Consider the following 286,329-nt stretch of genomic DNA (forward strand, 5'->3'; position numbering starts at 1 on the left):
TGTGTTTTGGAGTTTCATGGCCGTCCCAGCTCAGGCCGTTCATCACTCCATTGATTTTGTTATGCAGTTGGTGGCTTCTGTATTCCCCCTTTCAGGATCATCTCTGTCAGGTACCTTCAGAATAGATGACTCCCCTTTAGCTCTACTGCCCTTGAGTCTACCCTCCTTTTGTCAGAGGAGTGGATCTCCTTTCAGGCTTCCTTATGCTGCAGTAACTCCTCCACCTGTGACAGGAGGTTTTGTCTTCCCACCCTTCCCAGGAGTTAGTACATTCTGTGCATAGTTCCCAAACCCTGCCAGATTAGGAAGTGAGTTTGAATTGGGCCTGGCTCTCTGTCTTGGCAGTAGAGATAACTTGTTTCAGAAATTGGAGCACATATACCCAAACACAAGTATCACTGCGGCATTTAAAAAATAAAAAGGTGAGTGCTCAGGAGCAACCGGGTGCTATGCCCACACTGAATTATCTTGGTGTGGTCTGCTGTGGAAGACCAGCTTTCTCTGCTCGTGTTGCCTGAATACCATATTGGGGGTGATACAGAGATGGATCTCTGCATAGAGAAGCTTGATTGTCCTCCTCTTTCAGTTTTAAAATATTACTAAAATCAAAAGGTCCAAATCCCACTTCTCTCAGTGAACTGTGGGTGAGTCAATCCTGTCTCGTGGTTAGAGCAGGGAGACATGTCTGGAGACTTGGATTCTGTTTACAACTCTGCCACTACACACCCCCTACCACCAAGAACGACTTTAAAGCATCACACTGCATTAAGCAAAGGCACCACTGAAGAGAGGATTCCTGCAGCAGTCATAGAAAAGGCAACACTATCCATATATGGCTTACAACAATTTGGTCACAATGTTCTTCAGAAAGACTAGGCTACTAGCCCCTGTTGCCATGTCAAACAGAGTGAAGGAAGAATGTGAGCTCACTGCATTTGAGCCACAGTTGTCTCTTTCTTGGCAGTGGGCCTTAGATCAGGCTTCACTGCTGAAGAATGTGTGTGTCACAGTCAGCTGGATTATCCACAGAACACTGCTTCCATTTTCATCTTCTCAATCCCTCCAGCTGCGGTGCTCAGTGAGCAGAGATGAGGTTCTATGCAAACAAGGCCTGGAGCTCCTCATTCTCCAAAGGGAGCCAGTATAACATGCATGATTCACAACTCAAAGCCAAGCAGAGTGATTAAGAAAAGCTAAATTTATATTAAATTATCAACTCCTAAAATACTGAACATAGTGGTTAAATAACTCCAGAAAGTCCAATCTCTCCAGTGAGTAACGTTAAAATCATTACACAAGAATGCAGGGGAATCACTGCCATTAGCTCAGGACAAACAGGAGAGAGAAGTTTGCTTTTTACATAGCAAATCAGTGCTCAAGAGATCATCCCCCAGTTCTGCCCTTTCTACATTCTGTATAGCCCTCATGCAATTAAGGCCTTTTCCTCCCCAGAACAGGGAAATGCAATGCACCCCCGAGGCAGCATCTCACAAGGGCTGTTTGCTCACATTGGGGAATCTTATGTCCGCTCACACCAGTAGTTGAACTAGGGCTGTAGGAGATTTCATTGCTTCATCTCCCCAGCGTAGCAAACATATGATCTCTGTTGGGGTTGGAGGGGAAGGGACTGGGGAAGTTTGGAGGGTAGCTGTGAATGGTCTTGGGGCTGGAATGTACAGGTTTCCTTCCTAGGAGTAGGAATGTGCATAGTTTCAGAGAGAGTTTGAACACCAGTAGCTGTTGGAAAGACTGATTGAGCTTTTCCTTCTGTTCTGCATTCTCAACTCACGCAGCTATTATTTCCATAGGTCCACTGAGGGGAATGGGTGGGTGTTTCCAGTCCCTCTTCCCCACACACCTGGATGTTTAATGTGTAGTGCAGAGTGATGCATTCACATAACTCATCAGGAGAGAAGAGAGGTAGGGCTGTTCTCCCAGGATGTTAGAGCCTTTTCCCACACAGGCTAGTTCCCCACCCTGCTTCCACTACCCTACACACAGGCTCCCTCCCAACTGGGGTCTTCCTCCTACACTTGAGCCCTTGCTCTTGCCCCTGTGTGTTGCAGCCTGGCTAGCCCAAGTCCATGTTAGTGAAATGGCAAAGCTCTGGCTCCTGCTGCTTTTTCTCCCCACTGAATCCAAATCACCACTCCATGAAGCACCCCTAGCACCAGCTGGGTCCTCCCTACACCCTGGATGGGAATGCACATGGCCTTTTCACAGCAGGAGGCAAGGCTGGGATTATCTCAGGGGATCACTTCTTGGGACAGTTCTGTTTCCAAACACCTAGCTTGGGATTTCATTTTTTACCTTAGATAAAATTCCTATGAACGAAATGGGGGGACTAAACCCTCTTTTGGAAGGGGAAGAGGTTTTTTTCCTTTAGATGTGGCAAGTCAAGAGAATATTAAAAGAAGAGCTTTGGGCCCAGAAGGAGCTAAAGCTTCAAAGGCTGCCAGGGATGTCTCTCTTGAAGCTCAAATAATTAGGTGTGTGGGTTTTCCACCCCCTGCCTTCCCTGCTCTCCCCTTCCCTCCTAAAAAATGAGGATTTGCAGAGACTAGTTCAAATGTGGTTTGTCTTTGGGTTCCCATGAGCCCTATTCCACATGGATGCCTGTTGCCAATGTCATGCTTGGACACCACTCAGCACCCAGGCCCAAGCACACCCCAAAGCTACCAGGGCCCAGCAGGAAACCCACCATGCACTGTGTATAGGAGCCAGGTATAAGTGAAAGGCCTCATAGGCTGCAGAGCCAGAATAGAACTGGGTCCCCATACAGCTGAGGGGAAGAATAGAGACCTCTGCAAGAAGAATTATTTGCCAGTAAAAAAAATGGAACTTAAAGCACAACTTCTAGTTGATAAGTGACTATTCAAAAATGGCCCCTAGAGCGCCATGGCTATTTCTCTGATTCCATGTCAAATGGGCTCAGTTTACTAATAGAATGGTTTCCCCAATCATCCCACTTCACACGCCACTAGTAAAAAAAAAGGTTCTACCAGCCACAACAGATCCTCAGTGACATCTAGTCAGGCCCATGGTCTTCCATAGGTTTGCACAAGTGTAACTGGCTGGCCTTCTGATGGGAACTTTATAAACAGCTTTGTTGATGATGTAAAAGAAGGAATACACTCCAGACTCTCTCCCTCTGAGCTGAGTTTCCTCGCAGTAGGCCTGTGAAGCTAAGAGCAGTAAAAATATATTCTGTCCCCCGATATGGCAGCTCTAACTCCACTGTACACTGAAAGCAGTTAGGAGAGTCCTATCTGCATTCAGTTGCTTTTTGAAGTGGGTGATAGCAACAAGGTGAATAGGAGCAGTGTCCATTGCCAGCAACAGACACAGTGCTCCAGCACCAGGCTTCACCACTCCTGTAGAGATGTGCCAGAAGGTGGGGAAAGTGGCAGTGACATTCTAATGACATCAATCACAAGAAACATAGCAGCTGTGGTTGCTCTCTTTATCCCCTTAGAAGTGACCTGCTGCTACACTGTCCCCTCTTTCAGCCCTCCACCAATTCCCCAAAGTAGAGAGAGCAGAGCTGGCCTCTGAATGAATCGGGCAAGAGGTGCTGAGCCTGATGAGAAGCTGGCAGTGGAGGAGCTCTGCTCTCCCAGAGGCATGAATTGTGAGCTTGACAGTGCAGAACTCGCAGATTGCCAGAGGGGACAGAATCTGAATTAGACTCAGCCCAGAGGAGTCACTGCAGAAGTTACCATGGCAGCTTCCAGGAAAAGGGAACATATAAATAAACCACAAAACAGTGAGAATGAGCCAAAAGGGTCTCTGGGGTCCATTCCCCCCTGCCATGAGGGAACAGTCTGGCCCCAGCTCCTTGCTGAAAGGCAGTCAGTCTCTGGGCTCCTTGCAACAGGAAGGCTTGTCTCTGGGCTTCTCCCTGCATGACAAAATGAGTCCTGTCTCATTCATATAGAGCAGGGGCTGAGGAGGAGCTGGGCATCTCCAAGGTAGTGCATGCTTTAGACCTCACTCTCCGTGGAGGGCTTGCATTGGTGTTTCCAACCTGTGTCTGGGAGTGAGCCGCGCCGTTCCGGGGTGGCTGCTGCCGTGTTGACACTGCTGCACTCAGACTGCTCCTCCTGCAGCAGCTGCTCAGTTTCGGTGTCATCCAGTGAGCCAGAGCTGGCCTGGATAGAGACAGTGTCAGTCTTCATGCAGACGTGGTCCCGGAGTATCCCTCCCCGGGAGCTCCGTATCTGCTTGAGGTCATCCCACTCAGACTCGTCACCGGACAAGAGGCATATTCCTTCCACAATCTTGATCTTTTCCTTGGTGTAGCAATGATCATGACCAGCCTAGCGGGGAGACAACAGAATAAAAATACCCACAGAGCATCAGTCACTTCTAGCCAAAGAACAAAGCAGCGGCTGGAATGAGACAGGCAAAGAAGCAAGCAAAGGGATGCCCCTCAATGAAAAGAGTAACTGGCTGCTGCCATCAGGGCAGCAGAGACCATTCTAGTCTTCCCCCTCACAATGCTCAGCCCAGCACACCCAAGCCCTCCCCAAAGGAATACCCATTCCAAATCTCCAGGCTCCTTCAATCCATGGAAAAAGGTGAGGGAAGATGGCTCTTCTGCTTCACTTGGACAAATGGAGTCAATGCCATTTGGGGGCAGGAATAATACCAGAGCCTGAACAGGAAGGAGAAACCTGGAAGCAGGAACAGCCAAGAGAGACTAAAGGGCAGAAGTAGGCAGAAAATCAGGTAGGAGTTTGCAATGGGACAAGGCTGCTAAAAAGGTTAATCAGTTTGGGAGCTGCATATGCAGTGGCTTTATATCCCAGAGCAGGGAGGAGCAAGTTGCCCTTTATACACATCTTGAGACAGCCCACCTGGTCTACTGTGTTGGGTTTGAGCACCTCACTGCAGTGAAAATAACAGAGGAAGTATAGAGAACAACAGACATTATCAGAGGGCTAGAGGGACAAAGTTATGAGCAGAGATTAAGAGTGAATTCTGTCTAGCTTGGCTCAGTGATGACTGAAGAGGCATGGGTGTAGACATCTCATAGGTGTTTGTAAACCCGCCCCCCCCAGAGGAGAGAAGAATTATGTGTGTGATACATGTGGGTATATCTAAGTAATGAGACTAAGAAAAAAATGGGAAAGGTTTAGAGTGAATCTCAGGGAAACCATTCTGACAGTGGAGTATTGGAGGCTGTGAAATACAGAGGAAAGATTGAGGGATCTATTTCTTGGGGCATTTCAAACAAAACCACTAAAAATTGTCCTATATGGAACAATCCTATCCTGGCCCCTGGGAAAGGGAGTCAATGGTATAACAGGCCTTATCCATCTCCAGGGTCTACAAGAATCATAAACTCCCCCAGATAAGTTATTTTCTTTAAGTAGCATAAACTGCAAACCCTTAGCCACACAACCAAAAGACCAGTGCTAGAAAATGCCCTGTGCATCCCCAGCCCAGGGAGTTTAGTTGAGCTAGTTCAAAGGCACAAACACAGACACATGGGAAAGCCAGCCGAGCAGCAATTTGTACATGACAGTGTTAGAGCCTTTCAGTGCTGCAGGAGTGAAGGAGATGGGGGTCACTCACACATATACAAACAGAGCAGTGATACCTGACGTGAGGATGTGAGCAGAAATCAGAAGAAGAAAGATGAGAAGCTATCAGGGGGATGAGAAAGTTGCTGAGGAAACAAAGAGGAGAAACTAAGTGCTACACGATAAAAATAGATACAGCTCTATATGGGGCCCATACCAATGTCCTAGTCATCAGGATTTTCAGTTCTTCTCTCCACCCTGCCCCTCCACATGGTGCATAGACAAGAGCTGTGTCCCTTCTAGCCAGACTCTTCCTGGTTCTATCCGTGACTGCCCAGGGCAGTGTTAGGGTCAGTGGGGAAGGACAGGACTCAGCCAAGGAACATGGGTCCAAAGGTAGAATTTTCCCTTTAAACCCAACAGCCTGGTGGCCAGCAACACTGTAAGAGGGACACAGGAGACTATAGGAATAGGGGGGAAGTTGGAGCCTAAGGCAGGTCTGCGCAAGTGGGAAACAATGAGGAACTGAGAGATGTGCTAGTTAAGCCCTGTGAGAGTCTTGCTTGGTAGCTTACTGCAGCTGCCCTCACCCATCCCAGGGATCTTCCTGGGACAGATTTTGGAGAGCTCTGGGGATGGGGATGTTTTCGGGGTTCAGGTACCTGCCAAGAACCAAGCACAATTCACTTTCACTATTTACATAGATTTGTAATGTTAGGACAGTTAGAAGTTGGTCCCGGAGGCCTCTAAGAGCAGCTCTTACCTCCTTCTTATAGCACAGCTGGTTGTACAAGGTCGGCTTGGGAATAGTTTCGATCTTCACCTCCTGGGTAGCTGTCCGGTATGACGGGTTACTGTAAGTCAGGTTCCCCAAGCCAGGGTCTGTGAACTTAGACTTCTTGTGTCTGTAGGAGGAGAAATCAGGAAGAGGAGGTGGAAGAACAAACAACAGAAATATCCAAAACACATGACCTGGTAGTAATGGGAGACTAACTACCCAGATATCTGTTGGCAAGGTAACACAAAATGTCCAGTAAGTTCTTGGAATGTGTTAGGGGACAACTTCTTGTTTCAGAAGGTGGAGGCAGTAACTAAGGACATAGAATCAAGTATAAACTAGCTAACTTAACAGGAAGGAATTGGTTGCTAATCTGAAGGTGTATGGCAACTTGGGTGAAAGTGATCATGAAATGATGGACTTCACGATTATAAGGAAAGGAAGAAGTGAAAACAGCAGAATAAGGAAGATGGACTTCAAAAAATCAGACTTTAACTAACTCAGAACTGGTAGAGAAGGCCTCATGGGAAGAAATTCTCAGCAACAGCAAACTATCTCGACGGTAAGGAAAGATAGAAAGACCAGTAAGAGGACAGTATATCTCCATTAGGAGCCTTTAATGACCTGAAAATCAAAAAGGAAACCTACAAAAAGTGGAAACATGGACAAACTGCCAAGGAGGAGTACAAAAGAATAGCATAAACATGCAGAGACAAAGTCAGAAAGTCTAAGACACAAAATGAGTTACACCTAGCAAGGGACATAAAAGGCAATAAGAAGAGCTTCTATCAATACACTAAGAGCAAGAGAAAGACAAATGAAAGTGTAGGTCCTCTACTTAGTGGTGAAGGAGAACTAACAGAGAACTCTAGAAAGCTGAGGTATTGCTTACTTTGCTTCAGTCTTCACTAAAAAGGTTAATAGAATTAATTTAACAACAAGGGGGAAGGAACGCAAGCCAAAATAGAGAGAGAACAGATTAGAGAATATTTAAACAAGTGAGATGTATTCAAGTTGGCTAGACCTGATGAAATTCATCCTAGTGTCCTTAAGGAACTAGCTGAAGCAATCTCGGAACTTTTACCAATTATCATTGAGAACTGATGGAGAACAGGTGAGGTCCCTGATGACTGGCGAAGGGGAAACATAGCAACTATATTTTAAAAGGAGAAACACAGAGCACCTGGAGAATTATAGACCAGTCAGCCTAACTTGGATTAGGAGAGAACAGGGTTATAAGGAATAGTTAAAATGGATTTGCCAAGAACAAATCATGCCAAACCAAACTAACTTCCTTTTTGACAGGGTTACTTGTCTCGTGAATAGAGGGGAAGCAATACTCATGATATATCTTGATTTTCGTAAGGCTTTTGACACAGTCCTACATTATAGTCCCATCAGCAAAATAAGGAAATGTGATAAAATTATTATAAAGCATACAACTTGTTGAAAGACCGTACTCAAATCGTAGTTATCAATGATTCACTGTCGGACTATTGGGACATATCTAATGGGGTCCCAAATAGGTGGTATTGTCCTGGGTCTGGTACTATTCAATATTTTAATTAGTGACTCTCATAATGGAGTGGAGAGTATACTTATAAAATTTGAGGATGACACCAAGCTGGAAGGGGTTGCAAGCACTTTGCAGGACAAGATTAAAATTCAAAGTGACTGACAAATTGGACTGAAATCAACAAGATGAAATTCAGTAAAGACCAGTATAAAGTACTACATTTAGGAAGGAAAAATTAAGTGCACAACTACAAAATGGGGATAGTACTGCTGAAAAGGGGGGAGGGGGCGGGCTATAGTGGATCACTAATTTAATATGAGCCAATAATGTGATATGCTGTGAAAAACACTAATTTTTCTGGAGTATATTAACAGGAGTTTCATATGTAAGACATGGGATAATTATTCTGCTCTACTTGGCACTGGTAGGCCTCATCTGGAGTTCTGTGTCCAGTTCTGAGAGCCACACTTTAAGAAACATGTGAATAGATTATAGTGTGTCCAGAGGACAGCAGCAAAAATGATAAATGATTTACAAAACCTGACCAATGAGGAAAGGTTTAAAAAAACTGGGTATGTTTAGTCTTCTTTGCTCAAGACTGAGAGGGGCACCTGATAACAGTCTTTAAATATGTTAGGGGCCGTTACAAAGAGGACTGTGACTGATGACCACTGAGGGTAGGTGAAGAAATAACAGGCTTAATCTGCAGCAAGGGAGACTTTGGCTAGATGTGAGAAAAACTTTCTAACTATACGAATATTTAAGCGCTGGAATAAGTTTTCAAAGGAGGTTGTGGAATCCCCATAATTGGAGTTTGTCTAACCTGTTCTTAAAAACCATCTGTCACAGACTGTCTAGGTTTACTTGGTCCTGACTCAGTGCAGAGGACTGGACTACATGACCTTGAGGTCCCTTCCAGCCCTACATTTCTATGATTCTGTCAGTAGAGAATTACGGTCCCATTGCCAAAAGGTCTGTTTCTACAGACAAGGCCCCAACCTAGTGACCAGAAAGCTCCAATGATCTATTTGTTCCCTCAGGCCAGAGGAGAGCCTGTTTCATCAGGTACAGGTGTTCCCTTCAACTGCCTGTACAGCCACCATGCACTAGGGCCAGGCAGTCGGGTTGTCTCTCGCTTACACCAGTACAAGTCAGAGGTGACTTCGCTATTAGGCAATGGAGTCATATTAGTGTAAAACCCATAAGAGCAGAATCAGGTCATGGCCTTTACAGAGACAGAGATCAGTAGAACAAAACAAGTGCCCCTTAGGAGAGGGTCATGCTCTGGAAGAGCTTGTGAGAGCAGCTGGCTGAAAGCGTTTGGAACTCACAGATTTACTAGACAAGCGTTTCTCAAACTGTGGGTCGGGACCCCAAAGTGGGTCATGACCCCATTTTAATTAGGTCACCATGGCTGGTGTTAGACTTGCTGGAACCTGGTGCCAAAGCCCGAGCCCCACTGCCCCAGGCTGAAGCTGAAGCCCGAGCGCTGCAGCCATGGGCAGCGGGGCTCAGGTTACAGGCCCTTTGCCTGGGCTTCAACTTTGCCCCCTAGCCCTTGGTGGTACGGCTCAGGCTTGGGCTTTGGCCCCCAAACCCGGGGCAGCAATGCTTGGGTGGGCTCAGGCTTCAGTCCCCTGTCCTGGGATCATGTAGTAATTTTTGTTGTCAGAAGGGGGTCGCGATACAATGAAATTTGAGAACTTCTGTACTAGACGAGATCCAATGCCATGGTGATACAAATTCCATCATGCTCCTGCATATGATTTTCCAGACTCTCTATAACATCAAGCTAAACAGGGTTTTGCAGAGCAGGGAGCAGGAGGGCTGGGTGCAAGTGCAGGGGGTGGCTCTTCCCATATGCTCTTTATAAGGAGGAGGAGAACTTTAGGGCTCCCCAACAGACCTCAGTCTGCTCCCCAAGGTCTACGTGGGCCAGGGGTCTTCGTAAATAAAATGAAATCGTTATTATTACTGTTTCCAGATAATGAGATGCTTGTAGCCCCAGCGATGAAGGACCTTTGTTGAAAATCTCCTTCAACCAAAAGACTCAATTCACCAACAACAGGGAAGAAGGGGACAGGATGGGAAGTGGGGGTCAGATACCTGTATATAATTAGAGCAGCAATAAGCAGCAGAATGACCAAGACACTCAGGAGGCCTCCAATAATGTAGGTGACATGCAGCCCTTCTCCTGAAAAAGAATAGCAAGGGTGAGAGGAGGCCCTTTCTGTGCCACTGGAATATGTTCAAAACTAGTGTAGCTGTGTGTGCATACATGTACACACCTATGTATTGGGGTTTAGCAGCCCAACTCTAGGGTGGATCTTGGCACAGCTTGAGCCCATTCTCTCCTCTTCAGGGAATCTGGAGAAGACCTCTGAAGTAGGGGTGATATTATTTTTCAAAGATAGGGGCAAGTTACCCCCTTCTGCTCACAGCTTACTCCCTGGCTGGGTTAGTCTTCCTCACCAACCAGACTAGAGGGGGAAAGCACCCTTTGGGAGCTAAACTTGTTCCGCCTGAGTGATGAATGTGGGGGTTGGGGAACTCTGCTGTCCTTCAGACTAAAATCCTCTCCTCTGGCCACCTAGGGAAGAGCCTGTTTGGGGCTGAAAGAGAGCATGACTGATTTTCATCCTTGGGATACTCCTTGTCCTGCTCAGAATGAGATTGAAGAAAGTCACATTTGAGTCCTGAACACCTTAGAACGAAAGGCCCTGGCATAATCTGGAAGAAAGGTTCAGCTAGCAGAGAGTAAGGAAGAAGAACTCACCTGTGGTTGCCAGTACTGCCTCGTTCTTCCGGGTGCACAGGCCTTGGCCAATATCTTTGGCAGAGCAGCTGAAGGGCACAAAGACACAGAGTTATCTCACTGCACAGAGCAGCCAGTCATCATCTGGGTATGGATGGAGCCATGCAGGATAGGGCAGGCTGCAGCTGGGAATGGAGGGTAAGCTGGGGGTTTGAGAAGGGGCATTATGACAAGAGATTCCTTTGCCTGCTCAAGTATATCCTTCTACCCAGATGAAAGAGGTTTCTCTGGACCTAACTATGTAGGTCTTAGAGTCTCCACACTCTTCTGTCGCACTGCAAGTGAAGCTGGGATCTTTGGACAGCTTGTTCATGGGACATATTCAAGAAAGGGCATTAGCGCTGAGCAGTCACTCTTCCCCTTCCCTCTACATTGAGGCTACATCGTGCTAATCTCTTAGGAAAGGAACAGAAGAAAAGCCAGCCCTGCAGAGAAAAATTTTTCTGCAGGGATTTTTATTCCCAGCAAAGAGAAAGAGGTATGTCTTTGCTTGCAGTTAATACCCCAATATGCGATGGAAGAGCTCTCCCTGCTGGGCAGGGAGAGAAGTGGGCCAAGGGACAATGGCAGAAAATACTTTCTATGCATTTAATCATAAAAGTAAGACCTGCAGACATGCTGTTTGGTCCCATCCTAGCTATCCCTTCAGGGCCAAGGCAGGACTGCTTCCAGGGCTCTGCCCAGTCTAGTTTAAAATGATCAAAGCAATGGAGCTCCCACCCCCCCCATCCCATGGGAAATCATTCTCCATGTTAAGAGTTCAGCAGTCATACATGTGAAGCACAGGGTACCATAGGCAGGGCCAAGAGGATTCCTGCACCTTGAACAACCAATCACGCTAGCAGGCACATTTGAAAGTGGGCAGCGAGGCCTATGCAGCCCATGCCAGCTCCAAAGAGTGCTGGCTAGAGCCCTGCGCAGATAAAAATGTGGATCCGCATCCAAAAGAATCAACTTGTATCTGACCCGCAATCTGCCCTCTGTCTTTTATCCGCAAACCACACCAGCAGCCAGCTATCTCTCAGTGCCTCTTAGGAGCAGTGTCTGTGTGCGAGTGTACTGTATACAGGATCTCAAAAGTGGGGAAGCAGCTGTCTGTAGCTCATAGCCTATGAGGCTGCTTCCTTGCCTTCTAGATCCTGTATTCCTCTCCCCTTTCTCCCCCCTCCCGCCAAATACAGAGGAAAGGAGAGGAGATAGATCAAGAAGCAGCTGTCTGTAGCTCATATGGCTTCCTAACTTACTTTGCAGAAGCAGCTGCCTCCCTCTCCAACTGACCTGATATAGCAATAGTGAAGTCGGGAGTTTCCTAAATTGCTTGGCTGCTTAAACTGCATCAATAGGAGCTGGGGGATTTTGCTGCCTGTCTTGATCTATCACCGCCCCTTTCTCTGTATGGAGCAGGGGGAGGGAATATAGGATCTGGAAGGAAGCAGCCTCACAGGCTATGAGCTGCAGACAGCTGCTTCCCCACCTTTGAGATCCTATATTTAGAGCCCTGCACGAATACAAAATTTGTATTTACCATCCAATCTACAAAAATGGTCCTCAGATATCCACAGATTTGCAGGGCTCTAGTGCGGGCCTCTGCCTTCGTAGACAGGGTCTTCTGTGGCTATTTACAGGGTGTCTAGAGTTTGTATGGTCTCACTCTACCTTGGGGAGGCGTGATAAGGTGGTGGAAGCTGAAAGGGACATGCACATCCTGCATTTAACTCTCAAGTCCAGATTGCAAGCTGCAAAGTCACTCACTTTCCTTCTGTTGCTTCCAGGGATGTGTGGGGTTTGGTCGTTGCAGAGCCTGATCTGCCAGGTGAGGTCTGGCTCCTCTCGCTCATACTGGTTGTTTCAGGAACAGGGGGGACCATTCCAGGAACTAAACAATATAGACAGAAAAAGAAATATGAGCCTGGTTTTGTGAGACAGATGAAGAAGTCTGCTAGACCACAGATCACTTCCTAAATAGTGAGACCAAGAATTTGTGTACAGAGCTCAGATACCCAATGCCCATCTGCTCCAGCAGGAAGCAATGTAGGAAAGGTATTTGCAGCTCACAGCTGCTTGACTTACATTGTAGGGACTTTTGTAGGTTTGGAGACCTCCCAGATACCCTGCTTCTCAACAGGAGATGCTAAAGGCCAGGGTGGGAGTGCTGGCTGTGGTTCACATATGGATGCTATTACCCCAGACAACCTCTCTGAACTCACCGGTGGAGCAGGGTCGTCCATCTGGTTCATCTGGACATACACAAACAAAGTCAGAAACCCTGGCAAAGCAGAGATGGGTGCAGCCTCCATTATTCACTCCACAGGCATTCGTACCTGAAGGAGACAACCAAGGCATTAAACCTGGAGCAAGTGATCAGGTGAGGCCTTGATGGAGTTCAGTACACAAGAGCAGGAGCCTCACTTCCCTCTCAATCAAGATACACTGCTCAGAAGGCCAAGGAACTTCTGTGCCACATGAACCAACCCCTCTACCCCACAGTACTGAGAGAATGATGGAGAGAGCCAGGCACCAACAGATTACAATAACCGTGTCAAAAAGGGGCTAGAATATTCTGGAAATCAGCAGAGAGGAGCCCAACCATTGCATCCAAACAGATAAATCTTAGGAATAGACGCTTGGTGGTTACTACAGAGAATTCTTTCCCAGGTCTCTGACTGGAGGCTCTTGCCCACATGCTCAGGATCTAACTGATCACCATATTTGAGGTTGTGAAGGAATGCCCAGGTCAGATTGGCAACGACCCTGTGGCCTTCCTCTGCAACATGGGGCATGGGCCACTTGCTGGTTTGACCTAGAGTAAACAGTCGATTCTCTGTAACTTGAACTCTTTAAATCAAGATTTGAGGACTTCAATAACCCAGTCAATAACTGGGCATAGGACAGGTGAGTGAGGTCCTGTGGACTGGGATGTGCATGAGGTCAGACGACATGATCATGATAGTCCCTTCTGGCGTTAAAGTCTGAGTCTAAACTGATTGTTTAATAATTTGTTCCAGTATATTTTCCAGGTATCAAAGTTAAGCTGACCGGCTTTGATTCTCCGAGTCCTTCGTTCACCTTTTTAAAGATAGATACTATATTTGCCTTCTCCTGTCCTCTGGGAATTCACCCTCCGCTCCATGAGTTCTCAAAAGATAATTGCTTATGGTTCCCAAATTGCTTCTGCGAGTTCCTTACAGACACTAGAATAAATTTCATCCAGTCCAGCCAACTTGAATATATCTAATTTATCTAGATGTTCTTTAACCTGATCTTTCTCTATTTTGGCTTGCCTTCCTTCCCCTTGTTGTTAATATTAATTATGTGAAGCATCTGGTCATAATTAATTCTTTTAGTGAAGACTGAAGCAAAATAGGGATGAAACCCCTCAGTCTTCTTCAAATTGTTTATTTGCTCTCCTTCCCTGCTAAGTAGAGGTCTACACTTTTCTTCATCTTTCCATTGCTCCTAATGTGTTTATAGAACTTCTTCCTATTGCAACACAATTCTCCATTAGTAAGATAAGTCTAAACTGACCGTCCCCCAGTTACTTCCTCCACCTTCTGAAACAAGAAGTTGTCCCCAACACGTTCCATGAAATTACTGGCCATTTTGTGTTACTTTTTCAACAGACATCGGGGTAGTTCAAGTCTCCCATTACTATCAGATCTTGTGTTTTGGTATTTCTGTTGTTTGTTCTGGACATGCTTCATCCTCCTCCTGATTTGGTAGGCTGTAGTAGTCTCCTACCATGACATTGCCCCTGGTTTTTCCCCTCCTTATCTTCACCCAGAGACTTTCAACGGGCCTTCCTCTCACCTCCTTTTGGACCTCAGAACAAGAATATATATTCTGGATGTACAATGCAACTCCTCCCTTTTTTCCCTGCCTGCCCTTCCTGAATGAGGAAAGACAGGCAGTTATAAGGAAGTTATAACATAGGCTTCCACAGCTGAAATCTTAGAGATGCAGAGAACGTGCCCAACCAAGACTGAGGGAAGAGTCACAGTTTGTAGGCCACACAAAGGGGGGTGATTGGAGGGCAAGGGCTCTCTGGTGAGAGACTGCACTCATTAAACATGCCAGAGTACCTGCAACCTGCTTGGCAACAACTAGCAGATGCAGCAATTAGGATCACCCCATATACCTGTCTGCCTCTGTGGGGAGACCACAATGATATCCATTAGCCCCTCAACATTGGCCAGGACAGTCTCCTTGTTTCGGCCTGAGTATTTGTCCACTCGCTGGATAGATTTGGTTTGCCAGTCAGTCCAGTAGATCCACCTGTCCTGCTGCTCAGAGGGAAAAAATCAAAGGCATTAGAGCATTTGGTCACATATATACAGGAACTGCAACAAGAGTATTCATAGGGCTTAGGACTCCAGACAAATCCCCTTCCCAGCCTAACTTCCCTCTTCTCAATGTCAATCAGGAGCTTCCCGCATCCCCTCAGCCAAACTCTTTTTCTAGAAACAGCCTTAGGTAAATCCCAACCCAGAGAGGAACACACCAGATCCCCCACTACCCCATATATACCCAAGCAGTCTGTACTATCCCCTGTGGAGCCTGGCTGTACAGCAGTCACTGCATTCACCAATACCAGCGGGCTCCTTTTTACCTGTGTCAGGGCAAAGGGGTGTGAAACCTGGCTGACCAGGACCTGGCGTAACTTCCCATTGAGATCAGCACTCTCTATACGGTCAAGATGTGCATCCACCCAGTAAATCCTATAGAGACAGGGAAAAGAGATGAGACCAAACCCCACTGTTAGTCTTCCACCCATACTCACACATCACACTTCTGAGTCACTCACTAGCCCAAGATGCCTCAGATCAGGCAAAACACTTCAGAGGATTGAGCTAAAAAGGCTCAGGTGCACTACATATCTTACTCAGTTCTCCTGGGTATGACAGTATCACTCCCACTCTTGAACTGACCTTCTAGTATCATAGTCTAATGTCAGTCCATTGGGCCAGCCCAGGTCAGTGTTGATTAGAATTTTGCGCTCAGAGCCATCCAAGTTTGCCCGCTCAATTTTAGCGATGTGACCCCAGTCCGTCCAGAAGAGGTACCTGAACAGAGACAAGGCAGATGCAAGAGACAGGTAAGCTCCCAGAGGATGGGGAAGAGGCAGAAGGACAGGTATGAGACTTTGCATTATTAAGTCCACTAAAAACTTTACTTGTGGACTAAAACAGCTGAGTGTACATTTTTCACTAAAAGTTCCAGTTTTGTTCACTTATCACACCCCATTTTCCCAATCTTGGCCCGCATCACTCCAAGCTGGACCTAACTCTTCCCCAGCCGCTATCATCATCCCACTCCAAACAAAGGCAGCCCAGTCTCCAGGAACTTGCCAGACTCAGACCACACATCCTTCCTTCCTCCCAGATCTCCCTCCCATTGAACTGGCCTTGTACATCCTGACCTCCCACATCTTCCCCTCCACTTGGCCCTAAACCTACCCCTTCTTGGGAAAGGCAGCAATTGCTCGGGGTTCATCCAGGCTGTTATTAATAAGCACTTTTCTGCAGCTGCCATCCAGTCTGGCCACTTCAATGGTGTTGCGACCTGTGTCAGTCCAGTACAGGTTCCTGGCAACCCAGTCCACTGCCAAGCCATCCGTCGTCTTCAGTCCATGACCAATGACGGTCTCCATGCTGCTGCCATTCAGGTCTGCCCGCCTGGGGAAATCAGTGCCAAACAGGATAAGGCATAAGAGGGCTCCTCGTGATCCTTCAAGTCTCCCTGTGCCATTCTTCTCTATCAGTGGGACCACCAGCTCTTCCCCCCCAGTTCCCATGAAGGCTACATGTGTCTCCAACAATTAGTTCAGTAACACAAACTGCTGTAAGAAGAAAAGGAGGACTTGTGGCACCTTAGAGACTAACAAATTTATCTGAGCATAAGCTTTCGTGAGTTACAGCTCACTTCATCGGATGCTGTGTATGCTGTTGGTGAGTATCACTACATTCCCAGCCCTTCAGGCAGGAACCACCTCCGCCTACTGTAAAACACTAATCTATAAGAGCAGCCAACAGTGCAAAGACAAACTCAGCCTAAGAGGCTGGGCGCCAGCAGCCACTTACCCCTGGGCACCTACCTGATGACATCAAGGAAGACATCTGTGTAGTAAATCTTGCCGTCCACACTGTCATAGTCCAGAGAGATGACATTGTTCAGCTCTGGGACAGGGACATGCACATCAGTGTGATCATTTGTGTCCAGTGAGATGCGTCGGATGGAGCCACGGCTGGAGAAGAGCAGATAGGTCTCCGGAGAGGGATCACAGGTCTGCTCATCACTCTTCAGCTGGATGCCGGTGGGGCAGGCACAAGAGAAGCCAGCAGGGTGGGGCAGGCAGAGGTGGGAGCAGCCACCATTCCTTATGCTGCACTTGTTAAAGCCTTTGGGAAAAAGGAAGAGGAAAAGTCAGCCTGACTCCATGTTTCCAGAGACCTAAGCCTTCCATCTGTTTACAGGGCACAAACACATAATTCACTGGCCGCTGATTTCATTCCAACGGCATCCTTGCTAGGACTAGATTGTAGGTCACCACGAAGGGACACTTACCCAAAGATTCAACTGTGCTCTGCAGGATCAGTGGATGTGGGGGGCCAGTAGGGGCAGCCCCCTGCCCTGTACTCCTTGATATTAGAACTTCCCAATGGAAGAAACAGCAAACAGCTGGTTTCCACTGGCCGTCTGAGGATCATGTGATTCCAGTTTAGCTCTGCTATTTGCAATAGCAGCAACAACACCCCAGCTGGAAAGAGTGCAGGAGTGGCATAATAAGCCACCCCTAGCCAGTCTGGCCCAGAAGTTTCCATTCTGAGTTAGACACATGTAGCAGGGGTGCTAGATAGGCCCACATTAAGCAAATGGCTTCTTAGTGGGTATGCATATTTAGTTTTATCATGGGAATAGTCAGGCTTTTTTTTATTATTAAATCTATATATATTTAGTGTGAGGGAGGAAAGTCCAGCAGAAGCAAGGGAGAAGGCAACAGGTATGGGACAAGGGCGGTGTCAGGGCTGGAGCAAACAGGAGGGAGTGGGACTGGGATGCTGACCAAAAGCAGCAGGTGTTGAGGAAGGAGTGAGGTTGCATAGTGCACAGTGTTAGGGAGGATGTTTCAGCCATGTGAGAAGAGGCCAAGAGCTGCCTGTAGGAGAAGGTAAGGAGGCACATTCCAGTGAACCAAGCCAGCAGAGCAAGGGAACACTGAGGATGGGAAATGAACAGGAGACAGGGAATGGCTGTGCAGACCCCAGAAGGGTAGGGTAAGGAATTTTACACTGCCAAGGAGACATTGGAGGAGGAGGAGGAGGAGGATGTGATGAAAGCAGCAAATGAGGAAAAGGGTTTTAGCAGCAGTAGGCTTGAGTATTTGCTGTGTCTATGAATGGTCTGGACTGAATGACAGCCTAAATGCAAGGAGAGAAGGGGAAGCAGGAGCCAAAAATGACACCAAGACTGTGCACCTGGGTGGATAATGGAAACAGTCAGTTACTGTGGGAGGGGGTTGGGGTAGGGACGGGGGTTGGAGAAGGAATTTCTTTTCGGCCCTGCATGATCTCCCAATGAAATACCAGAAGAGCCCTCTCAATGACAGCTTCCAGAGGCCCCTCTAGTCATATGGAGATGATACTCCTGGCTCCAAGGCCTGATGATACTCCTGGCTCCAAGGCAGTCTGGAAACTCACCAAGGGGCCGTGTCCTGTCAACAGCTTGAATGTCCATCAGGCCGGGCAGGTTTGCCCTCACCAGGATGACGTTGGCGCCGGTATCCTTGTCAGCCCGGTGAATGCTGCGGGTTTGCCAGTCAGTCCAGTAGATGTATGAGTCCAGTAGGGTGAGACCATAGGGATGCTGCACTGGGGACAGCAGGGTGTGGCGGTTTGCACCATTTAGGTCTGCAGCCTCAATGCGCTAGAGAGGGGGCAAGAAGGAACACCCTGCTCAGTCCTTTCCCTTAGATAATGTCCTGAGCAAAGACAAGCATGTGTGAAGCTGGGACTGGAGTCCAAGCAAGCAACATGGCTCTGGTCCACCATCCCCAACAGCCCAGGCCCACACGAAGCCTCAGAGTGCTTCCACACAGTTCCTTTCTCTTCTGACACCTTACCCAGGGACTTCAGAAACGGCCTCTAGGATACCAAGGCTGCAATGTTAATCCCATAGGAATCATTACAGAGAAGACACCAACCTCTGTGTGCGCATCGGCCCAGAGCAGCTGCGATCCAGCCTTATCCACTGCCAGCCCATTGGGCCAGCCCAGGTTGTTGCTGATCAGCACCAGGCGTCCTGAGCCATCCATGCCAGAGCGTTCCAGCTTGGCATTCTCACCCCAGTCCGTCCAGTACATGTATCTAGGGAAAAGGGGAAAGCCAAAAACACATCAGAGAAACAGCAGAGAGGTTAATGCCTCCAGGCCTTCTTCCTCAAGACAGTACCCTGCCAGCACTAACCCCATCTCATGGTACAGTGCAATTGCCCTTGGGCTGTCCAAGTTCTGCCAGACCAAAACCTTCCTCATTGATCCATCCAGGTTGCCCACTTCAATCCGATTGGTTCCCGTGTCTGTCCAATATACCTTGCGGCCAATAGCATCCACTGCCAGCCCATCTGTGGTCAGCAGACCTGAGAAAGCAGAATTGTACCAAGGTAACTTCTCATCCTTCAACACCGATCAGATAACCCTGGGGATTGCCCCTGCTCACCACTCAAGTCTGGGAGTGCTCCCCCTACAGTACCTATAGGACTTCCACCCCTGACTCCCCTAGAGCTGGAAACCCAAGGAATTCCGCTCCAGGCTGCCACATAAAGATATGGTGCACTCTGGCAAAGCATCCCTCACCTGTGGTGATGATGTCTTCATACTGTGAGCCATTCAGGGCAGCCCTGCTGATTTTCCGCAGCGTGCTATCTGACCAGTAAACCTTTCCTGGTAGGGAAATTGGAAAAATCAAAAATCAGCAAACTCCTTTATATAGCCCCAGGCCTCCTTGAGATTATCGGCACCTGGATTACTCTGAAGAGCAGCAGGGTCATGCAGTCCAGTGGTCTGTCAGTGTCCAGCGCCATAGGACACAGAGTCACAGTAATTCAGTTAAAGGGATAGAAAAGCCACAGCTCCTCCAGTTCCAGCCTCTCCCAGAGGGAGGTGCCATAGTGAATGGTGAGGAACACTGCCTCTGGGGAGCTCACGGCTGCTCTTGAAAGGGTCCCTGTACAGAATGATGCAGTTTATTATTTAAGATGTTACTGACCAATAGTGTAATCAGACCCATGTCTGGATTTCAGGATGGTCCCAGAGGACAAGACTCAGACATTCTCACCCACCACACAAAATGGGGTTCAACCCAGACAGATAATGCCAGATACACAGGCCAAGTCAATCCTCAGAATTTAAGTCAAACCAATTACATTGCTCAGGGGTGTGAAAAATCCACAGCCCTGAGCAACATAGACAGAATTCTTCTGTTAATTGAACTACTGCCTCTCAGCGAGGTGGGTTACCTATGCCAATGGGAGAACCCTTCCCAGCACTGTAGTGAGTGTCTATACTTGAAATGTTACAGCAGCGCAGCTGCAGCATTTCAAGTGTACACAAGCCCTCAGTGTAACCAACAGCCACCAGCCCAGCTCTCTTTACATTAAGAAGACTTAGATAGGAGAGCAAATTATTTAAATTCAGACTACGTGAGCCTGTCTCAATGAACAAGGCCGCTTCTTCCAGCTAGTTGGGGTTTTAGCCCTGCATGTCAGCCAACTGGAGCCTGTCTTAGAATCACAACAGTGGCGAAGGAAGGGAATCTATGCAGCATGCATTGGAGAAACAGGAGCCTACATCTGTCCACGTTTATGGACACCGAGTGAACCACTGGCAGTGCCTTCCCGCAGAGAGACACCGTTAATTAAGAGCTGCAGCCCTGAAATAATCAGTTGTGAATGTGGTTAGATATACAAGGCAGTTCAGACCTTCCTGAGGATCCACCCCAATGGCAATGGTGTTTTTCATAGTGACATTGACTGAGACAACGACGTCTGCAAAATACGGGATATCCAAGGACACCATGCGGATGTCCATCCTTCTGGCAAAGATCAGGAAGCTGGTCATCCCTGCAGAAAGTTGAGGATAGACCAACAGTGTCAGTGAAGGGCAGGGAGAAGGTCAAGCCAATTGTCCCTTGGGCACCGTCTGCTGAATCATATCCTTGAGCCACCCAAGAGACAGCTTCAACCTTTAGGGAGAAGGGAAGGTCCTAGATCTGAAATACCATACATGGAAAGACTCTCCCACTCCACTGAGTAACACAGAACAGTTCTCTAGTTACCTGTGGGGTGGGAAGGGGAAAGCCTTCACAGAAGTGTTAATTGTGGGGGAGTGGAAACCAGTTTTCCTACTGAGGTGAACAAGATGGGACCCATGCAGAGTTATTACTTCAAAGGCCTGAAGCCAAGATTCTTCATGGTACTGAAAGGGAAGGTGGCTGTGAGGGGAGGGGTAGGATCTATTCAGCTGTACTGTAGAGTACAACACCTTTCCAGGAAGGGACTGAGCCCACTTCAAACTCAAGACAGATCTACGGGAGAGTCTGACATACAGATGTACCATATGGCATCACGTTGGTGAAGTTTTCCTTTTGGATAATTTAATCTCCCCACATCCCTCCCAGGGCACCCCAAGCCAACCCATCGACTTTTACCACCAGTCCTGAGGGCACAAGCACTACATGGGCTTCTCAAGGGGCCGAGGATGGTGGAGTCACAACCAAGTCCCATGAGGAGTGGGTTCCAGTAACTTGTGCCAAGGGGCCAGGAGTGGAACGTGGGGCCTGAGATCCAACTACAGTGGGAACCCTACAGAGGAAACTTACCAGATGAGCAGGTCTTGCCATCAGGTTGGAGGTTGATACCAGTGGGGCAGGTACAGCTATAACCTTTAGGGAGAGGTGCCAGGAGGCACAGGTGGCTGCAGCCACCATTATTAACTCCACATGCTGTGCGTACTGGAAGGGGGAGAGGAGAAAACCATGAGGCACAGGCACACCCCCGTGAGCTCAGCCTTGGGCTCCTGGAGGGACGGTCACTATCAAAGTGGGCAGCAGCTACAGAGATGCAGGCTGGGGGTATGGGAGCACACTCTCTTTAAGAGGCCAATAGGGATTTATTACACACGCACTCCAGATATTCAGGGCAGCAAGAGCCTGGGTGAGTTCAGAGCTCCCCATGGGGGTGAGGCTGACTCTGTACCTGTAGGTCTGTGCCGGTGGAAAACATGAATGTCCATGAGGTTCTCCAAGTTATCCTGCAGCGTTTCACGAGCCTGCCCCGTCCTTCTGTCTGCACTCTGGATGCTCTTGGCCTGCCAGTCTGTCCAGTAGATCCGCTCACCATAAAGAGTAAGTCCAAATGGATGGGGCAGATTGCTTCCAATCAGCACCTGTCAGCCCCCAAAACAAAAGTCCTCAGGAAATCAGATGGTAGTGCTTCCACCCACACCTCCAGTCATCCCCTAGACTGGATGGGGCTTGGAGAACAACAAAGGTGATATGTAAATAGCCTGGTAGCATCAAGGTGGGGAAAGGTTGGTGTGGGATAGGTGGCTGCCCACATACTTTGCACTCATAAAAGGGGGCTCTTTTCTCTCTGTACAAGTAGCTGACAATGTCTTGATATGGGAACTTTACTTCCATTTGGCCCATGACATTCTTTCCTGCCGGCAGGACAGGCATTCAGTATCCCAGCCTCCCCTTCCCTCTGGCATGGTTCTCTTACCTTTCTCTCACTGCCATCCAGGTTAGCATACTCAATGGTCTTCATGCCAGCATCCGCCCAATACAGGTGCTGAGACTCATAGTCAATGGCCAGCCCATTGGGCCAAGTCAGATTGGAGGAGATGATCACCAAGCGGCTGGAGGCATCCATACCGGCACGCTCAATCTTCGGGCTGACTCCCCAATCAGTCCAATACATGAACCTGAACACAGGGCCCAAAGGGAAGTGAGCACCTGCACTCCTGCTCCTGCTCCCACAGCTGCTCACCATTAGCTAAAGAAGTCAAGTGTCTTGGTGCCTTCAGCAGCCAGTGGGAAACAGTGTCAGGCTAACATGATCTGTGCTTCCATCCTTAGGGCCCTGCCACATTTTTATACACATTGTCCTGGTCCAGAATCCATAGTCCCTCCTCTGCCAAGAACCTGGCAAGAAGGAGGGAGATGGTAAGACTGAAATAGGATGCAGAAGCAAGTTGGCCTATTATTGCCTTAAGAAGATATTTCTTAACGGTTTTCAAATCCCTGCAATCATGAGATGGAAGTAGAGGTGCTCTGCATCAGCCTCCCAGTAAACACAAAAGAAGAGAACAGTGCAGATTTATTCCAGCCTTCCAGCACTTGGGAAGCAAGAGCTGCTGGGTTTGAGCCCAGCCACCCAACCTAGTCTGATGCTTGGCTCTGCAAGGTCCTGTGGCTCAAAGGCAGAAGCTTTTATTACAACAATTCATTTCCTACAAACCTGCTATTTTGAGATTTTCTTTCTGTGGGAAATGTTGGAGACTCTCACTGGATTTAATATTCCTGGGCCCACTGATTCTGCAGCTCACTTGGGACCTATAATGTTTGCACTAATTTAGCTGGTGATATGCCAGTGTAATTCACTTCTCTGTCTTCAGATTAACCTAATGGCCAAGCGGATAGCAGGGCCCTCACAAGAGCTCAGCATCAATGTGGAATGAAGAACACCCTAAATAAATAAATAAAACCCCTCATTCTCTTCTCAAACTTATTTTACCCTAGTGTAACTATATGGACTCTAGTGGGTTACTCCTGATTTACACTGTGTGAGCGGGAGGAGGCCCAAAATAAGAGCTATCACTCTGAGCTGACTGTTCTAGAAGTGCCTGCTGGTTGTCTTGTCGATGCCATCAGCATCCACAAGTCAGGCCCTTCTTTTCAGTCCTTGGTAGACCTGTTATGGAGGCCTTTCTAGGCGTGGGTCTCTCTTAAGCTCCAAAAAGTGTCCGATATAAGGGCAATGGCACAATGAATCAAATCCAAACAGTTCAGAGACACAGAAGTTATTGCCATGTAATCCTCAGAGGAAAGAAGTTCTCACCCTCCAACAGGATCCACCACAATATCTCGTGGTCTGTCTAGGTTCTCCCAGATCAGTACAGTCCTCATGGTCCCATCTGTGTTGGAGACCTCTATCCGGTCTGTTCCTACAGAGATCAGGAGAGAAAGATCAAAGACCTCTAGAACCACAGGAGACAGAAGAAACGAACATTGATACAGTGATTCCGTTTCCCTGCCTGCCATCCCCTCACCTGACCTGGGAGGACTAGAGTGAGTGTGGAACAGACTTACTCAGCAGAGAACTCTCACGTTCAACTTCCCAACCCCAGCAACTGCTGAAACCTTGTGCAGATGGGAGGCAGTGCTCTGCCAGACCATCACAGGCATCTGGCAAGGCCCCAGAGGATGTCTAGGGAGATACCTTCCTGACATACCTCAGAACTCTAATTCTCTGGCAGAAATATCCTCCAGATTCTAACCATTCTGTCCTGAGGTACGTGGCTGGAAAACATAAGTGAAAGCCTTCTGCAGCGAGCAGCTGTTGTCCTCAGACATACACATTCCTGCAGACATCAGCAATGGGGTTGTAGCCCCACTAGAAGTAACACAGGAAGCCAAGTTGGTTCCTGCTTCATTAGAAAGATGGGAAAGGAGAATCCATGTTTGCCAAATGGAGAAAGACAAAACTGAAACAGATCGGGCTGCCAAGCTAATACTGAGTTTTTATGAACAGGGAAGAAGGTTACAGCCTGTAGAGAGCAGAAGACCCCAGTACCTGCGTCAGTCCAATACAGCTTGTTGGTGACCCAATCGATAGCCAGTCCAGCTGGGCTTTCCAAGCTGGTATCCACCACAACCTGAGCAAGAACCAAAACAAAGGTCACCAAACAAGAAACTCCAGTGAGAAAAGTCCTTGAGCCTGGCTCTCCTCCTGTCCACTGCCAGCAATACAAACAACTCAGGCTAGCAAAATCCATGCAGCAAAAATCCACATGAGAAAAAGTGTTGAGGAGTTTAGAATTCAAAAATGACTTTTAAAGAATGGTTGTTGGACATCCCCATTTTCTACCTTTATTTCATTCCCCAACCGCCAAACTCTTGAGCTCTGTCAATGGCAGCCTGAGCATGAGTCAAAGGGGATGCCGAGAAAGTAACTCAAGGGAAAGCACAGTCCCTGCCATACTCTCAGTTCCTGCTGAGCCAGGGAAAAGGGGATTTAGAACCTTGTTCATTTGCGTTTTATTGAAACTCGGCCTGTGAAAAATCAAAGCCGGAGCTCGGTATTTACAAATCAATGTTTTCTCTTGCCCTAACTGCAGGGAGTCCCAGACAAGGAGGTGCAAACACAGCACACACGAAGGTTTAAGAGCTCACCTCGGATCACCAGCGATTAACAGGAGCCAAAACTAATGTGGGCATGGACAGGACCAGGGTAGCAGACCCGCAGAAGGCTGATACAGCCCCAATGGTTCATACAGAAACCTCGAGCCAGATTCACAACACAGAAGGCTGAGATCCCCAGAAGCTGCTTGGCCTAGTAACCCCACATCTACAGAATACTGTACCTCCTGGCCTGAGCCATCCCATTTTGCTCTGCTAATGGAGTCAGTGCTGACATCTGTCCAGTAGACATAGTCATCCTTTGAGTCCCAGTCCAGAGCCACAGCACTGCGCACATCAGCCAGGGGGATGACATCATCTGACAGGTCTTCTGTGTCAAAGCTGATCCGACGGATGTCCATCCTTCGGGCAAAAAGCAGGAACTTGTCAAGACCTGATCAAAGGTCGAAAGGTCTTCTTTTAATTTCTCTAAGTTCAACAACATAGTGACAGACACAGACAATTCTCCTGTTACATCGGAGCTCCACTGCATACACACCACTCAATGCTGATTCACACACCAGGCCCTCACTGCTGGGAATAGTGTGGGGGGAGGAAGGAGAACATAGTATGGGCAGCTGTTTCCTGGGGGTGGGAGAGATCACACTGCAAAGAACAAGCCCACTATGGCCCTCAGAGGATGGCACAGATCTGACCTACAGCAGGTAGCTTTGCCATCTTCTCTGATTCCAGGAGACAAGGGGGCTAATTCTCCTGTAATTGAGCGCACTGTAAATCAGGAGTAACTCCCTTGCAGTCCTTGGAATTAAGCTGTTCATTCCTCACAAAGGCCAAAGGGGGTAGTTTATGTGGGAGTTTCCAGGTGACACACCCATTCAACTGTGGCATTAGCACTACCTCAACTGTAAGTAGGCTGGAGTGGACATGCAAAGCAAGCACACATCTTGTGCCAAGCTGGTGCTCAGTAGGTGGGGCTGGAGTGGGGGTGCAAAAGGAGGACGTGAGCTTACAGCAGGCCTTTTATGTTACCCTACTCTCTTCTAAAGGCTTTTCCTGCTGCACCCCTCTCACCCTGTGTCTGGAAGTGACACAGCTGCTGCTTACTCAGATTTCTGACCCACTTCTACACACGGGACATGGGGCTGTGTGAGCACATCCGAGACTGGGAGCATTTGGGACTGTGGCATGCAGGCTCCGATCCCACCCCACTTACTCTGAGCACAGGTGTGGCTGCTGGTCTTGCGGAAGCCTGTGGGGCAGGCACAGGTGTAATCCTTGCTGTTTGGCAAGCACAGGTGAGTGCAGCCCCCATTGTTGGCCCCACAGCGGTTTTTCCCTGCTCAAATAGCCAAAAACAAAAACAACCACGCATAAGGCAACCAGTAAAGAGAGCAAGAGATGTAGCAGGGGTGAGGGCAGAGAGAGAACACGCAGGCACACACACAAGAGCTGGGAAATGTTCTACTGTGGGGTAGCTATTTGAACCTCCTGCCCATTCACAAAGACCAGCCCCACAGGGACATGGGCACAAAGGGCTTGTCTACATAGGGAAATTATTCTGGAATAGGATAGGGAGTGAACCTAAAGTGGTGTAACTATTTCAGAATAACTTGTGTTTAGACAAGCCTTAAACTAGTGGTCCCCAAACTTTTTTGGTTGCGTTCCCCCCTTACCTGGTCCACATCCCCCTACCAGGAACTGCAGTTGGGGCTGGGAGCCATGCTTGAGAGCAGCGCCAGTGCTGCAGCTGAGGTTGCGGCCAGGAACAGGGCTATATTCGGGGCTGGGAGCCAGAGGCCACGGCTGGGAGCAGAGCTGTGGCCGGGAGCGGGGCCACGGTCGGGGCCGCCATCAGGCTGCAGCTGGCACCATGGCCAGGAGTGGAACTGCAGTCAGGAGCCGGTGGCTGGGGGAGGCGTGTCCAGAGTGGAGCTGGGAGGCACTCCCTCCTTGCCCCCTATGGGGGCTGACCCAGGCCCCACTGCAGCCCCCCAAACCTTCCACCACACCCCCCTAGGGGGGCACGCCCCACAGTTTGGGGATCACTCCCCTAAACATTCATTATCAGAAAGCAACTGTCCCCCTGTGCCAGCAAGGGGGCGGGGGCAGGCTGTGGTACACCCATCCAATAACTGGAGATGAGAGCCTTGAAATAACATCAAGCCAAAAGTTGCTGGATGGAGAAATTAGTGCTGGACTCTGGTAGCAGAGGTAAACTTGGGGTCATGCGTGGGTCTCACAAGGGAGACAGTGAGTAGTGGATAGAACAGTATCCCTGAGGCCCCTAGGCCTGGACGCTCCTTGCCATAGACGCTGGGCAGTGACAGGTCCCCAGCTGGTTGGCTTTCCCCCTGCAGATGTGTCTCCCTGCCCCCTTTGCAGTTACCTGCTGGCTGGCGCTGAGGGTGCAGTGTGTGAATGTCCATGGGGAAGTGGAGCTTGTTGCGGATGATCTCCTGGTTCTTGCCGGTGAATTTGTTGGCACTATTGATGCTCTTGGTGTGCCAGTCCGTCCAGTACAGGCTATCCTCAAACACTGTGATAGCAAAGGGGTGTGGGAGGCCTGCAGCAAGAGTCCAGCACAGACATACAGGTTAATCCGGACCCCAGGAAAACCAGACTAGCAGAAAACCAGAGGAAAGCCCCTGAGCCTGTCCCTCTGGGGCGCTTCTGCACACCCAGGGGTCTCTAACCCTAACAGACTCAGCAGAGCCAAATCCAGCATTCACCAAAATAACTGTGCTTCTCTTCAAGGGCTGGGATGAGAGGGGCAGAGCCTGTCCCCAAGGGATGGGAGAAGTATGGCAGACTCACCCCATGGTGGTGTTCAGGGATTTGAGGGAATGGAAAGTAAATGTAGTAGCCCTCATACAGGTTGCTCCAAAGCTCACTCTGTGCTGCTATATCTTTCCTGGTGCAGCATAGCTCTCCCCACAGCTGAAGCCTCGGTCTCACCTTGGCTGATAACAGCCTTCCTGTTCCGCCCATCCAAGTCAGCCCTCTCAATGACATGGTGCTTGGCGTCCACCCAGTACATCCTGTGCCCAGCATAGTCGATGGTCAGCCCATTGGGCCAGAAGAGGTGCGTATCAGCAATGATACGTCGATTGGAGCCATCCATGCTGGAGTATTCTATGCGAGGTGTGTTGCCCCAATCTGTCCAGTAGATGGTGCTAGAGGAGAGAAGGAGAGGCCTGAAGGCTAGGAAATTGAGGCCCTAAGTATGGCACCAGGCATCACTTCACAACAAGGGAGAGAATAAGCTGGCTCTGTAACCTCAAGCCATGGGATACTTGATCTCGATCACAGGGAAGCCAAGAGCAGCCCTAGCCTGCCATGCACCACTCTTTGGATTCAATTTGCAGTCACCCAAGGGAAGGGCAAACACTCCATGGATGCATCCTGGCCTGGAGCCTCCTGCTTCGTAAGGCTCCCTAACACTGTGATCAAAGGCAATACTGTGCGCACACAGAGGCAGCCCTGGGCCACGAAACAAGGAGAAGTCTAGATCAAGGATAGGGCCCTCACTGCTGAGTCCCATGTATTTGGAACAGTACTTAATTTGTAACGAAAGAGGTGCCGGGGCTCAACCAATTAGGTGCTAGGGATCAAGCAATTTTTTTACTCTCATAACTGACATGGCAAGCCCAGAGATGCCGGGGCTATGAACTTCCAAGCCTAGAGGTGTCGGAGTCAGCCCTGGCAAGCCCTGGCACAAGTTAAGCACTGATTTAGAGGGTTCCCGCAATAGAGTCCAACAGAGGAGTTAGTGGAGCCCCATGCCCCTACTCACCCCTCCATGGGGTGAAGTGCGATTGCTCGTGGTTTCTCCAGGTTCTCCCACAGAAGCACCTTTCTGTGCGTGCCATCCAGATTTGCCACTTCAATCCGAGATGTACCAGAGTCTGTCCAATACAGCTTGTCATGGATCCAGTCAATGGCAAGTCCACCTAGCCAAGGGGGAGAATTAATCACAGACCAAAACCAAGGAGGGCAGATTATGCTGCTAGGAACAATTCCTCTTCTCCCTCAATCCCGCTAGAGACCCAGCCTCTAGATAAACTCCAGGAGGAGAGTACCCTCCACCATCCCCATCTAACAAGAGCCATACACAGGGGATACATCCCAGCTGTCTCTCTCTTCCTCCACTCCCACATTGTGTGGTCTGGTCAGCTTCCCATGCCTTTGCCCTGATTCCTGGCCACACACCTGGGCTCTCCAGCCCTGTGGACACCACCTCTTCTACGTTGCTGCCATTAAGGTTGGCCCTCATGATGCGGTCCAGTGTGACATCAGACCAGAACACCAGCTCCTTGCTGTGGTGGAAATCAAGGGCAATGGCATTCTCCAGGTTGTTCAGGAGCAAGGTGTACTCCGAGCGGTGAGGCAGCACCTGCCGGATGTCAATCCGATTGGCAAAGAGCAGAACTGGCTCTGGCCCTGAGGGACATACAGAAGAGAGCATGAGGGGAACCTGGCATGGTCAGCCTCTGAGCCCAGTGTTATCACTTCGTTACGTTGGTACCAGAGAGCCAACTGGTGGGTGTAAAGCACTGGGAAGAGGAGACAAGGTGAGCGTTCACACTAATGACACTGGGTTGGGCAGCTTTGAAGCACTTTGCACCAAGAGTTGATCAACCCCATCCCCTGCCTGAGCTTCTCACATCAGCCCCAGCAGCCATTCCACCAGACACAAGCACCTGCCCACAGTATGCTGACATCACAAGCATATGGTGTACTCCGCCCTCCCTCTCTGCAACACAGCGTACAGTCTGAAAGGTCAGGTGAGACAACAGTTAGTCAGTCAGTCCTAGACAGTCAGAGCAAGCTTAGCAGAGGGGGCTGCCTTTTTTCTTTCTTTCTTTTTTTGGTTTTGTCTTGTAAGTAGGTATACAACAGCACTTGCTGAGCTATGCTACATTAGGGGAGCTAAGTAACCAAGCTAAGGTGAAAACAATGTGTGTCTTTAAAAGCACATCGTGTCCACACTCAGAGAATGAAATATGCAAAACATAAAGCAGAGCCTTGCCAATACAGAATCGGTGATCATGAGTCTGTTTCCATTTCTGGTTACAAAGCACAGTCCAAACCCACAGAGGCACGACTGTGCAACCAGCATGACAGGGAAATTCTTTCTGCTGCAGGGTCCGGGACACAAGGGAGCCAGAAGGAGAGGAGCTGGGCTTGACCCTAGCGCAGGGAGAGTTGTGGCACTACACAGCTACCAACCATTGGACAGTAAACCTGGAGGGTGAATCTCTGACACAGACTTGAGAGCCCCACCTCTCTTACATATTAGTAGGACTTATCCACCTAGCCAGGTTAACCAAGTATTACTGAACTGAATTACCAGCATGTGCACACGCACACGTGTGCATGCCAGAGCTGATAGTTCCTTCTTACCCAGGGCTTTACAGCTGCGCTTGTCCGGGCGAAGCTCATAGCCTTGCTCACACCAGCACTGGAAGCCACCCTCACTGTTGGTGCAGCCCTGGCTGCAGTAACCCTCCTCAGCACATTCATTCACATCTACAAAAGGTCAAGGGAACAAAGTTACAATTAGGTCACAAAGCTCCCACCCCTACCAGGAGCTGTCCACATCTCCCTGCTGCTCTATCTCTATGTCCGTGTTCCAACTTCCACCCCTGTCATGGACCTCCAGCTGCAAGTACCTTATTGCCGCAGTGAGGAGAATAGAATGACTGTGACCCTGCCGGCTCACCTTGACACAATCGGGCATCCTCCAGCAGCCTGTAACCTGTGTGGCAGGTGCACTGTACCGTCCCTCGCACCATCTGGCACTTCTGGGCACAGCCCCCATTGCTGAGATTGCAGTGCTCCTCACCTGTCCGTGGACCTGTAGGGGCAGTAACATGTAAAGAGGATAGAGACGAGACAAGGCAGCTGCTATTATGCTCAGCTGTTAGACAGCAGCAGCCTTGTGGAGGAGGCTGACCCAGAAGGGAGGAGACACGTCCTGAAGAAGGATGCATCTCCTCAGGTGGCAGCAACACTCCGCTCAGACAGAGGGTAACAACTCCTCCCAAGATCTGTGCATTTGCGATTAGAACAGGAACCTTTGGAATTCGCTCTCTGAAAAAACATTCAGGTGTTTGACAGCACTAGGATTGATCTTCCTATTGCTCCTGCCCAAGCTTGCACATCAATCAGCCCAGAGACTATGGATGGGGTCTCTTCCTCATAACTCCTATTAAGATCACTAGGGTCGCTTTCCCTAGGCACATGGCTCTCAATAACATCACGGGCAGTGACCCCCACCGTCCCCAGCTCAACCATGAGGCACTGGGAATGGGGAGACTTACGGCAGTTTTGGTGGGGACTCTCATCGCTGCCATCTCCACAGTCGTTCACACTGTTGCACAGCTTCCTCTGGCCAATACAGCGCCCATTCCCACAAAGGAACTGGTCAGGGGCACACTGGGGACTCCCTGTGGGGGCAGAAGGGAAGTCACACACCCAGAACTAGGATTCAAACAAGAACAGCTCAGCAGAGGTTTTGCTGCACAGAATGGCAAGTCCCAGGGCAGAGAGAAGAGAAGAGAAGAGCACCCTTACCCCTTGGCTGTGCTAGGTTACTGCATCTCCATCACATTCATTACAGTCTTCTCTTTTGGGATTAGATTGAACCTATTGTTTTGTGTTTCTGTGGATCCTGGGAAAGCAGCTTCAATTCACTTTACACTCCCCACTACTGCCTCCTCCCTTGTGTTGCTTCAGAGGACCTCAGATTCCCCTCCAGACTGTACCAAGTGTTGTTACTCTACGAAGAAGTCCAGATATTTTATTTCTCTCAGATTGAGTGCAAGATCATGGTTTAATTCCTGTTGATACCAGATTCCACAAGCGTCCTGGGCCCCTTCTCAACATGCGTCTGAGGAGCTAGCCTGTACGCTTCCTCCTCCTTTCATCATCTGAGATGTCACCCCAATGCAATCTTACATTTGTCGAAAACAGAGTTTTACCCTGTTCTAGATGGAAAGCTCTTTGATGGATTTGGACTAGGATTTATACAAAGCCTTGAAAAATCAGCTGTGGAAAGAGGATTCCACAAGTGAGCCACACTCTTCAGTTTCTGCTGATGACAGAGACACGCTGTGCAGTTTTATCCAGGACCTTCCTTTCTCCTTTTATTTGTTTTTGAAATTAATTTTGTACTGTAAAAGGTCACTATATAAAATGGGATCATCTTTATCATCAGAGTCAGATCTGATGATCCGAATTACTAAAATACGTTGTAACTGCTGTTTACTCCTATTAGTCTTGCAGAACCAACCTAGCTCAGAGGGAGGGAGCTGGAACCGATTCCTTCTTGTAAATCGTCAGTGGAATTGGTTATGGTAACACCTGGGCAAACCCACAAAAGGCAATGGGGCTCTACAGATGTACAAATGAAATAATTTGACCTCCAGAACCTTTATTACAAGTGATGTGTGAGAAGAAAAATCAAAAGACTATGGTGATGGACACCAATAAAAGATCCAGATAGAGACACAAACCTGGAATCCAACAATATATTTACAGAGTCACTTTTCAGAGCAGAGCCACAGTTTAAATGAGCCATTTTGACATCTGAAACTTGTTCATTATAACTGACAGAAAGATACCATATTATTTCTGGATTTGTGATTTCAAATAGCTGATTAGACAGACTAAAGCAACACCAACTGATCAGCTTTGTCTCACTGGAAATTACGTGTCTGGAAGGTGCTTGTGTCCTATGTTTTTTTTCATAGCTGGTAAGACTAATTCTCCACTAAGCCAAATTTCAGCACCAGCTTTGGACTCTTAAAGGTCAACTTTACTATAAGTCACTGAACATTAGGTAACATTCCTGGACAGACAAATCCTTAGACATTTTACAGAGTGTGCGCATTGGATCCCATCAGTTAACTGTTACCAGCTGACCTTCACCATATTTATGGTAGGTCTTGGCTGTTCAGTGAAGACTCTCCAGAGAGCTGGCTTTATTATAGTGTTGGATGTATCCATTCATCCTGACCCTGATATTTTATTTCAGGGGTATTGCAGGTTTGGTTTGGTTTCTTGGCTGTCATCATTCCTTTGACTTTTTGTTTAGATACCTTTCATTACTGGGGTGAGGACTAGTGGTGTTATCACACTCCTTGTAGTTGTGGTTACATGTGTAATTGCATTTTCAGGATTAGCGTCTCCCGCACAAAGGTACCTACAACAGCTGATAGCTCTAAAACGATCAGCATGGACACTTGAACTTCAGTCAATATCTACAGAGATGTTATTGACTAATGCAGTAAGTGCAGTCTCCATACCAGAAGTTGTTGCTGAAGGGTGGGGAAAGGGGGGAGGTGGAAGAATCAGTGCTTAACCACCTATGATGTCTAATTCAGAGCCATTAGCTGTAACAAAACAGTGCGGCTGCCCCCTGCCAAGACCTACCTGTGTTCTCACAGCTCTCCTCATCACTGTTGTCAGAACAGTCGTCCTCTCCATCGCAACGCCATGACAGACGGACACAGCGCCCAGATTTACAGCGGAACTGGTCAGCTGTGCACATGGATGTGGCTGGGGAGACAGAGGAAAAACTACTATACAGAGCAATTATAATCTAGCCCACCAGCCCCATATCCAAATTCCCTTTCACTCCATATCATCACCACAGATCAAGCCTCTGCCTGGCATCCCAGACACTTACTGCAGTTCTTCTCATCTGACTGGTCATCACAATCGAAGTCGCCATCACACCGCCAGCCTGCATTGATACACAAGCCACTGTTGCACATGAATTCCCCGGAGCGGCATGGCTGGTGAGATGCTGCAGAGAGGGCACAGCACATTAGTACCAAGGCATTCCAATTCCCCCCAGGCCATCCTCACATCGAACTGGCATGAACTTGAACCCCATGCTGAGTGCAACCCTAAATCTCTGACTGCCAGAAGCAAAGAAGGGAACTTGGGTGGATCACTCCAGCTGCTCTGTTCTGTACACTCCCCATGAAGCTCTGGTACTGGCATCTGTTGAAGACAGGATACCTAGCTAGATGGACCATTGGTCTGACCCACTATGGTCGTTCTTATGTAATTGACCCATTCTTGAATGCTTCAGCCCCTGTATCTAGAGCTCCTAGCTAGACAATGACCCTGCCACCCAAGCCAACAAAAGCAGTTTGGGCTCCACCAATAGGAACTTTCCCTCTAGGCAGTGTCCCTCCCCAACCAATTCCAGCCAGGGCACTGGGGAGGGACACCTTCCCCAGCTCCAGCCAAATCCTCCCATTTGGATCAATGTGCCAGCTGCCAGGGGGACCCAGGGGATTACTCTCCCTTGCTGCTGACTCACAGCAGTCGGACTCATCAGACCAGTCCCCGCAGTCATCGTCCCCATCACAGTGGTAGATATCCAGGATGCAGCGCCCGTAGGCACACTGGAACTCCTCTAGGCTACAGGCTGTGGCTGGAACATCTGATGCTAACAAGGAAACCAAGGGGAAAGAAAGGCTAAGGGCAGGGACCAAGCCAGTTTATGCTTATATTTGTGGGAACAAGAGGGGTCTGGCAGACACGCAATGCAGCAGGTGCAGTGCATATACACAAGTGGCTCGCTCCCTCCCTCCAGCCCTCAGCGTGTCCACAGCACTGACAGGGACACAGACACTTCACTGGAAAGCTGTTGACAGCTGCATGCAATGGAACCAACCCACTCAGCACAACACGGGGATCCATCCTGCGGAAATTAACCCTCACAAGAACCATAACCTTATCTCTGAGTTACAGATGGGGAACTGAGGCATGGAGAGGTGAAGCAACAGAGGGAACGCCAGGGACAGAACCCAGGAGCGCTAACTCCCTCATTCTGTGGTCAGAGCACTAGATCATACTGCCCTATAATAAAGGCTTATATAATACCTCAAGGGGTGGGAGTGGCGTAAGGGGTAGACTCAAAGCAACAAGCCTCTCCCAACCCTATACCTCTTAGAATAAAGTCAGCCTTTGGGGTGCGATGAACCTCACCGCATTGAGGTTTGAGATAGGTCAGACTGCAGGTCTGAAGTATGGGACTGTTCCTTTAAGGACTCAGAAATGTGATGGGAAGGTAAGCAGTGGAGCAGCAAGGTGCCCGAGTTTACACCAGGCCTTTGAAGTGTTGCTTCCCCTGACATGCTGCCAAAAAAACTGCTCCAAATCACTGAAATCCTTCCCAGCAGACTCTGACCCTGTGCAGGATCTGGCACATTCAGAGTCAAGAGTTTGCCCGCTGCCCTGCTCTGGGACAGCTGGGTGCTGCACAGGAACGTGCCCTCACCAAGGAATTCTTGGAGAGTTCAGTGCAATGGAGACTGAATTCCTCCCTCACCTTGGGCAGGGAGCCGTGGGACATTGTCCAGAGAAGGAAATGCAACATTTAAGCACATGGAGGCTAAAGAACCCAACTAATAACTTGGTGATCTCTGGAGTCATGGAGAGGCTTTGGGATGGGGACTGGACCAAAAGCTGCCACTGCTGGGAATTCACACAGAACTGCCTCTCCAGCTGAGAGCATGGGGCAAAGACAACAGATATCCAGTAAGAGCTTTATTTCATGCCAGTGTCTGATATCCAGATGCTGAAGAGGAGCCCAGCTGACTGGCTCCAGGTGCTCTTCCAGAGAGCTGAACCGGCAGGCAGTGGGGTTCAGGGGAAAGAGGGCAGCTGGCAGCCCAGGAGAGGGGGATAAAAGGAGAGAGGGTAGGAGACCAACCCTGCTATCCAAATATAATGCTTATCTGCAAAACAGTTAGAGAATAGAAAAAGGGACTAGGCAAGCTTTGGGAAACACAAACCAAGCCTGAGAGGAGGGGACACGATTTCTACCCCATCCTGCCATGCAGCGGGAAGTTGGAGTGTCTCCTTCTCCCTTCCCCAGGGCCTGTCCATGGCCAGCAGGGAAGGGACAGGCAGGGGGAGCTGGAAGGAAGGAGGGAGGCTGGATTCTTCCCAGAGTCCTTTCCCAGCTCAGAAATCTTTGCAGCCCTGGCTCCCTGCCAGCTCTCATTATCTGGAGAGATAAAAGACAATTCCCCCTCCCCCCCCCACCCTGCATACCCCTCCCACCCTTCAGGAGCTGGCGGCCCTGATCCCCCTCCCAGAGCCTTTTGAAGTTTCCTCCTATCTAGAACAAATTCTGCAAAATGCCCTTGAGAGCAGAGTGGGGGAGGGGAGCTCTGCAACTTCCACAGACACTAACTGCTGCTCAGAGACTCAAGAGCAAGGGGGTGGAGGGAGTAACAGGATCCTGCCCCTGTTGCTACAGGCCTGTAGAATGGGGACAGCTGCTGCTGGCTCCCCCACACTCCAGAGATCTGCTTCCAGCTCTTTTATCCGCTTAGCTAATATTGGACAAAATTTTCAACAAACTATCCCAGTAAAGAGATGTGGGTCAGAGGGACTCCAAAGGGTGTGCAGGCACGAGGGGCTCCTTTAGAATTCTCTGCAGGAATCAAAGGGGGAGGGGCGGGGAGACGAATCCTTCCTCTCCTTCCCCACTTCATGATATGGCCCATCTGATATGCACAGGATCCCTGGCTCTGGCTCAAGGTCACACCAGCCTGGGAGCGGAAGGGAGAAGCAGCCAGCCCAGGTTACCACTCAGACAGACAGACAGTACTCGTCTACACCATGGGGCTGATGATGGCCCCCACCGCCAGGGATGGATCACAGCAAAACTGCTAGCACAACCAGGGCCAGTTCATTTCCAACATCAATTACAGAAGGCACATTAGGCCCCAGGTTGGTAGCAGGCACAAGCAGCTAGCTCCCAAGGCTACGAGGGAAGGAGGATACTCACGGCAGCTCTCCTCATCCGAGCCATCCTTGCAGTCTGTATCGCCATCACAGAACCAGTGCTCGGCTATGCAGCTGCCATCGCTGCAGCGGAATTCCTTCTCCGAACATTTCCTCATGTCTGCAAGCCAGAGACAACAATGCAATCAGAGCACATGTCCCCCAGGGGTACCCAAACGTATCCATGCCACCCACTGTACCCAGGTCTCCCAGAGCACCCACATATGCCTGTGCCACCCACTGAATCCCCCAGGGCACCCAAACACACCCATGCCCTTTGGTGCCTGGGCACACCAGCAGTGCTCATTCTGTTTAGCATTGGGTGTTGGATTAGAAAGGAATCCTCAAGAATTCAGAGCTCTGTGTCAAGAAACAACAGGTCCCAGCATGGACAAATGAGACTAGGCTGGGCTGCTGGTTGGAAGAGAAGCCCCACAGACAGATCCCAAGCAGTAATCCTGGTAAGCATGTCCCCAGCTGCTCATCTCAGGCCATCCAACTATGTGGCCTTACCATGCTTTAGGAGATTAGCACCCAGTGGATGGGACTGTACGCAAGCCCTTTTGTAAGCAACTGTCCTAGGCCGACCGCGCAGGCACCCCATTCATGGCATTCGCATGGTCATGCCACTCACCACACTGCTCATCGCTGTTGTCACCACAGTCGTTGTCACCATCACAGTGCCACAGGCTGCGGATGCAATATCCATTCTGGCACGAGAACTCGTCCTCCTCGCATTCCCGGGGCGCTACAAGGACACAGCCGAGAGGGAGCTGAAGACAAGCTGATTTACCTTACAGAGCCAAGTCTTCACCCCAGCACAAAGGGGACCTTTGGAACAATGTCCTCCAAGAGGGTGCCACCATGAAGGGAAAACTCGTCCCCCATCACCACAGCAAAACATGGGGTGGAGGTTAGAGGGAGCCAAAGCCAGCCCAGGATTCCAAGTCATCTCTTCAGATCCCTTCCCAGAGATTTCCTTGCAGGACAATGAGAAAGGGCTGCAGTATCAGCATCTTTTCAGGGGGACCCTTCCTTCATTGAGAGGAACTGGATCCAACAGAAAGTTTCAACTGGGACAAGAATCTCCTGCACTGCAGACTGGGCAGCTCACCTCACAGACCCAGCCCACACTTCCTGGGAGCTCACGCATGTAGTCAACTTTGTCCTCCTCCTTCCCACAGTTCCAAATCTCTCTCCTTCCCCTTCCCTACCCCCTGGAAAGGGCCTATCCACAGCCCATACTCCTCCAACACCCAACTCAGCATTTCAGCAGAGGGTAAAAGGTCAGCACAGATCAGACCTAAACAAGTTAGCAACAGTACGCGCCAAAGCCCACAGCAGACAATCTCAAGCAAGCTCTTGGCTTCAGGTCCACAGAAGTCTGCCCTATTCCACAGCACTGCGCTCTGCAGGGGATAAAGATGCTTCTCACCAACATGTCCCTCTTGTGGGTTAGCCCCATACAGGAGCAGGAGCTTGCCATTGGGTCCCACACATAATATTGGTTTGCCAGGTCTCCTGTTTCCCCTAGATTTGCTGCCATGTAACAGTTATGAGGAAGGGTCTCTCTCAGTGACACCAGATTTGGTCTCAGAGTTCCCATTAAAATCACCACCCCATGCCTTGCTGCACTGATCTCTCAAGGTGGGATAGGGGATAGAACCAGAGAATATTGCCGTAAATGACCAAACACTTGCACCCCAAATCTATGGGCATCCCACTCTCTGTCCAGAGGAATGTCCATGTGCGCTTGCCCTGATTAATGAGCTCTATGGATTGAGAAAGACATGGAAAAGATACCGGAAAGCTGGACAGCTAAACTGTCATATAAATTCTCGAACCCACAGAGCCCTAATTCCACACACCCCCGCCCCCAGTCTATATAAGAGGCAGAGATCAGGATAGTCCACATTAAATAGCTACAGTCCCATGGGGAGCATTCTGAGGACTGACAAAATGGCACTAGGTGGGGGTGAGTTAAGCTCTGCAGTTGTCTGGGAGGTGGAAGGGGGTCATCAGGGAAAGCATCAAGTCAGGTGCTCTGGGAGCAGGCTCAGGAGCACATACACATGTATCACCCTGTACACTCCTCCCCCATTGCTCAGCGTACCTGGGGAGAAGTGAGTGTTGAGTTGCTCCGAGCACCAGCCTGACAGCACACATCTCAGCATCTAACAGCAGCCTGACACCAGCCCTAACGTCCGGTGCAGCTCCAGAGAGCGGTCGTTGATGTGTGCAGTAGGAAAAGCGGATTCTCTAGCACATGCTGACAGTCACTGAGATGGGTGCAATGAGGCAACCATAGAGCAGGGAGGGGCATTTAAATCACTTTATTTACAAAAAAAATCCCTAAGTAACCCCTGTCCCCAGCACAGAAGGAAGAGGGTGGAGTTGCAAGAGATCAGGTACATTTCCATTCACATTCTGACAACTTTACTGGCATGACAACAGCCTTAGATGCTGCCAGAACTATTGTGGTACAGTAAAAGTGGCTGGGCTCTCTCATGTGGTGCCAGGTTACCATGTCTCAGAGTAACCGGGCCTCTGACCAGGCCAATATCCCTGCAACACTCCTCAGTGAAGCTGTTTGAAGGGAGAGGACCCTGAGGATGGCCTCACATAGCAGTGGAGTCAGACAGTGGAACCTGAGGCCACAGGAAACCAGCCAGACAAACAGTTTAGTGGGATTTAGCAGGGGTTAGGCATTTCCATGAACAAGGAGCACACAAACACGGCTCACTGGGAAGCTTGGGGAAGTGCTTCATGGGACATTAACTAGCAGGCTGCAGGGCGTAAACTGTTCTCCAGCTGGGACCAGGAAGCATCCCCTCTCCCAGAATAAAGAGCTACACAATTGTCTGGCCAGGTGCACTGGGGGAGGGTCACCCTCCTCTGAAGCATCAGGTACTGCAGCATATAGAATTATGTGGGCCATTGGTCTGAGTGGAAAAACTCCCATGTTCCTGTGTCAACAAAGTTAACACTGGTTAACCGTTTGGGTGCCAGCTTCCCAGAGGCCTAGCAAGTCAGTGTGGCACCCATCCTTTCAGCAGCATGTCATCTTCCCCTTGAAGGGTTAACTTACGGCAGTCCTGTTCATCAGAATCATCTTCACAGTCATTGTCTCCATCACAGACCCATGAGCGACGGATGCACTTCCCATTGTCACAGTGGAAATCCAAGGACGAGCAAGTAGGCAGCACTGGACACAGGAGAAAGGAGACAACTCACTATGTGCCTGCAGCAGTGTTCCTATAATGACCGTTTTCTCCCTCTCCCCCGCTAGCAAGGGGCTAGCCCCCTAGCGAAAATGAAGATGAGTTTCGGGTTATCAGTGAGAAAAGACCCTGGGAACCTGTGGCTGAGCAGTGCTGCATCACCAGAGAAGCACCGACCTTCCCAATACAGGGGGCGGAGCCACAGTGCCCCCTTCAGCTTCTTCTTCCTTTCCCATCACCTACACAAGGCCATTCTCCCCCTCCCAGTCCTCTCCCTGTAGTTTCACGTCCTTCTGGACATTCAAAAGAGAGTTAGCAACATAAAAATATATCTAAATTCTTTCTCTCCCTGCATGCTCCCCCAGTGCGTCCTGTCCTCCCTTGTCGGTTACACAGGTAGAGTCTCTGAAGTGATGCTGTTGAGCAGTTGGGTTTCTGAGGCACATGCCCAGCCTCCCATACCGTGTGTGTGAGGGGGGCTCTCCCAATGAGGTATTGTTTCTAGGGCTCATAAGAAGGAGTTTAAGGCAGCAGATGAAGATGCTACCCCCTGCCCCAGGCACAGTATATGGCAGAATCCAGGCATTGTAGGAAGGAGGAGGAGGATGGGAGACACCTTTAGGAGTTCAATAGAGTGGCAACAAAGTGGGGCTGCTGGACTCTGGCTTCAAAGGGCCCTGTGAACAAAGGCTGGAATTTGAGGGAAGAGCATAAGCCCAGCTCTGCCCTTCCCTCACAGATGAGAGGAACACTCCAAGCCCTGAGAGGTTCATGCTTTCAAGTGCTGCCAGCTGCTGTGGGAAGGAGGTTACACAGGGCTCTGCTCCTGACAGGTGTGTTCTCCAAAGAACAATGTTACCTTAATGATACAAAGAGGAGCAGAGTAGGGAGAGGCTGGGTCTCTGAAACCCTTTCATCCCAGCCCAGCCTGCTGATAGCATCTCCCAGCTGTCACCAGCCAGGCCAGTCCTGCTCTGCTAGGCTCATAACTCCTCCCTCCCCTGCCAACCACTCTTGGTGGGGGGTGAATACAGCAGCAACACAATAGACAAGGGAAGGGGCAGATCCCCTGTGGGCTAGAGAGAACATATTGGATGGCCACACTTTCCGTTTTCCAGTCCCTTCGAGCCTCCGGTCCCTCACAGCTCAGAATTGCTGCCAACATCCTGTGTCACCAGTGCAGATTAGTCGGAGGAAGAACCCTAGGGGCTCTTTTACTTAATCAGATCCACCTGGGATTGTAACAGGATTAAATTCAGCATGGCAAAGCACCTCCTGCAGCTTCTCAGAACCCACAGAGCAAGTGCCTGCACCCCAGCTCCTACAGCTTCACTAACCCTCCTAAATGGCCTCTCTGTAGGACCCAATAGTCTCCCTTCTCAGCAGGGATATTAGGGACCTAAGCCCAGAAGCGCGCATGGCTCTCTACTCTGGGTGGAAAATGGCAAAGAACCGAGCGCCTGTCCCAGACAGCTCCAAAGCTGACAGCACAAAGGTGCAAGAGGCGTAGGGCCTGCTCTGCCTCACAGACACATGGTTCCCCCTTCCTAAGGGCAACTTCAGGTCCTTTCGCTGGGTCTTGTCTCTGCTTGGTGCATCCTGGGACAGGGTTCATCTCCTAACACAGGGCACCTCTGCAGCCCACCCAATCCTCAGTGCACAGCCTCTCTGCATCCCAGCCTGTTTGTCACCCTTCTCTAGCTAAGGAAGGCAGCTAGCACGGAGGGTATTTAAGAGCTGAGTGTGCTTTTTTGACTACCTCTCGAGACACCCAGTTCCCATCCCACTTTTACTCTCTTAAATGAGCTAACTCACTACAACACAGTTTCACCCTTAAACACCATCTGTTGCAATGCTAGCCCCTCCAGCTGACAACGCCATTCCATGGAGGAAACGGAAGAGAACAGTTCCCCCTCCCATCATAGCAAAAGCCACATGGGATAGCAGACTAGGCTCAGGGCTGGAAGCCAAGAGGACCTGAACTCTAATCCCACCACAGCCACTGACTGGTCTTAGAGATACTTTGTAACTAAATAAAATAGGTACAATACAACTTTACAGAAGTTTAGGGGACTCAAAAACAAGACAGCTGTTGAAAAGAACTTTCACAATGGATATTTCATTCACTCCTATTTAGAGAGATGCATAGGGATATAAGTAGGTGCAACGGGTTGAAATTAAGAGGGAACAAGCAGGCCAAATATGAAGGAAAACTTCCTGACAATAAGGTATCTCAGGGTGTAGGATATTCTCCCCAGGGAAGGAGCAGAAGCCCCACCACACAGAGCATTTAAAACAAACCCCTATAGAATCTTGCACTGGCCCCAGAGAGACAGAGTGGAGGATCCAAAAGGCCTTTTCCATTTTTACTGCCTAGGATTCTACAAAGACCTGTGTTCAGATCACACCTAGCCTTTTCAGATACATCTCCACAGCCCAGAGCAGCAAGTCTCAGAGCCTGGTCAACAGACTCGGGCTCACAGGGCTCATGCTATGGCATTAAAAATCGCTGTATAAACATTGTGGCTCAGGCCGGAGCTCGGGCACTGATGTCCACCACCCTCCAAGGCTTCAAAGCCCTTGTGTCTACATTGCTATTTTTAGCGCTGTAGCACAATTCTGAGTCTACTGACCCAGGCTCCGAGTCTTGCTGCCACAGGTTGCCACTCCCTCTGTAGACGTAACCTCCCATCTGTCTGAGGCCTGGATGGAGAGGAAGGCACACACATACACATCTCTACATTCACCAACCAGAGACTCAACAGCGGAGCACGTTTTCTAGCTGCTGGTTTGTTTCCTTTGACCATGCTTCAAGGTGGGTGCACACATCCAACAACCTCCTCCTAGAGAATCCCAGTGCTGACTGAGCATGGAGACTGGAATTCCCCTCCTGCCCTGTGGCGGGAAGAGGGGGTTACACTCTCCTCCCCCAACTTTACTCCCAGAAAAAACAACCAGGAAGTGCAGCTTCTTGGATCTTGAGAGACAAGCCAAGCCCATAGCTCTGCCTCTCTCCCCTCAATGCAGCCTCTGTAGACTGCACACAGACCAGACCCTTCCTGGCCTCAGCAGCAGTTTCAAGGATAAAACCATCCCCCCACAGCACATACATTACTGTCTGCTCTCCCCAGTCCCAGCATGACTAATCACCAAAGGGCTGCGCAGGAGCTGCCTGGAAGGGAATTTGCATACTGACTCTCCAGGGAAGAATTTTTCAGGCTCCCAGAGGTTTAGGCCTTTAGCACTGGTTCAGAGCGGATACCAACATCCCACTGAACTCCTGCTTCTCTTCATGAGGTAACTGCACAAAATGAAATTCCACCCCTACAGGGAGCAGTTCAGCCAATTTCATACTCTCCTTAAATATGAAAAATAAGCTTGAGGAGCTAGGAAAAAGAGAAAATGACACACAGAAACTGCTACATGCAAAGAAGGGCCCCATTCCCACCCCAGCAGACAGCAAGTGTGTCTGCCAGCCCAGACAACACCAGGACACAGATAGAGTCGCCTCTTCCACAAGAGCCTCCTGTAAAGAAACCCAAGGCTGATGAATGAAGGCTGAAGTTTCACAAAACATAGGAATTTCCAGCTCAGACCAGACCACTAGTGTCCATCTAATCCAGTGCCCTGGGCTGGGAGCGGGGGAAAAAAAAAAAGTTAGCTAACCCACATAAACTAACTTGGATTTACAACAGCAGCAAAAACATAGCAACTCAACTTTTCACTCAAGTTAGCAGCTTGAGTTCAAGCCTAAAAACTGAGTTACCATATCTCCACTGCTATTTTAACCTGAATTAGCCAACACTCAAGCTAGCTACCTACCCCAGTTAAGAACACCTTTTTTATTTTCCAGTGTGGACCTATTCTGACAGTGGCCACTAGCAGATGCTTCAGAGGAAAATGTAGGAAACCCCCATGTGTGCCATTATGCAACAGCATCCCCAGAGGGTAAACTTATTCCTAAACTCACTCCCTTCTACCTCTCATCAGCTAATTTTATGCATCAATTTTATGTACTGTATTTGTAATCCTTTCTAATGTTACTGTGGATGTTCTCATTAACGATATATGCCTAATCCTTTTTTGAATCCTCCTGAGCTCTTAGCCTCAGTTGGCACCTTGTGGTAATGCGTTCCACAGGCTAATTCTGCCTACTGCCAGTGACCAACACAAAAAGGCCTTTGAACTCCTGACCACTTCCCTGTACTTATGCCCACTGCACAATCACACTGGAAGTCATCCAAGATTTCAGCAGAACTAGGTCTACCATAGGCCTGTTGTATCCACTACTTCCCCCTGGTTTTTATGGTCCGGGGGGGAAAAGTCATGAAAGACGAACAGGCTGAATCATGTGCCACAGTCCTTGGAATGCTCCAGCCCTGCTGAGTGCTGCATCAGAAATCACCTGGCACCCAGGAAAGCAAGTGCCTCACAGTCCTTACCAGATGGGCTGTTCGCTTGACACCAAGACCAAGAGAGGTTGCTTTTTATATTCTTCACAGAATCTACATTAACATTTCATAACACTATCTCCAGGCTGGGTTTGAACCTCACAAACAACTCAACATGCTGCTCTCCAGCTGATAGCCATCGTCAGCTATTCCTCGATACGACGATGATATCTGCCGGGGGGGAAAAAGTCATTGCTGAGACATTAGATGGACCAATCTGTGCTCTACAGGTTTTTCCACATATTTGACAGGTGGTTGCTTGGAGAGAGCATAACTGCTGGATGGGATGCTGTACCCTTTCCTTCCTCCTCTGCCATTTCTCAGCCTCTCGAGCAAGGCAATTCTCTCAAAATGGGCTGAGGCTTGATGTATGATGCAACGCCGGCCAGCTTGTCCCAGTTCGTGGGGTCAACGCCTCCCTTCTGAAGATATACTTTCAGGATGTCCTTGTAGCATTTCTGTCCCCCACAAGTCCTCTTACCATGACTAAGCTGAGAAAAGAGGACTTGCTTCTGAAGAAGAGTATCAGCCATCTGCACATAATGGCCAGCCCAACAAAACTGATGGTTCATAATCTTTGCATCAACACTGGTGATGTTAGCTGCAGAGAGAACTCTGGCATTGGTGCGATGATCTTTCCATCTGATATGGAGAAGCTTCCTAAGGCAGAACTGGTGGCACCACTAAAGATGGCTTCGGTATGTCACCCATGTCTCGCACCAAAAAAGAATAGTGGGGATGACTACTGCATTGCAGACCAGGATCTTAGTTTCCATCTGCAGCTCTCTGTCAATAAAGTCACAACGCAGCAACGTTCCAAAGGATGCGCTGGCACAATGGATCCTATGTTCGATCTCCACATCAAGATTGTCTGTCTGGGAGAGGTGGCTACCAAAGTAAGGGAAATGCTCAATGTTTTCCAGGAGTTCACCACCGATAGCAATTTGTGGGATAAGGGAGGCAACTTGCACTGGGGCAGGCTGGTGGAGCACCTTAGTCTTCCCAAAGATGAGGGAAAGTCCCAGGCTATGAAAGGCCTGAGAAAAGATCTAGGGTGGATTGCAAGTCAGCCTTGGTGTGTGGAAGGATAGCACAGTCTTCAGCATACTGAAGGTTGGTAATAACAGTCCTGCTGACCTTAGTTTTAGAATAAGGACGCCACAGGTTGAAGAGCTGGCCATCCATTCGATACTCAATCCTAACTCCAGAAGAAAGGTTGTCATGAATAAGAATCAAGATCACGGCAGGGTAGATGGAAAAAAGGGTTGAGGCAATAACACAGCCCTGCTTAACACCAGTACAGATGGTAAACAGGTCCATCTACAACCCATTATAGAGGACAGTGGCAGTCATCTCATCATGAAGTATCCCGAGAACACGAATGAACTTAAATGGACAACCGAATCTAGATAGCAGCTTCCATAATGCTTCATGATTGATGGAATCAACAGCCTTAGTTAAGTTAATAAATGCCATAAACAATGGCTGGTGTTGTTCTCTACACTTCTCTTGGATCTGTCGTGCAACAAAAATCATGTCAGTGGTGCCCTAAGATGGTATGAAACCACATTGGGATTCCGGAAGGATATCTTCGGCAAGAGGGAGGAGATGGTTCAAAAGGATGTGAGCAAAGATCTTCCCCGCAATGGAGAGGAGGGCAATGCCTTGGTAATTCCCACACATTGCCTTGTCCCCTTTCTGAAAAACGGGTATTCGCATTCTTTAGGTCAGATGGAATTTCCTCATTAACCCAAATTCTAACAAGAAGTTGATGAAGTTTGTGCACGAGTGCTATTCCACCAGTTTTGAAGACCTCCATGGGGATGCCACCTGGGCCTGGTGCCTTGTTGTTTCTAGTCTGAGTGATGGCTCGCCAAACTTCCTCAGAAGATGGGGGTCAGCAAGAGGTTCTATTACTGGTTGCTGGGGAATGGACTCTATGCTGGCAGCTGAGACTTTAGATCCACGGTTTAATAGAGTCTCAAAGTGCTCCTTCCAATGTTGCTTGAGAGCTAACTTGTCCTTAAGAAGGATGGAGCTGTCCTGAGATTGCAGAGGGGTTGTGTTGCTGGAGCTTGGCCCCATAGATGGCTTTCGTTGCTTGAAAAAAAAAAAAACTTGCTCATATCATGTTGATCAGTGAAGTTTTGGATCTTCATGGGCTTTGCTTGCCACCACTGATTCTTGATGTCACCCAGCCTCCTTTGAACTACAGCTTTAAGCTGATAACTCTCTTGTTTTTGCTGGTTCGAGGATTTATATTGCCAAGTGCAAAATGCGCTTCTCATCTGCTGAGTCAGTGCTAGAATTTCCTTGCTGTTCTCATCAAACCAATCCTGATGGCAGTGAGTGGAGCATCCAATCAATTCAGCACATGCTTTGTGAATGGTCTTGAACTCCTCCCAATGTGTTTGGATATGGTAGGTCAGAGAGCCTCTGAATGAGGCGTTGATGAAGGGTCTCACGGCTAGCGTGATTTTTGAAGTGCCCTGATGTTAAATCTCTTCCACGTTCCTTTTGGTTGTTTATGGTGTTGTGGTGTAAGCCACGTGTTCATGATTGTTCTGACCAAACAGTGATCTGTCCAGCAGTCATCCATACCTTTCATGACTTGTTTAATATGGATTTCAGTACAATCACGGGCTCTGACGATGATATAGTCAAGAAGATGCTAATGTCCAGAATGTGGGTGTTTCCAAATGGTCTTATATTTGTCCCTCTGTCTAAAGATGGTGTTTGTGATAAGCAATCATGCTCCACACATTTGCTAAGGAGGAGAATGCCATTAGAGTTGACTTTCCCCACCCCTTCTTTCCCAGTGGTGCCTCCCCAGAGTTTGGGGTGCCAGCTGAGAGCACATCACACAGATCTGCTCCACCCACAGAGGCCAGGAACACTGCGCCTGTGTTAATTGCTGACGCTTACCAGCTAAAGGAAATCAGCAGAGTGTGCAGCAGGCCCAAGATAGAGGGCGGAGACTCTTAATCCAGCCTTGAGCAGAAATCAGGATGCTCAGCAGGGGCCACTGCATTTTGCTATTTCTCCAGAAACCAAAATAGAAAATACTCCCTCTAGTGGTATCATTGAATTCGATGTTCAAATGTACTGTCAGAAAATCTGGACTCCCACACAAGCTGTGCAAAAGTGAGACAGAAATAGAAAGGGACCATCTGCGACCAGCACCAAATACTTTGCAATCCTGAAGTGGCAAGGGCCAATGCCGGGGAACACCATATCTTCTGTGATGTAGTTTGTCTGATCATTTCGGAGATATGAATTAAGCCTACTGCAAAGTCAAAATACCCAAAGTAGGGCAGATGTGGGGCTGGTGTCACTTCAGGAGTAGAGTTAATGTAGGTTGTGGACTTTACTTTGAATTTTCAGATTTTCAAAGATTGGGGATTCTTTTAAGTTTAACCTGAACTCTTAAATTTCTGACTTTTGAGCAATGGTTATGTGGTTTGTGGACTGTTTGTTTGTTTGTTTTTATTCACACTAACTACAGCAAAAGGCTCCTGTAAGAATTTTTACCCTTAGCATCACCTCACAGTTTTGGTCTGGGACAGATTAGTTTAGTAATCTCACACACAGCCCAGTTCTCATAGGTGAAAAGAGACACAGAGCCCAGGAAAATGTCTCAAACAAAATGAGTTACACACTCACGTGGCTCAAGAGAAGCCGTCTACACTTCCTACTGGGTTCAGAGCAGTGGACTTTTATCCCATTTTCAATAACCTAGGACAAAAAGAATAACCAGTCCCCCACTCTCCTTAAGTCCAGAAAGTGTGACACAACAAGATGCTGGACCAAGCAAGCAAGTCTCTGTCCCAAAGAGCAGACAGTTCAAAGGCAGAAGGGGACCAATACATGCACAGGTGGAGTATGTTCATCAGAGCAGGAAGACTCCATAGAAAAGAGGATAGCTGGGATAAAACAAGGGAAATCTTTTGGGGAGCAGCCAGTTTGTCAAGGCTGAGGCTGAATTTACTCAGTTCTCCTCCCACCCTGGCCTCAAAGCGGGACCCACATGTACAAAAAAAAAAAAAAAAGACAGAAATATTCCCAGTGACTGGGAAAGGGCCAGGCTGCACTCGCAAGTGAATACAGACATGAAGACCAGTCTTCTGCCTACACTCTGCTTTGGTTAGCAACAATCCCAGGCAGCCTCTGCTGGCAGAAGGTGTGTAGGCAGCTGAGCTGCTCTGGCACACATAGCAGCAAGTGGATCCAAAACAGATGCTGTCATGGAGCCAAAGAGCCGACACCCGAAAGAAACTCTATGAAGCTGGCATGACAGCTGCAAGGGTGCTTATTACTATGATTACTACAGCACTTTGGCTTCTAAACATGATCCAAAGCAGGAAGCAAATATGACATGGACTAATTGGCTCCTGTAATAGCAGGGGTTCAGCTTTGGGAGGGAAGCAATCCCTGCCATAGAGAGATAAGCAGAGAACCCATATGCTGGCAGAGGGTAAGTTCTCCTTGCCCAGGCCATTACTGATAATCCTCAGGGCCATGGGAAGTCCCTGTTCAAAGTCAGATACACCAGTTACTCTGATGCAATAAAACTGAGCAAGTCCTTAGGGAAGTCGGGAAGTGGTTTCCCTTCAGCGCTCTCTGATCAGTGATGTAACACTGCCAGTGTAGACCTACCCAGAGAGAGAGAGGAAGCGCGTGTGTGTGTGTGGAGTTTCTCCCCTATATTTCCAATTTAAGGTGAAGAAATGCTCCAGTGAGTAAAGGCGTTGGAGTAGCCTTTTTTCCATTTCCAGCTATGAAGCAAGTTTGCATGGTTTCTGGGTCAGTCACTCTTCCTTTGTTCCCCAGTTGTTACCCTTCCTCTTTGCTCAGTGGTGGGATCACATTGTCATGCACGTTTGGGCTGCAGAACTTTTGGATGAGGAAAGCCACATTCATGGGACTATGTGATGAGCTTGCCCCTGCCCTGCAGTGCAAGGACACGAGAAAGAGAGCTGCCCTGTCGTTGGAGAAGTGCGTGGCGATTGCACTGTGGAAACTGACTACTCCAGACTGCTACCGATGAGTCAATAACCAGTTTGGAGTGGGAAAGTCAACCATTGCACTCGTGTTGACAGAAGTGTGCAGGGCCATTAATTGCATCCTGTTCCAAAAGACTGACTCTGGGCAACATGTGAGACATGGTGGATGGCTTTGCACAAATGGGCTTCCCTAACTGTGGAGGGGTGATAGATGGAACGCACATTCCAATTCTGGCACCAGACCATCTAGCCACTGAGTACATTAATCTGAAGGGGTATTTCTCTATGGTTCTCCAGGTGCTTGTGGATCACTGTGGGTGTTTTACAGACATTAACGCAGGCTAGTCTGGAAAGGTGCATGACACACGCATCTTTCGGAACATTAGCCAGTTCAGGAAGCTGCAAGTAGGGACTTTCTTCCCCGACCAGAAGATCACCATAGGGGAAACTACGGGAAAATGGGAAAATGCCCATTCTGATCCTGGGAGACCCTGCCTCCCACTTAATGCAGTGGCTTATGAAGCCATACACGGGGAACCTTGACAGCAGTAAGGAGCAGTTCAACAACAGGCTGAGCAAGTGCAAAATAACTGTTGAGTGTGCTTTTGGCTGTTTAAAGGCCTGCTGGCACTGCCTATATGGGAGGCTGGACCTGGCCGATGACAATATTCCTATGCTTATAGCCGCGTGCTGTGCACTCCATAATATTTGTGAAGGGAAGGGTGAAAGTTTCACTCAGGGCTGGTCCGCTGAGGCTCAGCGCCTGGAGGCTGAATTTGAACAGCCAGAGACCAGGGATATTAGAGGGGCGCAGCGTGGGGCCATAAGGATCAGGGATGCCTTGAGGCAGAAATTTAAAGCTGAAATCCACTAATATTTGTTGCTATGCTCGGGAGTGCAGTGCTTGTAGTGCTAGGAGGTGATTGTGATTGGTGCAGACGATGCACTGTGAAGATTTAAGAAAATTGCCTGTTGCTTTGCAGGGCTCTGTTTGCTTTCAATTAATGGAATAAAGAGTGCTTTCAAACCAAAATAATTCTTATATAAAAAAAAACAACAACAACAACAGGAGGAGACACACACAAAAAAAACACATCAGCACTGTCGGGGATGAGGGAAGGGAGGGTCCCAGGAGGAGGTAGGGTCCTGGGACAGTTAAAGATTTGTGTATGTTCAGGTATCATATGCAACCTTCTCCTTTGGAGTACAGTGCAGAGGATACGGTTCTTCAGCAGGGCTAAACTGCAGAGGGACGGGTGTTGAGTGCAGCGGGTACTGGGAGTCAACTGTGACGGGGCAGGAATGGAATGCAGTGTGTACAGACTGGAGCTAGGAGGTTGACAGTGCGTTGGCAGTGTCTGGGGGGCGCACGGGAAAGAGTTTTGCGACAGCGGCTGCAGGGGAGGGCGGGCGCGGTTTGCAGTGCTAATAGTGCCTGGAGCACGTCCACTTGGCGCTCCATAACGCTTAAGAGCCGCTCTGCGGCTTTGTTCTGGCGCGCCGCATTCTCCTTTCGGTCCCTCTTCTCGGTGTCCCGCCACTCCTTCAATTCTTGTTTTTCGGCCGCGGAGTGCATCATGACATCACGCAGAACGTCCTCTTTAGTTCTTCATGGTCGCTTTCTAATTCTGTGCAGCCGTTCAGCCGATGATAACAAAGAGGGAGGTTGGGCTCCCAAGGTCATATCTGTGAAGCCAAAATGCAACACACAGACCACTGATTCAGTGATTTAAAACACAGCCACTATTCACATACCTGTCACTAACTGGCTGACCCCAGGCAAGCACACATGAGCCACAAGACCCCCAAAATGGTAAGTAGCCACAGGGGCAGGGTAAATCAGTGTTCCCAGTCCCTGCTGTACATTGGGCACGTGGCTTTTGGGGAGAGCCACCAGTGTAGGGGGAGCCTTATAATCACTACTGTCCCCACATTTTCCACAGGCTGTGTTCATTATCTCGCTGCTGAGGGTGAGCACGGAATCAAGGGAGGGTCTTCTCCATGACTGCAGCTTCCGCCCTGGCCCTTATGCAGCTCGCCTGTGTGCAGCAACGGTTCCCACCCCCCCCCAGTGACGGCAGAGTGGCGCAGGAAAGTTACCCTTAATGGGGCATGAAACAAAGCAGCTCTGCTACAGAACCTGCAGCAGTGGATTGCCCAGTATCTCCATGAGAGTTTCCTGGAAATCTCGGAGGCAGATTGCTGCGAAGTGAGGGAGTTAATCAACACCCTGTTCCAATGCTCAGACTAGGCATGTGGTGGTATGAGCATCATAGAGACACAAGCCTGCTTTCTGCAACCCCCTTGTCCCCAATAACTCGCTTCAGTGATTCCAAAAATCAAAGCCACTTACCAGGGGCCTCCTCTCCTGTTTGCGCTTCACCAAGCTCTGACCACTGTGACTGGCTAGCCTCCTCTGCAGTAGGGAAGAGCTCCTGGCTGCATGTATCTCTGACCTCTGAGTCATTCTCTGAGTCCCCCTCCCCCTCCACATCCTCGTCCGAGATCTCCTCCTCCTGGCTCGATCCACTCTCGACTGGCACGCAAGCCACCAAAATAGCCACAGTGGCCTTTACAGTGGAGGTGGGGTCTCCCCCACGTATCATGTCCAGCTCTTTGTAGAATCAGCAGCTTGTGGGCGCAGCACTGGAGCGGTGGTTTGCCTCCCAGACCTTGTGGTAGGCGTTCTGCAGCTCCTTCACTTTGACCCTGCACTTCAGTGTGTCCAAGTCACGGCCTCTTTCAGTCATGCATCGTGAAATCTGTCCATAGGTATCATAATTCCTATGGCTGGAGCACAGCTGGGACTGGACAGCCTCCTCTCCCCAAATGCTGATGAGGTCCAGCAGCTCGGCATTGCTCCAAGTGGGGGATCGCCTGGTGTGTGGAGCAGGCATGGCCACCTGGAAACATGCGCTGAGACCACTGCACGCATCACCAAGCAAACAGGAAGGGGGCTTTCAAAATTACCAAGGAATTTAAGGGGTGGGGCTCACAGTTGGTCACCTGAGGCAGGGCAGTAGGAGTTCAAACCAATGACCAAAGAGGCGAGAACAGGCATTGTGGGACATCTCCAGGTGGCCAACTGCAGTGCTGTAATCAACCAGGGTGTCTACATTGGCACCACGACACTGTAGCCCCAGCACTAAAAAAAAAAACACCCTGACGAAAGGCATAGAGCTTTTACAGTGCTGCAACTGTGCCGTTTCTGTGCACTAAATGGCTTGGCAGTTACACCTCAGGCGTTACATCGCAGAAAGCTGCTTTACTGCACAGAAACTTGCCAGTGTAGACAAGGCCCTAGATTTGGGGTGGGAGTGAGATTTCCCGCCTCGGGGGGAAGATTTGACAGGTGGTTGGTAGCCACCATAGTTAGACGGAGCTTAAAACCTAAGACAAGGCCCACTCTTAAAGGAGGACGTGTTCTCCTCTGTGCATCCCCTTCCTGCACCCGCTTTGGGCTGGCGCATCTCCTTTCATTGCTGCATGTCTTGCGCTCTTGTTCACCTTCCATTTCAAGCCCTCCCCACATGATCTTTAACAACAATTAGCACCTTACCACTTCAAAGTTACAAATGGAACTAATGTAAAATTATTTAATTGCAATTAACTAGCTCAATTACTCCAGCATACACCTCGCTTTATGGTCAGAGATCCCACCTCAAGAGCGGAGACCTTTGGGTCTGGGTCACTGTTTGCCTTTGGGGTTATGAGTTCTAAAGTCCCCACAGTCCCCTCCCTCTCGGGAGTTGGGCATGGCACTCTCAGGAGCTCATCAACATTACTTCACTGATTGGCCAGAGGAGGAGCTAGAGTACCATACCTTGCTGAAGGCTGGTCCCTGTACCTTCTTCTCCGTCTCAGATAGGAGCACACATGTGGCTCCACAGAACTAGATTCATGGACCAAAACACATCACATGGCTCATTCCAGTCTGACTCCTAGCTCCATGGTTTTCAAGGAATCTCAATGATGTCTTAATTGGGCCTTTAACTTCTGCAAGGGAAGCATGCAATCCTATTCCACTGCCTGGTACTTATGCCTATAAAAGCTACCTGGGAATTGAGGAGTTTTAGACATGGTGAAAATGAGCAGACAGGAAACAGGGCAAGTTCCGAATAGGAGACAATGAGAGAGGGGAGCTGGAAGCAGACAAGTTCCAACAGGAGGAGGCAGTAGCAGCAACTCTAAATGGGACAACATATGGATTTTGAAGAAGCTGGATGAACAGTGGGAAAGTGGAAGGACGGAAAGGGTTAGGCCATGATGGGAGTGCTCTTAAAGGTGCTTTGCAAGGAGCTTGTGAGGATCCAACACCTTCAGAAGTCTCTGGGAAGACTTTAACAGCCAGGCTAGGAAAGGGATTCAGCACTGTTGGCTTCAACAAGGAGCTTTCACCATAATTGCCAGGCAGAATGGGAGATTAATAAAGAAAGCAGTCACCAGCACCCCACATCACAAAGCTGTCCTGTCCCTAACAGGCTGGTAATATCACACAGCATGGTGCATGCTAGACAGCCACTCAGATGACTCAGCAGCCTCAATGGAGCAGAAGTGTTGTGAGTGCCTCTCTAAGCCTGGCAACTGGGAATGCTCACATAGTCCTGGGATTGGTGGGTTCTTTTTAAGTCCTTTGTGAGAGTCACCAGCTCCTCAGCTCCAGCATCTAGCTTCTGCTTTTGCCCTCCTTCCTACCCTAGCTGTGAGCTGAAGAATTCTTTCCCTTTATCTACCCTGTTTATTTGTAGGTATTTACAGAGGCAGATCGTTTTCCAACCCCTCCCCTCAAGTTACATTTATATAGGGTAGAAGTATCTCCTTCCAGCTCTTCTCCCATTTTACCAGTTTTGTTACCCTTCTTTGTATGCTCTAGCAGTTTGTCTCTCTTCTTCTAAATTGTGGAGACCAGAACTACACACAATAGTGTGGCAGGAGGGGGTCTAATCACTCCTGTCTCAGACTTGCTGTTTTCCAGAGAGCTCCCCCCCCACACACACACTTTGCAGCTGTGTTATCTCCTGTCCCTGAGTGCAAAGGGTCAGTCACTCAGATTGATTCATGTTGATGGCTTGATATTCCCAGGATTTCTAGCTCACATGGTTGTCTGCAACTGCCATGTTTATTTCTTCTCCCTCCCAATCATAGGGAGGTCAGCCAATCTGATCACAAATCAGTTTTCCACCCCTCCCCAGTTTGTGTGAAGCCTCACTCCTTGTGTGAAGCCCAAGTAGACCCTGTCTCCCTTTTATCTCCATCCTGCCTCAGTAAGCGCACTGGAGGCCACCAAGACCAATTTTCAAAGTCAGCCCAGGGTGCTTGGTTATCAGATATTCCTGCCTCAACTCCCCTATTCTCAACCTGAGACAGACAACTGGTGGGTTCCTGTTTCTCTCCTCCCACCTTTTTCAGGGATCGAGACTTTCCCTGGCTCCCAGTCACCCACCCCCACAGCACAAAGGTTCTTCTCAGAGGTTTTGTGCTTTTCTCCCTTGGCCCAGTCCTGCAGGTCTGGACAGATTCTATCCCCATTGCTCCACTTCCTCCTTTGTTCTTGGACTCTCCAAATATTGTCTCAGATTATTTCCCTGCTTCCTGCACAGGGTTCTCGGGTTCTCTTCCCACTGGTCACCTTTATATCAGAGTTCTGCTCCCTTTATTTTCCTGAGGGCCTATTTTCCCCCGGTGAGTTTCCCATGTTTCTAAATATTCTGTCCAGAGATGCAGGAACCAAGGTTGGGGAGGAAGGGAACTTCCCTACCAGCAGTGCAGGATTCTCTCACATCTACGCAGAGAAGCAAAAGGGGGCAGAGAAACATCAGTGGGATTCTCCAATACTCCATTGCACAAGGGGAATGAAATTTTCTCCTGCACAGATGTCAGAACAGCAGGAATCAAGGAGAGGTTGGGTAGGGACACACAATGCAGTGGAGAAAGATTTCCCCACCTCCACTAGAGACAGAGGGGCCTGGATTCCCTTTGGATACTAGGTCATTTGAAGAAAAGTAATTCTTTCAAGTTGAGCTTTATCCTCCACTGGAATCTGAAATCCCAGGAGGTGAGTAAAGGAAGCAGCTACATTTCCTTGTGGTCTTAGGGAGAGCATTTCTGCATTCTAATTCTTTTCCTTCCTGCTAGGCCCACTGGGAACCCAGCTTTTCATCGGTTCCCATCTGTGCACTCAGCTAAACGGACACTGACATCAGCTGTCAGATGATCTTGCTCACAGGATCCCATAGCAACAGGTGAATGAATGACAGGAGTGTAGCTTAGAAGGGCTGCTTTCCCCTCCCCTCACAGAGCACCCAGGGTGGGTAACATTGCAGCCTGCAAGATGGAGGGAGTGCACACTAGTTCAGAACATACTCACACAGCACATTTGTTTATTTTCTCCACCTATATAGCTCAGTTATTTACTGGGCAGCTATCCCTTTCACATGAGGAAGAGAACACTCCCGTCCCCTCACACAAACACAGTTCCTCCCACATGACCCTCAACCAGTCCCAAAAGCAAGAATGGCCTTGCCCAATGCCCCAGGTTAATGGATTCTGGCTCTGTGAGACCAGGGAATATGGGAGCCTCGGAGTCCGGAGCCCCCCAGCTACTAGCTCCTGAGCTCTGAAATCTGGGGACCATCAGCTCAAGCACCTTAGTAAACCTCAACTGTTGTGATGGTAAATGGAAAAGCATCTCATATAGTCAGGGCCACTGGGGCTCCTAAAAAGGAGCCAGGTGGTGAAGGAGACACACTGCCCAAGGGCAATTGATTTGAAGGGACGGTGGAGCAGAAAAGTAGGCTCGTTTGGCGTGTCTGTCTGTTCACAAGTTTTACATTTTAGTTCAAAACTATTTTCACCAGCTCAAACAGAATTAAATCAAAGTTAAAAAAAAAAAAAAAAAAAGCATGCTGGGGACTAAACATGGGTATAGTTCAGAGCAAGCCTCCTCCTTGACTTCCACTCTGACTACAGCTGCCTCCACTATTCCCATCCTGCGCTAGCTATACACATAGTCCTGACCAATAGCTCTCTATTATTCCAGAAATAGGCCTCAGTCAAAAAGGACAGTTAGCAGGTGGGAAACAAACCATAACGAACTCATTGTAAATCAGACACAGAGTTCTCAGGTCCGTAGAGGAAAGTTAAAGCCTTCATATTCAGCCTTCTCTCTCTCTCACTCACTCATACACACCCCCTCCTGCCTGCAGATACCTGCTAGCATGCGCGCACACATATACACACAAATGGAGTTATTTCCTTACTGCAGCCATCTTCATCACTGTGGTCCCCACAGTCATTGTCACCATCACACTGCCACTGAGCTGGGATGCACGTGCACTCGCCGAAGGCACTGACTGCACAAGTAAAGTGATTGCGTCCACAGGAACAGTCAGTGCTGCTTATTACACCTGCACGGGGAGAGAAAGAAAATAACCAGATGATCAGAGAGAGGGAGAAAGGACCCCATTGTTTTAACGTAAGTGCACCAGCTTCCAAACAACATCACAATTATTCTCCACATACACACGTGTGCAAACACATATACAACCCATTGCAAAAAGAAAAACACCTTCTATCCTTGGTCTCAATGATGTGCACAGATTCCTGGAGTGACACTATCTGGAGGTAACAACACAAAGCAAGCAGCCAGAAAGAGGCCTAGGGATCAGCATAGCAGGCAGATATTTGGGCTTCCTTAAATTTAATTGTAATTGCCACTTTGTCACCAGCGCATCTTTGTTATTTACTTGAGTCTAGTTCATCTAAGAGCAGACCCCTATGGATTTAAAACAGTGCACTGTAATTCATCTGCTGACATTTGCTGTTACACCTCATTGTGGTGCTCATGGAAACAAGAGAAGAACACGGGACCCATTTAAGAGAAAACGGAACAGAAGTAAACATGGGTGGAATCTTCCACAAGATCTGTAACAGTGAGATGGGTGAGGCTCTGGCATCAACTTCCAAGAGATAAGGTGGAAGCCCTGTCACCTAGGACCAGAGATGGGAAGACAAAAGCCATAGAGAACAGACTATAGGGAATATTCCATGACTAGACCCGAAGGAATGGGTGGACAAGATGGCTTAATAGGCATTTGCATCTTTAATTTCTATGATTTGTGAATTAAGAACTCTTCCAATTTTATCCCAAGTCTTGCGATATTGTGCGGGGTGCTAAACAATCACATGATTTTCTGATTTCTGCCTTCAATCTTGTGAAGTTTTATCCTTATCCAAAATGGCCACCAGTCTCACTGATGATAATGGGAAATGAAACCACAGACTGCCCTCAGCAAGTTGGCCATCATGTCCCTTTAATCTTTGCATGTGAAAGTGACGCTGTCCCCAGGAAAGATGGTCACCATCTCCCAGGAGAATGCAGAGGAGGCAGGAATGAAACTATAGTGACAGCAAGGAGGGTGAATCTGTTACATAACAGAGTGTTGCCTACACTTGTAATATTTGATATTTTACTTAAAGCCCTCCTGGCATCTCAATTACATGAGCATCTCAGTTTCTAACCTATTGGGGAGAAACGCGTTGACATGAGACTCAAGTGCATCCTAAGAGCTTACAAACCAGGAGAGAAATATAAATAAAACTTTAAAATAAAAGTCTCATGATCTCTACGGGCCTAGCTCTTGATATTGAACATTTGGGTTTGCAATACTGGAAATGGGACAGGAAACTATATGGAGTCAGGGGAATGTGGGGAGCCCGAGCAACAGAGGGTTGTGCTTAGGGAACATAACATGGCAGAAAAGGAGAATGTGAATGGTAGGAAGCTGTGAGGGGAAAGGAAGGGAAGTATAGGAGGGGCAAGAGAGTTCAAGTGGGGCAGCCAAGCTAGGGAGGGGTACAGAGTGGCAGTTCCCCACCCCCTCAGCAACAGGAGGGGATAAACAGAGCCCCCTTTGAGCAGTGAACAGGGAGGATTGCATTTGTGTATGGGGGTATATTAAAGCTCAGTTTTGAACCTAAGATGATGGCGCACAAATTGGGGAAGGGGCTGGTCTTCTCTTCCAGGTGAAAAATCAGAAGGGAGGCAAAAACCAACATGATTATTAATTTTTAAATATCTCAATTTTTAAACTAATCTCATGAATTTTGAGGGTCTGATGCATGATTTTTGAACATATGAGCTGGCAATACTGAACACTTGCAGCAGACGTCCCAGCCCCTCCTCACACATACAGAGCACTCCAGAATGACTTAGTAGGAAGGAAAACAAAGGAGGCCATCAGACCCAGACAGTGCGGAGCTAGGGTTGCCAGGTGGACCTCTAAAAATCCAGTCAGCGGCACCGCAGGGCTTAGGCAGGCTCCCTGCCTGCCCTGGCTCCGCGCTACTCCTGGAAGCGGCCGGCATGTCCAGCCCCTAGGCACAGTGGTGGCCACAGGGGCTCCACGCACTGCTCCCGCCCCAAGCGCCAGCTCCGTAGCTCCCATTGGCAGAGAGGCGCAGCGCATGGAGCCACCTGGCCACCCCTGTGCCTAGGAGCCAGAGGGAGCTACCGGTTGCTTCTGGGAGCCACCTAAGGTGGGTGCCACCCAGAGCCTGCACCTCTCACCCCCTGCCCCAGCCCTCCTGCACCCCAAACCCCACATCCCCGGCCTCACTCCAAAGCCCGCACCCCCAGCTGGAGCCCTCACCCCCTCCTGCACCCCAAACCCCTGCCCCAGCCCAGTGAAAGTGAGTGAGGGTGGGGAAGCATGAGTGACAGAGGGAGGGGAGATGGAGTGAGCGGGGGTGGGGCAAATGTGCTCAGTTTTGTTTGATTAAAAAGTTGCCAGCCCTACGCTGAGCTGATCAGCAACACCAGCAATGGGGGTTCCATGCTATCTGAAGTCAAACACCTACTAGTCCTCTACAGAATCCTTAAAGGAAAAAAAGAGGGTTGATAAGATCTGAACTTTTAGTGTATCTGTTTTAAATTAAAGACTCCTAGACCTTCTTTAATAGACCATAAGGAGAGTTGTGGGGAGGAGAGAAGACATACAAGCTTTTCCTCCCTCCCCTGCTTCCTTTGCACATCATTTTTAAAAGGCTTCATGGAAACATGTTCTGAGAAGGAATTTTAAAGAATAGAGAAATAGTCAACATTTGGTGCAAAAAGGAAAGAAAAAAATGCTTCAAGAGTAAAGCGCTGGGACAAAGATGAGAGAGTGGGAAAAGGAGACCAAGGGAATGATGAGGTGGGAATTGATAGCAGAGCAAAGGGGTGGGGGAAGAACACAGAAATGTAGGCATTAGCCAAGTATTACAGAGCCCTGAAAATGAGGCCAAGCTAAGAAACTTGAGCATGATTCAGAAGGTGGGGAAAGCCAGGGACAGTGTTCAAACAGGAAAGCAAGATGTCATCCATGGAACTTGCTTGACTATTGGAAGTTAATCATTTGGGGTAAATAATCAGCTTGCCAATTCAAAATTAAGTTTACAAGAACAAGCACCCCCTTCAAAGCTCTTCACCAACCCACACTGTGATAGAAAAACACTCAAACTGGAAACTTATGAAAATTTAGGGCAAACCGTCTTCTGCTGGCAGCCTACCACTGCTTAGAAAGGCAGAAACCTATTGCATTTTGTCTCTGTACTCTCAAGTTGACCTTACCTAACCCCTTTCTATGGTCAACTTCACAGAGCACCAATTATTCTACCATTTTGCCCAACATTACCTGGCAACTTATCTGAGCTAGTCTGAACTCTGACTGTGCTCTAAGGGAAGACACAGCAGCACCTCCAGCTTCCTGCTCCCATACAGCAACAATCTGGGAGGTAAAGGAAAGTGGATGAGACTTTATAGTTTCAGTGTTGTCCCCTTCTCCACAAAAAACAGAATAAAAACATAAATTGAACAGAGGGCTAAGCCTAGAGCAAGTTTGAGCCAGCCAATTTGAGGTGGCATCTGCCAACCACAACAAGTAAAGCGTCAAGACAGTCAACTCCCAAACTTGGGGGGAAACTTTTACAAATTATTTTTAGATGAATGGCCAATCAGAGGTTTATTTTTATGGGGCATTAGTTTTGCTGCCAAATATCAAGATGGTGATGGAGCTTAGAGAGCTGAAGGGGAATAACTGTCTAGTAACATTAAGAATTCACTGTGTGTGCTGCAACTTGGTCTGCTGTATTCCCAATTTTATTATTATCTTTAAAGTTAAACTCTTCTATTAATCATAGAAATGTAGGGCTGGGAGGGACCTCGAGAAGTCATCAAGTCCAGCCCCCTGTGCTGAGGCAGGACAACATACAGCTAGACCATCCCTGACAAGAGATTGTCCAAGTAAATGTGCTTTGCTTGGCCTAAACTGAAAAATAGTTGAGCCATGTGCCTTTTATGATCTTCAGCGGCCTAATATTTTGTGGTTTGCTATCTTTCGTTTTACTGGCCTTATGGTTATTGCTAAGTGCCTTTTATAAACCCCACTTTACCCTGACAACACTGCAAGCTGAGGACACTGCACCCTTGTACAGATACAACAACCCCCTGCCCCCAACACTGAGAAATAGGCTTAAATTTTTGTACGTAACTAATCACAATTAATTTGTGTAAAAGAACTAACCACAGATAGATGGACAAGATCTCTCTTCTACAAACACAAAAGGTAAAATCCCCCCTTTCCCTCCGAAGTCAATGAGAGTTTTGTCCTTGATTTCAATGAGGCAGGATTTCAGCCTCCATGTCCAACACTCTGCTCTAGCCTCTCACATACAGCATACCCGGAACTTTATTGCTGCTCCCCCCGTAACAGGAGACACCTAGAAGACTGGGAGGAACAGTCTCCTAATCCCTAGAGTACCAAATTACCTTGAGGAAAAGTAGAAAGAGTGCAGTGGGTGTGAGGAGATTCAATGAAGCATCATTCCTTGCTGATGAGTGCTCTCTCTAAAAATAGGGCATATGTGATAGGAAACTAACCAAGTGCACATCAGTGTGAAACATGACCCGTCTCACGTTTCAATCCCAATCAGCTAGAGGAATCTGGAAATGGGCCGGAAGTCAGGGTGTCTCCCCTCCGGGCAACTAAATAAGCAACAAGGCAGAAACATCCCCTTATAACCACATTAGAATGTCACTCACTTGGGCTACTGCAGACTCCTCTACAACAACAGGAACACACACTGGCATCCCCAATCTTGACTTTGCTAAACGTTTATCTAGAACTTTTCATTGTCAAGGAGACCCAGACACTATTGACTCTCTATACATAAGAGTCACTTCACCTGTCTCTGAAGCAAAATGGAAACTGTTTAACAGCACATAGAAACCCCCTAGCTACAGGAAGATGGTAAGAATATTGACTCAGTTGGTGGGCTAACTGCACCTTTGACCCCTCCTGCTCTCTTTAAGAGCACCACCTCGGGTTTTGGGCCTCAAGTGGTCACCTCTCTAGGGGTAGAGTCACACAATTTTCCCATTCTTAGACCTGGGCTGCAGTCCTCAGCAGGACAGACTTATTTTCAGTGCCTAAAGTTCTCTTCCCTCCAAGAGCAATGATAGTGGTGCCCAGTAATCAAGCAACCTTCTTCAAGCAAAATTTTATTTATTTAGAATGAAAGCATTATAGAGAAAACAGATATAAAAAACAATCAACCATCCTATATGCAGACCTATCTACCTAGAGTTTACCATCCAAAAAGCAGACTAAACAAACTCAGAGAATTGGTAGATAAGGTGACATCGGAAGAAAATTTAAGGGAAAAAGGAGTTCAGGAGAACTGGCAGTTTCTCAAGGAGACAATATTAAAAGGTACCACTGCAAAGTATCCCAATGCAAAGGAAATGCTGGGATGAACAGAGGCCATCAGCACTCCATCAGGAGATCTTTAATGACCTGAAATCAAAAAGGAATTCTACAAAAAGTGGAAACATGGATGAATTGCTAAGGACTACAGAACAATAGCACAAGCATGTAGGGACAAAATCAAAAAGCCTAAGGCACAACATGACCCTTGCTAGGTGTAACTCATAATAAGGCAGTGACAAGAGATTCTTTAAATACATTAGGAGCAAGAAAAAGATGAAGGAAAATGTAGCAGGGAAGGAGAGCTAATAACTGATTATATCAATAAAGCTGAGGTGTTTCATGCCTATTTTGCTTCAGTCTGCACTAAAACGGTTAATAGCAACTGGATACTCAACACAATTAATACGAATGACAAGGAAGAAGGAACACAGGCCAAAATTGGGAAAGAACAGGTTAAAGATTATTGAGATAAGTTAGATGTATTCAGGATGGCAGAGCTTGATGAAATTCATCCTAGGGTCCTTAAGCAACAAGCTAAAGCAACCTTGGAACCATTAGTAATTATCTTCGAAAACTCCTGGCAGATGGGCGAGGCCCCAAAAGACTGGGCAAACATAGTGCCTATCTTTACTTCATTTGAGAAAGAAAAATCAAATGCACAACTACAAATCAAGATAAATATGAGTCAACAGTGTAACACTGTTGCAAAAAAAGGAAACATCATTCTGGGATTATTAGTGTTGTAAGCAAGACACAAGAAGTAATTCTTCAACTCTACTCCACGCTGATTAGGCCTCAGTTGGAGTATTGTGTCCAGTTCTGGGTGCCACATTTTAGGGAAGATGTGGACAATTCTGAGAAAGTCCAGAGAAGAGCAACAAAAATGATTACAGGTCTAGAAAACCTGACCTATGAGGGAAATTGAAAAAATTTCAAATTTTTTGTTTAGTCTGGAAAAGAGAAGACTGAGAAAGGACATGATAATTTTTCAAGTATGTAAAAGATTGTTAAAAAAAAAAAGGAAGAAAAATTGTTTTTGTTAACCTCTGAGGATAGGACAAGAAGCAATAGGCTTAAATTACAGCAAGGGCAGTCTAGGTTGGACGTTAAGAAAAACTTCCTAGCTGTCAGGGTGGTCAAGCATTGGAATAAACTGCCTAGGGAGGTGGTGGAATCTCAGATATTGGAGATTTTTAAGAGCAGGTTAGGCAAACACCTGTCAGGGATCGATCTAAATACTTAGTCCTGCTATGAGTCCAGGGGACTGGACTAGATAACCTCTGTATGATTCTAAAGTGGGGAATAGCTGGCCATGTGGTAGTACTGTTGAAAAGGATCTGGAGATTATAGAGGATTACAAATTGAATATCAGTGAACAATGTGATGCACTACAAAAAGACTAATGTTCTGGGGTGAATTAGCAAGAGCGTCATATGTAAGACACTGAATGTAATTGTTAGGCTCTACTCAGCTCTGGTGAGGCCTCAGATGAAGTATTGAGTCCAATTCTGGGCACATATAGCAAATATATGGACAAAATGGAGAGAGAGTCAAGAGGAGAGCAACAACGATAAAAGGTTTAGAAAACCTGACCTATGAAGGAAGGTTACAAAAAACTGGACACGTTTAGCCTTGAGAAAAGACGACCGACTGGGGACCTGACTCCAGTCTTCCAATATGTTAAGGGCTGTTATAAAGAGGACGGTGATCAACTGTTCTCCATGCATTACCTAGGGAGGTGGTAGAATCTCCTTCCTTTGAAGTTTTTAAGGTCAGGCTTGACAAAACCCTGGCTGGGATGATTTAATTGGGGATTGGTCCTGCTTTGAGCAGGGGGTTGGACTAGATGACCTCCTGAGGTCCCTTCCAACCCTGATATTCTATGATTCCACTGAAGGTAGGACAAATAGTAACTGGCTTAATCTGCAGAAAGGGAAATTTAGTTTAGATATTAGGAAAATCTAACTATAGTGGTAGTTAAGCTCTGGACTAGGCTTCCAAGAGCTCATGGATTCCCCATCACTGGAGGTTTTTCAAAACAGGTTGGAGAAACGCCGGTCAAGGATGGTCTAGGTTTACTTGGTCCTGCCTCAGAGCAGGGGGCTGGACTTGACTTTTCAATGTCCCTGCCAGCCCTACAGTTTTATGATTCTATCCCTCTCATGTTAGTCTAGCAGGACCAACTTCTTCAGAGCTTCTCAGTGTCAACCCATCCCCTTGAACAGTCCCTGACAACTGATCCCCTCTTCCTCTCCTGAGAGAGCTTTTTAACTTGTTTAGTGTCCTGTTGATCTTTAGTTTCGCAGCCTGGCAAAACAGCTGTGCAACATCAGGCTGAAGCCTGGAAGCATCCCATTGTCCTGTAATTACACCTCAATGTGTGTTGGTAGGTTTGCTTTTCTCTAGCTCCTGTGTTGCTTTCCTGGTTGTTTCCCTCCTTCCCATCCCAGTTCCCTATTAAGCTAGATCAATACATTCATAGAGGAAAGTCTTATAACCCAACATACAATAACTTTCCCTTACTGACCAGGTCACATACAGCGTTCATAAAGTTATTACATTTCAGTAGTCTGGGATTATTACATAGCAGCTCCACATCCATCACAAAAAATACATCCATTGCAGGGGAATTTAGGGACTCAGAATGTAATCACCCAGACTGGACTTTGCAGCCCCCCGTTTTATTAGAGGTGCCCTTTTTCAGATGAGATTAAAAGTCTTGCTTCATTTAACTTCCCATGGCCCTTTTCCTTCAAAGGGTAGGGATATTAATTCCAATTTCAGCAAGAACATAAGAACAGCCATACTGGGTCAGACCAAAGGTCCATCTAGCCCAGTATCCTGTCTTCCGACAGTGGCCAATGCCAGGTGCCCCAGAGGGAATGAACAGAACAACAGAGATTATGTGGCTACTCTCATTTCCAATCTGTTGCTGGTTCATCTTCCATAGACTGTTGCTTAAAAAAGTTCCCCATCTGCGGAGGCTGGCCTCTGAAGTTAATAGCTAGTTGGCTGATCAACTCTTTGTCAAGATGTGGAAGCTCACTCTGGAATGGTAGCATTTTCTAGTAAGCCCTGAATAAGGTTGAAGTTGCCTCATGTGGACATGGGCTGAGGGTAGCACATGTAATGATGCTGCTATGGATCCTAGGTGGGTCCTCAGGAGTACCCACATTCCTTACTCCCAGACACACATGACCAAGTGAGTAAGCAGGGTACTGCTTCCCTCCCACCCCCCACCCCCCCAAAAACAACACCTTTTTAGTTATCTATTTCAACCTAACATGACTCTACAGAAACTGGCAGACAACAGTTTTGCTTGTTGGGTAGGAGTGATGCATTTACCCATAATTAGCTAATCGCTATGTTCTGGGTACACATACATCTATACCTTTCATAGTATTGCTAATCTGAGAGATTTTTGGTGAGATGGGATGGGAGTACTGATATGATGCTCTGAAAATCCAGAGAAGACAGTATCTGCCTGGTTTATTGCCTGTATAAACTATTCAGTTTTGAACCACATGGATCTAGGAAGAACAATCATTCTTTAGGTCCAAGACAGAGTGTCACACACAACCTCCACAATGGACAAAACATTTACCTTCACTTGGTGCACTAGAGCAAAATGTTAATGGCATACTGACTTTTGTCTGACACATCTCATCACTAGAAACACACAAACAAATTGGAGAGAAGCTGAAAGAAAATATTATGGGGAGAGGGGAAAAAAAATAAATATGTATAAAGTCTCTGGAGAATGGGGCGGGGAGGGGAGGAGAGGGTGTTACAGGCTAGCTGACCCATTAAGGAGAGTCAGGCCCAGCCTCACTTGTGATGGCTGAGATCCCCCACCCCACTGATCCTGATAGGCTAGAGATCAAAAGGCCTTGTTCAATTATTAGGCCCAGCTGAGAACAAGAGTCCTTTATTTCATTATTTGTTTTGGACTGACTTTGGACTCTGTTACTCTGGATGGCAGTTGAAAGCTTGTAATGACCTGACTGGAGGGTGAGCCACCAGAGAGGGCTGGTAACACAGTACGGGAAACTGAGGCACAGCAGCTGCAGTGTTTGCTCACTATGAGGAGTCACACTGCTGTGACAGTGAGATAACATGCTAAAATATTTGAAGCATCTGAACCCCTTATTGGGAAACCCCAAAGTAGACACTGCAAAACCTGCCTTACAAGAGAAGCTATCCTTTTAGCAGGAGTGTCTCTGACACTCCCCTCAGAACACAAAATTGAGGCAGTGGTGCTTGAAGCCTTTGAAACTATTGGCCTGTCCCTACAAGTGGTAAATTAGAATGAAAGTTATACAAACTTCTTAATCAGATATCAAATCTCTGGAGGCCAGGGTACATGCAGGCAAAGTTAGTTCAGCTTCTCCCACTACTAAAACATCTTGGTGGCCTTTATCAGTGAGCAATGCCCCTTCTGACATCAGAATGTGTTGGTTTAATGATCCTTCTCCACTGTCTGCCAGTAGAGCTCTCTGTTTAAACAATGGTCAACAAATCTCTCTTCTAAAGCTGGATTAACTGTACTCTCCTTCAGTGGAAAACTGCTATTTGGGGAAGAGAGGAAAAATCCAAAATGTTCAGTCTCCCTCAAGATAGGCAAGCAAAGAAAGTATAGCCATTTGCTATAGAAACTGATTCAAGGAAACAACTTCCTACAGACCAGGAAGGGAATTTCATTCCAGCCTAACTATGCTCAGGGCAATTCAAAGATCAGAGAACTGCCCTAACCTCAAGAGACAAATTGCATGATGCAAAACCAAGCCCAGCTCCTAACAGGGGACGACTACAAAACTATTCTGGTATAGGCCTGCAGTTACCTATAGGTGCTACAAACACTGGTAGAGGGGCATTCTACAGAATTTGCCCCAGAGCCTTACTGAAAACATGAATTCTAGCCATGCTTCAAATAAACTGTTAAGCAATTGTGGGATCTTGGAACAGAGAAATGAAAAAGGCCTTTTAGACCTTCAACTGAACTTTTCTGGTGTCTTGTCAAGTGTAATTTTATATACTGCCAGCAGTGAGGCTTCCACACCTTCCCTGGCTCTCACACTTTACTATCAGAACTCTGTTTTATTTATTTAATCAAAAATATTGCCTAATTTTTTCGACTTTTATCTTCAGCCTATTACTCTTAGTACAACTGTCATCCAGGGCCAAGTTCAGCAGGTCTGGGTTATAATATAAGGAAGACAGGTGCAACAAGATTGCAGTCAATTAAGATTTGAGAGCAGCAAAAGAACATAGGAGTTAATGCTAGCAAAAGGGATTCAGAGGAAGTGGAGACAGATTCTTACGAGTACTTTTAAGAGTAAACAAATATAAGAAAAACTGGTAAAAAACTGGAGGGAGTAGAATTAATGACTAAAGGGAAAAGAGACAGGAGGCTTTTTAAAAATAGATCTTAAAAATAAATAAGTCTAGACACTTAGGGCCCAATCCTGCTCTCACTGAATTGCCACCAACTTCAGTGGAAGACAGAGCCAGCAGTTAGCGAATAATGAAGAGCTTATAGAAAGAGCTATTGGTAAAGAGCAGATAGGGGAATATTTGGAAAATGTGAACATAAGCCTCAAGAACTAAATGCTCAAGAGGTGGGGATGACTTAGAGTTGCTTTCTTCTCCCTTTAAGTTATATACTCACACCCTGTGAGAGAGAACACTGGAACTCAAGACTCCTAAATTCTAGTCCCACTTCTTCCACTGACTCAGCGCAATATCTTGGGCAAATTATTTCTTTTCATCTGTAAAATATACTACTTCAGCAGGACGCCTGCCTTAAGGCTTAATGCTTGTAAAGTACTTTGGTATCCCTGAATGAAAGGTACTATAGAAGGGTAGATCATCATCACTATAAAGTCCTCCTATTCACAAAACTAATTCAACTTGTCTCGGTTATGAACCCACATGATCAAACTCTGGCTAAAGGACCACAAACAAAGGGAAATGAGAAGTGGCAACATGTCAAGCTGGGGGGTGGGGGGTGGTGGTGGAAGTGCTAGTAGATGCCATCGGGAACAGCGTTAGATCAAGTCTTATTTAATATCTTCATTAGTGATCTGGAGGAGAATAAATGGCACGTTAAAGAAGTCTGCAGTTGATACCAAAATAGGACTTGCTGCAAACACCACTGAAGACAGAAAAGTAATACAAAAGGGACCTGAAAAGATTAGAAATATGGGCAGGAAATTAAGATTCAACCTAGAAAAAAAATGCAGCTAATGCATCTGGTAGAAAATAATTTGAAACAGACTCTCAAATACTCTGACGGAAGTAAAAATCTGGAAAGCAGCAATGCTTAGAGAAACTAAGGCGAGACAATGGACAAGTTAGACATGGGTTTACAGTACAATACTGAAACCAGAAAATAGATATGAGCTATATATGCAGAGGCCTGGCATCAGGGACCTGAGAGGTCCCTCCCTAAATAGATCTGAAATAAAATATTCAATTCTAGATACCTCAGCACCAGAAAAATGTAGAGAAAGTGGAGGGAATTCTTAGAACAAAATTAATCAGAGTGCTGAAGGGGTTTCAGAGAAAAAACATAGTATATAGCTTGGGTTAAGTGACAACTAAGGGAAGACATAGCAATAACCATCTACAAATATCTGAAGAGGTTAATACCAATAAAGGAGAGGGATTATTCAGGGTGATCACAGGGATAAAATTATGAGTAAGGAAGTGCAATAAAGAAAGGGAACATTTAGGCTGAACAGCAACATTCCCTATTCCTGACTGTGAGATGCATTAGGTTGTGGTATTGTCTCCCTAGGGAAAGGATGGAAGTCCCATTACTTGAGCTACTTAAGACTAAACTGGACAAAGCACCTGGAGAAGAGACTGTAGAAAACAATCTTGCCTTGCAACGGCTCGAAGGGAAGTGTGGAGTGTGAAAGAGGGATGGACTATATAAAAACAATATAAGAAGTTTTCCGTATCAACTAGGCAACAGCTGAACCTGCTGCTCCAAATAACTGGTGTGGCAAGGCCCATTTATTTAGAGGAAAATAAAGTCAGTCACTCAAAAGTTCAGACAGTTCCATCTCCACACATTGCCTGGAAAGAGCTAAATCCAAGAGTCTGGATGAGTCTAAAAGAACCAAAAGAAACTCCCTCGTTCTTTAGTTCCCTACTTCTCTTGACATAGGAGTGCACAATTCATGGATCTTTTCTCTACATTTAGTTGCCACTGAATGATAGAAAATTTGCATTGTTATATGGGTTTTAACAAGGTATCTCACTTCAGTCCAGTTAAAAAGGCCTCCACTGTCACTCTAACTGTGCCAAATACAACTAAATGTCACATGACTCACAACCCAGGTCTTAGAGTAGCAGCCATGTTAGTCTGTATCCACAAAAAGAAAAAAAAAGGACTTATGGCACCTTAGAGAATAACAAATTTATTTGAGCATAAGCTTTTGTGAGCTACAGCTCACTTCATCAGATGATCCGATGAAGTGAGCTGTAGCTCACAAAAGCTTATGCTCAAATAAATTTGTTAGTCTCTAAGGTGCCACAAGTCCTTTTTTTTCTTTTAACCCAGGTCTTGTTAGCTGGCTCCAAATGCTTGCCAAGGGATACTCTCCATCCAAGCAGTCCAACACAATACCAGCCTCTCAAACCAGTCTTCAAGCATCATGAGTTTGGAGAGTTATAAATCCAATGATAATCATAGAATATCAGGGTTGGAAGGGACCTCAGGAGGTCATCTAGTCCAACCCCCTCTGCTCAAAGCAGGACCAATCCCCAATTTTTGCCCCAGATCCCTAAATGGCCCCCTCAAGGATTGAACTCACAACCCTGGGTTTAGCAGGCCAATGCTCAAACCACTGAGCTATCCCTCCCCCACCCCCGCCACCACTGAGCTATCCCTCCACCCCAATATCAATGAGCAAATCTTTTTTCTAGAACCAGAACCTCTATCCTTCAGAGAAGAATTTGGCATGCCTGAAATACCCTAGTCTTCAAGGCTGAACTATCATCACTCTCTTCTCAAGAGTTTCTGACAGCATTAGATCCTGAATAAGACAGTTTACATCCTCTCAGTTTCTCCGTAGAATGCATCACTCAAAAACTTACACTGGGGCCCATTAATTTCTATATCAGGTTTAATATTTAGTTTCGTACCTCCAAGGTACTCACTGGCTGAGGTCCAGCTTCTTCAATCTTTTATCACCACGTATTTACACTCATTCACTGAGGCCAGACTCAGTTAGCTACTTGCTTCGTCCTACATAGAACCTTTGAGTTCCAGAGAGTAAGAGAATTATGTTTCCTGCATGTAGAATGTACTTCCTATTGCTAATAGACATACTGCTGTCTTGACATTAGGTTTGCTGCAGCTTTTGCCTTCTCTTAAGCATAAACCATTTTATAACATATAGCTCATACAAAGCACTCAGTGACTCTTGAAGGATACTGCAGAGAAATGCCTTTTACTTTAAGCCATGAGTGGCTTTTTCTTGCTTCGTTACAAGCTCCTGTGAAATGCAACCAGTAACTATTTCCTACCACACAAACACAGCATTGCAACTAAACATCTCAGGGACAGATCTTACATGGCCACCCAAAATGATAAATGACTTTCACCCAGTACCATTTAATGTGTCTCAGTGGAGTGGTCATGAGCCACCAATTGAAAAGAGGTAAACATGAAAAGATTACTTCTGTACAATGTGGTCCAGAGCTGTCACCACCAGCCTCTGGAAACATCAGCCAGAAAACTCATAGTCAGGACATCACCTGCAAGACAGAATGCAAGTGCTTCAATCCCTAAAAATTCAAACACAACTGAATGTCTCCTAACTCTAACCCAGTACTAACTACCTTGCAAGTTAGCCAGTCACCTCAGCAACGTGATACAGTGACCATCTCTCTCTTCCACTCAGATGTTGTTTACCCCAAGCCTCCCAACCAGCATGGGACAGCAAACAGTAAAGTCACCCACTGCTCATTCCCACTCATGAAAAGACAGTCAAGTTAAATTAATAACTAACCATTCTTCCAACTTACACTATTAGGAGACCTTATCAGACATTGGACAACTGCTAAATCCAAGCTAGATGACTGGGTAAGGGAGCAACATGCTGCTGTGACAGAAGACCAGAGCTAGGAGGTGTTTCAGATGTATTTCACTCCCTGCAGTGGGGAGTGTCCTAATGAATTTCATTAATCACCCTCCTTAGGGAATGAAATTTGTTGAGCATTCAAACAGGGAGCCCCCTTCCTGCTTTACAACTCCTATTCCATCCCAACAGAACAAGGGCAGCACTTTGCTCCATCACATATGCTTCTCTTCCCAGCTTCCCCAGTTACAGGACTCCTGATGCCAAGGTTTCACTCCCAGGACCTTTCCAATTATCTACCTTTCAGAGAGACATTTCCCCAGTTCATAGGCAGAGGAACTCCTCCAACCTTACAACTGTGCATACCACTTCATGAAGGACATAGGCTGTCCAGCTTTAGTGAGATGGTACTCCTATTGTGTTGGGTGGACCACTGGCTAGACACATGGTGTGGTCTCCTTCTAGATCCCAGCTGCCAAACTATATTAGAAGCTAAAAATACATTAAAGATTGCAATATTTTTTTCCCCCTGTAAACAATTGCTATAGTTGCCGGAGGGAGGGTTATGAAATCACCTATAGGAGGACAGGACACCAGAGGTATCTCAAAGAATCTCTCTGTAGAGGTTCACATAATGAAGAGTTTGAGAACCCTCATGAGTCAGGGCATAAGCCAACCACTAACTGCCCAGGGTTAAGAAGAAACTTCCTCTGTAGCATTTGACACTGGCCACTCTCAATATTGAATGAGATGGGCCACTGGTCTAATCAATTATGGCAAGTCCTATGACAGACCCAACTACTCTCTACTTCCAGACCTCAAAACCCCACTACTTGGGTCTCAACATTTCATTCACAAAGGGCTCTGCAGAACCCTGGAGGTCAAACAGACTATAGACCAAACAGTTGGAGAATTATTTGCTTATTATAGCACTGCCAAAAAGGGTTCTGGCTTTTGGATTTCACTGATTTTTCCATTATCCATCTAGGGACTAAACCCACTCCCACCAGCAGCTATTTTCTCGTGACCAAACAGATATCCAGCAGTCAGTCACTCCCCAACTCCATCCATTACTGAGTCATTTCTTGGATCTTTTCAGAATCAGAGTTATTTCACAAGTCAGGAAACTTTACAGCTCTGCCTTACCACTGTTTCGCATGAGGTTTAGAACCCTTTGATGTGTTTCAGAGTAACAGCCATGTTAGTCTGTATTCGCAAAAAGAAAAGGAGTACTTGTAGCACCTTAGAGACTAACCAATTTATTTGAGCATAAGCTTTCATGAGCTACAGCTCACTTCATCGGATGTCACCCATGCCAGTAGCATAGGAGACTGGCAGTTTGAGTTACATGCATGAATTCCTCCCCCCTTCTGCCTCAACCTCTCTGTTTCAATCACTCAGGCATTAACTTTCAGAACAGTTCTAGAACTTCCTCCTGTAATGGCAATATTATCACCATCCTGGTTTATCCTACTTGCCTTATTAACGGCATATAAGAGGACAAACATTCCAAAATGCAATCTTTCCCCAAAATCTCTATCATGTCTTTTCCAAGCTGCCAGTCTCTGGAATTCACAAGTCACCTTGTTCAGCAGTTGGGAGGCGTTCCTGTCATCCCAGAATGAACAGTTCTACACCTCTCTCAGTCTGGCAGGGCTCAAAGTTGCAGTTTCTCTTAGCTCTCTTGAGCCTTTGGAGGAATCTCCTCTGACTGGGGTTGCCAGGATTAAGTCTGTTAACATAATTTGGTTCTTGGAGAAGATATTTTTGTAGCCTATCTCCTACTATTATGAGAATGTAGGTGCTGCCAGACTAGTTGTTCTTTACCTTAACTTTTATCAGGTTGAATTGGCTCTTTTTCTGTGTCACATCCCACCAGCTCATTCACCTTTTGGGTAACAAAGGACTTCCTTGCTGGTGTGTGAACACCCTCATATTTCTAGCACACAGCTGATTCTCAACCCTCTCAGTCCTTCATTCCACTTGCCGACAGTTCCTTATTACACATTCTCTGAAGGATTTGGGTTCCATTTTCTTCAGGCTCACAGGCTTCTCTCACTTTCAGCTTCCTCTCCCCCTGCCCAAATCTCCACTCTCTTCTGGTCATCCCATTATCCGGTCCATCAGTGCTTGTTGGTACATTTCTGAGGGTCTCCTCAACAGAGGAGAGCATTTTGTATTTAAGGTATTCAGGCCCTCACACTTCTCTATTTGCATTTAAAAAGTATCTGTAAGTTATATGGGCAGGGGGTGTTATTTTTCTATCAAGCTTCCTGATGCACTGGTGTAACCAAGTGGGAATTTTATGTAATATTTTTATGAATCCTATGTATGCCTTGGCTTTCCCTAAATTTCATACGGCTACTCAGTGGGAGATTAAGGGCTGTTTGCTCTCAGGGCAGGCTGGGAGACGTATGCATCTGATGAAGTGATCTGTAGCTCATGAAAGCTTATGCTCAAATAAATGTTTCAGAGTAACAGCCGTGTTAGTCTGTATTCGCAAAAAGAAAAGGAGTACTTGTGGCACCTTAGAGACTAACCAATTTATTTGAGCATGAGCTTTCGTGAGCTACAGCTCACTTCATCGGATGAAGTGATGAAGTGAGCTGTAGCTCACGAAAGCTCATGCTCAAATAAATTGGTTAGTCTCTAAGGTGCCACAAGTACTCCTTTTCTTTTTGCAAATAAGTGTGTTAGTCTCTGAAGTGCCACAAGTACTCCTTTTCTTTTTGCGGATACAGACTAACACGGCTGCTACTCTGAAACCTATAGGTATGAATGTTGCCTAGATGGCTGAGCCTGAATGGGTCACTAACAGAGGACTGCCTGAGGCCAACCCCACATCGATGAAAAAGTCAAGACAACAATGGACAATCCAGTTACCAGGACATTGACACTTAGCAGCTAATGACCCAGAGGGAGATGGATTTCCCCATGTCTCAGCAGGGAAGCTGAGCAAAGATCCCAGTTTGAGAACCAAGGACTGGGAAGGTCTGAGGTGGGGAATAAGAGATGACTGCTGAAGGTACCTAGACACTCACCTGTGAAAAATCCACAACCGAGTGACGCAGTTAAAATGACCTAATGTCTGGTATAGACGGTGCTAGATTGACGGGAGAATTCTTCCATTAATCTAGCTACTGCCTCTTGGGGAGGTGGATTACCTATGCTAATAAGAGACCCCTTCCATTTGGCATAGGTAGTGCCTGCACTGAAGTGCTACAGTGTCACAGCTGCAGTGGTCCTGCCGTAGTTGTCCACACGTAGACAAGCCCTGAGAGAGAGACTGAGCTTGAATATGGGCGTTCACTATAGCTAGGCTGTGCATTAACCTTCATGTCTCTGGGCTAACCAAAGGACTTCCTGTGCTTTGTTTCAGTTGACTAATAACCCCCCGTTTTGACAATGCTGTTTGAGTGTCACTGCAAATGCTTGCTGAGGTGCATTAATCCCTGGAGAGCGTACAAGTCTCTACCAGGAGTCCATCTTAGCTGGACTTGCCAAACAGAGTTAAGGTGTGAGGCAGGAGTGCTGAAGCTCCAGAGGTTCAGTCTTAGGAGGTAGTGAGGCCAAGTGGCTTACTCTGATGCAGCCCAACTGCCTCCCGGAGTTCAGTGAGGCCCAGGGCCGTCCCTACCCATATGCAAAGTATGCAGCTGCATGGTGCACCAAATTTCCTGGTGCCCTACGCAGCTGCATGCTGCCCCAGCCCCACCCCCGCCTCTTCCCCATGAGCCCCGCCCCTGCTCTGCCTTAGCCCCACCCCCACTTCCCCAAAGCCCCCACCCCTGCTCCACCCCAGCCACACTCCCACTCCACCCCTTCCCCTGAGGGCGGCGGTAAGTGGAGTGACCCGGCCCCAGCCCACTCTGCACTGCGCTGCCAGCTCCCAGCCACACCGCCAGTGAGTGCTGGGGGGCAGTTCCACCTGCCCCCTCCCAAGCCCCAAGGCTGGGAGCCAGGGGAGCAGAGCAGAGCAGGTTGGGGCCAGGTCACTCCACTTCCCGCCGCCCTGTGAGTGCAGCGTCAGGCCCCCTGCTGCAATCACCGGGCAGCAGGAAGTGGAGCAACCCGGCCCCAACCCGCTCCGCCGGCTCATGCTGGGGGGCGGTTTCCTCCCTGGCCCCCAAGCCTGCTCCTGCCCCCCCTCCCACAGAGGCCTGAGGCCAGCTCCCCCATAGGGGCCTGGGGTCACACACACACACACACACGCCCTCCGTGGAGGGGCTGCGTAGGGTACCAAAATGGCTAGGGTTGGCCCTGATAAGGCCTACCCTGAAAGAAGAGTGAGACCCTTTGCGGTTTTGGGACACTGAAGGGGTTCCTCCAAGAGACTGTTCCAAAGCTGAGGGTGTAGCACCGATCCCGTGGATCTGTGAAAACTGGCTCCTTGGTGAATGCTAAGTCAGAGAAAGAAAAAAAGAAAAAGAAATAGATGGATCTTACAGTGAGCTGACAGTAGTTAAGGTAGGTCTCTCTCTGATCTCTTTTGGGAGGGTGTTCCCAGGCATTGGGCTTGCTGTTAAAAAGGCTCTGTCTTCTCTTTCAGGACATGTGACTGCCCTTTCCCCACAGCCAGAACATGCAACATTCATTGCTTGTTGTACCCCATTCATGCCCTAAATCTAGTTCCACTGCCCTCACAAATACCCCCCAAAAAATCAACATCACAGGAGTCACACCTCCTTTTCAGGAATAAAGCTGATCAGTGTTACAGGCCCCTCAGTAGTGGGGGATACACCAGTAGGACTGCAATACCCAAGCCCCACCGGGTGAGGAGGGGACAGGGGCTCTCTCCAAAACAGCCTATTTTGGCTTTTGTGGGTTCCAGTCAGACTCTTCCCATCATTATGGTATGATACAAAGAGGCTAGGCTCCTGGGACAGGACAGAGACTGTTCTCTTAGAGGGTTGGTTCAAGGGGGTTATTTTGGTGTTCTCTAAAGAGGCCATCATGTTGGTGGTGGAGCATCTGAGCTGTGTAGCTCCCCAGCTCCCTACCACACTAGAGACTGGACACAAACCACAATGGCTCAGCTTAGCAGAAGAGTTCTCTAGGGAAGGGATAGGATACACAGTGTGGTTTTGTGGTGAAAAGGAGGCAGAAACTCATTTTTGCAATCCCACAGACAGAGGGACTTCAAAAGCAAGAACCACAAGATAAACGGAGCTATCTTGGGAGAGAAGCTGCTCTATAAAGCTTTAAAAAAAATAAATAAAAGCAAACACTTGGTATGATGTGACCCTCAGAGGGTGAGCAGCAAGGGGGCAATTATTAACTGCCCACACTGAGTTGGCTATGGCAGAGCTGGGTTCGGCCTGGCAGAAACAGTACCTCACAGCCACAAAGACATCACAGCAACCCTACTGCCTACCAGAAAACTGGAAGAAATTAACTTAAAAGTAAAAAGAAACCATGACCAGTTAAAAAAATATTCAAACACAAATTTGTTTTATGGGCTCAGATAGGACCAGCTCTTTCCAACAGAACTGCCAGCAGAAAAAAACAAGAACCTCAGCAGTGGGGCTACAGCAGGGTGTCCATGCCCTACATCCTGCTCCTAGCAAGAGATACCAGCCCCTATTCATCCCATCCACAAGTGCTTGCCTGCTTTCTAGGCAGCTCACGAACTACCATCTTGAGACTCCGACTGCGCCTGGGCTTCAGTCTCCTTTGCAATCTTTAGAAAAGGGTTATTAAATTCTTCAACTTCGGTTGCACAAAGCAAATCTCTCCAGCCTCGTCCCAGATCAGGGTCTCTGTGTCTACGCACCTGAAAACTCTCCGATTCATTCTCATTCACACCTCAGAGACTCTTCCAATGCTAACTGAGGAGCACCATGGTACTCTTAAAAGGCCACCTCACATCTGTGCCTGGAAATTGGATTTCACATCAACTTGAAGGGAAAGAACAGCAACAGAGACCACGGAAGAAAAAAGGCTGCCCAGTTACAGATCCAGATTTGACCAGGGGTCTATATCCTAGATAATTCTATGGCCCCTGTCTTTGTAATATCACGTATGTTAATGAATCTATCCTCAACACCTTTGGGAGTTAGGGAAGTATTATCACCACTTTACAGACAGGAAATGGAGACAAAGAGATTTAGGACCTGATTTTTAGGATTGCTGAGCACCCATATCTCTCATTGACTTCGAGCAGCACTGGAGATGCTCAAAGCCTCTGAAACTCAAGTCCTAGGCAACTTGTTCAATGATGCACAAGGAATCTGTGCCAGAACTAGGAAACTATCCCAGATCCTCCTGAGTTCCAGTCCAATGCCTTAACCACAAGACCATCCATCGCCCACATGTAGGTCCGTGCCCCTAAACTGATGATTAAAACACAAACTCTCTAGAAAACAAATCACTGTCATACAGATGTGACAGGATTTACACAGTCCATCTGAGAAATCAAAATGAAGCCTCCTGCTCTGCTTCAGCGATTGAAGTGCAACCAGTCCCCTCCCCTTATGCCCTCTGATCCAAATGAAATGGGATCTACATCCTGCCACCCCAAAGGAAGGCCAGAGTTAGGCTCTTGACACACTCCTGGGGGTCCCAAGTTCCTATACTAGCCTTCTAATTATTAAGAGGCTAGCATTAAAGCAAGCCCAGACCTGAAGCCATTGTTGATCTAATAAACACTGGAATTATATTTCTTCTCAGTGAAGAGGCTGTCTGGCCTGCTGGCATGAAGCCAACACTTAAAAGCTACTGTTGCTCAGAGCCCTAAATTGGTTTTGGATCTAGGGTGTTTGCGTTGATCCACAGCCAAAAGAAATGTGGAGGGAAATTTGTTAAATGTTAACAGAGCTACAGGAGGAGACTACTGGGTGGGGGGAGGGGGAGGTTTGGGGAGGAGGAAGGGGGAGGAAACCCGCTATCAGAAATGAAGAGCCATTCCCAGGTAGGGGGACCTCGGTATTGGGATTGAGAAGCAGGTCTCCTGCACTGGAGAAAAGGAACAGAAAGGAGGAACATTGGGGGATCAAGACTTCCCAGATCAGATTCTCTTGTAGCTGGCTATGTCTACATGGATCTCTACCACCTCTCTCCACACTTGCCGTGAAAACGGATCATAAGTCAGAGGAAACTGTATTATTCCTGAATCCTTAACCATGCAGACAACGAGCTCCTGGACACCCACGAGCAGGGTGGTTATTCCCAGTCTCTCTGATAGAGCGATGCTGCTAGTGACAGATCCTGTTCTCCTCAATCTCACTCACTGGAGTTTAAATTTCTCTTGGAGTGCACCTGCAGTGAGCTATACAGAACAGTGTTTTTCATGTATGGGGGGAAAATGAGAGGCCCCTCTCTCTCAGAACATATTCTTGCCATGGTATTCTCCAACCTACTGATTGAATGAACTGACCTAGGCTGAAGGGAGCCTCTCTGCCCAGGACCCTCCCCATAGCACACAAAGACACATTCTACAGGAAGTGTAGACAAAGACACATTCTACAGGTCCAACTCATAGCAAAGGGGATGAAGTGGAGGGACAGGCAGGAAGACATTTCTTCTATCCACTCTAGACATTCTTTCCTTCTCCCACTAGAAGAAAAGTTCAGTGAAAGAAGCTCAGTGCTAGACAGCTACCTCCTGTGGAGCCAGCTAGCAAGGGAGCAAACTGCATTACTGCTTTTGCATGGGCAAAAGCGGGCGGGGGGGGGGGGGGGGAGAAGAGGAGAACTGGAGTGGGACAGGAACAGCACCCACTTGAGAAACCACCATCCCCCTCCTGACTGTATCCACTGCATCCCCTCCCCAAGCAAGGAGCACTGGATACTGAAAAGCAACTCCTCAAGAGCAGTCCACAAAAGACCTTTGTTCTCCTCCCGGTTGTGTCTTGCTCCTTTTCACCTTGCTACAGAAACATTTCCGAACCAGTGGGCACACACGTGCAGGGGTGTCCTAGGAGAAGGCGAAATGGCTGGAGAACTTACTCAGAGTTTCTACACTCCCATCTCCCACCACCCCACTCTTCCATACTGCAAGCTGGGCAGTGATGGGAGGCAAGAATGGCCTCTCTCTCCCTCCCCACACCAGAGCACAGAGACCCCTTTCTAGGCTCTGGGAGCCTGTATGAATACATCAGCTGTGCTACTCAACAGCATAAAAAAAACATGACATTGAACAAGCAACAGGGTGAGCAGAAGGCACAGATCAGGACATCTCCAGACACAGCACCAGGGAGAAGTACCAAATACGTAACTCATGGGGTAACAAGACAAGCAAGAGCCGCAGAACTATTCTTATGGCTAATTTTTCCTATCTGAATTCAGATGAAAGTGGGGAAAAGATTCAACAAGCAGAAGTGAGAAGTCCCCAGGGTGCAATGGCAGGACAGAGATACCATCTAGTTCCAAAGAACTGCTTGGAGAGCCCTTGGTACAGAGCCATAGGTAGGTCTACACTGCAATTAAACAGTTGATTGAAGCTCAGGGAGCTCAGACTACAAGGCTATTTAATTGCAGTGTAGATGTTAGGGCTCAAGCTGGAGCCCAGCCTCTGGGACCCTCCCCCAAAAGCCTGAACATCTAAAACACAATTAAACAGCTCCATAGCCCAAGCCAACTGCCAAAGACCAGCCGTGGGTATTTAATTGCAGTGTAGATATACCCCTAGAGCACAATCCCATCACTGAAGAGGCCAGACCTTGACAGCCCAGACACTTGTTACCAGAGGTAGGAAGCTGTGTTTCAAAAGGCCCTTCTGCAGTCACCCCCTCCCAACCAGTAGGTTTAGTTAGAATGCAGCTTTGTTCCTTTGTTCTCAAATGAAAAAACAAACAAACATACATTTAACTAGGCACCCTTACAAGATACTAGTATGTGTCCTGTAAGTTTTTATGCTAAACATGTCGTGGTAATATCCAAAGTCATAAAGAGCGGAGTCCTGTATTGGTCCCCTGTAAGGGACCGAAGAGGGAATTTTTTCCAAATCTGTCTATGGATTCTTACCTTTTGCATTTGTAGGGTTCAGGAATCTATGGAGAAGGAGACAGATATGGGCCCAGACTGCTGCACAGTTCTCAGCAACCACCACTACAAGGGGAGTTTGGTTCTGATTTGCAGCCTTCAAGTGACGTAAAGGAGCCTTTATTCTGTGCAGCAGCCCCTTGCCCCATTTTCACTTCCTAGTCATTTGTCTTTCATAAGCTGTTTACAGGTCTTCTATGGTGCATGCAGCCCCTTCCCCAAATGGTAGTAAATCCTTCTCTCTCTCTGAGACACACATCTCTTGTGCAATGCTGGCTCTCATAGCAATGTCCTCAGCCTGCAAAGAGTTAAGGCCTGGTTATCACATGCTGGTAGGCTGACAGTTTTATGTCTGTAATGGTCTATGTGAGTTTCAGAGTCTCCCTTTAATCAGGTTCCATTGCAGTTAATCAGCAAGCTGCTTTTTAAAAAATAAAATGAACGGCCAGCACTCTATTCAGCCCAATTCAATCCGGCTAGCCAAATCTCATGACCAGCTGGAATGCCCCTTTCCTAGCCTGCCCAGCAGGATGCCCAAGAATGGCGTGTGAACGTTTCTCTCTGCCCCTGCTCCAGCGTTAAAATGAACAATAGTCCCTGCCAGTGTCATTCTCCAGCAATTCATCTCCTCCTGTCGCCAGACTCTTTCGTTCCTGCTTGCCCCTTCCACCTTTTTTTGTATGAAAAGCAACAGCAGTTCAGCAGCAATACAACGAAATAAAATCGTATTTATTTTTGGCGGGGGGGGGGGCTGGAGAGAAGAAAACAGTCCCCCTTCCACAGTGTAGCACAGTGAAGACACAAAACCCAAAAGTTCTCAGGCCCCCAATGACCTACTCCATTGCATGCCTGGTTTGCCTGCTGCAGGAAGAACCAGGTTTGAAGGGGGTAAGGGGACAAAACCCCTTTCTTCTTTAGGAAGTTGGAGCTATAAGTGCAGAAAGCAGTTTCCTGGTGGAAATCCATGTGGATCCCAACTCATGTTTTCTGTTTATTTCACGTGCAGAAATGTAGCCTTTAGCCCCCACCCTTAATTCACCAGGTCTCAGGCCAGAGAAGGGGAAGTAGGAGGTGAACACAGGGTAAGAGAAGATTCAGAACATTCTCTACACCCAAAAGCAGCAAAAATAGGAGGCAGTTACTACAGGAAAATTCAAAAATGGACAAGGAAAAATATCAAACAGGACCCTGAGAAAAACACACCCCACCTCCAGTCATCAGGATGGGAGCTGTCAGTGTAACAATCAGGCACCACCGCTGCTCCACTAGAACAGGCAGGGTAAGTTAGTCACCCAGACCACTGAGATGGCGCTGTAGGGAACAGCATAGAAGAATCACTGGCTATGGAGCAGTTGTGGGCTCCCCAATACCAATCTCTCCGAGCAGAAGAAAAACTACCAGGCTTGGAGTGCTGCATAAAGAGCTCATTCGATTTTAGAATAATTTTGCATTGGTGAGAATTAGAAGTGCTGCTCTTTGGTACAAAGAAATTGCCACGGCAGGACTGAGCCATAATTCCGCTAGTCTGGTCTCTTGTATTGCATGCTTCAGAGAAAACTTAAACAAACTGCTATTGATAGCAAAGTGTATATAAAATTACCTACAAAAGAACATTAAGGCTGCAAAGTCAAGAACTCAAAAGTTAAGAAGGGATAGAATTAAGGTTGCCTGTGCAACCTTAATTGGCCTCCGTGTGTGTCTGTACGCATGTGATTATGTCATTAGAAGGTATCATATATTATGTTTCCACTGCACTCCAGCCTCATTCAGTACATAGGACAGATGGTGCTCATGGAATGAGTAGCTATTGAATATTTCTTTTTAGCCTCATCATTCAGTGTATGGCTCTATGCCATATTTGCTGCACACCACCCAACCCTTGCAATGAATACCAAATTATTAAAATTTCCCCTGAGCTTTCTGTAGCACTATATCTGAATGGTCTACAAACACTATGGATTTATCTTCACAATACCCCTGTGAGGTAGGCAAGTATTATTATCCCTATTCTACAGGTGGGGAACTGAGGCACAGAGGGATTAAGGCCAAGTGTCCACTACTGGGTGCCCAACTTGAGAAGCTTTGGGCATGATTTGCACAAACGCTGAGCACTCAGAACTGCAACAGAAGGCACGGGAGCTGTGCTCTGAACATACAGAGTGCTATAAAAATGCTAAGCACTCTGAAAAAAAAATAATCAGGCCCTAGACATCTCATGCTGCATAGCTGTCAAGTTTGTCAGGAAGAAAAGAAAAATGGAAACAAAGATGTGTGTGTGATATTTCTCACCAATAAGAAACTGGTCATTTATTCCTCCCCATCCCAGGATGCCCCAGCGCAGTGGGAAAGATGCGAGAGGAGGCACGAGCATAGTCCCATGCACAAGCAGAGTGATATGGGACTGAAGAGCCTGGAGAAGCTAGTGGGAAACAGGAACAGACTATCGGAGAGAGCCTAGAGGCTTTAGAGGAGGAGAGGGAAGAGGTTGAAGAGTATGAACTGGCCTCCCTTATTCTGTACCTGTTCCTTATTACCCCACCTTTTACCCACCGCACACAGCCTAGCCCGTTTTTGCCCTGTCCCTTGTTTCCCTGCTTCCCCAACCTTGTCACTCTCCTTCACTCCTCCTATCCCCTCTGCCCATACCGTGTCCCTTCACTGCTCTCTCCTCTGTATTCAAGTCAGGCTGTTTCCTCTTTCTCTTTTAGGCTGAGTAGGTGCCAGCTGGGGGAATATTCAGCACAGGAGAGAAAGCTTCCCAACCATCAGTTCTAGTACACAATGCCACAGCAGCCCCTAGCTACCTGAATGAACAATTGTCACAAAAGTCCCTGAAGCCATAGCCTGGAGCATGCTCAGTGCAGACCAAATTCCTGGAGATTTTTGCCAGCCTCAAACAAACTTCTACTGAGCAAATGCAAGTGGCAATTTTAAGATGTTTATAACTTGGCCAAATATGTGTGAATTTTCACAAGGGCAGCAAGTCCCATCTCTTTAATCTAAAGGTGATCCCCTGCCTATTTCAAGTCCTTGGTGCAAAGCATGGAAGTCCTAGAGTTTCTCAATGAAACAGTTGTAAGATTTTAACATGGACTAAATAACATTTTCCCCTAACCTTGTTCTCAGAAATGACTGAACCATTTTCAGCTGAAACTTTCCAGAAAGATTCAAACTGAGGCAGACACTCAGCATGTAAAATTTCAGCCTGAATGGTTAGTTTGCCAAAGTTATAAGCAACTGAAAAGAAGAGTTTATAATAGAAAATATTAGACAACCTTACCTTCAGGTATTGCAGCAAGTTCTGCCTCTGTGTATAACTAGGGGAAGTCACAAGGAGGGGGAGGCTCTCACCACATCTCAGTAAGGCACTCATATTACAATGATGAGGGTCTTAAAAGAATCTACATAGTCCTGTGGGTCCTGTGCTTATTGGCGGATTTGCTTGCCTCAGAGATTCACAGCAGCCCTCAATTTGGCCACTTTTGCTAGTGGCTCAAACCTGCCCTTCACTCAGCTAACCTCATCACTGGCCAGCATGGGAAAAAAGGAGAACAATCCCCGCAGTCTCTGCTGATCCACCACGTGGGTCAGGGAACAGCCCAGAGACCTTCCCCTCTGGTGGAACCCACAGTCCAGATCAACTCCTCCTGTGTCTGACCAGAAGTTGGGAGATTTGGGGGGAATCCAGGCCTGCCCTCTACTCTGGGTTCCAGCCCAGGGCCCTGTGGACTGCAGCTGTCTAGAGTGCCTCCTGGAACAGCTGCACGACAGCTACAACTCTCTGGGCTACTTCCCTATGGCCTCCTCCCAACACCTTCTTTATCCTCATCACAGGATCTTCCTCCTGGTGTCTGACAATGCTTGTACTCCTCAGTCCTCCAGCAGTACGCCTTCTCACTCTCAGGTCCTAGTGCGTCTTGCTCCCAGCTCCTCACACGCGCACCACCCACTGAAGTGAGGTCCTTTTTAAACTCAGATGCCCTGATTAGCCAGCCTGCCCTAATTGATTCTAGCAGCTTCTTAATTGGCTCCAGGTGTCCTAATTCCCCTGCCTGCCTGAATTTGTTCCAGCAAGTTCCTTCTTGTTCTGGAACTGCCCCTGTTACCTTACCCAGGGAAAGTGGACCTGCTTAATCTGGGACTAATATATCTGCCTTCAAGAAAGAGCTGCTAGAACCATTACTGCACCGAATTTCCATATTGGATCAGAACAAAGGCCCATCTGGTAACACATATTTGACAGTGACTACTACCAGATGATTAAGAGGAAGATTTAAGGACCCCACAGTAGGCAGAGATGGGATAATCTCTCCCCCACATTAGGTCTCATTCTGGTCTGCAATAGCTAGAGACTGTCTTAAGTGTGGAAGCACAACATTTAATATCCCTTCCAAATGTTTTGTTATGATAATTCTTGTCCATATAAAGAGCCAATCCTTTTTTGGAAAAAAAAAAAAAAAAACCCCATCAACAACAAACACTGGCTCCATTGGAGCCAAGCATAGAATTGGAAGGAGGAGGCCCTGCGTTGGTTCCAGCAGAAGTACGATGGCATCATCCTTCCCGGCAAATGAGCAGTTCCAATTACCAAAAATGCTAATAAAATTCTCACATTTTTAAAAACAAAAACAAAAACTAACAATAAAACCAATCAGAGTCCTGCCTTTGAAGGCAAAACCAGTCAAGGAGACTCAATGAGCTGCCATGACTTGTAAAGACGCCAGTGTCCTAAGAATAAAGTCAGTTTCTTTCTTAAAAACAAAACAAACAAACACACAACTCTCCTGTAGCCATCTGTCCTGACCCCGTCACAATAGGTAGGTTCAACATTTGGGCTTCCCCAGAATCCATTTCCTGTCTGGGATATCTCTATTTTCTCCCTAGCATTCACATCTGATCAGCGGCAGCAGCTTCCCCCACAGAAACCAGTTATAAATGGAGAGATTTGTAAAGGGAGTGGCACAGATGCACCTGGTGTAGGCAAAACTTCACTAGCAGCCTTACTATTACCACTGTTCTCTCTGCACCTGCACACATCAGCGCTTAGAGGGACAAATGCATTTTGCACAGCCACCAAAGTACCAAGGCTGCCTCCTCTCACATCCCACAGAGCAACCCAAGCTTCTGAACAACTTGGCAGCAAAACTGCAAGCGCATCTTAAACCACACCAAATGAAGTGAATTTACTCCTCTCTGCCCCCAGGGGATCATTAACCAGGGCAGTAGGTGTACAAGTCTTCTTGCTCAGTGACTATTACGAGGCACAATAAAAGAAGGTAGGCAGCATGCTTCTGACCATGGGAGTGACTCAAAAAACAAATGCATTGTTCACAGCACTCCAAGAGAAAGAGGCAGAGAGGACACTTGAGTATCTGCAAAATATTTCTCTAGTATTATTTGTACTCTGGTAGCATGCAGGGACTTCAGTCATAGTCCAGACCCCAATGCGTGAGGCACTCTACAAACACAAAAAGAAAGTCTGCCTGAGGATCTTACAATCTAAGTAATACAAATATTCCTCACCCTTCATATTTAGGCTCAGTCTCAGTTAAACTCAGACTCTCCAACACATTAATTGTCAAAGCTGTTTGTCATAGCTTCCTTAGCATATTTTCCCCAGGATGAAATGGTATGTGTATGTGAGAGAGAGAGAGAGAGTGTGTAGGCATGTTCCTTGCAGGTTCCCCCCTCCAATCCATTTGAAACGACAAGCTCAACTTTCTTCCAGAGGGCTCCATCAGCGCCAGCTCAGCCAACACATGCACAAAGCATCAAACTTTACACTCCAAACAATTGCAGATACTGTTCCCTGCAAAGCACCTCCCAGGGCCTGGATGGAGGAACATGGCACTCATATGCACAACTCCTTATTATGTAAAAGCGGCTTGTCAGAAATTCCTGGGGCTCTCTGGGAATGGAAAGAGAGGAGGGTTCCCATATCCCACAACACGTGGGTTCCTGAGTTTCCAAGCTTCAGGGACAAGATTCATTTTGCTGGTCTGGGATTCAAGCCTGCCCCAAAGTCACCAACCTGCCACCCTCTCTCTATTTCTAAAGTGTTCATCAGCTTAGTATGAACGCATGTTAGTTCAGCTGACCAGAACAGACATCTAGGGTTAGAAAGGTGTTTGGGGTTTGCTTGTTTTTTAATTTAATTACTATGCTGAAACTTTGAGAATTTTTAGAGCCTGGGCAGAAAATCAACAACAATGACCTATTAGAGAGGAAGTGTCCATATGCAACAGAACCCTCTCCCCTAGCCACATGCCAACATTGGGCCAGGCTGTAAGCATCTCCTGCTCAGGTATGGTAAGATATGTCAGGAGTAGAAATAAGCCTTCTTGCATCACTCCCACCATGTTCAGAGAAACAATTTAAAGAGACATTTTAATCTATAATACACAGCTCATAGAACATGCCATACAGAGCAGCCAAGATGAGAATTCAGGCCAATATCATTTATATACCCAGCTTGTTACTAACCCTACAGCTTGGCTGGAATGGCATGCTTCAAATGTTAGCCCCATTAGCCTCTTTGGGGATGCTAGGCAGAGGAGGGCTAACATGGAGGTTTTGTGGGAGCAAGAGTCTCCAGTTACCCCAGTTAGACGTTTCAGCTTCAGGATGGGGACATAAAGGAATGGCAGTCTGTATTCACAGACTAGCCAGCAGGAAGCATTTGTGTTAGTCAGACCCCACCTGAAGGAGGGTGCTTACATGACTATTGCAAGAATATGGTAATGGGGTAGAGGAAGAGTAAGGGTACAAAGGCCACGGAACTGTCTTCAGATGGACCAGAGCCACTCCAGGGCAGCTGAGTATCAATACAACATTACAGTATAAACCTCAGCAGTTTACAGCCACACTGGAGCCATTTGCTTTAAATATATAACCACCTTTGCTGTTTCTTCAGCCTCTGGAGCCTGGACACAAAGACCAACAAAAACTAGGAATTGAAAGACATTTAACTAGGAGCAGAAGAAGCGGGAAAGTTGGAAGAATTGCGTTCACATCAGCATGGTAGGAGCAAGGCTTATATGGTTCTCTATCAAGAGAGCAGGCTTTGACATTAGAGCATACCCAACCATTCTGCCCAAACTGCTCAGACCACAGGGCATCTCAGCTAATGCACCCTAGCAGAGCTAGGAGACAGGCTGGCCCAGAGCCACCACGTCCCAAAAGCTCACTCACCCATCCGCAAATATCAACATTGAATGCAGATCCTCTAGCGTCAACACTGAAGCCAAGTGCTGACTAAATCCCACTTTTCCAAAAGGGTAGGGATAAGCCCCTCCACTCATCCCCACCATCTCCTCTCCCCTCGCCCACATACACAAATCTCCTCCCCCTTTCACCCCTCCCTCTCCCCCGCCACACACACACACACACACACACACCCCAAGAGCAGTTAAGGAAAAAGCTGTAGAAATATTTGCCCAATGCTGGAGCCCGTTGCTGGGCCTGGCTGTATTGTTGATGGGAATACACACAGCAAACATGCACTGTGAGGAGCACTGCGGGACTCCAGCGGCTTCAGGGAGGCTTTGTCAGGCTAACTCTGTGTGCACTGGCCAGACTATTGTGAAAGGGAAACAAACAGAAAAACCGTTACAAACTCAAACGCTGCCCCCCCTCAAGTTTCCCCCCTTCGTATCTCCCACCCGCCAGCTGCCACCTTCCTCAAGACAAATCGAGACCGGAGGGGGCTGCTTCTAAAGAGAGAGAAAAGGTTTCCTGAGATAGATTTAAGGCAACAAGTCAGAGCTGCAAGGAGTCCTTTATCCACCAGGGAAGCCTCCCACTGCTCCAGGGCTGGGTTGAGCTGGAATCCTGGGGGCCAGCTTTCTGAAGGCTTCCATTGATTTGTCACTGGTGATAAGTGAGGCCAGAACCATTCCCACAATCCCCTGCAGAGGGGAAGATTCTCCCACAATGCTCGACGGGGGAGAAGCACAACAAAAAAGAGAAAAGTACAGAATGTAAAGGTCGAAAAATCTGGAATGTTTCTCTTCTCTAACAAACAACAACAAAAAAGAGTGACTATTCTGCAATTTAGGCAGGGGAGAGGAGACAATGGTTCAAAAGGACAGCACAGCAGCTCATGAGAGCACAGGCCCTCTCCGATCAAGCAAAAGCAGATAGGAATTCTTCAGCCCCTTGTTTCCCAAGGGCCTCCGAGTGCCAACTCAGTGCAACAATATTCCTTTAAAAATTCCACAACTGCTCCTTTGCCAATAGCAGAACCCTTTTAAATCTTCTCTATGTACACACAAACACACTTCCTCCTCCAAGCAGACGCTGCTGAGAGTTAATTCTTCTGCTTTCAGAAGGACCTCTTCTCACAGTATGAAACAAACAAGAGATTCTTAAAGAGCACCAAGCCTGGAAGGTGAATTCCAAAAGCAACAGAGACCCTCAAGGGGCATCACATTGCCCCAGTGGGAAGACAGATAGACCAGCAGCCCCATACAATACCAGATGCAGATGATGACTTGAGGAAAGCAAGTAGTACCCTGTGCCAAAGTAAAATACAGCAAATCAATCATGAATACTGACAAAGCTTCACAGTCTTTTGTAACTGGAACACTCAATAGGAGTTCAGGGAAGACCACCTTAGGTTTGGTTTCAAAATGTGCTCATCTAAGGCTTTGAGCCAAGGCACAGTCTTAAAACTGCAGATCACCACACAGGAGCAGTGGTTAGGGCGGGGAAGGAAGAGAAAAACTGTCCCATTTTTCCAACAAAACCTCTGAACCAGCATCCCTCCTACCCAGAAAAAGGCTAAGAGAGGCAGGCCTTGTATGGTGACCCAAAGATCAACCAATTTAAGCTCCAGTAGGGACAAGCATACCCTGCCTTCAGACTTCCCCCAATTAAATCAGGGCAATGTTCAATCCAGTGACTCAGATGATCTCAACAGCCACAGTATCAATTGGAAAGACTAAGGTGACCAGGTCCCTCGGACAACACTGTGATGAGAACAGTGTAAGCATTTAAATAGACATATAAGATCCAACCTGATTAGAACTTTACAGGTTAAAATCAAACACCTTCGATTTCATCTGAACCCAAACCAGCAGCCAGTAGAGCTTTTTGTAACTGGAACGGTACAAGTCTTAAAGTGGAGCCCCATAAAGTGCGACATGGGAATCTAGAAGCACCCAAGTATCCAGCAAGCCCGCCAGCTTGCAAACCTGAGTACCAAAGGGCATGCAAGCACCCCTAATGGAGAGGGCCAATATCATTGTGGGGGGAAATCTCCCTTTTAAAGAACTCTGGGACTAATCTAAAACCCATTAAATCAATGTTAAGACTCCAATTAACTTCAATGGACACTGGATCCAGCCCCAAGTTTCTTCACATTTATTAAACTATTTAACCTCTTCTAGTTACAAACCTTTTCAGAGAAAATAAAGCTCACCCATAGCTGCAGACATACCCAGCACCTTGTGCTGCAACCCCATCAGAACCCACACATTAGACTGGGTCTGTCTGAGTCAATACTTAGATGGAAAGCCTTCAAGAAACTGAAAGAGCTACAAAAAGTGGTGTTGGTGATTTAACAGAGTGCATTCCTGTCACTGAACCAAGAATGACCCATGGCACTCCCCGCTTTCCCACCACCACCACCGTGTTATGGGACGCTGTACTTCTGGACATACCATCTTTCAAAGGAAATGAAACTGATTTGTGAAAAGAAAAGGAGTACTTGTGGCACCTTAGAGACTAACCAATTTACTTGAGCATGAGCTTTCATGAGCTACAGCTCACTTCATCGGATGCATACCGTGGAAACTGCAGCAGACTTTATATACACACGGAGATCATAAAACAATACCTCCTCCCACCCCACTGTCCTGCTGGTAATAGCTTATCTAAAGTGATCATCGAGTTGGGCCATTTCCAGCACAAATCCAGGTTTTCTCACCCTCCACCCCCCACACACAAACTCACTCTCCTGCTGTATGTATGCATGTATGCATCCGATGAAGTGAGCTGTAGCTCACAAAAGCTCATGCTCAAATAAATTGGTCGGTATGCATCCGATGAAGTGAGCTGTAGCTCACGAAAGCTCATGCTCAAATAAATTGGACAGGAGAGTGAGTTTGTGTAGGGGGGGGGTGGAGGGTGAGAAAACCTGGATTTGTGCTGGAAATGGCCCAACTTGATGATCACTTTAGATAAGCTATTACCAACAGGACAGTGGGGTGGGAGGAGGTATTGTTTTATGATCTCTGTGTGTATATAAAGTCTGCTGCAGTTTCCACGGTATGCATCCGATGAAGTGAGCTGTAGCTCACGAAAGCTCATGCTCAAATAAATTGGTTAGTCTCTAAGGTGCCACAAGTACTCCTTTTCTTTTTGCGAATACAGACTAACACGGCTGTTACTCTGAAACTGATTTGTGGTAATTATTGACCCTGTGGAACTTTTCCCTACTCTAGTTGGTGTGTTAACTCTCATGTCCTGGCAAAATTCCAACTCCAGTAATTAGATTCTGTCTCTCTAAATCTTTCTTGCTTTTTCAATTGGATATGGATTCTTCTTCACTTCCACTCTTAAGACTGCCATGTAGCTGTTAAAAAAATCTGTTTTGTTCCACTTAGAGGCAGCTGTATTTCCATGGTGGTACAGAGACCTCTACGTGCAGTTCACATCTCAGTTAAGTTTGTGAAGTGCTTTTGGTGCTACATAACTACAGCTCCTCTCATCCCAAAATGTGTGATTGGTTTTAATTAAGGCAATATATTTATAAACTAATTCACAATAGAAATGTACTAAGAATAGGTAAGTTTAGTGCATTCTGTTGTATAAGAACATGTGCAATGGCTGGACGTGCAGGAAGTGAACCTTGTGAGGTCAGGGTCAAACCTAATGAAGCAAAGGGATGCCACTAAACCAGCCAGAGGTAGGATGATGTTATCGCTCCTTTCTTCAAGCTGCAGCACACATTCCTTCTTATTGGCTGAACTCAAGCAATTTTCCCCTGATCCCAGTTTCTTATTCATAGGCTCAATTTGGTAACTTAATCCCACTTCAAATTGTATTTATTTTTTCTAAATGCAAGTACTAAAATGATACTAAATTACACACACTAATTCTTGACGATGATGTCCAGGCAGCGTTATGACTCCCCATACTTCAGACGCCTCATCCTCCCCAAGTACAAATGCTCAGTAATTTGAAAAATTAACTGGGATTTGAACAAATATAAGAGAAAAATTAGCTCTCCAGTCACCAAAATTGTGCAGACTTATTTTCTGTGGCCAAAAAACAACCTCTACTCCTTATCCCAGCATTTTGTTTCTGTGCAAGATATTGTTCCAAGACAAACCTCCCTATATCCTCCCTTAACCCCAACTATAACACTGATGTGAATGTGCTTAAGTGACAAAACAGCTCTCAGGTCACAAAAAAATGCAGTTTTTAAATAGAAGGGGAAAGGGGCTGTCAGGGAGCAGCACTTTATGCAGAAATTAAGTGCAAGGACAAGGAGCAGAGGGTCATTTCCTGTCCAGGCTTTCACAGATGTGTTTCTGCAATGACTCAAGAGCTATTTTGTTTCTTATATTCTGTTTACCAAGTGTTTGTGTATATGGGGAAAGGGGTGCATGTGTACTAAAGACATCCGGATATTACTGTGAAGAGGAACAAACATTGTCAATCAGTTCATTCTATACTTCAATACAGTAAATGTTTAAAAATGTAACTTCCTAATCAGGGAATATACCATCAACTTCAGTACATGAATAAAGAGCTTTAAGGAAAGCAACCAACTTCAGCTCCACAATTCCTTATCCCTGACTGGGAGAAACTCCAATATCCTCCAAAATAAAGCCTTCTGCTTCTCTGTATACAGGGAAGAGACTAAACAGCCTGGGGAAGATCTAAGCATAAGCCCCATTCACAGCATCACTGAGCCAACAGCCCTAGAAGACCATGAAGTCAAAAATCTGTAAATAGAGCACTCTCAAAATAGGTCTCACGCAGATAATCCTCAGAGATTCCAGAGAAAGACACTTAAGTTATTGAGTAAATACGGCTGCAAAGGTCAATCACATATTTACTGAGCTCTAAAGTAGAAACTTAGTTTAATGCTAAAAGAATTGAAGGGGACATTTAATGGTTATTGTTTGAAGTTTGCTGAAGCCAGAAGATTCCAAGTTAGGTCTAACACTTGGAGTCTACCAAGAGAGTCAGACAGTTTAGCCTCCATTCTCAATTTCCTGCCCATCCACAATCCATTCTACCGGAGCTATTACAGCCAGAAAAGAGACCCTAGCAACGAGCTGGATTCACAGACAGGATGCTCCATTACTGGCAATTGTCAATGCCAATAAGTTAATAAACATACTGGCAGAAAACAAGGAAATATAAGGGTCCACGGGATTTCGCAGAGGAACAGGAGAATGCCATCAGTAGGATAGCAGCTTTTTCCCCCTCCTATATATAAATAGTAGTGAAAGACCAACACCTAAATAGGCTATGGTGACTGAATTCCCCCTCTCTAATCCTTTCAGGTTAAGACTGAGACACACTGTCAGTTGAGGACATTCACATGGGCTATTGGCAGTGCTATATGTATTCCAGAGATAAAAAGAACAATTCTCAGCAAAGTCAGCCTGGCACCCTCACCACAAGAAATTCACTTTTTAAAAATGTAGAGACGAACATCAGGTATGTGATAGGGGAAATACAATAGTGCTCCCATCACCGGTTCCCAAACATGGGACTTCTGCTATTCTAGATGTGTATTTTTAAAATAAATCAGCCACAACCTAGATTGCACTAAACCCCAGTCGTGGTGTTCCAGCTTGACCTTGTGCCCTTGTTGGCAGTCACACAAGTCATTTGCAATTTATTTCCATAATTACCTGAGCAGCAACAGTAAGGTATGAGCTAGGCAACTGCAGAGATAAAGACCAAACCCCACCCCCAAAATAAACCCCTTTGAAGATTATATACTAGACTCTTTTTAAAGTGTAACTAACAAGACAACACCAGGGAGGGGGTCCAAGGAGGCAAATATCCAGGGATGGTGGAGAGCACAGGTGAGATTCATGATCTGCTGCAGGTCATTTCTCCTAGTGCCCCTGAAAGAAATGGGGACAGGAAGGAAGACAGACAAGTTATCATTATGACAAACTGGGAACATTATTAAGGGGAAGAGGAGAAGCAGTTTTGGCTTCCAAGGATAAATGAAATTTCCTTAAAAGAAGGAAAACATGTTGGATAAACCATGAAACAGAGGACTTGGGGAAGGGAGGGTGCCAAGAGAAAGGTGACGAGCCACTAGTGACAAGAATAAAACCTCCAGTAAATTTTTGAAAAAAGCTCTCATCAAAATCCCCCCCCACCAACACTCTCACATTGTGTCAGAATTTGCACCCCCATCCCACTAAACTCCATTCAAAAGATATTTTATTGGCATGACAAGTTATACAAGTACTGCTCACATATAAAAGACAGAACACTGGGATTCTGTCAAGAGACAGATTCAATACATGGAGCATCTGCCCAGGCCAGCGCTCCAATGTGTTTGGGGTTTTGCTTACAGGGAGGCTACATAGCATAATGCCATTGATTCTGACTCCATTAAAATATGATAAGGAAACACTGTTCAGAACCCAGACTAGGGGAAAGTCTTATTTCTGATAAGGTAAGGAAATCTCTCTCTCTCTCATGCCTACTCATTCTGAACACAAGAATAGAAAGTCTCTCTCCTGTCATTTCAGCAGCACAGCCATTTATTGCTAGGTTTATGAAGCTTCCCCCAGCTTCCTATTCCAATTGACAATGACCAGTTCTGTATCTGGTAAGAGACTCCCAAATTGGTTGTGCACATTTCACTACGCTGAAGTATTTGCCAGTGTGACTTTTGTATACAAGAATTTGTCATAGTCTAGGTGGCTATTGGTTTTGATCTGTTCCTCACAGCTAGGGTAGGTTTAGTCTGGAGTCTTATTAAGCATTGTATGATTCTGGAAGAAGCTGTTTGCTCCATTGACTTGGAGAGTAGTGCTAAATCCCAGGTGTGATGTTTATATAAGAGGAGCGGATTACTTTTTCATTTAATTTTAGTTTGTAGTCCTCAAGTATTTTTAGGTGGTGGGAGTATTTGCTGCTTTGGCTGAGGTAGTACCAGAAACAAATCTCTTTTTATGCAATCATCAGGAAGGGGAATCATCCCAGTTCTGTTCTGCAGCCACTGTCATGGAAATTCCTGTGTACATATAGTTCTGGGGGAAAAACAGTGTAAATACAGAATTTTGCCCCAGTTAGTGTAGATAGCTTGGAACCCCAGACTTCACTCTCATACAGGGGAATGGGTTGAATTATATTATCAAATAGCTATAACAGGATTATCAGTGTGTTGTATTAATATAGTTGTTCCTTTATGGCTCAGAGAACCTTCTTTCCCTAGTAATACTTAAATAGCCAGTTTAAAATAAATATGATGGGGAGCTTCAAAGTCCTGGAATGTAGGATGTAGACTGTGTAGCTATGATATCACTCGAATTTGTTTTGGGCTTTTTCTCAAAAATATCACTTTTCTCTTTTCGAGGTTAGCCTTTAGGACCCATGCACTGAAGTATGTTTCTAGAAAATGTAGGTGTGTTAGCAGCTGTCACAGTCATTTAATATGAGCCCTCAGCTCAGAGGAGTAAGCCATGATGTACACACTGAAGCTGTTATCCTTGTCTCACTCCCCTTCCTTGCTTGAAAACCTGTTTGCATATCCTGCGTTTGATGGATTGGTACATGGATTTAGTTGTGCCATGATTTCCTAACAGTTTCTTTCTGTAGCACGGTAGGGTTCAGTCCTGGGAGCCACACAGAGTCAAATAGGTTTTTTTAAAGTCCATAAAGCAGGCAAATATCTTCCATTGTTATGATTCCCCCTTTTCCCACCACCACGCACACATATCTGTTAATGAGCATCTGGAACATAAAGAAGATGTGGTCAAGGTTCATTTCTCAGCAAGAAGACTCCTGAGCTTCCTCTCTTCCTCCCACAGCACTAGCACCACTGATACTATCTGTCCATCACCCCACCAGAACCAGCTAATACCAGAGGAGTGTGTACTCATGTCAGTATCATGTTTCCTGGTGACTTTACCCTAATCTTATGAACACTCATGCCTCCAATATCAAAGAGCACTGTAGATGAAAGTCCTAGGGCGTTATGGCTGGCGCTAGGACCATTCAAATTGGTAGGAGTGGAGAGTAAACATTTTCTAGAGATACAGTGACTGGAAGGTGCAGCATTCTGAGCTAGAGCAAATCCCAAAGTAGCAGAAAGAATAAATGAACACAGAGAAAAGCAGAATGAAAAAACTTCTCCCGTGCTCCGCACTGCCAAGACCAGCTCCTGCTCCAGCCTTGTTCCTCTCTTTCCTCAAGTGCAAACCCTGCTCTTCACGCCATCAAACCCTGGCTTGTTCAAAGCTTGGAGCAGGGAGACCATTAACTGGCTTCATCAGAAGACTCATCCCTTTGAGGGAATTTCCCTCTCTCCCCATGCATTTGAAAAGTATAGGCAGAGTGAGTACTGTTTGCTTAGTGAGTTTGTTCCCTGAGCAGATCACTGGGTGAGCACCAATCAACACAGAGAAAGGGCACAAAGCACAACACCAAAACAATGGGGAGGAGGGCACAGATGCTTTTGTCTGCAAGTGATAAGTGTTCCTAAGTGCCCTTGTTCATTCAGACAGGCAGCCCAGAGGAGAGCCAGCGCTCAATGAGGGCCACTTCAAACTCTGAATAATCTCCTACCTACCAACGGCAAAACCTTCAACCAGGTGGAAATCAAGCCCGAGATGATGGGCCACTACCTGGGCGAGTTTTCCATCACCTACAAGCCAGTGAAACACGGCAGACCTGGTATCGGTGCCATCCACCCATCTAGGTTCATTCCTCTGAAGTAAATGATGCTTAGGGAAAATATTTTCTATATGTAAATAAAGAAAATGCTCGTGCTTGAAGAAAAAAACAAAAAACAAAAAAAACCACCCAACCTCCCACTGTACACTTCCAAGGAGTTCCACAGATTCTGCACTTGGGTTGGGATCCCTGGCCACACTCTATGCACAGTTGTTGCCATTGCTACTTGCCCAAGTCTATACTTTTCTATCAGAAGTTTCAGATTTTAGTCCCAGGAATGACACCCTTTATCCTACCCCCAACCTGTTCACACTTCTATCCTGGCCAGGGGAGCCTAGGTTCTCATCATATTGATGCTTAGGGCCTATGGTGATAGGCACCCTAAAAACACCTAGGAGAAACAGGTTTGGGGGATGCCCTCAGAGCAGTAAAGATGCACACTCAGGCATTCTAAGAACAGGAACAACAGATACCAAGAACAGAAACTGCGAGGCCCCCATATATAGATGCTGCACAAACAGGTATAAAGATGCATTCTCTGCCCAGTTGCCATGCTCTGTCACTTTTTCCTTTAAAGCATTGCTGAAATCGGCTCACTCTCTCCAGCCCAGCAGCTAATAAAATGAAAACGGTACAGAGTTCAAGCATAGAAGTTTCTGGTTATCAGGGAATACGGTACAGATTATCAAGGGGTGCGAAATTCGGTTAGGAGCTGGTGGCGTAAGGAATACATAATCTGTAATCTCCCCGATTGGGGGTAAAAGTTTTACCAGTCAAAGTACAGATATTGAGATATGGGAGTATGTTGTCCATATAATGGCTATGTTCAGGTGTGGAGTATAATTAGCGGATACGATGATGGGGCTGGATCTACCCTCATTTGGTGGGATTTAACGTTCAGTGAGTTTATGGTTCCAGTTCATACGGTCCAATGGAAAAAGCCTCTCAGTCCCTTTCCCATAGTGGATGCATGATGTCGTACCAGCTCACACCTCCTGGTACCGTCGGTGGCCGGTGATGTGTTTGATGTAGATGTCCCTGGACCATCGGATGGTGTCCGAGACCATGAGGCGCCGCATGAGCCGTGCGTAGCGTCAACCGATCCCACAGGTCCGCAGCATACGCTCGTTGCAGGGGTCCCAAGCGCCCAGGGCTCCGACGATCAGGGCATCCATCTGTACCTCGTAGCCCTTTGCTCTCAGGGTGTCGGCCAGGGGGGCATATTTTTCCAGCTTCCGAGCTCGGGCTTCTCGGAAGGCCAGGGTCCTGTTCTCGAAGGGGACCGTGATGTCGACGAGGATGATCTTTTTCTGGGCCTTCACCCACATCTCAGTCACCTCTCACCTTGCAACCTCCTCTTCTTTGTCCTCCCTGACTCCAACTTTGCTCCCATATAATCCTTCAAAATGCTGTAGCTAAATCACCTCCTCCTTCTGCTACTCAGAGCCTTTTACTTCCCTAAGGTTGGATCTCCTTGACTCATTACCCACTTCACTCCTCATCATGCTCAAGTTTCTGGCCCTCATTTTCATGACAGTACACATCCTGGCCCCTGCCTACACCCTCCACTCTTGTTCTCACCTAGGACTCTTCTCATTGCTTGTGCTGCACCTGAGCCTGCTTCCTAACAAAACCCTCCATCTATCTACTTCTCCCACTCTCAACTTTGTGCCATCTTCCGTGCCACCTCCTACCCTTGGAATCCCCTCCCTCTCCTTGCTCCCCAACTAAGCACCCTCTTTCAATTCCAATCCCTCCCTAGAACACAGCTCCCATTAATCCAAAACCCAGAGAAAAATTAGAAGGCTGTGCTATTTTAATATTGGACCTTATCTGCCCTACCAGCATCCTATGTGTTTGATCTGTAACATCTCTCTAATTTAGAACAAAACCGCTCCGGGGCAGACACAGCATCTTCCTCTGTATCATGCAGTGCCACACTTTCCACCTCATCTGCTGGGTGAGAAAAATACACAAGAGACCCAAACAACATATGACAGGTTTCAGAGTAACAGCCGTGTTAGTCTGTATTTGCAAAAAGAAAAGGAGGACTTGTGGCACCTTAGAGACTAACCAATTTATTTGAGCATAAGCTTTCGTGAGCTACAGCTCACTTCATCGGATGCTGTAGCTCATGAAAGCTTATGCTCAAATAAATTGGTTAGTCTCTAAGGTGCCACAAGTACTCCTTTTCTTTAAACAACATATGCTTTGCCAACACCTGGAAGGTAAAGAAACTGGCTCTTCTGGTAGGTCCAAAGACAGGTCCAAGAGTAGTTTCCCTGCCGAAGGCAGTTTCCCCTGCAAGAGGAGACTGCGTGAGTGGGGAGAGAAGGGTGACTGAGACTGGACTTTTTAAATACGTTTTTTCCCTTGTGCATCCCCAGCTCCCAGTAGCAGGACTGCAGCCACCACTTTTCCCTCTAAAAAGTAACCAGAGTCACTTTTTCTGTCTTTCCAGAAGAAGCACACAGAAGAAACACCGTGTCTGACACATTATACAGCACCTTTGTGTAGCTGCCTCTTGGCCAGATGGGAAATTTTTCTCCTCAAGTCTTTTGTTTCCAGCTTTGATCCCAGTTTTGGATCTGCTCGGTTCACAGCTCCCTCTGCACAGAGGTGAAGGGAGAGCTGACAGGCCAAGTCAGGGCTCACTGCAAGTCACAGTCATACCTTCCATTAGGCTGGCTCCTGGCTCCCCTCCCCCTTCCAACCTGGAACTGTCCTTGAGTTTGAAAAGGTCCTATTAAACATTTTTCAGAGGGCCTTACAGAGGATACATTATTTTGATGGATCCTGGGACTAAAGAGGGGGATTTCTAAGCACAGGGAAATAATGGAGTTTGTTTTAATGGGTTTAAGAGATGCCCAGGGGCAACAAGGAGGTTTGCTTCTCAGTAAATCAAAAACACAGAAGACCAGAAAATGGAGTCAAACAACTGAACTCCAGGAAGCGGGGAAATCAGGCTCTATTTAACTGCTGCTCTTGGTTACAGCCAACTTCAGGCTGCTTGGAAAAACAGCACACACACTACATCACTGGCACAAACTTAATAGAGGAAAACAAAGAGACAACAGGGGTCAGAGTGGGGGTGGCAAGTAGAAGGAGGCACCCACCCCCTACCAGAGAGTCGGATCAATTATCCCTGAATACTAACAAGATTTCTGATTAAAGAACTGCTGCAATGCAATAAGGATAGAAAGCTCCAGCAGCCAGGAGGGGCTGTCAGGCAGTTACAAAAGGACACAGAAAATTATGCCTTGCTTGGGCATACTAAGGAATTTACTACACTAGTAAACAGGAGAGGGGTCTCCACTGCCTACAGTCCCAGTCATTCCTCATTGCTGATAACTTCAACCTCAGGGACAAGACTCAGTCAATTGCTCTAGCACCTGGAATTTGGTTTCATGCAAGCTTGTTGCCTCACCACAGCTTCTAGCAGAGGCTTGTTCCGGGAAATGTCCTATTACCACAGGTCAGTAAGGAATCAAAAATAATCCACTGCATAACTCATGGTGTGAGATAGCTGGACACTTCACTTAGCCAGGAGTATTACCATCAGAGGTGATGCATCTGCTTAGATGTTGCAGTATTTGGGGAGCAAAAGCATACGGTCTTTGTTCATATCTACGTTTTAATTCAACTAGATTGCAATTTACAATCCAAACATTTAATACAAATATACAATGTTAACCACTGAAGTGAGCTGTAGCTCACGAAAGCTTATGCTCAAATAAATTAGTTAGTCTCTAAGGTGCCACAAGTACTCCTAACCATTAAATGAACACCATTAGACTGTGGATCTCCTGGTTACCCATACAGCCCACAACATCAAATATCTGAAAACTGCCAGCCCTACATGAAACAGACATTTAAAATTTCCAATACTATTTATGAGAACTCAAAGGTTGCACTCTCATTCAAACCCCTCATGCAGGCCTGTATCTGCCCTGTGACTCAATGTCCCATTTAAAAGCCAGGCTCATGTCAGTTCAGAAACCCTAATGTTGCTAGAAAATAGTCAGTCAGATTTGGAGAATTTCAATCACCTGAAATATTGCAAGACTGTTGTCAAAATTCACCAATTCCATTTGATACTAGTGAAGTGTCTATCAAAACTTCTCTTCATACCCAGGGCATGGAACCTCCTTCCACCTGGATTTGTAACATTTGAAAAAAGTCATCTGTTAAGAACAGAACTAATTCTCTGGGGCCCAAAGCTCTTGGAGGCTAGACGTGCAAACTGGAGCATCTCAGCATTTAATGGGTAGTGCTGTGTGGTTAAAGTAGAGAGAATGTGCACAAAACCTCAATATTGATTTTCACCTTGCGGTGGATTAGTCTATCACCCTCAATATAACACTGTCCCTGAACCACCAGACTCACAGAATGAATAAACCCATTATCTTACAAGATTGAAAGAATTCCCCGACCTACAAATTCTCTTCATTTTTGCCTTCAATATTGGTAAATGCAATTCCTTGCAGAAGGGACGAAAAGAAGGGATTAAAGAAATATTACTGCACCTAGTCTCTGGCCAGTGCAGACAACAAAATCCCATAGGAGAGTGACGCCTAGCATAACAGCTGTGTCAAAGAACCAAAGTTACCGCAAACCCAACTCTAAGAGCCTACGGTCAGGCACATTAAATTCATGGATGGCAGCTATGATTAGTGTTCTTTGCAAAGGTCTCTGTGAAATACAGACAGCCACTAAATACAGCATGCAAATTAATGCGATGGGTTTTCTGCATGCCAGAACTCCTGTTCTAGATTCTAAAACTTAAAGGGAGGCTGTCAACTTTAAAAAAAAAAAACCCACACACACACCTGTCTGGAAATGTTTTACCTACTATACGCAATAGCTTAGGAAAAGACAACAGGAAATTAGAGAAACAAATTATCTATTTTTGTAATCTAATTACTTTCTGTAGTCGACAGTCACTTTCATTAGAGTCAGGTTCACTGTTTTCCCTGTACAGTCGGTCAGTCTTCCCCCGTTTTGTGGATTTTTTTTTTTACTAGTAGTTTGCAAATTTGAGCTGCAGACACAACTGGAGAATGCTTTTCTTTTTAAATGTCCAAGAGATTGCATGGAAACACTTACATCACTCTTAAGGTTTTGGAAAGCCTTATTTTTATAGAATCTAGTTTGGGGCCTGAATTGATCTGACAATTCCCCTTTTAAAATGAAAATACTTAGTCTCTTTAAAGTACTTTTTAATATAGTTACAATATGCACCCTAATTTCCATGGTATAAGCCCAGAGAAAGGGGGACTCTCCATTGCAGAAAATGCTAGTGAACGCACAAAACTAAATCCAATTCAAAACATTTGTTTAATGTAATCAGGCTGTGCTCTCCTGTATTAACTGACAAACCATATTAATTTCATCATGGAAATGTAAGTTTCTTTGCTACCGTCAGCAAGTTTTGTTGCTGGCAGAAGTACATAAAAAAAGGCCCCCATTCTTCTTTCTGCAGCACCTAGTCTTCATTTGGAAAGATCTGGGGTAGAAATATTTTCATTGGACCTGCAACTTCTTCATCACTCTGACAAGAAAGAAGCAGGCCAGTGTCCAACACCAACCTTTATAAACAGATTTTCTTGCCTCAGGAAGGTCACCTCGCAACCTCCAGTGCTATGGTAATGGGGTCAACAGAGATCCTGTGGACCCTCAGCATAACCTGTGAGTGAGTGAGGTAGGTAGGTAGAGTAGTGTTCAGTGACTTGCCCAGGATCTCACAAGTCAGTAGCAGAGCCAGGATCAGAACCCAGGGATCCCGACTCCCAGTCCTGACCACACTTCATCTAATGGAAAGTTTCATTTTAGTTTGGGACTCTAAAAATGTCATCAGTGGGTTTGAGAAGTAAAACTTTTAAATAAAGATCCCAAACAGGGCTGGCTCCAGGCACTAGCTTTGCAAGCAGGAGCTTGGGGCGGCATTCAGAATGGGGCAGCAGTCCGTGCTCCGCGGTGGCAATTCGGCGGCACCGAAGCAGCTTTTGGGTGGCAGCTCCACCACTCTTCTGGGTGCGACAGCAATTTGGCAGCAGCTCTGCCGCTATTGCAGCAGTGGCAATTCGGCGGCGACTGCTTGGGGCAGCAAAATTGGTAGAGCCGCCCCTGATCCCAAAGATAAACCTACAGGCACAACACTCAGAAAGATTCTGTGACCTTGCAGACAAACTCTAACAGACCATCATTCCATCAAACGCTTCCTTCCCCACCAACACCATTAACACTAACTTGCAAGCGTCTCTCTCTGTGCCTCACCTCTCCACTAGTGAATCAAACATATGCACGCACATTTCCTTGGCACAAGCTTCCACAGCCCCTCTCCATTAATAGTGGGTCAAAGTTCAATCTGACATGCTTGTTGTTTGGATAAGAGCCCCTCTTCTTGTCCCTGAGCTGAGACACAGCAGTAAGTGTGCTGTTTTAATGGCTGTTGTACTTTGAACTGTGTGGCACCCTGAGCACCTCCGGTGTGGATGTTTTGTAAATAAAATGATTCAATCCTAAACCCTCCACACGGATATTGCTAAGATGCAATGTTGGAAAGAGACTACAGAAGCAGCAGGGCAGACACCTGAAAAGTAGGCATTTGCACCTTCCTTGACACCCACCAAAAAGGAGGCAAAATATTTGGGAATTATTTCCTTATTGAAACAAATCTGGTTTATGTTCGTGAAGTAAAGAGGATATAGTTTCCCATAACTACAGTTGGCACCACCCGTCATAAACCTCAACATTCACCTACACATGGAGACCCAAGAACAAACACTGTCATGGAACCTCAGGCACAGACAAACTGCCATAAAAAGCTTCCCATGAACATCAGTGTACTATCGCTTAGAGCAAAAACAGCAATTCACCTGCACTTTACAGTTAAACATCCCTCACCCAGGTCCCTCGTTAATAGCCAAGACACATTAACTAGGAGCACCTTGGTAACAGCCAAATTAAAATTCCATCCAGTTTTTTACCTATACAAATCTCTATGGATAAGATTCTTTCCACTCCTTCTGGATTCCAGTTAAACACCTGTACGGCAATTCCAGAGGAACTTCTATCTCCTCTGGTTACTAATACCAGATTCTCTGAAATACAAAGCTACAGCACTGTTTACCTAGCATTTTCAAACCATTTTAGCACCTTCTTCAAAAGAGTGTGCGAATAAGAAGAGTGTTCTTGATAGAAAGGGAACAACACTGCTTGAAAACTAAACACAACCTAATTGTACCCCAGAGGCAATGCTTGCACAATGATGGAGATCAGTGCAAAGATTCCTTACAACTTCAACCCAGCATGGAGAAAAATGCATTGTATCAGCCAATCGTGGAGGAAGAGAAATAAGGTACCATAACCTCCAGCTCACAAAATGTAAACTTCCCTTGTAAACAGTATTGAAAGATGCTCAACAGAGGCCCTTTCCTCCCTATCACACCACCACCCAAAAAAAATTTTAATACATGGCTGTGTAGGGGGCAGAACTAGTCATAAGAATTTTGTCCTTCTGTTTACTAGACTGGACTTAAACAGAGCAAATAGGTGGACACAATTCTCATGACTAGTTCTCAAGCTGTTCCACAACCTCTTACTACAAAGAGGTTATTACACACAGTATTCAGTATCTTTGGCAGTTCCCCTCTCTTGACATTTCTATCTCAGAGAGTTCCAAGAAGGCATGTGGGGAGAAAAACATCTTAATTCCTTCAAAAGCAGAGGGGCTAAGTTAGAAGAAGTTTCACCAAAGCAGGACTGTACCTTTAAGGGGCCGTGTTATTGGATGAGTAGCTGCATTCCTGCTCAGGAAGGGCTGCTGTCCCAACATGCAGGAGAGGCTGGAAATAACCTGCACACATACAACCTTCCAGCTCAGAACTTATCCTCTCTGTCACAGTCTCTCAAAACACACAGAGCAGAGGAAACAAACAGAGGGCGCAGCAGAAACAAAGAGCTAAATCCACTGGAGACCAAACTTCAGAGAGAGGAGGCTGCATGTTCAGCCGAAGAGAAGGGGCCCTTTGGAAAACCGTGAATCATACAAGAATAGATCAAGGGAGCGGGGTTCCTTTTCTGTGGCTTTGTAAAGGGCCTGGCCCGATTGCGGCAGCATTATCTACAGGGAAAGTTGTTCAGTGATCTTCAGGAATCCCAGGGCTCCCTTCAGACCCCCACCATCAACTCGCCCGTCTCTGGGGCAGTGGAAAAAGCGAGTGCCGAGGAGGGAAGGGGTGAGGACACAGCAGACAAAGCCCAACTGGGGAAAAGGCAATGAGGTTGCCCAGGTATCTAACCCCGTGGGATGCCTCCAGCGCCAGAGCGAGGCAAACTCTCAGCCATCTCCAGCCCACTCCTAAATCAACAGATTCCGCCAGCGCGCCCCCTTCCCGGGGTGCCCCGCACGCGGCGCTAGGGGGGAAGCGCTCTGCGCCCCACCCCGCGGGAGAGCCAGCCAGGTGCGCGGTACCTGACCCACCCCGCACTCGGGACGCGGCTTTGGAGGGGAAAGGGCCCAAGAGTCCGAGCAGCTGCTGGGGCTCCAAGCACCAGGGCCCGGGGGAAGGAGAAGCTGCTACCCCCAGGTCTCAGCCGGGCGAGTACAGCCTACCTTGGCCCGAGAAGCTGGGCAGTGGGGTCCTGCACCTGCGCTGCCCCGCAGGGGGAGTCCCGCACCCCGACAGCGCTGGAGGAGCGGTACCGCTACTGCCCCCCCGCCAGGGGCCTTCAGCGCACGGCGGGGGCTGGGGAAAGGGGCTGCCCGGGGAAGAGACGATCCCGAGGCAAGCGCTTACCTCGGACGCAGAGCAGGGCTCCCAGCAACAGCGGCAGGAGGGAGCCCCCGAGCCGCCTCATGCTGGCAGCCCGCGCCGCAGCTCCAGCCCTGCACCGGGCTCCGGGGCACGGAAAGTTCTCCGGGTCGCTCCGCAGCACCGGCCGCTCCTCCGACGGGCTGAGCGCTCGCTGCACCTCCGGCCGGCCGAGCTCCGCTGGGACCATGCACCAGAGCTGCGGGTGGCTCGGTGTCCAGGGTGCTTTCGCTCGTCCAGCCTTCTCTAGAGCGACCGCAGCCGAGGGAGTCCGCAGCGGGCTCAGGCTCCCAGCTCAGCCCGCCCCCGGCCCAGGCCCTGCCCCTAGAGGCGGAGCCTTGCCGAGGCAGCCTCAGCTCTCCCCAACTAGAGCCCCAGAGCTGCAGCGCTGGGGAAACTTCTTAAACTTCCCGAGTCCCCAGGCAGCGGCGAACCTAGGGCAGCCCCCGTTACCCTGTCTCCAGGCTCCTTCCAGTCATCCCCCCAGAAAATGGCACTGGGGCCGCCCCGGTGTCCCCGTTACCCTCCTAGTGCGCCCCCCACACCCCGCCAGCATCCCTACCATCACCCTGTATCCAACCAAAAGGGCAGTTCCATTGCTCCCAACAGGGCACTTCCCAGCCAGCCCTGGTCCCCGCACCAGAGTAGCAGGCCTTAGCCTCCGGCACCTCCCCATCACACCTCCCAGAGGGAGGTATGTCCTAATCCCTAACCTAGGGCATTTCCCTAGCCTGGGGCAGTCTCCACCCACCCTTATCCCCACAGGGAAGCTCCCAACTGTACCTGCCTAACCCCCATTCCTTAATTCTCATTTCCCCAGCCTCCTGAAATATCTCCAGTCCCCAAAAGCTCTCTGACTATTTTATTCCTATTCCCTTTCCTCCTCCAAAAGTGCATCCCTCAGGCCAATCCCCATCCTCCAGAGCAGCATCTCTGGTTTCTGAGTGCATTGCCTTGTATATCTCCATTCCTCAGAGTCCGATCTTAGTACATCAATATTCCAATTCTTTGAGATTTCTGTGTAGTTTATAGTACACTTGAACACTCTATCTGGGCTATTTTGTAAAGTCCTGCCCCTTCTCCCTGGAGCATCCCTCCTTTTGCGCCCCTAGTGCATCTCATCAAGTTTTTTGCCATCTGTAAGGTGAATACTCCTCCCCAGCCCTTGCCCATCCATTGCTTTCCTGGACCCATTACTCAGTGCATGCTGCAATGTCCGCATGGGACATATCTGATACCATGTTTTAATCTCCCTATTTTATTGTGAGTCTCATGCAATTCAGTGTTCTTCTTAAAGCCCCAGATTCTAGAGACAGCTGATTAGGGGGAAATCTTAGCTTTCATTAAAAATAAATACATATGTTTCTAGCCCTCACAGTTGTGGAGAAACACTTAAAAATCTGATCCAAGTGCCCCCCAAAGATTCATAAACCAGAAAGCAAATAAACTGTTGGGTTCTTTTGTTTTGTAAACTCAATTTTTAAGCAAATCTCATTATTTTTTGAATCTGACAGGATTTTTTGACTCTGGGGATTTACATTAGAATAAACTTTAGTTGAAAAATCAATCTTAGTTGACTTTAAAACATTAATGTGAATGAATAACTGGTTAAGAGACTCTAAACAAAGGGTCTGAACTGCTGGCTGAGGTGAGAGTTGTGTCAAATTGGTACCACTGGGTCTGACGTAGAAATGGTATTACCTAACATCTTCATTAATATGCATTCAGTGGGAGCTGCAGATGCTCAGCTCCTCTAAGGATCAAGACCTAATGATCCGCCAGAGTGAGTAACTGGCACACCAGTGAAATGTGCCAATTATGCTAAATTAGAAGGAACTGAGGGAAAAAAAACAGTGAGGAGAAAGAATGTTATTAGAAAATGGGTGAGAAAAGAAAAAATAGACTCATTCTGGTCAAATTAAGCTAATGCATCTAGAAAGACTTAATCTGAAACAGAGCCTCAATGGGGAGAAGAAACCTAAGATAGGCAGGAAGTCAGACAGAAGTTTTAAATATGGTGTGGCTACTACACAGGCCAACACAGCCCTGAGCAGGTAGAGGATACATTTTCCTCTATATGGGTCTAGTACAACTGCACCTGGAAAACAGAATTTAATTCTGATCACTTCCTCACCAGAGATATATTAATGAATTGGAGGAAATTCAAAGAAGAGCAACAAAAATGATCAGGTAGCTGGAGGAAGTGATGTAGGAGGAGAGATGAAAAAGGCTAGATAGTTGCTTACTGTGGCTAAGCAACATCTGAGGCAATGGGGGAACATGAAGAGTATGCAAATATTTGAAGAGTATAAACTTCAAGGAGGGAGAAGTATCGTTTATGGTGAAACAAGGGGTAGAACTAGGAGTAATGGGATGAAACCTACTCAGCTTTAGAATAAAATTAGACCTGTTTCCCACAATAACAAAAATACTTCTACCTATTTGTGGAAAGGAGAACAGACTCAAAGCTTGTTTATGTTTAGATTCCCTGCAGGATCTATAGGGTGAGATCCTCAGCTGGTAAATCAGCATAGCTCTGTTGAGTTCTATGATCAGGTCCATAGAAGTTTGTAAGATGCTCAGATGCACCAGTGCTGAGTATGGTAAAAGTACATAGATTGGACATAGAACTTCCTGATGGTGACATGCATAAGGCTGTATAATAGTTTCCTAAGGATTGAGATGGAAGCATTTTTCTGTACATGAAACCAAATCCTTTTGAGAAATACTTTGTCATGACCTTTAATAAACAAATAAGCCTGGTAACTTTTGTCCCCTCTGCTTTCCTGGGAAATTTATTATTCCCTTGTATTTGGTTGTGTTGTGTTTACAAAGTTATGCTATAAAAGGCAGAGGATACCTACTAAGCTACCAAAAAGTAGCATGGTTAGAATAGGATTGTGGGATTCAGATGACCTGGGTTCTAGTCCTGATTCTGTCACTTTTTCTGTGCATGACATTGGGCAAGTCACTTCCCCTGCCCATACCTCAGATTCCCCATTTGTACAATGGGGATAATTATCCCTACTCTGCTTTGTAAATAATTTAGAGATTCTCTGGTGAAAACACTAGAGAAGATATGATCAAAATATGATCAAGAGGGTAAGCTCCTGTGCTTGGGAAGCACGGACAGAGGCGTAAGCAGGTATGGCCACTAGCAGAGAAATGAGGGCTTATTATTGTTAAATAAATAAGTATTTTACAGAGAAACCTTGATGAGAAGAAGGAAAGACTAATTGGAGTATGTAAAAAACCTCAGGAGGTGGAGCATTGATTAACTGGGACTATAGTCTATGAGGAAAGAAACAAGTTGTTCCACACAGGGCAGTTGGGTCAAGAGAGTGCTATGGCTCTTGAACAGTCAAAATTCAAGATTTCCTGCATTACCATTATTATTCATAAGTACTGCATTATTACAACATGCATCTCAGTTCCCTTGCCTGTGACATCTCTAGTGATCAAAACAGATTGTAGCTTGAGTGGCCTAGGGTTTTGGAGTTGAAGAGCCAACGTTCCAGTTCTACATCTCCAGGAGTATGTGAAATTTATTTCATATACCTGACTCTGGCATCTTCATGTGAATACTTTATACTGTGGATTCACCTCTTCCCTTGGTTGCTTTCCCTGAAGTTTTCTAACCATAGATGGTTTTTTTACTTTACCCAGATGTGCTTATGGTTGTCAGTTAAACTCTACTGCTTTCCTGTATACTGCTTTCAACCATCAGTGCTATATTTTACACTGCAGATTTGCAAAACGAAACACACATTAAGTGTCTTTATTCACAGTCTGAGATATGAAACTCTCATAGACATAGCTTTGTAGCTTAATAACCAAATTATAGAATGAATTTGAATTTACCTCTCTGTTACTGTATGGAAAGATAGGGCTTGGGCCAGCCTGCCAGCCCACTCACCCTGTGGCCACCATGAATGTTAAACTAAAACAGACTGACTTATTACAAATACAAAAATCCTTCTCTTGCTTTTTCTTCTAGGCACCAAGTTTTCTTGAGTGTCTTCTCCAGGCTGGTCCTCTTCTCCTTCTAGCACCTGTTCCCTTAAATACTTTATGAAAAATAATCTAAATCTAACACTCTTGCATGGTTGATGAGACTCCTCCCTGCGGTGAAATGGTGATTACTCAGGCTCTTCACAGAGCCAAAGTTGCAAATGTAGCCTGAAATCTAGCCTCAGGAACATCACAATTGACTGCCTTGTGCCTGATAAAAAGGAAAGAGTAAACAAGGGAGATGTCCATTTAAGAGCTTGCAATGGCACTCTGGTAACTTAGTTTAAAGGATGGCAAATGCCCCTAACCTCCCAGACTTATGCATTCAAATGTATGAGGATAAAGTTGGTTTCCTAACTCCAGTGTTGAGCATCTAGAAAAGTAGTTTGATTTTTCCTAAGGAGCTGAGCACCTATAAGTCTCTTTGATTTCAGGCTACCGATTTAGTTTGTAAATGTTAGCCTCTCAGCCTAACATTGTGACCAAGTGGTGGAATTCCATCACATTACCTAGAAAGGAGGGGATTGACTTATTCTAAGCAAGCATCTGAGACATGGTGCTCCTGTGCCTGATGAGATAAGGCTCCCCATTCCTGAAACACTGATGTGTATGAATTGGGTCTCAAAGGGAAGCTGTTGCTCCACAAATCCTCATGGGAAGGAAAGGGAAGTGAAAGGCACAAACATATAATTCTCTCAGCCCCACAAATCTGCTCAGTAAGAGAGATGGGTCTCTTGTTATCAAGAGCTCAGCTACTATGGTGATGAGGGATATGTAAAAATGTAGACAGATGAAGCGAGCTGTAGCTCACAAAAGCTTATGCTCAAATAAATTTGTTAGTCTCTAAGGTGCCACAAGTACTCCTTTTCTCTTTGCGGATACAGACTAACACAGCTGCTCCTCTGAAACCTAGAAATATGTGGGTGTGTGCTTTCTTGGAGATGAATCAGTCCTTTTACTTTTTTGGCATGGTAGGCTGGGCAAGGGCTGCCAACAGGTAAAAGACAGAACCCTTAGATCTGTCTGATAGAGATATAGCATATCAAGCTTCTGCCTCCCTATCAGATGGCTGACTCAGAGATTCCTCTTCATACCTCTCCCATTTCTCTACTTTGCTCTTGATAAAAGTGTCTGAGAGAAGATTGGAACCAACTAATTGCTTCTTGACTGCACTAAATTGGAGCTGCATGAAGGCACTGATGAAGGTAAGTTACACAATTGCACACACCCTCTATGTCTCCACACCTGTCTGAGGTCGGCCACCCTCCCCACACATCTAACCTCCCTCCCAGCCATATATACCTGCAACCAATATGTTCACGCAGGTCGCTGCAGAGTTGGGACTTCATTACACACAAACATTAGATCACTGGATTGTTTTTTTAATAGTAAAAGATCTGATTGTTATTATTTAAAATATTATACTTGTGTTTAGTGGTCATGCAAGGCACCATCTAGGTAGTCCTAGAGATGGAATCATCTACTTATCCACAGAAAAGGCAGTGGCAGTACCGCATGTTTTCTCACATCTACCCACTGCCAGTGTGCCTAAACCCTGAAAGAGAGAGGGCCCACCTCTAACGGGGGAAGAAAAAATCCAATCTCCATGTCTCATTCAGTTATTTGTCTCTCTGCAACAGGAGGGCTAAACTATTGATTGTAATGGTAAGATTTTGTGATTGGGCTACCAGTCCAGTGGGAATCTTTTTTCCTGCCCCCATCATTTCATACAGGCCACTGAAAACAGATGATAACATTTGTTTACTACCGTTATGGGCTAACTTTGAACTGGTGACCTGGGGTGAAAGACTAAACATCTCATTGCCAATAAAACTATTATGGGGAGGGGTAATACTAATTAATCTGAGCTCTCTCTTCTGTGTTTCTGGCATTTTCTCTGTGGCAGTGAAGTTTGCCTGGCCTCTGCAGCATCCACACAAATCCTTTCACTTGAAACTCAAAGTTGGAGAGGCAGCAACCGTTATAGTTAAGGATACAAACAGTTTCCATTATAAAGCCCTGTTTTAGGCACTCATCAACTTGCAAAATATTCACGTTTTGTGTTGAAATTTTCCAGATTTGGTCTCTGCCCAAGGGTGAAGTTTCTGGATTGTTGAAGCAAAAATAGTTTACGTGCTTTTGAGAATGAGGAGAGTGAAAAAAAATCATTCTTCCCATTATATTTTTTTACAACCTTTTTGTGAAATGGCTGGGGGTGGTAGGGAAAGCTGCATATTTAAAACATACATTAAAATTCTGACAATCTGAGGCAGTGTATGTGTGCTGCATTGTTTATTTAGCTCCTGATCCTAAACCAGTGAAGTCAGGGGAAGCTTTACCATTGACTTTAGTGGGCACAAGTTCAAGCCCTTAATACAAACTATCAGCTTTCCTGGCAGAGACAGTATCTTCTCTGTTTTGAACACCACCAGAGATATGATCAGCAGAGTCAGGGGAAGGCATAAGCAACTAAGCAATTGTTTAGAGCCCCGAGTAGCTCCAGGAGCCTCCCTATTAGTTATTAGTATGTGGGGTGGGGGGGCCAAAAATATTCCTGCTTAGGGCTCCCAATGGGTTAGCACTGGTACTGCTGATCAGGTATGCTCAGTAAATCATAGAAATGGACTCGAGTCATAAAGTTTTGATCTAGATCTGAGCTTCCCCCAACGTTCAAGCTCTTCATTAAGGAATAATAATTCTTACCTCTGTTCTTATTACTGTACGACACTTAATGAAAGACGTATAAACTTTGGATTGACTTTTCATCCCTAAAGAGGTTTCTTTACTATTTTGTATTTCACTCTCAATTTGGGTAGGGGATTGGACTAGTCAATTTCATTTTCTGTGTTTTAGGAGCTAGCTTAATGGTACAGTTTATTTCACAAGCCATAAGGAGAAATTTAAATACAGTCTCCCAAATTTTTCATTTTAATTTTAAATAGGCCATAAAAATATTTCTCTATTTCATTCTGGAAAATCTTTTCCCCCTTCCATTTTAGAATTATTTGCCAGGGTCTCTTTTTCTTTGTTCCCTTCCTTTTCGCTGTAGTTTCTCTTCTCACTAACTCATTTATCTAAAACTTCTTCTTTCTTGCATGTTGTGACGTTCTGTACCTCGTGGGAACACCCTACACCCCCTTGTTCATCCTTATAAAATAATTGTGTGGTATCCAATGCAAAGTTTGTCATGTCGGGTGTCTTCAGAAGGCTCATGATGCACTGAGCATTGTTGTTATAGTAATTGTTGTTACATAAATCTTATAGTAATGTTATTGGTTGTAATTTCATGTATATAGTTATGAGGCTGAAAATGTGTCCTCATGGCTTAAAACAGGTCCAGACAAAATTCTCCAAGAGCAGAGGGGCAGTTCACACCTTATCAGGGCATGTATGGGACAAACCCAGCCCAGCCTCACAGGAACAAAGGACACTGGCCTAGGGAGCAACAAAGGATCTGTTGGACTCTTGAGTGAGTCACCCCACTTCCTTTGGTCAGTTTGGGACTATGATGAGGTAATGCTCACCTGACTCTGAAGGCGGGAGGTGTGGGGGAAAGAGAGACAAAGCCAAGAGGGAAGAAAGGACATGAGAAAAGGAAGAGACGTTTAGCATGCTCTTCCTCTCTCTTCCGCCTCCAACTACAGACATCACCACCAAGTGACTGAAGCACTGATAAAAGGGGAGAACCTGGCTGAAGGGCAACCAGCCAGCCTGTGGTGAGAAACATCTAAGTTTATAAGGGCACTGGAAGTGTTAAGATCAGCTTAGAATGTGTTTTGCTTTTATTTCATTTGACCAAATCCGACTTGTTATGATTTGACTTATAATCACTTAAAATCTATTTTTATAGTTAATAAATTCATTTGTTTATTCTACCTGAAGCAGTGTGTTTGGTTTGAAACATGTCAGAGATTCCCCTTAGGATAACAAACCTGGTACATATCAATTTCTTTGTTAAACTGACAAACTCATAAGTTTGCAGCTTCCAGCGGGCATAACTGGGCACTACAAGATGGAGGTTTCTAGGGTTGTGTCTGTGACCAGAGATATTGGCTAGTGTCATTCGGTTGCACAATCCAAGGAGCAGCTTACATGCCAGAGGCTGTGCGTGAACAGACCAGGAGCAGGGTAAGGCTGGCTCTCCGAATTGGAGTGATTTAGCAGATCACCGGTCCAGATAACAAAAAGGAGAACATCACACATGTACATCTGAGTTTCTCTTTTCTAAGCTCCCCAACTACTACAAAACTTTATGGCTCCCACTTTCTCTCCATATAGCACTACAAATATTGTTACTCTTGAAAATGTCCCAGGTGCTGTGTAACCAGCAGGAGAGACAATGACCATTCCTTACTTTGTCCCTTTTACATTATTAAATATTCTCCATTCTGAATACAGAAAACAGGCTTCTTTTCCATGACAGGCTGTATAATCCATCAGAATTATTGCCTGATTACAGCCCAAGAGGCTGCATCTCTCTCATACACAGTCACACTCAAACTCTGTCTATCTCTCTTTTGTGTGCACAGGCACACACATACACAGCAGATAGACATAGTCCTGGCTGCTGAGGGTTACAGGGAATATTCAACAGTCAAGAATGAAGAATGAAAAGCACAGGCCTTCTTGGGTTACCCCCCAGGATGAGCTAAGCCTTGGCCGTCAGAAATGTTTCCTGTGCCAGAATTTCCAAGCAATATTTATTTTTACCAGGCGTTTTAGACTTTTTTGTTTGGCATAAGATATCCTGTAAACTCTTCCAGAAATGGATGTTTTTCTTCTCTGCATCATTAGCAGGGCGGCATTCCAGCAGAGAAGGGTTACTCACTTGGTACTTAAGTACTTTTAAAGATGTTGCCTTTTCCTTTCTGAAGAGATAATGTGAACAGAAACTATTGAGAGATTATTCTCCAATTTACTATCACAGAAAAAAGCCAATTTTCGTTGCTGAGGCTTGAACTCAAGGATGGCCAACATTTGGGTTCTGTTCTTAATGTAGGTTAGAGATCTATAATGCCACTTGCAGCCACCCTCGACTCTGATATGAAGATGCAGCTTGCACAACCTACACTCCGCAGCATATAATGCTTCCTCTTGACCTAAACAGATCGCACAGATTTTAAAAGCTATATTATGATCTGGGGTAAGGAAAAATGTTTCAGGACTTTTTTTTAAAATTTTTTTTAAGCAATTTATATTTTGAATATTTTGTAAGGACATAAGAACATAAGAATGGCCCTACTGGGTCAGACCAAATGTCCATCTAGCCCAGTATCTTGTCTTCCAACAGTGGCCAGTGCCAGGTACCCCAGAGGGAATGAACAGAACAGGTAATCATCAACTGTTGCTCATTCCCAGCTTCTGGCAAACAGAGGCTAGGGACATCATTCCTGCCCATCCTGGCTAATAGCCATTGATGGACCTATTCTCCATGAATTTATCTAGTTCTTTTTTGAACCCTGTTATGGTCTTGGCCTTCACAACATCCTCTGGCAAGGAGTTCCACAAGTTGACTGTGTGTTGTGTGAAGAAATATTTCCTTTTATTTGTTTTAAACCTGCTGCCTATTAATTTCATTTTGTGACCCCTAGTTCTTGTGTTATGGTCTGGGAACAATATTAAACCTAAGGCATTATGAATGTAGGGTTCCAGCAACCTATAGAGACTTCCAAATGAGAACACTATGTTCACGGGGACATCAGATCTCCATTTAGGTTCCTTATATTCACCAGCCCAAGGGGACAAAATAAAACTCGTACCAACCCATAAAGAATCCAGGTGAATAAGTAAAAATGGAAAATTTTCCAAGATATTGCAGATTTCTATTTGCTTCTGCTACATTAGCAGTGAAATAGGCACTTGTCATAAGAGTTCTAGGTGCAATTGCAGGTGTTAAAGTTGAAGCACTTTATGGTGTGAGACTTGGCTGCTTCAGAGACATCTATCTTTCATAGTGAAGTCTTCCATTTGTTGAGAACCCTTAAAATGCTTGTGCTAATAGCCTCCAGATTATAACTTCTGGCATGATGTTGGCTGTGAAAGGCCTTTAACTCTGACCAAGACTCCCCTGAAGTTTGTTGACCTCCAGATCACAATGCAAGCCTACCTGTTTGCCTAGGCTTTTCCCTGAGAAAGTGAGTTGAGGTTTCTTTCGAGGGGATATTAAAGGAGTAGCATCAAACTGCTAGCATAGGAGTGACTAAGCCAAGGGTTGTGTCCAGCATGCTCTAGATGTTTTCTGCAGCTTGAGCAGGCTCAGGCTGAGCTGAGTGCAGTAGTTAATAAAAAGTACCAATCTTTCTCTGCAACCAACCTGTCTCCTGAGAGCTCATTAATACTACAGGGTAGGGATTTTCATAAAGTCATTTCACTGGGTTTTTGGCTGAATCCTTTAACTAACATGAAGTCAATTTGCTCATCTTTTTATTATGTAGTGAATGTGCTTAGGGAATTTGGTAAGCATATTTATCATTTCAATACTTAAATCAGTAATTCCACAAGGGTTTCTAGGCCATTTCCACAACGCCTCTCATAAATTAATCACCCTGCCTCAGCTAGTACATACTCCTACAGTGCACAGAACAATGGGACCCTGATTTCAGTTGAACATTCTAGGTACTACTTGCTGACCATTAAGCCAAAAGGGATTATTGCTAAGTAATGACCTATTGTTAAGTGAATCAAACCCTTCGGAATCTTTAGGAATAATTTGTAATAATGATATAAAGTTGTTTAACCTTTATTAAGCAACAAAACTTTCCACTTTTAATGTTTAGTCTAATATCCTGTTGATTAGAATAAGCGTGGTTAACCACAAATGCACTAACCACATTCATATGGAAAGTCTGGATGATATTTCAATATATGCTTGGAAATCTGCAACATGTAACCGACAAAAGGGGTATGCATAACTGTCTTGTATGTTTAAAAAAAAAAAAGGAAGTTATAGGCTGTCAACAATCTATCTATAAATAACTGTAAGTCTGAGTTGTTGGTTGAATCAGACAGGACTGGGATCAGACTATCATCAGCTGCAAGTTTTGGTTCTATAAGGACTGAGTATTGTACATCTGTTCTTATGATGCACTATTCTTAAAGAATAAAGGGAACTTTATTGATAAAGGCAATCAAGCTTGACTACTCCTGTTGCACTATTTTATTACCAGCTAAAATTGGACCACTAGTAATCAAAACGTAATCTATTTATCTATAAACACATTGTAATACAAATAAATAATAGTTTGTAAAGCCACAATTCTCTGTGGCTTCATATCCCTCTCAAGATTTCTCTCTGCTGCCAAGGCTAAAAGAATAACCAATGCATGAAATTAATTTTTTTTAAATGGATTTTACCCCTCTTACCCACCCTTTGTCTGTTTGTCTTTTTAGACTAGAAGCTGTCTGGGGCAGGGACTGTGTTCTTGTGTGTGTGAACAGTGCCTATTACCTTGTCTGTCCTACCAGGATACTGTTGTGCTCGATGGTGTTAATGGCAGCCATCAGTCACAGACCTGGTTAAAGCCGTTGCGTGTACTAGGTACTTTTTGATCAGGGTAAATAGAAGGAGCAATCACATGCCCCTTTGCATAGCGACAGCTGAAACAATACAAGCCATTGCCAAAGATACTGACCAGCATGGCAAGGTTTAAGCAGAAGCTAAGCTATGTAGGCTGAGGGGTTTCTGTGGGGACTGATTGCAGACACAGAGACGGGAGGACTGACTGACCCTTTTTGGGCACAGTGCTCGCTGGAAAGGCACACTTGGATTTCTGAACAAGGAAACCACCTCCATTTGTTTGTTCCTATTGTGTTTAGAGAAACAGTACTTTATGTACATTTTTTGTAAATAAACAGGATTGTACCAGTGAAATACCTGACTCTTGTAATCAAATTCTCATCCTAACTAAAACAATCCAAGGCCCCAAATATTGGCTAACTGCTTGGGTCAAAGGGTCAACAATCCAAATAAATAATTTTAAATAACAATAAATATTAAACATACAGGTATGTGCCCAAACAACCCAATAAAAATAATCAAAGAGCTGAAAAGCCCTCATTCTGTGAATGTTCCAGTCCAGTGGCTCTGGGGCTCTACATATCTGCATTTACGAGCAGCCAGATGCCCTTCCAAGATCACTCATAATCCAGATCATTATGAGGCAGCTCAGCCCTTTTGATTGGGATTCTAAAGCATTACAGAAGAAGAAATATTTCTTGATGTGGCAAATGCTGAGTCTGGGGGGACTAAAGGCAGAAGGAGGCAGATTTTAGCTGATGGTTTACCTGAAATAACCATTTCTTTATCCCTGCAACTGTACCATTTTGGCCTGTCACCTAGCTAAATCTCACATGCTAAGTAGAGCTGGGTCAATATTTGGATCGGAAACCACCAACAAAAATACGAATAGGTCATGAATAGGTCAGAATATGAATGAGAGGCTGCTAGGCAGCTCTCTAACACCACATTCCACAGGCCGTTACCCTCTCATTCCACTGAGGGTTACCAAAAGAAACTACAGCATTTGCTCAAGAAACTCCCTGAAAAAGCAGAGGAGCAAATCTGCACAGACACAACCCTAGAACCATGACCAGGGGTATTCTATCTGCTACCCAAGATCCATAAACCTGGGAATCCTGGACGCCTCATCATTTCAGACATTGGCACCCTGACAGCAGGATTGTCTAGCTATGTAGACTCTCTCCTCAGGCCCTACGCTACTAGCACTCCTAGCTATCTTCGAGACACCACTGACTTCCTGAGGAAACTACAATCCATCGGTGATCTTCCAGAAAACACCATCCTGGCCACTATGGATGTAGAAGCCCTCTACACCAACATTCCACACAAAGATGGACTACAAGCCGTCAGGAACAGTATCCCCAATAATATATCCCCAACAACCCTGGCTGCCCGGCACCCAGAGCCACCCCTCCTCTTTCCCAGCCCATCACTGCTCTCACTCAGGCCCTGGGGGTACCTCCCCCAGTACGCCCAGATGAGCAGGAGAGCCCCGCCTCTGCTGCGTGCACTCTGGCGGGGCCTACAGAGGAGGGTGTGGTGGGGGTATCGCCAGGCATGGGAGAGGGCCTGCCCCAGGGGGAATCTGCCCCCCTCCCCTCGTGCTGCCCCACCGTTGCCTTCCCGGGTCCCTGAGTCATCCTCCCTGCCCCCAGCCCCAATCCCTGTTACTCAGCCCGCAGACAATGCCATGGAGGGCTGGACCCTAGTACAGGGAAAGCGGGGCAAGCGGAAGGCTCATGCTCCGCTCCTGCCATCCGATGCAGAGGCCCCCCGGAAAACCAGGAAGGGGGGCACCGCTGCCAAGCCTTCCGCCCTGCCCATGGCCACGTTCCATCCACCGGTGCAGTCGGGGGAAGACGTGGCAGCACCAGAGAGGAGCGCCGCCTCTCCGTCGGGGTCCCTCCCCACGGAGGCCTCCGATAGAGCCTCTCCTGCCCCCTTAACATCTGAAACCCCTGCAAGCCCCGAAGCGAGCGCCGCCCCGGGCATTGGCAGGGAGGGCCCCAGGGTGGTGGGAGGCGATCTCCCCTCCATCTATGAGGAGATCGAGGCCCTGGGTCTGACCCCGCTCACCCTGGGGGAGGACGACTCTCTGCCAGCGGGCCTCAACCTGAGCGACCTCACCCCAGCCCCCCCTTCTCCATGCCCCCTCCCCAAAACCACTACTTCTGCTCCCGCCTCCGAGGGTTCCCTGGACTCTTCGATCTGCCTGGTCACACGTGGCACTCTGCTGACGGCAGCCGAGCCTGCTGAGGTGACGGCCAGTGCCTCGCGGCCGGGAGCTGAGTTACCAGGGGTATCCCCCGTTGGCATGGGGCAACTGACTTCCTTCCCTGGCAGGGGCCCCACTGAAACTTGCCCACCTCCTGATGTTGTGGCTATCACACCTGCCATTGAGCCTGAGCCTGGCATCACTGGGGATTCCCTCCCCATCCATCAGACCCCTGAGCCAGACCGAGGGGAGCCACATCCCAGCGGTCCAGTTACTGGGGCCCAGGATCCTGCCTCTGTACATCTCCCTGACCCTATTCCTGACCCCTGCCCTGCCCCTACTCCTGACCCGGTCCCTATCCCCTCCACCTCCCGCGATGCCATTGCTGTCCCTGGGGCTGTCTCCTTCCCTTTCTCAGAGGGTGACCCCCAGGGAGCGGCATTTGTGTTTCCCTGTCCTGAACCACTAGGGGCTGCTATCTTACCTCCACCGCCCCCCATTGAGCTGGGGTCTGAGGCAGGCCATGTGGTGCCAGCCCGTTGGGTGCCATGTCGAGGGTCCGCCCCTTGCCTGTCCATCTCAGTGGGCCATGGGGCTGTGCCAGGGGCCCCACCGGAGGACGACCGGGGCCAGTGATCCCACCCTCCCATCAGCTGCGAGAAGAGCTGCAGGAGTTTCTAGACGATGTCCGTGGCTCCAGTAATAAGGTGCAGCTCGCTCTCCAGCAATGTGGGGATTTTCATCAAATCTTCCAGGCCGTGAGGGCCTCATGGGGGAGGGTAAAAGGACCAGGAAGCAGGGCGCCGCGGCTTACCACTGGGCCTGCGGCTTCCGTGACTCCTTGCTCACCTTCGGGGTAGGTCACGGTTTGCGAGGATCCCCCCCAGCCCTCCTCATGGCACCTATCACCTTTGCAACAATGAACACCCGGGGCTGTAGGATGGGTCTCCGCAAGTGTCAGGTGCTCTCCTTCCTTCGGGAGGAGGGGTACTCTGTGGTTTTCCTGCAGGAAACCCATACGGATCCGGCCGCCCAAGACAACTGGCCGCTGGAGTGGGGGGACAGGGTCTACTTTAGCCATCTCACAGTTCGTACCCCTGGAGTGGCAAACCTGTTCTCCCCCGACCTATGGCCTGAGGTGTTGGGGATCACTGAGGCTGTGCCAGGCCGCCTGCTGCACCTCTGGGTCCAGATGGAGGGGTTCGTGGTCAACCTTGTTAACGTCTATGCCCCGACATCAGGCCCGCAGTGGTTGCATTACTTTCAGCAGGTGTCCGCCTTCCTCGGCATCTTGGATCCTCGTGAGTGCCTGGTCCTGGGTGGGAACTTTAATACTAACCTCGAGAAGCGGGACCACTTGGGGACCGAGCAGTGCCCGGCCGCCACGGATGTCCTCCAGGAGATAGTCGACCATCATTCCCTGGTGGACGTCTGGCACGACCACCACCCGGACGACGTCTCAACGTTCACCTTTGGCCGGGTGGAGGCCCATTGGTTGCGCCGCTCCCGTATTTGGACCGCATCTACTTATCACGTTTCCACCTTTCACGGGCCCACTCCTCCAGCATCTGGCCGGCCCCGTTCTCCGATCATCATTTAGCCACCGTGACGGCCTCTCTCTGTGCAGGGAGGCTGGGGCCGGCCTATTGGTATTTTAACAACAGCTTGCTGGAGGATGTGGGCTTTATGGTATCCTTCCGGGAGTTCTGGCTGGGCTGGCGAGGGCAGCAGCTTGCCTTTCCCTTGGTGCGGCGGTGGTGGGACCTGGGGAAGGTGCGTGCCCGGCTCTTCTGCCATGACTACACCCGGGGCAACAGCCAATGGAGGGATGTGGCGATAGAGCAGTTGGAATGGGAGGTCTTAGAGCTAAAGAGGTGTCTGGCCACCAACCCTGAGGATCCATCCCTTTGCAGCGCATGCCAGGAGAAGCGGGAGGAGCTCTGGGCCCTCGATGACCATCAGGCCCGGGGTGTTTTTTTTCAATCCTGCATCCGCTTCCTTCGGGAGATGGAGTGCGGCTCCCGCTTCTTAATATCCTGTTATATTTCTGGCTGCACTTTTCCCCTCACCTCCTTCTCTATGTACTCCCTATCCATGGCCCCACAAAGTCATGGGACCTCCTGGTCAACCTCCTCCTGGCCCTGGCTAAAACGGCCATCTATAAAACCAGGGAGAGGAGGTTGGCCAATGGAGACTCTTGTGACTGTGGGGCCTGTTTCCGATCATCTGTCCGTTCACGTATCCAGGCAGAGTTCCTCTGGGCGGCGTCCACTGGCTCCCTTGACACCTTTCAGGAGCAGTGGGTGCTGTCTGGGGTTCTCTGCTCGGTGTCCCTGTCAGGCTCCCTTCTTTTGACCCTTTGACTGCACTTCCGTCCCTGTTATTTCATTAGTTGTCCCACGGAATCATTTGGTTTCCAGGTCTTTAGATCCTCCTCTTAGGCTGGGGGGCGGGTCCTTAAGCAGTGGGTGGGCTCCCGCCCGCCCACTTCCCAGAACCCAATAGGTCCCAGCCACAGCCCTCTCCCAGGGCTGATTTCAAGCCCCACAGGGCAGGAGCGGGTATCCACCCTGCTGCAGGAGGGAGAGGTCAGTCTGCTCGGGCTGCCCAGCTGGCTGGAGTTCCCCCCTTTGGACTGCTGCTGCCACTGCTGCTGAGTGAGGGGGGACACTCAGGAGGGAGGGAGGAGCCAGGACCCCACCACCATCACCACTGCCACCATCTATGGGTCCCTCCTGCCTGGCCAGCTGATTGCTGCTGCTGCTGTGGGAACCACTGCTGCCCTTGAGGAGGAGGAAGAAGAGGACTCCCGCAGAGGGACATTTTGGAGGGGGTTTATTTACAAACTGAGTGACTTTTGACATCTCTGCCCCTGGGGCGGTGGTGACTATTGTTGCTGTGGGGAGCAAGGGGGAGAGGCGTGGAGCCCTTCTCCTTGCCCATCTGCTCCCCCGCCACCACCCCCACCACCCCCTCCATCACCCCACATACCAACCAGACCTGCTCTTTGCCCCTTGACGTGGCTGATTGTTTTCCCCCCCTTCACCACCTGGGACTGTTTGCGTCAGTGAGCGGCAATAGACTAAGCTACACAAGCGCACGTGGGCACACGTGTCTCCTTACTTGGACTTTCTGTCCCACAAGTTGCGTTTGGCTGGTGAGGTCCCCTCCCTGCTGTGCCCCGCAGCCCCCCTGTGCTAGCTTGCCCACCCCCCCTGCAGCCTGCCCCACCTGCTACTTGCTTTGTTCCCCTGGAAGTTCCCTTTCTGTTAGTTCTGCCTCTCCCGCCCCAGCCCTTCCGCGTTTGCTACCTGCCCCGCCCCAAACTTTGGGTTTTAGTTTGGTTGCCTGCCCCGCCCTTTTATTTGTAGGTAGCATTTGTGACTTGCCTAGCTTTTCCCTTTTCCCCCTGCCCTCCCTTCCCCCCCCAGTTCAGCTCTCCTTATGTGCCCCCCATAAGCGCTTGTGTCCTTTTCAGTTCCCCCCCCCACTGTTCACAGCCCTCCTGATGAAACTGAGTCCCTCCCACTCCCAGTGCAGCTGGAGGAGCCAGTATCCCTGTCCCATAACTGTGCCCCTTTTCTGCCCCTGCTGGTGCCCTCCTCCCCTGCCTGCAGCATAGTGGGGAGGAGTGGTCACTTTCCCCCACCCAAGGGGTGCCCTTCTTCCCTGCTTACAGCTTAACAGGGAGGAGTGGTTAGCCCTTTCTGCCACATTCCCCTGCCCCTCCCACAGGACCCTCCTCCCCTGCCCATTGCTTAGTGGGGAGGAGCGGCTACCCATCTTGCCCCCACCCCCATATTGGGGCCTCCTCCTGCCTCTCGCCATCATGGAGGAGGACCCTGTTCCTGCTCCTTCCCCTGCCCCTGCTGACCCCGTGGTTCCTTCCTTGCCACCGCCCCTGCCCACCACAGCAGATGTCCTCTTGGACACCACTAGCCCAGACTCCACCACTGCCATGGTCACCCCTTCCACCAGCAAAAAGGGCCAGGGGAATAAAAAGGGCAAAGGCCCCACCCGGAAAACAAAACGTTCCATTGGCAGGGCTGCCCTCCCTACCGCGGCCCCGAGATCTGCCATGGCCCCTTCCTCCCCAGCCGTTCCCTCCACCAGCTCTGGGAGTGTTCCATCCTTAGCCCCCAAAGCATATGCTCAGGTGGCCACCACCCCTCCACATGCCACCGTGCCATCTGCCCCAACTGCCGCCTCCAATACCATCCCTGGCGACCGGGATCCCTTCCCCTCGCTGACCAGGAGGTATGGCATCCGCTGCCTCCTGGTGCCCACCTCGCCCCACATTGAAACGTACGTACGGGCACTGGCAAGGGTGGTAGGGCCCACAGACGTCGTGGCAGCCTCCAAGATGTATGGTAAAGTTATGTTCTTCCTAGTGTCGGAGGCCGCCGCTCAGGAGGCGGTAGAGAAGGGCCTGGCGGTAGGGGGCATGTTCGTCCCTCTAGAACCCCTGGAGGACTTGGGCGTATGGGTGGTATTGACCTCCGTCCCGCCCTTCCTGCCCAGTGTTGCCCTGTTGCCTGCCCTCTCCGCTCTGGGGAGCCCATTTCTGTCATCAGCCCTCTCCCGCTGGGCTGCAAGGACCCTGCCCTCCGCCACGTTCTGTCCTTCTGCCGGCAGGTGCAGATCCAAGTGCCACCGGCAACGTGTGGCGGGGTGGCGCTCGAGGGGTCCTTCTTGGTACCCTATCAGGGGGCCCATTACTGGGTCCATTATTCGACGGGGGAGGCCCAGTGCTTTCTCTGCCGGGCGATGGGGCACGTCCGGAGGGACTGCCCCCTGGCCCAGCCCGGAGGAGCATCTGGGATCCCCGAGACCTGGGAGGGCGCCGGCCCTGTCATCACCGGCAACCCTGGCAACCCGGCTGCCGCTGCCCCTCCTCCTGTGGAGGAGAGGGCGGCAAGACCTTTCCCAGCTGAAGGAGAGGGTCTGCCCCAGGGGGAGGTTTCCCCTCCCCCCATTGTCCCGCCTTTGCTGCCCCATGCCCAAGAACCCTAGCCCTGCCCCTGCCGACTAGCCCTCCGCCTCCAACTTGGAGGGCTGGGCTCTCATCCAGGGGAAACGTGGCGCACGCAAATTGCGGGCTCGATCCCGCCCCTCTGATGAGGAGGGAGAGGAGGCCCCCCGAAAGATGCTGCTGGGGGCTGACGTCGCTACATCTTCCGCCACACCCCCGGAAGGAGCCCGGCAGGAGGCGCTAGCCACGGGAGCCATGGCAGCGGACGGAGACACCCCCGCCCCCCTTGTTGAGTCCCCCCCACATGAGGAGGCCTCTGTGGGAGTTCCCCCGGCCCCCTTGCCATCTGTGCCCTCCGCCGCCGTTGATACCGGGGCTATTACTGCCCCGGTTACTGGCAGGGAGGACTCTGGAGCTGCAGGGACTGAATTTACATCCATATTTGAGATCGAGGCCCTGGGTCTGACCCCGGTCACCCAGGGGGAGGACGACCCCCCCGCCAGCGGGCCTTGATCTGGGTGGCAGCTCAGTTCCACTGTCCCCTCCTCCTTTTCCCTGCCCCTCACTCCCAGCTGTAGCCCCCGCTCTGGTCCTTGGGGCGCCCCTGGCTTTCCCTATCTGCCCGGCTGTGGATGGCACCTCACCCGAGGCCACTGAGCCCCCAGAGGCGACGGCCGATGCCGAGCGGTCGGGCCCTGAGCCTGTGGGCGCACCCTCTACCACCTGGACGGAGCGGTTAGTCTCCCCTCTGGAGGGGGTCCCCACTGAAGTTTCCGTAGTGCCTGACACGGTGGCTGCAGATGACATGTTTATCACAGCTCCCTTGCCCAGCGTCGGTGAAGGCCCCCCTCTAGCCCCTGTTCCTTTGGCCCCCAATCCTAGCTGAGAGAAGCCGCACTCCGGCAGCCCGGCTGCCAGGAACCGTGAACCCACCCGTGTACCCGCTCCTGTTCCTATGCCTCCTCCCAACCCCTCTCCTGTCCCGGTCCCAATATCAACCCTTGTCCCTGTTCCCACCCCTTCTTCTGCCCTAGTCCCTGTCCCTGTTCCCGCCTCTGATCCCATTTCTGTTCCTGAAGTGTTGCTCGCTCCCTTCCCTGCCACCTCCCATGCTATTGCTGCCCCCGAGGTTGTCTCATTCTCATTACTCATGGACAACCCTCAGGGGGTGGTTTTCGCGTCCCCTCTTCCCAACACTATGGGGGCTGCACTATTTCCTCCACCGCTCCCTCCTGTGCTGGGGATGGGGACGGGGACGGGCTATCCAGCGCAACCGCGCCAGGGCTCCGCCCCTTGCTTGCCCGTCTCTGCAGGCCGCGAGGATCTTTCAGAGGACGGGTTGGCTGCCACGTCCCCCTCTGCGCTGAGGGAAGAGCTGCGCCGTTTCCTGCTGGACACCCGTGGCTCAAAGGGCAAGGTGCAGCTCACCCTCCAGTGCTGGGGGGATTTCCATCACATCCTCCGGGCCATGAGGGCCCTTCTGGGGGAAGGGTGAGGGACCCAGAGGCAGGGCATTGCGGCCTACCAGCGGGCCCACAAGTTCCACAACTCCCTGATGACCTTTGGGGTCGAACATCGGTTATTGCAGGGCCCGCTGGAGGCAGTCGATCACCCTGCCCTTGAGGATTCGCCCCAGACCTCCCTATGAAGGACACCATCTTTGCTACATTGAACACCAGAGACTGTAGCGTGGGTCTCCGCAGGAGCCAGGTGCTCCCCTTCCTTCGGGAGGTGGGGGTACTCTGTGATCTTCCTGCAGGAGACCCACATGGCTCCAGCCGTTGCGGCTAGCTGGTGACTGGAGTTGGGGGACGAGGTTTACTTTAACCACCTCGGCGCTTGTTCAGCTGGGGTGGCCACCCTGTTCTCCCTCGAGCTATGGCCCGAGGTGCTGGGGGTAGCCAAGGTCGTGCCGGGTCATCTGTTGCACGTCCGGGCCTGTGTGGAGGGTCTGATATTAAACCTGGTCAATGTCTATGCCCTGAATGCGGGCCTGGAACAAGTGCGTTTCTATCGGCAGGCGTCGGCCTCCATCAGCACCCTGGATCCTCGTGAGTGCCTGGTCCTGGGCAGGGACTTCAACACCACCCTTGAGGACTGCGACCGCTCAGGAGTCGAGACATCGCAGGCAGCCGCGGGCGTCCTCAGGGAGATCGTGGACCATCACTCCCTGGTGGACGTCTGGCACAACCACCACCTGGATGACGATGTCACCTTTACCTATGTCTGGGTGGAGGAGGATCGGTTGCGCCACTCCGGGTTGGACCGCATTTATTTTTCGCGTTTCCATCTGGCACAAGCCCATGCCTCCAGCGTCTGGCAGGCCCCATTCTCGGATAACCACGTCGTGACCGTGACAGCCTCTCTCAGTTTGGAGAGGCCAGGGCCGGCCTATTGGCATTTTAACAACAGCTTGCTGGAGGACGTGGGCTTCGTGGTGTCCTTCCAGGAGTTCTGGCTAGCCTGGCGGGGGCAGTGGTGTGCCTTTCCCTCAGCAACGCAGTGGTGGGATGTGGGGAAGGTGCGCGCACAGCTCTTCTGCTGCAACTACACCTGGGGCGCCACCAGCGGAGGGATGTGGTGATAGGGCAGTTGGAGCGGGAGGTCTTAGAACTAGAGAGGTGTCTGGTCTCCAGCCCCAAGGATCCAGCCCTCTGCGCAGCATACCAGGAGAAGCAGGAGGAGCTCCAGGCCCTGGAGGACCATCGAGCCTGGGGAGCTTTTGTTCGATCCTGCATCCGTCTCCTTTGGGAGATGGTCGCGGCTCCCGCTTCTTCTATGCCCTGGAGAAAAGGAGGGGGGCCAAAAAGCACGTCACCTGCCTCCTGGCGGAGGACGGTACCCCCCCTCACAGATCCAGAGGAGATGCGTGGAAGGGCCAGGGCCTTCTATGCTAACCTTTTCTCTCCAGATCCGACCGACGCCAAAACCCATAGGGTGCTCTGGACCGAACTCTCGATGGTCAGCGTGGGCGACCGAGACTGGCTGGAGCTGCCTCTCTCACTGGCCAAGCTCTTGAAAGCCCTCTGCCGCATGCCCACCAATAAATCTCTGGGTATGGACGGGCTGACCATGGAGTTCTACCGCGTGTTCTGGGACGTCCTCGGCCCGGACCGTGTCTTCGTCTGGGCCGAGTCCTTGCAAAGCGGGGTCCTCCCTCTCTTATGCAGGCGAGCCATGTTCGCCTTATTGCCAAAGAAGGGGGACCTCCGCGACCTCTGGAATTGGCGTCCCGTCTCGCTCCTCAGCACGGACTACAAGGTTGTAGCGAAGGCCATCTCGCTGCGGCTGGGGTCCATGCTGGCGGACGTGGTCCATCCCGACCAGACCTACACTGTCCCAGGCTGGACCATATTTGATAACTTGTATTTGGTCCGGGACCTCTTGGAGCTGGGGTGTAGGGATGGTCTGTCGTTCGTCCTCCTGTCCCTGGACCAGGAGAAGGCATTCGACAGGATGGACCACGGGTATCTCCTAGACACCCTGCGGGTGTTCGGCTTTGGGCCCCAGTTCGTAGGCTTTCTCCAGGTGCTGTACACTGACGCAGAGTGTCTGGTCAGGCTCAACTGAACCATGACTGAACCGGTCAGCTTCGGGCGGGGAGTACGGCAGGGTGCCCCCTCTCAGGCCAGCTGTATGCTCTGCTGATCGAGCCCTTCCTCCATCTCCTCCACCAGAGGTTGATGGGGTTGGTGCTTCGGGAGCTGGAGCTGTGGCTGGTCCTGTCGGTGTATGCTGCCGACGTGCTCCTCGTGGTCCAGGACCCAGATGACCTGGTACGGGTGGAGGCCTGCAAGGCCGTTTACTCAGTGGCCTCCTCTGCCCGGATCAACTGGGTCAAGAGCTCTGGCCTGGTGGTTGGGGACGGGTGGCAGGCAAGCTCCCTCCTGCCTGTGCTTCAAGCCATCCAGTGGAGCACAGGTCTACTGCTCTATCTTGGCGTTTACCTTTCTGCCATGCATCCGTCTCTGACGGAGAACTGGCAGGTTTACAGGGCAGGGTGACAGAGTGGCTCTGGAAATGGACAGGACTACTCTGGTGCCTCTCCCTTTGAGGGAGCATGCTGGTGCTGAACCAGCTAGTCCTGTCCATGCTCTGGCACCGGCTCAACACCCTGACCCCAGCCCCGAGGATCCTGGCCAGGCTCCAGAGGATGGCTCTGGAGATCTTCTGGCCGGGGCTGCACTGGGTCTCCACAGGGGTCCTGAGTCTTCCCCTGGAGGAGGGAGGACAGAGCCTGGTTTGCTTGCACAGCCAGGTCCATGTCTTCCGCCTCCAGGCCCTGCAGAGGCTCCTTTATGGTACAGGTATACCAGCGTGGAGCATGTTGGCGCACGCCTTCCTCCGCTGTCTCCGAGGGCTCTAATATGACCGGCAGCTCTTTTTTATCTATCCGAGAGGTCTTCCGCGAGACACCTCCGAGCTGCCAGTCTTCTACCAGGACCTCCTCCAGATCTCAAACCTTTTTTCGGTGACCAGGTCCTTTGTGGCCACCGAGGGGGTGGATCTCCTCGTGGCGTCCCTGCTACACAACCTCGATCTACATGTGTAGGTGGCGGAGTCTCCCTCGGTGTGTTGGAGATTGGTCCTGGCAGAAACCACCAGAGTCGGAGACCTCCTGGACTACGACAGGGGGGACTGGGTGACGCCCGCGTGCTCAGTCAACGCATGGGGCTTTCCACCCTTCCGACCCCTAGGCGTGTACTCCAGGAGGTGAAGGCTGCCTTGTCACCCGATTCTCTCATTTTCCTGTGATGAGCCCTGTGAGAGGGCGCTCTCCGCCCACCCCTTACCCCTGGCCCTCCAGACATTTTTCTTTGGCCCCTGTTCCACGAGCCCCCTTCCCTGGCCTCCCCGCTCTCACACTCCGAGCTGGCTGCATACCCAACAGCCAGTCCGGTTTCGAACCGCGCCCAGAAACCATCTGTACATGCTCGAGCTCCACACACTGCACTTCCTCACCCTTGCGCCCCGCCCCAACATCAAATGGCGGGACTATTTTCCACCGAAAGAGGGCGAGGAGCCCCGGTGGGCCAGCCTTTATACCACCTTGGTCTCACGGCCCGCTGGGGACATCGGTTGGTGGCTCCTTCATGGAGCCATGAGCACAGGTGTGCACCTGGCGCGGTTCACCCCTCTAACTGTGGCCTGCCCTTTTTGCGGTGTGAGGGAGAACCTGGTGCACGCCTATCTTGAATGTGCCAGGTTACAGTCCAGGTTACAGTCCCTATTCCGGCTCCTCCAGAACCTCTTGTTGAAGTTCTGGCTGCACTTCTTCCCACACTTGTTCCTCTTTGCACACCCTGTCCGTAGCCCCATGAAGTCGCAAGACCTCCTTGTCAACCTCCTCCTGGACCTGGCCAAAGTTTCCATCTATAATACCAGGAGGAGGATGTTCGATGAGGGCGTGCTCTGCGACTGTGGGGCCTATTTCTGTTCCTCCCTAGTTTCATGCATCCGGGCAGAGTTCCACTGGGCAGTGTCCGCTGGCTCCCTTGACAGCTTTGAGGAGCAGTGGGAGCTGTCCAGGGTTCTCTGCTTGGTGTCCCCGTCTGGTATCCTTGTTTTGAACCTATGACCTTCACTCCATCCTGTTTTTCATTAGTTGTCCCTTGCATTTACTTGGTCCCTGTGGTCCCTCCCACTAGGCTGCGGGAGGGGCCTTTAGAAACATCTCCCGGGTTTTCCAATATGACCTCACTACACACCCCTACTCTACTTACGCTACATTGATGACATCTTCATCATCTGGACTCCTAGAAAAGAAGCCCTTGAGGAATTCCACCATGATTTCAACAATTTCCATCCCAACGTCAACCTCAGCCTGGACCAGTCCACACAAGAGATCCAGTTCCTGGACACTACAGTGCTAATAAGCGATGGCCACATAAACCTCACCCTATACTGACCGCTATACTTACTGACATGCCTCCAGCTTTCATCCAGACCACGTGACACGATCTATTATCTACAGCCAAGCTCTAAGAGTATGTCTACACTATGAAATTAGGTCGAATTTATAGAAGTTGGTTTTGTAGAAAGCATTTTTATACAGTTGATTGTGTGTGTCCCCACACAAATGCTCTAAGTGCATGTAGTCGGCGGAGTGTGTCCACAGTACCGAGGCAACCATCGACTTCCGGAGCGTTGCACTGTGGGTGGCTATCCCACAGTTCCCGCAGTCTCTGCCGCCCACTTGAATTCTGGGTAGAAATCCCAGTGCCTGATGGGGCTAAAACATGGTCGCGGGTGGTTCTGGGTTCATATCGTCAGGCCCCCCTTCCCTCCCTCCCTCCGTGAAAGCAAGGACAGACAATCGTTTTGCACCTTTTTTCTTCAGTTACCTGTGCAGATGCCATACCACGGCAAGCATGGAGCCCGCTCAGCTAACCGTCACCGTATGTCTCCTGGGTGCTGGCAGACGTGGTACTGCATTGCTACACAGCAGCAGTTTATTGCCTTTTGGCAGCAGACAGTGCAATATGACTGGTAGCCGTCGTCAACGTAGTCCTGGCTGCTCTTTTAACCGGGCACCTGGGCAAACATGGGAGTGACTCAGGCAGGTCATTTCCCTTGTTTCGTCTCATAGCGATTGAGTCCTACCGGCAGTGCACTGTCTTTTAATCTCCAGCTAGCAGAAGACGATGACCAGTAGTCATAATGCACCATCTTCTGCCGAGCACCCAGGAGATGACGATGGCTAGCGGTCGTACTGCACAGTCTGCTGCCAGCAAGATGTATAAAGATAGATGAAGTGGCTCAAAATAAGAAAGAGACCAGATTTGTTTTGTATTCATTTTCTCCTCCCTCCCTCTGTGAAATCAACGGCCTGCTAAACCCAGTTTTGAGTTCTATCTGTGAGGTTTTGAGTTCTATCCTTGCGGGGGCCATTCAGTTTCTCTCAAAGCCACCCCCTTTGTTGATTTTAATTCCCTGTAAGCTAACCCTGTAAGCCATGTCATCAGTCACCCCTCCCTCCGTCAGGGCAATGGCAGACAATCATTCCACGCCTTTTTTCTGTGCAGACGCCATACCATGGCAAGCATGGAGCCCGCTCAGATCACTTTGGCAATTAGGAGCACATTAAACACCACACGCATTATCCAGCAGTATATACAGCACCAGAACCTGCCAAAGCGAAACTGGGCAAGTAGGCGAAGTCAGCGCGGTGACGAGAGTGATGAGGACATGGACATAGACTTCTCTCAAAGCATGGGCCCTGGCAATGTGGGCATCATGGTGCTAATGGGGCAGGCTCATGCAGTGGAATGCCGATTCTGAGCCCGGGAAACAAGCACAGACTGGTGGGACCGCACAGTGTTGCAGGTCTGGGACAATTCCCAGTGGCTGCGAAACTTTCGCATGCGTAAGGGCACTTTCATGGAACTTTGTGACTTGCTTTCCCCTGCCCTGAGGCGCAAGAATACCAAGATGAAAGCAGCCCTCACAGTTAAGAAGCGAGTGGCAATAGCCCTGTGGAAGCTTGCAACGCCAGACAGCTACCGGTCAGTCGGGAATCAATTTGGAGTGGGCAAATCTACTGTGGGGGCTGCTGCGATGCAAGTAGCCAACGCAATCAAAGATCTGCTGATATCAAGGGTGGTGACCCTGGGAAATGTGCAGGTCATAGTGGATGGCTTTGCTGCAATGGGATTCCCTAACTGTGGTGGGGCCATAGACGGAACCCATATCCCTATCTTGGCATCGGAGCACCAAGCCGCCGAGTACATAAATCGCAAGGGGTACTTTTCAATAGTGCTGCAAGCACTGGTGGATCACATGGGACGTTTCACTAACATCAACGTGGGATGGCCGGGAAAGGTACATGACGCGCGCACCTTCAGGAACTCTGGTCTGTTTCAAAAGCTGCAGGAAAGGACTTTCTTCCCAGACCAGAAAATAACCGTTGGGGATGTTGAAATGCCTATAGTTATCCTTGGGGACCCAGCCTACCCCTTAATGCCATGGCTCATGAAGCCGTACACAGGCAGCCTGGACAGTAGTCAGGAGCTGTTCAACTACAGGCTGAGCAAGTGCGGAATGGTGGTAGAATGTGCATTTGGATGTTTAAAAGCGCACTGGCGCAGTTTACTGACTCGGTTAGACCTCAGCGAAACCAATATTCCCACTGTTATTACTGCTTGCTGTGCACTCTGTGAGAGTAAGGGGGAGACGTTTATGGCGGGGTGGGAGGTTGAGGCAAATCGCCTGGCTGCTGGTTACGCACAGCCAGACACCAGGGTGGTTAGAAGAGCACAGGAGGGCACGGTGCCTAGCAGAGAAGCTTTGAAAACCAGTTTCATGACTGGCCAGGCTACGGTGTGAAAGTTCTGTTTGTCTCTCCTTGATGAAACCCCGCTCCCCCCGCTCCTTGGTTCACTCTACTTCCCTGTAAGCTAACCACCCTCCCCTCCTCCCTTCGATCACCGCTTGCAGAGGCAATAAAGTCATTGTTGCTTCACATTCATGCATTCTTTATTCATTCATCACACAAATAGGGGGATAACTGCCAAGGTAGCCCGGGAAGGTGGAGGAGGGAAGGACAAGGCCACACAGCACTTTAAAAGTTTAAAACTTTAAAAGTTATTGAATGCCAGCCTTCTGTTGCTTGGGCAATCCTCTTGGGTGGAGTGGCTGGGTGGCCAGAGGCCCCCCCACCGCGTTCTTGGGTGTCTGGGTGAGGAGGCTATGGAACTTGGGGAGGAGGGCAGTTGGTTACACAAGGGCTGTAGCAGCAGTCTGTGCTCCTGCTGCCTTTCCTGCAGCTCAACCATACGCTGGAGCATATTAGTTTGATCCTCCAGCAGCCTCAGCATTGAATCCTGCCACCTTTCTGCTTCAGCCCTCTCTTCAGCCCGCCACTTACGCTCTTCAGCCCACCACCTCTCCTCCCGGTCATTTTGTGCTTTCCTGCACTTTGACATTGTCTGCCTCCATGCATTCATCTGTGCTCTGTCAGTGTGGGAGGACAGCATGAGCTCAGAGAACATTTCATCGCGAGTGCGTTTTTTTCGCCTTCTAATCTTCGCTAGCCTCTGGGAAGGAGAAGATCCTGTGATCCTTGAAACACACGCAGCTGGTGGAGAGAAAAAAAGGGACAGTGGTATTTAAAAAGAAACATTTTATAGAACAATGGGTACACTCTTTCACGGTAAACCTTGCTGTTAACATTACATACATAGCACATGTGCTTTCATTCCAAGGTTGCATTTTGCCTCCCACCAGCACGTGGCTAGCCCCTCCCCCCTCCCGGTGGCTAACAGCGGGGAACGTTTCTGTTCAGCCACAGGCAAACAGTCCAGCAGGAACGGGCACCTCTGAATGTTTCCTTAAGAAAAGCACCCTATTTCAACCAGGTGACCATGAATGATATCACTCTCCTGAGGATAACACAGAGAGATAAAGAACAGATCTTGTTTGAACGCCAGTAAACATACACTGCAATGCTTTGTTCTACAATGATTCCTGAGTACGTGCTACTGGCCTGGAGTGGTAAAGTGTCCTACCATGGTGGATAGAATAAGGCTGCCCTCTCCAGAAACCTTTTGCAAAAGCTTTGGAAGTATATCCAGCCGGGCAAATTAATCATTAAATATGCTTGCTTTTAAACCATGTATAGTATTTTAAAGGGTACACTCACCAGAGGTCCCTTCTCCACCTGGCGGGTCCGGGAGGCAGCCTTGGGTGGGTTCGGGGCGTACTGCCTCCAGGTCCAGCTTGAGAAACAGTTCCTGGCTGTTGGGAAAATCGGTTTCTCCGCTTGCTTGCTGTGAGCTATCTACAACCTCCTCCTCACCATCATCTTCCTCGTCCCCAAAACCTGCTTCTGTGTTGCCTCCATCTCCATTGAAGGAGTCAAACAACACAACTGGGGTAGTGGTGGCTGAACCCCCTAAAATGGCATGCAGCTCATCATAGAAGCGGCATGTTTGGGGCTCGGACCCGGAGCGGCCGTTCGCCTCTCTGGTTTTCTGGTAGGCTTGCCTCAGCTCCTTAAGTTTCACACAGCACTGCTTTGGGTCCCTGTTATGGCCTCTGTCCTTTATGCCCTGGGAGATTTTGACAAATGTTTTGGCATTTTGAAAACTGGAACGTAGTTCTGATAGGACGGATTCCTCTCCCCATACAGCGATCAGATCCCGTACCTCCCGTTCAGTCCATGCTGGAGCTCTTTTGCGATTCTGGGACTCCATCATGGTCACCGCTGCTGATGAGCTCTGCATGGTCACCTGCAGCTTGCCACACTGGCCAAACAGGAAATTGAAATTCAAAAGTTTGCGGGCCTTTTCCTGTCTACCTGGCCAGTGCATCTGAGTTGAGAGTGCTGTCCAGAGCGGTCACAATGGAGCACTGTGGGATAGCTCCCGGAGGCCAATACCGTCTAATTGCGTCCACAGTACCCCAAATTCAACCCAGCAAGGCCGATTTCAGCGCTAATCCCCTTGTTGGGGGTGGAGTAAGGAAACAGATTTTAAGAGCCCTTTAAGTCGAAAAAAAGGGCTTCGTCATGTGGATGGGTGCAGGGTTAAATCGATTTAATGCTGCTAAATTCGACCTCAACTCCTAGTGTAGACCAGGGCTAAGATACAACCGCATTTGCTCCAATCCCTCAGACAGAGACAAACACCTACAAGATCTCTATCAAGCATTCTTAAAACTACAATACCCACCTACTGAAGTGAAGAAATAGATTGACAGAGCCAGAAGAATACCCAGAAGTCACCTACTCCAGGACAGGCCCAACGAAGAAAGTAACAGAACGCCACTAGCTGTCACCTTCAGCCCCCAACTTAAACCTCTCCAGCGCATCATCAAGGATCTACAACCTATCCTGAAGGACGATCCCTCACTCTCACAGATGCTGGGAGACAGGCCAGTCCTTGCTTACAGACAGCCCCCACAACCTGAAGCAAATATTCACCAGCAACCACACACCACATAACAAAAACATTAACCCAGGAACCTATCCTTGCTACAAAGCCCATTGCCAACTCTGTCCACATATCTATTCAAGGATCAGCATCATAGGACCTAACCACATCAGCCACACTATCAGAGGCTCGTTCACCTGCGCATCTACCAATGTGATATATGTCATCATGTGCCAGCAATGCCCCTCTGCCATGTACAAACCAGACAATCTCTACGCAAAAGAATAAATGGACACAAATCAGACATCAAGAATTGTAACATTCAAAAACCAGTCGGAGAACCCTTCAACCTCCCTGGACACTCAATTACAGACCTAAAAGTCGCAATTATTCAACAACAAAAACCTTCCAAAACAGACTCCAACGAGAAATTGCAGAGTTGAAATTAATTTGCAAACTGGACACCATTAAATTAGGCTTGAATAAAGACTGGGAGTGGATGGGTCATTACACAAAGTAAAAACTATTTCCCCATGCTAATTTCCCCCCCACACACCGTTACTCACACCTTCTTGTTAACTGTTTGAAATGGGCCATCCTGATTATCACTACAAAAGTTTTTTTTCTCCTGCTGATAATGCCCACCTTAATTAATTGGTCTCGTTAGAGTTGGTATGGCAACCCCCATTTTTTCATGTTCTCTGTGTGTATATATATCTTCCTACTGTATTTTCCACTGCATGCATCTGATGAAGTGGGTTTTAGCCCACGAAAGCTTATGCCCAAATAAATTTGTTAGTCTCTAAGGTGCCACAAGTACTCCTCATTTTTTTTAAACAAAAACTAAGTGGTGTAGGAGGTGAGGCCATAGCTATGCCCATCAGAGTGAGAGCTTAAAGGTCAGATTAGAAGCAAGAGACTTGTTCCCAAAGTGTCTTGTGAACCTAGTTTACAGTAATTTAATAGAAGTTAGAGCCAAAGCAGGACTGGAGACTGCCTACACTGTACAAAGAACCAGAGTATACAACTTAGTTATAAATGTCTTAAGCAAGGGGGTTTCTATCGCTCTTCTTGCTTCAAGACTATTCCACAGACCTTGGAGTTCAGTTAAATTGCTCCCTCTAGCATAGTCAGGGTTTATGTAGTTATTGTAGAAATAGTTGCCAAAGTCCTAGGCAATTAGAATGTTTTAATCTAACTGGAAGATAAGGGAGCCAGATGAAACATTTCCAATGATGGAGCCCGTTTATACCAAGATATTTCCCTTGGAAATTTTGCTTGATATCTGTTTCTATTTATTATTTTTTATAAGACACACAGCCTATTTTTCTGAATGAGTAGTTCCTGTTTAAGAGAACTTTAATGAAGGGAAAGAGGTTTCTCTTTGGCTTTGATAACACCAAGCAAAAGGCCAAAGAGAGAAACAGTAAGGAGAAAACTAAGCAGTGCACCCAAAATATGTTTGAATGAATGAAAGCAAAGGAGTCTGATCTAAGTTTGATCATTAATTTGCTGAGAAACATTTATAATACTGACATAAAATTGAGGATACATATTCTAAGATATCAAGGAAATTATCTATAACATTTATAACTCTAGGTACTTGGATAATGACTTTAGCTAAGAAGTTTACTGTACCACTGACGATTTTTCTTTAAGTAATTAAGAGCTTGGGAGGTACTTGCAGATTGGAGAAAAGTAAATGTGGTACTGGTTTTCACAAAAGGGAAGAAGAGTGATCCTGACAGTTACGATCTTGTAAATCTAACTTCTATACCTTGTAAAATAGTTGAACATATGGGATGGAGAAATTCAGTGACCAGCTAATGGAACCACAAGCAATAAACAGCATAGGGCATTTATAAAGAGTAAATGTTGCCTAACAAACTTGATTGCTTTTTCTAATAGGATTAAAACATGAGTGGATTAATAGAAAACAGTAGATGCGATATTAAATACATTTGGATTTTAGTGAAGTATTTGATACTGCATCTTATAAATCTTACTCTCAAAATTAATTCAAACTGTTTTAGCTATAAATATTGTAATTGGGATTATGGTCCATTTGACTAATGAATCATGAACAAAAGCTAATGATAAACAACAGTATACTGAGTTTAAGTCTATAGGGGGATATTGCAGGCATCTGTGTTAAGTCTGAGCTGTTTTCATGTTTGTCTAAAAGATGATTAAATGGGCTTGCAGGGGAGACATCAATCTACAAATACCTGAAGGGTATAGAAATTGAGAAGAGAGGAATTATTGAGGTAGGATGCAGGGGGAGAGTAGCAGAAGGAGAACCTGAATGAAATTAAGAAAGAAATAATCGAGGATGAATATCAGAAATGGTTCCCTGGGAGATGTCAGTGGCTAATGTGTGATGTAAAAGTCTCCCAAATGAAGGGATGGAATCCTACCACAGTGGACGATTCAAACTAGTCTGAACAAAACACTAAAAAATATAGTCATAAACAATCCTACTGTGTTTTTTTGGGATCTCTCACACCAGTGAAGGGTTCTTTCACTGCCTGCTTTATAAATTTGGGTGCCTTACTGCTATATTGCTATGGCTCAGAGCCTTGTCACCTGTAGCCAGCCTACAGCTGGCTTCCACCAGCCTCATTACTCCTTGCAGGGTGACTTCAACATCCCTCCCAGTCCCAACTCGCCCCAAATCTGTCTACCCTGAGTTCTTGACTACCAGCCACTTGGACTTTTCCCCTCTATATCGTCACCACTGAAGAAGTGAACACTGCTCACCAGTTTTCAGTTCACTTTGCGACACACAGTTTGTACAACAGAGACCTGTTTGGGGTAAAAATAAACAAAGGGTTTATTTAATAGAAAAACCACCGATTCAAAGGTGAAACAGCAAGGAAAATGGACACATAGAAGTTAGATAGAAAATAAACAGAAAGGCACAACTCCAGGCTCTACACTTTTGTATTAGACAAATTGCCTTTTCTAATACCAGTTACTATTGCCTCTGAACAGTTTCCCAGTGTGCCTGCAGCCCTAAGATGGGATCCAGTGTTCACTGCCTTTGAGACTGTCCTTCAGTTTTAGACATAAAACTCAGCCAATTGTCTGCTTTCTGGCTCTTTTTTCCTCTTTCTCCTGGCAGGATGACTCATGGTTATTCAGAGTGGGGGAAACTTCCCCCTTTCTTAGTTTTCCAAGACTGGGGTTTTCTTTTCAGTTTCAATGTGTTTCCACTAACTGTAAAGGTCCATCATTTGTCTTTTCCTGCATTGTAAAATGTTAGATTCTTGGAGCTAGTCTTGTCGGTTTGGGGAGGCAGCCCTTCCCCACCTGGCTGACCACCTTCCTGGTGTGAGGTGGAGCTGAATGTTGCAGCACAAATTGAGCACAGCTTTATATCTACACAAATACATAAATTCACAACCACAGTCTGTATACATATCTCCAAATGACCATTACTTGACATATCTTGATTCAACTGCTTATTCATTTGGGGTTCAGACCCCTATTCTCCCCTTGGTGTGTATGGACCCTGATGTCACACCTACCCTGCATGGGAGATGGACTGTGTGACCCAATAGGTCTTTTCAACCTTTAATGTTTGTGACTCTGTAAATAGAAACCAAGCTACACTCCCAAAATCCTCTTATCACTGAAGTTTTCTGTCATCTCATCTCTGCATGGGACTAGCTTCAGTGTAGCAAAGTTATTAATGAACAGAAATTATAACTCCTAATTCCTTAAATACAGTGACAGCAAAGAAAAACAAGAATTGATGGTGGAGTGTCTAGAAAAAATAGTATTGAACCACAAGAGATTTCTCTTTATAAGGCTGTTTATTCTCCAGAATGGTTTAATCTTCTGCTACTCCACTGGAGTCCATTACAAATTCCTTCAATATGTCTGTGACAAGTGATAGTCCCAATAGTTGCTTAATATAGAGGGATCTTTGTGTTTATTTATTGACCTTTGTTTCCATTTGAGCCCATCCGAGTTCTCCAAACTCATCATAAAGTTAAAATCACATAATAAAGAAACAGGTCCCAAAGACATTGCAACCCCAAACCAGCTTCAAACATCCACAGCCCTAAAAACCAAGCTCCATCTCAGTAACTCTCCCCCCTCACCAGATAAGCCCGGGAGAACAGGTGAGTCCTACAGCTGGTCCTGTAGGTCACCCGAGCCAGGCTCCAGCAGGACAAGGGACAAGTGATAGTACGTAAGGGAAACTCTGTGAATGGCTCCAGAAATGACATCTTGTTTTTATTTAGTTTTCTTTGAGTCATTAACAGTCAGGCGCCACTCGTGCTGTAACATATCATTATTACAACCACAAATGTTCTTAGTGTCCAAAAGGAAGATTTATTCCCTTAGCTAGTTAAAAAAAGAAAAAAAAATCGAATCCACAGAGGCCAAAAAGTAACAACAGAAGAATCCCAGAGAATTAGAGAAATATTAGAACATAACATTTAAAACTGGACTTAAAAGGCCTCTCATAAATGAGAGCTCCAGATGTTGACAGAAGAGAGCTTGTGGTTTACAGAGAATAACCAACCAAGGAGCAGTGTACAACCCATGGAAGTTTCCTCCTAGCTGAGTTTATTGGCAGCTGAGGGGAAGCAAGTCGTTCAGATTTGGCTTTTCAGTGGTAGCTAAATTGACTTGCTCTAGTAGATCATTTTAGCTGCTCTTGAAAGTCGAAATCTTTGCCAGTTTTAAGAACATAGGAACTGCTAAATCTGCTCAGACTAGGGGTCCATTTCACCCACTATCCCATCTCCAATTGTGGCCAGTACCAGATGGTTCAGAGGAAGATGCAAGAAACCTCAAAGTGGACAGTTATGGAATAACTTACTCATAAGGAAAAATTATATTCCAAACCCCCATCAGCTAGATAACTGGCCTGTGTCCTTACACATAAGAGTGTGCATTCCTTCCAAATTTCTGGCTTTTTTTGGTTTTCTTTTAATTCATACTAATGCAACTCTGTATGTACTCATTATCCAAAATATCTGATCCTTTTTCAAACTGGGCTGAGCTCCTGGCCTCAATGATGTCCTAGGGAGTGAGTTCCACAAGGTAACTGGTAATGTACCACAAAAATGTTGTTACGTTTAAATGTGCCTTTCAACCTCAGGGACTGTCTCCTTGCCCTTGTATGAGGAAAGGGTGACCAAGAGTTCCTGCTCTACTCTCTCTGAACGGGGCATGATGATACAGACCCCCTCATCAAGCCCCCGTTATTGGCCTCCCAGCTCCGGCACGCAGTGCCATTCTCTTCAGTCACAGCCTCCTCCCTCCCCTCATCGCCTAGCTCGGGCCCTGGCGGCGGCTCCCGCCGCCGCTGCCGCTGCCGCTGCCCCGGGGTGGCCAGAGCTGCGCGCGCTGTACAATCGTTGAGGTCTGTACCCGCCTTACAGCGTCTCCCGCACTGGGCTCGCGCGTGCGACACCCCGCTCGAAGCTTTCAGTCGGGCACATCTCGTGCCTGTCAATCAACCGGCACTGAGCGCAGCCCGCCCTTCGCTCCTCCAGCCCCTTTGTGGCTGTGTGCCCCGCCCTAGCGGGGCTGCCGGGATTGGCAGAGAGCGCTGGGCGGGGCAAGGAGAGGCCCCCTGAGGGGGCGATTGCCTGGTGTGACGCTGATGTCTTTCCCTCCCTGCGGAACCTGAGTTGTGCGGCTCTGTTTCCAGCCGGGGCTAGTTTCACGTCATGTCCCCTCCTCCCGTCCCCCGCGACGGCGGCTGGCGTCCTGGAGACGGACGGAGGCCGGGAAGGAGCGGCCGCGAGCTGGGAAGATGCTGAGCCCGGAACGCCTTTCCCTGCCGGGGCCCGAGTACCTGGGTAAGGGCAGCGGAGCAGGGAGGCTCTGAGCGCTACAGCCTCTGCCCCGTGTGTCAGGGGAGCTTGCAGGGCAGAGCGGGGAACCGGCCTCCCGGGCACAGGCCCCCGGGAACCCCGTCGTCGGCGCCTCTGGGCAGGGCTCCCTGTGCCCGTGCGATGGGCTCTAGCCAGGCATGGCTCAGCCTTGCCTTCAGCGCTCGGTTCCCGGGGGCCTGGTGCGGTGGCGCTGGGTGTCTGGAACGGGCAGGGCAGAGGGAGTCTTTGTTCTGGGGGGTTTGTTTTGTGGCTTCCTAGTTGGAGGGGCCGAGTTAAGGTGACCTCAGCTGTTTATCACTTGATGTTTGGGAAAGTAACCTAACTTCCAGGCTTTGTAGCCTGGAAAGTGAATAAGGAAGTGTTATTTACACCTTCTCATAACACACGAACTAATGGTCACCAAATGAAATTAATAGGCATCAGGTTTAAAACAAACAAAAGGAAGTATTTCTTCACAAGACAGACAGTCAGACTGTGCAACTCCTTGCCAGAGGATGTTGTGAAGGCCAAGGCTATAACAGGATTCAAAAAGAACTAGATAAATTCATGGAGGATAGGTCTATCAGTGGCTATTAGCCGGGATGGGCAGGTGATAATCCAGTTTGCTATAAACTGAGAATGGGTGACGGGATGGATCACTTGGTGATTACCTGTTCTGTTCATTTCCTCTGGGGCACCTGGGATTGGTCACTGTCGGAAGACAGGATACTGAACTAGATGGACCTTTGGTCTGACTCAGTATGGCTGTTCTTACATTATATTTGTGGTTTTGGTATGTGTAAATGATGCTACTCATATGAGTAATCCCCCAAGATTTTGTTTGATAGTCACAACTTTATTTCCAGCTAACCATGTTTTTTGTTTGTTGGTTGGTTTTTCATAAAGTATCATTTAAAAAAAATAGATGTAAGAAATGACCAGTGAAAGGAGACTCTGTGGTGTGTGCAAGCTGAGTGTAGATGTAACTGGCATTTTTCTAAAGGTCCATCTTGTCCTCCAAGGCTAGAGTCTCTGACTCGCTCCCTTGTGCCTGCTGCCTCCATCTTGGGAAGAGAGCTCCACTGGTGTGAAAGTATGGGGGCATTTGAAGCACACTGTTGATTTATCTATGGAAGTGGACTCTAGATAACTAGATGGGCTCTCTGTCCCCATTTCTTGAGTGTTCTTTGAAACCAGGAGTGCTCAAGGATCAAATATTTCTTTATCCCTGTAGGATACTCACTTTCTGGGTGACAAGATTGAGTAACAGAAGGTTTTATTGCTGGGAAAGAAAAAAACACCAGTTTGTATTGATCTGTCAAGGAAGAGTCAAGAAACTCGATGTTGTGGTTCTGGGCATTTCTTGTTTATTTTTAAAAGTATGTACATTTCTTTGCCCTTGGGTGTAGCCCTTGGGTTACTGGCAGGATGCTGCTGCAGGCCACAGTTAAGGAAAATGTGGTCTAAATTCTTCTCTAAATTCAGTTATTTATTTTGTATGGTAAGTAACAAAATTTTTTTCTGCTTTCATATTATGAAAAGGTGGAACATAAAATCCATACAGCCTATTGTATTTCTTTATCTACTTGCATACAGATTCCCTTCCTTTGCTCATTGTTGGTTCAAGTGTCTCCACATTGAAATGGGAGCTGCAGGAGTTGGCAGACATGGCTTGAAAGAAACTTTCATCCACCACTGAAATGAAACTCAATAACATTCTTCTGTGATTCTCCCCTTGTCAAATATAACAGAGACTACAAATCTCCTGCAGCAACGCTCTAAGGAACTGCTTTTTCTCTTTCCTCAGCTGTGGGTGTTGGTCCTCTCTAGATTGAGCCTAGTATACTCTGTGGTACTGCTTAATGTTTCATTGGACTAAAGAGAAAAGGTTTCTGGCATCAGTGTGTTGAATGGAAATAACTATGGTAAAATAAAATCAATGTATGACTTCACTTAATGATTAGAGAGAAGCTGGGATGAGAAAGACAAAAGGAGGTTGGAAAGTGTTGACTGTTTGAATCCCTTACAGCTTTTACATTCAGAACTCCTTGGCTTGCTGCTCCCAGATGGTTAGGGCTGTTCTGAAGTCGGGGTAACTTGTGTATAAGTAGCTATTGTGCTTGTTTGTCCAGAGTACAGAGGCTTCTTTTGTACAAAACGGCAAGAATACGAGTGATTTTTTTTTTTTTTTTGACCACTGGACCCATAATCATATTCCCTGCTTTGGCAAGTCACGAGGTATTGGCCCTTAACATCACAATCTTACATTTAAAAACAAACACAAAAACAGTTCTGACATGAATTTAGTAGTCTGTGCCCCCCTAATCACCAGCGTGCCAAACATTTGTATAGTATGGATTGGATTCTATCCCTAGCAGTTCCCAAGGTAGCAACTGCTAAAATTGTGTTGGAACTGAACTGGGAGGAAAGTAGGATGGTAAGTTTTTTGGACTTAAAATTATATCATGCTATCTTGTGAGTACCCCAGGCTAGGTAGGAGCACATCAATTGCCATATTGGATTGGAGAATCTTGGTCCATCTAGTACAGTATCATATTTGCAACAGTGGACAGTACCAGATGCTTTGAGGAAGATAGAAGAAACTCTGTGTAGGCAAATGTGGGATAATCTACATCCCTCTTCCCCTGGATGAATCTCTTTTTAACCCCTAATAGTAAGAGATGGACTTAACCCCTGAAATATGAAGTTTTATAGCCCTTCCAAAACTTTTTTTTAGTATTTTCTTTCATTACTTCATGTTCTTGTTACCCATATAATTAACCAGTCCTTCATTGAATCCTGAAAATTTCTTGGCCTCAACAATTTTGTGTGGCTGAGAGTTTCAAAGTCTAATTATATATTGTGTGAAAAAGTATTTCCTTTATCAGATTTGAATGTGCCACCTTTTAGTTTGACTGTCCCTTTGCTTTTTGTATTATGCAAGAGGATGAATAGAAGTTCCTGATGTATGTTCTAAACACTATTCATTTATTCTGTATGCTTTACCTTGTCCTTTCTTATTTATTTTCTCTCTCAAGTGAACAGTTCTAATCTTTTCAATCATTTTTCATATGAAATGTTTTCCATGTCCCTAATCATTCTCTTTGTTAGTCTCTCAACTCCCTCTAATATGGCAGTGACGTTTTTGAGCTAGGCTGACCAGTACTGAAAACAGTATTCCAGATGAGGCTGCTCCGTTGATTTTATATAAAAATATTTTCCATAGTAAACACCAAACCATTCCTTTTGTACCCTAACTTTTTGTGATTTTTTTTGACCACAACTGTGCGTTGAGCAGCAGTCTTTGTCAACAGCGATGCACGGGTCTTTTCCCTGAATAATTATAGTTAATTTAGAAACCTGTAAGGTAGCTCTAGTTTTTCTCTCTAATGTATGTTGCTTGTATTACCCTTTCACTTTGCTTGGTTATGTCCTTTTGAAGTTCCTCACTGTTCCTCCTCTTTGCAGCTGATTAACCTAAATAATTTTGTATCTTCTCCAGATTTTGCCAATTTACTCCCTTTTCTAGATTTTTAATATCTATAATTAATAGACTCATAGAGTTTAAAGACAAAAGGGACTATTAGATCCTTTAATCTGACCTCCTTTATATCACATGCTATTACAGACCCAACTGGGAGAAATGTAATGGGCCCAATAATTTGTGTTTGGCTAAAGCATATCTTCCAGAAGGCATCCAATCTTGATTAGAAGACATCAAGAGATGGAGAATCTACCAATTCCATTGGTAGTTTGTTCCAATTGTTAAAAATATGTGCCTAACTTCTAAGTTAATTTTTGTCAAGTGTCAGGGTCCAGTCACTGGTCCTTGTTGAGTTTTTCTCCACTAAATTAGTTCTTTAGTACTGGATATTTTCTTCCTTTGAAGGTGTTTATACACTGTAATCAAGTCACCTCTCAATCTTCTTTTTGATTGACCTCTTTAAGTCTCGCACTGTAAGACCTCTTTTGTAGCCCTCAAATCATTTTTGTGGCTCTTCTGCTCCCGCTCCAATTTTGAACATCCTTTTTAAGATGTTGACACCAGAACTGTACACAGTATTCCAGTTATGGTCTCACAGATGCCGTATAAAGGGGTAAAATCACTCCCTACTCAGCACTCTCCTGTTTATACAACCAAGGATCTATTTAGCCCTTAATACCACAGCATTGTACAGGTGCTTATTGAATTTCTTAAAAGAAAAGGAGTACTTGTGGCATCTTAGAGACTAACCAATTTATTTGAGCTTAAGCTTTTGTGAGCTATACCTCACTTCATCGGATGCATACTGTGGAAAATACAGAACACGTTTTTATACACACAAACCATGAAAAAAATGGGTGATTATCACTTCAAAAGGTTTTCTTTCCCCCCACCCGACTCTTCTGCTGGTAATAGCTTATGTAAAGTGATCACTCTCCTTACAATGTGTATGATAATCAAGGTGGGCCATTTCCAGCACAAATCCAGGTTTTCTTCCCCCCTCTCACCCCGACCCCCCGCCAAAAAACCCCACTCTCCTGTTGCTAATAGCTTATCTAAAGTGATCACTCTCCTTACAATGTGTATGATAATCAAGGTGACTTCCCAGAAGTCACCTACTACAGGACAGGCCTAACAAAGAAAATAACAGAACGCCACTAGCCGTCACCTTCAGCCCCCAACTAAAACCCCTCCAACGCATTATCAAGGATCTACAACCTATCCTGAAGGATGACCCAACACTCTCACAAATCTTGGGAGACAGGCCAGTCCTTGCCTACAGACAGCCCCCCAACCTGAAGCGAATACTCACCAGCAACCACATACCACACAACAGAACCACTAACCCAGGAACCTATCCTTGCAACAAAGCCCGTTGCCAACTGTACCCACATATCTATTCAGGGGACACCATCACGGGGCCTAATAACATCAGCCACACTATCAGAGGCTCTTTCACCTGCACATCTACCAATGTGATATATGCCATCATGTGCCAGCAATTTCCCTCTGCCATGTACATTGGTCATACTGGATAGTCTCTTTGTAAAAGAATAAATGGATACAAATCAGATGTCAAGAATTATAACATTCATAAACCAGTCGGAGAACACTTCAATCTCTCTGGACACGCGATTACAGACATGAAAGTTGCGATATTACAACAGAAAAACTTCAAATCCAGACTCCAGCAAGAGACTGCTGAATTGGAATTCATTTGCAAATTGGATACAATTAACTTAGGCTTGAATAGAGACTGGGAGTGGCTAAGTCATTATGCAAGGTAACCTATTTCCCCTTGTTTTTCCTACCCCCCTCCCCGCCCCCTTCCTCAGATGTTCTTGTTAAACCCTGGATTTGTGCTGGAAATGGCCCACCTTGATTATCGTACGCATTGTAAGGAGAGTGATCACTTTACATAAGCTATTACCAGCAGGAGAGTGGGGTGGGGGGAAAGAGAACCTTTTGTAGTGATAATCACCCATTTTTTATGGTTTGTGTGTATAAAAACGTCTTCTGTATTTTCCACAGTATGCATCTGATGAAGTGAGCTGTAGCTCACGAAAGCTTATGCTCAAATAAATTGGTTAGTCTCTAAGGTGCCACAAGTACTTCTTTTCTTTTTGCAAATACAGACTAACACGGCTGTTACTCTGAAACCATTGGATTTCTTGTCCACTATGACCCCTAAATCCTTTTCATGTCAATGTTTTTCAGATACAGTTCCCCATTCTGTAGATATGACCTGCATACCTTATTCTTAGATGTCTGTTTTTGCCTTTGGCTGTATTACAACACATTTTGTTTGAATGCGCCCAGTTTGCCAAGCAATCCAGATCACACTGTATGACTCCTCCTGTCCTCTTCATTATTTATCACTCTGCCAGCCAGTCTTGATGTCATCTGCAAATTTATCAGCGGTGATTTTAAATTTACTTCCAGATTATTGATGAAAATGTCAAATAGCACTGGGCCTAGTACCAATGCTTGCAGAATCCCATTAAAAGCACTTCCATTCATGATGATTCCTCATTCTTTTGAGATCTGTCAGCTATCTAGTTCTTAACCCATTTCATATGTGCTCTATTTACATTGTGTAGTTCTAATTATTTAATCAGAAAGGTATGTGTTACTGAGGGTATGTCTTCGCTACCTGCTGGATCGGTGGGCAGTGTCTAGTCTAGACACGATAAATCGACCACCAAGTGCTCTCCCGTCGACTCCTGTACTCCAGCGCCACAAGAGATTCAGGCAGAATCAACGGGCGAGTGGCAGCAGTCGACTCACCGTGGTGGAGACTCCACGGTAAGTCGATCTAAGTATGTCGACTTCAGCTACATTATTCATGTAGCTGAAGTAGCGTAACTTAGATCTATTTTCCCTCTTCCCCCCCCCCCCCCAGTGTAGACCAGGGTTAAGTCAAATGCCCTACAAAAGTCTAAATAATACTTCTGCACAGTTACTTTTATCAACCAAATTTGTAATCTCCTCAAATAAGTCTTCTTTGAGAAGACCATTTTTGTGTAACATCATTTTGACTTGCATTAATTCTATTTCTAACCTTTAATTCTTTTCAGTTGAATCCAATATCAGCTTTTCCATTATTTTGCATGGGTTTGATGTCAGGGTAAAAGATTTATAGTTACCCAAGTCTTCTCATTGAATTTTTCCAAATATATTAGCACTTGTATTTAGCTCTGGTAACCTCATTTACAAGGTAGTGTGCCCCCACCCAAAAAAACTCTTTAATTCCTCGGTTTAACAATACATTATTGGCACTGGAGGACCAAATATGGATGGCACAGGACTTCGGTTGAATATAGCTTTCAGTACTTAGTTATTTCAGTCCTATTGGCTGTGCACTTAAGCACAGATAGATGTGTTTCTCATGTAACATACATTAGCTCAATTGTGTGCCATAAATTATTTGGGGTTTTTTTTGTTTTGTTTTTGGTTTTTTTGGGGGTGTCTTCTGATATAGTTCTCTTACCTTTCAAAGGTTTAATGCTGCAGGAAAGCCCTCTCTTCAGCCAAAGAGATATGGATGTAGCTCCTACAACCTGTGTCCATCATCCAGAGGGATTCACTAGAGCAGGGGTAGTCAATTATTTTTGTCAAGGTCCAAATTTCTTGGTCAAGGTCCAGATTCCAGAGAAAATAATAAAAAGTAAATAAAAAATATTTCGGGGTCTGTTCAAAACTGTCTCATGGTCTGGATTTGGTCTGTGGCCTGCCTATTGACTACCCTGCACTAGAGTGATGTGTGGTGCTTCCTCTCATTAGGGTACACACGTTATCTCTAAAGCGTTTGGAGCCTCTTCAGGTGTGGGAAGAAGTGACTGAACACTGATTCCTACTCACATGGAAGCTCATTGTGCTCTGAAGCCAGATTGCTGGTTTGTCACTTTGCTTTTGTCTCATTCAAAGTTTTCAATCTAAGCCCTTCTGGAGGGGATTTATAATTCTACTCCAAAGAGATTTTTCTGAGATGAAACTTGGATAACAGATATTTTTTAAGAGTTAGCAGACTTTAATTAATTTTTTTAATGAGCTAGTGATTGTTGGACAAGTGTAGTTTTTACATAGGATGCATGCATTAAAAATTGCAGGGGGTGGAGAAGGTGTAAAGAATCCCTTTAAGGGGCACTTGAAAATGAAATAGTACTTAAAAAACCCCACAATTATTCTGTAATTACCAAATGTGCTTTTCGCAAAAGCTATTGACTGAGTTTTGTTTGCCTAGTAGAAACCTAGTACAAGTAAATAATGCTTTTTAGAAAGCACCTTTGAGCCTTTTTCTCTTTTTTTTTTGCATTGACCTAGCTGTGTAAAAGCCTAATTCTTTAGAGAAGATAACCTGTCTCCAGCCCTATTGTGTGTGTCAGGGTCTTGTTAATTCCATTATCTGGTTGTGAGATTACAGGTAATTGTGATTAAAAACAAACACGATTAGTTTCAGAGGAACAGCCGTGTTAGTCTGTATTCGCAAAAAGAAAAGGAGTACTTGTGGCACCTTAGAGACTAACCAATTTATTTGAGCATGAGCTTTCGTGAGCCACAGCTCACTTCATCAGTGAAGCTGTGGCTCACGAAAGCTCATGCTCAAATAAATTGGTTAGTCTCTAAGGTGCCACAAGTACTCCTTTTCTTTTTGCAAACACGATTAGGTTTCTCTAATCTCATTCAGAAGTCAGGGCTGCCTGGAGCAACATAATCAGGTGTTCTTTGAAGAGAATCTGAGATCAGCCTGCTCTCTGCTTTTTTTCTCATCTGGAATAGGTGAGCTGCCTTTAAGCCCCCCATTGCAAACAGAATTCTGACAGGTCAGATGAGTGTCCAGAGCAGCATTATGTGCCATGTCTTTTGGTGTCTCAATGTTTTTTCGTATTGAAGATAATTCTACCATGTCTATCTCATGTGCTAAGAGCAGTACAGTTTAAATGTATATTCTAAACCTAAAGAGAAGTATAGCTGCTCGGAGTTAAATAGAAAGTAACAGGGAGAAAGAAAATAGGCATTTGGAATAGAGAAAAGTGATTTGAAATAAAGAGTGTTCAGTGAGTCTGACAGCCCCAGATGGCAGGAGTTGCAGATGGTAGTAAGGCTCTTGATCCAGTGATGGTGAGGTTGCGCAGAGGAGGTCAGAGCTCAATTAATGGGGATGGGTTTAGACTAGGGAGATGAGGTTTTCGTTTAAGTGTAAATGAGTCTGTGATGATTTTGTAACAAGTAAGACGTTTTAAAAACTGGATCCTGCAGTCAGTGAGAAGCAATTTGAAGTTGGGGATCAGGCCCTTTGGGTGTAGTTAACATTCTGTGACATTCTGTAGGGCTGACACTCTGGGAAACCATAGAGGTGGTAACTATAGTCTTAATAAGTCCCTTCCAACCCTGACTTTTATGGTTCTGTAACTGATGGTTGTTTAATATTCTTTGTTTATAGCTGATAAAGCATGCCCCAAAGTCTGAGGAAGATGATTAGGCATTTAGAATATTGTCTATGGCAGCTTCAAACTGTAGTGGAAGGCACTCATCTATTATAAAGGAGATTTAATGGATTGTAGCACTTTGTGATTTTTATATATATATAATCCATTTTCCCTCTCCCATCCCCAAAGCTCTTTCCCTTCATCCTTAGCCAACTGCAGACATATGAGAACATGAACCCTGTGCCAGGGGGAATCTGCACCTTGTAAAACATGGGCCTCTTTATTGCTAGACATACAGAGCTCTCATGACAGAGCAGTGGTGAGGAAAGAGAACCAAGAAGTGATGAGGAGCGAGAATCTTTGTGCTCTCGGCATCCAAAGGGCCCCCAGACTCTTGCAGCACTGAAACTTTTTTCAGGGGAAAACTGCAGTTATGCGGCGTGTTTTCTGACAGCCAGGGCTCCACCTCCCTTCTACACAGTTTTTGGAGTATTTGGTTTGGGGATGTAGATATAATTTATTTTCTTTAACTGAAATATTTAGTTAATTATATTTGTGTTACAGATGCGACTAGAGACCTCAAATGAGATTGGGACAAATTGTACTATTCATGGTATAAACTCATAATAAAAGATGATTCCTGCCTGGAAGAGCTCACATTTTATATAGAAAAGACAAAAGAGTGGGAGAAAGGAAATATTATCCCCATTTTACAGATGTGGAACTGAAATGCAAAGAGAGTAAGTGACTTGCCCAACGTTACATAGGAAGTCTATGATGGAGTTAGGAATTGAATCTGGGTCTTGAGTCCCAGTCCGATGCTTTAACCACAAAGCCATCTTTCATCTCAGAGCTGTGGTTGTATTACTGGAACCACCATCCCAGCTGGAAAGGTATCAAGAGAACCTTAAATATAGCTGCTACAATAAGGTCAGGGTGAGTGGATGGAAACAGTTCCTTATTTTCAGAATGAGAAAGAGATGTTTGCATTTCAATGGGCAGTTCTTTCCCTGTGCCTGCCCTATCTCCTTACTTATCCTCCTTTTGTAGAGAAATATGGGAGTCTGGAGAGTAATGGAGCTCTTGCATTACAATTTGAATCGGAATAGATAGGAGACAGGCACATTTGAAATATGTTATTAGAACACAGTTCTCTATAGCATAGTGGTAGGAAACTTCACGCAGAAAGAGAAATAACAGCCAAACAGATGTTCCTCAGCTTAGCGCATGTGAACATCAATATGACTATCATGCTCGTGTGTGTTTGACCATAAGAGAAGTCCTTCTGTCTTCTTGATAAAGTAAAACAAGAAATCTTCCCCTGAGAAGGTAAGCCCAATTTGATACTCTTTCCATGTTCTAGGTATGCTGTTACAAGCCTGGTGTCTTGGCTTTTTTGCTTCCTGCACCACTGCTAGAATTCTGGAGCAGGCCAAGCCAAAAGGACCTGACTCTGGAATTATTCTGCTTTGTTAGATAACTATTTAGCTTTCTTTATTTCTAAGGCTCCCATCATCTTAGTTCTGCCTCTACTTTTCAAATCCTGTCACTGTGCAACATAGTAAAAAGAAAAATCCCCCCCCTTTAATTCAGTGAATTTGGGGTACCTCTCTCTAGGGACAGATGCCTGAGAGGGAATTTTCTGTTAAATGACCACGGTCACCTTAAAATTCACACGTTTGTATGAAAACTATTTACAGTAACTCCTCACTTAACGTTGTAGTTATGTTCCTGAAAAATGCAACTTTTAAGCGAATCCAGTTTCCCCCTAAGTATTAATGTAAATGGGGGGGGTTAGGTTCCAGGGACATTTTTTTTGCCAGACGAAAGGCATTCTATACATTTTAAACAAGCAATTTAATACAGGTATAAGTTTTAAACAATTTTAAAGAAACAATTTAATACTACAGTCATCATGGAGTCAGAGTGGAAGAGGGTGGATTGTCTGGCTGCTCATCTTGCTGTTCTTGCTGAACTTTCTGAATATTGTTTTGCTTTCCTTTTTTTTCTTGGTAAATTTCTTTATAGCAAGTCATTAGATAACTAACTCCCCTAATCACTTTGGAGCTGCGTTCCTTGTCAGGATAGTCATCGCTCAGGATTTGCAAGCCAGCCTTAACCCGCCTCTTCTCTCCCCCCCCCCGCCCTTTACTCCGCACGCTGCATCCTCGCTCCTCCTCCTCCCCTCCCCCGCCTCCTGCCCACAGTGTTCAGGAGGCAGGGGAGGGAGGGGGAGCCTGCGCGCCAAGTCCTTGCTCTTCCCCCCCCCACCTCCTGAACGCTGCAAACCAGCTGATTGCCGCGGGCAGGAGGAGGGGGGAGCAAGGGGAAGGCGCTGATCCACAGGGTCTGCTGGTGGGCGTGAGGTGCTGGGGGGGGGGAGGCGGCGTAGGGGATTTGGTAGGGGGGCTGCCAGCTGTGGACAAAGCAGGTAGCCAAACGACGTTATAGTGGAGCATTGCACAACTTTAAATGGAACATGTTCTGTAATGGAGCAGGGACATAAGATCGAAACAACGTTAAGCGGGGAGTTACTGTACATTCCATTGCTACTTGTAACATTTAAGGTTACTATAAATGAACGAGGTTAAAGGAAAATATTTTTCTCTTTTTCAGCCCATTTGTTTATACATTTGACTGCACTTTGTTCAGAGTCCGTTGTTTCCTCTGCATGATCAGTGACTTTCCCTTTTTGTGCTGGATTTTCACATAGCAATGTGGAAATAATTTTTTTTAATAAGAAAATGTAATTGGCTAGATTTTATGATGGCTGAGACCCTTTTAAAAATAAACAAACCACCCCAAGCTAGTTAATGTAGAAGGCTGGACAGTAATTTTGTGTGTTTGTAGGAATGAGCGGTATTAATGAGGCAGTTCAGCTAGTACTCTACGTTAATCAGCAGTACAAATTGGTGTCATGAGTATTATTTGTGATTGTAAAAGTGAGGGACTGGGTAACATAGAGTAGCCAAAGTCAATTAAGAATGCAGACAGGCTTTCTGCAAGTTTAAACCACAACTTTTCCAGTCCCTGCCAAGCTTTACCTGCTGGCTGTATCCACCTCTGACCCCTTGCAGGCCTTGCTCTTTTGAGCGAAACTGTCAGTTTTGTCAAATTACGCACTGGCTTTGTCTTGTGGACAGACATTTATCGGGGTCTAGATTGAGATGTTAAAACTTGTGTGATGTACATGTGATCTCAGATCTCTAGGGCTGAACAGTGGGTGCATTAATCCATTGTACCGCTAAGCATCCCCTCCAGTTTATTCTTCTGGCAGGTATTTAAGTGAATGGTCTTCAATGTGCTGCTTCCTAAGGGAGTGGACTAATATTGATAGTGCTTTGACATAGCAGTGCACTTCGGAGGAGTCTCACCCCTGCCAGGTGCTATGCTACTGTCACATCAGAGGTGACCTGTTGGAGAGCATTAGACACTAAACTAAGAAGACACAGAGGCCAATCTGTGTGCAGGTTGGGAATAGAGTAAATGCTGTACTCTGTAATTGTTATGCTGTCTTATTGTAAGAATGTTTGTTCTCAGTAGTTCTCAAGACCAAGAAAAGTTTTGATTCTTAATTTAGACTGTTTGTCCCAAGTGGTTTTGAAATCCTTAGTGTTAAAAATATTTCACTGTTGGATTGTGTAGCCTTTCAGCAGCACATGCCGTGCATTGTAATGTTATCTGTGGTATGACCCCCTTGTACTGACACATTGTGCCACATGGTAGGGGAGCTTTGTTCCTTAACAGTAAATGCTATTAGGATTAATTAAAAAAAAAAAAAATTACTCTGTCAAAAAAAATCATGAAGGGCTCTGAGTGGTGCATGCTATGAGGACAGAGGTTTAGTTTTTGGTTTAAGGCATGTCTGTCTCGTTTAGGCTGCTCTATAGCGATGTTTAAAGTGGTTAAAAGAATATCTTGGAATGATTTACTGATGTTGAAAAGCTACAGAGACAATCTCAGTGGATAAAAAAGGATGATTTAAAAATCAAACACAAAAACCCCCCAATTTTTTAATTGGATTTTTTATGTTAATTAAATACAGATTTATTTTAAAAAATAGACCTAATTAAAATAGGTTATTTTCAGTGTTCAGGCTTAAACTTACTATAAACGATTAAAATTAAATACAAAAACTATTAAGCAGCACATGTTTGCCCAATTTTAAAGAAAGTCAAACCACTGAACTGGTGGAAGTCACTGGATAGAGTTTGTAGAAGTGCTAAACCAGCTTTTGACAGCAGTAGCCTATTCTGCAGGTGGAGAAGGAAAATGTCTTCAATGACTAGTTCGTTAAAAGTGAAGAAACCAATTGTGAGTTGAAAAAGCAGAGAAGTTTGTATTCTAGTCTATGAAAAAAACAGGCATGAAAGGGTGAGATCTACTAGGTCTAAAATCTTGAAAGACATGTGCTAGAAACAATCGGCTCAATTCACTAACTATGTTACACTGTAAATAAATAAATCAGTTAATTTTAAATGCAAAATGATGTGATAAACTTTTTCTTAAGTATCCAGCACTTTTAAGGTAGTTTTAATTAATAAAAAAAAATGCTGCTTTTGTGCATTTTAATTGAATTTTAATTCCATCCAAATAGAGCTTAACATAAATCACAAGTAAAAAAAATTAATAATATCTAGCAAATAAGAAATACAACCAGTCATCATTTTCTAATATAACACAAAATATAAAAGTTAAGAATCTGACTACATTAAATTAAGTTATAATTGCTTAAATGTGTATAGACATAGTATATTGTTGCTAACCAGAAATACCCAATTTAGTATAAAGGCTGTATTTAATTGCAAATCAACGTGTTTTGATAGGTTCAATCTTGTCAGTTGGTATCCTTCTTTAGGAAAATAGCTAAAAAGTACAAATCAAAACACAATTTATAAAAATTGATTATTTACAACAAGATTTCATGCTTTTGGTGATTTAAATAATGGTTAAAATTGCACTGATTTTTAAACCAATCCATCCTGAAAACAGTTCTGTTCGTACTCTGTAAAATGTGTGTATGCATGCTCCTATTGCTGTGGCTCTTCTGTGTGATAGTGCAAGAGAGCCTTGTTATGCTCTCAGCAGTTTGTTCTAAAATGTAGCTTGTCTAAGCATTGCTTCCTAGATATGTTCTCCTATCTCTAGTTTATTTTGGAGAGATTTATTTATCTATTTTAAGGTCCACTTTGCAATACTTCTAACGTTAACTAACTCCCGATAGGTTTCAGAGCAACAGCCGTGTTAGTCTGTATTTGCAAAAAGAAAAGGAGTACTTGTGGCACCTTAGAGACTAACCAATTTATTTGCGCATGAGCTTTTGTGATGAAGTGAGCTGTAGCTCATGAAAGCTCATGCTCAAATAAATTGGTTAGTCTCTAAGGTGCCACAAGTACTCCTTTTCTTTTAACTCCCGATAGTTGAAACAGAAAAAAAATAGAGCAAGTTTTCTTACTCTGCATCAAATATTTATATTCTCAACACTTCAGTTAATGATGTGGCAAATAATGAACAAAGATCAGTTTGATAACCCAGTGCAGCTCACTCCTGACTCTCAGCATCCCTTGCTGTGCTGTAGTGGTGGACCCTCTGCCAAGAAAGGTCTGTGACTCATTTTTTTACTTTTTATGTTTTTTATTTTGTTTGAGAACAGGGAAATTCAGTGCAGAAAGAGAAGCTCCCTGTTAACACAGCATGAAGGTTGTGTACTTAAATGCATAAACTTGAAGAAATTAATTCTTGCAACATATTCTAAGGTACTTTGAACAGTTCTCTGTCTAGATACTTACATGACCTTCATCACCAGAGTACCTGAGTGTCTGTAGTAATACAAAATATTATGTGTGCAATGTGGCCAAGTGAAAGGTGCTGTGGGATTCTTCAAAATTTCCTGTCTTTTTTTTTTTCATGCATTTAAATTCTCAGTCATGCTGTTTCATAACCATATGTATTTTTTGCACTGAATATCACTTTCTTTCCAAGTTGCTCAAGTATCAGATTTCCTTTTTACAATTGTAACCAACCCCACAGATCTCAGCATCAACAACTAACATACTAAGACTGAAATACAGCTTCCATTTGTTCTAACAGCAATATTTTTAGGCCTTTCCTTTGTCTGCACAAAAAGGTGTGGTGGTGTGGGTGAGAAGAGTTAGGCTGCGCCAAACTGAGCTTTCTGGAAAAGGCTATTATTTATAACCAGGTTAAAAACCCATCATGGAGTAGAGACCAGGATTAACCCATATCTTTTTAACTGTAATAATCCAGTTTAATGCTATATTTGTGGCTGTCCAAACTATCGTAACCTGTTGGCCACCCCTAAATTCAACAGCCGTTGCTAAATTCTGAGTTGGTTAGAATCCAAAGGGGCACGCACACCAGGGCATGTAGAGGCTAGGCAAGTGAATCTGACACTAATGACATCATATGCAATATACGAAGTATATTCAGTATAAAAAGCCCATCCTCCTTGGGAGGAGAAACAAAGGGTTGAATTTGGAGGAGCAGTATTATGTATAGAGCTAATGCTTGTACAGAAATTGTATATTAATGTGGAAGTGTCACACAGCTATTAAGTCTCTATTAAGATTATTTGTGCAAAGTTGTCAAGAATGTGGCTAATAAGTACATCCTCAGCTTAACATCTGGACTTCAGTTATTTCATATTTGGATCCAGAAGACTCCAGTGTAAAATTGCCTTGACGCATCAAATTTTCGTCTTTCCACCAAAGCTGTTCAATAGCTTGTCAGTGTGACCAGGTGCTCAGCATACAGGGACGTTGTGTAAACTTATTTTGGGCAGTTAAATGATGTGTTTCAGGAAGGAATTGAACCATTAACTGTCAAATGGTTGTCTAAATGGGGGATCCAAGTTCCATAGCTTTGATTTGGTGATGGTTGTCCTGCATAACCTCCTTTTCTCTGATGCTGTTTTGCTGGCCCTTATCAACCTGGTATATTTTTAGCTTCCTGCTAGTCCTTAATTCACTCCCTCTTTTTAAGTGGGATATTAAGTTCAGTTTCTGGATCAGACGGAGGTGGGCAGATTCTCAATAAAGTGGATTTGTAACTCTCCCCAGACTCTGTCAGGAGTAAAGAGACAGATTCTAGATAACAAAATATGATGGAGTGTTGAGACATATGAATGTGTGTTGGTGGGTACTGTGTCTCTTTCAAAGAAGAAAGATGCGGGCTCTTTCTTAGTGCTGGTTACAACTAGAGAGCTTGTGCGTTGGGTTTGATATCCTGATCTCTCTCCATAGGTGCTGGAACTAGGGGTGCTGCCTCACCCTCTGGGTTGAAGTGGTTTCCATCGTATATAGGATTTACAATTTGGTACAATGGCTCTTAGCACCTGCATTATACAAATTGTTCCAGTGTCACTGTCTCGCTCCCTGGGTTGTCAGGGCAGAATGAATTAAGCATCTGGGAGGCAGAGGTGTAGAGAGTGCCTCATTTTGCTCTGCAGTGTGCTGTCTGGAAACCCCATCTTGCTATCTTTTGGGACAATCCCAGGGATATTGGGGATACTAAAATGCTTTCCCCAAACTGCTTGTGTGATGCCCTCAAACAATGAAAGACTTAGTATCAGGGGTGAGGGGAGAAAACCAGCCAGTAAGCCTCCTGCTTGAAAGCTGCAGGGTGCTAGAGTTCCAGTAGGGAGGAAATGGGTCTCTGAGGGTAGTGGTAGCAAAGTAGCATCATTTTCTAGTGGACTGGGCCTATATGAATTGTAATATGGACAAATTTATGAAGAGCTGGACAAATTTATGAATGCAATTGTATGATTGGGTAGCTTGTGATGGTAGAGGGGCAGGCTCAGCAGCCAGTTTGTCTCATTTTCAGTTTGTCTTGTGTTCCTAAAAGTTCATCCTTCAGAGTTCAGCTGGCTACCAAACTAGATGATTTGGTGATCCCTTGCCACGTTAAACACTGACTCTGCCATTGACTCACTGTCTGAATTTACAATACTAAGCCTATCTGTGCTCCAGTTTCTTCATCTACAGAGCAGATCTATTCCTTGCTATAGAATTGTGCTCCAGAATCTTTTAATTTTATTCATTATGTATATATATATGACAGGTTGGACAACCCTGCCCCGTGATGCCACCTGATGTACTGGGGTTTCCCTGAGCCCCTCCTGCTCCACTAGCCTGGATTCCCTCTCCCTGTTTTGCTGAATTAGGCTCTCCAGCCTCTTGCAGTACACGCACACAGGTAGGGCCACACCCAGACGAAGACTGAAGTCAGCTCTGTGTGAGAGGATTCACCCAGCACTCATGTGCTCACCTCTTTTGGTGAATAAACCCAAAATAATAGTGTCTTGCGCTGCACAGTGCAAGCTCATAAAAATTTGCCCTCTCCCTCAATGTGAAGAGAAAAAGGCACAACTTCTCCCCCCCCCCCAGTTAGAAATTGCACAAACTGGGTTTAATAATAAACAAAACAAATTTATTAACTATAAAAGGCAGATTTTAAATGATTATAAGGGATAGCAAACAGAACAAAGCAGATTACTGAGCAAATAAAACACACTTACTAAGCTTAAGATCTTTAAGAGACTGGTTTCAAGAAGTAATTTCTCATCCTAAATGTTATTTTAGGCAAGTTGCAGAGTTTCTGTAGCTTAGAGTTCCCGTTATTTCTTCTTAGAGACTGGACCCCTGTCTCAGTCTGGACTCACCTCTGCCTTTCCCCTCAGGTTAATTCATTTGTCCCTTCAGGTACTTTCAGTAGTCCTTCTTGGGTAGGCAGTGGAGGAGATTCCAGATTAACCCCCTCCCCAGCCTTAACAGGGATTTACCTACGGTGGGAAACCTTTGTTTGATCCCCAACCCTCTACAGAGGAAAAGTACCAGCAGTGTCCAAGGTGGTATTTTGTACCCGGTGATCTTATCACCTGACCTGGAGTGTCACAGCTACATCTCTTAGGAAGGAGGGAGACTAGTATCTTCACAGTCTTATAGCTTTTTCCTAATGGCCTATCAAGGCTGTGATGGCCAGTTATCTGGTGGGTGTCTCCCAAATACTCACACAGTTATAATTGTTACATAGTTGATATTCACAACTTTAAATACAAAAATGATACATTCATACAAATTGGATAATCACATTTAGTAATTCATAACCTTTCCAATGATACCTTACAAGACCCATCTTATATAAAATATATCTTAGGCCATATTCATATCATAATCCTATTTCTGTGAAGACTAAGGGGTATAACATCACAATATGTTTCTAGCCCTTGTGATTGCAGAGAGAACCTTGCATATGAGAGCAGTGTAAATTGATGCAGTATTACCTGTCTGATTTTTCAAAGAGCCTGAAACAACAGTCCTAAGAGGTGTGAACTGTCCCATTCATCTCAAACAAGGCCTCATGGGACTCCATAATCCTGTGCTTGTAGAAACTGGTGAACCTTCAAGATGGAAAATTCAGCATTTTTACCATGGAAATCACTATTTTGCTACTTCCAGGAACCTGGCATTTTGTTTTATCTCCCTGTCCTGCTAGGACCTGCTTGCAATTGCATCTTGCTTTCCAGTTTTCCCCCCACAAGAAGGAGTTAATTGGATTACAGTGCAAGCACCCCACATTGTTCTGTGGAGCCAGGCAGCAGCAGGTCAGGGAGCCAGAGCTAGAGTCCAGTTTGCAGTCAGAAAGCTGTGGGAACTGGTAGCATAGGCTGGTGAGCTGGGTAACGTGGAAAAAAGCACAGCAGCTGGGGTGTGAGGGAGATGAATCTCAAAAACAGACCACAAGCACCCTCCATCCCCTTCCCTGGCACACATGGGGAGAAGAAGGTGCTGTGCTAGGGCACTTAGACAATATTCTTGGAGTCAAATCGCCTCTCTCGTTGATTAATTTTATGTCCGAGACTGTTTTCAGCATTGAGCCCTTTGTAGCTCTGTGTGTTTGTGAGGAGATGGGGAATGGGAGGCAATTTAGTGTATCATCATGAAACAACTTTCACCTGGAATTTAAAAGTTGTTGCCATATACTCTAGGGCTTCTTGCTATGGAACTTGGTCTCATTGCACCATGGAGTATAAGGGGCCCTGATAATACCTACAAATCTCATGAGGGTTTAGGTGTGGGCGGTGGGAATTAACTAATATTTGTGTGGTACTCTGACAAGGGAAAATGTGATAGTGTCTGAGAAGATGGTCTCTGAGCATAGCATGAGCCACATACTGAAGAGGGAGGAATTGGATGGGATAGAATGAAAAACAGTCTTTCCCAGTTGCTGTTATCTTAAGAGTGTGACTGAGCTGCACGGACTCATTCCTCCCTCAGGGGACACAGGTGCGCAGAGTTATTTTCTTTAATCACTCACATAAATTAAAATGTGTTCCTTTGCATTAAAATAATTAAATAAAGTTACGCCCTGTATCTTTTATTGCCAGATAAGATCTTTGAACCTTTGGCTTACCATCTTGCTATCAGCTGCAAGGTATTTTTCAGGGTATGCTTAACCCATTCTGCCATTGTAATGAATGTGAAAAGTATTATAGGCAGAGAAATCCCCTGACAGCAGTTAGTGCTAGTGTGAACTTTTAATCATTGTACCCATTCGGGATGCCTCTTTTGAGCTCCACCTACCCCACACCAAGATGAAATGTACCGAGTACGGATGGGGCATGAATTTGGGTTTAAGTGGCTTGCAGAACTCTGATGTGTTTCTAAAGCAGATTGATTGCTGGTAAAGGAGTCATGCCATTGAGTCTGGAATAGTCTGCAGTGTTCTGTCTGGAAACCCCATCTTACTATCTTTTTGCTAGGAGGAAGGCAGCTGCAATGGGGCCCTGAGAGTGATGAAGGGAAAAATGGGAACTGTCATTGGGACAATCCCAAGGATATTGGGGATACTAAAATGCTTTCCCCAAACTGCTTGTGTGATGCCCTCAAACAATGAAAGACTTAGTATTGGGGTGAAGGGAGAAAACCACCCAGTAAGCCTCCTGCTTGGAAGCTGCAGGGTGCTAGAGTTCCAGTAGGGAGGAAATGGGTCTCTGAGGGTAGTGGTAGCAAAGTAGCATCATGGTAAAGAGCAAGCACAGCATCTGCCATCCCTACCCTGAGGATATTTTCCTGCTCTTTTCAGGACAGGCTGCTAATTGCAGTAGTTCTATAATGTACTTGTTTGGGACAGGGGTGTATGCACTGGGAACAGGGTTCGTGTGCACTTTAGATTGGGAATGGTTCTCTTTTGTTTGTTGTGGTTTGTCTCCTGATTGTTGAACTCCTGGATTTGGCAACTCTTCCACTTGCTAAGTGGAGCATCAGCCTAGACTTTTTCTGCTTTGGTTCATTTCAAGCCAACATCAAAGAGGCCACACTATTTCCATTTGGTATCTGCACTGCCTGTGCTCTCCCTACCCTTTTGTGGAAGCAGTGAGATGGTTAATGTATTGTACCAAGTTGTCCCTGCCCCCAGTGCTTATCACAAACAAGTAGCATTCTTTTGTTAGATAATGACAGATCCAGCACTATATCACCCAGCTCTGCACCCAATTCCCTACCTGCCATCCTGAAAACATCCCTTTTGGTGCTTTCAGGAGGACAGAAGTGCTTTGATTTGTGTCTTCCAGAAAATGTTTTCTACAGACCAGCATTTAAAACAATGCACAGTCCCTGAAAGGTGAGGTGGGAGGACCTTGGTAAGGTCTGCAGCAACCCTACTAGACTCCTACCAGTATGGTATTCATAATCTGTGTAAGGAAGGTTGTTGCAATACAGGGCAGAGAAGAGGAATTCAGGGCTTCTAGAGGGACCCTACCAGGCATTTCATGTTGCATGGTTTCAAAACTGGTGGTGCTGCAACCCTCATCTGCCCCCTTCATCTCCAAAACCTAGAAAGATTAAAGAAGGACCACCAGTGCATAAATGAGTAACTCTGTGTAGCCAGAGGGGAGAAGTAACATTCAAGTCAGATATTTCACCAGTCATACTTATTCCCCTGAAGGAATTGCGCGCTACTGTGTGTGTGCAGAATTCATGCCCCTGCTTATTTCTTTGCTTCCCCGCAGAAAAATGACTTTCTGACAGGGAAGCAAAGGGAAGCTGCAGGAGCAGTCACACACCACTCCCTAGCTGCACGGTACATTGCTTCAGGCATCTGGAGCAGCCAGCAGAGATGAAAATCACTGCAGGGCTGCGGACACCCAGCCAGTGGCTCCTACACTGAACCAGGATCAGCTGCTAGTCCCAGCTGGGCTGGAGGCAGGCGAGAACGGGACTTCCCCATCCCCTGCAAGGAGTGGTTGGGCTTGTGTTAGACCCACCTCAAGAAGCCTCCCCCAGCTGCAGGAAGCTCAGCATCTTCCCCTGTGTCCTGCCCCCACCGCTCTTCAGCTGCTCCCCCATCCACCCAACCCTCACGCATCCAGACCTCCCATACCCAGACACCCCTGCCAATCCTCACCCTGTACACCCAGAACCGCCCTAGCCCTCCATACCCAAACCCCACCCCATTGAACCTCAACCCCTTAATCTGTAGCCCCCTGCACCCAGACTTCCTGCACTCAGACCCCTACCCCACCAAGCCCCACTTCCCCAGCACTCAGACTCCCCCTGCTGAGACCCCAGCACCCAGACCCCTCTGCTGAGCCCCAATCACTTTCACCTGGAAGCGCCTGCAGAATCCCATTGTCCCTGCACCTGGACCCCCCACCCCCCAATGAGCCTCTGTGCATCCAGATCCTCCCTCACCTAGACCCCCCACTGAACTGCCTGCACCCAGATTGTCCCACACAGAATCCTCTCACCCCACACCTGGATCCCACCACACTGAGCCCCTCCACACTTGGATTCTGCCTGGTTAAGCCTCCCTGCCCCACACTTGGTGCACTTGGCACAGAGGGGCAGGGCCCCAGGGTGTTTCTGGGGCAGGCCCAGGCCTTGTGCTGTGTCAGGGTTGAGTGTAGCCTCACCACTGAGTCCGTGTCCCGGCAGTAGGGAGGCTGCAGGGTGATCTCTCTCCTTCATGGAGCCAGTGGCCTGTGCTCCACTGTCATGCTGGAGCCTCTGCGTTTATTGAAAAATAAAACTTGCAGAATCTCAAAAGATTGTGTGCAGAATTCTTAATTTTTTTATGCAGAACTTTTACTTTTTTGGCACAATGCCCTCAGGAGTAATACTTAACAGAATGAGAACCTCTGCTTGTCTCTCTCTATGCGATGAGAACAAGTGCTAATAGTCAGGCAAGGATGAACACTAATAGCCTGGCCTGGCTCTGGGCTTTGCAAGCCCCTTGTATTCTAATCTCTCTCTTGCTCTTTTGTTTGTAGCTCAGAGACATGTCCTCACGTACATGGAGGATGCAGTGAGCCAGCTGCTGGAGAACAGAGAAGATATTAGTCAGTATGGCATTGCCAGATTCTTCACTGAATAGTAAGTATATCAGGAGTCTGCCAATAGGACCACCCTGGGGGAGGCTCTTGGAAGCAGGCAGGGTACATGGAGAATGGAACTGGATACATGCTGATTATGTTGTGGCAGTGAATATTGGAGTTGAGTAGGTTAGCCAAGGGCTGCCTGAGCATGTTTCAGAGACGTGCTTATTCAGGACAATGGGTCAAATTCAGACCTGATTTAAAAGCGGGGCAACTCCTGTTGGCTTCACCAGTTGTGCTTACTTATTCTGAGGCTGAATTTGGCCCAGATAGGGCTTCTATTCTCTGTTTTACTACTGTATCTGGGTCATCATATAATATCTATCTTTGATAGTAATTTATTTTTTTAATTCATGCTCTCATTCACAGACACGGAAAAAGGGGAAGTCTCTAGTTGTACCAGCAGTACACTCTTTCCCATTGAAGACTGTAGTGGGACTGGGCAGATGTTCTGAAAGAAAATGGGTTGGGACAGAGAGAGGAAGGTTACATCTTAATATCTTGAGACTGACTCTTGCTGAGCTGCCAAGCCAGGCTCCAGGCCCTCTTCTTTTTCATAGTCCCAAACAGAGCAGAGGGGATATGGGACATATTGCAAGGTCTCTGTGTATAGTAGCTCTCTTTAGTAGATGGATCTGTGGTAAGAGTACTGGTTCCCTGTGATACCTCCTCCCTCTGGTTCCCATCAGTGTCCTTGCTAATGTGCTCACTTTATCCTCCTCTCTCTGTGAATTATCCATTTTGCTGTTCAGTCTTGTCCCAGCTATTCTTTTTGTTTTGTAAAAAGAAAAGGAGGACTTGTGGCACCTTAGAGACTAGCAAATTTATTTGAGCATAAGCTTTCGTGAGCTACAGATCACTTCATCAGATGCATAAATTTGTTAGTCTCTAAGGTGCCACAGGTCCTCCTTTTCTTTTTGCGGATACAGACTAGCATGGCTGCTACTCTGAAACCTGTGTTTTTGTTTTGTGTCTGTGATGGGGAATACAAACCCCACTCTGGGCAGCCAGGGGTTAAGGAACTGCTCTGGGCTCAGACAACCCCAGCCTGCCTGTAGGAAATGCTCTAACTGGAGGAGGAGTTAAAAGGCAGGGGAGCAGCTCATTTGGTGGCAGACCAGGGAAGAGAGTAGACCTGCAACCCCAGCATAGGAGAGCTGAGGGAAAGGCAGAATCTCTCCTGAAGACAACTGCCCAAAGGTCCCTCCCTGAGGGAGGGGATGACCTGCTACAGAGACAGCCTGAGAGGGAAGCAGTCCCCCCTCCCTCTCATATGGACTCAGAGTTTTGTTAATTCCTCTTTACTTTGTTTGGACTACCCCAGCAGGGGAAATCCCTATGCCTGAGCTGGCCCAGGAGGGTGGGCCATAGTTCAGAAGGAGGCAGTTGCTGCCTGAGAGAGGAAGAGAGCTACCATAGTACATGCTACCTCCAGAAGGTGCCTTGTGATGAGAGAATGCCCTTCATGCCACCTTAACCCAGATAACGACTTTGGGACAGTTGCAGGGGGGTGATAGGAAGTGGCCCAGGGAGAGCAGCCTTAAGCAGCCCCTGGCTCAGCTCACTGATAGCCCTCAAAGGGCTGTGGGTTGGAGCCTCATGGAGTGGGCTCGGGCTCTCCTACCAACATCCTCCCTGCAGGTCATGAGCATAACCCCGACCACTAGGCAAAGCTACCAACCAACCTCCAAGCGAGGACCATCACAGTCTGGTTCTTGTAAAGCTCCATTTTATTTGCTTGGCATGCTGTTGCCTGGCTCTTCCAGACTCAATAACCATTATATATGGCTCAGCATAGCCACAATGGTGATGATCACTGATCTCAAGAGACCCCAGAAACCCAGATTAGGAGGAAGAAGGTGAGGGGCTGCACCAAAATCTCTGCATTTGTAGAACATTCACCTTTCAAACGTAACAGCTTTATTCTGTAGAGAACCTTTTGTACAAACTGTCTCCGAACATACATCCCACAGCAACACAATACAAATGTGGGTTTGATTCATTGGGATGCCTCCTCGTAGTATAGGCTGATGTGTTCTGGTGGTATAGATCACTGCTAACTGTGTTCTGATTGGCTAGACAGCAGTTACAAGCTTCCCTGTTTTGGCCAAGATCAGTGTCAATTCAGAAACCTCAACCAAAATCACATAATTGATTTGGACAGCAGAGCTCCTCTGTATCAGACATTGTCCAATACCAGATGCCTCAGATAGAAATGTAAAATACTGCATGGTGGATTATTATAAAATAACCTGCCTGTAGGTTAAATTTATTTCTAACACATATCATCTTGTAGTTGATTTATGCTCTGAAGCATATGGATTTATATCGCTTTATAAAATTATCTTTTGTAACATAACTGTGGATGGTCTCCTTATCCGTGTAGCGGCCAGCCCTCTTTTGGAATTTTATTTAGCTTATAGCTTCAGTGATATATAATGGCAGTGAGTTCTGCAGGTAGATTATACATTCACTGCAATCATCCTACTAGTAATTACTGTATTTATAAAGCACCCTACCCAGGTGGCCTACATATAAAAACAATATACAATTCAATAAAAACATAGGTGATCCTTAAAAGTCCAGCCTCTTAAAAATAGAAGTAAAACTAACTGAGATGTAGCAAAATGCAAGATTAAAGGGGACAAAGAGATATGCATGGAAGATAGTATGTGTCACGTTGATTCCATATTTATAAAGACACCTAGGAAAGAAGATTTTAAGATGTTTTTAAAAGTAGTGTGGGGAAGAGAATAAGAAATGTCTGGAGGAGGGATTTACAGCCTCAGTTAATGTCTGATTTCTTGCTGACCAAAGATGTTATGGTGGAATCCCTAAAAGACAGCTGGTACCAGAGCACAGACCTTCTTCAAGGTGAAGTTCAACAAGGACATCTTGTATGTGTTGTGGTCCTCACCCTTCTGGGTTTTAACAAACAAGTGGTGCCAGCCTCTCCTCCCTCTGCCCCATTATGGGAAAAGACAGTGGGTTTTGGGTTTAAAAATCAAGCAAAATTAATGTAAATGCAATTCCAGGGGGCATTACAAGTTCTGGCATTGTGCTCAGTAGTGTAGAAAATAAAAAAGACATGAACCCTGAATTCAAGTTGTCTGTCTTGATTCGAAAATGGAAAATGAATTTTTATCTTATTTGTGTATTGTGATGTTTTGTAGAAATTGATTTCTCCAAGGGAGGGAGAAAGAGAAATTAAAATCCATTGTTAGGTGCTGTCGTTGGATTCAGACTAGTACATAGTGGGAGGTGATGGGGGGGAACCTTTGCTTGCTTTGACAGGAGCTCCAGCAACTCCTTCATTGGTGGTAAGTCTTTAGTGGCTAGTTGAAGGCCTCTTACTTGCAGATTGACTGTCAGAAAGCAATGAAAGTTTGAGCCACTGGCCTTTTTGCTGGGAGTGTGGCTAGGTTGTGCTTAGATGTCTGAAGGACGCTTTTTTCCTTCTCCAGGCCCAATCTTGATTCTGAATCTTGATTTGGTGAAAGGGGTTAACGCTTCCTTCCCTCCCCCCAGGTTTAACTCTAAAAATAGTCCCTCTGTATGAACAGCCAGTGTCAAGAATACAGGGTGCCTATAACACAATCATGGGTACTTCTCTGTCCTGAACAAGTTGCTGTGATGGAAGTGTGGTGCTTCCTATTGATACCCAAGGTTGTGAGGCACCTCATCACCACCTGCCCTTAGCGTGAAGAAGGGCCCTTGTCGGCTCCCTGAATTTACTGGTTACTGGCAACACAAGCACTTCCCTTTATGCCTCTGCAGGTCCCACTTTCTCCAACCCCTGAGTTCCCTGAATTTCCCGCTGCAGTGTCCAGACCCTGATCACTGGACACACACAGTCATCAGACCTGCCTATCCCAAAGGAACAATACACCACAGCTTACCAGTTACACCATAGAACATAGCTCCAATTAACACACAGCCCTTAGATTTGTTTATAGAGAGAACAAGTATAAATTTAACAAAGAACAGAGATTCAAATCATAGAAAGCAAGAATATTGGAAACAAAAGGTTACATATAAAATGAAATCACAGCATGCATACTAGAGGCTAATCTTAACTATCAAGATCCCTTGTCTCATTAAGTTTAGCTCACCCCAAGCCTGGCTGTGATCTTTTTTTCATGATGTATACAGTGGAAAATACAGTAGGAAGATAGATATATAGATAGAGAACATGAAAAAATGGGGGTTGCCATACCAACTCTAAAGAGACTAATAGATTAAGCTGGGCTATTATCAGCAGGAAGAAAAAAAAGCTTTTGTAGTCATAATCAGGATGGCCCATTTCACACAGTTGACAAGAAGGTGTGAGTAACAGTAGGGGGAAAATTAGCCTGGGGTAATAGTTTTTAGTTTGTGTAATGACTCATCCACTCCCAGTCTTTATTCAGGCCTAATTTAATGGTGTCCAGTTTGCAAATTAATTTCAACTCTGCAATTTCTCGTTGGAGTCTATTTTGGAAGGTTTTTGTTGTTGAATAATTGCGACTTTTAGGTCTGTAATTGAGTGTCCAGGGAGGTTGAAGTGTTCTCCAACTGGTTTTTGAATGTTATAATTCTTGACGTCTGATTTGTGTCCATTTATTCTTTTGTGTAGAGACTGTCCAGTTTGGCCAATGTACATGGCAGAGGGGCATTGTTGGCACATGATGGCATATATCACATGGGTAGATGTGCAGGTGAACGAGCCTTTGATAGTGTGGCTGATGTGATGCATCTGATGAAGTGGGCTTTAGCCCACGAAAGCTTATGCTCAAATAAATTTGTTAGTCTCTAAGGTGCCATAGGTGGTACTCGTTGTTGTTGCTGATACAGACTAACACAGCTACCACTCTGAAACCATTTTTCATCATGCAAACACAATGTCAGTTCACTTCCTAGGTGGAAGACCTTGGGTGTCTCCATGCCTTCTCCTAGTATATCAGACTACTTCTTGGATCTTAGTCATGAATTAGACATCCTCCTGCTGTGTGTTCCTTCCTTCCTGTAGATTTTGTGATCTCCTCGACTTCACAATCTTGATTAGCTGGTGATTCTATATGCAAATAGATTTCCATTGTAAGACACACAACGGTCAGCCAGGGAGATAAGTGCCTCCTATCCCTTGTCTGGACAGAATCTGTTTTTCACCTTTTGGTGACTTGTCTTACATTTTAAGAACACAGTTTGTAGTGTACACACACACACATCCTTACATATTAGCTGTAGAAACATTTCACAATGGTTCTGATAATCCATGTGACACAGGCTTTCAGTAGAGACCTTACGTAACACTCTTTGGCAGCCTAGTATGTAACTACCAGACCCAGGAGATCCCTGTAATCCTTCTGCATGCCTGTGCCCTCTGTTAGTTGGCATCAAGAGGTCCTTGGATCACAAGTAATCCCCTGCTAAGAGGGGATTGCATGATTGGATCCATGTCAGAAAGTTTATTGGGACAAATGAAGGTGCAGATTGTGCAAATGATACAGGTCGGAGACACCATACTGTTTCTGATGCATATGGCTTTCTTTGAAAAGTGATGTTCAGATTGTTAACCTTCCTTATCAACTCTGAACAAGTTCTCTCAATAAGCAAGGACTTGAAGGAAGAGAGAGAGAGAAAGACTATGACCTCCGCCTATCAACCAGACTTCTGTTTTGTTAGGGTTGAGAGTGAGGAGGCTATGACACATCCAGCTGGCATTATCCGGGCACTCTTCCAGAGCAGATTTGGTTTGCATCTCCTTTCAAGTTCACTCCTCGGGGCCTTTTTAAACTTCTGGTCATCAGTAACTTAAAAATTGAATGACGATGAAAGAACCCCTCCCTACCTCTTTGAAACTGCTCTTAGAATGTTTCTATGCAGTATTTCTTCATGTTAGATCCTGCTGCCCAGCCCCTCTCATCTCCTCCCATTCTGCTCTTGGCCCACCCTGGCCTACGGTACTCTTTTGGTTCTTGGTATTTTCAAACAAATCTGATTTGTGCCTGTAAATGTGAAGCCATTGTAGAACATGAGTGTTTGCCAGTGTGTGCAGCTTTGTAAGATTGAGATGCCCTGAGCTGAGTTCATGTTTCCCTGACACACCTGAAAAGGGGATATGAAATACCAGAGCGCTTTTGTGTTCATGTTGAATACTCCATAGAGCTGCTGACTATTTCCATAGGACAGGAAGAAGTTATCAGATGCTTCTGTCCCTTTTTCTCTGGTAATTAAAGTAGAACTTGCCATTGTTGCAGTCTTATGCTAAGGCTGGAGAGGCCGCAAGCCACACTCAGTGCCCCAGTATCAGAACAGAAATAGACTAAGAAGTAATTCTGATAGTTGTGAAAGTGCTCAATGTAGGATATATGAAATGTGGGAGATTGCTCCTTTAAAGTGGAGAATAATTGACCAGAAGGAGGGACCTAGATATTAGCAGAGTAGTGAGCTGCCTATCATTGGAAAATAACTTATTCTGGTTCTCCAATCTCACCTGCTTCCCTTGCCCTCTGGAATCCCCCATACAGGCAAGGTCAGGTTGTGCCCAGTGGTTTACAGTTAGCATATGTCTACATTGAAATTGGGAGGTGTGTTTGCAGCATGTGTAGACATACCCAAGCTCATTTAGATCTAGCTAGACCAAAGCTATCTTGAGCAACAATAGTGGAGCTGAGGCAGCACGGGTGGGGGGCATGAGCTAGCCATGCCTGCCCAGGATCCTGAGTAAATACTCAAGTGGGCACTGCCTGTACTGCCCACTGTTGTTGTTACTCAAACTAGCTTGAACGAGATCAAAGCTAGTTCAGGTATACCTATGTGCTGCAATCACACTCCCAGTTGTGGAATAGACCAGGGATCGGCAACCTTTGGCACACAGCCTGCCAGGGAAAGCCCCTGGCAGACTGGGACAGTTTGTTTACCTGCCACGTCTGCAAGTTCAGCCGATGACAGCTTCCACTGGGTGTGGTTCACCGTCCCAGGCCAATGGGGGCTGCAGGAAGCGACGGCCAGCACATCCCTCAGCCCGCACCGCTTACCACAGCCCCATTGGCCTGGAGGGGTGAACCGCGGCCAGTGGGAGCTGCCATCGGGAAATCTTCAGGGCACTGATGATCCACCAGACTTTAGGTGGGAGAGAAACCCTCAGAGCTGAACAGCCCGATTGCTGTCATAATTAAAACTATTTAGCGAGATTGGAAGCTTTGTTTTAAATTTTGATTCACATTTTCAGGGATTGATGAGGCTCTTGAATTTCTCCCACATGATCTATGCCAGGGAGCCCCAAAGCATATACGCCCAGTTTTTCCTTCTCTCTCACTCAAATATAATCTCCAACTATTGCAAAGATGACAATATTCACTCAGCTCCTCAAACACCCACCAGGTCCCTGCATCTCTTCTGCTCTAGTGAGGAAATGACAGGGTTATGACATGTGGACTGCCTGGCTGCAGTGAGCCATGTGACAGATGTAAAATTACTGCTGTCACCAACTTGGCTGTGAAACAAGCCTTTTGGCTAGAAATCTCCACTGGAATTGTGTGCTGCTGATTCTTGACAGGTCTGCTGCTGTGTTAGCTGTGGTTCCCTGCTCCCTAAGGGCACTGCTGGCTGGAAGAAATCTGCCACTCCTTCACTCTCCAGTTATCTGTGGAAAGAGGCTGATAGTCACATGAAGACAGGCAGTTCTGCTCCTGTGTTTAAGGTGTCAGAGTAATGGTGGATTGCAGCACATGTGAATAAGCCACTCAGAGAGAGAGAGAGAGAGAGGATCTAACTCAGCCCTTTGAAAATCTTGCCACAGAGCATGGTAGAGAAGGGGTTGCCGCCTCTGCAATGTACTCATGTTACTTCCAACGGTTCCAATGGACAGAAGACTTGCAGTGGAATGGGAAGGTCACTGTATCTTTGTCTTGGTTAAAGATGGGGGACAATTATTTGCTTCCTTCAGAAACTGAATTTCAGTTTACCACCTCTGCTTTTTGAAAACATTTTTCCTAGTGAAGGTTTATACAAATGTTCATGGAAATGGATTTGGGACTTGTAGCTCAGATTCACTTTGTGACAGAACTAAACTAGTTTCAGGCACAAGGAATAGATTTGCTGTCTGAATGGAGACCCATATGCTATAGAATAGTTTGATAGCAGCAACTTCCACATCCCACATACAGGGTGATGAAACCCTCATTTAACTTTTGTGTTGCTTCCTCCTTAGCAGTGTCCCAGTAAGTAGTGGACTATTAAACTAGGTAAATACACTGTCCTTGTCTATGGCAGGTTGCTTTATGTTCATTGGAATAACACACAGCAATTTTCCAGTACAGATTTTATGTTTTCCAAAATATATTTACAAAATATTGGAAAATGGGGCTGGTACTTCCCACTTATTTGCAGATTTTATATGTGAACAAACATCCAGATGAATCCAGCTATGTGTAATCAAATAAATCAAAAAAGAGAAATTATTCTGACTTGTTGACTGGGAGTGCTAGATTGTCAAGTGTCATTGTCCAAAACCTAAGGTTAGTTCTCCAGATCTGTCTGTGACCCCTCATTTATTAACTTGTGCTTTCTATGTAAAGATAACTGCTGAAAGGTCTGTGCACATGCACTCTGTCTCTCATGTTGTTTTTCTTCTCAGAGAGAAAAGGAGTTCTTGTGGCACCTTAGAGACTAACCAATTTATTTGAGCATGAGCTTTCGTGAGCTACAGCTCACTTCATCGGATGCATACCGTGGAAACTGCAGCAGACTTTATATACACACAGAGAATATGAAACAATACCTCCTCCCACCCCACTGTCCTGCTGGTAATAGCTTATCTAAAGTGATCATCAGGTTGGGCCATTTCCAGCACAAATCCAGGTTTTCTCACAAGAAACATATCCTATCACAAGACTATCTACCACAGGCTGCTTTGCAATAATCATCAGAACATATGTCCCAAAGTTCTTCCATAGCTGAAGAAAAGGACTTGTTCTGTCAGCAACTCAAAAGGGTCATCAATAAGCTAGCACTGAGAGAAAACTCCATCTATGTGGAGATCTCAACAATAGAGCCAGCTCAGTTTGGTCACCAAGGAGTAGGAAAAATAATGAGAAGGGGCAAAGACTCCTGGAGCTCTGAACCCACCTAGGACTGTGCATTACCAACATCTGCTTCCAAGGTGGTCATCACCAGAAAGTTTCTTGGAGGCACCCCAAATGTGGACACAGGTACAACTGTATTTAATTGTCACCTGTAGAAAAAAACTACAGAATGTTCTACATACTGTTTTCACAGTGCAGACTGTGACACAGACCATGTGCTTATATGCTGCACATAAGCCTTTCACTATGGAAATTCCATCATACCAAATAAAACTGTTGCCTATGCATTAACAGCAACAACACAAAAGACCAAGGAAGGTCTCTCCAATTCATTATGAATCTCTGGAAAGCTATGTCATTGATTTGTGTCTCCCCCATTGAATGCAGATGCATCATGGAACATGCACAGAATGAATATCTACATACTGCAACCTTAGCTCTCGGTAAAAGCTCTGTACAAGATAGATGGGTTTGCAGCATACTCTGAAGAAATGGTTGCAGGTGTTGGTGGAGATATGCTGTGCATTTTGCTTCAAACATGAACCCTTCTCCTGATATGTGTGGTAACTGCAGATTGGCTAAGAGTGCATTGTCACAAACCTCAAATCAATGTGCTCAATCATATTGGCTCAATCTGTACGAAAAGGTGTAAACATCCATTGAGAATGGAGATCTAAGAGGTATGTATGATGAAATCAAGAAAGAAATAGATTCTTCAGTCAAGAAGGCTGTCCCACTCAAGTCACTTAATGGAGACATCATTGAAGAAGAAAACAGACGCAACACTGGGTGGAACACTATTGCAAACTCTATTCAAGTGAAAGCTCTGCTTCAGAAACAGTGGTAAATGCGAGTCCCCATGCTCCAGACTGTTGAGGAGCTTGATATAGAACTGCCTATAAATGAGCTTGAAAAGGCATCTGTCTCCCAAGCACCAGGAAAGGCTACAGGAAAAGATGGAATTCCAGCTAAAGTACTGAAACAAAGGAGGACCGGTTGTGCTTAACCATCTGCATAATGGCTTGCTTGCTTGCTGAAGGGAAGGACGGGTACCAGAAGACATGAGGATATCAACAGCATAACATATAAGAACAGAGACTATCAGAGTGATTGCAACAGCTACAGAGAAATCTCCATCCTCAATGTTCCTGGTAAGGCATTTGCATGGATCATTCTCAAAAGACTGCAAGTTCTTGCTGAATGCATATATCCAAAGAGTTAGTGTCACTTCTGTGCTGGTACGTCAATGATTGACATAGTCTTTGCACTTAGTCAGTTTCTAGAAAAGTGTCAAGAATAAGGAAAACGTCTCTACATTGCCTTCATAGCTCTTATAAAGGTTTTGACCTGGTCATCAGGAAGGTCCTTTTCCACTTGCTAGAGAGAATCGGTTGCCCCCAAGTCTTCCTCAGTCTGATTCGATCCTTCAGTGATGGCATGAAGGCTACAGTCCAGTATGATGGTGATCAATCTGACAGCTTTGAAAACTATAGTGGTGTCCAACAGGGATGTGTTTTGGCACAAAAACACTTTGATATATTCTTCTCTTTATTGCTTTGTCATGCTTTCTCAAGTAGCAGCAAGAGTGTACGTCTCCATACAAGATCACGCATGTTCTGTTTATGTGGTCACTTCTCTGTAGTGACTTACTTCAGAGATGGACACAGTCAAACGTTTCATAGACTAACACCTTGTGTTCTCTTTTTAGATTTAAGTTGGATGTTTGTTTCATTACCATCTTTGTGAATATCCTACTGGTCCTCAAGATCTGTGTATTGGAGGGTTCTTTCTCTGTCTTGCAATTTTGACTGTAGAGCTCTTCTTTCCTTCAATTTGTGATGTTGGAGAAGTGAAGGTGCTCTTGGGCCGTACATGGTGAACAGCAACTATCTCAGTTGTCCTCCCTCCACTGAACAAGTATAGTGAGGAACTCATCCTAATGCAAAGCAAAAAAAAGACATTCCACATGAGGTCATTGCTCAGCAGCATACCTCCATACTGGCAGCTCATTCTGTGAAGCCATTTATCTCTGCTCATCTTCTGTACTAATGGAATGCATAGAAAAATAGGATGACCAGATAGCAAGTGTGAAAAATTGAGACAGTGGATGGGAGGGGGTAATAGGTGCCTATATAAAACAAAGCCCTAAATATTAGGACTGTCCCTATAAAACTGGGATATCTGGTCACGCTGTAGAAAAACCACATGGCAAAAAGGTAAATAGATGTACATCCTTAACCAGACATGGTGGGAATATTTTACAGCCTTTGACACACCATCTGTACTACTATGTGTAAAGCAATGATCTTCCCTTTGTATGCTCGTTGTGTTCCTTGGGCCTGCTATTTGTTGTTCACTATTTCTAGCCTTTTGGCCCTTGCTGCTATCTGCAGCCTTTGGATCTCTAACTTGACCGGTCTGAGCTTTATGGCTGCCTCTCTGGAATAGGTACCAGGCTGGTTCTATAAGTCTGCACTTCCCTCGGTCTCAGGCCTGTGGATGGATCATTCAGATCTTCTGACTGTTTGTCCCATGAGTTGAGATCTCATCCTATCCACATTTCTCTCTGCAGCATTCAAGCCATGAGCTGTACACAGTCTTTCTAAATATTGCCTGTTAAGTTTAGTTTGTCTTTGGTTTACTCATTCTGGTCTTCTTTTGTTCTGTTTCCCTTATCTGGAATGAACAGATGATAATAATAAACTGTAAACTTTTGCGTTTTGTTTCCAACCTTCTCCCTTGTTAATCTCTCAGTATCTGGTATAAAAGTATCCAGGGTGTGACACTTAACTAACCAGCAATTTTGGGTGTGGATCCTACTGACTAAGCCACTTCCCAAGGATACCCAGAGTTGTAGGGCACATCACTACTACCTGCCCTTAGCATGAGAGCCTTGTCTGAGCCTGCCAGGGGTCAGCTTCCTGACATCACCAGCCAAAGGCAACACAAGCATTTGCCTCTCAGCCCACATGGGCTCTGCTGTTCCTCTGCAGGTTAGTAATAGGCACACTCCAACCCCTGCGTCCTTTGAGCATCTCCCTGGAGATCAACCCCTGATCCATTGGACGCTCACAGAACTACAGATCCTCTGTTCCCAAAGAAACAGTTCAGGTTACCAGTTATAGGATAGAACGTAGCTTCACTTAACACACAGCACTTAGGATTTGTCGATAGCAAGTATAAGTTTATTTAACAAAAAAAAATATTCAACTGATAAGCAGGAATACTGGAAACAAAGGTTTAGATATAAAATCATAACACATTCTAGAGCTTAAACTTAACTAATAGGACATTATGTCATAAGAGCAAAAACTGTCCCCAAATCCTTCCAGTATATTACAACCAAGCTTGATTGGGATCTTCCATTCATGAAGCAAGCCCACTGACAGCTTACTTCCTAAGTGAGACACTAGGGTGACCCTTTGCAGCCCCTGATATATCAACACAATCCTTTGATCTTTCTTTACTCATAAACTGGACACCTTCCTGCTGTGTTCTTTCCTGTAGATTTTGCAGTCTTGTTAATTTCTTAATCTTGATTAGCTAGTGGTTTAGCATTCAGATAGGTATCCATTGTGAAGTACACAATACTCAGTTGCATATAACCAAACAGATAAGTGCCTCCTGCCTGTGTGAAAGGAACATGTTTTGTCACCTTCTGGTGACCGGTTTTAACTCACAGACCTTGAGAAAGTAATTTCTAGTCGAGGTGTATAACTCCCTTAAATATTATCCTTACATGCATTTCACAATGATTATGATGACCAGTGTGTCACTGGCTCTCAGTAGACCTCATATGTCACCTTTTAGTGAATTATTATGCACAAAACTGATGCAGGAGTCCCTGTAAATGTGTATGCATCCCTGTGTTGTCTGCCAGTTCGCATCAAGAGATTCCTGGGTCACATTCGCTCACATGCCATATGGAGCGGATTCTCTACAGTTATCTGTATGTATGTTCTGAAGGACTTTGCCATTAAGCCACCAAAGGTATATTCAAATCAGCAGCACTACATATGAAAAAGTAGGAGCAACAGGTAATTTGATAGTTTTTTTTAATCGTGTTTAGGATGGCTTTTGCATGATTCTTTAGAACGTGTTTTATTGTTTTCTGGGAGGGAGACATTGTGGAACGCATTGTCCCATCTAGAAGGAGACACAGCAGGATTAGTTGATCAAGTTTCCTTCCAGCCACATGCAGCATGAGCGATTATTGATGGAGCCAGGAGATGGCATCTTCCTGATTTGCTATGGTTTCAGAGCACTGTAAGCAGAAAGCCTCCAGTTCTTTGGGGTTTTCAGATTTCCCAGAACTAGACAAGGAAACATGTTTAAAGAATGATACAAAACCAAAGTGAAAAATCATAATTTTCAAGACAAGTCAGTCAGTTCACAACAGAAACCAGGAAGCAGTAGTGAGTTTAGAGCTTCTTACCTAAATAAATTTCTCCAAGTGCAGAGTTAGCATTAACATCAGCAATGAGGACTGTATCTGTACCAGGGAATTTTAGCAACGTTCAATTGACAATGGGAACACCAAGAGTTGATAAAGCCTTGTCTGTGATATGGCTCCTATCAGGGTAACTGAACAGGTGGTTGGTAGCACCCACAGTGCAAGCGTGGGAGCAACATGTTTGTCTGTACAGGGTCCTACCTTGTCTCATCATGGTTATTTGTATTGCAGTAGTGCCTTAGGTCATCCAAATCATGGTGCAACCATGCTGGTATAGTTTTATGCTGATTAACAAGTGGTTAATTGTAAAACATGGCAATCCAGTCTTGAGCGCTCTGTCCCATGATCAGAGGACAAAAACAACTCAGTACAAGATGAGACTAAGCATACAGGTCACTGCTCTTGGGAATACACAGGTCATAGACTTGTAGGACTGGAAGGGACCTTGAGAGGTCTTCTAGTCCAGTCCTCTGTACTCAAGGTAGGGCTAAGTATTATCTAGACCATCCCTGATAGGTGTTTCTCTAATCTTAATCTCCAATGATGGAGATTCCACAACTTCCCTAAGAAATGTATTCCAGCGCTTAACTACCCTGACAGTTAAGAATTTTTTCCTAATGTCCAGCCAAAACCTCCCTTGCTGCAATTTAAGCCCATTGCTTCTAGTCCTATCCTCAGAGGTTAATAAAAACAGTTTTTCTTCTTCCTCCTTGTAACAACCTTTTACATACTTGAAAACTGTTATCATGTCCCCTGCTTCAGTCCTCTCTTCTCCAGACTAACCAAACCCAATTTTTTTCAGTCTTCCCTCATAGGTTGTTTTCTAGACCTTTAATCATTTTTGTTGTTCTTCTCTGGACTTTCTCCAATTTGTCCACATCTTTCCTGAAATGTGGCACCCAGAACTGGACACAATACTCTAGTTGAGGCCTAATCAGCGCGGAGTACAACAGAAAAATTACTACTTTTTGTCTTGCTTACGACGCTCCTGTTAAAAATCCCAGAATGATGTTTCCTTTTTTTGCAACAGTGTTACACTATTGACTCATATTTAGCTTGTAATCCACTATGACCCCCAGATCCCTTCCCACAGTACTCCTTCCTAGGCAGTCGTTTCTCATTCTCCATTTGTGCAATAGATTTGTTCCTTGTTAAGTGGAGTACTTTGCAGTTGTCCTTATTGAATTTCACTTTGTTTACTTCAGGCCATTTCTCCAGTTTGTCCAGATAATTTTGAATTTTAATCCTATCGTCCAAAGCACTTGCAACCCCTTCCAGATTCATATTGTTCGCAAATTTTATAAGTGTACTTTCTGTGCCATTATCTAAATCATTTATGAAGATATTGAACAGAACCGGACCCAGAACTGGTCCCTGCGGGACCCCACTTAATATCCCCTTCCAGCTCAGCTATGAACCACTGATAACTACTCTCTGGGATTAGTTTTACAATCAATTCTACACCCACTTCATCATAACTCCATCTAGGCTGTATTTCCGTAGTTTGTTTATGAGAAGGCATGCAAGACTGTATCAAAAGCCTTACTACAATGTAGATATATCACATCTACTGCTTTCCCCCCATCCACAAGACTTGTTACCTTGTCAAAGAAAGCTATTAGGTTGGTTTGACATGATTTGTTCTTGACAAATCCATGCTAACTGTTACTTATTACCTTATTATATTCTAGATGTTTGCAAATTGATTGCTTAATTATTTGCTCCATTATCTTTCTGGGTACTGAAGTTAAGCTGACTGGTCTGTAATTCCCCAGGTTGTCCTTGTTCCTCTTTTTTGTATATTGGCACTATACTTACCCTCTTCCAGTCCTCTGGAATTTTTCCAGTCTTCCATGACTTTTTGGAGATAATCAGTAATGGCTCAGATATCTCCTCAGTCAGCTCCTTGAGTATTCTAGGGTGGTATTTCATCAGGTCCTGGTGAATTGAAGACATCTAACTTGTTTAAATATTTTTTAATTTGTTCTTTACCTATTTTAACCTCTGATCCTAACTCCTTTTCACTGATATTCACTATGCTAGATGTCCAATCACTACTAAACTTTTTGGTGAAAACTGAAACAAAAGTCATTTAGCACTTTTACCGTTTCTACATTTTCTGTTTATTGGTTTCCCCCACTCAATGAGTAACAGGCCTACCATGTTCTTGGTCCTCTTCTTGCTTCGAATGTATTTGTAGAATATTTTCTTGTCTCTAGCTAGTTTTCCTTTGTCTCTAGCTAGTTTAATCTCGTTTTGTGCCTTGGCCTTTCTAAGTTTGTCCCTACATACTTGTGTTTATTTGTTTATATTAATCCTTTGAATTTGACCTAGTTTCCAGTTTTTGTAGGACTCTTGTCCTATTGTCAGATCATTGAAGATCTCCTGGTTAAGCCAGGGTGGTCTCTTGCCATGCTTCCTATCTTTCCTATGCGGTGGGATCGTTTGCTCTTGTGCCCTTAATAATGTCTCTGAAAAATTGCAAACTCTCTCTTAAATTGTTTTTGAAAGTCCCTTTCTTTTTATGAAGCAGTTGTGGATTAATTTGCCCTTTATTAGGATGAAAAAGTGGTGCTGGGTAGTTCTTCCCTGCCAGCTCTCACAGTGGATGCAGTTATTCAGCCATTGTTACGTTTTCTGTGCCAAGCTATCTGCTCCCGTCTGTGAGACATTCATGTTTTGGTACCTTAGCCATCTCTGCTCATTATAAATCCCACAGCTACTTCAATGCTATTTTGAAAGCTAATTTTACTAAAAAAAAATTAATATGTATTTTCTTTATGGCTGTGTGGTTTCCCCCCATTTAGCTGCATTCTTCCCCTTCCTAGTGATCAGTAGCCACTCATTGCATTCCCACCCTAGGAGATGACCGTGAGTTCTGGTATGTATACCATCTAGAATTCCATGGCAGACCGAGCCTGTCCTAATCATGAAAACAGGACTCTAAGGTGCTGTTTAAAAACAGTGTGGGTTAAAGAGAGGACCTGAAAACTATCTTATCCTTTTGTTTAAAGTATGCTATATTAAAAACATAATTTCTCCCTGTTTTAAAAGCTCTTAACATAACCCAAACTCTATTCTTTGTAGCACTCCTCTGACTAGTGTGTACAATGCAGAGTAATGAAGGACAGCTACAGATTTAGGGCAGATTGTAATGCAGGAAGGGAGAGGACTAAGTAGTCTGAGAAATGCCCTAGTATCTAGGTATCTAAAAGCTGGAGTTCCTGTAAGTTGTTTCTTTCCTTCCCAATTGATGTTATCCAATGTGCAGGAGTGTCTGGGTATATTGTTTGAACCTAATTGGCTGTATTGTATTATGGCATGGCAATAGCCACTTCCTAAAAAGGTGACATTGAGTTTCTGTGATAGGCGCAATTTTTGTACCACCTCTCCTTTCTAAAAGCCGCAAGTCATATGCCAAAAAATTAATAAATGATGTCTGGGGCCAGGGTAGAATTTTTCTTCCCAATTTGAAGTGCATCAAGACAAGGGATTCATGAATTAATGCACCCTAAAAAGTAGATGTGTTCACCAGAGTCCAAGAAATCTACCATTTTGTTTCTGTGATATAGTCCAAAAAACAGAAAAGAGAGAACTTGGTTTCCTGGGCTTTTCTAGATGAAATCTAGTGTTCAGTACCAATGATTAATTCATTCAATTTTGAAAGTTTTTTATATTTTAAAATGACATTATGGTGGCATTTTACCAATGGTGAACTATTTTTGGCTCACTGGGAGTTTCACAGGCTAGGTCAGAGAACAGCAGGGGATGCTATGCAGGGAGGAGTAGTTCTCTCCGTGGGTCACCTGGCTGAAGGGAAGCAGAAAGCCATTCTGTAATGTTTATTTTTCTTTAATAGACATTTTTATGGAGTTCACCATTATAGTTTGAGTATGTTGCAAACACATCCTCATAACTCCCTGCAAGGCCAGGAAGTCTCCTCTTCATTTTATAGATGAAGAAACTGAGGTACAAAGGCTATGACTTGTCTAAAGTTGTGCACCAAGGACTTGGACCTCCCAACTCTCAATCCTGTGCCTCAACCACAAGAGTATCCACACAGAGTGAAAGTCACAGAACAGCTGAAGCAGAAACTGTCTTCTCTTTCCAGTTGTGCCCAGTTATACCTGTATATTCAACAAAGCATCAGATACCTGGTAGGTAAGGATTAGAAGCCTCCACTGTTTGCAGTACAATGGCAAGTTTTTATTAGCCTGATGCTTTTTGGAGAGGAGTAAGGAGAGTATAAGTTATTGTGGGAAAAGTTGGGCAGTAATTGTAGTGACCACCATAAACTGTCTGCACCAGTACCAAGCGGCCCCCTCTTTCTACTGGGTGATTTACCACTGAGTTTCAATTCTTTGCTACTTACTACTACTGCTTCTTTTAAAATTTTTTTAAAATCCTGTCAGCCAATCCCTTCTGGTCTGTCGCTAAATTACCACCCGTGGCCTGGAATTGCACCTGATCAGTCTGAAAGTACTAATGTTTAATGATTGATGCTTCTCTCTGAAGCTCCCTTCCCTTTTCCTTAAGTACCTTCAAACATTTCTGCATGGCTACTCACCCTTTTCTATTATACTCCCCTCCCATCTCCCTGAATACTGGATTTCCCAGCATATAACTCTTAGAAGAAGCTTTATTTCAGAGTAAAAAGGGTCCCCCGTATGTGGCCTATTATATCCATATCAGCTTGCTTATCCTTTTTCAGACAGCTATTGTCCTTTAATAGGGTCCTGCCTGGTGGGGGAGAGTCCTTAATTCCTGCTATATAAGAATGGCCAGCTTGAGTTACAGTGAGCTACAGTATGGTGCTCTGATCAAAAGGCTTCTGTTGTTTCAGAGGTTTTTTTCTTTTCTTTTTTATAATACCCTGGGCTAATAATTCAACACAGCAAGGTCATTGCAAGCTTTGATTTGAGAGCCCAGGGTGTTAAATTACTGACCTAGTATAAAGAAAAGGAGTACTTGTGGCACCTTAGAGACTAACAAGTACTCCTTTTCTTTTTGCGAATACAGACTAACACGGCTGCTACTCTGAAACCTGACCTAGTATAGGAAAGGCAAAGGGGAGGTGAACTTTTTTTTTAAATCCTCCCCTTCTTTAGAAGGCATAACCTTGGCTTGGAGGGCTCCCTCTGATAAAAAGCAATATCAGGAAGCTGGCTCACTGCCTACTCTGAGCTGTGTCACAGGTGCTGCTGGTTCATTTCCTCTTGAAACGTTACTTGGGGATCATCTCCATGCCACCTATGTTCTCTCTGCAGAGTCAAATCCTATCGTGAGCCCAGGCCAAGTAACGTGAAAAAGATTTTTTTTATTTTTTGAGCCACGTCCCTTTTCAGATGAAATATTTTTGGAAGCCTGATGTCTGCAGTTGCAGTGTTATGTGGTCCAACCGTGCCAGGATATTAAATGTGTTAATTATCACCTCACATCTACCCACAGTTTAGTAAGGATTTCTCCTTTGTTAAAGCTAATTGTCAGAAATAAATCCACAGCAACTGTTTCATATCTTAACATTATTGCAGAGTTTCAGAGGAATTCCTCAAAATCTATCGTTAATTGCATTAAAGGAAGATGTCATTCTTTCCTTAGGCTTCAGAGTGGTAGCAGTGTTCCTAACCCAGGAACCTATCCTTGCAACAAACCCCGTTGCCAACCCTGTCCACATATCTATTCAAGGACATCATCATAGGACCTAACCACATCAGCCACACCATCAGGGGCTCATTCATCTGTACATCTACCAAAGTGATCTGTGCCAGCAATACTCCTCTGCCATGTACATTGGCCAAACTGGACAGTCTCTCTACACAAAAGAATAAATGGACACAAATCAGATGTCAAGAATTATAACATTCAAAAACCAGTCGGAGAACACTTCAATCTCCCTGGATACTCAATAACCGACTTAAAAGTGGCAATTCTTCAACAAAAAAAGTTCAAAAACAGATTCCAATGAGAAACTGCAGAACTGGAATTAATTTGCAAACTGGACACCATCAAATTAGGCCTGAATAAAGACTGGGAGTGGATGGGTCACTACAAGAACTAAAAACTAATTTCCCCATGCTAATTACTCCTTACTGTTACTCACACCTTCTTGTCAACTGTTTGAAATGAGCCACTCTAATTACCATTACAAAAGTGATTTTTTCGTCCTGTTGATAATAGCCCACCCTAAATGAATTGTCTCAACCCCTCCACTTGGTAAGGCAGCTCCTATCTTTTCATGTACTGTTATATATATCTTCCTACTGTATTTTCCACTCCATGCACCTGATGAAGTGGGTTTTAGCCCATGAAAGCTTACGCCCAAATAAATTGGTTTGTCTCTAAGGTGCCACAAGTCCTCCTCGTTGTTTTTTTGTTTTTCCTAAGGCTGATTTCATAGTCTTTAAGTCATGGGGGAGGCTGAAGGAAAAAATGCAGTTGATGCAGCAGTTTTTTACTGAGTGGTTGTGAATATGCCACCTCTTTTCTTCAGGATAGGTAAGTAAATGAACATTCCAGTGATTTGGCTACTTAAATCATTAGAACTAAATATAATACTAACAGCTGTAGAATTGGGGCCTTAAATAAGAATTGTGTGTGTGTGGGTGTGTGTGTGAGAGAGAATTTCACTACCTTCATCAGTGAATAAGAATGTTGTCTCTCAATGGGAGCTGCCATCATAATAATGTGTCTCCACAGGAGTCCTGTCTGGTGATGAAAACTAGGGCTGAAAAGGACCAGCTTTGCCATTATAAAGCATTGCAAATTGGAAGGCTTCAGAGTTTGTCATAAGGTAATCACTGTAATTTTAGCACTCAGTGTGGATGGTTAACAGTCGTTAACTACATACACACATTTTTTTTAAATGGCAGAACATGCCTGAGTTTTGAAACCTCAAGATTCCAATGCTTGCTATTAGCAGAGCTAGTTCTGTCATATTTTTCATCATCAAATCGTCAAGATAGAAGCTTCCTGCCTGATTCTTTGTATTTGACTCTTAATTTTGTTTTAATGATCTACTCTGCTTTGTAATTAGGTGTAGCGATTTAATCTTTCATCTTACATTGGAGTTTCCCTTTAGAGAGAACTCGCTGCCTTTGCTTCGTGCTCTTGGTGCAAATGAATGCAATGCTCTTTGAGTCAGGGAGCCACAGTCCATTTGCCATGCTTCCCTTTTGATAGGGGAGGGGTCCTGTGAATTAATTCAGTGCTTAATATTAGTAACCAAAGGGGGGCCACCTGTCAAGCTCTTCTGTCCTTCTCTAGGACATGAGGTTCTCTTTGCTTAGTGCATTTTGGCTTTGCCTGTTTCCAGCAGGCAGAGAGTAACCAGTGTGGTAGGTTTCTATTGGGACGTTACCATAGCATCCTGGGACTTTTACAATCTATTTAGAGGGCTAAAGGTTTGAAAAGAGTGCTTGAAAGTTTCTGAACTCTGGCAGGATGCCGAAATGTAATTACACAAAAGACAAAGCCCCATTGAAAACTGCTTCTGTTCAGAAAAGCAGCACCTGAGTGCTGGAGTTCCCAGCACAGCCTTTTGTGAGAGCTTTGGCTATGTTATCACCATGTCCTCCTGAACCCTCTTTCTTCCTCTCTTATGCCCATCCCACAGGTGTAGCAAGTGCGCTGCAAGACCCATCATTCTCAATACTGGCATCTTAAGGAGATTCCTTTCTGCAGTTTGGCTGCTGTGGGGCATGTAAGAACAAGGAGTGAAAATGCACAGATCTCTGCTGAAGTCCTCTCTGCAAAGGGCTTTCTCAACTTCTGGACCCAGCCAAGATCCTGGGGTTTATTTTTCTCTCCTCTCCCCAGTTCACTCATTGTAGCGGTGGGAAAGGCAGCTTTGCTAATGCAAGGATTACCCATCTACCTACCAAAACTTTGGCGTGAAGCACAAGTGCTTACAGTATATTAGAGTGAACTAATGAGGGCTTGTAGTTTAATTTCTGGTGCAACTAGACAAATCAGGAATTGCATCCATGGTAACTTCAGTTAATGTGCTAATTTGCCTGCCTCCCGTGAGGGTGGCTGCTTTTTTGGGGGGGGGGGCGGGGGAACCAAACAACCTTAAGCTTCTTACCATGTCTGAAATCAGTGGTTTTGAAGCATATAGAGCAGGGGTGAGCAAACTATGGCCCAGGGGCCGCATCCGGCCCTCCAGATGTTTTAATCTGGTCCTCAGGCTCCTGCTGGGGAGAGGGGTCCGGGGCTTGCCCAGCTCCAGGGAGCAGGGTCAGGAGCTTGTCTCGCTCTCTGCAGCTCCCAGAAACAGTGACGTGTCCCTTCTCCGTCTCCTACACATAGGGGCAACCAGAGGGCTTTACATGCTGCCCCCGCAGCTCCCATTGGCCAGGAACCATGGCCAATGGGAGTTGCAGGGGTGGTGCTTGCAGATGGGGCAGTGCACAGAGCTGCCTGGCTGCACCTCTGCGTAGGAGCCGGAGGGGGGGGATCAGCTGCTGCTGCTGCTGGGAGCTGCTTGAGGTAAGTGCCCCCCAGAGCCTGCCCTCCTTCCATGCCCCAACCCCTTGCCCTACCCCTGATCCCCCTCCCGTCCTCTGAACCCCTTGGTCTCAGCCTGGAGTACCCTTCTGCATCCCCAACCCCTCATCCCCAGAGCCCGCACCCCCAGTCGGAGCCCACACTCCAACCGCCTGCCCCAGCCTGGAGCCTCCTCCCACACCGTGAACTCCTCTTTTCTGGCCCCACCCTAGATCCCAAACCCCTGGCTGGATCCCTCACCCCCTTCCGCACCCCAACCCCCAATTTTGTGAGCATTCATGGCCCGCCATACAATTTCCATACTCCGATGTGGCCCTTGACCACAAAAAAAAGTTTACCCACCCCTGATATAGAGTTAGTACAATTCTTTTTTTCTTCCACAGGGCACACATGCAGGTGGCTACACCACACAGTAGAGGTGAGAAGCAGTACTTCATATAGCTAAAGGAATAGATAGTGTTTTCTGTTTTGCTGCTTTTCAGTAAACCAAAACCTCTTCTTATTGGCTGCTTGAGGAGAAAATGACTGCGTTTGAAATAGCCTTGTTTACTAGGATGTGTTGATTCCCTTAAGTGGGCTCTGACTGTTCACTTACCTGGATATAAGGGATGGGGATTGTCCCATGGAGGAGACTCTAGGGCAGGGGTAGTCAAATATTTTTTGTTAAGGTCCAAATATATTGGTCAAGGTATAGTCAAGGTCCAAAGAAAATTGTAATATAATAATAATAATTAATAAAAAATAAGTAAGATAGATTTCAGGGTCCATTCTAAAGCATCTGGCAGTCCAGATTTGGCCTTCAGTCTGGGTATTGACTACCCCTGCTCTAGGGTATGGGCTGAGCAGTAAGGGAGGAACCTTAGCAGCAGCTAAACCTGGAGAGAAACCAAGCTTTGTTACCTTACTGTTGATGCAGAGGTGCCCACTTTGAATTCCCAAGGGGGGCTTGACCTGTGCTTTGCCCATTCTGCCCCCTCCTCTGAGCGTGCCCCACCCTTCCTCCACCTTTTCCTGTCCCAGCTCCACCCCTTCTCTCCCAGTGCCTCCTGCAGGTCGTTGAACAGCTGATTGCAGCTGGTGGGAGGTGCAGGGGAGGAGCTGATTGGTGGGGCTGCCGGTGGTGCTGAGGACCCACTATTTTTTTCCCCAGTGGGTGCTCCAGCCCTGGATCGCCCACGGAGACAGTGTCTATGTGTTGATGTCTTGGTTAAGAAAGCTAGACTCTTTGAGGGAGGGGAACACATGTGGTCTCATACTAGTGGGCTGTGTGTGTAGACCAGACTGGGAAAGGGGTCTACTTACAGATATGTACAATCATCCTGTCTGTCCTGGCTTATCAGCACGAACATCAATAACTGGTTATTTCTTTACTGCCATCTTCCTTACCCAATATGAAGGAATTTGAAAACACAGTGGAGCCGAACCATTCTTGTTTCTCTCCACTAGTGCCTTTGATCCTGTCTAAGGGTAGACATTCTTGTATATTAGTGATTATTGAGTCCTGGGTAGCCTCATTCCACAACTAGAACAGATGACTAGTTTCTTTGGTCACTCCTAACCTGCATCAGGTCTGGTCCTGGAAGATGATCCAGATATTGTTGATCACCTAATCAAGTCACTGGATGCTGCTAGATAGGAAGAGACAACTTGGAATCTAGATGTCACTTACTCAATCCAGAAATGCTGGAATTTGATTCATCATCTCAGAGCAGCTCAGCAAGCACCTGCCCTGAATGGATCACCTATTGTGTCAAACCAAGCTGCCAGCCATCTGTTGAATGTGTCAGTGGGCCAAATTGAGAAGCATGTCAGCCATCAGGTCCATGACAAATGGCGTCAGTTCCATCAGAGAAACACCACTTAGCAGTACACCGAGGGCATTCACAGCCACAGAGTTAGACAAAATTCTGAGTGATATTAGGAGTAGCACTGGCTGCTGGCTATGATAATATATTGCCAGAGTTCTTGAAGCACCTCGGGACTTGTGTACATCAGTGGCTGGCACAGTTCTTGACATGAGCGCTCAACAAAGAGCAACTTCCAAAGGTGTGGCAAATGTCAAAAGTTGTTGCTCTCTTGAAACTGGGGAAAGACCCACATAAAGTTGCAAGCTATCAACCTACATCCCTGTTGTCAGTGCCATTCAAGGTGCTGGAGTATCTCATTCCACTTCTGGGGAGATGCACTGAAGAGTCAGTACTCGGCGTCTAGCAAGCAGGCTTTTGGAGAGGTTAGAGGACCTGTGATCGAGTACTGGCTTTGACATCGTTCAACAAAAACAGTTTAAAAAAAAAAACAACCCTGAAGATGGGAGCTATATTTCTGGACCTGACAGAGGCATATGACACATTCGAGCATATGGGGCTCTTACACAATTGTCAAGAGCACTTCCAGCATGGGTAGTCAGTATCATTGACCACCTCCTCCTCCTCCTCCTCCACAACAGGAGTGTACATGGAAGACCGAGTTAGATAGTGGAAAAGAGAAAGCAATGGTCTAACCCAAGGCTCTATGCTTGTACTGATGTTTTTCAGCCTGTACACAAAAGACCTTCCACTTACCCAATCCTGCAGCTTCACATATGCAGATGACATTTAGGTGTCCAAGTTTGGTCATTCCCAGAACTTGATGACTGTTTAAATGCTGACTTGATTAAGATGGCCAAACACTGTAGTCTGTGACATTTTACAACCAAGCATGACCAAGACAGTTTTGAATGTGTTCCATCTTTAGCATGGCAGAGCAGCCCAAGAACAGAATATCTTAACGTACATCGCTTGAAACACAAATTCCACCTGGTTTTCCTTAGAGCAACCCTAGATACAGGTCTTGTTATCTTAGCCACCTGAGGAAAACTGTACTTTCTAAGCAAATTGGCTGACACTTCATGGGGAGCAAATGCTCAAACTCTCCGATCTTCTGGAGTATCTCTGTTACTCTGCAACAAAATACGGTGCCCCTGTCTGACTCCATTCATCTCATGTCAAGTTGGTTGACTCAACTATGCACATTGTAACTGGGAAGAATCAACCCACACCAGTCTCGTAGCTCCCTGTGTTAAGCAACGTCACTCCTCCACACATCTGTCATGAACAAGCTACAGCCAGAATGGTTGAAAAGATCAGAGCAAACTTGAGCCTATCACTGTACGCAGACCCCTTTGGGTACTAAAGAGCATGTTTGTCATCAAGTTACCTAGTGTGGGCCAACTTGCTTTGCAACATAAATGTGGTGTGAAGAATGGTCTGCAGCTGCTGTCAAAAATCATTTTCTTATAGCTGATCCGACCATGCATGCACCTGACTTTGATTTCATGCCACTCATGGGTCCTTCTGAATTTATTTCAAATGGGCCAGGGTCAACATGCAGCCAGCCTTCACGGTTGGGACCACCGAGTGTATCCCACATGTGACTGTAGGCAAAGAGAGTGTCCTATTGGTTTCCCTCATATCTGGGCTCTTCACTTCACTGATGGGGCTGCTGCAGATTGGCTTGGCAAGCTCTGCAGCTGATAAGAAGATTGCTTTGGCCTCAAGGAAAGCAAACATTTCCCATGAGAAAATATATATGTCTTTATAAAATGGGCTGGTTAAAAAAGAGCCATCTTAACTGTAGCAAAGTTCAATGCTGGGATCCAGGATGACCACACAGGTTTGAGCTCGTTGGGCAGACTACTCCCATTTTATAAAACTGATAACATACTGCTAGAAGAGAGGGATGAGAGAAATATTCTGTCAGCCAACTGAGTAGTGCAGATGTAATACCTATGTGTGCTGATGTTCTGACATATGCACCCATGCCTTGTCATGTTACTGCTTGCGTAGTTATCATGCTTTTCTACCTGCTGACTTTAGATCTATCCTGTGCTGAGAATACTGGTGACTCGTGAGCTGACTTATTACTCCTCAGTCCCAGTAATAATCTGGTGTACTACCATAAAATCAGAGTGCACTGAATTCATGCCTGAGTCTTTGCATTCCAGTTATGCCAGGACATGCTGCCAGGCCTTTGCCTGTTCTCCAGTGGCACCACCGTGTGCTCCTGAGCTTCTAGTTGTCTCAACTTGCAGCTAGGCCTACTTTTCCACATCAAGTTCAAGCTTCTCATCCTGATTTTTTCAAGGCTCTACAAAATTGGCTGCATCTCATTTCATTTCTTCTTTCTTCTGCATCTCATTCTATTTAAACCTCCGTTCTAAGGATTACATTATCCTTCTCATATATTGCCTTCTTTTCTCTTCTTCCTTTCTATCCGCCTCCTCTTCATTCAGATCCTTCATTAAATTCATGCCTGGGTCTTCTTCCAAGCAGGCTGCCATCCTAATTTGGCAACAAAGCACTGGGAAAGGAAGAAGGACTTTACAGCTATGGTTTGGGGCTGAAAGATCTGGGTTCCATTCCCAGCTCTATCACTGGCATCTCTGTGACTTTCAGCAAGTTACTTCCCCTCTCTTTGAGCCTAAATACTATTGTCTGTTAAATGATCAGCACCACCCTGGTACTCCAAGCTGGCGCCCTACCAAATTCATGGTCCATTTTGGTAAATTTCACGGTCATAGGATTTTTTAAAATAATAAATTTCATGATTTCAGCTATTTAAATCTGTTGTAATTGTAAGGGTCCTGACCCAAAAAGGAGTTGGTGGGGAGGTCACAAGATTATAGCTGGGCAGCTTGAGAGAGGCGGTTGCTAGCTGGGAGCCCAGCTCTGAAGGCAGAACCACTGCCACAGCAGTTCAGATGTAAGGATGGCATGGTATGGTATTGCCACCCTTACTTCTGTGCTGCTGCTGGTGGGGTGCTGCCTTCAGAGCTGGGTGCCCAACTTGCTAACTGCCGCTGCTCTCCATCTGGTCCAGCTGCGAAGGCAGCACAGAAGTAAGGGTGGCAATACTGCAACCCCCTGAAAATAACTTTGTGAACCCCTTCCGCCCCCGCCCCCACAACTCCCTTTTGGGTCAGGACCCGCAATTTGAGAAACGCTGGTCTCCTCCGTGAAATCAGTATAGTATAGTATAGTGTAAAAGCACACACAAGACCAGATTTCACGGTCCATGACGTGTTTTTCATGGCCACGAATTTGGTAGAGCCCTACTCAAAGTACTTAACCTCAGCTTTGTCTTTGACATGGTCTGATCTTTTGACTCACACCTCCAGGCTATCTAAAACTTGCTGCTTCTTCCTTCACAGTATCTCCAAGATCTGACCTTGTCTCTCTGCCTGTCAAAACTCTTGTCCAAGTGCTATCATACCATTGCTACTGTAAACCCTTTGGCCTTAATGCCTCCAACCTTGTCCCAACCATACTGGATTCATCCACCTGTTATCTTTTTTTTTCTTTTGAATTGTAAATTCTTTGGGAAAAGGAATGCTATTTAGTATGTTTGTACAGTGTCTAGCACAATGGGGCCTGGCTTGGCTGAGGCAGCTGGACACTAACACAATAAAAATTTCAATTATGTCATTAACATTCGTAAAGTATGTTGAGATCCTCAGATGGCAAAGTATTTTTATAATTATTTAAAATCAAAACAGAGTAGTAACACTTTGTTAATCTGTCTTTAGTCATCGCACAGTAAATTTTTTGCTGGCCTCAGAGTGCAGCCACCAACTCTTGCTGGTGGCCGCTATGACAGTTTTTCGTAAAATACTTAATTAACTTTAGGAAAAACGAATAAATATGCACATATATATGTCCAAATCATTATTTATTTATGTAGGTTTTTTTTGCAGATTCAGTAATAAAAATAGTGTACAGTTCTCTATTCTTTACTAGACCTAAACATAATAGAAACACAAATAAGGTGCTTTGCGCATTCTTGTCATTTGTTGTTGTTTCTTTTGTGTTTGTTTGCCTTATTTTTTTTAAGACTTGCTAGCTAGTAAGTCTGCTGCTGCGAAAAGTAATATTTGTATGTTTGTTAATATCACTTTTCCTAGCGGACTTCCTAGCTAGCTGGGAGGCTGTGAAAAATGATATTAACAACTGTACACATATCAAGCAGACTTACTCAGCCCTGGGAAGCCAGGGGACAAATTAAGCACTTGATGTAGAGGTGGGTAGGGAGACAGTGGGGGCCAAGGGCAATGGGGGTGGGGAGCGGGCAGTGAGCCCAGGGTCCAGGACCAAAGCCCGCCACCGCATGGCCAGAGCCCGGGGCTGGAGGAGGTTGCAGGGGCCAGGCCCAATGGGGGCATGTGTGAGCCCAGAGCCAGCATCCCCCGCTGTGTGGCTGGGGTCCAGGGCCAGAGACCAAAGTCCCATGACCGGAACCTGTCGCCCACTGCCCCAGGCTGAAGCCTGAAGCCCGGGCTTCACCACACCTGGGAAGGTGGGGAACTCACTGGCTGCTTGCTCATCTGGAGTTTGTGGCTTCAGAATAGGGGAGGGCCCAACCCCTTCTGATGGCCCTGCGGGAGAGGTACTGCTTTACGCCCCTGCTCGAGTCACTGCCCAGGAGGCTGTGGCCGCAAGAAAAGCCCCTGGTGGCTGCATTTGAGAAACGCTGATCTAAAGCGTGAAGCAAAGTCCGGTGAAATAAGTGAATCAGACCCCTGGTTCATTGCCTCTCTTTTTGGAGGGGCCTGTTGTGCTTATAAGCTTCTTGGAGCAGTGACTGTCTTCATCCAATTTGTACAGCACTGAGCACACTGGCAGTGCTCAATAAATATGTAATAATAGTTAGGCCTGTAGTATTTGCAGAAACAGTACTGGCAACATTAAGAGCTCAGAAATCATGAGTCAGGCCCCCAAAATCAAAAGCTGATTATTTGGGTTCCTTTTATTTGCCTTCTGTTTTATGAGTCTTTGAAGTATGCTTGAGTCACATTTTCAAGGTTTTTCTTGCAACCATGAGGATAAGAAACTAATTTATTATTTTAGTGAAACCTAAGATTCCCATGTATTCATATGCCTCCAGGAACTAAAGCATTTGAGAGAGACCAACTATTGTGAGACTTGCAATAAAATTCGCAGTGTTGACAAATCTCAAAGTTCAAGGTAACTAATGAAAAAATCATACTGGACCGCTTATGTGCCTATATAGTTCCATTTTTAGGGCTTCTAATTCTTGCCTTCAGAAATCTCCTGATGGCATTGTCACTTGATGTATTGCTAGAGTTAATTAAAATTATACTGATAAAGTAGGAAATCTAAAGAAATCTAATGAACTTTAACCTGAAGATCATGATAGTAAAAGCCTACTCTATACCCAAACAGACACTTCCTACTCCTATGGCAGAAATGTAATTCTTATATTTAATTTTTATAAAGTGATATGCCACTGCTGTTCTACAAAAGAGCTCTGAATGTCTGGTTGACTGACTGACTGCCTTTATGTCACAAAAAAGACCCTTCCCTATCCTCCGAAGGGAATTTCATCTGTAATCAAGTGGTTTGAATATTAAGTTATAATGCAGGATACATTTTTAAGAATAGCTAAATAACTAAGAGGCTCCCTGCTGACCAGTGGATTATGGCTTTTGTGGAGAAGTTACCTGTGGAAAAGCTCTGCCGTGATCAAGAATAAACTTTGAATCTTTTCATTAACTCTCCTGCGGGAGATGGACTAAGCTGCTGTCCTTGGGGAATCCCTTAATGATCTCTCTGGAGTGTATAAAATCTTTGCCCTGCTTGTAAGAAGCACAGCAAAATGCATGGATGACTCAATTTTCATTAGAGGAGATCTTATCGTTGTGACTTTGGTTTTAATGTTGTTTGTATTCTTGTTTCTATTTCCTTCACATGTTGATCTTCATTGCACCTTAAAAGGGTATTTCCAAACCTTCACAACATCTGGGGTCAATAAAAATGTTTCTTAAAATCTAAAAGGAAAAAAGAGGAGAAAATCAAATGAAAATAGTTAATTGAGCCAATAGATGTTGTCCTACAGTGTTTACAACTTAAATGTTGGAGCCTTGCACCCGAGTATGAGAATCTTCAGGAGAAACTGACTGTCATGTAAAGGCTTATATCTGGCTTGAAAGGTGGAATATAATAATGCTCCCTCCGTAGTGCTAGCGTCAGTGTCACTCCATGAATTGCCACTTACATCACACCCAAAACTGAAATAGATTCCACATCCACAATGTGTGCAAATTTCAATAACCTGGAAATGAAAATCCAAAAATCACTGATCAAGTTGCATCTTGGGTGGCTGCAGGGAGAATTATGATGGGACAGGAAGTGCAATTCAAAATGAGCTAGAGGGAGATGTATTTTCTGAACAGACAGGCAACTGTAAAACTCACCCATTTCCCAGGGGGCAAAGAGAAGGATTATTCAGTCTTTCAAACCTTCCAGTGACTCTTGGGCACCTGGGATCTGTAGATGTTTTAGAATGAATTTATCTGAGTTTCAAGAGCCCTTGAATCACAAATTTGAGATTTTGAGATCCAGTTCATGCAACTAGACTTCTGTCTAGAAAACTGATGGATGTGAAGTGTGATATGGTTTAGAGATTTGTTTCAGAAAGTGTAACTTTGCCTGTGATTTGATTGTTGTTTATAACAGCTGGCCCCAGGCTTCCATATTGGGTTCAGTTTCCTAATACTACATCGAATTCTCATTTTGACTTTATCTCTGCAGTTTTAACAGTGTGCGTCAAGGAACTCACATTTTGTTCCGAGAGTTCAGCTTCATCCAAGCCACACCCCACAACAGGGCATCCTTCCTACGGACCTTCTGGAGATGCTTCCGAGCAGTGGGTAAAAATGGAGGTAAGCGTTCCAAAATCCATCACTGTGAGAGCCTAGTGTCAGCATGCAGTATTAAAGCTGCCCTAAATTGCTAACTGTCTTCATGTATAATGGACACACATCCTCCACCAATGAAAACACCACCATAGTGGCATGTTGGAGTTTAACTTCTGCTAGCTGTTCCATATCCACGAGCTTATCTCTGCCAGACACTGGAATAGCTGTTTGATAGTGGTGGTGTTGTAGGTTATAAAGAACAGGGTAGTGTTATCTAATAATGTCATTCAAGTTTATGAAGTCTCACTTTTACTCCTTGCAGCTGCATGTAAATATTGAATAGATCAGGGAAGAGAATAAAATCCTGTGGCGCTTCAAGAGTAGATGTGTGGCAGAGGCTCAGGTGCCCATTAGTACCCTTTGGGTGTGCTCCTCAAAGAATTCAAGAACTTTTTTCATGATTGAGAGTCCCAAATTATTAGTGTACTTTATGGACTTTGTACAGACAAGGATTTGTTAGACGCACAGGGGGAAACAGAACGTTGGAATATGTGCTGCCAATAATTCATCCAGCAACTTACCAAAAAAAAAAAAATTCTCCAAGCTCTTATACTATTTTTCTTAGATAGAAGGTAAGCACTCTGTTTTCAAGCATCTCCATCCTATTTACTAGAAACTTCTTGTCCTTAAAGAGGCAATTCAAAATACGTCACAGCCCCTGGCAACGTTCTCTAGGCGGCTTACTTTAATTTCCATTGTATGCATCTGCAGTGAAATAGCATCCACTATGAATGTTTCACAGGAGAGTTCAGAACATCACCCAGTTGATTCTCTATCAGGTCTAAACTACCAATCAAAAACGGCCAACTCATGCAAACACCACAGTGGGCATGAAGGACTGGCTGTCTTCGCACTCAGATAGTCTAGGACTGGATTTTTTTTTTTCTTTTTCGTGAATGTAGGAGGAACTCAAGGTGTACTGAAGATGAACAGCAAATTGCAGTGGCCAGAAACAAGACCTTCAATGACTTAATGCACAAAACATCTACGAAGGGCACAAGTACCTAGAGCGGAGAAATTTAAGTGATGCCCAGAGCAAAAGATACTTTGACTCAGGGGTTCCTTAAGTACAATGGCTAAAGTGATCAGTAATGTGGTGGTTCTGATCTGGGCTTTCAGATAATTCATAGTTTTTAAACCATCTTCCTTACAAAAACTACATTTAAAGAAGAGGTTTTGTATTTTTGAAACAATTTAAACAGTATCCATGAGATCCAGGCTCTGTTTACATATTCTGCATCGCCATAGCACCTGGGTTCATAGCTGTACAAATCATAGAAAGACACCATCCCTGCCCCAAGAACAGACAACACAAATCAGACAGGAAACTCGGTGGAGACCAGAGGGAGGTTCTGTCTGTGCAGGCTTGGTGCTTTTGTAATGAGTGGGTCAAAGTATAAGTGCTTCTAGATTTGTGTTTGGAACTCCTGTTCATTTAAGCAATAATGCCACATGCAGAATTAGGAAAGGATATGTCTTTTGTCATCTAGACTGGGATTCCAGTCTTTTGATTTAGTTTCCTCTCCTGGATTTCTATTGGGGCAGGGCTCTACTCTATGGTTCAGTGCCTTGTCCTAGGTCTCACTTAGCACAGGACCTCCAAGCTATTCTCGGACTTTCCTAGGTCAAGACTGCATCCCCTATTTCCTCTGTGTCCCCGATGCTGTTGTCTAGCTATTGTTTGGAAGTGAATTCTTTTCTGCCTATCATTGCTCTCAATTTTACATTCCATTCAGGCTTTGAATTTCTATCTTGAGGGTAAAGCGGTTATTATTTTATAGCACCCACAAATGTGGTAGGTGCCCCTGAGAAACTACATAATACTCCCTTCTGTGCCAGTTGTGGACTTGACAAACAAATGAGAAAATATATATAACATACGCCATGGAAAAGTGAGGCAAAGAAGAATGAAGGTTGTGAGGCGAAGAAGAATGAAGTTATAGATGTAGGATAATATAGTTCCTACGTTTGAGATTTGAGATCAGAAAAAGATTTTGTTTGTGTTTCTATTCGGATTTCAGAGCAGTAGCTATCCCTGTACAGGAAGTGGGGTTTCCACTGAGATTTTAGAAGCTCAGCAAAGGACTGAATCAAGAGTTTAACCAGCCTGCCAGCAGCTCCCACTGTATACAGAAAAAAACCCCAAGTGGTACTTGCTGTTGGTCTATCAGTCATGCAATAAATATGCCGTCACTTGGAGAATGCGTGTGCCTCACTCTGAGCTTTCCTGGGTCAGCCAGCATATACATGTAGCCATGCATTCAGAAGGCTGTATGTAGCTCCAGTGAGGGAGAAATCTCCCATTGATTAGGAGTAATTTATATTGGAACTTAGGTGACCGTTTTGTACAACTTTGTATATTTATTGACAGGAAATAGGTGCAATAAGATGATTTCTCTTGGGAGAATGCTGCAGGCACCCCCTCCTCACTGAGTTTCCTATCCTCTTGACTTTACTGCCTGGTTGGCTTGTTAGGTTTTGTGCAGAGGTGCAGTTGGTTAGACTCAAGCAGCTGCTTTTACTTTGTGGTGTTCAGTGTCATCACGAAAAGCATTACTGACTACCAGTTGTCCGTTATATTGCCGCCTTACCTCCTTTTGCTCTGGAATTGGTGGCTTTTAGGTGGGCCACGTTCCTTTAAAGTGTTATGAAAGAGTGGCTAGCTACAGGTCATCTGTTACCATCTGAACAGGTTCTGGCAGCTAAATCTGAACAAAAAGGGGGTTTGTTTTGAATGGGACTTCCAACTATCTTTAAAAAAAATTTGCTGAGGTGCAGTTATAAATGTAAGTGTGCATAAATCTGGCATTCCACACACTAAAGGAAATACCACCGGGTTTATTTCAGTATGTGATCTAGCAACAGCATCAAGAGTGTCGAGTAGACTATGCCTTGTCAGATGTTCCTCCTTCCCTTAAGCACTTACCAAACAGATATGGTTAGTATTGTACTGGGGTCAATATAGCTCCATTAAATTGCCAGTTTAACACACACAGCATCTCCCATGGTGGATGTCTGCCTCAAATGCTGAGTACTGTACACAGAAAATATGTATTAACAGTATATTAAGGAAGGTAGAGTAACCAGGAATCTTGTTTCCTCTGCATATACTTAAATTGAGCTTTTGGACTCTAGGTAATCTACTCCTTGTGTTTTTGTTCTCTAGGACTGTTTAATTAAAACTGTGCTTTCTCAGTATAAACAGCCCTTGCAGAGATCTGCTGTGAAGTTTCAGAAGGTCAGCACATGCCTCTCCCAACCGCCATGACTCTCACATTTTGTTGACTCTCTATGGTTTTAATTAAAGGGATTTTTGCTTCAAATGCTCTCCAGCCAATTAAAGGCATTTTATTCTGAGGAATCTGCTTCAGGCCCAGCATGTGTGGAGGAGGCAGGCCCAGTCAGGGCCATCAGTACACATGCATGGAAAGGTGCAGAGCTCCTTCCAGAGCTCCCATTCTTTATAGAGCTTTTCAGCAGCTGCTGTCACTGCAATGTGAAATTGCCTCCAGTGAAGATAGAAATTGCCCGATCCTCTAGGCATACCCCTGTAGATAGGTATTCAAGACTAGATGTAGGATCCTATCATTCCAGACAGGATGGGAAATTGATTACTTTAGATGATTGCAGCCACTGAAACACGAAACTGCTGCAAGCCTGAGGAAAAAGTTTTCTGGTTTCGGTAACTTTCCCCCTACTGTTCAGTCCTCTTCCCCTCCCCCATCTTTTCACACATGTGCGTGTGCCCACACACAAGTGCAGTGTGGGCTTTTGCCCATCTCTTTACTTTAGGAATCATCATTTTATATCCCCTTTTTAATTTTTTCAGATTTCACATTTTGTGTAGTCCCCACCTCATGCTTCCTTACTTCCAGCTGGGAAGGCAGAAGCCTAACTGCCTTTGAAATTGCTGTAATGGGGGGTGCTTTGTTCTCCTCCCTAGACCAAGCATATCACCTCTATAATGAGCTTGTTATATGGACTGACCTATGGAGAAGGGCTGTGTATGGGCTGTGGACCATTCTTCTTGATTCTACAGAGCCTCAAGATTAGAATATTAACAAAAACTAGGGCAGCACCAGGTCCGTATGATTCAGAGGAAGTTAGAAATTGAAAAGACCATCTCACTCCAATAACTTCTCCTGGGAAGACTTTCATAGCCAAATACATTTCACTGTCAAGATTTTTTTGCAGTTCAGCCAACATTTTCTTTCTTATTTTCATGCCATTACCCCTAGCTATATCTCCGCGAACTAAACTAAATTCACTCTCTCCACCTTCAAATACATGAGGAGTGTTATTGTATCCCCTATATTTGTTGCTTAGTCAGGTTATACATATTTAGCTTTTTGTGATTCCTGAAGTCAGTCCCATGATAATTTGTATTGCCTTTCTTTGAACTATGTATCTAATTTGTCTAATCAATTCGTTTTTGATAACACCCATCACCATAGCCTCTAGGCATTTCCTAGCTACATAGAGCTATATAGTGAGGACCCTAGTGGATATCATGGCATCTTCTGCTCTCCCCCTTCTCTGATTACAGGAAGATCTATTTAGGCTTTATATTTATAATTTATTTTTAATATCACTCTAGGTATTGTGGGAAAGCTTTTTTCAAAAGGCAGGGTTTTACCACATGCCCTAAAGGTGGTCAAACTCTGGATTTAGTATAATCTCTTTTGGAAGCTCATTCCACAACTAGACCCGTGTCGTCTCCCCCCCCCCCCCCCACACACACACACACACACACACACACACTGCGAATACTTGATCTCCATCTCTCTCACACTCTGTGAGCTGCATTGTCCCAGAGAAATACAGCTGTCCTGGTGGAGCATGGATTGAAATGTGGCCATTGATGTAGCTCGGTTTTGACTCGTTGGCTTTTGAAGATCGGAACAAAGAGCTTCAACTAGCAACTGAAGCAGATTGAGAGCCAGTGGAGGGATCAGAGCCTGAGGTTATGGGTTCACTGTGGCCCCTTCCATTAAAGAGTATATAGCTGCATTCTATACAAACTAGAGCTTCTGCATTGCATCGGTGTAGAGTGTTACAGTGATCTAGTCTGGAGGTGGTGAATTGATCATTGTGGCCATGTCCTCATCCAAACTGCAATTTATCAGTGCATTTATGGTTATGTAGTGCAGAGAATTGAACACAGTATCTCAGAAAGTTTCTTCTCCATAATCTGATCTGATCCCTTTGCATATGCAACCCCAAAATTAAATTCCTCCTCTCTTTGCAACCATATCTTATTGTAAACTCATATCTATTTTACTGTCTGTTCTCACTCCTAGGTGTGTCACTCTTCTTGCTTCCTAAGTTTCTTCCTCCCATTGAATATCTTTGTATTGAATTATTTTTCTCCAGGTATATTAGCTGCATTCTTCCAAAACTTTTTTCCCTTCTCCCTGTTTCTAACCTCTGTTGGAGTTTTTTATATTTCTCTATCCTTACAGATATTCACAATTTTCCCAATTTAGTATCATGTTAATGTTATTAGTGTGCTCTTTACTTCCTCTTCTAGTTATACTGAAACTGTTAAATAAGACTAGCTCTGACATTGATCACTGTGGTGATACTCCGCTAGGCACTTCCCCAACAGTCAATGGCTGTTTGTTACCCTTTGTTTTGTGGTCTTTAGGCCAGTTTCCAGTCCTCCTGACAACATTCTTATTCAACCCCATTGGAATTAATTTTTCAGTTAAAGATTCCTGAGACACAGCATTACATTACTGTGTTGTGGTCTGGAGAGTTAATACATCCAAAATGTGGGGAAATCCCCTGGAATAAAATGCATTCTGGGTTGTGTAATCTGTACCGTGAATCTGAAAGCTCCAAGTCTCACTGAATGTTCTCAGGAGATGTCTTCCCTGCACCTGTAGGAAAGCATTGTGGGTAATATGCACACTAGTTGCACTTACGAAACCATCCAGTGGAGATTATTTGAAGAATTAGCTGCATTAATTAGTATGGAACTCCAACATGCTTTTTTGATGGCCCTGCAGCAGCAGCCATGTCAACAGATGTGGAGGAGGAGAAGAAAGATGAAAGTTGTTCTTTCTTCACTATACTTGCCGTTTTGAAAAGAGTTGTAAGAGAGCAGGACCCCTTGTAAAGACTCAGTCCTTTTCAAGACATCTTTTGGCTGCTAAACTGCTTTTCAGGTCTGTCAGTGCTGAGGAGAGAATTATCGTTATCTCTCTTCATATCTTGTCTTAAAATCTGTGTTTCCCCATGCTGATGGCTTAGTGCCTCTCTCCCTTGCTGTTGCCCCTACGATGTAACTCTTGAATTTATTTGTTACCCTCTTACACCCCTGCTTTTGTAATGTATATTATTGCTATCTGGTGTATCATTTAAGTCTGCAGATCCTTTTTGTGTAGCTTGTATGGAAGATGTCATACAAAATTAAGTTGTGTTTTCTGCTGTTCCAAGATTCTAGAGAATCTCCGCAGAGGTTGAAATTAGGAAAGGAATTCGGAGCAGAGAGAGCCACTTTCTCCAACATGAAGATACTATATTCCCCTCCCTGGTAGGCTATGAGATCTTCAGGAACCGTTGCCTGCTACAAAATTGTCCTTTAGTTGTTGGTGTTAAAGGTGCTCAATAGGAAATTGGTGCTTACCTGAAATCCATTTTTTAAAATCTGTAGCCTACATCCCAAGTGCAATCCAGTCAGGGAGATATTCTATCAGCCGTACATATCTGCAGCTCTGACTTCTGCATTTCATTCACTAAAGTGGCAAAGTGTGGGCATGAAGGGAATCACTGGCGTTTACAGTGCACTTGAGTGGTTTCACCCTGAAGGTGGAAGGTGAGGTGAAAGTAAAGAGAATTAAGGAAGTAAGTTTGCTTAGGAATCAGAAGGCATTCAGTCAGATACCACGTTGATGAGAGTAGTAGAAGAACTTGAACAGACTAGAGCAGTCAACTAAAATTTACTTAGTGTAAATAATAATTTTTAAAAAACAGCTTCTGCTCTGGCAGAGGGGAATCCCTAATTGGCATGATAAGATATGTTAGTTTTCTGAATTTGACATATATATTCTGTGTTCTTCTAAACCTATTTGTGGAACAAATTGATTTAAGTCTCCCTCAGTAGGGAACTGAGCATGACATAAAATCTCAGACATTTGAACAAGAAACCTTTGAGCTATGTCATCTAAACCCTTTATTCTTATACGCTAATGAAACTTTTAATTAGGGAAGCTTTCTCCCCAGGGTGGGTGGGGTAGGTGCTCTCCTTTCTTCTCTGGGGAAAAAAAAAAGTCATGATGTTACAGGGCTGCATGATTTATTTAATTATGGCACGATATTTTCCACCTCACCCTTTTTGCCTGTGTGTGTATTAGGAAGAACAGAACATGATTTATTTACTTTTTGAAAAATTAAATCCAGGAGAATTGGGGTAGAAATAAGTATGAACAAAACTCAAAGAAAACTTTTGCTAAGGTATAAATCTCCCTGGAATAAGTAAAACACACCCTTTGCCGCCACCCCTGCCCACCCTCCCTCCCTCAACTCTTAGCTGGTTTCCCTGTCTTTTGGCAGTCTCCAGCAAAATCTATTGCAGGGGCTCAGCAAGTCTGTCTGTTTCTGCTGGACTAAATACTGTTTTTAAATCTTGCCCACTATTAGGCTTCCCTGGATTAGAAAATCCCAGAATGTGAAACAAACCTCCGATCTAGGCCCTGAATCATGGGGAAACTTTGACAGCTGCGGACTCAGCAAACTGCCAGACCTTCAGCAATGGAATTTGTGGGATATCAGTAGTTACAGTGAGGCATAATGCTGGTTGTGGCCAGGAAGAAAAGTATTGGAGGAAAGGGGAGTCACCATGGGTCCAAGGAAATACTTGGCCAGAGAGCTGATTGTACTGTATTCATAAGGAGAGCCAACCTTTCAGCTGAGTATGAGGGGAGGTTGAAGAGAAATATTTGATTTGGTTGGGAGGTATGGGAGTGTGTGGAGAAGGGTGGAGAGATCTCTGAAGGCTTGTATGAGCATGCTTGTTTTTGTGGGGCCTGTTGGAATGGAACCTTTTAGCTTTTCTACTATTTTCTCCTTTTTTGGTTCCGACTCCTGCTCTTAAAATACAAATTTCGTCCTGTGACATGTACATCCCACTCCTTTGATTTTTCTTTGTCTCCTCACCCACTCGCTTCCCAGCACCTATTGTATTACTTGATCTCCTCCTCTTCCTGAGATCATCCTTCTGGGTTTTCTCTCCACATGTGTATTTGTTTGTCATCTTTTCTTCACATATTTGTTTTCCTCAAACAGTGCTAGTTAGTCTACCATGCCTTTGTCTTCTCCTCCCCCTTTGAGCCATCTCAGATGTCTTCTGTTGCTCACCCGCATCTCTCCTTTTTATCTCCAGGACCCCTTTCACGTCATCTTAGCAGTAATTAAGTCAAGCCACCAACAAACTTAGTGTGACACTCTGTCTGCATCAGAAACTTGTTTCTGTTTTTTTTTTTTACTGACCACCATGTAGTTTTTCATTTCTGCTAGCAATGGCAGATGGAACAGTTGTTCTTCAAGTAGTGTTCCTATGGGTGCTCCACTGTAGGTGTGCTTGTGTCCCTGTGCTGCCGATTGGAGAACTTCGGTAGCAGTGTCTGTTAGTCCCGCACATGCGCTGTCTCTCTTTCTGCCCCACAACGAGGCTGCCCGGGTGTGCAGGCTAACTCCCTTCAGTTTCTTCTCAACTGCCCTGGCTAGAGATGGAACTATTAACAGTCCATTAGCAACCATTACCTTTGTTTATATTTCTACTGCTCGTGAGTTGCCCCAGTAGTAGTTGTAGTTTTTCTTTTTACTTTCTCCCTCCACTTCCAAAAAGAGAGGTTTTATTGTCCTGCTTTTTTGTACCCCAGCAGGGTATGCCTGATTCACCAGGCTTCAAGAAGTTCCTCTCCTGCAAAGAGGCTATCCCTGTAGCAGGCAAGCACTCCTGCTGCATATGCTACAAGTGCAGAAGTGTGGTCTCTGCCAGCAACTCAGGCACAGGTCTCGCAAAGACAAGGGAATTGAGACAGAAGATCATTTTCGTGGAGGCGATCCTCCCTGAATCTGTGCCGAAAGTCATCTGGCTGACATGAGTCTTCCCCACAGTCCTCAATATCCAAGGATGATGGGTTGAAGAAATCAGCTACTGACCACTCATTAAAAAAGATAGTGTGAAGTCCCCAGAGTGAGCCTCAAGCCACCCATAAACAATCTCTGTCACTCTTGGTATCCTCTGTACCATCAGCACCAAGATAATCCCAGCTCAGTACCCACGGCTCAGCACCAAGATAATCCCAGCTCAGTACCCACGGCTCAGCACCAAGATAATCCCAGCCCAGTACCCACGGCTCATGAAGATCTGGAGCAGCAGGTGCCGTTGACATGCCTACAGACCCAATGGGCAGGGCACCGAGTCAATGGCACTGAAGGACAAAGGCAGGAGCTAGCACTCTAAGATGACGCTATGGTGCGCACTGCTCCACCAGCACCATCATCAATGCTCCATTCAGCCCTGGACTGGTCAGTTTGGGTAAGGTCTCCAACCCCCTGGTACCGCCAGTGGCACCAAGTCGGTCGGTATCACTGGAATTCCAGCACTAGAGAGACCTCCATATAGCCAGTGTACCGGAGTCTCCACTTCTCGGTGCTGGTACCTCAGTGCAAGTCATCTTCTGGCACAAGAGTCTTCCCTGCTGCTCTGCCACACTCCCCCACTTCCTAGTGCAGACTCGGACAGCGAACCAGAGGAAGCTGTATTACAGTACTCCTCCCGGGGTCCCTATGTTGCCCAATACTAACAGGGCCCCTGAACATACCCTCAGATGGCCCTACGACCACCGTCTTGGTACAGGCAACCATGGGCACCGCCACCGGGCTCTATACCACCCCTCCAGTAGCCATACTGGGATCCTTGGGCTGCATATTGTCCTCATGCTTCTTGGGCTTCTAGCCTCACCCAAGAACCCCAAGACGCTCCCCTCCGGCCATGGCGTACCAAACCTCAGAACCTCCGGAAGAGATCATGGAGGAAAAGGAAGATATTGAGGAAGAAATGACTCCGAGGACCAACAATATCCTCTTCCTCTCCAGATGAGGCCATCATGCCTCCGCCACCATCCTTCCAATGACTTCCACATTTTCCAGGACCTAGCAAAGAGAGTGGCAGATACTCTACAGATACCATTAGAAAACGTCAAGGACACCCATCCCAAGCTCCTTGACATTACAATCCTCCTCATCTTACAAAATAGCTCTGCCCATTAATGAGGCTCTCCTAGACCCCACAAAAGCCATATGGAAGAACACCGGATCGGTGGTACCTAACTGCAAGTGGTCCGAATAAAAAAAAATATATGTCACAGCAAGGGAGATGGAATTCCTCTTCTTCTACCCTCCACTCAACTCCATTGTGGTGGACGCTATCAACTCTCGTGACCGGTTGTGAAGTACCACTGAATTTATCTCCCACTTGTGATTTGTGATTGAGACCATCTGCTATCGAGTTTTGAGTGGCTGGGAGGTAAGCCACTGATAGTGTGACATCGTGGGAAATGCACCAGTTCCACAGTCTCATTACTTCTGCACAGAAGGAGGGCAACCTGGCTCTCCACGTTGGCTCCCCACGTTGGCTAATGTAGTACATATACATTATATTGTCTGTTAGGACTCTTTATGTGTGATCCCTTGATCAGCAGGAGGAAATGGGCACAGGCATTCCTGACTGCCCTGAGTTTTTGAGGAGGTTGATGTGGAAGGATATCTATGTGGATGACAACCTGCCTTGTATTGTGAGATTGTTTAGATGCATGCCATCCAAACTATCAGGGATGCATTCATGGTGAGAAAAAACCACGGGGAGGTTTGTGGAAAGGGGATCCCCTTGCAAACATTTACTGCGTCTTTACTCTAGTCTAAGGACAGTGGATAGTGACAGATAGTTGTCTAGCCTGTCTCTGGTCTGGTCTGTAAAGTTAACAGAACCACATCTGGTGGCATCGCACCTGGCATGTGGTATTGCCACTGTGCCTGCTGCCATATGACCCAAGAGTTGTAGACAGTGTTTGGCTGATATTTGTGGGCTGTTTTGAATGGTCTCTGAGTGTGGCCAAAGGAAGGAATCTGTGTTGAGGTAAGAAAGCTCTGGCCTGTAAAGGGTTGAGTTCGGCACCTATGAATTCCAGATCCACTTCACTGGAGTGAGAGTCAAAATCTGTTTGCCATTTATCTGAACAAGAAATGTTTACGCTGCTGCTTGAGAGCAGGGCTGGGGCAACACTCCCTGGGCAATGCTAGTTTTTCCCTGGGGCAGAGACCTTCTCTATGCCTTACCTCCATATCCCCCTATTGGTGAAGAGCCTAATAAAAATAAAGAGAAGGCGCGTACATCATACTGATTGCTCCCACTTGGCTGACACAGACTTGGTACCGTTACCTGTCACAACTCGCAACATGCCCACCGATCTCTCTCCTCTCCACTCCACTCCAGAACTGCTGTTGTAGAACAAAGGATGCACCCTACATTCCAAACTGGGAATTTCTTCGCTTCAAGGCTTGGCTCCTTCATGGTTCCAGTGTATAGAGAGCTCCTGATCGAAGGAGGTACAAGAAATACTACTACACAGTAAAAAGTCTTCAACACGATGGACTTACCTAAAAAAAAAAAAAAAAAAGTCCGGGTTTCGGATATGGTGCACTTCCCATCAAATCTCCCTGACATCAGTGGCTTTTCCAAAGATCTTAGATTATGTACCGACTCTAAGAAAAAAAATCGGGACTATCTCTGAGCTCCCTCCATATCCACTTGGCAGTGAAATGCTGCTATAGCTGTCAGATAGAACGATACTCAGTGCTATCTCAACCGATCACAAAACGATTCCTTAGGAGTATAGTAAACTTCCCCCACAACCCTGACATCCTACTCCCTTATGGGACCTGAACCTGGAATTGGGAGGCCTGACTAGACCTCCCTTCGAACCTATGGCCACCTGCTCGCTTACACACCTTTCCGTGAAGACGGCTGTCTGGATAGCAAACACCTCGGCTAGGTGAAAGAGTGGCTCTGATGGCACATCCCCTGCCCCCCCATGGTATTCTTTTGGGACAAGGTTACGATCAGACCACATCCAAAATTTACCCTTAAATTAACCTCTCCATTCCACATGAGCCAATTGATTTACCTTCCAATTTTCTACCCCAAACCTCACCATGACATCAGGGAGGCTATTACACACACTAGATGTCAGGAGAGCCCTAGCCTTTTACCTGGATAGGACAATGGTTTTCAGGAAGTCTCCTAAAGTTTTCCTCCTTATTGCGGGAAGATCTAAGGGCTCAGCAATATCAGCCCAGAGACTCTCCAAGTGGGTTTCAAACTCCATTAGGCAATGTTATCAGATCCGCAGCATGACCCTGCCAGATAGCATTTGCACACACTCCACAAAGTCAATCTCTTAGTCTGTCACCTTCTTTAAGAATGTCCCTATCTCAGGAATCTGTAGAGTGGTGACGTGGGCGTCACTCTGCATCTTTCCAGATCCTTATGCGATCACTGGAGACTCCACCTCAGATGCTATCTTTGGCTCCACAGTATTGTCATCTGTAACTGACCTGACTCCAAAGCCCCAGCCCTCCAGTAGGGATAGTGCTCAGGGGTCACCTACAGTGAGCACCAATAGAGACGCTACTCGCAGAAGTAGTAGTAGTTACTCGCCCTATGCAATAATGATGCTTCTTCAAGATGTGTCCCTCTTATGGATGCTCCACAGCCCACCTCCTCCCCTCTACTTCGGAGTTCTTGTCAGTGACTCTGTGGTAGAGAAAGAACTGAGGGAGATTAGCCCATGCACACTGGCTAGCCTTGTGGTGGGGCACGAGGAGCGACAGTGCATGCATGGGCTAACGGACGCTGCTACCAAACTTCCTCCATAAGCAGTGCAGGGATGCAAGCACACCTACAGGGACACACCTCTCGAAGAATCATTGTTATTGCACAAGAATCCTTGTTACTGCACTTCTTTCTTGTAGGAAACTGCAATGCAAAGCACATATTAGACAACATAATTAGGATAATGAATAGTTAATACTGCAGTCTTTTCCTGAAATAATTTGATTTTGCTGTCTGCTGTGATCAAATAAGTCTTTTGTCAAACCCTTGAAATGACTAAGCCAGGGTAATCATCTTTAAGGCTTAAAGGGGTTGAGGATTTGTATCATAAAGAATCTCAAGTGTGAGCCCTGTTCTAACTTCAAAACTCTGATTAATAGCACTTTTTTCCTTCTCTAGCATCTGCCATCCAAAAATCTCAAACCATTTTACAAGTATTAAGGAATTCTGTGTCTCAACTCCTGTCAATATTATTCCTGTTTTACAGTTTGGGAACATGAAAAAGTCAAGTGCTTGCTTAAGATCACACAAAGCCTAGATTTCAGAGTAGCAGCCGTGTTAGTCTGTATTCGCAAAAAGAAAAGGAATACTTGTGGCACCTTAGAGACTAACAAATTTATTTGAGCGTAAGCTTTCGTGATGAGCTGTAGCTCAAGTACTCCTTTTCACAAAGCCTAGAGTAGAAGATAGATCTCTAGACTTCTGGTCCTGTGCTTTAGCCACAAACCATACTTTACCTACTAATGTAAGTTGCCTTTGCTGTTAGAGAAGTAGAAAAACACACACATTACTATTAAGCAATATTGCAAAGATTAAATTATTTTAAGGACTTTAAATGCCCACTCCTTTTTCTTTCTTTTAAAAAGCTTTCAAGTGATCCTTGGCTCACTAAGATTTGCAGATGGTTGTGCGTGATCTGGATAGAATGATGTAATATGTGTTTTGGCTCTGGTGAGGAAGCAAACTTGTACAAAGCTAATCTCAAAGTCACTCAGAATTTTCCTGTTCTAATTTTAGTCCCTTAGACATTCTAACACATTTACCATCTGCCATGCTGGGCCTTTAAAAATCTCCACCATCCAAACAAGGCACAAGTCAGGATAGCTGTCCTGTTTGCTATCTCTCCAGTAGCCCCACATTGTTAGTCTGTACCAAATTAATGATAAAGCTCCTCCCCTTCTTTGCATCCCCCCCCATCCCCTCATATATGGGAATTCTTTACCATGCAGCAATGGATTCGTGATATAAGCCTTTCCATTTCTGGCCTTGGATCAAGATTGACTTTATCAGCTAACACCAATATCGTAAAGATGAAATTACTATAAGGGAGTGCAAAACTGGTTGAAAGACTATACTCAAGGAGTAGTTATCAATGGTTCACTGTCAAATGTGAGGGATGTATCTTGTGGGGTTCTGCAGAGGTCTGGCCTAGGTCTGGTACTATTCAGTATTCTTGTTAATGACTTGGATAATAGAATGGAGAGTACACTCATAAAATTTGCAGATAACACCAAGTTGAAAGGGGTTGCAAGCACTTTGGAGGACAGGTTTAGAATTCAAAATATTCTTGACTAGGGCTGTCGATTAATCGCAATTAACTCAAAATAATTTAATCGCTATTAATGAGTTTTAATCACACTGTTAAAGAATAGAATACCAATTGAAATTTATTAAATATTTTGAATGTTTTTCTACATTTTCAAATATTTTATTTCAATTTACAACACAGAATGCAAAGTGTATAGTGCTCACTTTATATTATTTTTATTATAAATATTTGCACTGTAAAAATGATAAAAAATTAGCATTTTTCAATTCACCTCATACAAGTACTGTAATGCAATCTCTATCATGAAAGTACAACTTTCAAATGTAGATTTTTTTTGTTACATAACTGCACTCAAAAACAAAAAAATATGAAATTTTACAGCCTACAAGTCCACTCAGTCCTATTTCTTGTTCAGCCCATCTCTAAGACAAATAAGTTTGCTTACCTTTATGGGAGATAATGCTGCCCACTTCTTATTTACAATGTCACCAGAAAGTGAGAACAGGCGTTCGCATGGCACTGTTTTAGCCGGCATTGCTAGTTATTTACATGCCAGATATACTAAACATTCGTATGCGCCTTCATGCTTTGGCTACCATTCCAGAAGACATGCTTCCATGCTGATGATTCTCATTAAAAAAAAAATGTGTAAATTAGATTTGTGACTGAATTATATGTCTCCTGCTCTGTTTTACCCATGTTCTGGTTTGGATTGTTATTGAGCAGGACCCTTCATCAGCATGGAAGCATGTATTCTGGAATGGTGGGCAAAGCATGAAGGGACATATGAATCTTTACCTCATCTGGCACATAAATATCTTGCGACGCTGGCTACAACAGTGCCATGCAAACACCTTTTCTCACTTTCAGATGACATTGTAAACAAGAAGCAGGCAGCATTATCTCCTGCAAATGTAAACAAACTTGTTTGAGCGATTGGCTGACTAAGAAGTAGGACTGAGTGGACTTGTAGGTTCTAAAGTTTTACATCGTTTTATTTTTGAATGCAGATTTTTTTGTTCATAATTCTATATTTGTTAATTTAACTTTCATGATAGAGATTGCACTACAGTACTTGTATTAGTATTTTTCAGTTCACTTATTTCTTTTTTTTATAGTGCAAATACTTGTAATAAAATAAAGTGAGCCCTGTACACTTTGTAATCTGTGTTGTAGTTGAAATCAATATATTTGAAAATGTAGAAAACATCCAAAATATTTAAATGGTGTTCTATTGTTTAACAGAGCAATTAATCGCGATTCATTTTTTTTAATTGCTTGACAGCCCTAATCTTGACAAATTGGTCTGAAATCAACAAGGTAAAAGTCACTAAAGACAAGTGCAAAGTACGACACACAGGAAGGAAAAATCAAATGCACAACTATGAAGTGGGGAATAACTAGCTAGGCAGTAATACTGCTGAAAAGGATCTGGGGGTTATAGTGGATCACAAATTGATTGAGTCAACAATGTGGTGCAGTTGCTAAAAAGATTAATATCATTCCAGGGTGTATTAACAGGAGTGTCATACGTAAGAAATGGGAAGTTGTTGTCCCGTTCTGCTTAGCACTGAGGCACCTGGAGTTCTGTGTCCAGTTCTAGGCACCACACTTTAAGAAAGATATGGGCAAGTCGGATAGAGTCTAGAGGAGAGCAACAAAAATTATAAAACATTAGAAAATCTGACCTATGGGAGCGGTTAAACTGGGCATGTTTAGCTTTGAGAAAAGATTGAGATGGGACTGATAAGTCTTCAATTATCTTAAGGGCTGTTATAAAGAGGACAGCGATAGATTGTTCTCCATATCTGCTGAAGGTAGGACAAAATGTAATCGGTTTAATCTGCAAGGGATTAAATCTGCAAGGGAGATTTAGGTTAGATATTGTGACAGGGTCGGGCCAGATGGCTACAAGAGAGTAATTAAAGGCAGATATATTAGCCCCAGGTTAAATAGGTCCCTTTTCCCTGGGTAAGGTAACAGGGAAGGTTCCAGAATAATCAGGAACCTTCTGGAGACAATTAAGACAGACATGCTGATTAGAATACCTGCAGCCAATCAAGAAGCTGTTAGAATCAATTAAGGCAGGCTAATCAGGGCACCTGGATTTAAAAAGGAGCTCACTTCAGTTTGTGGTATGCGTGTAAGGAGCTGGGAGAAAGAGGTGCTAGGAGCTGAGAGTAAGAACCCATACTGTTGGAGGACTGAGGAGTACAAGCATTATCAGACACCAGGAGGAAGGTCCTGTGGTGAGGATAAAGAAGGTGTTGGGAGGAGGCCTTGGGGAAGTAGCCCAGGCAGTTGTAGCTGTCACACAGCTGTTCCAGGAGGTACTCTAGACAGCTGCATTCCACAGGGCCCTGGGCTGGAACCCGGAGTAGAGGGCGGGCCCAGGTTCCCCCAAACCTCCCAACTCCTGGTCAGACACAGGAGGAGTCGACCTGGACTGTGGGTTCAGAAAAACGGCCAAGCTGAGGGCTGCCATGAAGCTCCAAGGCGAGCAAATCCGCCAATAAGCGCAAGACCCACCAAGGTAGAGGAGGAACTTTGTCACAATATTAAGAAAAAGTTTATAACTATAAGGATATTTAAGCTCTGGAACAGGTTATAAAGGGAGATTGTAGAATCTACATCAATGAACGTTTTTAAGAACAGGTTAAAGTGTTAGACAAACACTTGTCAGGGATGATCTAGGTTAGTGGTTCTCAAACTTTTTTTCCACAGACCACTTGAAAATTGCTGAGGGTCTCGGCGGATCACTTAATGATCTTTCCAAATGTTGTTTGTACTGTTCGCTAACCATTGTAAAGCATTTTGGATAAAAGCACAAACATAAATGTTTTTTTATTCTACAAATAAAAGCACACAACTCATATTTTAATATCAATAGTCTACCTTTCTAATGTGCTGGATGTTCCCTCTACCCCCTGTCGTGGCAGCCTCTGAGCTGGGGCTGGGAAGGAGGGGGGGGGGGGGGGTCTTTCCCTGGCAGCCACAGCCCTGGAGCTGGGGAAAGTCACCTCTTTCTCTGGCTGCTGCAGCCCTGCACATCCCAAATTTTCCCCACCCCCTATTCTGACCTCACTGCCCCCTCCCACCTACCCCATATTCCCCCCCAAGGCCACCACCTCACCTTTCATGTGCATCTTCTCCGAGGTCCAGGCACCTAATTAGTGGAGCTCTGCCTGCGTGGCTCCACTAAGTAGATGGGTGGCCCTTCATTCTCTTGTGTGTGGCCACCCAGGCACACACCTTAGAGGGAACTATCTGCGGATCACCTGAATGGAGCTTGCGGACGACTGGTGGTCCGTGGACCACAGTTTGAGAACCCCTGGTCTAGATCCTTTGTCAGCAGAGGGGACTTGATTTGATGACCTCTCCAGCCCTACATTTGTATGATTCTATAAATTACTCATAAAGTTTCACCTCCTAAAGGTGGTCCCTCAGATCAGTACACTCCCTGCCTTCTATCAAGGTTGGTGATAAATTCCCCTTTCTGAGGGAGCCCAAAGTAGCAAGTACTATATATGCTTCTTGGCTACCTGACTGTTTGTGTGTCTTCCTTCATTTTAAAACCAGAACAATTCCTTTTGTGAAATGCTTCTGTTTGCATATTCCTTGTCTTATAATCAGCATATTCTCACTAAAGCACAACTGTCCTCAAGAGACAACCCTATGAATCACTGTTTTCTCCTCCCATTAGGGCCAGTCCACTTGCTGTTTCTCACTTAAATTAGGGACTAGAGAGAGGATTCCTAAGCAGGTCTATTCCCTGAATAACCATCTTCTGAGTTATTTTTCTTAAGTCACAAGATGTAGAAAGCCAAGAGCCTAAACTGGGTGTGAAGTGCAGTGCTGCTTGCTTGGAAAAGCAGATTTAAGGCCAAGCTTTGGGTCTCAAGCCTGATGAGGTGGGATTTTGGAGCCCTTTGTAAAGAGACTTTCATTATGTTGCAGAGCAGCTGCACTGATACTTCTAAGAAATAGCAGTTGTGGGTATCATACCTGTTGGCTCCTCTTCTGAATTACTGGAAAGGTGCCTCTGACAGGAGGAAGAGACACAATTTGGAGAACAAGGTACTTATTCCAGCTCCCATTCCCCTTGGACAGGTGCTCGGGGAAAGTCTATAAGAATGAGTACCTGGGAAACGGAGGTGGAGAATACCTGATTCATAGTACTGCACTGAACCCCAAGCAGGGAAAGTCATTCTGGTAATGCTAAATTCTTTTCTTTTTGTATTCCCCTATAACCTTCATGAATAAACCTTGAGCAAGAGACGTTGCTAATATGGCTTTCTTCCCCCGGTGAACTTTCCTCCATTTTACAGTTTTTTATGATAGCAATTTACCAGAGGAAACAAAGGGGAATGCTCCACTGTACCACATTAAACAGGAGGAGTTAAAAACCATCAGTAGAGAGGTGTTAAGATCAAGTTATAATCTTTTGAGCAATTTCCTTTGGAAGCCCAGTTAAGACATCTGCGGAAAGCCTGCAGAACTAATGTTATGGGAAAAATTCCAGTAAAATGCTATCCAGCTATTTCTCAGATAATGAACACTACCAGCTTTAGCAGATGCAGCAATTAGACATGGTGACTAAGGGAAACAGTCCATCTATAGTACATATTTGCACTAAAAAGTAAGGATTATTCTCCTTTAGTTTCCCTTGGCCTGTCCTTATTGGAAGAAAGGTGCTTGTTATCTGCATTGCTAACTCACTGTGGTTTGTGTTCTTGTTGTAGTGCAAGAGAATTCAAATTAAAGTGGACTTGAGATTGCATGCTCTGATGGGTATTTCTGTTTTCAGTGAGGACATAAATTGGATCAATTCAGTCCATCTGAAGTGAGACAAAGTGTAGAGAGCTGGAACCTAAGTGTATGACACAGATTTTAATTTATGAGAAGCCCAAGGTGTCAACTTTTGTGCTCTCTTTGTGGCCATGGGATGATAAAGTGTGGAATGAGCAAAGGAGTGGAAGTTGGGAACTCCTGTATTCTAATCCTGATGCCCTCTGTAGCTTTGGGCACGCCACTTAAACTTGACATGTCAGCTTATCAGTGTGTAAGCTGGGGAGGATGCTTGCTTCCTGTTGTATTGAACCAGATAGTCGCTGAACCCACAATTTTGGTTCAGGATGCCGAAGCTGAAACCACCTAATGATGCCCTATAATAGGGGTGGCCAACCTGTGGCTCGAAGCCACATGCGGCTCTTCAGAAGTTAATATGCGGCTCCTTGTACAGGCACTGACTCTGGGGCTGGAGCTATGGGCGCCAACTTTCCAATGTGCCAGGGAGTGCTCACTGCTCAACCCCTGGCTCTGCCACAGGCCTTGCCCCCATTCCACCCCTGCATGCCACGAAACGGCTGATTGGGAGGGGAGGTACTGATTGGTGGGGCTGCCGGTGGGTGGGAGGTGGGGGAGAGCTGATGCAGGGCTACTGACTTATTACTGTGGCTCTTTGGCAATGTACGTTGATAAATTCTGGCTCCTTCTCAGGCTGGTCACCCCTGCCCTATAAATCGTGCTAATAAAAACCCTGTTTTACTGTAACAATGTAAAACAGTTGTAGCTAGGGATTTGCACAAAGCTTCAGCTTTCTTCCCTCCATAAAAATATTTTAACCCTTTATTAAATACACACAAAAAGCAAGGGGAAATTATTAAAGCGTTTGAAATGTAAAAAGATAATAAAACTTAATTTATTTTGGTTTAGTCATTTAAAGGGAAAATCCTTAATTTTAAGTTATTCAGATGGTATTAAAAGCACTTTTGGGGCAAAGGAAAGTCGGTTAGAAATAGTAGTCCTTGAGGTCAAATCCTGTTTTTTTTTAAGTCAAAACTAACCAAAACAGAATAGACAAAGATTATGAAAGTACAGTTTGTCTGTTACTTGCAGCTCAGCTGCAGGAAAATTGCAGCCACACTACAGTCTTATTATTAGCGGGAAGCGGTGTGGGCCAAGGGATGTGCTGGCTGCCCTTCCTGCAGCCCCTGTTGGCCTGGAGCGGCAAACTGGCCAGTGGGAGCCGCAATCAGCCGAACCTGCGGACGCAGTAGGTAAACAAACTGGCCCGGCCCGCCAGGGGCTTTCCCTGAACAAGTGGCAGCCCTAGCTTGAGAACCACTGGTGTAGACGTACCTCTGAGACCTGGCAAACTTGACCAGAACTGGAGTAAATCACTGGGGAGGGGGGATGTATTGTGTTGTAAGGAGGGACTTGTCCTGGCTGGCTAAGCTGAACTCTTATAAGATGGAGCCAGAGAGAGGTAGGACTTAGGTGCGGGAGGAAATTAATACATAAGGGAGGGAAGTAATCAGCTGTTGCTAGGGATTCAGTTGGCCAGTGGAAAGAATAATGTTGGTGGCTTAGAGGCCTGACTGTCTATCACAATGTCAGAGATCACATGTTAAAATCCAGAGTAGCTCTGGCAGCAGAAATGAAAAAGGAAAGATGGTCCAGTGGTTAGGGCAGTAGCCAAGAACTTTGGAGATCAGGTTCTATTCTGTGTTTCAGCTACTTCCTGTGTGACCTTGGGCAAGTCACTTAAGCTATCGCTGCATTGCAGTGTGTACCTGGGTCACGCTTTAGCCAAGCCTGCCTCCACTACTCCACACTGCAGAGCCACATATGCCATACACAGTATACTCTCGTTCATAGTGACATTACAGCTATACATATTTAATGCTTGAATTTCTGGGGGCATATCCTAGGGTTCTTAGTGCCTCACCAGCTTCAATTGCTCTAGGAATTGGTTTGTGTTGTGTTGTGGGAGAACTTGTCCTTCCTAGACCCCTGTGCAGAAGTGGTTTTAGCCCACTGTGATGGGTTGGATCACAGAAACCTGCTTGGGGCTGCCAACTGATGTGCCAAGACTACTTCTGCCCCTGCTTTCCCTGCCCTCCCAGCTTGGGACTTCAGTGCTCTGCCTGGTTTGAGCCAGACCCGCTAATCTGCTGCAAACCCAGACTCAGGTCTGAACCACGTTCCCTAACAGATGTAGGCTTAAACTGAAAGCAGCTTAAGAAATGTTCCTGTCTTTAACACTCAGATGCCCAACTCCCAATGGGGTCCAAACCCCAAATAAATCTGTTTTACCCTGTATAAAGCTGCCAGGGTAAACTCCTAAATTGTTCGCCCTCTATAACACTGATAGAGAAGTATGCACAGCTGTTTGCCCCCACCCCAGGTATTAATACATACTCTGGGTTAATAAGTAAAAAGTGATTTTATTAAATACAGAAAGTAGGATTTAAGTGGTTCCAAATAGTAACAGACAGAACAAAGTGAATTACCAAGCAAAATAAAATGGAACACACAAGTCTATGTCTAAGAAAACTGAATACAGATAAAACCTCACCCTGTACAGGAATTCCAGTAAGCTTCCTTTTACAGACTAGTCTCCTTCTAGTCTGGGTCCAGCAATCACTCACACTCCCTGTAGTTACTGTCCTTTGTTCCAGTTTCTTTCAGGTATCTTTGAGGATGGAGAGGCTATCTCTTTAGCCAGCTGAAGACCAAACGGAGGGGGTCTCCCATGGGTTTAAATAGACTTTCTCTTGTGGATGGAGACCCCCCTCCTCTCTCCTATGCAACGTCCAGCTCCAAGATGGAGTTTTGGAGTCACCTGGGCAAGTCACGTGTCCATTCATGACTCAGTTTTTACAGGCAGCAGCCATTGCTCACATGCTACCTTGAACGTCTTCATTAGACTTCTTATGTGGATTGGAGCCTTCCAAGAGCCATTGTGTGTTAAGTGCTTCTTGATTGGGCACTTAACTTGCAAATTCCTTTCTAAAGAAGCTGACCAAATGCCTTACTAAGGTTATTTAAAATCAAACAAGTATACAGCCAATATTCATAACTTCAAATACAATAATGACACATGCATACAAATAGGATGAATATATTCAATAGATCATAACCTTTACATAGATATGTTACATGGCATATGTAGTATAAAACATATTCCAGTTATGTCACACATATATATATATATATATACACACACACACACATTCATAAGCATATTTCCATAAAGCCTTATGGGGTGCACTGTCACACCCACTATGTTTAAGCTGAGGCACTTCTGGCTCTGCATGTTCCGCACTTCTGTTTCTTTCAACTGGGGTACAAGCCATGGATCCACTAGATGAGCTGCTTCTGCTTGTGGGTGAGTACCAGAGTCGCTGTTAGGCAAGTTGCTGGAAACATTTCAGGAGTACTTTCTGAGATGCAGAAGGGACTTGGATGGAGGTTCACAGCAGACTGAACAGCAGTGATGAATACTGCAATTTCTGTGTAGACTGGTGCGAAGGATGCAGGACAACCAGCACAGCATGCTGGGTCCACATCATCAGACAGACCTGGGAAGACCAGTAGTGGCTCCAAAACTTACACAAAAGGAAGCAGACCGTCATGGAGCTGTGTGAGCTGCTTGTCTTGACCGTCTGGTGCCAGAACATTCGACTGAGGGAGGCTTTACCAGTATATATGTGGTTGCAATTGCACTCTGGAAGCTGGCTATCCTGGACAGCTACAGATATGCTGCAAACCATTTTAGTATTGAAAAGGCAACTGTTGGTGTTGTGGTAATGGAGATTTGTGAGGCAGTTAACATTGTGGGATACCCACGGGTGGTGGGCATTAAAAATGTGCCTGAAATAATTGCTGGTTTTCAGAGGATGAGATTTCCAAACTACGCTGAGGCCATTGATAGCATACATGTGCCCATAATTTGCTTGCCAGAAGGGGCAAGTGATTGTCACTACAAAGGGTAGTACTCCCTGATTCTGCACTCCTTGATCGACCAGAAGCAGGTTCGTGAAACATGTACTGTCAAGGTGCACAAGGCCACGGTGCTTAGGCGATCTAGTCTACCTGCTGGGAGAAGCAAGGACCTTATTTCCTCCTAATGACATGATCAGTGGGGTGTTGGTGTCCACTGTAGTTTTGGTGGACCCCACCTATGCGCTTCTGCCCTAGCTCATGAATCCATACCCTGATATCAGAGGGCCTTGCAAGACAAGGTTCAGTTACACGCTCAAAAGTTGCAGGATGATAGTGGAGTGCACATGTGGCAGGTGGAAGGGAAGATGGCACTGCCCACCAAACCGTTTGGATGATAGTGTGGCCAATGCCGTCTGTGTGATTATGGTCTGCTGCACCCTGCACAACAAATGCAATGTTAAAGGTGAGTATTTTTCTGCAGAGTGGTCTCAGACCTTGCTGGTTTGCAGGTCTGATACTGGCAATCAAAGTGCACCTGTCATCGCTGGGGCTGGGTCCAGGCATGTAAGGGAAACAAGGGATGCTTTTTGTCACCTGTCTTTGGAAATCAGGGTGATGTGAATGAGATGTGATGTTGTAAAGGTAACCTGTCATGGTTTGGTCAGTTTTGATGGAAGGAGGTTACAAATCAAAACACATGTATGTTACAAGCAGAGGCAAACTTTTTTCTGAGTACAGACCTCAGCACACTGCCTTCTCTTAGGAATGTTGTGCTGACAGATCAGTTAATGTTTGTAAACTGCTTTGAGCATGAAAAAGGGCTTAGGTAAGTGCTAAATATGCTCTATCATATTTACAAAAACATCAAATTATTGGTCACTTCAGATGCTGCCAAGTTAGTCCATCTTAGGAAAGTGCTTATTGCACCTCTGAATTTCCATTTGTATGTAATATGGCAGCAAGCAACACAAGAAGTCAAACTTGGCAAAAGGTATTTATATTAAAATACATTATCATTCAGTAATGGTCAGTTTAAAATTAGATTGCACCAATAAATGAGCTATAGGAGGAAATCCTGAACGGCAGGGAATTAATTCAATGAGATATTAAGTTTCTTCTACCTCTGATTTCTGAGATGAGTTTGCTCTCCACTGAGTGGTGGTTCTGGAACTATGAAACCATATCTTTTCTAAGCCCCTGCTTTCAGGTTATTACAGATTTTTGAAAAACACTAATTTTTAGGCTGAAATATCTCTGTTGTGTTTGCAAAACAAAGACTATTTAAAAAAAATCTTGGAACATGTGAAGAAAACATGAGTTATGAGGAGAGGCTAAGGGAGCTGGGATTGTTTAGCCTGCAGAAGAGAAGAATGAGGGGGGATTTGATAGCTGCTTTCAACTACCTAAAAGGGGGTTCCAAAGAGGATGGCTCTAGACTGTTCTCAATTGTAGCAGATGACAGAACGAGGAGTAATGGTCTCAAGTTGCAGTGGGGGAGGTTTAGATTGGATATTAGGAAAAACTTTTTCACTAAGAGGGTGGTGAAACACTGGAATGCGTTACCTAGGGAGGTGGTAGAATCTCCTTCCTTAGAGGTTTTTAAGGTCAGGCTTGACAAAGCCCTGGCTGGGATGATTTAACTGGGAATTGGTCCTGCTTCGAGCAGGGGGTTGGACTAGATGACCTTCTGGGGTCCCTTCCAACCCTGATATTCTATGATTCTATGAAAACTGAGCTCCCAGTGAGACACTGTGTCCAAAAGCACTAATGTAATCTTTAGGTTTGGTGAAGAGCCACAAAAATGATTAAAGGATTTGAAAACATACCTTACGGCATAGACTGAAGGAGCTCAATCTATTTAATTTAACAAAGAGAAGGTTAAGGGACGACTTGACCATAGTTTATAAGTATTTACATGGGGAATAAAAATTTGATAGTGGGTTATTCTGTTTCGCAGAGCGAGGTATAACAAGATCCAATGGGTGGAAGTCAGAGTGAATAAAAATTGAAGATTTAAAAAAATATTTAAATTTGATTTTTTTAATTTAAATTAATACTTAAAAAAAACCTTGCAACTTATAAATAGATTGAACTCTTTCAGTCTATTGTTCTAAGGTATGTTTTCTGATCCTTTAATCATTCTTGGGGCTCTTCACCAAGCCCAAGGATTACATTAGCGCTTTTGAACACAGCATCTCACTGGGTGCCCCTGTGCATCAGGCGATATGTTTTTCTTGACTGTTTTGTAATGCTGAATTAATATAAATTCTCATTGTTTACAAAAAACAAAACGTCATTGTGCCCTGCAGTTCCCTAGACTTGGGTTTTTGGTGGACTCTCAGAAGGAATGAACTACTATGTTGGATTCTTTCCACTAAAAATGTCACAGAACATAAGAATGGCCGTACAGGGTCAGATCAATGGTCCATCTAGCCCAGTGTCCTGTCTTCAGACAGTGAATGAACAGAACAGGGCAGTTATCGAGTGATCCATCCGCTGTCCTCCACTCCCAGTTTCTGGTAGCTAGAGGCTTAGGACACCTACAGCCCGGCGTTGCATCCCCGATCATCTTGGCTAATAGGCACTGATGGACTTATCCTCAATGAATTTACTTAATTCCTTTTTGAACCCAGTTTTAGTTTTGGTCTCAACATCCCCTGTCAATGAGTTCCACAGGTAGACTGTGGATAATATAAAGTAATACTTCCTTTTGTTTGTTTTTAACCTGCTGCCTATTAATTTCATTGGGTGACCCCAGATTTTTGTGTTATGTGAAGGGGTAAATAACACTTTTTCTCTACCCCATTCATTATTTTATATAACTTTATTATATGCCCCCTTAGTCACTGTGATGGGATTCCTGGGGTGCAACCTGGGCTGTGGGACCACTAAGCCCTCAGTCCCAGGGGCCTGAGGTGTCTCTTTCACTCTGATGCTGTGTCAAGCCACAAACCTCTTGCAGATACTGCACTTACACAGACATCCACAGGCAGGTTCACGCCTAACTAAGTTACATGAATGCTTTCCCCAGCCACCCATGAACCAGCACTAGAGAGGTTCCAGCCAATGCCCCCCAGATCCCCAGTCTTGCACCCCAAAACTGTACCATATTGCACTGGTCAGATGCTTGACCACCATAAGTTTATTATCCATTTCTCCACTTCTAGAAAGGAAAGTGGAGGTGTACCAGCCTTTGTAACCTTAGCAGATTTCCCTAGCACTTCAACCAAAACACACTGTTTAGATAAAATATAAAACAGATTTATTAATCACAGAAAGATAGGGATTTTAAGCAATTATAAGTAGCAAGCGTAGAGATCAAAAATGCTTACTTAACAAATAAAGATTAATTTTCAGTGTGAGTTCTACAAACTAAACAGGATTTTAATCATGCAGTGTCTCACCCTGACAGATGGTACAAACATCTGTCACAGATCTATGACCAGGTCATAGATCTTCAATACACAGCCTTCCAGCCCAGGACCCCCCTCTCCCAGTTCAAAGTCTTTTGTCCTCCAGATGTGTTTCCAGGTGGTGTTGTGTGGAGAATGAGGCTAAGTGATGATGTCACTTCCACTCTTCCATAGTTTCTTCTGGCATGCTGGAAAGACCTTTGCTCTGACATGGGGATCCAGCAGTCCCCCTTGGTCAAGCAGTCTCCATTGTCTACATGTGCTCTCTGAGAAGTCTCTATCGCATACAGTTCCTGGGATAGTGGATTCTTTCCTTGATGAATGTTGATGAACCATTAACCTCTTTTTGACTACTCCGTTGTTGTACCTGAAAGGTGCTCACAACATATTTCAGTAGCATACAGAGCAAAACTTCATAACCTCACATACAATCCAACAGGATATTAATGTTCATCAGATCAAGACTTTTAAAATGATAGTCCAAAGGCATACTTTGTACAAAACATAATTATATTACAGAGGTGAATATGAGGGTTCCAGGATGCTACTCTGAGATACAGAGTGTCACTCACAGTAATCTCTTGTCCAGGCTGAAAAGTCCCAGTCATTTTAATCTCTACCCAAATGGAAGCAGTTCCAAAACCATAATAATTTCTGTTGCCCTTCTCTGTACCTTTTCCAATTCTAAAATATCTTTTTTTGAGATGGGGCAACCAGAACTGCACACAGTATTCGAGGTGTGGATGTACCATAGATTTATAAAGATTAGTGCTGTGAATATATTTCTTTTGGATAAAAGCCCTGATACAGCACCCCATTGAATTAAATAGAAAGGCTGCCATTGTCTTCTGTGGACACTGGATCAGGGTCTGTCAGACCATTTTCTGCAAAATCAAGGCTGGTGGATTAGCTGATCAGGAGGGAGTTTATCCAAAACGTCATGTGGTCTAAGTCTGAAAGGCACTGAACATTCACAAACCCCACCAACATCAATGAGAGCTACAGGTACTTACCATCTTTGAATATCATTACAGTTGTTTTCTTGTTAGGTTTACATGGGCAGGATGAACTATTACTTGAGCATAAACTATTTTGCTTTCTTCCAGACATGATGGTGAATGCAGAAGCCCTTTGGGAGGGTGTTCTACCTACAACATTTCCCTTTTGATTAACTTACTATCTTTTTCATAAAGGACCCATTCTCTTTCTTTATCCCATTACCATAGGCTGTGCCTTTCATATTTCTATGCCAGAAGCTCTAGGAAACACCTGCCACGGGGAGATTAGGACAGTAATAAAATGGATTGTGCATTCGTTTCTCAATTGTGCATAAATTTTGCTGCAGTATATCTGTGGCACACTCACTCACCTATTTTATCCCAGAAGAACTAGAATATTGAACCCATTATCTTTGAAACAGTGCCCATTAATATGAGATAGAAAGGAAGGGCTGAAAGAGATGCAGCAGAATTGGTAAAGGGGTGGGGCAGAGGCAGTAGATGGGGAAGCATGCTCCTTTGCTCACCTTCCTTGGCTCTCATTGGATCCTACCAGGATTTTAGATTTTTGGTTTTTTGTTTTGTTTCTTAGCCTGGGTGATGAGACCAACTTCCAGGTGTGTCTCGCAGGCTGAGGAGTCCTTTTGTAAATAAATGATTTGCATTTTCTTTGTTGCTTCTTGGACTTTTGGCTAAGATCAAATGTAGGATTGTCTTTGGGTATGTCTACACTATGAAATTAGATTGAATTTATAGAAGTTGTTTTTTTAGAAATGTTTTTTATATAGTCGAGTGTGTGTGTCCCCACACAAAATGCTATAAGTGCATTAAGTGCATTAACTCAGCGGAGTGCTTCCACAGTACCGAGGTTAGCGTCTACTTCCAGAGTGTTGCACTGTCGGTAGCTATCCCACAGTTCTCGCAGTCTCCGCTGCCCATTGGAATTCTGGGTTGAGATCCCAATGCCTGATGGGGCAAAAAACATTGTCACGGGTGGTTCTGGGTACATGTCATGAGGCCAGCCCTCCCTCCCTCTGTGAAAGCAACAGCAGACAATCGTTTCGTGCCTTTTTTCCTGAGTTACCTGTGCAGATGCCATCCCACGGCAAGCATGGAGCCCGCTCAGCTCACTGTCACCGTATGTCTCCTGGGTGCTGGCAGACGCGGTACTGCATTGCTACACAGCAGCAGCAACCCATTCCCTTGTGGCAGCAGATGGTACAATAGGCCTGAAAACCATACTCATCATATCTGAGGGGCTCCTGATCACCTCGGTAAGGTTGGTCAGGAGCGCCTGGGCAGATATGGGTGCAGGGACTAAATTAGGAGTGACTCGACCAGGTCATTCGCTTTAGTCCTGCAGGCAGTCCTATTGTACCATCTTATGGTGAGCAGGCAGGAGATGTGGATGGCTAGAGGTCCTATAGTACCATCTTCTGCCAGGCAGGCAGGAGATGAGGATGGCTGGCAGTCCTATTGCACCATCTTCTGCTGAGCATCCAGGAGATGTGGATGGCTTGCAGTCCTTCTGCACCGTCTGCTGCCAGCCAAAGATCTAAAAGATAGATGGAGTGGATCAAAACAAGAAATAGACCAGATTTGTTTTGTATTCATTTGCTCCCCCTCCCTCCCTCCCTCCCTCCTGCCTGAAATACCAGAGGGAGGGATAGCTTAGTGGGTTGAGCATTGGCCTGCTAAACCCAGGGGTTTGAGTTCAATCCTTGAGGGGGCCATTCTGTGTGAAAGGTGTTTTTGTTTCTCCTTGATGTAAAGCCACCCCCTTTGTTGATTTTAATTCTCTGTAAGCCAACCCTGTAAGCCATGTCATCAGTCGCCCCTCCCTCCGTCGGGGCAATGGCAGACAATCGTTCCGCGCCTTTTTTCTGTGCAGACGCCATACCACAGCAAGCATGGAGCCCGCTCAGATCACTTTGGCAATTAGGAGCACATTAAACACCACACGCATTATCCCGCAGTACATGCAGCACCAGAATCTGGCAAAGCGAAACCGAGCGAGTAAGTGACGTCAGCACGGTGACAAGAGTGATGAGGACATGGACACAGACTTCTCTCAAAGCATGGGCCCTGGCAATGCAGGCATCATGGTGCTAAAGGGGCAGGTTCATGCGGTGGAACGCCGATTCTGGGCCCGGGAAACAAGCACAGACTGGTGGGACCGCATAGTGTTGCAGGTCTGGGACAATTCCCAGTGGCTGCGAAACTTTCGCATGCGTAAGGGCACTTTCATGGAACTTTGTGACTTGCTTTCCCTTGCCCTAAGGCGCAAGAATACCAAGATGAGAGCAGCCCTCAAAGTTGAGACGTGAGTGGCAATAGCCCTGTGGAAGCTTGCAACAGCAGACAGCTACCGGTCAGTCGGGAATCAATTTGGAGTGGGCAAATCTACTGTGGGGGCTGCTGTGATGCAAGTAGCCAACGCAATCAAAGATCTGCTGATATCAAGGGTGGTGACCCTGGGAAATGTGCAGGTCATAGTGGATGGCTTTGCTGCAATGGGATTCCCTAACTGTGGTGGGGCCATAGACGGAATCCATATCCCTATCTTGGCACCTGAGCACCAAGCCGCCGAGTACATAAACCGCAAGGGGTACTTTTCAATAGTGCTGCAAGCACTGGTGGATCACAAGGGACGTTTCACCAACATCAACGTGGGATGGCTGGAAAAGGTACATGACGTGCGCATCTTCAGGAACTCTGGTCTGTTTCAAAAGCTGCAGAAAGGGACTTTCTTCCCAGACCAGAAAATAACCATTGGGGATGTTGAAATGCCTATAGTTATCCTTGGGGACCCAGCCTACCCCTTAATGCCATGGCTCATGAAGCTGTACACAGGCAGCCTGGACAGAAGTCAGGAGCTGTTCAGGTACAGACTGAGCAAGTGCAGAATGGTGGTAGAATGTGCATTTGGACGTTTAAAAGCACGCTGGCGCAGTTTACTGACTCAGAACTCGGCAAAACCAATATTCCCACTGTTATTACCGCTTGCTGTGCACTCCACAATCTCTGTGAGAGTAAGAGGGAGACATTTATGACTGGGTGGGAGGTTGAGGCAAATCACCTGGCCGCTGATTATGCACAGCCAGACACCAGGGCGGTTAGAAGAGCACAGGAGGGCGTGGTGCGCATCAGAGAAGCTTTGAAAACCAGTTACATGACTGAACAGGCTACGGTGTGAAATTTCTCTGTTTCTCCTTGATGAAATCCCCCGCCCCTTGGTTCACTCTACTTCCTTGTAAGCTAACCATCCTCCCCTTTTCCCTTCGATCACCGCTTGCAGAGGCAATAAAGTCATTCTTGCTTCACATTCATGCATTCTTTATTAATTCTTCACACAAATAGGGGGATAACTGCCAAGGTAGCCCGGGAGGGGTGGTGGAGGAGGGAACGACAAGGCCACACAGCACTTTAAAACTTATTGAATGCCAGCCTTCTGTTGCTTGGGCAATCCTCTGTGGTGGAGTGGCTGGGTGGCCGGAGGCCCCCCCCACTGTGTTCTTGGGTGTCCGGGTGAGGAGGCTATGGAACTTGGGGAGGAGGGTGGTTGGTTACACAGGGGCTGTAGCTGCGGTCTGTGCTCCTGCTGCCTTTCCTGCAGCTCAACCATACGTTGGAGCGTATTAGTTTGATCCTCCAGCAGCCTCAGCATTGAATCCTGCCTCCTCTCACCACACTGCTGCCACCTTTCAGCTTCAGCCCTCTCTTCAGCCTGCCACTTACTCTCCTCTGCCCACCACCTCTCCTCCCGGTCATTTTGTGCTTTCCTGCACTCTGACATTGTCTGCCTCCATGCATTCGTCTGTGCTCTGTCAGTGTGGGAGGACAGCATGAGCTCAGAGAACATTTCATCGCGAGTGCGTTTTTTTCGCCTTCTAATCTTTGCTAGCCTCTGGGAAGGAGAAGATCCTGTGATCCTTGAAACACATGCAGCTGGTGGAGAGAAAAAAAGGGACAGTGGTATTTAAAAAGACATATTTTCTAGAACAATGGGTACGCTCTTTCACGGTAAACCTTGCTGTTAACATTACATACATAGCACATGTGCTTTCGTTCTAAGGTTGCATTTTGCCTCCCCCTACCACATGGCTAGCCCCTCCCCCCTACCCCTTCTCCATGGCTAACAGTGGGGAACATTTCCGTTCAGCCACAGGCAAACAGCCCAGCAGTAATGGGCACCTCTGAATGTCCCCTTAAGAAAAGCACCCTTTTCAACCAGGTGACCATGAATGATATTACTCTCCTGAGGATAACACAGAGAGATAAAGAACAGATCTTGTTTGAACGCCAGTAAACATACACTGCAATGCTTTGTTCTACAATGATTCCCGAGTACGTGCTACTGGCCTGGAGTGGTAAAGTGTCCTACCATGGTGGATGGAATAAGGGTGCCCTCCCCAGAAACCTTTTGCAAAGGCTTTGGGAGTACATCCAGGAGAGCTGCAAATGCCAGGGCAAATTAATCATAAAACATGCTTGCTTTTAAACCATGTATAGTATTTTAAAAGGTATACTCACCAGAGGTCCCTTCTCCACCTGGCGGTCCCGGGAGGCAGCCTTGGGTGGGTTTGGGGGGTACTGGCTCCAGGTCCAGGGTGAGAAACAGTTCCTGGCTGTTGGGAAAATCGGTTTCTCCGCTTGCTTGCTGTGAGCTATCTACAACCTCATCATCATCATCTTCCTCGTCCCCAAAACCTGCTTCCATGTTGCCTCCATCTCCATTGAAGGAGTCAAACAACATGGCTGGGGTAGTGGTGGCTGAACCCCCTAAAATGGCATGCAGCTCATCATAGAAGTGGCATGTTTGGGGCTCGGACCAGGAGCGGCCGTTCGCCTCTTTGGTTTTCTGGTAGGCTTGCCTCAGCTCCTTAAGTTTCACTCTGTACTGCTTCGGGTCCCTGTTATGGCCTCTGTCCTTCATGCCCTGGGAGATTTTGACAAATGTTTTAGCATTTCAAAAACTGGAACAGAGTTCTGATAGCACAGATTCCTCTCCCCATACAGTGATCAGATCCCGTACCTCTCGTTCGGTCCATGCTGGAGCTCTTCTGCAATTCTGGGACTCCATCATGGTCACCTCTGCTGATGAGCTCTGCACTCACCTGCAGCTTGCCATGCTGGCCAAACAGGAAATTGAAATTCAAAAGTTTGCGGGCCTTTTCCTGTCTACCTGGCCAATGCATCTGAGTTGAGAGTGCTGTCCAGAGTGGTCACAATGGAGCACTGTGGGATAGCTCCCGGAGGCCAATACCGTCTAATTGCGTCCACAATACCCCAAATTCGACCCAGCAAGGCCGATTTCAGCGCTAATCCCCTTGTTGGGGGTGGAGTAAGGAAATAGATTTTAAGAGCCCTTTAAGTAGAAAAAAAGGGCTTCGTCATGTGGATGGGTGCAGGGTTAAATCAATCTAACACTGCTGAATTCGACCTCAACTTCTAGTGTAGACCAGGGCTTTGTCTGGCATACAGACTAATTAGTACACAGTAGTAGAATTGTTTTATGCCTGTTTAAGTTGTAGAAAAAAGCACTGTAATATATTGTTTAATGATGCAATTAAAGCTATAATATCAAAAGATAAGGTTTCAGAGTTAAAGGTGGAAAGCGCTGCCTCTTTATCCTGGGACTTTTCTGACACCCTTATGGTTGGCTTGATGGAATAACATCATATTGTTTAAAACGTAACCACCTCTGAATTACTAGCAGCTTGGTCCCTCTCCCTGTAAAATTGCAGACATTCTTTTCACATCATTCTGCCTTCTCCAGCATTCCCTCTCTTTGGCTGCAATCCCTCACTGAAAACTTCTGTTTCAAGGGACAGTTTGCCAAGGCTATGCTGGCAAGAGGAGTGAATTCTCTCCCCTCTCTTTGAAGATCTGGTGTCACTCATTAGCATATGAAAAGAATGGTTGCAAATAAGCTTCAAATGGTGTAGAGTGCTGCATAGTTTTCATATTAATAGTGTCCTCAAAAAGCTACTGCTGGCTGGGAAAGGTGCTGCGCTTTTGTATCTGCGAGTAGATTTACTAGTGACCTTGCTATAGATAGCAAGTATTAATTCCTGGGCCTAATGGAATATTTGTCACTTGATCCTAGAACCTGGCAATGCTTCTAATGTCCTCAGATTACTGGGTTTGTCTCAACAGATGGAAGAAGGCCGTGGGGTGACCAAAGCATACCCCTTAGAGTTGTCCATTATCTATTGTAACTGCTCCTATCCTATGATTCTACCCAGGACCCCACTTTTTCTATAATATGGATGGGTAGACCATGGAGACTATGTATTCCAATAGGCAATGGGGATAAACTGTTCAGACCAGGATGGAGTACTGCATGCTGAGACCTGTTCTCTTTGCTGAGCACTTCTTTCTTTCTATCTTTCTTTCTTTTGAAAGAACAGCTAGTTCAAAAAGGCCCAACTGTGTTATTGACCTTTTGGTTAGCTGCAAAGCACCTGTTGTGATCAGCTGGAATGCCCTTTCAATGAACTTTCCTAGTTCTGCAGTGAAAAAACTTCAGTTTAACGTTTGTGAAAACTACTAGGCATGGTACAGCCTGCTCTCATAAGGGCGAGGAAGCCTCTCTGAGGCTGCTCCCTAGGATAAATTACAAACATTTGTAGTCTGGAACAAACATTTGGGGAGTTCCAGATGAGCCTTTATAAATCTGTTAACTACCTCAGATTAACTGGCAATTTGTAAAAACTCTAGTATAGACAAACTGATAAGGAGTAAACCATAATGTTGAAAGTGCTGGTAGATACTTTGTACCAGGAGAGACTTTGGCTCGCTGTCTCTAATTAGTTCATCATGTAATGTTTCTCACATAGTACAATATATTCATACATTTTCTTCTAAACTCTTCAGAAGAGAATCTGGTGAGTTGGTGAATCTATGTACAATTTATGGATTCCTGTTGATATGAAATTATGAAATTGTATCATGATATGCCTCAGTGTGAATGTGGAGTCAGCCATCTGCTTTCAGGGCTGTAGCACTCCTTCCCAGAACAGCTAGCTACAGTGATGTGGATCACCTATTCAGATGGAAGCACTTTGGAACAATGGGGTGGCTGAAGACTAGGGAAACAAGTTCAACCAAAAAGAAAAGGAGTACTTGTGGCACCTTAGAGACTAACCAATTTATTTGAGCATAAGCTTTCGTGAGCCACAGCTCACTTCATCGGATGCACTTCTCTAAGGTGCCACAAGTACTCCTTTTCTTTTTGAGAATACAGGCAAACACGGCTGCTACTCTGAAACCAGTTCAACCAAGTTTCTCTACAGGGGCTTGGGAAAACCAGGAGTAGAACAGAGGAATAGAAATGACAAAGCAGGGGGTTAAAGCTGACTTAGAGACGCAGAGGAAGCTTGAACAGAGAAGTGGAAGGGCACCAATTGCAGAGGTGAGTGAGAGAAACACCATGATTCTGGAGAGAAACCACGTTCAGGAGGGGGATCCTGGACTCCTCAGAGGACTCTGACCTAAACCCAAAGAACTCTCCAGAATGGTAAGGAAATTGAGGCAAGGAGGTGCATACCAGTGCGTTTATTCTGTCTAGATCTATATATTTTTGTGCTACCTGAAGAGTAAGTTTTGGGGGGAATCTGAAGGCACTGCTCCTGGCGGGCTGAACTACTGGACTGTGTGCTCTCATTTCCATGAAGTAGTAACAGACAGAAAACCTGTGCCCAGAAAATGCTCCACAGAACCCAAGGGAACAGACTGTTGCAGCCTACTCAGATAGAAGCTTAGATAGAAAGTACACAGGGCCCAGTTAGTGAAATGGGCCCTAAACACAACAGCTTGGTCAATGTCCAATCATGGGGGAGTACTACTTGGGCTGTGTGTCTGATAGACAATAACACGTTCATAGAGATTACGTCCAGAAAGGACCGTTACACCATCTAGTTTGCCCTATTAAATTTCACTCACTTATGTTAGTATTGAGTCCAACAATTGGTGTTTGACTCAAGCATAACTTGTATTTGGCTAAAGCATGTCTTCCAAAAAGGCCTCCAGTCTTGATCTGAAGACCTAAAGATATGGCAGTTTGTTCCAATAATTAATCACCCTTGCAGTAAAAAAATTTTTTGCCTCATTTCTAACTTGAATTTGTCTGGCTTCAGTTTCCACTCATTGGTTCCTTTTATGTCTTTCTCCACTAGATTACAGAACTCCTGCATACTCAGCATTTTCCCTCTGTGAAGGTACTTATACATTTACTTCTCAATCTTCTTTCTGATGAGCTAAAGAGATTGAGCTCTTTAAGTCTCTTGCTGTATGGCATTTTCTCCAGCCCTCAAATTACTTTTTGTGGCTCTGTTCTGCACCCTCCTGAATTTTTCAGCATCCTTTTAAAATTGTCAACTCATAAATTAAAAATCAGAAGGGATAATCTAGTCTGATCTCTTACTACACAGGCCATCGGACTTCTCTGAATTAATTCCTTTTTGAATTAGGGCATGTCTTTTAGAAAAACATCCAATTTTGATGTAAAACTTTCCAGTGATGGAGAATCCACCACAACCTTTGTTGAGTTGTTCTAATGGTTAATTACCCTCACTGTTAAAAATATGTATCTTATTTCTTCTCTGAATTTGTCTAGCTTCAGCTTCCAGCCATTGGGTCATGATGCACCTTTATCTGCTAGATTGAAGAGCCCATTGTCAAATGTTTGTTCTCCTTATAGACTATGATCATAGAAATGTGGGGCTAGAAGAAGCCGCAAGAAGTCATCAAGTCCAGCCCCTTGCAGTGAGGCAGGTCCAAGTAAACCTAAACCATCCCTGACAGGTGTTTGTACAACCCATTCCTAAAAACCTCCGATGATGGGGATTTCACAACCTCGTTTAAAAGCCTATTCCAGAGCTTATTTTCCTCATAGGTCAGTTTTTCCAAATCCCCTTAACCTTCTCTATTGTTAAATTAAATAGATTAAACTCCTTGAATCTATCACTGTAAGAGATGTTTTCCAATCATTCTCTTGGCTCGTCTCTGAATCCTTTCTAATTTCTCAATATCCTTCTTGAATTGTGGATAGAGTATTCCAGTAGTTATCATACCAATGCCAAATACAGAGGTAATAACTTCTGGATGTTGTTTTGTTTATACATCCAAGGATTTCATTAGCCCTTTTGGCCAAAGCATTGCACTGCAAGGTCAGGTTCAGCTGAATGTCATTCTTGACCCACAAGTAAAAGAGTTACTGCTTCCCAGGATAGTCTCCCATTCTGTAAATATGTCCTCCATTCTTTGTCCCTAACCATATGACTTTACATTTTACCATATTGTTTGGTACTGCCAAGTGCCAGCTTACCAAGTGATCCATATCTCTCTGTATCAGTGACCCTCCCTTTTCATTATTTACCATTACACCAATCTTCTTGTGATCTGCAAATTCAGTCAATAATGATTATGTGGTCATGATGCAGGTCATTTGTAAAAATGCTGACGAGCATAGGGCCAAGAACCAATCTCTGCGTGATCCCACTAGAAATGCACCCACTCAGTGATGGCCTATCAGTTAGCCAGGTTTTAATCCATTTAGTGTGTGCCAAGTTTAATTTGTATTCTAGTTTCTTAATCAAAAGGTCATGCGGTACAAAGTCAAATGCTTTATAGAAATCTTAGTATGTCAGCACTGTTACCTTTATCAATCAAATTTAGAATCCCCTCCAAAAATATTAGGTTAATTTGACAAAATCTATTTTCCATAAACCCATGTTGGTTGGCATTGATTATATTACCATCCTTTAATTCTCTGAGTCCTTTACCAGTGTTCCATTATTTTGCCTAGGATTGATGTCAGGCTGGAAAGCCTACAGTTACCCAGGTCATTCCATTTTCCCTTTTTAAATAGTGACACACCATTAGCATTCTTCCATTGCAGGTCTCCCCCTGTGTTCCAAGATTTATTGAAAATCAACATTAATGGTCTAGAACAGTGGTTTTCAAACTTTTTTTTCTGGTGACCCAGCTGAAGAAAATTGTTGATGCCTGTGACCCAACGGAGCTGGGGATGAGGGGTTTGGGATGTGGGAGGGGCTCAGGGCTGGGGCAGAGGGTTGGAGTGAGGGCTGTGGGGTTGGGGTGGGGTTGGGAATGAGGGATTCAGGGTGTGGGAGGGGGTCTGGGCTGGGACCATGGATGAGGTGCAGGGTTTGGGGTGCAGGAAGGGGCTCTGGGTTTGGGGGGAGCTCAGGGCTGGGGCAGAGGATTGGGGTGCGGGCTTACCTTGGGCAGCTCCCGGTCAGCGGCGCAGTGGGGCTGCAGAGGCAGGCTTCCTGTCTATCCTGGCACTGCAGACTGCACTGTGCCCCAGAAGTGGCCACCAGCAGGTCCGGCTTCTAGGTGGAGGCGCGCAAGCAACTCTGCACAGCTCTCGCCCGCAGGCACCACCCCGCCCCCCACTCCCATTGGCCGGGAACTGGCTAATGGGAGTGTGGAGCCATTGCTTGGGGCAGGGACAATGCATGGAGCCCCATGGCCCTCCCGCCTAGCAACTGGACCTGCTGCTGGCTGCTTCCGACACCGCGCGGCACCCTGGAACAGGTAGGGATTAGCCTGTCTTAGCTGGGCAGCACCACCCACAGGACTTTTAACAGTCCGGTCGGCAGTGCTGACCAGAGCCGCTGCAACCCAGTCCCTTCCGTTGTGTGACCCAGTTCTGGATTGTGACCCATGGTTTGAAAACCACTAGTCTAGAATACTACTTGGTTACCTCTGTTAAAACTCTTGGCTACAAGTTATCCAGACTTGCCAATTTAAATGTGTCTAAACTTTTTAGTTACTGCTCTTTTAACATCCTTCTGAATTACTGTTGGAATTGAAAGTATTTTATCATATTATATGAATACATCAGTCTCCTTTTTATACAGAACAGTTTTTTTAATACTTCTGCCGTTCTGCATTAGTATTGATAGTTTCACTATTTCTCTCTAGTAATGGGCCGATACCAGTGTTAAGATTACTTTTGCTCCTAATATACTGAAGTACAATTAGAAGGAGGTTAATATATGATAATTAGTGACTGGTGCAAGGAGACTCGACCTGGAGTCTCCGACCAACCAAGTGAGTTGCCCAACACTGGATTCACACTCACACTCTGTCCAGACACCTAGAAGGAGGCAGCAGTGCACATGCTCAGAGGCAGAAACATAGGTACCCTAGGGAACTTTTGCTCCGGAAAAACTTTGTGCTAAACACTGCCTAACCCACGTGGTGGGGTCTCGGGTCCTGGCTGTACCATGGGTCAGGTCTGCCTCCTGGTCTGGCAGGGTTGGGCTGCCCTGCTGCCCGGCCACACAGAGTGCGGGGTTGGGGCTGTTCTGCTGCCCAGCCCGTCCCAGCACGATGGAGGCTCTGTTCCTGGCCCCATTCTGTGGAGGGGTCTCTGGGTGTGGGGGGGAGGGTGCTGGCAACGTTCCCTCTAATTTTTTATATGGAAGTGTGGAAGGTATTTTGTTATGTGTACTAATATGGAGGTGATGTGTGGCGGGGTGGGGCCGAGGGGTTTGGAGTGTGGGAGGGGGCTTAGGGTTGTGGGGTGAGGGCTCCGGGTGCGGGCTCTGGGGTATGGCGGGGATGAGGAGTTTGGGGTGCAGGCTGCCCTAGGGCTGGGGTCAGAGGACTCCCCACCGCTCTCTTCCCGCTGGAAGCAGCAACTCCGGGGGAGAGGCACCTCTCTCCCTGCCGGCAGCGGGGCCGGGGCTGGGGGAAGAGGCCCGTGGCTGCTCTGCATGCCCTAATTTGCTCCCCTCCTCACCAGGCCCCTATGGCTGCACACCTGCGCGGCCCTTTATAGCCTGCTGCGTGGCCGCAGAGCTTAGAGGGCATTTAGGCGCTGGGCATAGGAATCTGGGGGGAAGGGTTTGGGGGCACTGTGGTTCTCAGCCTGCGGCCCACAAGGATAAGCAGGTCGAAAACCATTGGAACCTGTTTTTAAAAACCTCCAATGACAGGGATTCCACAACTTTTCTCTTGGTAACCTGTTTTGGTATTTAACTGTCCTTTGTAGTATGAAAGCTTTTCCTAATATCTAACTAAATGTCTCTTGCTGTAGATTAAGATGATTATTTCTTGTTCTACTTTCCCTGGACATGGGAAAAAACCAATCACCATCCTCTTAATAACATCACTTAACATATTTTAAGGCTGTTATCAGGTGCCCCTCAAGTAGTCTTTTGTCAGGATTAAACATACTCAGTTTTTTTATTCTGTCCTGGTGATGTTTTCTAACACTTTTATCATTTTTGTTGCTCTCCTCTGGACTCTCTCCAAATTGGTCCCATCTTTCTTAAAGTGTAGCTCCCAAACCTGATTACAGTACTCCAGCTGAGGTCTCACCAGAGCAGAGTGGGACAGTTACCTCCTGTGTTTTACACACAATAATCCTGTTAATTCACCCAGAATTATATTAGACTGTTTCACAACTACATCATGTTGACTAATATTCAATTTGTGATCCACTATGACCCCCATATCCTTTTCTGCAGTACTACGGCCTAGCCAGTTATTCCCTAAGGTTTATTTGCACATTTGATTTTTCCTTCCTAAGTGTAGCAGTTTGCACTTGCTTTTACTCAATTTCATCTTGTTGATTTCAGACCAATTCTCTAACTGATCAAGGTAATTTTGAATTCTAACCCTATCATCCAAAGTGCTGGAATGTTTCGTTTCCCAGCTTGATGTTGATATTTAAACAGGTGGAAGAGAGAATCTAAGGGCATGTTTACACTTACCAGGGATTCATGATGCACCGGGAGTTGATTTAGCGGGTCTAGTGAAGACCCACTAAATCAACTGCAGACCGCTCTCCCGTTGACTCTAGTGCTCCACCGGAACGAGAAGCATAAGGTAAGTTGACGGGAGATCATTTCCTGTCGACGCAGCGCAGTAAATTGACCTTAGCTACGTTGATTCCAGCTACATTATTCACGTAGTTAGAGTTGTGTAACTTAGGTCAACTTACTCCCGTAGTGTAGACAAGGCCTTAGACTTGCTGGGAGCAAAAGTCCCTTGATGCTTTGGAGTTGTTCCATTCTTTAAAGTTGGATTATCAGTGAGCTGTAACCTTTAGTAAATTTTAAAATTATCAAGTACAAAATATGAGCAAAATGTATAACGACTAAAATTGTCTGAGTGAGGGGATAAACAGTGACTAACCACCAGCTCTTAAGATAGTTAGAAAGTTATGAGGAAACAGAAAGATCAGGAAATAACCTAAGAAGTAATAAGTACCACAAGGAGGAGGTAGATAAGCATTGTCATGGTAAACAAGAAGGGTTAAGGAAAGCATAATTGCTCTGAGCATTTGTGGAGTGGGAGGAGACCATCAGTAGACTGGACACAGGCTGCCAGGGACAACGACAAGGAAATATTTTTTTAACAGCTGTGGATAGTTGCCTCTCTGTGTAATGTGCTAACTTTACTAGTTAATAATCAGTAAATCCAATCAAGCTGATTTAGCCAAGTTTGGTATTAAGCTAATCCACAGTTGAGAGAACCTCTTTAACTAAACATATATTCTCTATTAAAATGTATTGCTGGTTATCAATTAATTGGTTATTGATTATTGGCAAATTATTAGTTATCAATATTGGTGTCATTCACCAACTTTAGAAGCATACTCTCCACTCCTTTATCCACGTCATTAATGAAAATACTGAATAGCATTGGACCCTGGAAGAACCCCCGTGGGACCCCATTAGATATATGGATCTGGTAATTTCAAAATTAATTGCCTTTTTTCAATTCCCTGATAATCATAAGCAATTCTCTCTCTCTTAAAAAAAAAAACTCTTAGAACTTCAAAGGAATAAATAGTGTTGTTACGCAAAATAAAATTTTGACTCATTTTTCCAAATGAAAACTTTAAAGTAGACATGGCACTTCTGAAGGCGACACGCCTCTCCGAGTCAGAAACCCAAGCGCTCCAGAGAGGCAAGGTGTGACTGGTTGGATCTAATGATTTTTTGCTTGGGGCCAAGGGCATTCCTATTTTATTTAATAGAAACATTCTCAGATTCCAGATACTACAAAAGAGAGAGAAGGTAATTTGTTGTGAATTATTAAAGAGAATGATTCAAAGATGATAATTCCTTTACCCTTAATTAAGAAGATCCTGAATTCATTCATAGATTAGCTATGTAATAGGAGGCATAGGGCACTCATTCAGTAAGGAGTTTTTTATCCTTGCAGTAGATCCTTTGTTAGATATATTGGTAGGGCCCTACCAAATTCATGGCCATGAAAAATGCATCACAGACCGTGAAATCTGGTCTCCCCTCTTGAAATCCGGTCTTCTGTGTGCTTTTACCCTATACAATACAGATTTCACAGGGGAAACCAGCATTTCTCAAACTGGGGGTCCTGACCCAAAAGGGAGTTGCAGGGGGGTCATGGTATTGTCACCCTTATTTCTGTGCTTCCTTCAGAGCTGGGTGGTCAGAAAGTGGTGGTTGTTGGCTGGGCATCCAGCTCTGAAGGCGGCGCCCCGCCAGCAGCAATGCAGAAGTAAAAGTGGCAATACCATACCATGTCATCCCTACTTCTGTGCTGCTGCTGGCGGTGGCTCTGCCTTCAGAGCTGGACTCTCAGCCAGCAGCCGCTGCTCTCTAGCTGTCCAGCTCTAAAGGCAGCGCTGCCACTAGCAGCAGTGCAAAAGTATGGGTAGCAGTACTGCACCCCCCCCCCCCACAGTAACCTTGCAACGCTCCCCCCCCCCCACACACACACACACAACTCCTTTTTGGGTCAGGATCCCTACAATTACAACACTGTGAAATTTCAGATTTAAATAGCTGAAATCATGAAATTTACTATTTTAAAAATCCTATGACTGTGAAATTGAACAAAATGGACCATGAATTTGGTAGGGCCTTACATATTGGGAATGATTTACCCCTCTAATTCTCTTGCCACTATTGCCCTATACTGCCTCCTTAATGATTTAGGATTGTATGATGCAGCAGACAGTTAAACTGACATTTCCTGCTTTTCACTGGTCCAAACACTTTTGCAAAGAGTATTCGTGTATTTCACATGATTTTTTTTTTTTTACTATGACAGTTACCATGTATAATGGAACAATTGAAATATCAGATCACGCTCTGATAATCTTGGGCATAATCCACCAAGAAACCCGAAATATGGATGAGTTGTTGCCTCCCTGTCCCGGAGTTTTTCTTTAAAACCCTTTCTACCAACAGAGAAACACATTTATTTAGAAGCCAGTGCTCAAACACACACTTTCAAACCCATGCTAGCAAAAGCATTCGGCCTACTTTCCAGGGAAAATAACTTATTCAGTAGTGAAAAAGAGAGTCTGTCAGGGCAAACTCACTGAATGGTGATTTTGGTCTTATATAAACCCCACTCCAAAGAGCATCCTTGGTATATTTTTAAAAACACAAGAACATAGAAGATATGAAGTAATTATCAACCAAAAAGCAGCATCCCCCCTTACTACAGAAATTGCTTCCTATTCCGAAGAAAAATGACACAAACCTTGTATCTGCTGTTTACAAATTTAACTAATTATGGACAGCTCACTGTGAAGTTGTCTTGTCTAGGTGCTACTGATCACATTGGGAAAGCAGACTACAAAGCAGAAAGACAGTTAGCATGCTGGCTCTAGGAGCAATCTAGAATCAAAACAATTTCAGAAACTGGAGACTTTCACTGCACTTTATTTATGTTCCAATGTCTTATCGGTTCTTAGTTCACAGATAGTTAAAAAAAAAAAATCCTGTATGATGTGAACTCTTATCTTGTCAATTTATGGATTCACTGTTCTTCCCAAAACTACTAGAACAATGTAATATTTCAAGAGCCCATTACAAAAAATTCAGTAGGCCATCAGTCATTGGAACTCTCAGAAATATTGTGTGTCTATATTTGCGTCCAACTACCAGCTGTATGTTAAAGTTTACAACAGGAATATGGCGGATTTTGGTCAAAATGTACCATGCATTTTACACAAGCTCAAACTATGGAAATCCTCAGCTACTGGTTAAGGCAACTTTATGGTCTCTATACATTTCCTAAGCTGTGGGAAAAGAGCTTTTTTGGGACCAAGGATGTAGCCATATTTACACCATCCCAAAATGTTTAAATATACCCACAGATGAAAGCCTAAGAAAAGAGGTGGATCTTAAAGTTTGTGCTCAAGGGCAGCAGACTTGGGCTGAGCCACACCAGTGAGCTGGGGGAAAAGCAAATTCCACTGCCAAGGTTTCTTCTAAAACAGATGTTTCAGATGTTTAAATCTAGAGACTGATAGCAAAAGCACTTATGCTGACTGCAACTGCAGTGGCACGGTATAGGGCAAAAGGCAGCTTCTCAGAGTGTGTCTATATTGGAGCTAGAGGAGGTGTAATTTCCAGCTCGGGTAGGCATACCCATGCTTGTCTGATTGAGCTTTTATGCTAAAAATGGCAGTATAGCTGCAGGTGCACAGGTCGTGGGGAGGGCTAGGTGCCCTGAGTATGCATATAGCGTCAATTGTATTTCAAAGGTCAAAAGAGTTAAAGGTGTTAAACTCTTTTACTGTCCAACATAAAAACAGCAATACAAAGAGGTCTGGTGTTCTTACAGCGACCTTCGTGCACTTGATTTCCTAAAACACCCAAAAGCATTTATTCCAAAGTTGGAAGTTTATTGATTTAAAAAAAAAACAAAAAACCCACAAGATTTAAATTGCAACTGAAATTGATTGATTATTCAAAACAGTCAATCAAATCCTATAGTCTCTCTCCTTTTGAAGGCAAAATACCAGTGTCTCTTATTTTCAAAACAATGTTTCTGTGATGAAGAAGGGCTAATTTTATTCTCAGTCCTGATGTGTAAAGGGTATATACTACTACTGTTTCTAGCAGACTGACACAAGGTGGAGGAGAGAGGGGATAAACAAGAGGAGGAAATATAGCTTTTGTCTTTGGAAGACTGGATGGCTGGTGAATGGATAGATGCTTTGGCTGGCTGGTGGACCACAGCAGCTATTGCTTGGAAACTGATTCACATTCCAGTTAGGGATGTCATCTGGCTGGGTTTTTTCTCCTTAGACAAGGCAGGGTTCAGTGGATGCAGTTGAACTGATTTTAGGATTCGATGAAAAGCCAAAAGAGAGGGAAGCAGTCGTCGAGTCATATCAGTCATGAGTCATATCAGTAGGTCTTTTTTGGATCGACTAATCCATTTTCTTTGTCTGGGTCTCTTGCACCTGTTTATAATATTAATTGAAAACAATGCAACCTATTTTTAATGGTTAGTTTCCAAGTAGGCAAAAATTACAGGTTATAGTAACATCTTATGAACTTTCACTTACTTCTTACGTTTGAGCTTACAGTAGGGGGTACATTTTGTAGGCCCAATAGTCACAACAGGTCTTGGATGGAATTGTATTCAGCATGGCTAGACTATCCTGCTACCCGTGCAGCTGCAGTTACATTGCTATTTTTAGTGCACTAGCTCAACTAGAGCTAGTGTGGGTATATCTGCCCGTTGTGAAAATTACAGTTCTACTGTACACATAACCTCAGTTAGCCAGGGCACTAGTCATATAGTTCACTTGCAGATCATTTCAGACTCACCCCAAACGACCAAGACCCTGAGAATGTGAAGCAAACAAAATTACTACTGGCTGCCTCAGCCCTGAGTCTGCCACCAACTGAGAACAGACTGGCCTAATGGCTCTTGCTCTTCACTGGGTAACATTACACTGCTCGTATTTATCTCGGGACTGTTGGGTTGCATCCACATGCCTTCATGTGGCAACAGATGCTTCTTTGCATAGTACGTTCTGATGGAGCACCTACATCAAAATCATTCCTGTGTTTTTTCCTTAAGTAACTTAATGGGTGGGAGAGAAGCAGCTTTGCATTTTGATACAATAGTTGTAGTCAAGAGGTTTGTTTATTCTTCAGCATGATCGTCAAATCAAAGGCACCAGATTGCATTATTAAAGAAGTTTTGTGTGGCAAGCCCAGAACTTTCCTTATTGGGCTCCACATGAAGAAAAACTATTGTTTTTCGTCCCACACTCATTATGCAGAGTGGCACAGGAGCACAATTAGATGCAGCATCATGCACTATCACTTAAAGCAGGGGCAGGCAAACTTTTTGGCCTGAGGGCCGCATCTGGTTTCAGAAATTATATGGTGGGCTGGTTAGGGGAGGCTGTGCCTCCCAAACAGCCAGGCATGGCCCAGCCCCTGTGCCCTATACTCGCGTGCCCCCCTCGCTGCTTGTTGCCCCCTGATAGGCCCCCCCCCGGGACTCCTGCCCCATCCAACTCCCTCCTCCCCCGCTCCCTGTCCCCTGAGTGTCTTTGGAACCCCTGCCCCGACTGCCCCCTGTTGCCCTATCCAACTCTTCCTCCCATTCCTGACTGCCCCCCGCAGGACCCCTACCCCATCCAACCACCCCTTCTCCCTGTCCCCTGACTGCCCCTGGACCCTTGCCCCTGACTGTCCCCCGCCGCCCCATCCAACCCCCCTTCTCCTTCCTGACTGGGCCCCCGGGACCCTTGCCCCATCCAACCACGCCTTCTCCCTGCCCTCTGACCACCCCAACCCCTATCCCTGCCCCCTGACCAGCACCTGAACTCCCCGCCCTCTATCCAACCCGCCCTCCCCCCGCTCCCTGCCCCCTTACCGCACTGCCTGGAGCACCGGTGGCTGGTGGCGCTACAGCCGCACCTCCCGGCTGGAGCCAGCCATGCCGCCGCACAGCACAGAGCACCGGGTCAGGCTGGGCTCTGCAGCTGTGCTGCCTCAGGAGCTCGCCGCCCAGAGCATTGCGCCCAGTGAGCTGAGGCTGCAGGGGGAGAGGGAACAGCCTCCCAGGCCGGGCGCTCAAGGGCCAGGCAGGAGGGTCCTGCGGGCCGTAGTTTGTCCACCTCTGACTTAAAGGCTCTCCTATACAGTTGTTATTGGGCTCCAGTTCCAGTGGATGCTAATTTTCTATTCTGAACTATTTCTTGAAATAGAAACTTGTATGACTTTATATTTTAAAAATTAGAATATTCAACAGTGTAATAAAAGGAGATTTTGTTTGGTGTTCCACTGGTGTCTGTGCTTTATGATTTTCTCAGAACTCTTCACTGGAATTCAGTCAGTTTATTGCATAGTTTCTTCTCTGTTCAGTCAGTGATAACACACAATTAGTCTTTCAATGATAATTGGCACAAGAGCTGAAGAGGAAAATAATTCAACGCTGTTTTGAGAGTGAACCCATAATCTGAGTGTCTGAAGTGTTCTGTGTGTCTGCCTATGTGGTTATGCCCCAGGGATCTCTCATACTTCACAGGCAATAACACATAATCAGGCCTGTGGCTCATGCCTTTGGTGTGCTGTGAAGCAGAAGCATATACCTCTTGCAAAACAACACTTTCTGTAAAGTGTGTTGCTTTGATGTAATGTTTTGGTAACAGTTGGCTGAATCATAATCCCATGCACATATACTCAAGACTGGCACAGTCAGGACCTTTGTAAGCCAGTCAGTGCATCTTCCCTCATGTCCACACTAGAATATTTGTGTAAACACATCTTTCACTGCTTGCCTTTTACAGGTGATGTATCCTAGTTAATGGAGGGTAGCTAATCAAACCTCCCAGTTCCTAGAGAGGTCTGTTTCTCATATAAGAGGTGGGAATTCACAAAATACGTTTAGTCTAGACCCATTTAATAGTCCATGAGATTGTCATTCACAGAGCAAATGAATCATGAGAACACTGACAGGCCAGGACTTGACCTAGGGTCCATTGCTTTAGGAGAGTTTCCTTTTAAAAAAAATTACTTTAAAAAACTAGGCCAAGGTTTTGCTCTGGTCCTGTGTAGCCATGCAATGCAGTAAGAGGAGGTAAGTTCCAATTCCCACCCTGCTCAGCCATGTAGGGCCTGCTCCAATTCTGGCTAGGGTGCAGAGGGGTAAAAAGGAATGTACACACAATATGCATGAGCAAGTTGTCAGAAGATGAGGAGATTCATCCTCTACCCCCTATGTGCAAGGCAGCGGAGTTTGGGTAGGCACTAAGGGTGAATAAGATACTGGGCTAACTGCACATCTGACCCCTCCTAGTCCTGCTGAGTGCATCCCCCCTCTCGGGTCTAAAGCCTCTAGCTTTGTCTGGCTCAGGGGAGGATTGTACAGTTCTCCCACTCTCAGATCAGGCCCTGGATCACAGTCAGCCAGTACTAACCAGGACTACCTTAGTAGGTTTGATTTAGGCTCAGATCCTGCAGTTCTGTTCCCTCTGAGAGTGATGGCAGTGGTAATCAGTGACCAAACAGCCTCCTTACAGCAAAATGTTGTTTATTTAGAACAAAAGTGGGAAACAGATTTAAGGGAAATCAGATTTTATCAACAATAAATCAGCCTACCACATACCTGCTGACCAGTTATCTACCTGTCTTCCACCTGGACTTAGGTTCAGTATTGCAACACTTAATTTTAGGTGCCCTGCTAACCAATGGAATTCCTGAGTTAAACACCCAGGCTCCCTATACTGTGCATGAGGAAAGCGATCTAAAGAATGGGATTAATAAAAGCCAGCATAGTGAGTTGGTGCTGTTTAAGCTAACCAATAGGAAATGATGAGGAGAGGAATGGGACCTAAATTCTGCCCCTCAAAAGGAGTTATATGCTACGTCCAAGTATGACCAGTATCCCAAGGGGAGCCAGCTGAGGTCAGTCAGTTAGGGTGAACTGCAATGAATGGGGCAGATAATCCCCAAAACTGGTGGATATTCTAATATCTTTAGATTTACCAAGCCAGCATAAAACAGTTTCTTTATTATCTACTGGTTACCCAGAAGTCAAGAACACAGTTCTCTTAAAGTAACCCAGCCTCAGGCCTCCACTTAGACACCCAAGTCAGATATGATGAGAATTAATGAAAACCTTATTCATCATATAAAAAAGTTTACCAATCCCAAAGGATAAGACAGATTACCTCCCAGGTTAATGAATATCCCACATCTTACCCAAATACACACTTACAGCCAATTCATATTAACTAAACTAAAATTTATTTAAAAAGAAAAGCGAGAGAGTATGGTTAAAAGATCAATATACATACAGAGATAAGTTCAATTCTTGAGGTTCAGATTCATAGCAGAGATGGTGAGCTTTGTAGTTGCATAGAGTTCTTTTAGAATTTAGTCCATATATTATAGTCCAATGTCCAATATCATATTCAGGGTGTTCCAGTGTAACTGGAATCTCAGTCTTGTGACTCAAGCTTCCCCTGATGAAGCTTAAGCAGATCTGAAATGACAGGATCAGGACCCAAGGATCTTTTATACAATGTTCTAGCATCCACTTGACCATACAGTCCTGGGTAAACAAAAGGCAATCAGGGTGACTTTGAAGTAGGTTTACTTCCTAAGCATGGCACGGTAATTATTCACACAGATTAACATAAGGCAATTGCCTGTGCTTTCACCATTCGCAGATGATTTGCTGTACATTTCAAAGAGAGATGAATACAGCCACATCCTATGTTTACAGTTCATTTAAATGTTAAGCTGTTCTTTTGCTCTCTGAATTAGCAGAATACAGCCCAGACAGGGACTGTTGATTACATTGTTGACCATTACCAATATATATGTAAATACACAAAAACACAAACATTATCTCCCCTATGTCTTTAAGGGTTGAATTTGAGTCATTCATCCTGCAGGACGCTTAACCCTTTCTGGTCATGCGTCACACCAACCTAAAGCAAGGTACCTATCTCCACATGGGATTCACAGCCATGAACGCTCTCCTAGAGTTAAATGCCTAAGTGAGTCAGCCCTTTCTTGAAAAAACAAACAAGCAAAAAACAACAAATCATGATGCTGCTGCCCTATCCTCGCCCCAGCTCCAAAATCTAGTAGTTAGCACACTCACCTCGGAGACCTGGGTTCCAGTCCCTGTTCTAGTTAATAGTTGTCTTTTATACAAAGTGGAGCAGCTTCCATAGGTGACATTGAAAGATAGCTGTACCTTAGAATACCCTCTACCATGGTGGATCAGGCACTTTTCTGTGATTTAGGAGACTTGGGTTCAAGTCCTTACTCTGACTCAGAAAGGGTGGATTTGAATTTGGTCTCCCACATCCGGGGTGAGTGCTTTAACCACTTGGCTATGGGGATAGCTCATCTGCTTTTGGACTCCACACAGCAAAAGGCTGTCCTAGTTACATCCAAGAGAGTCACAGCTGTGTATACAGATTGAAAACAAGCACAGTATTTCACCCTACTTTCCTCTCAATCTCTCTGTTTATTCATTGATAAACCCCAGAAAGCTTCCTCCTAAAAGGAAAGTGAAGTAAATAATGAGAAGATCTGTTTTTCTCCTGATAAACATCTAATTAAACAGAAAATGACTTTCCATATGTGTTCCATGTAGTACAGATAAACTGGCAGCCTTGATGCCAGCCTCAGACTGCAACACTGTTACCTCAGTGTTCATTGCCCACCAGCTTAGGCCCTCAGGGCTCCCTATGCCTATCAGCCTGGGATCTCAGCATTCCATTGGTCTAGGAAGTCAGAACCTATAGCCCAGTGGGCCAGCCCAGAAAATCACTTCTGTATCTGTGAAACAGCTGAATAGCTTTGCTGTCTCCTTTCAGTTCTAATTGTTCATTGAACTGTTGAGAGCTCATGGTGGTGGGGGAGGGGACATATTTTCTCCATACTTTCAGGGTCAAATATCTGTTACTAACACTATCTTTAAAAAGGGGAACAAGGAGGACACAGGGAATTATAGACCAACTTCAATACCTGGGAAGATATTGGAGCAAATTATTAAACAATCAGTTTGTATGCACCTGGAGGATAATAGATTTATATGGAATAGTCAGCATGGATTTTCCAAGAACAAATCATGCTAAACAAACTTAATTTCCTTTTTTGATAGGGTGGATAGTGGATAGATCCTAGTGGATAGAGGGAAGCAGTAGATGTGATATACCTTGCTTTTAGTAAGGTTTTTGACACAGTTCTGCATGACATTCTCATAAGCAAACTAGGGAAGTGTGATCTAGGTGGAATTATTGTAAGGTGGATGCACAAGTGGTTGAAACACTGTACTCAAAGAGTACTTCTCAGTGATTTGCTGTCAGATTGGGAGGGCTTATCTAGTGTGCCCCTACAGGGGTCAAGCCTGGATCTAGTACTATACATATAAAATGATGGGATTTAAATTAGCTGTTACCACTCGAGAGAGATTTTGGCATCATTATGGATAGTTCTCTGAAAACATCCACTCAAATGTGCAGCGGCAGTCAAACAAGCTAACAGAATGCTGGTAATCATTAAGAAAGGATAGATGATAAGAAAGAAAATATTGTACTGTCTCTCTATAAAACCATGGTACTCCCACTTCTTGAATACTGCATGCAGATGTGGTCATCCCATCTCAAAAAAGATATATTGGAATTGCAAAAGGTTCAGAAAAGGGCAACAAAAATTATTAGGAGTATGGAACAGCTTCCATATGAGGAGAGATTAATAAGATTGGGACTTTTCAGCTTGGAAAAAAGATGACTAAGGGGGGATATGATAGAGGTCTATAAAATCATGACTGGTGTGGAGAAAGTAAATAAGGAAGTGTTATTTTCTTCTCAAAACACAAAAACTAGGGGGTCACCAAATGAAATTAATAGGCAGCAGGTTTAAAACAAACAAAAGGAAGTATTTCTTCTCACAATGCACAGACAACCTGTGGAACTCTTTGCCAGAGGATATTGTGAAGGCCAAGACTATAACAGAGTTAAAAAAAGAACTAGATATGTTCATGGACAATAGATCCATCTGTGGCTATTGGCCAGGATGGGCAGGGATGGTGTCCCTAGCCTCTGTTTGCCAGAAGCTGGGAATGGTCAACAGGGGATGGATCACTTGATGATTACCTGTTCTGTTCATCTCCTCTGGGGCACCTGGCATTGGCCACTGTCGGAAAACAGAATACTGGGCTAGATGGACCTTTGGTCTGACCCAGTATGGCTGTGCTTATGTTCTTATGTTCTTACTATTCAATATTTTCATTAATGACTTTGATAAAGGAGTAGAGAGTATGCTTTTAAAATCTGTAGATGACACCAAGCTGGGAGGGGTTGCAAGCACTCTGGATGACAGATTTAAAACTCAAAATGTCCTTGACAAATTGGAGAATTGATCTGAATTCAACAAAATAAAATTCAATCAAGACAAGTGCAAATTACTTCACTTAGGAAGGAAAAATCAAATGCACAACTACGAAATGGGGAATAATTGTCTAGGATGGTGGTAGCACTGCTGAAAAAGATCTGGGAGTTATAGTGGACGACAAACTGAATATGAGTCATCAATGTGATCCACTGCAAAAAAGGTTAATATGATTCTGATGTGTATTAACTGGAGTGTTGTATGTAAGACACAGGAGGTAATTGTCTTGCTCTACTTGGGAATGGTGAGGTTCCAGTTGGAGTATAGTGTCCAATTTTGGGCAACACAATTTGGGAAAGATGTGGACAAACTGGAAAGAGTCCAGAGGAGAGCAATAAAAATGATAAAAGGTTAGAAAACCTGTCCTATGAGGAAAGGTTAAAATAACTGGGCATGTTTAGTGGAAAAGAAGACTGAGGGGGGGACCTGATAACTTGTTGAAGGCTGTTATAAAGAGGGTGGTGATCAATTGTTCTCCATGTTCAGTGAAGATTGGACAAAAAGTAATGGGCTTAATCTGCAGCAAGGGAGATTTAGATTAGATATTAGGAAAAACTTTCTAAGTATAAAGATAGTTAAGCTCTGGAATAGGATTCCAAGGAAGGTTGTGGAATCCCTATCCTTGGAAGTTTTTAAAAATAAATTGGACAAACACCTGTCAGGGATGGTCTAGGTTTACTTGGTCCTGCCACAGCACAGGGGGCTGGATTTTATGACTTCTTGAGGTCCTTTCCAGACCTACATTTCTATGATTCTCTTGAATCCTATGTGTTTCATGAGCATCACTTGCAAATACAGAGGCCCAGATCCTGCTGGTTGGTGGGAGACTCAAACCAAGGAAGTGTGACGCAGATCTGGAATATTGGTGGACAGTGGTGCATGTGCACATTCAGAGATGGATAGTTGGAAGAATGGATGTTGTGTGAAAGTGAGAGGGGTAGGAGTGGAAGAACTCTTATTTTTATATTTATATAGCACCTTCCGTTAACAACCACTTCACTATCTGCACACAGAACACCCCTAAAAAGCAGCTGCTTCAGGGGTGAAGCATGCTAAACAAAGCACATGGGGGAAATTTAGGTCAAGGATACCAGGATGCAAATCCCTACTCTAACGGAAAGTGCCATGGGATCATTAAAGTCTGCATGAAGCAGGTCAGACCTCAGCTTTTAAGGTCTGGTTTGAAAGCCTTGTCACACTGTAAACCACATGGTGCTCAGTGAAAAGGAAGTACTAAATTGAGATACCGGTATTTAACCCTGCTATTTAGACCACTGAGCCACACATGAGCTGTGTGATTGACACTACTAGACTTTCAGAATTGTTCTTAATCTCTATCACTTGAGAGAAAAAGAATGGAAACAATATTGCAGCAAATGCCCACTGAACATGTGTTTTGCAAGTCTTTAATTGGTGGAGATGTTGGAAGAGAGGGTTCTGCTTTGCAATTCTGCAGTTCAACTCCTGTCCTTCCTCCCACACAGCAGGCATATAGTACTGTAGGCATTTCCATGACACTGCTTGTCAGGCTGAGGTTGAAGAATCATGACCTTGTTGCACAGACGGAGAAAAAAGATGGGCAGAGTTGTGTAGAAGGACTGCAGCTGAGGCATTAACTGAAATAATGTTTCACAGGGTCCTTTTGGTAGAGACCAAGGTTTCGCTGCTGTGTGTAGATGGGCTGGACGTTACCCTGAATTAATGGAGCTTTTGGTGTTATGACTCCCATTATTTTTTATTTCATGTGAGGGGTGATCTTTCATGTCTCTAAAGATCCTATGTTGGTCCCACTTGACACTCTCTGCTGAAGAGATGCATCCCAGCTACAATGCATCCATACAGGGATTCTCACAGAAGACTAATCATAGTTGGTCAAAGAGTTACTTGTTGAAAATTCTGTTAAACCACAGCCCAATCACTTCTGTGTCATTTGAGATTCTTCCCAGTCAAGACCCTCAGTTTCAGTTCAGGATCTTCACCTCATCGTGAGGGGGAGAGATTAAACTACTGAATACTATCTGTTGCAGCCTGAAGTAGCAAGGACTATGGGGGTAGAGGGAGGACATCCATCTCCACACTTGCACTGCAGTAGATGGCCTGTGCTTTCTCGAGGAAGGCTCTGTGAAGCAACAAGAAAATATCCTAGAGAGCACATTCCTTTCTACTTTCAGAGTAGGAGGCAGTCTGTTCTGTCCAGGTTTTTATATTGCCTTCATCAGGTAGTATCTGAGCATTTTCTGTGCTCAGGGTTTAATGCAAAGGAAAGTCCAGAGTAGCTGCTTGTACTGTCCTCTGGAGCTTGAAGCAGTGCTAGACACTTCACTTTCATTAGCACAGACATTCACTGCAAAAAATAAATAAAGTTATATTAAAGAATGTACCTAGTCCTGAAATGCAGAAAGAAAACTCATTTACTTCTCTGTCTTGTTAGGACAATAACTAAGAGTTTAAAGCAAGAGAGAGATTAAAGAATCTTAGCCAAAAAACACTCCCTTAGAAGGGGTAGTTTTGCCTGGATCTTTGTTTCTGTTTTGTTTTATTTTCTGTGTGAAAGTATTCATGCTGCTGTGCTCTCAGGCTAATTCTGAAGTGTATAGTCATTTATAATCATTACCCTAGCTCATTGATATTGTAATGGGGTTCAAGTATTCTCTACACCAGTGGTTCTCAAAGCCGGTCCGCTGCTTGTGCAGGGAAAGCCCCTGCCGGACCGGACCGTTTTGTTCACCTGCTGCATCCGCAGGTTCGGCCGATCGTGGCTCCTACTGGCCGCGATTTGCCGCTCCAGGCCAATGGGGGCTGCGGGAAGGGCGGCCAGCACGTCCCTTGGCCTGCACCACTTCCCACAGCCCCCACTGGCCTGGAGCGGCGAACCGCGGCCAGTGGGAGCCGCGATCAGCCAAACCTGCCGTCGCAGCAGATAAACCGGTTAGGCCCAGCAGCGCCTTTCCCTGCACAAGCGGCGGACCGGCTTTGGGAACCACTGCTCTACACAGCTTACATGCTCCATAGTCTTTGTTCCTAGATAACTAATGATTCCTCCATCAGTTTTGTCATGTAATGTACTCTTATGTCAGCTTCCTCATTCAGAACCCGATCCAGTTCTACTTTCGATTCCTTTGGTCTGAGTTTAGTTTTCTTTCTTACTATTTTTTTACACCTGTATATAAAGGTGACCAGGGCCATAGTATCTCAATGCACTTTACGTGGTTTGTAGTAAGAGCAAATAGCATTTCCTGAATATAGGGACAGGTTCTGCAACATTTACTCATGTGAGTAGTGCCATTGACTATTGATTCAGAGGCCCATACGAAGTACATAGACTACATTTCTCTCCCTTCCCTGCTCCAGCACTTTAATTGTTTAAAAATAAGATGAAGAAATGTGGCCAATAGGCTAGGTGTCTGGTATTGCAGTACCCATGGCTAGTGGGAAAGCTGTACAGGTATATTTTTCAGTTCATTCTAAAAGTGATCAGGTTCAGACTTAGTCACAGAATTGGCCTCCGGCTCCTGCAAGAGTGTTCACCTTTGGGTCAGATAACTGAAGTATTCCAGATGAACAGAGGTGCACAAAAATGTATAGGCTATCTCTAATGTAACAAAGACCTGGGCCATTTAGGTCATAACCAGCATTTTGAATTTCACCCAGAAGACAGTGCAGAATGCAGCCATAGATGTAATCAGCTCATGGTGGTCCTTCTTATCCAGAAGGTGGGGAGCCTCATTTTGTACTAGCCAAGACTTCTAAGTAGCTTTCATGGTTGGGCCCTGATAGACTTTGTTGCAGTGAATCAGTCTCAAAGTATCCAAAGCATGGATAACTATGGCAAGGATTCAACCCTGTATGACTCTTCAGATGAGAGTCCTTGGGTAAGAGGAGCAGTCATCCAGCACCACCCTTTGGGATTGCACTAAGGGTATGTCTACACTACGAAATTAGGTCGAATTTATGGAAGTTGGTTTTCTAGAAAGCGTTTTTATACAGTTGATTGTGTTTGTCCCCACACAAATGCTCTAAGTGCATGTAGTCAGCGGAGTGTGTCCACAGTACCGAGGCAACCGTCGACTTCTGGAGTGTTGCACTGTGGGTGGCTATCCCACAGTTCCCGCAGTCTCCGCCGCCCACTTGAATTCTGGGTAGAAATCCCAGTGCCTGATGGGGCTAAAACATGGTCGCGGGTGGTTCTGGGTACATATTGTCAGGCCTCCTTTCCCTCCCTCCCTCCGTGAAAGCAAGGGCAAACAATCGTTTTGCACCTTTTTTCTTCAGTTACCTGTGCAGATGCCATACCACGGCAAGCATGGAGCCCGCTCAGCTAACCGTCACCGTATGTCTCCTGGGTGCTGGCAGACGTGGTACTGCATTGCTACACAGCAGCAGTTTATTGCCTTTTGGCAGCAGACAGTGCAATATGACTGGTAGCCGTCGTCAACGTAGTCCTGGGTGCTCTTTTAACCGGGCACCTGGGCAAACATGGGAGTGACTCAGGCAGGTCATTTCCCTTGTTTCGTCTCATAGCGATTGAGTCCTACCGGCAGTGCACTGTCTTTTAATCTCCAGCTAGCAGAAGACGATGACCAGTAGTCATAATGCACCATCTTCTGCCGAGCACCCAGGAGATGACGATGGCTAGCGGTCGTACTGCACAGTCTGCTGCCAGCAAGATGTATAAAGATAGATGAAGTAGCTCAAAACAAGAAATAGACCAGATTTGTTTTGTATTCATTTTCTCCTCCCTCCCTCCCTCTGTGAAATCAACGGCCTGCTAAATCCAGTTTTGAGTTCTATCCGTGAGGTTTTGAGTTCTATTCTTGAGGGAGCCATTCAGTTTCTCTCAAAGCCACCCCCTTTGTTGATTTTAATTCCCTGTAAGCCAACCCTGTAATCCATGTCGTCAGTCGCCCCTCCCACCATCAGGGCAAAGGCAGACAATAGTTCCGCGCCTTTTTTCTGTGCAGACGCCATACCACAGGAAGCATGGAGCCCGCTCAGATCACTTTGGCAATTAGGAGCACATTAAACACCACACGCATTATCCAGCAGTATATGCAGCACCAGAACCTGGCAAAGCGATACTGGGCGAGTAGGCAACGTGAGTGCGGTGATGTAAGTGATGAGGACATGGACACAGACTTCTCTCAAAGCACGGGCCCTGGCAATGTGGGCATCATGGTGCTAATGGGGCAGGTTCATGCAGTGGAACGCCGATTCTGGGCCCGGGAAACAAGCACAGACTGGTGGGACCACATAGTGTTGCAGGTCTGGGACGATTCCCAGTGGCTGCGAAACTTTCGCATGCGTAAGGGCGCTTTCATGGAACTTTGTGACTTGCTTTCCCCTGCCCTGAGGCGCAAGAATACCAAGATGAGAGCAGCCCTCAAAGTTGAGACGTGAGTGGCAATTGCCCTGTGGAAGCTTGCAACAGCAGACAGCTACCGGTCAGTCGGGAATCAATTTGGAGTGGGCAAATCTACTGTGGGGGCTGCTGTGATGCAAGTTGCCAACGCAATCAAAGATCTGCTGATATCAAGGGTGGTGACCCTGGGAAATGTGCAGGTCATAGTGGATGGCTTTGCTGCAATGGGATTCCCTAACTGTGGTGGGGCCGTAGACGGAACCCATATCCCTATCTTGGCACCGGAGCACCAAGCCACCGAGTACATAAACCGCAAGGGGTACTTTTCAATAGTGCTGCAAGCACTGGTGGATCACAAGGGACGTTTCACCAACATCAACGTGGGATGGCTGGGAAAGGTACATGATGTGCGCATCTTCAGGAACTCTGGTCTGTTTCAAAAGCTGCAGGAAGGGACTTTCTTCCCAGACCAGAAAATAACCGTTGGGGATGTTGAAATGCCTATAGTTATCCTTGGGGACCCAGCCTACCCCTTAATGCCATGGCTCATGAAGCCATACACAGGCAGCTTGGACAGTAGTCAGGAGCTGTTCAATTACAGGCTGAGCAAGTGCAGAATGGTGGTAGAATGTGCATTTGGACATTTAAAAGCGCGCTGGTGCAGTTTACTGACTCGGTTAGACCTCAGCAAAACCAATATTCCCACTGTTATTACTGCTTGCTGTGTGTTCCACAATCTCTGTGAGAGTAAGGGGGAGACATTTATGACTGGGTGGGAGGTTAAGGCATATCGCCTGGCTGCTGGTTACGCACAGCCAGACACCAGGGCAGTTAGAAGAGCACAGGAGGGCACAGTGCGCATCAGAGAAGCTTTGAAAACCAGTTTCATGACTGGACAGGCTACGGTGTGAAAGTTCTGTTTGTTTCTCTTTGATGAAACCCCCTCCCCTTGGTTCACTCTACTTCCCTGTAAGCTAACCACCCTCCCCTCCTCCCTTCGATCACCGCTTGCAGAGGCAATAAAGTCATTGTTGCTTCACATTCATACATTCTTTATTCATTCATCACACAAATAGGGGGATAACTACCAAAGTAGCCCCGGAGGGGTGGTGGAGGAGAAAAGCACCGGGGGGGTGGTAGAGGAGGGAAGGACAAGGCCACACAGCACTTCAAAAGTTTAAAACTTTAAAACTTATTGAATGCCAGCCTTCTGTTGCTTGGGCAATCCTCTGGGGTGGAGTGGCTGGGTGGCCGGAGGCCCCCCCCACTGTGTTCTTGGGTGTCCGGGTGAGGAGGCTATGGAACTTGGGGAGGAGGGCGGTTGGTTACACAGGGGCTGTAGCGGCGGTCTGTGCTCTTGCTGTCTTTCCTGCAGCTGAACCATACGCTGTAGCATATCGGTTTGATCCTGCAGCAGCCTCAGCATTGAATCCTGCCTCCTCTCATCATGCTGCCACCACCTTTCAGCTTCAGCCCTCTCTTCAGCCCGCCACTTACTCTCTTCAGCCTGCCACCTCTCCTCCCAGTCATTTTGTGCTTTCCTGCACTCTGACATTGTCTGCCTCCATGCATTCATCTGTGCTCTGTCAGTGTGGGAGGACAGCATGAGCTCAGAGAACATTTAATCACAAGTGCATTTTTTTCGCCTTCTAATCTTCGCTAGCCTCTGGGAAGGAGAAGATCCTGTGATCCTTGAAACACATGCAGCTGGTGGAGAGAAATAAAGGGACAGTGGTATTTAAAAAGACACATTTAATAGTACAATGGGTACACTCTTTCACGGTAAACCTTGCTGTTTACATTACATACATAGCACATGTGCTTTCTTTACAAGGTCGCATTTTGCCTCCCCCCAGCGCGTGGCTAGCCCCTCCTTCCTTCCCCCTCCCCGTGGCTAACAGCGGGGAACATTTCTGTTCAGCCACAGGCAAACAGCCCAGCAGGAACGGGCACCTCTGAATGTTTCCTTAAGAAAAGCACCCTATTTCAACCAGGTGACCATGAATGATATTACTCTCCTGAGGAAAACACAGAGAGATAAAGAACGGATCTTGTTTGAACGCCAGCAAACATACACTGCAATGCTTTGTTCTATAATGATTCCTGAGTACGTGCTACTGGCCTGGAGTGGTAAAGTGTCCTACCATGGCGGATGGAATAAGGGTGCCCTCCCCAGAAACCTTTTGCAAAGGCTTTGGGAGTATATCCAGGAGAGCCACGAATGCCAGGGCAAATTAATCATAAAACATGCTTGCTTTTAAACCATGTATAGTATTTTAAAAGGTATACTCACCAGAGGTCCCTTCTCCGCCTGGTGGGTCCGGGAGGCAGCCTTGGGTGGATTCGGGGGGTACTGGCTCCAGGTCCAGGGTGAGAAACAGTTCCTGGCTGTTGGGAAAAATGGTTTCTCCGCTTGCTTGCTGTGAGCTATCTACAACCTCATCATCATCATCTTCCTCGTCCCCAAAACCTGCTTCCATGTTGCCTCCATCTCCATTGAAGGAGTCAAACAACATGGCTGGGGTAGTGGTGGCTGAACCCCCTAAAATGGCATGCAGCTCATCATAGAAGTGGCATGTTTGGGGCTCGGACCAGGAGCGGCCGTTCGCCTCTTTGGTTTTCTGGTAGGCTTGCCTCAGTTCCTTAAGTTTCACTCTGTACTGCTTCGGGTCCCTGTTATGGCCTCTGTCCTTCATGCCCTGGGAGATTTTGACAAATGTTTTGGCATTTCGAAAACTGGAACAGAGTTCTGATAGCACGGATTCCTCTCCCCATACAGCGATCAGATCCCATACCTCTCGTTTGGTCCATGCTGGAGCTCTTTTGCGATTCTGGGACTCCATCATGGTCACCTCTGCTGATGAGCTCTGCACTCACCTGCAGCTTGCCATGCTGGCCAAACAGGAAATTGAAATTCAAAAGTTTGCGGGCCTTTTCCTGTCTACCTGGCCAATGCATCTGAGTTGAGAGTCCTGTCCAGAGCGGTCACAATGGAGCACTGTGGGATAGCTCCTGGAGGCCAATACCGTCTAATTGCGTCCACAGTACCCCAAATTCGACCCAGCAAGGCCGATTTCAGCGCTAATCCCCTTGTTGGGGGTGGAGTAAGGAAATAGATTTTAAGAGCCCTTTAAGTAGAAAAAAAGGGCTTCATCATGTGGACGGGTGCAGGGTTAAATCGATTTAATGCTGCTAAATTCGACCTCAACTCCTAGTGGAGACCAGGGCTGAGAGAAATGTGTGGAACCACACTGAAGGTGAATCACTGCACTTAATTCTGTTTACATGCCATACTCAGGTCTAAAACAGGTGTGGGTGGGATCAAAGGAGTTTGAGGATATTGGATGCTGTTGGAGTTGGTCTGCCACAGCCTTTTTGTTGTCAATTCCTGGAAAAGGCAGGGTAGAGACCAGCTGTTAGTCATTGAACACTTTAGGTTGAGATTTTCAAAGCAATCTGCAAGATCTGAGTAAATAATTCTAATTAAAGATGTTTGGCCAATACTCCAATTTTATGGTGAATTAAAAGAATACGCTTCTAGTCAACACCATATTTGCAGAAGAAGTAGGGAGTGATTTTACCTCTGTATACAGCACTGATGAGACTGTAACTGGAATACTGTGTACAGTTCTGGTGCCCACATTTTAAAAAGGATGTTGAAAAGTTGCAGAAGGTGCAGAAAAGAGCCACAAAAATAATTTGTTGGCTGGAAAAGATGCCTTACAGTGACAGGCTTAAAGAGCTTAATCTCTTTAGTTTATCAAAAAGAAGATTAAGAGGTGACCTCATTACAGGGTATAAATACCTTCATGGGAGAAAATATTCAGTAATAATGAGCTCTTTAGTCTAGTGGAGAAAGACAGAACAAGAACAAATGGCTGGAAGCCAGAGAAATTCAAATGAGAAATTAGGCACAAATTTTTAACAGTGAAGGTGATTAGCCATTGGAACAAACTACCGGGGGAAGTGGTGGATTCTCCAGCTCTTGATGTCTTCTATTCAAGATTGGATGCATTCTGGAAGACATGCTGTAGCTAAACTCACATTATACTTTAGTCAAACACAAGATATCTGCCACAATATGGGCTAAATGGGTGAAATTTAATGGCCTGTGATATACTAGAGATCAAACTGGATAATCTAATGGCCCCTTCTAGCCTTAACTCTATGAATCTGTGCATGAAGTAGACTAAGATTATATTTCGGTAGTCTGTGATTTTTCAGAAATGATAAAATAGTAATTATTATTTTTTATTTTATTAGTGATAATGTCCACTGTGTGTTAGGCACATTCTAATAAGCACTTAAGGAGGATGTTCCTTTCTCTGAGGTGCTCACAGGCTTAAGACAAACAAGCAGACAGAGGTCAGGGGAAGAGGAATAACAATAAGCAATTTAGATACAAGTTAACTTGAATCACTATATGCAGAACAGCAGAAGTGAATAATTAAGAGGAACTTAAATATGGATAGCATAGGGGCCTTGCAGATGAGCCCAGAGAGGTCATACCATCGATAGGTACATAGAAGAAGGTATGGAGGTGACTGAATGAGACTCTGACAGATGAAATGTGTTTAAAATATTGGATCCTATCATGCAATTTTCAGTGTAGATGACATACTTCACTCCAGATCTTCTGACTGTTGGACTGGCAAAACCACGTCACTGGAAAATTAGGATACTTGGATAGTTTGGATGTGTTGCTTATCCATTGGTGGAAAATGTTCATTTAACTTGAGGGGTCATTTCCAGCAAGCTCAGCATATGGGAGAAAGATGAAGAGCACCCTGTGTGTAGGAGCTGCCTTCAAAGAGCTGCCTTCACATTCATATCCTGGCTTGAACTGATGTTTACCTAAGAATAAACAGGCGTCTATTATTATTGGCGTATTCCTGGCAATTATTCTGAAACAAGGATTAAACAAACCCCAGAAAACTGTAAACAAATAACATTAAAGTTCTGATGCAAAATCCTAGCAAAGCCAGAAAACTGCACCGTGTCCGTGACTAGTACTCTCAGGCAGCAGTCTTATATTATTTGTGCTGCAGATTGTGATGCAACACCTAGACACAACAGGGTGAGCCAGGATGATGCGAAGGCTCTACCTTTAACTTGCAGTTTCCTGGCTTTTGTGAACTTTAACTCACACTCATCCTTCATGTTAGAAAGGAAGATGTTGTTCTGTCTAATGTGCCCTTTAAAGACCCTTGAAGTGCGTGTTTGCTCTCTAGGTCAAAGGCAATATCCCAGACTAGTGGGTTAAGTTTTCAGGCGTTGTATCACACAGGTGCTCATAATGACTGTTAGGCTCTTGCACCCAGCCCGCTTGTTACTATGGAGATCTTTGAACTACTTCTCAGGCCTGGTCTATACTACAAACTTAGGTCAATGAAAGATGCCTTACGTCAACCTAATAATGTATGCGTCTACACTACCAGATCCCTTCTGCCAACCTAACTCGCCTGTAATGTCGACTTAATTACTCCACCTCCACAAAAGGCATAGCACTTAATTCAGTGTTGATTGGTTGATAGAGAGGCAGTGTAAATGCAGCGTTGTGTAAATCTACTGAATTAGCCTCCAGGAGGAGTCTCACAATTCTCTGCTGTGACCACTCTGGAGATGGTTTTCAACTCTGCTGCACAGCAGCCAAGTACACAGGAAACAGCCTCTCCCCTGTTAAAGCCCTGGGAACTTTTGGATTGCCATTTCCGGTTTGATCAGCATGGAGAGCTCGCCATCCCAGCTGATCATGGCAACTCAGTGCCCCAAAGGTGGTCCAGCCTGGAGTACACAGCGGGTGGTGGAACTTATTGGTCTGTGTGGAGAAGAGTCTGTGCAGGCATAGCTCTGATCCAGCCAAAGAAACGTAGACATCGATTAAAAGATTGCACGGTGCATGGGGGAGAAGGGCTACAGCAGGTATATGCAGTAGTGCTGCGTGAAAATCAAAGAACTTCGGTAGGCATAACAGAAGACAAGGGAGGCGAACAGTTGTTCTGGTTCTGCACCACAGACATTTTGCTTCTACAATGAGCTGTATGCATTTCTCGGTGGCTACCCCACCATTACCCCCAAATGCAGCGTGGATACCTCCCAGGAGTTTGAGTCCTGGGCCACCTCAAGCAACAATGAGGAGGACATTCTGGATGAGAAAGAGGAGGCGGAGGAGAGTGGGAGACAAGTGAGCAGTGGATTCATTCTCCCTGAGAGCCAGGAACTATTTTTAATCCTGGAGCCGAGCCGGTTGCAGGACAGCATGGTGGCCGAGTGTGATGCCTGGGAAGGCACCTCTGGTGAGTATGCAATTCCGATCAAACTGTAGGGGTTACGTGCTCTTATATTTGATGTTTAATTTGAAGGAAAAGTGAGGTGCAGGGGGTATCTGCTTCCTAATGGCAGTTCCAGCTACACAGAGGGTGTCCCATGGTAAAGACTGTTTATGTGCACAGGGATGGCCCGGGAATTCTCCATGGCGATCTCTAGGAAACTTTCATGGAGATACTCTGCAATTCTTGCAGAAGGTGTCTGGGGAGGGCTCTCTTATTTATTCCACCACAATAGGACACTTTCCCATGCCACTCCAGTATTAACTCTGCTGGCCTCATTGCGGTACACATAAGGACCCGGTCTGTACCCAGACACTTGCAGCATCTGCTCCCTTGCCACCTCTGTTACCCTCAGGAGACTGATATCACATAGGATCACCTAGGGAGACAGTGGAAGTTTTCATTACAAGTGCTCATACTGCAAACAATAGAGCATGTGATCCACCATACATGGTGACTTCCAGGTCCCTCAACCACGCTGTCCCTAACATGCCTGTGGTTTGGTTGGCAAGGATTGGCGTTGACCTCAGATTCAGGGCAACTATTATCAGCAGCATCAAGGGGGGGCGTCTTGTGTTATTTTGTGGCCTCATACCATCTCCCCTTCCCCCCAGAGCTAATTTGGGAGACTTAACGCTGCTCCCTGGTCTCAAAGCAACATCCATGTTGCCAAGGGGAGGGGGAATTGTCTTCCTGCCCATATGTGCGCCCGACATGAGTTTCCCACAAGTTGCAGCACAAGGCCCGTCGCCCATGCCACTGGATCATACTCACCATGGCTGGAACAGCAAACTGTTTTGTTGAATAGCTAGGGATTCTGAATATGTTCTGTCTTGCACTTGAGTGAAATAAGGGGAGTGTTTTTTAAATAGCAACCAGGGTATTCACTGACAATGGTTGCCTCGTGCTTTGCATGCCTTACAGTGGAGAGCTTGGCCTTCAGCACATCCTCCACAGTGGCAGAGAGGCTTTCGCAGATTAGAAGGTGGAAAAAAAGAATGTGATACGACATGTTCAGCGAGATAATGAACACCTCTGGTACAGCTGACATGGAGCAAAGACCCTGGAGGATTTCATTGTCTGAAAAAGTGGACATGGACATGGAGAGCAGGAGAGCATCCCAGGAGCATGAGCATGCCACGCAGGATGAGATGCTGCAGATTATGAAGGACCAGTCAGACATGTTGAGGCATCTGGTTGAGCTGCAAGAAAAGCAGCTTGAGACTAGATTCCCTCTGCAGTCCCTGCAGGATTGCCTGCAAACATCGCCCTATTCCCAATCTCCCTCCCCTCAAATGTTCCAGGAGGCAGGTGTTGCGGTGGCGGAGTTCAGTATCCCTTCCACTCAACACCGGGAGTGGGTACTGAGAACAAAAGGTGGCCATTTGGAAACCTTTGATGGGTAAGACTTCTGTGCTTTCACAGACAAGCTGACTTGGTTTCCCCCCTCCCAATTTTATCACACTGTTTGCACAAGGTTAAATTATTTTCCTGTTCTTTCAGTTTCTTTATGTTTGTTCAATAAAAGTCAATGTTTCGAGAATTTAATCCAATCATGAGGACTTTGGGGGGGGCGGTTATTCAGGGAAATTAATGCAACCGAGAGGATGGTATAGAAAGGCACAATGCAGATAACCAGCACACATTGCTGATGCTCATTACTGAAATGGGTTTTCAAAGCCTCCCAGAGACGCAGAGTTCCTTGCTGGGCTCTTCTTATTGCCCTGGTATCTGGCTGCTCAGAATTAGCTGACAACCTATCCGTCTCCATGCCCCACCCCCGCGGAAACTTGTCTCCCTTTGCCTTACAGATATTATGGGACACACAGTATCCAGCGATAACAATGGGGATATTGCTTTCACTGAGGTCTAACCTAGTAAGCAAACTGTTCCAGTGACCCTTTAAATGTCCAAAGGCACACTCCACCACCATTTTGCACTTGCTCAGCCTATTGTTGAACCACTCCTTACTGCTGTTGGGTGGCCAGTGTACAGCTTCATGAGCCATGGGAGCAAGGGGTAGGCTGGGTCTCCCAGGGTCACTATTGGCATTTCAACATCTTCAATGGTTATTTTGCGATCTGGAAAGAAAGTCCCTGCTTGCAGTTCTCTGAACAGACCTGTGTTCCTACAGACGTGCATGCACATCATGCATCTTTCCTGACCATCCCACGTTGATGTTGGTGAAACACTCCCTGTGATCCACCAGTTACAATACCATTGAAAATTATCCCTGATGGTTTATGTAGTCTTTGGGTAGGTGGTCTGGTGCCAAGATAGAGATATACATGCCATCTATTTCCTCCCCTCCCCTCCACAGATAGGGAACCCATTGTGGCAAAATCATCCACTATATCCTGCACATTGCCCAGAGTCAGTGCCCTTCTTAGCAGAAGTCAATTAATGGCCCTCAACACTTGGATCACAACAGCTCCCACAGTGGATTTACCAACTCCAAATTGATTCCTCACTGACCAGTAGCAGTCTGGCATTGCAAGCTTCCACAGAGCAATTGCCACTCACTTCTCCACTGTCAGAGTAGGTCTCTTTTTAATATTGCTGTGCTTCAGGGCCGGAGAAAGCTCTGCATAAAGTTTCTGGAAAGTGACCTTCTGCATTCGAAAATTCTGCAGCTAGTGCTTGTCATCCCACAGCTGCATAGTGGTGCGATCCCACTAGTCAGTGCTTGTTTCCTGGGACCAAAAACAGTGCTCCACCGTGTTCAGCTGCTGCGCGACTGCCAGCAGCAACTTGGAATTGTTTTGTTCTGTGGCTTGCAGCAGGGCTGCTTGCATGACATCACGAAGTTCTGCGCAGAGACTCCTTTCTCAGCTCTGGAAATACTGCAGAAGAGTGTTGGACTGCTAATGTTTTTCCATCAACCATAACTCAATGTAGCCAGAGTTGGGGATCTCTTTGACTCCCCCTTTTTCAATTTTCCTTCTCATTTCTCTAGATTCTTAGGTCTACTTTCCAGTCACTGTGGGAGTTATGCGTGAGCATCAAGTTCAGAGTGGACCCATGTGTTTATATACGCTGACACACACACACACATCCACACTTTCAGGCAGAACTGTGGATGTTTATTCTTCATTTTTTAGTTTCAGTCTCAATGGTGGGAATAACTGTGTGAGCTGCTGTCACTGTTTTTGTTTGTTTGGAAAAGGAGGAAGATCAATTTTTAAAATAAGACAAATGCACATTCTGGCCCTGGTTTCTATTTATTTTATAACTGTTCTTGTCAGTGGAAAAAGCAGATTAGTCCAGAAAGGAACACTTGTATGATTTTATTTTCTTCAGAACTCTTATTTGAAAAAAACCCACATCTAACAGAAACAGTTCTGTCATCTAATAGCTCATAAAACGTTTCAACACAAAGCTTTATAAATAATAAAGCGCTGGGGGGTGGGAATTAATATTAACCTTTTTTCAAATTAAAGCTTTTTTTAAAAAACACAAATATGTTTTGCTTTTTAAGTTTAAGGCATGGAATCTCATAGAATTTTTGGTTTTCATATTGTTGTTTATTTGTAAAGTTACAGAGGGCTGGGGAGGCCATGCTACAGCCTTCCTATGAACCAGATGTGTCCAGAGAGTAGCCCACAGGCCAAATGTGTCATGTGGAGTTGCCAGTGTTACCATCTCTCATTAATGCATCATTATATTGATGCTTTTCTTGAAGCCCTAGGTTCTGGAGGCAGCTGATTACAAGAATATCTCAACTTTCATTTAAAAAGCAAAGTTTCTAGCATTCATGGTTGTGAATAAAGCTGAAAACATGACTTAAGTGCACCCTAAAGGTTCAGAAGGCAAAGAAAAAACCCTAAATTATTATTTTAATATCTCATTATCTTTAAGCCAATCTCATGATTTTTTGGAGCTTGATACATGGACTTTTGAGTGTCTGGGGTTAACAACGCTGATTTCCTACAGAAAGTTGGCCTGAAGAAACTCTCCCAGCATGCAGTGCTTCTCAATCCATGCTTTCATCTCCTCCCCCACCGCCTTGGGTATGCGCAGGTTTACACGGGGCCAGAGCCCCACAATATTTCCATTGTGGGATCACTGGCCCGCCCCTTTGCTCCCCCTGGTTCTGCAGCCCTGGAATGTTATTGTGTTCCATTGTAACTAAATATGGATAGTACACAAAGTTCAGTATCTCTTGTTCTCTCCCTGGGTATCTGGGATTTCAGAGGCCATATCAGTTTTGGGGATATGGTAGACTGCATATGTCTGACTCCCCTGGTTTATGGGGTCAGGACTGAAGACCATGATGTAGTTTGTTTGTTACTGGAATTTTAGATACAGTAATTTGTGGTACCAACCAAAAGTGGCCCTTGGGGATTCCAGTTTTTATTCATTCTGACTGGTACCTTCCTTCCATCTTCTTTCTCTTTCCTCATAGCACAGCAATGAAGACTATTTACTCAGCTGTGGCCTGGATTTGAGCCTTTGTGCCCTGGAGACAGGAAGGAGCAATGTGGTCATGGACCAAAACTGCCCTTGTTTATTCTGAATGGCTCTTGGCAGACAGGATGGGTGCATGGGCTAGTGTCATTTTTCTGCATGGTACTCAGTGGCCCCATTACAGTGACTAGGAAAACAGTCATCACAGCAAACTGGAGACACCTCTTAAGGCTTGTGGTGATTCCTTTCCTGTGTAGTGGATATCCATCTAAGTCAGTGAAACGGATATGCTATATTAGTCAGTCCCCTGAGATGTACCAGTGCTGAGCGTCATTGCATTCCAAAAGGGGCTGCTCAGACTGGTCCCCATTTTGATCACTGGGTTTGCAGTGCTCCCTCGCCTCGCAACAGAGGGAATTCAGTCTTTTGGCTTCTCAGGCACCTGAGCTTCTCTGCACTCTTCATTGCATGCAGCCCTGACCTAGATGAACCACTTGCTCCTAGACTGAAACAATATAATTTCTTCGCATTGGGAACAGGTGTCTCTAAGAATGGCCCTGATCTCTTCTAGTTCAGTTTCTTTGCCAGCATGTTCCCAGAGTTCTTCTGAGCAAAGATTCACAATTGCTATGCTTTGTTCTTGATGGTTTCCTGATGCAGAAATGATGAAACTGCTGTCACTCAGCATCAGGCTTTAGGGAGAAAAAGGGGCAGAAATTATGAGTTTATTAAAAATCAGTAGAAGATTCACTCCTGCAAGTTAAAGGGTTCACTTGAGGCGTAAGTAGTGCTCAGTCAGTGTCTCAGGCCGCCTCAGCTGGGGATCATTGATGCTGTAGACAATTTCAGCTTCCTCTGCTGTGCAGGAAACCTGCTGCTGCCATCATTCCTTGAACTGTTGAGAAAAAATTGGTAAAAAAATATAGAACTTACAGAATGGGGATACTTTGCTCTGATACCCCAGTGGAGATTTTTGGCCTGCCTGGGGATAAGTATCCTATCCAAGGTTGGCAGGCGATCCTCTCTATGTCTATGTTCATGTCTGCTGTGAACAGATCTTAAATACTGTGTTCCTCTTCTGGCACCTGAGTACCAAAAACTGAACAGAATTCAGAAAAAGGCAACAGAAATGATTGGGGGGCCAGAAAGAGAGATTTAGGACGAGAGCTTAAAAGAGCTAATAGCTTGGCTAACCTAAGTTGTGTATAGATAGAGGATGGAGTTATAATAATATGTGAAAGGGAGGAACACCAGAGGGCAAAAGAAAATATGTAGAGTGGTATAAGACGGTGTAAATGAGAGGAATTTGAAACTAAGCAAAAGAAATTCAGGTTGAATATTAGGTAAAGCTTCCAGATAGTGCAATCTGTTTAGATTGTGAAATGGTCTTTCCAGAGATGTGGTGGGAACTCCTTTGCTAGAGTCATTTAAAACTAGACTGGACCAAGCCCAGAAGAATAGTCTCTAGAAACCATTCCTGGCTTGGTCACTGAGGAAGGAGAATGAACTAGATCTTCTTCCCGTGTTTGCTCATGTCAATTCCATTCTAGGTGTGCATGCGCCCACATGCGCGGTCATTCCATTCTAGGTGTGCATGCGCCCACATGCGCGGTCATCGGAGACTTTTGCCTTAGCAGTATCTCTAGGGTTGGCAGTGAAATGCCGTGCTCATGCCGCGGTATATCAGGCGCTGCCAGCCTATGCCCTCTCAGTTCCTTCTTACCACCCGTGGTGGTTAGTCTGAGCACCTCTCTCCCTTGCCTTGCAAATGGTTAGCAATTTTCTCTCCTTATTAAGAGCCGTTCAGCCTTAGGGCTTTGTACATAGTTTTAATTGTTCTTGATAGTTACTTATAGTTGTAGTTAGTAGTTAGAGACCCCAGTAGGACTTTGCCCCAGGCGGGGCATGTCCCAGTCCCCTGGGTTCAAGCCCTGAACAGACTGTAATAGGCCTATGCCTGTTAGCAATTCCCAACGCAGTTCTCTTTGACATGCGATTCTCCCAAGCACTTGAGACAAGTGCCATATTTGTAAAAACTTTCGGCCACGAACTCAGAAGGAGCGGGATAGCCGACTCCGAGCCCTTCTAATGGAGTCGGCCCTTCACCCGGTATCTGAGCTCTCCTGCCAAGAATCAGCAAGCACCTTGGCATTGGTGTGTGGCACACCCCCGGCACCAGAATCTGCCCGGCACCAATCAACAGCTCTGGTGCCTAAGAAGAAGGCGTGGAAGCACAGCTCTTTGGCACCAGGCAAAAAGGCTCTAGGTCTTCGGGTCAGCAAGCTAGTTTGGGCCGCCTGGCCACTCCGGAGCCACGAGTGCATGCCTCTCCTGTTGGGGCTCTGAGCCCCTTGAATGGTCCATCACTGACTCAAGGGATTGGTAAGGGACACAAGCTCCTGCCAGCACCGGCACCTGCCCAGGCCTCCCCGGGGCAGAGAGAGCAGAGGCCTCCACCGGCACCGTCGACGCAGCAGGAGCAGCAGTATGTGGCAAAGGCTCCCCCAGAGGGCAAGCCAGCCGCCGTGACACCTGGGGAAATAGTGGATCGCCAACGATCCTCTGAGATGAGACAGCGCTCCCCACCCCAGGTACCCAAAACCCCGGATTTACAGCCCAGATCCTCTGGAGCTCACCCCCAGTCACCAGCACCACGATCTCAGTTACTGCCACCCAGGCATGGTTCACCTAACGATCGACATCGGTCTCCATATTACCAGCTGGCTTCCTATCGAAGATCCCCATCGCCTGCCACATGGGAACGATCCCCATCCAGACTCCGGTCTCCCAGGTGCTGCTACCATTCGCCTCGGTACTGACACCAGTCATCCTGCTCCAGTCACCGGTCTCCAACGGCAACCATTAGCAGGCACACCCAGGCATCGACGGCTCTTCTGTGGTCACTGGAAGGGGACTCCTCCAGCATGGAGGGACGGTTTAGCTCCTTGCCCAGGTCCCCTGGCATGATTAGGGCCTGACACCATGTCAACTGCGATGGCGCAGCTGAGGCATCAAACCCAGTGGCTAACCCAGTGGCCTTATTGGGGTTCATGGGGAATGCTCCCTTCCCAGCGATCATTGGCCGCTGCCTCAGAGCAACAGCAGGAGGCACCAGCAGCACTGGCAGTGCTGGTGGCATCAACGGCACTGGGCTCGGTGCGTGCAGATCACTCAGAGGCTGGGGCAGAGGAAGCAGTTCTTACCCCTAAACCTCCCTCCCCAGTGGTGGACAAAGGCCCGGAACCCCCTCCGGTAACTCAGTCATCCTCGTTGTCCCCGGACGAGGCGGTTGCAGGTCCTTCAAGACCTAGCCCAGCAGATGACTTGAAGGAGAATCAGGCTCTGCTCAGAAGAGTGACAGAAAATCTGGGCTTGGAAGTGAAGGAAATAGCCGAGCAGACGGACTTGTTGTTTAATGTCCTTTCAGCTTCCACCCCTGCCTGCTCTGCCAGTCCATGAAGGGGTCTTAAAGATTGCCAAAGGCTCTATGGTAAAACCCCTCGTCCATCCCTCCCACTTCCAAGAAGGCAGAGAAAAAATACTATGTCCCGGCCAAAGGGTTTGAGTATCTCTATATCCACCCTCCCCCGGGCTCGTTGGTCATTTCTGCAGCTATCGAAAAAGACAAACAACAGATGCATCAGATCAGGGCTGGGGAGCCCACTTGGGTGAGCTCAACACCCAGGGCCGCTGGCTACAACATGACCTAGCCCTTCATATCAATGTCAGGGAGCTCAAAGCAGTTCGCCTGGCCTGCCAGGCTTTCTTGCTCCACCTGAAAGGCAAGGTGGTGCAGGTCCTGACAGACAATACCGCCACAATGTATTACATCAACAGGTAGGGCGGCACCAGGTCTTCAGCCCTTTGTCAGGAAGAGCTCAGCCTCTGGGACTTTTGTGTGTGGCATGCCATCCGTTTGGTGGCTGCCCACCTGCCCTGAACCAAGAACGTCCTTGTGGATTGCTCAGCAGGACCTTTTCGTCTCGCCACAAATGGTCACTCCATCTGGAAACGGTCAGCCTAATCTTCCACAGGTGGGGGACTCCCCAGGTGGACCTGTTTGCGTGCAGGCAGAACAGGAGTGCCATAGGTTCTGCTCTCTGCAGGGCAGGGACAAGGGCTCCCTGTCGGATGCCTTCCTGATTCCATGGTCGGGAGCGCAGATGTACACCTTCCCAATGGTGCCATTGATCTACAAGGTCCTGCTAAAGGTGAAGCAAGACAAAGCAACTGTCATCCTTGTAGCCCCAGCATGGCCTCATGAACACTGTTTCAGTACGCTGCTGAGTCTGTCAGCAGCCACCCCCCTGCAGCTGCCTCTTCGGCTGGATCTGCTCTCCCAGAACCATGGCAATCTCCTCCACCCGAACCTGGCGGTGCTGCACTTGAGAGCCTGGCTGCTGCGTGGCTAAGTGGGGATGAATGACGGTCTTCTGCTGATGTCCAGCAGGTCCTGCTGGGCAGCAGGAAACGCTCCACCAGAGCTACCTATGTGACAAAGTCGAAGTGGTTCATGTGTTGGGCCTCGGATCTTCACATCTGTGCGGAAGAGGCCCTGCTGCAAGACAGTCCTGGACTATTTGCTGCACCTTAAGCTCCAGGGCCTATTGCTGTCTTCAGTCAAGGTGCACCTTGTGGTCATTTCGGCGTTCCACCCTCCATTTCAAGGCAGGTCAGTCTTCACCCATCCCATGACGGTGCCGTTCCTGAAAAGCCTGGAGCGCCTTTACCCACATATCCAAGACCCAGGTCATCAGCCAGCCTTTCTCAGCAAGAAAGAGATTCTTAAATTGAGAAGAAAAATGGGAGATCTGTTAGGACAAACCCCCATCCCCAGTAAGGGGGAGCTAAGGGAAAAGGTTGGAATCTGATTTTGTTGAGAGTCCCCCAGCAATGTGTCTTTAGTTATTCTTGAATATAGGAAAACACCCATTTAGCTGCCTGAGGCCCTGCAGTGAAACCACATCTTCCTCTTTGATGTCCAATGAATCGGTAGAATTTCTCCTTTGTCTCTCTTGCTCTTGTGAGGCTGTCAGGCTTTCCGGAGCCTTTGATGAGGGAGCTTGGGGCCATCATAAGGGATAAGGGAGAGGCCATTTATTAGAAAATGCATCGGCTGAATATTTGGATCAAACGTTTTGTGGGCTACAGAGAGCTAACAGCTAACGGTGGTAAAAGAGCCCAAGCCCTGTACTACAGTGCTCATGCCTTTGCCCTTTGGATTCCCTTCCTGACTGCTAGCTTGGCTCTAATTCTACCACTGGCTCTTTCTTCCATGCTTTGCATACTTCTGTAAGTAGAAATACTGTAAAATTGCTGTTGTTCAGCTAGTCCCCTCCTTAACTTTAGTCCACAGCCTTTTGGACTGTGAACATACAATCATGTAGAGCTTTTTGACATCACTGTTTTTCCATTCCCTTGGGATCCTATAAACCTCCTTGAGATTCACCTCTCTCAATCTCCTTCTGCTGAACCACAAAGGCCATTTTTGACCAGTGTGTCTCAAAGCAGCTCCCTAAAACATGAATCATTTGGTTGCCCTTCTTGTATATTTTGGATCTTTGCTCTGTGTGTCCTATAATACAGTGACCGGATTTGTACATGCTATTCCAAAAGAAGCTATCCAGCTGCATTATTGGATGCCAAAATAATAATGTCTGTGGGTTTATACTCCATAGCCCTCCCTACTGCTGCCAGACGTTCTATGGATGGTTTTCAGGCATGTTGTGGTGAATGTTGCCATGCCAGTGAATTTCAGCAAATTTAAGCAGCTTTGAAATGGTTCTCTTTTCCAGCTAGTTATACACAAGTTAAATGAACTTGAATTGACACTTGAGCTTCCCCTGCTTTATTACCCCTTTTCACCCTGAATTACCAGTTCTGTCTGCTGGATTCACTTCCATAGCTCTCTCCTTTTGCCATGCCTCTTCCTGACTGCCTGCTTTGCTGGAATCTCCATCTAAAAGGCATCTCTACAAAAATAATGGCAGTTCTTTTGCCCTTAATACCAGCCTTACCAATCTTACCATGTCATGCATCCGATGAATTGAGCTGTAGCTCACGAAAGCTTATGCTCAAATAAATTTGTTAGTCTCTAAGGTGCCAGAAGTACTCCTTTTCTTTTTGCGGATACAGACTAACACGGCTGCTACTCTTACCAATCTTGATTCCTGAAGAGAATAAGAGCAGACATATTGCCTGGCAGGGAGGGAGGGGAAGGAACAACCTCAGAAAAGATTCTGATGCTCTCCTGTCTGTTTCTGCTGCAGATTTGCTTACAGCAAAGGAGTATCACTGTCTGCTGCAGCTGCTCTGCCCTGACTTCCCAGTGGAACTTACTCAGAAGGCAGCAAGGTGGGTCTTCATCCATTTCTTTCTCGTTAGGTAGATCAGCCCTACAATGGCTTTAGTCCCTGGCGCTGAAAGGGTTAAAATGTGAGAAAGGACATTTAGAGTATGTCTACACTGCAGCTGGAGGTATAATTTCCAGCTCAACCAGAAGTATACGTGATAGCCCATGCCACCACAGCTACACTGCTATTTTTAGCACACTTGCTGTATCTAAGCTAGCGCGTGTACATCTGCCCAAGATGGAAATTACACCTTCAGCTACAGTGTAGACTTATCCTTAGAGATAAGGCCAAAATGCTTTTAGGGCAGAGAGGCACCAAGATTTGCGATTGAGAAGGGAGGCTTTCCTTAGCAAATAAGAAGTGGTCTGTTGTTATAATATGCTGGGAATGAAATACCAGCGTGATGCTAATATATCAACATTGCTGTCTCTGGCTTTGTCTACACTCAGAAAACAAGTTGTGTATAAAGCAGTGGTAGCTAACACATTTTAACTAACACAACTTTAAACATTATTGTAGATGGCATTTAACATCTTTTAAAATGTGTTTCTATCCCTTCTAAGGTTGATCACAGCCAGCTACACATTATACTAAACCCTTTCTGCAATAGTGTTTAAAATCATGTTAGTTAGAAACATGTTAGTTAGCCAATCTGTTTTAAAACAATTTATTTTCATATCCTACACAAGATTTAAAGAGGGGAGATTGCTCAGGACATTGGTAACGTGATATGGAGCCCTCCACCTCTCAGTCACTGGTTCCAATCCAGCCCAATTTGTTGGTTTATTAACCATCTGATGGCAAAGATGGCCTTTCTAAGTGAAATGGGGTTGGCGTGTCAGTCCAGATCCCAGTGAGCATATCTACATGTCAACAGTAAGGTCAAAGAATAAATGGTCTCTTTGCTGGTTGTAACAGAGAGAGGTCAGGGAGACTGAACTCTCTTCCCAGCCCTTCCAGGTCAGAGCATAGGCACACTGGCAGGACATTGGCTGCTGCCTGTTTTGTTTCTGGTCTGTGGATGAAGAGGGGTGCAATCTCTACGAGTCATCTAGTGCCTTTTACCAGCATCATATTCCCATGAAAAATATATATATATAAAAAAAAAGAGAGAGAGAGTGAGAGCGAGCAACCAAGAGATGTGTATTCCCATCTGCCAATATTTCCACACCGCTGGGCTCTTTTGAGTGCCTCCCTGGCTCCCAGGTGCTGCTGTCGCAATTGAAGTGCAGTTAATGCTGTGTTAGGTCCAGTTAAAACTAGAAGTAGAGCAGCACTGCTCCCTCTAGCTCATTGGTGAGGAATCCTGGTTTTTCTGGCTCCCCTGAACGTAAGTCCCTGACCTTCAGCATTAGACCATGATGGAGCACTAACCATAGAGCAAGGACATTGCTGCTGCTGCCTTTCATGGAGGTGCAAAAGCACTGCCCTGTGCATGGGCCTGTATTCCACAGATTCCAGCTGAGCTGAGCAGGGATTTGGGACAGGGCATAAAAGTGAGATTTCAGTGTGTCTACACATGTTATGATGTTTGCTAAAAGAAATTTAATCCGCAAGGCTGTTGTAAACTAGAGGCCCCATTCAGGGGCAGGCTTCCCACAACTGCACTGTTGCATGTATGTCTTAGAGACAGACAGACTGGGGTTTGGGAACAGGTGTGCAAGAGAAATGAGATCTCTGTCTGAGGCACCTAGGCTCAGGTGGGGACGACCTCACTTCCTGCCTGGCTAGAGAACTACACACTCACATTAATATTATTTTGTTGTTACACGCTAATCTAGTTAAGTGAGGGTAATAAACCTTGTTTTAAGTCTAAAACCAACTTCCTCTTTCCTCCACATCTGCATCCCTTTTTTTGGTCTCTGTCTGAATTCCCCTCTAGTTATGTCGCTCTACCCACTCTCCCCTTTAGCGTCTACGGTTTAAAAAGATAAATTTCAGTGGGACAAGGTGGGTGAGACAATACCTTTTATTGGACCAACTTCTCCTGGTGAGAGAGACAAGCTTTTGAGCTTACATGGGGCTCTTCTTCAGGTCTGGGAAACTAATTCAGAGTGTCACAGCTAAATAAGCTTGTTTCTCTCACCAACAGAAGTTGGTCTAATAAAAGATATTACCTCACCTATCTTCTCTCTAATATCTTGGGACCGACACTTCTACAACTACACTGCATACAAATTTCAGGGAGTTATTTCTCCTATCCCATTTGACTGATTCCATGCAGGGTGTGGGTGTCACAGACAGACCTATGAGATTGCCCCCATTCAGTCTGCACACTCCGACAGCTCTGTGATTGCTTTGCTTTGAGAAGAGGAGTGAATAAAGCAGTGGTGGTGGCAGTAACAGCATTCATTGTTAAAGCTGGGGACTGTGAAATCATAGGCACTGTTAGTCAGAGAACATCCTTGTGGTAACCTCATAGCTGCATGGCTGAGATGATCTCATGACACTGCACGCTCTGCTCTTCCAGGAGCTGTTGCTATGCACTGATAACAAACATTGGAAGGGAAAGAGGTCAGGGCAGAAGAACAGAGGCAACGACAATACAGTTTATTGGCATCAAAGCACAAGGAACACAGTTCCTCTGTTCAAGGTGCAGTGCAAAAGAACCAGACTAGTGGCTATATACCTTCATCAGATACCTTGGATGCACTGGCGCTCAGCAGGGCATTAGCCACTGGCAAGTTAAAGGGTTTTGTCTTCAGAGGAGTTGTCTAGTTTGCAGAGTCTTTGACTTGGAGAAAGGTGTGAAGAAGAGGGATTTTCTTGTTTGAGATCATGAGCCAGGGACAGAATCTGAGCCCACACTTCCCTTCTCAAAAGAGAGACACCAGATCCTATGCTTAATTTAAAAAAAAAAAAAGTTTCTCCATTTTGTTTTTTTATATTTTAAGGATGCTCTATTTATTTTAAGGTCTTAACAGCAGAAAGCAAACCTAACCCCATGAGACCCAAGCCCTCTCTGCCTTAGGGAAGCTTGGTTTGTCTACCCTGCAATTTAAACCCAGGGTTATCAGAACTCAAGTTAGCAGACCCTGGGGTTTGTTAACTTAGGACTTGAGGATCTACATTCATTTGAACCCCAGATTAGGAATTGTTGAACCCTGGGTCCCAACCTGGGGCTCCAGCATCTACACTGCATTATGCGGGCCTGAGTCCCAACCACCCATACCTTAGACTTCTTAGAGCCCTTCCAAAATGTGGCTGCTCTAGCCCTTTTTTTTGTGGTGCAGTATGGGAAAACTTGACTGTCCACCAAACTTGACTGTCCAGAGGACAAAGAAAGTTGATTGTGATATACTTTAGGTGGACTCCCAGGGAACGAGTCCAGTGGAAACACGTTTACACTGCAAAGCAACAGGGCTTGAACCCTGGATCCCAGCTTGACTCAGGCTCGGACTCTCTGCCCCCCGGGGGTCCTGGAATGCTGGGTCCAAGCCCTGAGTTAACACAGTTTTGTGTAGATGGAAGGAGGGTGTTAGGCTTGAGCCTAAATGTGAACCAACCCACTGTGTCTGTTAGTCTTTATAGCAGCAAAGATAAGTGCACAGTCAAAACTGAGAGGAATCCTCCTTCCCCCTAGTCAGGGCTAGAACCCTTCCCGGGGCCTCACTGGCTGGACTGAGCTTCTGAGATCCTAGCCACAATCAGCAGGTCAGAGAGTTTCTTCATTGGCAGAGTAACAAGTCCCAACAAACCCACTTGAACCTTGACAGCCTAGTACACCCATCACAAGGTCCCTCAGTTGGAAGCACTTTTCTTCATCCCTTTCCAAAGAGTTTGTTCCCTTGATCTTCATTATTGTGGTTATTATTATTCACTGAGGTTCAGATCCACAAAGGTATTTAGGCTCCTAACTTCCATGGAAATCAATGGGAATTAGGAACCTAAAATCTGAGGATCTGGACCTGAGTGCTATAAAGTGTGCAAAGTACCACCCACACATGTAAAAAGCCCTGAGGAGCTTACAGTCCAGTTCAGACAACAGGAAAGAGAGAATGAAGAATCCCCCACAAAATAACCCCCAACAGAGCTCCTGGGAGTCCCTTTTTCAGACTGTCAGACTTGGCATGCTGCCTGGGTTGCAGACCCTTTGTGGCTGGGATTCTCCTCTAACCAAGCACTTTAGGAGAGATGCGCAGACATGTTGCTTATGGTGCTTTCCTACCTTCCCAGCTGTGCAGTCAGCTGGTGGTTTGGGGATATAGCAGAGCTGCAGGCCAGTAAAGTGACTGTGTTGGATTTACACATTTCTCAATCTCTCTGGAGTGCAGACACCATGGACAACTGGAGTCAGTAACCCAGCACCAGAGTGCACCTGTTTCCACTCAGACACTTCCCTCTTCAGATTCAGGCAGCAGAATTTTATATCCTGGCTTTGTGTCCTTATTGAACAGCTACAAACATCTCAGCAAATACCCAAACTAGTACCAACTCCCTGCTGCTCTTCTGTACGTAGGGGAGAGAGTCTTGCCGCTGCACGGGCTCAGGCACTGACACTGCAGCTTTAGATTTCACAAGAGAAGCGTACTCCTACCATTGCCCACCGTGTGCAGGAAGGAGAATTGTATTGGCAAAAGCGATGGGATCGGAGTGTTAAGGTTATCTGGCGAGAAGATCAGGATGTGAAGGGAGGGAATCCCACTTCTAAGTGATGTGGCCTGTAGCATTTCCAGTGCTTGAAGAGTGGTTTGACATGCCAGTGGCTGAGCTGCATTGCCTGGGAGATGAAGATGCTCTGCCTGCCAGCTTCAAAGCCATCTCCTTGATGTGGCCACTGACAATCTTGGGAACATGCTTATTAGTGAGAATTAAGAACTGAAGCTGCTGCTGCTCTAGACAGGAGGAGGGTTCTGGGACATAATAAATAAATCAGAAGCACTTTGACATCTTCAAAGGGTTTTGTTTTAAACAGTAACTTTTCTCCTGGGGACCCTCTTAGCCCCAGTGTTTCTTCTTTGAGGTAATTAATTCATGCTGCTCTGTGTGCTTGTTATGCCACAGTGAATTGAGTAGGTCCGAGTGGCAGGGAGGGAAGCCTCTCACACAGATGGGTCCAATAGCTCTTTTAACTTAGCTTCCCACAGAGCTTCCTAGAGCCTCTTCCATGAGGTAGAGCATAACCCCCCGAGCCCCTTAGCACACTCTGAGGGCTCCCAGGCCTACCTGGGTATCGGAGCTCAGGTTTTCCTCCTCTTCCTTTGCTGGGTGCCTCTCCCTTTGTCAGACCTCAGCCTCTACCTTCCTCCTTGAGAGTCTGGCCTCTGTCTCCTCCCATAGCAGCAGTGGTCAGAGTATTGTTCCTGGGGTTTCACCTCTGAGCCCCTGCTGGCCTTTGTTCTTGCATGGCTCTGGAATCCAGAGGTTCCCCCAGAACAGAGGTATCCCTAAAAGGAGTTGACTTTGCTGCCATTTCAGCCCCATCCTTACAGCCTCCATGGCCTTGGTTGATATTATCTGTATTTATGATGTACGGTGCAACATGTGGTGTATATAGCTCCATAGCTGTGCCTGGTGCTTTGCAGAAAGAAAGAAGACATTGTCCCTGCCCAAAGAGGTGGTCAGTCTCCAGGAGACCTGTCATGACGACATTCAGGGAGAAACAACCTCTTGCATGAGGGAGGGTAGGAGGTTTTCAGACACAGTGCAGTTAGGAGGCTCCTTGTGCCAGGTGCACATCATGCTATTTCCCTTTTTATAGAAATGGGATTTGCTTGACCTGGGAGTGGGAGTCATTCATCGTTGTCATCTTCACCATGAAATGGAAAATGGCCTAATTTGGAGCACTCCTTTACACATATAGGGCCTGATTCTCCTTTCACTTACACCAATTTTACACCAGCGTAACTTCATTTTCCTTAGTTCAGTTACTCCTGATTTACACTAGTTTCAGATCAAAACCAGGCCTGCAATTTTTATAAACCTGTGTGGCTGCCAATGTGCATTCCACTATGTTCATCATACTGTTATGCACTTTGAATCAATTGCTGCTTGGTATTTGTTCTGCTTTGTGAGACAAAGTCCCTGTTCACAATCATTGAGGCTGAGCTACTAGCAGTAATAGACAGGGGCCTTCCCCTGAGTCTGCGTTACTAAGCTTTCCTCATCTGACACCCCTGGGTCACGCACACAGATCTGGGAGTTCCCAAGTCCCCGTGATGGGGTTCTTTCCACTGGGTTTGGGGGTTCACAGCTCCCCTTGAGTGACCACCTTCTTCCAAGGTCTGAACTTTCTGACCTACTGTGAGGAAAAGGAGCTGGTTGCAGAGTGTTGGCTCCTTATGTTTGCTGAATTCTCTCTCTCCTCCTCTTGCTCCCAGGATTGTGCTCATGGATGACGCCATGGACTGCTTGATGTCTTTTTCTGATTTCCTCTTTGCCTTCCAGATACAATTTTACTACTCAGGTGAGTCCAGTCTCCTGGGAGGCTAGTGCCTCCACCATCTGCCCTAGCTTGTCTCTTTCTGTTGCAGCTTCTCAGCCCCCAAGTGTCTCTTGCACTCTTTCAAGTCTAATAAAAGGAAATACTTTTCACACAAAATACACATGCAGCCCGGGGAACTCACTTGACACAGAATATCACTGAAATCAGGAGCCTGGCAGGATTCAAAAGGAAATTAAACATTAATATGGAGAGTTATAATGGTAAATACATTTATATTTAAAAGAGCCTTATAAGGGATATAAACTGTCAAACCTTGAGCCATATGTCAACCTCTAACTATTCAGGCTTAGGGGGCAGATTTTCATATATCTATCTACTGCAGGGTTTCTTTTTCTGAAGTAGCTGGTAATGGCCCCTGCTGGAGACAGGATACTGAACTAGATAGCCTGCTAGTCTGATGCGGTATGGCAATTCCTATATTCCAAGCTGTGCAGTTAGATTCAGCCCCTGTCCACAGTACAAATATCTGCCTTTCTCAAGACTGCTTCTCTGCAAACTAACTGATGAGGTCTGTCCTGCTGTGAATTCCCTCTGTGGAGCCCAGCTTTATCCATGACCATGTCATAAAGGTGAAGCAGCTCAGGGTACTAGTTTTGTGAGGGGTGGACTGAAATAGGTTTGGAGTGCCCTGAGTCAGGGATGGGAAAAGTCTGAGAAATGGCATGTGGTTGGAAAAACTTTCCTTGATACAGCAGATATTTCCACAGTGAGCTACAGAACCTCAACACAGCCTCAGAAGTCACCCCACTGCCCCCCCCCCAACATGGTCTCATTCACATATGCATTTCATACACATTTCCTCTCCCATATACACACACCCAAAACACACCACCCCATTTTTGTTCGCACATGCACACCCGTGCGCACACACATGCTTGCACACTCTCCCACCAACCCACACACATGCAAACCACTCCAAGTGGAATCTAGATTTGTAAACTGTTGACCACATCCATAAACAAACTTGTTTAAAATTAGACTTTTGCAGTAAACAGTGGGCAGTACTGGGAGCCTGAGGAAAGTGCTTTCTGCCAGCTCTAGGTCTGGCCCATCCTGGCCTTTCTTTTAGATCCCATGTTGTATTTACTTTGGAGACGTGCTGAGGCAGCCTGGGATGCAGACTGGAGCCTGGCTAACCCGCTCCCTCGGCTCCTACTGCAATTCCTAACATTCAGTTCCTAACTTGGGTGATGTTTCATTCAATGGAAATGGAAGGGGAGGGGAGATTTTTGTGGTTTAGAAACTAATCTGGCAGGGTGGCATTGACATTAGCCCCCACACCGTACTTTTTTACCCACATGTAGCTTCCTTTCCCCCTTAGATGAACTACATTAGAGTGAGTGGCTACCTGCAGTAACTTTGGGTACCTCCCCTTGCAGCTCTTCAAGCTAGCAGTTTATATGGAAGATGCCTCTGTGCAGCACATGGGCCTGTATGGTATGTGATGTAAAGAGGCAGGATGCCTCAGTGCTGTACATGTGTTGAGGTCATACCGGTCTTACATACAGCTGCAGATGACGGTTTAGTACCAGCTCTGGCCAGAACCTGGTAGATCAGGTGAATGTTCTAATTGTCAATCCTATTATAGCCCTGAGTGCTAAGCCATCTTCTGGCTTTGCAGAGTTCCTGGAGAGCGCTGCTGCCATTTATCAAGATCTGTTGACTGGTAAGAATCCGAACACTGTGATTGTGCCAACATCATCCTCTGGGCAGCACCGTTCACGCCAGGCTCCAAGTGAGTGCAGCCCTCTTGATGGGGTGGAGGCATCTCTGTTCTACCACTGCCTAGAGTCCCTCTGTGATAGGTCAAAATACAGGTAAGGAGTGGGGGCAGACTCACAGCCAGTACCTGGAAGATTGTTTTAGGAAGGGTGGAGCTCTGAGGAACTACAGGGCTTTGCATCAGCTGTGGACCCCTCTAAGCCTCCTTGAATGGGTGTGAAGGGAGAGAACTCTGTGTAACAGGCCTAACAAAGAGAAATTATTTCACAGACATAAGCATTGAGGGGGTTTAGCTGATCATCGAGATAAATGGTTCGCATTGGGACTATGCTTTCCTTTGGAGATTGTCCTTCTGCCCTGACCTCCTCGGCTATGGAAAAGGCTCAGTAGGCAAAGTGTGTTCACAATAGGGAATGAGCAAAACACTGTTGGCTTCCTGGAGGTGGGAGTGGTAGGAAAGGTCTCTTAGCATCAGAGAAGTTTGTAGAGGTTTGTATAGGTGCAGTAGCTAGTCACTAAGATGCAGTGTACAGTATAACTAGGGCCCTACCACATTCATGCCCATGAAAAATGCGTCATGGGCCACTAAATCTGGCCTCCCCCCATGAAATCTGGTCTTTTGTGTGCTTTTACCCTATACTATACAGAGTTCATGGGGGAGACCAGCATTTCTCAAATTGGAGGTCCTGATGCAAAAGGAAGTTGCAGGCGGGGTCACAAGGTTATTTTAAGGGGATTGCAGTATTGCCACCCTTATTTCTGTGCTGTCTTTGGAGCTGAGCAGTCAGAGAACGGCAGCTGTTAGCCAGGCGCCCAACTCTGAAGGTAGCGTCCTGCCAGCAGCAGCGCAGACGTAAGGGTAGCAATACGATACCATACCATCCTTACTTCTGCGCTGCTGCTGGCAGCGGCTCTGCCTTTAGAGCTGGACTCCCGACCAGCAGCCGCCACTCTCCAGTTGCCCAGCTCTGAAGGCAGCATCGCCACCAGCAGCAGTGCAGAAGTAAGGGTAGCAGTACCGCAACCTCCCTTACAACATCATGAAACTTCAGATTTAAATAGCTGAAATCATGAAATTTACGATTTTAAAAATTCGATGACCATGAAATTGACCAAAATAGACTGTGAATTTGGTAGGGTCCTAAGTATAACACCAGGCAGCTTGTGGGGAAGCAAAAGGCTTTCAAGCATAGTGCTCCAGCAGCAAACTAGCACTGCAGGGAGGGGCCATGGCTCACAAAGATGCCTGTTAGAAGTATGACAAGTTTCAGAGTAGCAGCCATGTTAGTCTGTATCTGCAAAAAGAAAAGGAGTACTTGTGGCACCTTAGAGACTAACAAATTTATTTGAGCATAAGCTTTCGTGAGTTACAGCTCACTTCATCGGATGCATGCCGTGGAAAATACAGTGGGGAGATTTATATACACAGAGAACATGAAACAATGGGTGTTACCATTCACACTGTAACAACAGTGATCAGGTAAGGTGAGCTATTACCAGCAGGAGCGCGGGGGGGGGGGGGGGGGGCGGCAGGGGGAAACACCTTTTGTAGTGATAATCAAGGTGGGCCATTTCCAGCAGTTGACAAGAACGGGTGACAGAGTAACAGCCGTGTTAGTCTGTATTCGCAAAAAGAAAAGGAGTACTTGTGGCACCTTAGAGACTAACCAATTTATTTGAGCATGAGCTTTCGTGAGCTACAGCTCACTTCGCTGTAGCTCACGAAAGCTCATGCTCAAATAAATTGGTTAGTCTCTAAGGTGCCACAAGTACTCCTTTTCTTTTTAAGAACGGGTGAGGAACAGTAGGGGGGAAAATAAACATGAGGAAATAGTTTTACTTTGTGTAATGACACATCCATTCCCAGGCTTTATTCAAGCCTAAGTTAATTGTATCCAGTTTGCAAATTAATTCCAATTCAGCAGTCTCTCGTTGGAGTCTGTTTTTGAAGTTTTTTTTTGAAGAATTGCTACTTTTAGGTCGTAATCATGTGACCAAAGAGATTGAAGTGTTCTCCGACTGGTTTTTGAATGTTATAATTCTTGACGTCCGATTTGTGTCCATTTATTCTTTTACGTAGAGACTGTCCAGTTTGGCCAATGTACATGGCAGAGGGGCATTGCTGGCACATGATGGTGTATATCACATTGGTAGATGTGCAGGTGAACGAGCCTCTGATAGTGTGGCTGATGTGATTAGGCCCTAGGATGGTGTCTCCTGAATAGATATGTTTTCTTTTTCTTTTCCTTTCTTTATGTTTCCTTTTCTTTTTGTTAGAAGTATGCTTTGATTATGGAAGGTATTTTAGTGGTACTCATCGTCTTGGTATCTGAGCACCCAGGCACATTCATAAAGTTGTTCTCACAACAGCCCCAGGAGCTTGGATCTATCATTAACTCATTGTACTAATGAGGAGTTCAGGCACCGAACAAACAAGTGACTTGTCCAAGGGAGTCTATTAGAGGCAGCAGTACACCCATAGATCACCAGAGTCACAGTCCGGTGCCCAGTCTACAAGACTATTCTTCCTTCAGCACAGCATAGAAGAACACCAGGCCTTACAGATACAGATTTCTGTATCCTCATCTGCTAAGATTCCTATTTGTCCAGGTAGATGGAATGTGCCCTTCCAGAAGGCTTTCTCCTCTCCTTGGACTGAAGGCAATTATCGCTGATTTTGGGGATCTACCCTAGCTTGAAGGTCTTGCTTAGCAAAAGGCAACAGGTGGCAGTACCAGTTTACTTCCTCCAGTCCATTCCAGGAGGATATAGTCAGGGAGCACAGCTAGGGCTGCTTCAGGGTGGTCAGATATCAGGGAGTTAGAAGGATGAAGATGTTCTATGATTCATGCCAGGTTTTATTTTCCTCCCTCTTCTTCTCCATCTAGCTGTCCCCCATCTGCCCTTGTCAAAGAGGTGCTGAGCAGTGTACAGAGACTGACCTTCTATGGATTCCTTATGGCTCTTGCAAAGCATCATGGGATCAACAGAGCCCTAGGTAAGGAGAGGAGCAGAGCCCTGTGGATATGGCCCTAGGTTTTTCCTGGTTCTGCATTTTTTGTGGAATTTTCTGTAGAATCATGCAGCAGATTTTAAATTATCATTGAAAATAAAGGTCTCCCTCCCTTGTGGTCACAAATGAAACCTTATGAAACAAATGAAAACATAGTCCGATGCAGCAACATCTGTCTGAGTCTGCAGAATGCCTGAAACAATAGGTCTAGGGAGTATTGAGATTTGAGATGTTGACATTGACACCGATAATAGCAGTACTGTTAACTATTTACTTGCTGATCATTTTAACAGAAATATCCATCTAATTTAATGTGTTTATCCATTCATGTTGGAAGGCACAGGGGGCGAGTAAGACCGCTCATTGTTCTCAGAAGTTGCTAGGGTGGGGAACTGAGTTCAAGTCTCCTTTCCCCCAAATGTTAAATGATCTTCATCTTTGGCTACAAGAGAAAAGGAAGAAAAAAATGCATCCTCATCCCCAATACCTCCCTGGGGCCAAAGACCAAACTGCCTCCTAGACCTTCCCAACTGTCTCCCACCCCAACTGCTGAGCCTCCAGCTTTCCCAAATAACCCCTCCAAGGCAGTTATATGTTGTCAGTTCAAAAACCTGTGCAATATTAAAGATGTGGGGCCTATGTAAAATACATTGAATTTATTGTCAGAAAAAGGCACAAGGGAAACTGAATTGGTTGGCTTGTTCAGGGTCATATTTAATGTTGTCACATCCTCCCATTGTGAACATATTTGAAGCTGCTGGAGAATTCTGCACCAGACTGGGTTGGAACCCAGGGGAAGAAGGGGGCTGGCTGTAAAGTGTCAGCCCTGGGTGGTGCAGAGCACATGGCCTCTCACAGCTCGGTCCCATTCCTCTGATGCACAGGTCAGTGTTATCCAAGAGCAGGGGAACTGGACTACTCCTTGCCTATGCCTCATTTTTATAGATTTCAAACTCTTTATTCCATGCAGATCCCCTGTTCCTTGCTTGTGCTTCCCCTTCCCTTCCGCAAAAGTGAACAGAGGTCACTTGTTGGCTGAGTTTAGCAGGCTGAACCTGTAACCCCAAGGCTGTCTCAGGGCTTAGGAGGAATATCTGGATGCCTGGGGCTTTCCACCTCTTAGTCTTCACATGATGAGACCCAATCAACAGGACTTCCATCCTATTGGACAGTTTCTCCCTCTAGTTCCAGGGTTGATTCTCCAATAGTCCCCATACTTCAGAGAAGAGCCTCAGGGGAAAGTAGCTTCCCCTTCGTGAAATGCCTGCTCCTTCTCACAGGTGTGTGTCTTGGCAGAGAGCTGAGCCTGGTTGAGCCTCCGCCCTCTACAGACCATTTGACCTGTGAATACTCCTCTCAGGCAGGGCTGTTTACCAAACAAACAAAAAACAACACAGAGATTATATATCAAAGGGACATGAATACAACCCAGCAATCCCCTCTGCGAACAGACTTAGAAAACAGTGTATTCACTGGAGAAGGTGATGCCTGGATTGCACCAAGCAAGGCTTTTTCCCCTTAGCTCTATGAAATCCACTTCCAGCAAGGTGGAAAAAAAACAGATGGGCTGAGAAATCCCTGCCCACAGCTTCCATTGTACCTTGTTCAAAGTCTGTGGGTTTTCCTTTCCATTAACACAGCCCTGGCCTCTGGCCCCCTGCCAGCCTGCTGCTGAGGCCTCTCATGGGAGGGGTAGCAGCCGCAAGTCTAACAGGTGCAGCATCTTGGCAAGGAAGAAGGATTCTTCTCCTACTGTCTTTTAAGCTTTCTTGCATGATGATTTGAATAGTCTTTGGGCTGCAGGGGATCACAGGCTCCCCAATGCCCTGCAGCAAGGGCAGTTCCAGGCGAGAGCTTCAGAGGCAAAGGAGCTTTCAATCAGGGCCCTGTGTTCTTTAGTCTCACTGGGGCCTCGCAGGAAGCTGCCGGGCTAGTAGAATAGGGATGGGGATTAGAGTGATTTATTCTGGCTGGGGCACCATTGATGAGTTTGTCAGGCAGATTGGAATCCGCAGCCTAACTCCAGTGTCAATATTGATTCATGAATCCTTTTGAGAGTTATTTACCAATTCTCCCAAGTAATTCAAGTGCCCCAGAGACCTCACTACATGTTCTGCAAATGCAGAAACAAGCCCAGGCTTTATCTGACTTATTTTTCTAATTAAGCCCATGGCAAGCAGCAGGTTGGAGCACTCCTGGGCTTCTCGGTCATGGTGACAGGAGCACTAGAGCATCTGGCTTCTCTGGTGGTTGTGGGGGCCCCCCCCAAACTGGAATAAATTGAGGGTCAGCTGTCGTTGGTGTGGGTTCTTATTTGGTGCCCATCACTGCAGTAGCTGAATGCCTCTGACAAGGCTCCTATAAAGGAGTGCATGAATCCCCAGGCCCTGCCTCCTTGGGGAACAAGAGACCAGGGCTATTAACCAAATCCAGATCTCCCACATAGTAGTATAAAGCACTTACCCCAAAGACACTGACTGTGGCGTCTAGGTTTCATGCACAGCAGAGCACACCCCACTGAGCCATTGGTCCAGCTCTGCAATTGTTCTGAAGCCTTGTTTATACTTGGGGTTTTGCTCTGGCAGTGTCCTGGCCAGGGCAAGGCAGTTCCTATCCTCTTTGTGTTGGCCTGGCCCACATCCTTCCTGGATCTGTGTACAGGGGGGAGTTAACCACAGGTTTAGAAGAAGGGACTTCCTAACAGACTGCTGCCCTCCTTTCCAGTGTAACTCAGTGTGAACCCTGAAGCATCAACAGGCACAGTCACCTGACCACACTGCACATGCCTCATCCTGAATAGGGATATACCAGCCCCAGTTAACATGCCCTCGTCAATATCCTGGTCTTACAGTGAGAAATGGGGGAGATGATCTCTGACCCATCCTACTGGGCCCATCCCTCTTGCACCCTGGCAGCAGCTGCTGACAGAGTGTGGCCCATCCACTTATCTGCAGTTCCTCAGATCTCATAGAAAACCAGGGTTGGGCCTGACAGCCTTCCTGTCCCTGGGAATATACTAGAGGTGCTGTCTGGGGTGCGGAATGGTTTAGCCCCAGGCCTGAGCTCAGAGCTGCCACAAGCACTGACAAATCTGCTCTCCCAGCCACAAATTTCTGAGTCTCTGAGATTCAGCCCTGTCTATGCTGTAACTGCTACCTGAGTGTGTAACAGTCAGTGACATACTTTGCTCTAAAGCTGGTTTGTGCCCACAGAACAGGGTCAATGCTCTGATAGTGACTATAGCTGCTAACTGGGTGCTGTGTTTGGCAGTGGACCAGGCCCTTGTACAGTTATTTTGCACAGTGGCTGGGACCCCCAATCGTGCCTGTGTAACTTTTTTGGCTCGTCCTCTTTTCTCCAGCTCTGTGTGTGGTAGGACATCCCAGAGTGCATGCCCCATGTACTGCTAGTACTGCTCTCTATGCATGTCCTCTGGGTATTCTGTCCCCTGCTGCAGCACTCTGGGATAGCTGCCTGGATTTTCTCAGAATGCTCTGATACCAGTAGAGTCAGGCGGCCTCGTGAGTGTGACTGTGCAAACACATTTGACACATGGCTGTACTGTGAAAAAGGCGGCTGTGTCGCATCAGCCGAGTGTGCCATGCACAGGTCACAAAGACTTCTGTGCCTTAGTGCGGACAACGCCTTACATTCAGGCTGAGCTGGGCTGTGTCACTGAACAGTGTACAGCCATAGACCAGGTGGGAAGGAGGGCCTCCTCTTTTGTAGATCTGATACTGCATAGCTCTATGCTATAGAGTCCTTGAACTCTATTGTGCATGGAGCCTGTTCCCACATGGCCACCCTCTGCATTGAGTGTTTTCTTGCTGCTGTTTTCCAGGGGCTCTGCCAGATAAAGGAGACCTGCTTCTTGACCCTCCCATGGATCAGGAATTGGAGAAGTTGTAAGTGCAGTTGTCCAGAGTGGGAAGGAAGGTGGCAGATCCAAGGCAGCATGATGGGAGCCTGGGGTTGGGAGCTGTCCCCTTTCCTCTCACCCAGCCATAGGACAATGGAGCAGTTGATGAGGCAGTCCTTCAGCCTAGGCAGCAAAGGCCCTTTTGTGGAGTGTTCCTAGGTGTAGCAGACTAAGTTGTTGGGATGGTCTTCAAATGCAGAGAAGAGACCTGTCTGCAGGGAGACACAGAGGCAGTGGAGAACCCCAAGCAAAGGACCTTTTATTGTGGAGGATCAAGTCTCATGCAGTGGTGAAAATAGCAAGACAGTTGGGGAAGTAGAGGCTGTGACTTGGGGAGAGGAACCTAAGAATGGCCATAATGGGTCAGACCAGTGGTCCATCTAGCCCAGTATCCTGTCTTCTGACAGTGGACAGTGCCAAATGTTTCAGAGGAAATGAACAGAGCAGAGCAATTATTGAGTAATCCATCCCCTGCCATCCAGTCCCAGCTTCTGACAGAGATTTAGGAACACCGAGAGCATGGGGTTGACCTATTGAAACATGAGGAAGGAGTGACAGAATCAAAAGCCAGACAGGATCCATCTGCCAGGTGCCACTGCAGAGCGTTCCCTGGTCTGCTGTAAGCATCTCTCCCTGTGTTACAGGACTAGTTCTGTGAGATCAGCTCTGGATCTGTGATCCTATCCTGGGCTTGCTCCAGACCTGCTGCTGAGTAAGGGGTGAATATGACAGACTAGGCCACCTGGGGTTTGTCATTTCTCTTTCAGACTATCTCAGGTTTCAGGGCTCTCCATCTCCACTCCAGCCGGCTCCAGTGGGGACATTGCGAACCTGCCTACCCGCACCTCCCCCAGAATCAGCTCCCCCTGGAAACCTCTTCACCACCGCCAGAAAGTGGATACAGAGAGCGATGGCTCCACCGACGAGACAGAATCCTCTGAGAACTAATCCCCCTCCTGGCTGTCCCTAGGCTCATGTGGGGGAACAGCACCTCATTCCAGATCCTGAAAGGTGATGGGCATTGCCTCTTAAGATGGGTCCCACCCATTCTGCACCTGCATCTAGGTGCAGGTACATCCACACCATTCCACATTACCAGGACCACCAATCCCATCCCAGCCAAAACAACACCATTCTCCTATCCCCTAATTAGCTGAGGAATCTCTCATCCAGAGGCCACTTCCAGCTGTAGAAAGGAGTACTTCTGGCACCTTAGAGACTAACCAAGGTGCCACAAGTACTCCTTTTCTTTTTGCAAATACAGACTAACACAGCTGTTACTCTGATTCCAGCTGTAGAGTTATGCTGCCCTCTGCTGGCAAATCAGACAAACCAGTGGAAGCATGCTCTGGGAAGACCTCTCCACTCAATCTTCCTCTTACTCAGAGAGTGGTAGGAAAATTTCCTGCTGTTGGTCTCACCCTGGTGCAGTTGGACAGATTCTAGCAACAGTGGGTGTTTTGTTGTGTAACTCTGCTCAGACCTGATGTAGACAATCTGGTGGTTAGCAGCTGGTCCACACTAGTGCTTCTACTATAATTACTCCTGGCAAAGCTGCATCTGTGTGAGAGCAGTGGCAGGAGAAGTTCCTAAAATTGGAAAAGACCTAGCTGTTGTCCTCTTCACACCATCAGTGTTTTCTCCTCAGAGGGAGTGTCTAAGAGATACCAAAGTAAAAGGACACAAGGTTTCAGTTAATAAGTACTATACCATTGTAGTACTCAAGTTGTAGTTATAGTATAGATGTATGGCTCATCTGTTGTATTAGGTTATCCTCTCGGAGCCCTCTCTCTAGAGCCTGTCTCCCTGGGACCACCCTCTCTATAATTACATCAGCTAGGGAGAAGAACCTGTTATCCTCAATCCAGTATCTGGGATGACACAGCATATAAATTCCCTGGCCACAGACCTTGTGGTCCACAAACATACAGTGTCCTAACTACTGTGTTAGATAGGATGGCGTCTTGTGCGTAGGGGGAAAGAAAGGGTCAGAGTTATCTTCACTAAACCGCAGTTATCTGTTGTGAGAGTGCAGGCACTAATATAGCAGCAGTGGAGTCAACATCTCTTGGATTCTGCCCCTACAAGAATGAACCCCCCTCCCTTATGCATTATTACTGGATAATCAGACTATGGAACTGTAGCAGTTTAGTCTCCACTGCCCTGGAGGCCTAAACGGAGTTTGGCGTTTCATAATTTGCCTTGGTCTGCCCCATAGGCTAGTTATCTCCCCAGGGTTTCACTCTCCTGATTCTCAGGGAGTCTTTCCCCCTTCCCCTAGGTTTGTGAAGTGAAGAACACCTGGAGCAGTTCATCTGAGGTTTGGGATTAAATTGGGCAATGCTACGCAGCCAAAAGTTAGGCTCCATTTCATGGCATCAGGATGGACTTGGCCCTAGAGCGATCTGTTATAAGAATAAGCTTGCTCAAATCCTCCCCAGCCTGTGCCCCTGCACCAGCCCCAGCTGAGAAGAGCTGGTAGGAAAGTTATTTATGTATTGTAATTTATTTTATTTAAACTGCTGTAACGGTCCTGTCTGTCTTTGAGTAACTACACAATCGAGGGAATAAAGCACTTAGTGCAAGATGAATACTAAGTCTGGGGCTCCCACTTTGCTGTGTCATCTCTGAAGGAGTCAGCACCCCCAAACACATTAGCTAATGCAGCTCACAGCACTGTGTTTGCTGAATGGAGGAAGGTGTCAGAACACCCAACTAACCTAAGTGATAGTGTATAACCTGCAAACTGGCAATAAAGGAGCCAGCAGGTGTGGAGATCATGTTCCCAAGGAGAGCAGAAAGTACGGGAGGGTGTCCACATTCTCTGGCTGTGCAATGTGAACAGTCTTTGGACTATTCTCTCTATGTCAACTCGATACTAGAGAGGGCCCATGTCTTCCACTATATTCTATACTGGATGAAATGCACTGACAGCACTCAATAAACATACTTCTGAATACCAAACTTTGTTTCAAAAACCAGGTAAAGTTTCTGAGAACAATGTACTTACCAACCACGTATAAACTGCTCACAGTTAAAAGCAAGGAAAGGCATGAATAATTAAGGGTCTTACACGTTCCATATAATAAACATATGATTCTTATCCAGCACAAAGAGATGCATTGTTCATCACAAGAACCTTAACTCTGGCCTATAGACTGATTTTAATGTATTATTTCTGTTAGCTTGGCTTTGGTAACTACATATTTAAGGGAGGCTGTGTCATTGATATGGACACATATAAGGCCTGATTCATCATTACTCTATGGCAAAAGATCAAGGAAACTCCCTGTGTCCCTACAGTGGCCCTACCACCACTGCAGGGATGAATCTGCCCCTTATCCTTTTGTTTCATGTTATGCACGGGTCTACAATGTGTTTATATTCAGTGCTCACTAATGAAAGAC

General features: G+C 46.0%; 3 protein-coding genes and 1 long non-coding RNA gene across 8 annotated transcripts; 1 reads left to right on the forward strand and 3 right to left on the reverse strand.

Annotated features, from left to right (window-relative positions):
• Nucleotides 1-1,180: 1,180 nt before the first annotated feature.
• LRP4 (LDL receptor related protein 4) lies at nt 1,181-105,348 on the reverse strand. Of its 5 annotated transcripts, XM_048854172.2 has the most exons (39): nt 105,046-105,348; nt 56,800-56,946; nt 39,954-40,070; nt 37,500-37,613; nt 36,870-36,986; nt 34,386-34,514; nt 33,741-33,860; nt 33,485-33,610; nt 31,372-31,497; nt 30,771-30,905; nt 30,452-30,577; nt 29,258-29,488; nt 28,842-28,998; nt 28,004-28,221; nt 27,435-27,611; nt 26,262-26,387; nt 25,273-25,481; nt 24,483-24,564; nt 23,748-23,853; nt 22,410-22,611; nt 21,885-22,074; nt 21,509-21,640; nt 20,610-20,750; nt 19,486-19,572; nt 19,097-19,268; nt 18,835-18,997; nt 18,332-18,557; nt 16,729-17,032; nt 16,091-16,309; nt 15,563-15,697; nt 15,244-15,352; nt 14,773-14,917; nt 12,845-12,958; nt 12,390-12,513; nt 10,599-10,666; nt 9,929-10,016; nt 6,292-6,433; nt 5,606-5,674; nt 4,203-4,319 (listed from the first exon to the last, which is right to left on the reverse strand). In XM_048854172.2, the coding sequence occupies exons 1-38, from the start codon at nt 105,248-105,250 to the stop codon at nt 5,630-5,632; spliced, it is 5,574 nt and encodes a 1,857-aa protein (XP_048710129.1). In that variant the 5' UTR covers nt 105,251-105,348; the 3' UTR covers nt 4,203-4,319; nt 5,606-5,629. The 5 variants fall into 5 exon arrangements, with proteins under 5 accessions (XP_048710127.1, XP_048710126.1, XP_048710125.1 ...); XM_048854170.2 differs by lacking the exon at nt 5,606-5,674 and having other exon boundaries at nt 1,181-4,319; nt 34,386-34,508; nt 105,046-105,347; XM_048854169.2 differs by lacking the exon at nt 5,606-5,674 and having other exon boundaries at nt 1,181-4,319; nt 26,262-26,384; nt 105,046-105,347.
• Nucleotides 105,349-132,289: 26,941 nt separating this feature from the next.
• On the reverse strand, nt 132,290-140,109 carry LOC142072533 (uncharacterized). The gene is made up of 3 exons (XM_075129619.1): nt 140,040-140,109; nt 133,418-134,021; nt 132,290-132,853 (listed from the first exon to the last, which is right to left on the reverse strand). The coding sequence occupies exons 2-3, from the start codon at nt 133,998-134,000 to the stop codon at nt 132,354-132,356; spliced, it is 1,083 nt and encodes a 360-aa protein (XP_074985720.1). The 5' UTR covers nt 134,001-134,021; nt 140,040-140,109; the 3' UTR covers nt 132,290-132,353.
• A 230-nt stretch (nt 140,110-140,339) lies between these two features.
• On the forward strand, nt 140,340-285,519 carry CSTPP1 (centriolar satellite-associated tubulin polyglutamylase complex regulator 1). The gene is made up of 9 exons (XM_048852117.2): nt 140,340-140,473; nt 162,693-162,795; nt 193,409-193,539; nt 267,740-267,824; nt 274,144-274,229; nt 275,890-276,085; nt 278,879-278,988; nt 282,845-282,908; nt 283,690-285,519. Exons 1-9 carry the CDS (start codon nt 140,428-140,430, stop codon nt 283,868-283,870), a joined length of 1,002 nt encoding a protein of 333 aa, XP_048708074.1. The 5' UTR covers nt 140,340-140,427; the 3' UTR covers nt 283,871-285,519.
• Nucleotides 279,693-283,690, reverse strand: LOC125637544 (uncharacterized). Its single transcript, XR_007356990.2, has 2 exons — nt 281,467-283,690; nt 279,693-280,369 (listed from the first exon to the last, which is right to left on the reverse strand). It is a non-coding gene; the product is annotated as an uncharacterized LOC125637544 (long non-coding RNA).
• Nucleotides 285,520-286,329: the final 810 nt, after the last annotated feature.

Source organism: Caretta caretta, chromosome 6 (genome assembly GCF_965140235.1).
Source record: "Caretta caretta isolate rCarCar2 chromosome 6, rCarCar1.hap1, whole genome shotgun sequence".
NCBI lineage: Eukaryota > Metazoa > Chordata > Testudines > Cheloniidae > Caretta > Caretta caretta.

What these genes read in the sequence shown, in the direction of transcription:
- CSTPP1 (XM_048852117.2), top strand. Translation starts at nt 140,428, where the DNA reads ATGCTGAGCCCGGAACGCCTTTCCCTGCCGGGGCCCGAGTACCTGG. An exon ending in GCCGGGGCCCGAGTACCTGG is followed by an intron (nt 140,474 to 162,692) that starts GTAAGGGCAGCG and finishes TTTTGTTTGTAG; the next exon opens with CTCAGAGACATGTCCTCACG. An exon ending in TGTGATAGGTCAAAATACAG is followed by an intron (nt 276,086 to 278,878) that starts GTAAGGAGTGGG and finishes TTCTCCATCTAG; the next exon opens with CTGTCCCCCATCTGCCCTTG.
- LOC142072533 (XM_075129619.1), bottom strand. Translation starts at nt 134,000, where the DNA reads ATGCAGAGCTCATCAGCAGCGGTGACCATGATGGAGTCCCAGAATCGC. An exon ending in AGGTGGAGAAGGGACCTCTG is followed by an intron (nt 132,854 to 133,417) that starts GTGAGTGTACCC and finishes TCTCTCCACCAG; the next exon opens with CTGCGTGTGTTTCAAGGATC.
- LRP4 (XM_048854168.2), bottom strand. Translation starts at nt 105,250, where the DNA reads ATGGTCCCAGCGGAGCTCGGCCGGCCGGAGGTGCAGCGAGCGCTCAGC. An exon ending in GGGCCGATGCGCACACAGAG is followed by an intron (nt 18,558 to 18,834) that starts GTTGGTGTCTTC and finishes CCCCCTCTCTAG; the next exon opens with CGCATTGAGGCTGCAGACCT. An exon ending in CTGGAAGCAACAGAAGGAAA is followed by an intron (nt 10,667 to 12,389) that starts GTGAGTGACTTT and finishes TGTGCCCTTCAG; the next exon opens with CTGCTCTGCCAAAGATATTG.